The 288,358-nt window shown below is 37.0% G+C and overlaps 1 protein-coding gene and 1 pseudogene across 1 annotated transcript; both read left to right on the forward strand.

The window, feature by feature from the left end:
* The first annotated feature begins 96,065 nt into the window (after nucleotides 1–96,065).
* LOC115867037 (exosome complex component RRP43 pseudogene) lies at nucleotides 96,066–96,893 on the forward strand (annotated as a pseudogene).
* Nucleotides 96,894–140,292: 43,399 nt separating this feature from the next.
* On the forward strand, nucleotides 140,293–140,766 carry LOC138842745 (putative CENPB DNA-binding domain-containing protein 1). The gene has a single exon (XM_070045866.1). The coding sequence runs from the start codon at nucleotides 140,293–140,295 to the stop codon at nucleotides 140,764–140,766; it is 474 nt and encodes a 157-aa protein (XP_069901967.1).
* Nucleotides 140,767–288,358: the final 147,592 nt, after the last annotated feature.

A 288,358-nucleotide genomic window follows, 5' to 3' on the forward strand; every position in this document is an offset into this window, starting at 1 on the left:
TGATGGAGCAGAGCAGGATAAAGGCACTAAATGGATATGAGAATGACTGGCACAATTTCATAAATGATAACTTCTTATTAACTGCAGATATTAGATACAAGAGAACATTACTAAAATAGAATCTTCACTGCTTTTCTTACCAATTCTGGGGTACTCTAAAGCCCACCACCATTCAGCTTGAATGGACTTCTTTCTGAAACATGTGACAGATCATATCAGTCCCCTCAATTCTACATCCTTCAATTCATTCTCATGCTTTATAATATAAATCTTAGTTTATATAGTTTATCACACAGACCCTTTGTGCTTCATGTCCCTTTCACCCCTAGCTAAAATATACCCTCTGGCCCAACCTAAGTCATTTAAATTTTAGAATGCTTCAAGCTTTTGCAGACCACTATATCTCAGAATGGGTTCTTGGGTTCTTCTGCTTGGAATGTCAGTAACCTCTCACCACCTACCACCACCATAGCCATCACCATCTTTTTTTGTTCATTAGAATAACTCTTATATCCTTCAAAACTTAATCTCCTTGTGCCTTGTATGACTAGGGGCCTCTTTGTGCTCTGCTTGAGCTCTAGGAATACCTGTGTTGATACATTTCCCTGTAATAATTGTTTATATTTCATAACCAGTATCCCAGGCAGGATTTTAAGTACACGAAAATTGAGGACTATACCTCCTTAATTTTGAACTAATGTCTATCACATAGCAGGGAAACAATAAAACATTGTTGAACTGGTGACTGAATGAATGAGTAATCCCTTCTTTGACCACATTAGGTAACAGCATATTCATTTTATACATCCTATAAAGACACTCAACAAAATGAAGCAAAATTTCATTTTGTCATCTATAATGTAAGTGGAAGCTGCTCCTTAAAGATATTTTTAAACAGTAATTAAACTAGTTTGAAATGGTCTCCTCTAAATAAAAATAGATTTAGTCTATTTCTTTTTCATCAAGCATTCTCTTTTCCTATAATCCTTTCCCTCTTTACATGAGTGTTGCCACTCCTCACTTTCTAAGGTTTTATACAGCTGTGTCCTGGATTTGAATTTCCCTTGATGACCCTGTTCTTTTAATGTTGCTTTTCTTGTTTGTTTTCAGAATAATTTATGTTTCACACTTAATTTGCATGTTTTTTTCTAATTTCGTGGTTTGAACAAGAATATAGTTTTCTGGTCTCATATGACAAGACAGCAGGATAATGTACTGTACTTATTGGAGGCTGGGAAACAGTGATTTAAAAAATTCTTTTTTTTCTTGTGGCATTCCCTCTTATGCTAAAATTCTTTGTTTCTTTGAAACGTATACTGCCGTAAAATGGAATGAACCTGGTGGGCATTCATGTTGGGCTTAATGAAAATATTTAATCATATTTTTCTTTATGTTATATACCTGTGATAAGAACAAATTCCAAATATTAAGGGATGTATTAAATATGAATTTTTAGAGATTTCATGTTCCCTTTACTCAGTTTTCCCCGGTGGTATCATCTTGCAAAACCATAGTACAATATCACAACCAAGATATTGACACCGATACAGCCAAGATACAGAACATTTCTATCACTGCTAAAATTACTCACATTTCTCTTTATAGTCTTCATGCCCTCCCTCACTCTTAAACTGTGGCAACCACTAATCTGTACCCTATTTGTATAATTTTGTCATTTCAAGAAGGTTATGTAAATGAAATCATTCAGTATGTAACTTTTTGGGATTGGCTTTTTTTCATTGTGTAATACTCCGGAGATTTACCCAAGTTGTTCTGTGTGTCAACAGTTCATTCCTTTTATAATTTCTGAATAGTATTCCATGCACCTAACACTGTTTAGCCATTCATCCACTGAAGAACATCCTGGATACTTCCAATATTTGGTTATTATGAATAACAACGCTATGAACATTTGTATAGAAGTTACTGTGTAAACATGGGTTTTTTTGGTTTGTTTTTTCGGGGGTTTTTTAGCATTTTACTCTATTTGCTTTATTGTTTGCTGTTTCTCTTCCATATACATCAAGATCGACATGTATTCACACATACACACACAAATTATATATATATACATAACATTTTTCTGAACGATTCAAGAGTAAGTTACTTGTGTAAAGCCCTTCACCCCCAAATATTTCAGTGAGCATTTCCTCTAAATAATAATATTTTCTTACACTTACACAGTAGAGTTTTCAACTTCAGGAAATTTAATATTGATACAATATTTTTATCCAAGCAAACAACCATATGCCAATTTTTTAGCTGACCTAATAATTTCCTATGTAGCATTAATTCTTTAATTTTTGAATTGTATTTTATTTTTTTATACAGCAGGTTATTAGTTATCCATTTTATACATATTAGTGTATATATGTCAATCCCAATCTCCCAATTCATCACACCACCACCACCCAACCCCCCCACGCCCACCCCCCACTCGGCCGCTTTACTCCCTTGGTGTCCATACATTTGTTCTCTACATCTGTGTCTCAACTTCTGCCCTGCAAACCAGTTCATCTGTACCATTTTTCTAGGTTCCACATATAGGCGTTAACATACGATCTTTGTTTTTCTCTTTCTGACTTACTTCACTCTGTATGACAGTTTCTAGATTCATCCACGTCTCTACAAATGACCCAATTTCATTCCTTTTTATGGCTGAATAACATTCCATTGTATATATGTACCACAACTTCTTTATCCATTCGTCTGTCAATGGGCATTTAGGTTGCTTCCATGACCTGGCTATTGTGAACAGTGCTGCCGTGAACATTGGGGTGCATGTGTCTTTTTGAATTGTGGTTTTCTCTGGGTATATGCCCAGTACTGGGATTGCTGGATCATATGGTAATTCTGTTTTTAGATTTTAAGGAACCTCCATACTGTTCTCCATAGTGGCTGTATCAATTTACATTCCCACAAACAGTGCAAGAGGGTTCCCTTTTCTCCACACCCTCTCCAGCACTTGTTGTTTCTAGATTTTCTGATGATGTCCATTCTAACTGGTGTGAGGTGATACCTCACAGTAGTTTTGATTTGCGTTTCTCTAATAATTAGTGATGTTGAGCAGTTCATGTGCTTCCCGGCCATCTGTATGTCTTCTTTGGAGAAATGTCTATTTAGGTTTTCTGCCCATTTTTGGATTGGGTTGTTTGTTTTTTTAATATTGAGCTGCATAAGCTGTTTTTAATATTGAGCTGCATAAGCTGTTTATATATTTTAGAGATTAATCCTTTTTCCATTGATTCATTTGCAAATATTTTCTCCCATTCTGAGGGTTGGCTTTTCGTCTTGTTTACGATTTCCTTTGCTGTGCAAAAGCTTTTAAGTTTCATTAGGTCCCATTAGTTTTTTTTGTTTTTATTTCCATTACTCTGGGAGGTGGATCAAAAAAGATCCTGCTGTGATATATGACAAAGAGTGTGCTTCCTATGTTTTCCTCTAAGGGTTTTAGAGTGTCCGGCCTTACGTTTAGGTCTCTAATCCATTTTGAGTTTATTTTTGTGTATGGTGTTAGGGAGTGTTCCAATTTCATTCTTCTACATGTAGCTGTCCAGTTTTCCCAGCACCACTTATTGAAGACACTGTCTTTCCTCCATTGTATATCCTTGCATCCTTTGTCATAGATTAGTTGACCATAGGTACGTAGGTTTACCTCTGGGTTTTCTATCCTGTTCCATTGTTCTATATTTCTGTTTTTGTGCCAGTACCATATTGTCTTGATTACTGTATCTTTGTTGTATAGTCTGAAGTCTGGGAGCCTGATTCCTCCAGCTCCATTTTTTTCCCTCAAGACTGCTATGGCTATTCAGGGTCTTTTGTGTCTCCATACAAAGTTTAAGATTTTTTGTTCTAGTTCTGTAAAAAACGCCATTGATAATTTGATAGGGATTGCATTGAATCTGTAGATTGCTTGGGTAGTATAGTCATTTTCACAATATTGAGTCTTCCAATCCAAGAACATGGTATATCTCTCCATCTGTTGGTATCATCTTTAATTTCTTTCCTCAGTGTCTTATAGTTTTCTGCATACAGGTCTTTTGTCTCCTTAGGTAGGTTTATTCCTAGGTATTTTATTCTTTTTCTTGCAGTGGTAAATGGGAGTGTTTCCTTAATTTCTCTTTCAGATTTTTCACCATTAATGTATAGGAATGCAAGAGATTTCTGTGCATTAATTTTGTATCCTGCAACTGTACGAAATTCATTGATTAGCTCTAGTAGTTTTCTGGTACCATCTTTAGGATTCTCTATGTATAGTATCATGTCATCTGCAAACAGTGACAGCTTTACTTCTTGTTTTCCGATTTGTATTCCTTTTATTTCTTTTTCTTCTCTGAGATGTTAAAAGTGAGGTGTTAAAGTCCCCCACTATTATTGTGTTACTGTCTATTTCCTCTTTTATAGTTGTTGGCAGTTGGCTTATGTATTGAGGTGCTCCTATGTTGGGTCTATATATATTTATAATTGTTATATCTTCTTCTGGGATTGATCCCTTGATCATTATGTAGTGTCCTTCCTTGTCTCTTGTAACATTCTTTATTTTAAAGTCAGTTTTATCTGATATGAGTATTGCTACTCCAGCTTTCTTTTGATCTCCATTTGCATGGAATATCTTTCTCCATCTTCTCACTTTCAGTCTGTATGTGTCCCTAGGTCTGAAGTGGGTCTCTTGTAGACAACATATATATGGGTCTTGTTTTTGTTTCCATTTAGCCAGCCTGTGTCTTTTGGTTGGAGTGTTTAATCCATTCATGTTTAAGGTAATTATCGATATGTATGTTCTTATTACCATTTTCTTAATTGTTTGGGGGGTTTTTTGTAGGTCCTTTTCCTCTCTCATGTTTCCCACTTAGAGAAGTTCCTTTAGCATTTGTTGTAGAGCTGGTTTGGTGGGGCTGAATTCTCTTAGCTTTTGCTTGTCTGTAAAGCTTTTGATTTCTCCATTGAATCTGAATGAGATCCTTGCCCAGTAGAGTATTCTTTGCTGTAGGTTCTTCCCTTTCATCACTTTAAGTACATCATGCCACTCCCTTCTGGCTTGTAGAGTTTCTGCTGAGAAATCAGCTGTTAACCTTATGGGAGTGCCCTTGTATGTTATTTGTCATTGTTCCCTTGCTGTGTTCAATAATTTTTCTTTGTCTTTAATTTTTGTCAATTTGATTACTATGTGTCTCTGCGTGTTTCTCCTTGGGTTTATCCTGTATGGGGCTCACTGTACTTTCTGGACTTGGGTGACTAGTTCCTTTCCCATGTTAGGGAAGTTTTCGACTATAATCTCTTCAAATATTTTCTTGGGTCCTTTCTCTCTTCTTCTTCTGGGACCCCTATAATGCATACGTTGTTGTGTTTAATGTTGTCCCAGAGGTCTCTCAGTCTGTCTTCATTTCTTTTCATTGTTTCTTCTTTTTTCTGTTCCGCAGCAGTGCATTCCACCACTCTGTCTTCCAGATCACTTATCAGTTCATCTGCCTCAGTTATTCTGCTATTGATTCCTTCTAATGTAGTTTTCATTTCCGTTATTGTATTGTTCATCTCTGTTTGTTTGTTCTTTAATTCTTCTAGGTCTTTTCTAAACATTTCTTGCATCTTCTTGACCTTTGCCTCCATTGTTTTTCCAAAGTCCTGGATCATCTTCACTATCATTATTCTGAATTCCTTTTCTGGAAAGTTGCCTATCTCCACTTCATTTAGTTTTTTCTGGGGTTTTCTCTTGTCCTTTCATCTGGCACATAGCCCTCTGCCTTTTCATATTGTCTGTTTTTCTGTGAATGTGGCTTTTGTTTCACAGGCTGCAGGATTTTGGTTCTTCTTCCTTCTGCTGTCTGCCCTCTGGTGGATGAGGCTATCTAAGAGGCTTGTGCAAGTTTCCTGATGGAAGGGACTGGTGGTGGGTAGAGCTGACTGTTGCTCTGGTGGGCAGAGCTCAGTAAAACTAATCTGCTTGTCTGCTGAGGAGTGGCGCTGGGTTCCCTGCCTGTTGGTTGTTTGGCCTGAGGCAACCCAACACTGGAGCCTACCCAGCCTCTTTGGTGGGGCTAATGGTGGACTCTGGGAGGGCTCACGTCCAGGATCACTTCCCAGAACTTCTGCTGCCAGTGTCCTTGTCCTCATGGTGAGACACAGCCACTCCCTACCTCTGCAGGAGACCCTCCAACACTAGCAGGTAGGTCTGGTTCTGTCTCCTATGGGGTCACTGCTCCTTCCCCTGGGTCCCGATGTGCACACTACTTTGTGTGTGCCCTCCAAGAGTGGAGCCTCTGTTTCCCCCAATTCTGTCAAAGTGCTGTAATCAAATCTCGCTAGCCTTCAATGTCTGATTCTCTAGGATTTCCTCCTCCCGTTGCTGGACCCCCAGGTTGGGAAGCCTGACATGGGGCTCAGAACCTTCACTGCAGTGGGTGGACTTCTGTGGTATAAGTGTTCTCCAGTTTGTGAGTCACCCACCCAGCAGTTGTGGGATTTGATTTTGTTGTGATTGCTCCCCTCCTACTGTCTCATTGTGGCTTCTCCTTTGTCTTTGGATGTGGGGTATCTTTTTTGGTGAGTTCCAGTGTCTTCCTGTTGATGATCGTTCAGCAGTTAGCTGTGATTCCAGTGTTCTTGCAAGAGGGACTGAGAGCACATCCTTCTACTCCGCCATCTTGAACCAATCTCGTCTTAATTTTTTAAACATGAGTTTTTATTTCTCAGGGATAAATGCCCAGAAGTGAAATTACTGGGTTGTATGGTTTTTCCATGTTTAATTTCCTTAAATTGCAAAACTTTTTATAGAGTTGCTGAACCATTTTACTTTTCCACCAGCAACATATGAGTAATCCAATTTTTCATCATCTTCACGAGCATTTAGTTTTACCACTGTTTTTAAATTTCAGTCATTCTGTAGGTATGTGATGATATCTTGTATTTTTATTTTGCATTTCCCTAATGACTAATTATGTTGAACATTACTGAATGAACCTATTTGCCGTGTGTATATCCTCTTCAGTGAAATGTCTGATTACGTCTTTTGCCTATTTTCTAATTAGATTGCTTGGGTTTTTACTGTTAAATTTTAAGAGTTCTTCACATGTTCTAGAGAGTATTCTTTGGTAAGATATATGGTTTGCAAATATTTTCTCCAAGTCTGTGGCGTGTTTGTTTTTTCATCCTCTTAAAAGCATCTTTGGCAGAACAAAAGTTTTTAATTTTGATGAAATACAATTAATTCAGTTTTCCTTCTAGGGATCATGCTTTTAGATCCCAAATATTTTCTTCTATAATTTTTCCAAAAGTTTCATAATTTTATGTTTACATTTAAGTCAATGATGCATTTTGAGATAATTTTTATTTTAGATATAAAGTCTTGGTCAAGGTTATATTTTTGCCTATTGTCATTCAATTGCTCCAGCACCTTTTGTTGAAAAGGCCATCCTTCCTCCATTAAATTGTTTTTGCATCTTTTAAAAATTCAGTTGAGCATACTTGTGTGGATATAATTCTGGGTTCTTTATTGTATTCCATTGACCTATATGTATGTTCACCAATGCCACAGTCTTGAGTGCTTTAGCTATATAATAATTTTTGAAATTCTGTAGACTGATTTCTCCCTTTTCATTCTCTTTTTACAAAAATTGTGTTAACTATTCTAGTTCCTTTGCCTTTCCATATAAATTTCACAATAATCTTCTCTATATCTACAAAATAATTTTGTTGGCATTTTAATAACAATAGCATTAAACCTATATACCAATTTGAACACAATTGAAATCTTTATTATGTTGAGTCTTCCAATCCATGAGCACAGTTTATCTGTCTATTTATTTAGATCTTTGGTATCTTTCAGCAGCATGTTGTATTTTTCAGCACATAAGTCCTGTACATGTTGTTTTAGGTTCACACCTAAGTATTTCTCTCTTTTTTTGAGCAGTTGTGTCATTGTGTTTTTACTTTTGGTGTCCAATATGTTCATTGTTAGCACATAGAAAGACAGTTCCTTTTTGGACATTTATCTTGTATCCGTCAGACTTGCTGAACTCACTTATTTTCTATGAGTTTTTAAGAAGAATCTTAGGAATTTTCTATGTAGACAATCATGTCATCTGCAAAGAGGAAGAGTTTCATTTCTTCCTTTCCAACCTGTATGGCATTTATTTCCTTTGCCAACCTTATTGCACTGGCTAGGACTTAGCACTATGTTGAATAACAATAGTGAAAGCAGATATGCTTGCCTTGCTCCTGACTGTAAGGGAAAAGCAGTCTAATTCTTTATCATTAAGTATTGGCTGTAGGTTTTTTATAGGTGCTCTTTATCATATTGAAGAAATTTCCCTCTATTCCTATTTTTCTAAGAGTTTTTGTCATGAATGGCTATTGAATTTTGTCAAATGCTTTTTTCTGTATCAATTGATATGTTCATATGCTTTTTCTACTTTAGGCTGTTAATATAGATTATATTAATAGTTTTTTAATATTGAAGCAATCTTACATCACTGTAATAAACCCCACTTAGTCATGGCATATAATTATTTTTATATACTGCCTAATTCTGTTTGCTAACCTTATGTTAAAAATTTTCGTGTCTGACTCATGAGGGATATCAGACCATAGTTTTCTTTTTCTTTACTGTCTTTATCTAGTTTTGGTATTAGTGTAATGTCAACTTAATAAAATGAATTAGCATATATTCCACGTCTTCTCTTTTCTGGAAGAGATTGTGTATAATTTCTGTTACTTCTTTTTTAAAATTCAGTGGAATTCCCCAGTGAAATGATTTGGGCCTGGCAATTTCTCTTTCATGGGTTTTAAAATTATGAATTCAATTTGCTTAATAGTTACAGGACTACTCAAATTATCTATTTCATATTTGGTAATTTGTGGTAGTTTATGCTGTTCAAGAAATTGGTCCATTTCATCTAAGTTGCCGAATTTATCTGAGAAGATTTGTTCATAGCATTCTATTATTTTTCTTTTGATGTCTGCAGGGTCCATAGTTAAATAGCCTATTTATTAAAGCTATTGGTAAATTTTGCCTTCTCTCTTTTTTCTTTGTCAGTTGGTAAATTTTATTGATCTTTGCAAAAAAAAAAAAAGCAGGTTTTTGCTTCATTGTTTTACTCATTTCTGTTTCATTTATTTCTGCTCTTATTTTCATTATTTCCTTCTATCTGGTTGCTATAAGTATATTTGATCTTCTCTTTCTAGACTCTTAAGTAGGAGTAAAAATTACTGATTTGAGATTTCCTCTTTTCTCATGTAAGTATTTAGTGCTACAAATTTCCTTCTCATTGTTGGTTTAGCTGTGTCACATAAATGTTTGGTATATTGAATTTTCATTTTTATTCAGTTTGATAAATATCTTTTTGAGACTTTCTTTTTGACCCATAAATTATTTAGAAGTCTGCTGTTTCTAAGTATTTGGAGAATTTCCTGTTATTTTTCTAGTTTTGATTTCTAGTTTGATTTTATTTGGGTCAGAGAACAAATTTTGTATAATTTCAATTCTTTTAACATTACCAAGATTGTTCTATGGCCCAAGATATGGTATATTTTCCTGTCCTATTCCCCCTGTCCTTCCAGGACTCCATAATATAACAGATCTTTAGCTATTGTCCTAGAGGCCTTAAGTCTCTGTTGATTTTTTTTCTCCAGTCTATTTTCTCTTCATTATTCAAATTGGGAAATTTTTATTGTCTATATTCAACTTCACTGATTCGTTATTCCCTCCTTTCTGCTGTTGAGCCCATTTACTTTTACTGTTTTTAATTTAATTTTTCAATTCTAAATTGCTATTTCGTTTTTCTTTTGTGTTCTATTTATATGCTGAAATTTTCTATCTCTTTACTAAGATTTTAAAAATTTGTTTCAACTGTGTATTTAATGGGTCATTGAAGCATTTTTATGACGACTGTTTTTAAAATCTTTTGTCAAATAACTCTAAAGTTTCTGCAGATATTCTTGGTATTGGCATTTAATAATTGTCTTTTTTCATTCTAGCTGAGACTTGCCTGAACCTTGGTAGGACTAGTTATTTTTTATTGAACTTGGACTTCGGATTATCATGTTATGAAACTCTGGATATTATTTAAATCTTTGATTTCTGCTGCCTTCCTCTCAGGCCGCTCCAACAAGGGAGTATGGGGCACACTACATCACTACTAGTTTGGGATAGCAGTCCCAATTCCCCACTCAGCCTCTGTTCACACTCAAGGGCGTTTGAAATCACACGGTGCCCAGGTGGTATCAGTAGAGTCCCAGCAGATAGCCAGAACTCCCACCCCTGCCCAGGAGCACTAGGGAGCACTTCTATAACTTTTTATAACACATCTGTACCTAAAATGATACAAGCACATCCAAGTCTAGACACTTCAGTGATAATATCGTCAAATAATTAATAGTCATCACTAGTAAAAAAAATCAGAAACAGGTGTTACAACTTTAAAATCAATGTTTAAAACCATTCAAAAATTAAAACAGTTAAAAATTAGAGTTAGTGAATCTGAAAGGTCTTCCATTTATTGACACATGTAATGCTGAAATTTCTTTTAATACTTTTGAATCCAACAGAATTTTTCCCATCAAGATCCAATTTATGAACATACATATTATTAGTGCAGTTACCGTACAGCTAGCATGACAAAAATTAAAAGAGCAGAACTAGTCCACAATAAGACAGATGAATTCAATATACATAAAACAATGGTAGGGCCACTCCCCTCAGCTCTGACTCCAACTCACTGCCAATCAACCAACCGAGTTCCCACCGCAGGCACAACTGGGGCTACATAATTTCCTCCCTGGAAATCTGAAATAAATTCCAAAAGATCTTTATTCAAAATGGACACAGTGAGCTCTGCAACTGGACACTGAAGTAGTTGTCTCCTACCTTCACTGCTGAGCCTGGAGCACCACAGCAAAGGAGCAGATACCAGATGTTACTCTCCTGCTGACCATCTGTGGGTTTTCACTGTAAGACCCAGCCTGGCAGGGTGTTTAAGGCCAAATATATACAGCCTACAGGCAACAGGCCAAGAAGTCTAGTTATTCTGGTCCTGACCAGACAGGGGCTCACCAGCCTGTGCTGTACTGAGCACATAGGGTTCCACTAGATTATGTAACTTCATGTGCCAAAAACCATACACAATCTGAAAGCATGCCATTTTTTCTTCTAGCATGACAAAATGCTCATCTCATATGACAGAAGACAAGCAAACATTCGCAGCAAGGTAAATGTTTTTAAAAACAAATCCCGTTTTCCTACAGATATTATGATAAGTCATGGGGCATAAAATCCTCAAAATGTTCATGGTGATGGAATACTTACAAGCCTTTCAAGATTTGATAAGAAAAAGACAGAGCTATTGGCCAGACCCATGAACACTAGTTAGCCAATATCAAGGGAAGCACTGAAATTTCTAAGAGCTTTAGTCACTGAGCAGATCATTTTTTCCCAGGTACCCTGAAGTACTGCTTAGCTAGTTACAAAATCACCACTTCATCGTGCCTATCATGTGACCTTCTCCTAAACTGAGCAGATAATTGACTCTCTCTCTCTCTCTCTCTCTAAAACAGGGGTTCTTGGCATTTCTAGGTTCTCAACAAAGTTTTCAAGGGTACATCTTGAACAGAAATCACTGGACATTGTATTTTTCATAAAGTCTATTTTAAAAACGTGTTACATTACACTTTTTATACTTATTTTTCAAAAATGTTTACTGTTGATAAATGAGAGAATTATAATAAGAGATATTATATTTTCATTGTTCTTTTCATTAAATAGAAAATTGCTAATTCTACATCAGTCCTTATTTTTATTTAATTTTACTGGTCTATAATGTGCAAGTCAGGGAGACATGTTACAGAATAACTATTATCATTTCTTTTGCCTTGCACACAATTCAGACACTATTTCAAAATTAATTTTCCAAATTCAAGATTAAAAAGAATGGGCTAAAAGATGTAACAACTAAAAGAATGGAAGTCAAATAATATCCTTTGCAGGTTGTTTTCATATTTAAGAGTGGCAAAGCTGTTGTGTGAAAATTGTCTATAAAAATATATCCGAAACAAAAATAATAAAACAAAAACATCAAGAGGCCCAACCTATGGGATGGCCTGAAATATCATTACGTGCCAAATGACTGGTGTTTTTTGGAGGTGCACAAACTGATGCAATCCCTGTTAGCACAACACAGCAACTGGAGTTACATCTTGGCATTCCTTCAGAGGGGTCCCCATTGACAGCTATAGAAACAAATTAGTTCTCACTTTGTTTTTAATTTTAGTTGTCACTAACAATGCCTCCACCTTCTGGCTTAGCATCTCAATATTAACTTACAAGCATGAACAGGAAATTAATCAAGGAATGTGTGGGGATTTATTTTCCAGCAGCTGAGATATTGAAGGTGAGGTCAGAGAAAATACTTGTTGGTATGGGACAGTAATTAGGTTCAGACAGAAGGTACAGAACTGCAATCTTAGCTACAACTGTTCATAGCTGGTGTCTCATCTCAATTAATGAAATTATATATATATATATATGGAACCACAAGAGTATATTGAGTTGAAGATTCTTAACAGTCCAGACTGGGGCTGTCTTGTCTGCACTGCTGATACCTTCAAAGATGACAAGTATCTTGTTCCAGAAAATGCTATTTGTTTTGTGCTTTGCTGCTGCTTCTTCGGCTTCCCCTTCTCCTTCCCCTGCTCCTTCTCCTTTTCCTTCTTCTTCTTCTTCCTCAACTATTATCTGTCTCTGCTACAAAGCTATGTTCAAGGGGCATGTTTGACCCAAGCAAAACAGAATACTCCTTCTAAATACCATGAATGATAACGGACTGTAAAGGGGATATTGTTCACTTATAAAAGCTGTGAAGTATAAACAAAAGAAAATAGGACTCTGAAGTTGAGAGACAAGATTAGTCCTAACTCTCCTGCTATCCATCTGGATAACTTTGGACGTCCAATGCTTTTATTTCCATTTCTGGACCCTGATGCCAACATTCATTCTATATTTTCTCACAAGGTGTTTGTGAGAAATATATTTCTCTTTTATTATTTAGTTATTAATATAAATTAAACTTTTATTAACATTTTAAAGTATGGAACTTCTAAACAGAAATTTCTTTCCCTTTCAACAGTAGAAATTGTTGTCTCCTTTTACTTTTGGGGGCTATAATCAATATGCCTAATTGGATCTCTGCATTATAATTTTGAGGACAACTGAGGTCTAGACCAGTGAATTTTCAAGGATGAGCACATTAGGTTTACTGGGAATGCAGAGGTATGCCTCCCACTCCAGACCTGCTGAGTCAGAATCTCTTAAGTTAGATCTGCTCAGGAATCTGTAGTTTTAAAAAGCTTGACCAGTGATCCCAACAGTCACTTAAGTCTGAGCAGCGTTGGTCTAGACTGCCTACCGGCAGAGGATAGAGACAGAGCCTAGACTAAACCCATAACCCCAGATTTCTAAGTCAGATCTCTTTAAACTACACAAATGTAAACATTTCTATTATCTAAACCACAATTTGACTTTTATGTTGGCTCTTTGGTTTTGTAAAGTGTTGCTATTAGGGAGACCACAACGAAAAAGATTGTGTTGTTTGTTGTCTATAGCTTTTACATATGTTATCTGTATGAGTCCTCAAATAAAAGAAACACTTTTACATTCTTGCAGGCATAACCCTCAACCGTAACTTTCTATGTTTAGTGCATTCATATACGAAGTCAGAGGTCCTAGATGCTATATTTGTATCTTGACAAAATGTTAAACGAAGGCAAGAAGAGACTCAAGTTTCAAGCCTTCTGTAAACTAGATTCTCAACTATTGAGGTATATGGTGTAGCTATCCTTAAAAGGAAGATTCTTAACTGGAATAATTCCTATGAACAAACTTCTCCTTATCTCAGCAAACAGTTTGCAATACTAAAATGATCTCTCTCGCTCTTTACTGAAATGTTTTGAAATTGAATTGAGTGGGAAAATAAGCAAGAGTTCTGTTCCTCTTGGAGCCATTTGGTCACTGAAAAGTGACCAAACTTCAGAATAATTAGCTTTGGTGATGGTTTTAAGTTCAATGTAAGCCCAGAATATTGCTTCCTTCTGCCCTAAGACTAGTCAGATAAGACTAGAGGAGCTGAAACTTCGGCCAGTCCCCTAATTGCCAGCAATCTTGTCTTTTAACTTTAGTATTCAGAATAAGTACTATTGTTTTCTATACATGTATTACTATTTAAAAAAAGACCTAAATAGACATTTCTCCCAAGAAGATATACAGATTGCCAACAAACACATGAAAGGATGTTCAGCATCATTAATCATTAGAGAAATGAAAATCAAAACTACAATGAGGTATCACCTCACACCAGTCAGAATGGTCATCATCAAAAAATCTACAAACAATAAATGCTGGAGACAGTGTGGAGAAAAAGGAACCCTCTTGCACTATTGGTGGGAATGTAATTGATACAGCCACTATGGAGAATAGTATGGAGATTCCTTAAAAAACTACAAATAGAACTACCTTATGACCCAGCAATCCCACTACTGGGCATATACCCTGAGAAAACCATAATTCAAAAAGAGTCATGTACCACAATGTTCACTGCAGCACTATTTACAATAAGCCAGGACATGGAAGCAACCTAAGTGTCCATCAACAGATGAATGGATAAAGAAGATGTGATACACACACACACACACACACACACACACACACATACACACACAATGGAATACTATGCAGCCATAAAAAATGAATGAAATAATGACATTTGCAGCAACATGGATGACCCAGAGATTATCATACCAAGTGAAATAAGTGAAAAGGAGAAAGACACATATCATATGATATCACTTATATGTGTAATATAAAATATGAATATGAACTTACTTATGAACTTATGAAACAGTAACAGACTCACAGACATAGAGAACAGACTTGTGGTTACCAAGGGGGAGGGGGCTGGGTGGGGGATGGATTAGGAATTTGGGATTAGCAGATGCAAACTATTAAATATAGAATGAATAAATGACAAAGTCCTGCTGTATAGCACAAGGAATAATAAACCATAATGGAAAAGAATATGAAAAAGAATATATATATATACATATATATGTATAAAACTGCACCACTTTGCTGTACACCAGAAACTAACACAATACTATAAATCAACTATACTTCAATTAAAAAATTTTTTCTAAAAAGTGAGAAATTGAGAAGCCCATAGCATTTACCTACCTCAAGATGCTGACATTCTAAATTCTAATTTTCTTACTTCTTTAACTTCCTCATCATGCTGTCTTCTGTCACCGCAAGACACACTCTATCAGAAATAAAACAGAAAAACAACTGCTTAAGGATTCATTATGTACTAGAAATTGTGTCTAATCAAATTGTATTAAATTCCTTTGCAAATAAAAACAATATTTCCCAGGGACCTGACCAAAGTATTTTAAGGAGAATTTAAAAATTACAAATACAATATCAAAATAGACATAAAATGTTTATATAAATACTATATCCTTCTAAGCATTCATAAAAATCCCCTCTTTCTAGAGTATTCAAATGAAACACAAATACATAACTCAATAATAACAATAATAAATAACTCAATACAAGAATAAAGAAATGGAGAATGGTGGAATACAGTAAGACAGTACAGGTAAACATTTTCAATCAATTTAATTATCAACTTCTTTCATCCACAAAGTTACATCTGTGTATTTGGGCCTGTAAAAAGTAAGATGGTCTGAAATCTAGAATAAAGGAAATCAGATGTGATTAGTTTGGAAAAGGTATAAGTCAACTAAATTATTTAGCAGAGGTAGAGAAAAAAAATAAGATTTAATCAATGATGTGAAGAGAGAATCTGGTTAGATCAATAGTGTATGATATTCAGGGCCAGCTCCTAGGCGAAACCATGAGGAGACCAAATTTTCCATTGTTTTTCTCCTGGCCCTTGGTGACTGGTGACTGTCCAAGGACTTGACACTAATGCTTCTCACTGGACATCTAAGTGGTAATCAGAACACTTTGGTAGCATGTGACAGAAAACCAACTCACACAACCTTAAGAATAGTTATTTAAGGGGAAGAGGACTCAAAGAATAAATATAATAGAGTTAGTTTTAACATGGCTGCTTTCGAGAGCTTACATGTATTTTTACTCCTTTTTACTTTGCCCCCATCTCAGCTCTGCTTTACCCTCAGCTGACTTTATCTTCACATAGGCTCTTCCGTCATGAGGACAAGATGGCTTCCAGAAGCACTAGGCTTTTGTTGTGACCTCTCAACTGTAGCACAGAGAATCCTCATTTAACTCTACTGGCTGGTTATGAATCACACACTCATGGCTCAACCAATCACTGTGGCCATGGATGTCATGATTTTATTCAGCAAACCCATGTCAAGATTTCCCCTAGAACTGGAGGATGTGAACCTCAACTAAATGATGTAAGAATAAGGGAGAGTTGAGTTTTTTCTGAAAATCAGGGTGACTTTTGTCTAAAAAAGAGAGTGGGAATGATAGCTAGACCAAAACAAGTATCCACTGAAGCCTATAGCTCTGGAACCATTCCTTACCTCCCACTTCTTAACAGAAGAATATCTTTATATTTCATTCTTCATGATGCTCCTAAGTGAATTAACTTTCCCAAGTATAAACTTACCATCATAGCTTCAATATCATAGCCTGGGAAATTCAGAAATGATGGCAGGGAGTCCTTTCATCTCTGTTTGAAAATTCTCATGATGCTGATCATTACTACTGTTTAGTATATGTAGTTAAAATGTACTTTCTTATCTTGAGCTGGTATCTGCCCCTCTATGGGTTACCCATTTTTTCTAATTTTTCCATCTAGAGCTATCCAAATTATGCCCATTTTGTGTTCTACATAGTAGCTCTTCATATGTCTAAAGGCAGGTTTATTCAACTGCTGCGCATATAGCATGCTTTCCAGAAATCTGACACCCAATGATTTCTTTATTTATGTTCATTTTGCCTCCAGTTATTATACTACTCTTTTTCTCCTGAATGTCATTTTGGCTGAACCTTAGATTGGAAGATTTTTATTGTTGCTGTTGTTTATTTTGTTTGTTTCACTCACAAAGTCTCTGAAAGTCAAGGAAGTAAAAGTTTAACCAGTGTGAAGCAACAAATTATCTCTTTACATCACTACCCACACCTAGCGGTTTGTAATGTTAGATAGCAATAGAAATATACAATTTTAGCTGTGGAACAAAAGTATTCTGTATTCCTGTATATTTTTCTCTCTCGTTTAATCTATCAGTTTGTTTGATTCCAAAATAAACAAACAAGCAATTTGAGTCTTATAGAGAGTGTATATTTTATAATCTCAGAGTCCACAAGAAACGTATTTATTGCAGCAAATGGTTAGATTCCTGCTTGTGTGTCATGGGAACTGAATTTCTGCCCTAATGTTTTGGCACATCTTCAGTATACTTACCTCTGTAGGAGTGGTGTGTATCCACAATTATGTTCTTTGAAAAGAATCTTTGTACTGGAAAATCCCATTGAGACGTAGCATCGCGTTTCCAAGGGTGTCTTGGGACAAGAAAGAATGGGGCAGTAATATACAACCACTTGGTTACATCATTCATACCAGAGAAATTATCATCCAACTGCTGACGGGGAACACTTGTACTTCTCTATTATCAAAGATTTTGCAAAACTGCTCAGCCCCCTCTATTCATTTCACTCCAGCTGTTCTAACACCAGGAATGAAACAGATTGTTTCATTCTATAAGTTTATGTTAAAAAGAACAATACCATCATTTGGGGGGCTTTTGAAGGTTTTTTTGCTCAGTTTGGACTGTGTGTGGAGCAAGCTCACTGCCTTATAACAAAGGTATAAAACTCAGTGGTGACAGGCAAGTCAAAGGCTAAAGAATTCCATTAAAGGAAGAAGCCTTAAATGATCAGCCATAAACAACAAGCGACTTCAGAAAGGAAGCAGGGAAAAGGTAAAGGAGACCGTGAGAAGGAATGTGCACTGGCTCAACACTGCATCCTTTTATAATCCTTTGGGAAAACTCCCTCGTAGGGCTCCAACGGCTCTTTCCTGAATTTGTCCTACATCAAAGAGCCACAAGCTCGTTCCTGCTGGAGCTTGTTTTTAGTACCTTTTAAGGGTGAATAGATTTGAGGGGTTTTGACACCAAAATATTAAAATTGTTTTATATCAATTACCTGGTACTTTCTTGTCATGTGATCTTGAAGCATAAACCTTGCCCTCTCCTTGGGAATCTTCCATTTCTTCATATGATATTCCTCCCATATCTCACTTTCTGCATACAACACAAATATTCACCGGCCTTTCTTATTCTCCTTCATTCTTTTCACTTCTTACTCCCATTCTTCTTGAATGTCAAATACATGAATATACACTTCCACTCCTTTTTTCCACACCAATGGCAGACATGGCAAATTAGTCATGGAGATTTTATGGTATAGGAATTATTTTCAATATGTATTCCAGGAAGTTACCACTAAAAGAACAGAATTGAAAAGTGAGATAAAAAGGATTTTTGCATCGTTGGTCAGGAATGTGAAAACTTAAGAATCCAGAAAGCTCCCAAAATACTTCTCTGAATTTTGTGAAGAATATATTTCTATATTTGGTCGAATAATGATAGTAAAACTGATTGTCAAATCAAGATTATTATAGAAGGTAACAGTGTATCTTCACCTTGGCTCATCTTTTACTCCTAAAATATATAGATTTAGTACTTGAGGATTCCCACTGATTTTTTTTTTTTTTTTTTTTTTTTTTGCGGTACGCGGGCCTCTCACTGTTGTGGCCTCTCCCGTTGCGGAGCACAGGCTCCGGACGCGCAGGCTCAGCGGCCATGGCTCACGGGCCCAGCCGCTCCTTGGCATGTGGGATCTTCCCGGACCAGGGCACGAACCCGCGTCCCCTGCATCGGCAGGCGGACTCTCAAACACTGCGCCACCAGGGAAGCCCTCCCATTGATTTTTGAAAGTGGTAATTTTCATACAAATAAAAAAAAAAATAAACTACTGTAAATTATAGAAAGCGATATAGTCTATGCCCCCTTTTCCCCTGCTCTCATTCCATCCTCAAGACCTGTACTGGTGTTAGCAGGGGGATTTGGTTTCACCTGTGAGAGAAGTGAGACAGTGTTAGAAGCTGTTACTTCCATATAGAAAGTTCTCTTTGGGGTGGCTTGTCTATCGGACCACATCTCATCTCGCTTTCCCCTCTCACAACACTAATGGGGTCTGGGGTCTTCTTCCTTCTAATTAATGACAAAAAAAAGGAATCCTTGAGGCTCACACATAGGTCAAGTTCGGTTCACAGCAAATAGACTACATACAGCATTGGTTTCCATCTGAAATTACTAATAAGGGTATATATTTCTAGCATATTCTCTTTCCTACATATATTCCTACAATTCACACAGTGGAGATAAATGGCTATAGGCAAGGATTTAGTCATCCTGATCTTGGCCACACAGTCACAACAAATAAGACAATGTTTGTCACATTAAGGTGAGTGCACACAAGGTACGTGTGGGAGGACATAAGGAGAAGGATTTGAATGTCTTGATCCTGGCCATAAAGTAAGATAAGTATCAGGCAGTAAATTAGGCAGTTCATTATTCAGAGAGGACATTCAGTCCAAAAATAGATACCAAGGGAAGGCTCTTGATCTTCTGACTTGGCTTTCATGATTATAAATACAGTATTGTGTGGATACCCTCTCTGTGATAGGTTAAATTCCTGGCCTAAAGAATCTGAGAGCTCAGGCTGAGGTGCCTGGCTCTTATTTCTAGATCAACCTGACTTACTTCTTCTGTTGTTTTCCCTCCAACAAAACCACCTTCTTCATATTTCTGCTCTTGCTGCACATACATACACACACACGAAAACATCATTTAACAGAAACAAATATTAATCTAAAACCTACCCGAGGTTTCTTCACATGATTATGAGTCATATGTGGCTCCAATTCCTGGTGTTTCCTGAATTCTTCTTCACTGAATTGCTATTTAAAGCTCTACCTTTAAACCTGCCTTGGGTTTCTCAAAGCCCTTTCCCCTTAACACCCTCCCACCTTTCCAAAGCACCTACAAGCATAGGGCTAATTTTGCAACGTTTTGTTTTGTTTTGATTCTGGAACTGTGGGTTTGAGTTATGGGGAAAGGGGTAACATGTCAGCCAAATACATTTAAGTTGCTTTTGAGACATTCCTGTCCTTACAGGCCATGGTGACCACACCACCACTAGACGAAGCTGCCCTGGATTCTCAAGGAACCTGGTGAGAAAGCATCAGCATGGGAGAAAACTTATTTTGCACTATTACTAGGTAGAGGATCCAGCATATTCACACACATATTAACCATTGAAAACAGCAGCCTTTACATGTCTATCTGGATCACTGCTGCTTGAAGATACAGTGAGCAGACCTATCTTTCCTTTCCCACTGCAAACTCTAACTCCTTTTAACCTTAATCTGAGCTAGGTACTTCCACAGCGAAGTGAACAGGGCAGACCAATGGGTTGTGCAAAGAAAATATTAGCCATTCTAGTGGCGTGCTTTTAGACTTTAAATTCTATTGTCTGTGTCTTATTAATTGTATATTTATCAAAGTTATAAAAATAAACACCCAAACAAATATACATTGTGAGAGTATAACCCCAATTGTTTATGGCTTCAAAATAGTGGGAAGTCTCTGTTCCTGAACCACTTTCTGATGACATGTATTCAGGGAATGTTCTCAGGGGAGTGGCAGCCTCTCCTCCACTTTATTGAGACACCCGTGCAGGCTTTCTATGGGGCCGGCTGACTTCTGAGGGAGTTTTTCACCTGATCTTTGTGGTATCACCATTTCTTCTGCCTTTTTGTGGCCTCTCCCCTTCTTCCGCCATCCCTCCTCCAATGTATCTTTGCTCAAGGAGCAGAGCAGAACAAAAGGTATTTCCCTCTCTCCTGAAAGATGTCTTGTGACTGAACAGATATTGTGTTCCCTCTCCCTCTCCTGCTCATATTAAGAGAAGTTGACTGCTCTGAGGTATGTTCCGGATCCATGATGCTGATAGGAAAGAAACGCATCCTGTCAAGAACCTATTCTTGGGCATGTGGGATAAGTCTCCAATGTTACAGAACAGGGAAATCCTTGGATTCTGAAGTAAAGCATTTGCCAGTTCTAACCTGAATGAGCTGGATTTTAAACCTAATGCTTGCATTACGTGGCACAGTCCTTTCCCCTTCCCTATTTCTGTTTCCAGACTGTGAAACGTCAGAACCAGGAATCACGAGATCTGCTATATATTTGAATTCTCTACTCAGTGTGCCCAGTACCTCACCTTTAGTAGCCTTTCAATGAATATTTGTGGATTTGGCAGGATTTACTTTAAGATAGTACTTTACACTAATCTAAGGCATTGGTTCTCCAACCTTAGCATGAGTCAGAACCAACTGGAAAGCTTTTTAAAACACAGATAACTGGACCTCAACCCAAGAGATTCTGATTCAGTAGGTCTGGGGAGAGACCCTGGAATCTGTATCTGTTCTTTCAAATTCCCAGGTGGTGCCGATTCTGCTGATTAGGGACCACACTTTAAGAACCACTGATCAAAGAAGTGTGCTATCTATTCTCTGTAAGGATAGAAAAAAGGAAAGATCTAGGAATAGAAAGATCAGATTCATTTTTAAATGTTTATGTCCTTCTAATAATAAGACGATGTTATATTTCTAATTACGGAGAACAAACTGTATAAAAACTAAAAGTGAATAAATTTGGAATTACTTAAATTACGTTTTCTCTGTTATATGACAAATAAGGATAATTAAAGACTTGGCTTAACAGTCACAATAATATAGGTGATGTATATAAAGTATATCATTTAAAAATTAATTTCAAAGAGAAAATCTTATTTCTTTTGGACAACAGCCTTTCAAGTTATATGTAATCATTCACATTTTACAAGTGAAGAGAAAGTTCAGAGTTGTTGAGTAAGTTTGGCCCAAAGCCAAACAACTCCTAAGTAGTGAAGTTCACATTGGCACTGGAGCAAGCTGTTTTCATCCTATTTTCCATCTTCTATCCCACTTCTCCAAAGTCTGATATTTCTGTTTTGTGATGTCCCCAAGACTAACTAGAGTGTAAAACAGAATATTAAGCAGGCCATCATCAAGGGAGTAAAGTGTGAACTGGAATTAGAGGACCTGGGTTCCAGACTCTTCTTGTCACTAATTAACTGGGAAAGCATGGGCAAGTGTGTTAACCTCTATGTGTCTCAGATTCATCATCTATAAATGAAAATAATAAAATCTGCTTTATCTTCTTCATAAGACTGTGTGAAAATCAAATTTTATAATGTAGTTTTAATTTAATCTATTTATTCATACCACCCTTATTGCATAAAGGATCTAGAGAGGTTTTTCTATATAGAAAATAGCTTAGAAATGTATAAAGTATATTAGAAATTTAAGGTCTGATGATTAGGCAGAATGAGATTATAACTTGTATTAATATAGTTTAGCTGTCTCTGAATGGAACACAAAGATAGATTAGATTAATCATTAATATTTAAGGCACTTAGAGCAAGTTATAAAATAAACAAAGAATATGGAATGACCTAGTGAGGGTTATAATCTACTCGCTGGAACTATTAAGAGTAGGGAAAAAATGCTACAAGTGGTTCCATACTCTGAAATAAGAACACAATTCTGGTACAAGGAAGGGAACATCAGTAGTGCAGCTGTTTCCCCAAAGGGGGGAAAATTTGAATCAACCTTTCTCCTACCGACTTCCCTGCTTTCTTCCCTTCAAATGCTTTCCAAAAAGTTTTGAAATATGTCTTCTGAAATTCATATTTGTTCAATATTCTCATATAATTTATTTTGCATCTACCAACATGATATTCTAAATGGAATTTTAATTTGAAGTATTTCTTTTAATGACCCTAACAACATTGACTTGCTAGTGAGTACTCTAATGTATTATTTCTAGAAGCCCAGCCCTTGTCTAGTTATGTTCACTTCCATTTAACTTAATTGAAACACAGAATACTGAATCCAAAAGCTACCTTAAAACAACATTGAGTCCCCAGCCCCTCATTTCACAGATGAGGAAGAAAGAAGCCTAGACTAGTGGTTAAAAGCAGGTAGCTAGTTAATGACAAAGCTTCTACTAGAACCAAAGGATCCATCGTTCCCACAACAGCTTTCTCTTCACCATATCATGCTACACCTGCTGGAGTTTCCACTTTTATCTAGGAAGCTAAGAAACAAATCATAGGCCCTTCCTGAGAGGCAGAAAGTCCAGAAAAAAGTGCACAAAGTACAAAAAATATTTAGATGGGGCCAGACAATATGCATTGGAATCTTGGAATCTAAGTTTTTACTTAGCACTGACATGAGTCATGTGGCTTTACTTCAGTGAGCCTCAACTTATTCTTTTATGAAATGGGGACCCAAAATATCCACATTAGAGGATTTGTGGTGTGATAGAACATGGCCAACTTTGCTCAGAGTACATTAGGTAAATAATAAATATATCTTCTCTCTGTTCCTCATTTCTCACACTGCTTCATCTTTCTGCAGGTAATACTTTCTGGTGATCATTATTTCTCTCCCTTGCATCTGTAGGATTCAATTCCTGGATCTTCCCTTCTCCTCTATGACTGTTCCTTTTTCACCTCCTATGCGGGTTCCCCTTCCCCTTCAGTCCTTACTCTTTCACCATGAGCAAGCCCAGATCCCCTTCCCTTTTCCCCTCTGAATCTTCTTTTACAAACTTCTTTCAGGGCATTCACAATGAGTGGGAGTTGCTTATAGTGAAAAGGTGATGCCAGCAGTATCCCTCTTCCCCCTGTAGTCTGAGGACCCTTTCAACAGACTCTAAACATGCTCTTCGTAACCATTATCCAGGCATTTGGAAAACTGGTAATGACATATTCCCAACCTGGCTAATAAATGCCTCAACAGTGTGAATATTAAATTTCAGTTTTTATTCAATTCTTGTTTCATGCATAATATTTTCAGTTTTAGGAAGTCTTCCTTATATACCTGTTGCCACAGCAAGATGTGTGACACTTGTCTGAGTTCCACTTTGACCTCTCACCTGTGTTGAAATATAAAGTTTGAAAGAATAAGTAGAAATAAAGGATATTTGTAAGAAAGCCAGAGAATCATTCACTTGAAAATATCTCCATTATTTTGAAACTCTGAGAAGTCGCCAACATCATTGCAAGATTTGGCTTGTGTACACCTGGAAAATATGAGGCTTTAATATTTCATGTTGACAGTCCAGCTTCACTTCCCCCGGGGGTTGGGGGGAGGCTAAACTACATGTGTTAAACCTCTTGCTAAACTATAACTCAGCCTATGCCACAGGGGCTTCTTGGTGGCCTCTTAGTCTTTCAATATTCACCCCCTTCCTTTTCAACCAATATGAATTTATTTAGCCATTCCTAAATTGGAACAAAGTACCATTCAGGGTCAGCTTTAGCCCCAGGTACAGAAGGCAGATATTTATAGGGTATGATTTTTAAAAGTCCAAAAGCATCCTACAGAAAATACTTTCTCTAATAGCCTTATTGAAATTCCCATATTAGTCACTTCCTTGGAATGAAGCAGTGAGAAAAAAATTATCTGTTAATATATACAAGCTATCTTAAAGTCATGGCACATAAAGCCCCTTTCATTTACTGGTCAAACTAGATAATTAGTCACTTAGAAGGACTGAAGAGAGGAAAACTATGATAGGAAAGTGGAGGAAAAACAAGGCTCAGGGCACGTCCAAGCTTGGAAAGGAAACACGACCTGAACAGATGAAGGAAATGATAGAAAGGAGATATCACTAGAGACACCCCTCATGACCTTAAAATTATGGCTTGGGACCAACCCCAATGCTAGATATCTATACTTCCATCTGTCCATCCATTCATCCATGTGACAAGTGTTTAATGAGTAACTTTGTACAAGGCACTGTGATACTACACTAAGGACACAACGATGAAAAGAACTCAAGTCTTTATCCTTAAAGAGTTTACAAAGGAATAAAAGCATACAAATAAAATTTACAAGTCAGAGTCTTAGATGCTGTAATAGATATCAGCTCATGGTGCTAAGAAATGGCATTTATGTATTACCTTGTGACAGACACGGTTCTATAGATGTATTATTCATTTAATTCTTCCAACAATGTTCTAAGATAGATACTATTATCGAGCCCATTTTACAAGTGAGAAAATGGTGATAGACCTTAAGTAACTTGGCAAAGTCTTACAGATAAAAAGAAACAGGATTGGGATTTGAGCCTAGGCTACCTTGCTCCAAAATCCATATTCTTAATGCTATGTTGCATAGCTCTCAAGAGCCCATAGGAGTTAGAGCCAAACTAAAATAAAATCCTTCAGAACTAAATATGAGAAATATTACACAGATTCTAATGATCATTCCTATTGGAATTTTCAGCTAGTCACGAAAGAAACGTAGGGTTATTATAGTCATTGCTTCACTCTCTAGAGCCTCCGTATAATCAACACGACTGGCTGCAAGCTTTAACATCAAGCCTATTCATTGATGATCTGTATCCTCAAGGGTTAAGAAGGGTTAGTAGGACACCGTTGAGTTATTACGATTTGACCATTTTCCTTGTGAGTAGAGACAGGCTGGGGCATTTCTTGGGCTCACCAAGGAAACAGATGATGAAAAAAAGTATAGGGAGGCCAGTGAAGATTTGTGAGCAAGACAAATTTTGTCAGGGTACAGGGAGGAGACCTAGGAGACTGTAGCATCTAATTTGATACACTTATAAGCCACAAACATGTCTGAATGACCAAGAGCCAGCTACCGCCACAAAATAACCAGGATAGGTTTGGAGTCAGCAGGGAAGAGCTGGGAAGAAGGCCAGGCCGATAATGAAAGGGGGCATTAAGGTACACATTAAACTCTCCAAAGGGAAAAAAATAAGCAAAATTTCCAAGACACCCCTAACAAAAAGTTGAAGTATTAACATTTTTGCTAAAGCAGCAAAAATGGCAAATTTGATGGTTTCACTAAGTACATTATATTGCTTTTTTTCTTGACGCGGGGAGGTGGGAAAGCTTCACTGAGTAATAGTAAGTGAGAATGTAAGAGACTTTTCCAAAGTGGTACATCAACCAATTACTTGAAGTTTGAAGGGAGCAGTTTATTTTTCTGGCATTAAGAACTCAGCATATTTGGGGCTGGCATCCAATGGCTGAGTCCAGTTCCCTGAGCGACGTGGGATTCCAGATGGGAGAGAAGCTGTCTTATTTCGAGGAGTAAAGCTGCCATCAGAACCCAGGGAGCTTGAGTGAAATTTCAGACATCTGATTTTGTCAGAGTTCGGATTCCTCTCCTTTGAAATGCCCTGCCTTAATAAGCACTTTAACCCATTGTCAATCTTTCCAGCGAACATGTCTCCCTGTGATTGGGAAAATTAATGAACAGGCACTAGCTAATATAATTAAACCCAAACACTCCTGATTTCAGCATTAAGAAAAAGCCACTGCCCTGATTTTCTCTTGACAACACAAAAGTCTGGCCATCCCCAAACTGTTTAATTATTGAAACGAACGGTAACAGTACACTGGATAGGGGCAGAGGTCGCTGAACAGTACTGCAAGTCAGAAGGCATGCAGGGCTGACAGAGGGCCTGCCGACGCCTTGGGCTGCAGCTCCAGACCCACACACTTTTTCTCAGGCAGCCAGCCTCTGATAGGTAGCTTGATAGCGGGACTAATTTGCTCGTATTCCAAAGGTCCAACGGTGCTTGCTTGTTTTAAGACAAGCCAAAGTATGCTCTGGTGAGCACCACGACATTGCAATTCCCATGCCCTACCACATTCCTCTTTCCGATCCCAGGCGTTTTTTTTTTTTTTTGTCTCCCTACGTGCTGTCCAGGATGTAGACAAAATGAATTCCAAGTGACCTATGTAGGGGTGGCTTTTTTTAGAAACAAACAGCAAATTAAGAAGGGGAAACAAAATCCTGTTCTCACTTTTTTTTTGGAGGGGGTGTACATGTTTATTTTCTCAGAAACATTTTCTGGCAGTGACAACAGAACTCAGTTCTATGAAAGTATCTTTCCCTCCCCTACCCACCCCCCAAATTTCAAAATACTAAATATTAACCCTCTATTTTGCTTAACTTCTTCTCTGCCTCTCAGATCTAATAGAACCTATATCTTTCTTCAAACAGTGATGTCCAATGTTCTATGATTCTAGAATAATCCCATCTCCTGGAAAGGAGGGATTTATTTTTTCTCTAGTATGTCATTAATAATATTTAGGCTCTTACCAAAGATGATGGGGGGAATAAAGCTGGAAAATGTTACTAGATATATTAATATGAGATACATCAGAGTAAAAGTGAGATTTTCAAATGTTATTATTTAATATTCAATATTATTATTTAATAATCAAGAAAAATTATAAAAACAAGTATTCAATGGTTTAATAAAAAGAAAATTTCTAAACATTTTGTGTGCTCTGGATTACGAAAATATTTTTTTTAAAAGAAAAAATAACTCTCAGAAGTAATGGAGTCTTTGGTAGAATCAGACACAAACTTGTTCCCAATCTTCCGATTTAACACGGTTCTCTTGGATGCTGCCCCTACCCCACTCCACTAGTAACAACGGACCCGTTATTTCTCTTACCTTACTAAAACTTGCTCTAAGCCTATGTAATGATAAAGCTTGAAAGGGGCTTGGTAATCTTTTAATAATAGAATTTGAATACGTGGCCTCCTTTTAAGACTAGCAACGGTAATGGGAGGATTAGATATTGTCATATATGCATACCATTTTTATCCAAACTGAACACCTTTGAGAGTGAAAACGGAACAATTAATGATTGAACTGGGACAAGAGGCCTAAGCCAGAACTATTCCAGGTAAAATGGGACACGTTATGTATTTATCTAAATATTTGATAGTAAAGAAATTCATGTTTAGACATAAGGTACTGTCCCCTTATTCCAAGACCCCCATTGGATGTCTGAAACCACTGATAGTACCAAATCTTATTTATACTATGTTTTTTCTATACATACATCCGTATGATAAAGTTAATTTATAAATTTGGCAGAGTAAGAGATTAACAATAACTAATAATAAAATAGAACGATTATAAAAATATACTGTAACAAAAGTTATGTGAATGTGGTCTCCCTCTCTCAAAATAGCTTATTGTACAAATTTAATGCCTTTTCCATTTTAACTAAGCACTTAGCCCACACTGTGGCCATAACTTTTGCAGTTTGGGGTGCAACAGCAAAACTAGTTCAAATTTATTTTTCTCTCTTCATAAGTTCGTGGATAGAAGATCTGTTCATTCCACAGATCTTAGCAACCTCAGCACACCATTCTTTTTCTTTCTTTGTTAGGTCAAGAACTTTCACCTTTTTGCTTAAAGGAAACACTTTACGGCTCCTCTTTGGCATATACTAGTTGCCAGCATCACTGCTTTGCACTCTGAGACCAATACTGACTAAAATAAGGGTGACTTGAAAACAAGCACTGTGATACCAAAAAGGCTGACCTGACAACGAAGACGGCTACCAAGTGACTAATGGGGAATATGCTGGACCAAGGGATGATTCACCTCCTGAGTGGACAGAGCAGGAGGGCTCCAGATTTCACCACGTTACTCAGAAAATGCCACAATTTAACACTATGAATGGTTTCTTTCTGGAATTTTCCATTTAATATTTTCAAACTGGGTAACTAAAATGACAGAAAGCAAAACCTTGCATAAGGAGGGACTACTATACATTAGATGACTGGACCTGCCATTTTCTTAGCCAGACTACTCCCTTTGCCTTTTTCAGTTACAGCTCCCATCCCTTAAGCTGAACTCCTGGATAAACACTGCCAGCCTCCTAGGTTCTCAGCTCAAGCTTTGCCAGCACCAAATAGTCTCCAGTCTTCCCAGACAGACTTGCTGGGACCCAGTGAAATTTTAGTATCTGCGGGCCAGAGTGAGAGCTCTCTACCATCGCTCAGCAGCCCCTCTATCCTAGTCTAGCTGCCCAGGAGCCAAGAATCCCCATGTGAGAAAACTTCGTGGATTATGCTTGGGGGAAACAATAAGGACGTGTGAAAATGTAGTAAGAATCTATTATAAACTGACTTAGTAGTACAAGAATTTAGTATCATGGGAAAAAATCCTAAACTCCACAATATTATAGCACAGAAACTTGGCACTGCCATGACGAATTTGGTTGTAGCTGCCTCCAGATACAGCTGTGATAGCGAAGGTTCCTAGCGGTCCCTTTGGATACATTTTGTGAAAATGTAAAGAATGGCTAGCAGTGGGTTTCAAACTTTAGTATTTATTATAAGAACCACCTGGGGTCCTTAGTTAAAATGGTTCCTGGGTTCCCTCCCCCTCAGCAGGTTTGATTAGATGCCTAAGAATCAACATCTTTAATAAGCCCATCAGGTGGTTTAGATATAAGGGGTCCATGCAAACAAAAGCACTGGTAAAGGCTTCATCTTTCTCAGTCATTCTCTTACCAATACACAAGACGCCAGGAGCCTGTAAGTAGCCTCTTCTGGTTGCCTAGAAGGCCTCATGTACTGGGAGGGATGTACAGACCTACCTAAGACTGGGAAAGAGACTCCCTCATTCCTATAAAAGTGGCATGGTGTGTGTCCTGAGAAAATAGACCAATTTGGGCATAGACTTAAAATTAAGAACTAAGCTCAGTCTCCAGAGAAATAATGTTAAGTATAGACTAAACCCCATTCAAGAAGAAACTGGGATTCCCTTTATGATCTAGCCTTGGCAAAAAAAATTAAAATGTGGCTCAGCCACACCAGCGATGTACAGGAACAGACTGCAGGGAATACAAATGGAAATTACTGTTAGGGAAACAACTGAATTTTTCAAATAAGGTGAATTTTCCTTGTTGGTTGTCTAATTTAACATTCCAATAGGAGAAGAAATCCAGCGTCTGAAAAGTGTACTTACTCCATTCTTTAAATAGCATCACAGCTTTTTTCATTTCTCTCCACACTGCGTTTTGTTGTTTTTGTCTCGGAGACTTGAAGGCAGGGCCAGGACGTGCACTGGGAGGCCTGTGGATTACAGGAAATAATGACCTGTATATATTTAGTTGTTCAAAGGAAATTAGAGTAGCCTGATTTTTATTATTCCCCATTGCCCCATGTTCTCTGGTGTAATAACTTGCCCTATTCTCTAATTTACTTTTACATCATCCAAAATGTATACCATTTAGCCCAGATTTTCCCATGACCAATCAGGACCTGCTGCTAGCTAGGTTAACAAAACCTTCCAGGGAATGGGAAGCCATCCTAATGCAGGCCAGCCAAAGACACCAAAGAGCTGATCTTTCTGGAGAGTATGTGAACTGGAGAAAGTAATTTACCAACTTCTCCCCTTAGGTAGCCAGTGACCACTGGATGCCCCTGCTACTGAATGTGACAGCTAACCTTTTCGGGACCGGTATCATTTTAGATTAACCTTCTGTAAAAGTGTGTAGGCAATTTCCTTACATTAAGTTTTTAATTGTTAGTCTATCAGTGTATTTACAGTGGCACTGCATCTCTGTCCTGACTTTTGTTCTTTTTTCCCCAACTCTTACCACCAAGTTTGTATATTCTCTTTAATGTTAATATCCAAAATCTGAAATTCATCTGCTTATATTTTTAATTTAGAGGAAGAAACTTTTCTGATTCGGATTTTTTTTAAGAATTATGATTAGATATTTAAATTATGTTTTTATTGAGATTTTCTAGCACCTATCATCTGTATTTGCTAGAATACTGGGGGGAGGGAGGGCCATGGTGGGAAATATTTTCTTATTGGAGAGGAATATCATAATATCTTCAGAACATTTACAACTTATCAGCTTTTCTTTTCATTATAACTCTATATAGTTTACAGACACTTCAAGATGAAAGTAACATTTGAAAGGTAGGCAAAATTGATTTTTGTAGATTCAGTGTGTTTTTTGGGGACATTTAATGAAGTTTTGTGGATTCTCTCAATTCTGTTACAATAGTTTAACTTGTATACTCTTTAACTGCTAGGATTTGGCAGGGTAAAAATGAAGAGAAATAGTAAGTAGTTTTAATAATCATAACTTCTGAAAATCACTCCAACAGGATCATATTTTAAGAGCTCAATAAATGTGGCCTTTATAAAGTTTTCTTCATCCCTCCCAAAACATTTCTTTTCAGTCTGGGCAGTTGCCTCATTATTAAATAGGGTCTCTATTCCAAAACAAACTCAAGTCACTCGTATTCATTTTATTTTAATTTTCTTTAGTCTCATATATTGTAAGATTAATTATTCGTTTCGTTTTGTCCCCTCCCTGCCCCTTCTGAAGCAGCAGAAATCCACCTCATTTTCCTACTTACAATTTCTTAAAAAGAACATTTTTCCTTTTTTAATACTTTCTCAAAGTTGATACCTCAGAATGTCCCTCACTTCTTCTTAAAATACTCCCAACTCTCCTAAAATATTAATCTCTGGTTCTGGTTCAAGACACAGTTTTTATAACACTTGCTACTTTATAGTAACTTTAATGACTGAACCATACTTTATTATCAGAGTTTAGGTAGTTTCTTTCACCAAATCACCTGCCATGATCTAAAATCTAATCTTAGGTAACATGATGACTTGACTGGGTCTGTATTCAGAGGTTGCAGAAATTCTTTCTGGATTCTCTGGCTCATTAAACCTCCAAGGACTTTTGAGCTTCAGGCAAATCTGGGATATGAATAGTTTATACCTCAGTGTGTATTTAAATCAGCCAATGCTCATCCTTTCCAGAAAGTTCACCAGGTAGGTGGCTGATGGTGGGGTCAGGGGTGAGGGAGGTGAATAGGGAATAATGTAGTGAAGCGGAGAAGAGAAATACTGATTGTTTTCTCTGCAGCAACAAAATTATTCAGTTGCCAAATGTCAAGTGGAAAATATTTATTCTCATTGATTATATTCATTCCAAAATGATTCCATAGGGAATCATGAAAAAATCATGGCATGACAGATAATATATAGAATTATTTCTTTCAAGATAGAAATTTGTGTTTTTCCCTCCCCCTTTTTCCTGTAGGTTTATATACAGAATTTCAATTCTGTTCCATTTAGCTTTATGTTTGTCCTTATGCCAGTACCAAATGGTCTTGATTAATGTAGCTTTGTAGTAAGTTTTTTTTTTCACATCTTTATTGGAGTATAATTGCTTTACAATGTTGTGTTAGTTTTTGCTGTAAAACAAATTGAATCAGCTATTATATATACATATATCCCCATATCCCCTCCCTCTTGAGCCTCCCTCCCACACTCCCTATCCCACCCCTCATCACAAAGCATCGAGCTGATCTCCCTGTGCTATGCAGCAGCTTCCCATTAGCCATCTATTTTACATTTGGTAGTGTATGTCTGTCAATGCTACTCTCTCACTTCGTCCCAGCTTCCCCTTCCCTCCCTGTATCCTCAAGTCTGTTCTCTACATCTGCATCTTTATTCCTGCCCTGCCACTCGCTTCATCAATATCGTTTTTTTTAGATTCCATATATATGTGTTAGCATACGGTATTTGTTTTTCTCTTTCTGACTTACTTCAGTCTGTATGACAGACTCTAGGTCCATCCACCTCATGTAGTAAGTTTTTAAAACAGGATGTGTGAGTCCTTCAACTTTGTTCTTCTTTTCCAAGATTGGTTTGACTATTCTGGGTCCCTTGAATGAATTTTAGCACCAGTTTGTAAAAAAAAAAACAAAACAATTGGGATTCTGAGAAAGATTGTGTTGAATCTGTAGATCAATTTGGGGAGTATTGCCATCTTAACGATATGACATTTTCTGATCCATGAACATCAGACGTCTTCCCACTTATTTAAACGATTCTTAATTTCTTTCAAAAATATTTGTTTAGTTTTAAGAGTATAAATTTTGTACTTCATTTGCTAAATTTATTTCTAAGTATTTTATTTTTTCTTGGATTTTTTTCTTAATTTGGTTTTCAGATTGTTCATTGCTATTGTATAAAATACAACAGAATTTTGTATTTTGGTCTTGTACCCTGAACCCTAGCTTAACTCATTTATTTGCTCTGAATATTTCAGTGGATTCTTTAGGATTTTCTATATTGAAGATAATTACTTCTGCAAATACAGATAGTTTTAATTTTTCTTTTCCAATCAGGATGTCTTTTATTTCTTTTTCTTGCCTAATTACCCTTGCTAGAACTTCCAGTAAAATGTTAAATATAAGTGTCAAGAGTAACATCTTTGTCTTGTTCTTGATCTTAGGGAGAAAGCATTTAGCCTTTCACCCTTAAGAATGATGTAGCGAGGCATTTTTCATCAATGTCCTTCATCAAGTTAGGGAAGATCCCTTGGATGTCTAGTTTATTAAGTGCTTTTATCATGACAAAGTGTTGGACTTTGTCAAATGCTTTGTCTGCATCTATTGAGATGATCACGTAGTTTTTGTCCTTTATTCGATTGACATTGTGTATTCTATTATTGATTTTCAGATGTTAAGCCAACTTTGTATTCCTGGTATAAATCCCACTTGTTCCTGGTGTACTATCCTTTTTATATGTTACTGAATATGGTTTGCTAGTATTTTATTGATGAGTTTTTCATCTATATTGTTCTGTAGTTTACTTGTGATATCTTTGTCTAGTTTTTGTGTCAGAGTAATACTGGCCTCTTAGAATGAATTGGGAAGTGTTCTCTCCTATTCTAATTTATTGAAAGGTTCATGAAGAATTGGTACTACATCTTATTAAATGTTTGGTAGAATTTATTAGTGAAGCCACTTGGGTTTGGGATTTTCTTTGTAGGAAGGCTTTAAATTATTGATTCAATCTTTTACTTGTTATATGTTGCTCCTAACTGTATTTTTGCAGCTCTAAAATGGAGGCATTATTGTCTTATTTGCAAAACCCAAAATTCATTGAAAAATTGTCTTTGGTGGGTGTCATGTTGAGGGAGGATAAGGAGGAGAATTCCTCCAAATGAAGCAGCAAATAAGGAAGAGAAGAGACTTCCTTGGACTGAGGCAAGATGAGGAGTATCAGGCACTGTAGCATAGTACTGTGGATGGGTAACATGTTATGGAAGGGATGTGATGCAAGGAAAGACACTGGCCATGATGTTTGGTCTCCCAGAAACTCCAACTGCCTCTAGGGGCCCTGGGAGCTGCAGAGACACTAGACCTGAGGGTGCGTGTGTAGGCTGATACACATGGAGCCTCAACAGTACATACTGTATATAGCCTCAGCAACATATAATATAATGACTAATGGTTGGAGGAGTCCCCCCAAATTTTGGCTTTACCTAAAACCCATGGTAGAATAGGGGCTTTGTTGGATTTGAATTTATTTAAGGAAAATAAAAATAAGCATCTTAGTTTGTTGACTAAAATTTGTATCTGTTTCAGTGGGAAGCCATTGGCATGCTTTATCTTCATAGTTCTCCAAAACAGACCAGCCAGGTCTGACCAGTCCTTCAGCAAAGCTGAGTTATCTAGAAATTCTTCTAGGATTTCAGTCCCCTTTGGTGTAACATAGAGATTATGTTCCCTAATTCTGGAGCCAGAGTGCCTGGGATTAATGCTTGATTCAGATATTTAGCTGTTGTAGGACCTCAGATAATTAGTCTGTCTGTACCTCAGTTTTTTAGTTTTTTAAATAGGGGTAATCTATAATACCTAATGTAGTATCAATACCTACCATGAAGAGTTATATGGCAATTAAGTGTTATTTATTCCTTAGCTGCTATTACATTGGATATTATTCCAGAAATAACTAGTTGAAGAACTAAATTCTATGTCATGTGTGATTCTTACTGGAGTTATTAAATAGCCTCCCTTCTTCATCACTTTGACTTCTGATGTGGCACCATCCTTGCAATCACCAATTGTCAACATATCAGTCATCTTTTATTTTTCCTTTTCCACATTTTTGAAAGATCTAGAGGTTCTTCTTTTACATTACTTTCATGGTCCTTTCCTTTTCTTCATTTCCTCTCCTTTATTCTCATGTTTTTTAACTCAAACTGTTAAGAAACCCCCTTCAGGGTTGCCTTTTTTCCTGTGAGCACTTTCTGAGTGTCTATATTCATCAAGCTTGGTACTGGTATTTTAAATCTATTATCTCCAATCTATTATGTCAGAGCCCTGCAGGATAAGTATCACCATACTCATTTTAGAAATGAGGAAACTAGTGAAGAAAGGTTTGCGGACCTACTCCAGTTCACTCAGCTGATACATGGCATGTAGAGCACACAGATTTAGTCTTCTGAGTCTTAAGTCCATGTTGCCTCTTATCCTTCAAGCTACTGCCGAAGTAATTTAGCTATAGTGCAGCTTTGATTATAACACACCCATAAAATAAAGCCTAAACCCTCAGCCTTAAAATGCAAAGCCTGCTATAATCAGGCCCAAATACACATTTCCAGCCCCTCTACTCATTGATCCTTCTCACACCCAGTACACTCCAATCAAAACCCAAGCATGTCACATACTTCCCTGCAAGGATGCCTTTGTCCATGCCTGTCCCTTCTGCTAGATCATTCTTCTACCCAGTATCACCTCCACCGTAAGTGCTTTAAATCTCAGATAATTGTAAAATCTCCCCTTCTGTACTCCCATAGTAGTTCAGATATAGCCACCTTATAACTCCCATCATTCTGCTTAATGTGGGAAAAATACCAGAGCGTCTGGGTTGGTGAACACATAGAGGTGCTGGGAGGCTTGACACAGCCTTCTGCATTCCCCACAGAGGAGGCAGCCCTAACATAGAACAAAGGGGTATCTTGCTACTTTTCTGCACAATCATCTATCATTTCAGTAAATCTGAATGACAGTGCCTGGCCTGAAGCTACCATCGGTGCAGTGCTTTGGGGCCCTAGTTCCATCTTGCCCATTTCATGGGCTTAGATTAAGATGATGGGAGGCAAGAGCCTTAAAGAGACCATGGAAATTGCTATATTAAATGCCAACTGCATGGCGAAGTAACTAGAAAAACGCTACAGATTTTTTTCAGGGTTTCAAGAGGTTATACAGCTCATGAATTTATTTGGCCCCAAGACCCTTCAAAAAGTCTGCAAATATTGAGGCTGTAAGATATGGCCAAGAGGTTCCAGGATTATGCTTCTGGAACCTGACAGTAGAACACCTTTCTCCTAACTCAGTCTTCTGGCTGGAGGCTGGGTGATGAACAATTCGGGATAAGACTTCCCTTCTCTGATGCCCTGTCTACATCATTCATCTGACTGTAGCAGCATTTGCAGGAGGGAGAGGAGGTGCTGTGAAGGTGGTAGTGATTAAAGTTACTACACAATACTTCCAAGTCATATTTTATCTCCAACCTTGACATCATTTTAATGTTTTATACAGTGATTTCCTCACTTGCCCAAAGTTCATAATTGTCCAGATGCCTGACACACAATAGGCACTCAGCACATATGTGTTTAATAAATGAGAGAATGAATGAATAGCTAGTAGAAAACAACAATGCAAATGACAACACAAATTCTGAGTCCTAACCACACCTACTGAATCAGAATTTCCAGGGCAGAGGTCTAGTGATCTGTACACTTAACAAGCACACCCTGGATGAGTGTTATCATGCAAGTTTGGGGCATATCACCTTAGGACAGACGTTTCCAAACTTAACTACTTATCATAATTACCTGGTGAGTATTTAAGAATCATAGATTTCTGGGCCCTACTTTGGGCTTCCTGAATCAGGGTCTAAATATAGGAATCTATGTTTCTAAAACAGCTCCTCAAATGGTTCCAGCTGTATGAGTCACTACAGCAGAATATGTTGTGCTGAATTAACTCAAAAATGGAACTGAGGTCAGGCTTAATGAATAATGAGATCAGCTTTGCTCTTTAAAGAAAAAACTCTCGTTTGGGTGACACAGGTGTATGCATTTGTCAGAACTCATCAAATGGTACACTTAAGATGTGTGCCTTTCACTGTATGTAAATTTTATCACCAAAATATGTGAAAAGATATACTAGATATAAATTCTAGTAATGCCATGTGTGCTGTAGGGTTTAAGGATGAAGTATACTGATGGCTGGAATGTTCCTTGAAGTGCATCAAAAATCAAGGTGGATAGCTGAACAGATCAAGCAAACAGAGCATCATTATAGTATCTAGGTGGTGGGTGTTCACGCTATAGTCCTTTAAACTTATCTTTATAAGTTTGAAAAATTTTATAGTTAAATGTTGAGGGGCCAAAAATAATAAAGAAAAATAAACAAATACCAGAGAGAGGTGGGATTGAAAGGATATCAGGGGAAGAGAGTTTGAGGGAAAAGCTGAGATTTGACTGAGAAGAAGCCTTTCTGGATTCAGCTAAAGTAGACAAGGAAAGGAAAAACCAAGGATGATGAGGAAGACCACGGTAATAGAGAATAAAATTACATTGTTCTGAGAAAGGAACCAACTTGTCTCATTTTCCCACTCATTTGAACATATGCATCACGAGGCAAAGCGAAGGACATCGACATCGCCAGGTAAGAATTTTGGTAGCATGAGGTGCTTAGCTTCCATATGAAATTACTGGATTGGTGTGTTTTATACATTATATCTGGATATTAATTCAGAATATTTTGTGTGAGAGTGCCTATCCAGAATTGAAGATATTCCTAGGAACTAAGAGGGAAGGAAGAGGCTAGCAGTAGCCATATTCCATGTACTTAATTACTTGGACAGATTCATGGTGGAATACACTGATATGGATGTTACATGGTCATCTGTGAACACACTCTATTTTCCATCTTGGCCTAAAAGTACTGGAGTATGGAGAATGTGTCTGATCCACAATAACCAGCTTAGCACCTTTTCTATATTGGTGCAGGGTTCAGGATTATTTGGCAGTTGATAGAGGATTTTGAGCCTGGTATTATAAGGACCCACTAATGTTGAGTTAGGCAGGTGGAGGGGTGTTGAGTGTCTCTCCAAAATCATAAAGGGAGGCTCAGCATGCCTTGCGCCGGAGTTGGGTGTGGCACTGTATGTTTATAAGACTTTATGTGGACAGCTTAAGGTAGGGTTTTTCAAACTTGGCACTATTTACTTTCCGGGCCAGTTCATTCTTTGTTGTGTGGGCCAGTGCCCTGCCTTGTAGGATGTTTAACAGCATCTCTGGCCTCTACTCACCACATTCCAGTAGCATTCCTCCAGTTAGGACAATCAAAAATATCTCCAGATATTGCCAAATATCCCCAGCGGGGCAAAATTATGCCCAGTTGAGAACAACTGGCTTAAGGCAATGGGCCGAGACAAGCATCTCAGGAGATTTGAATCCCAAAACTCATATAAACTACCTGGATGAAATGTCACTTTGAAGGAGCTTCCCGAAGAAGGAAAATTCAGGTATCAAAGAAACCACTTGGGAGTAAAGTTTAGAAGAGAATGGTAGGAAGTGAAGCCTAGAGCAATTCCTTCCCCCAGCTAGCTTACAGCTACTGTAGCCACAACAAGTCTGTTTCTGTAGGACTTAGGAGCTGGATGATTTCAGAAGGCCTGGCTGAGGTTAACACCTAGGAAAAAGAATTGTCCCTATGGAATACAGCCACACATATTTATGATGCATTCTTAGGACCAGGGTTTAAGACACAGTGAACTTGCTAAGAGATAGTCATAATGTAGCATCAAGGAAGCAAGGAGGGACGGGGTGGGATCTAAGCTAGTGGTACTCAGATGTCAAGGCAAAGCAGCACTCCTCTCTAGGTTCTAGGAGGACAGGTGTACAGAAAAGAGATGTAGAGAGGCATTATACCTGGCAAGAGCAAAGCCTGGTTCTCATTACCGTATAAAGATAGAAGCCTGAGTGATGTCTGAGGAAAAAACCAAGTTCTAGGAACGAGTAAGATTGAACCTGAGATTTCATGTGACCGGAGGCACTGCAGGGTTTGAGGGACGAGCTAGATTCTGGACTCAACCCTCAAGCCCAGAGGTAAGCAGGAGACACCATGTCAAGGGTGAGATAAGCAGTGATGGTGATTCAGAATGGGTGGACTCACCCCTACGCAGTCCTATTAGCCTGGTAGAGTGAGTCAGGAGAGGCTAACACTCCCTCTCTGCCCCAAGAATCACACCTTGGAAGGTTTTGCAATGACCTAGCTGAAACATTCAAGATATAACATTGTGTGAGGAGAAAAGGACACAAAACTGCGTGTGTGTGTGTGTGTGTGTGTGTGTGTGTGTGTGTGTGTGTGTGTGTGTGTGTGTGTGTGTATGGCACCTAGGAAACACCTTGGAAGGAAAGAATGCAGATACTCTAAGATGTAGGATAAGAGGGGGTCGTGTCTGATTGTTCTTTCTTCATACTTTTCTCTATCTTCTATGTTTTGGGTAATGAGTATGAAATATTTTTATAGTCACTTTAGATATTCTAAAAAAAGTGAACTTCCTATCTCAAACCAGGATTGGCCTAGGAATCAGGAACAGTTGATTTGCTAAGTAGGACAAATATTAGGCCTTGTGAAAAAGCTTGAGGAAGACACAGCCTGAGGAAAGTGTGGGAAATGTGGAAAATGTGGTTTGCTCAATGGAAATGAACACACTCTTACATAAACTTAACAAAAATGTAGCATGCGTCATCAGAGTACTTTCTTCCTAACACACAAGTATTTTGTAGTTTTGTAATAGAAGGCAACGTGTTCTCTTTTCCCCTACCCTACCACCAACTGCTCTCTGGGAAAAAAATAAATCCTCAACTCTTTGGCCACAAGTAACTATATATTGGACTATGGAGTACAGGGTTTGTTTGGAATGATGGATTGTTCGACAATAGAGCACAATCAGACAAGACCAGCCATCAATCACTTTAAATCAATGATAGACCTGGAGTGTGTTTTGTGCCATTTTCATTCATTCTAGTGCCCAGAGAGTTGCACGGAGAAACCTCATGACCTCACATGAGCAAAGAAAATGGCTTTTAAAGCTGTTTCTAAGCTCTATTCATCACTCATTCCTGGGTGAGATGCCAGGAAATAACTTTCATGTGTTTTTTTTTTCAACTCATCTTTCTCACCTCAAAGTTTGGATGAAGGGTATGCATATAGACAAAAAAGGGAAAGAATCCACCTGAGTGGGCTAGATTTTCTGTCATGTGAATCATATTTAGCCCTCAACTTCTGAAGAAAAGTGTTCTTACTCATCAAACATTCTGCTCGGAATTCCCTCCTGTTTTTCTGGAAGGAAGTTGTGATTTAGTCATGATTTTCTCTGGGGTCATTTGGAGCAGGCCACTCTGGTCATCAGTGCATACTGGACATGGCTGTTATGTTCATTGGAGGACATCAGGAGCCTTCTCTGCCGGGCACAGGTACTTTCCCTTGTGACCCTCATGACCCTAGTTATTCATGTGTAGAGCCTACCTTCAGAAGCCCTAAACCTCCTCTTTAGGGATACTGGCATCTCTCAGGGTTCGGAGTACTGATCACTGGAGGGGCTGAGGAGAAGTCTACTTCCTAGCCTTGAGAAGGCTTCAAATACCCTGAAAACACCTCTTTTCTCCAGGCTGCCTTGTCACACAGCCTCATCAACTCAAAGAATTTGCTGAGCTCTGGTGCTCTCATGAATCCCCTCCAATGGTCCTGAAATGCAAGTCTTTTATCTCCTCATGGTCCCCTTCCCTTGTCCCAGAGGTGAATGGGAAAGTAATGGCGACTTAGCCCTTCAGAAACACTGGTGTTAACTCCACCAACTTAGGGTAAAGCTAGGGAAAGGACTGACAAAGCTAGCTTTTGTCTTATCTTATTACACGTATTTTCAATACAGAGGCTGGCTGGAATGAGTAACATTCTATTTCTTCCCATAACAAATGTACCCACTAAAAAAAAGATTCTTTAGATTCCCCATCTCCCAGGGGAATACTCTACTATCTATGTTGTAATACTGTCTTATGAATGCATACTACACACAGACCTCTAGCATGATGTTGGTACGATTCTATTCAACAATGCAGACAATTCTGCACATTTTTTAGAGTGTCAGGGTTCTATTAGTATATACACAATACTCAGTAAAAAGGTCAGTGGGATTGAAAGCTAGGGAAATAAAACACCAATAACACCTGGAATCTAAACACCTCAGGTTACAAGGCAACCTGGAATAAGGGGAATCACTGGCCTAAGAATCAAATCTCTGGTTTGACTCCAGATCACTTACTAGATAAAGAAGTACTGGCAAGGCACCAAGCCTCTCTTCTGAGCTTTAGATTCCCAGCATTTTGATGGAATGATTTTTGCTTTGGGGACTCTGTGTAGATTAAAAGCTATTTCTCTTACAACTGTATCAAATTCCCCTTTCCTCACTTATCTATGACAAAAATCTTGTCTTCAATGACAGTGATAGAATAAGAACACTGTTTTCATTATTTCTGTTGCTACGTTTATAGAGGCCAAGACAAACATGAATATTCCCAGTTAAATTATATACACATATGTATATATTCATATATAAGTTGCATGTATGTGTAATATATTTATGTGTACATACATATGTATGTGTTAGTGGTATTGATAAAACAAGGACTCATCAATCTTTTTATTGCATTATAGACTGAATTAGGAAGAGCTGTCCACTCTGTCCCTAAGCAAGTTGTAGTCAATCAAGGATGTGAGGAACTCTGATAACTTCAATAGTGAGGTAACTGTGTTCCTTGTGTTAAAGTAATTAAACCAAAAGGCCATCAAATTGAGGCGTCTAATGCCTTGGCAGCCCTTGTAAGCAAACTGAAATCTAAGCCAGAGGCAGGACCCCCTAATCCACAGAAATGACAGTTAAGAACAACCAATCACAAACAGCCAAGTAGGCTTTCCTAAATAAGGCAAGTGCTTAAACTATAGCCAATCAAATAATCTCCTTCCTTTGCTTCTCACCTTCTCTATGAAAACCTATCCCCTCGCTCCTGTGGGTGAAGTGCTCCTAACCATCTTTGATATGGAGCCACCAAATTCAAATCTATATATGCTCAAATAAACTCTTGAATATTCTAAGATGTTTTTTTGTTTTGTTTTGTTTTTTTTGTGGTACGCGGGCCTCTCACTGTTGTGGCCTCTCCCAGTGCGGAGCACAGGCTCCGGACGCGCAGGCTCAGCGGCCATGGCTCACCGGCCCAGCCGCTCCGCGGCATGTGGGATCTTCCCGGACCGGGGCACGTACCCGTGTCCCTTGCATCGGCAGGAGGACTCTCAACCACTGCGTCACCAGGAAAGCCCCATCTAATATGTTTAATTTAACTTTTATAACTTGTTTAAAGAAAAAAAAAGCCTAAAACGGTTCAACCCTAAAACGCACTTAGGAGAAAATGTGTATACCAGTAGAGGAAGACCACAGATGTAACAGAGACACAAACCATATACCCTCCATCTCAGTCCTCGGAGTGGAAGCAAACGTTGAACTCCCCATGTGCACAAGCTTCTTTAGTTGGAACCTAATGACAGACAAGAACATTGTTCTGGAAATGAGAAAATCAAGAAGTCTCACTCCTCCAGGGTAGACCAGTCAAGAGACCAAAGTAGTTGGATTTTTATTTTTCCTGCTACAGCACAGATCTGTTGTTTGGCTACCAAATTACAGGTTGGGTATGGTTCTCACATACTTCTGCTTTTCATGTGCTGAACGGGAAGAGTAATAACAGGCTGCTTCTTTTACTTGCGGGATTTAGGTATTCTTCATTTTAGAATGGGTCATTTTTCTAAGAAAACCTGCCAGTTTAAAGGCTGGAGGTGTATACCATTCATGTTGGGGGTGGGGTGAAGCCATAAAAATGAGAGGTTTTTGGCTAGAGAGAGTGGCTCTAGTTACTTGTTCCCATGTTTAAACGACATGTTTATGAGTCATACCCTTTATTATTTAATCCTAACAGCTTCATCCAAAGATTGCTATCATCTAAATGACTACTTCAGAGAAGGGTATCTGGGAAATTTTACCAAGGAGAAAATTATACACATCCATCCAGTTATGGAGTACACTCTGCAAACACTTTTCATTCATTTTTAAAAATGCTCTATTGATAATCTATAAAAGATAATTAAAGAAAGTATAACAGATATTGTCCTAATGCATAATGTCTGATATCCTGGACAGGAGACTAGTTAAGTATAATATAACTTATACTGAGGGAAACAACCGCACTCAGATATTACCCATTAGTAGCTGAATCAATCAACATTCATACAAATATCGTTTTCTTCATTGTCTAGTTTATGGATCTGCTCAGGCATCAGTGGGAAATGAAAAATGACTCCTTGGCATAAGATTCTGGAGAAATTCTGGATTCACAGAATCAAGTGACAACTGAGAGGATTATAGGAACACTTTAGTGAGAGACGCTTTATCCCTCTGACTTAAAGCAATATTAGGGAATGGCACAAGCCAACACGGGAAAGAACGTTGGAAATTTGACTCATCAGAGAATTTCTAAAGAACTCTGTTGGCAGCCAGGACCTATCTTGAGGACATATGTGTTACTTCAAACGAAATGTATTCATTCTTTTTTTCTTAAAAGAAAAGCAAGAAGGAAAGAAGGGAAAAGCAGGCGTTTCCTTGCCCTCAAGTCATTTATCTTGTCCAGAGATTAAAAAATAAAACATTATCATTTATATCACCCTTCATATTTGTGGAAGAAGATGCCATTTTTCTATTTTATTAAAAGAGGAAATGGAAGAACACAGGGTCCAAGTGATTTCTACTTAGGGAAGAAAAGAAATTCAGCAGTTCCAATTATTCTTCTCAGAACCGATAGCTACATCAAGAGGAGTCGACAGCGCTGAAGAGAACTCTAACTTTCCTAAGAGAATGCGTATTCTACAATCCCATTTACAACTCTTCTGTATGAGTATGTTTCCTCCATCACCTAAAATAACAAGCTCTTTTATGGACCTATCATTTCCATTGCCCAAATAGTCAAGGTCTGTTGATTAAAAGGAGAAAGTCCAGGGCTTCCCTGGTGGCGCAGTGGTTGAGAGTCCTCCTGCCGATGCAGGGGACACGGGTTCGTGCCCCGGTCCAGGAAGATCCCACATGCCGCAGAGCGGCTGGGCCTGTGAGCCATGGCCGTTGAGTCTGCGCGTCCGGAGCCTGTGCTCCGCAACGGGAGAGGCCACAACAGTGAGAGGCCCGCGTACCGCAAAAAAAAAAAAAAAAAAAAAAAAACAACAAAAAAAGGAGGAAGTCCAAGTTCATCCTAAGAGAAAAACAACCCGAATTGCTTGCCTTACTAGGTGCATAAATTAGTCCACCCTGGACATTGTATGGTTTATATAAAATTGGGATTTCTTTATATAAGGGAAAAGCCAATAAAATATGAGTAATGGGTTAACAAGATCTTTATTAATAAAATATTATTAGAAGTAAAGGTTTCAGATTATAATCTATATGTAATGATTTGAGTGGACATAAATAATATCTGAAAAAGATCAAAGCTCAAGGTGAGATGGAATTATCGCCAATATCCTCAATAATTATTGGACTTTCAATATTTAAGAAGAATGTTCTAACTATGCATATTTCACCAGTTATAAAGTTCCTCTCAGCACTTAAGCAGCAAAACAGGGAAATTTAAAAAAATGACAAAAGCACTTTTGATCTAAGCTGCGTTCAGTGCTTTGTTTATCTATGGTTTTGGATTATTCTCATAAATAATCTAAATCCCAAGACTTCCATCCTTTTCTTTGACAATTTGTTGACTTAATAAAGTCATTTTTCTTCATCTCTCTTTCAAATGTCTTACGTCCACGATCTTTCTTAAAGCTGAAAGCTTATTGGGAGCACAGAGAAAGGTTACATTTTAACTCACAACCTTTCAAATACTCCCTACCTGTTCTTATATTTTCTGAGTCTTTATTTTCACAAATAACAAGGAGTGATTGCTTCAAGCTCACTTTAAAGCAAGCAGAGCATGTTAAACACCAGGTGGGGTTTAGTGTCCTCTTATAGGAAGATGCCATTCCTCAATGCTCTGTGCTTTGCAATGAGGTGATTAGATGATCTTGTTGACCCAGAGTTCCTCTACCGCAGCAGACGTCAAAGCTGTAGCAGGAGCAGTGCACAGCAGCAAGAGCTGCAGGTGTGCACTCTAAATCAATACATCTTTCCTTTCTCAGGACAACCTCCAGAGCGGATTCTGGCTCGCTGCACATCTGGCTTATATTAATTGGTTGCTGAAAGAACATATGAAGATGCTGCATGTATAATCACATATTTACCAGAATGTCACAGTGTTCGATAGGAGACTCTCCCTGTGGCCATTTCTGTGATAGGGGGAAATGTGAAGAGTCACGTGGAGAGCTTCCAGTGACTTCTCAATTTTTGACCACAGTTTTCTCTATGAGGGTAGTGAACTGAAGTTCTCAACAGTGGTAACTGAAGAAACATTAGAGACAACGGATGAGATTCTCTCTTTGTGTCTGGACCCTTGCACGAGCCTCATAAATGATCCCCGCCCCTCCCCGAGCTTTGCCTTCCATCTATTCACCGCTCAGCAGAGTGTTCCTGGTAGATCCTAAGTGAGATCCTGCCTTTCCCCTGCTTAGCACCCTCCTTCCCATCTTATGCAGAGTAAAATGCACAGTCTCTCTGCGACCTTAGAAGCCCTCTGAGGTCCACCCCACTTCTTATCACTCTAACCTAACTTCCTGTGTCCTTTCCGTAGCTCAGTCCTCTCACACTCCAGTGGCCTTGATCTTCCAGGAAGACACCAGCAATCGCAGTGCCTTTATCGGCCGTGCTTTCCCCCACATATCCCCATGGCTCACTTCCTCACTTTCTTCAAATTTTTGTTCAAATATCACCTTTGCAGTGATGCCATCTCCGGCGTTTCTACTTAAAATTGCGCTTCTCCTACACCTATCTGCACCCCTACTCCTCCTGTTTCAATTTTCCCCATAGCATGTACTGCCTTCTAATATTCCACTTAATTTACTTATTCATCTTATCTATAATCTGTCTTCTTGCACAAGAATCTGTGCCCCCTGGGGACAGCGCTTTTTGGCTGTTTTGTTCACTGTGGCAAACAGTGCCTGGTGTGTAGTAGGTGCTCAGAACATTTGCACCCTGCGAGCAGTCCAGGAGAATTTGATTAAGGCTCTGAGGTGTTTAATTTAGCTGACTGCTTCCTAGAATGGGAACAAGCCTAACTACCTATTCAATCTTCGACACAATTAGCTCTACCGAAAGAAAGTCTCTGTTCTACAGCCAAAAACAACACCCTATTGGTATGCCTCCACCTAAGCACTGTATATAGTAAGTTACAACAATAAGAAAATGTGGATGACACAGTGCCGTTCATGGTGTGATCTGGAAAGGGAAAAATCCTTATAGCATGTACCCACCAATAGGTGGTATCAGTAAAAGCATTTTTACATGTGGCATGTTTATTTGGTTGCTATAGTGTATTTGTCCAGAAAGTTAGCATCGTTATAAGAAAAGGAGATGTGAAATATATTTTAAAGCCAAATTGAACCAGGTATGTTTATGTTTTGTTAAACACATTAACAGTGATCCTCTTGCCAAAAACAAGGCATTTTATTTTACTAATATCATTAGTAAATATGTGTTTTTCTGGTTTTAAAAATATGTACTTTATTGTAAAAAAAATCAAAGCTAATATAGTTCTGTACAACTAGGTAGGTTTGGGGATTTTTAAAAAATGTAACCATTATACTCTTGTCATTAGCAATCAAGTAACCTTGAATTTTTTCAAAAAAGCAATTAGCTAGCCTTTAAAAAAAACAAATGCTAATTAAAAATGACAACTTCGTTATCTAAGCAAACAACAGCTCAGAGTCAGTCTGTACTACCTACTATAAACTGATAATGCAGTAAACTATGGTTTAAAATGACCTCTTTTCAATTACTTTTTTTAAAATGTCCTCACAGCTGCAGAGAACTCACATGCTCTTTCCTGCCATGCTCAGTTGATTTATACTCTGAAGCTGGTTAAACTTTTGTGTATGTAAAGCTACATCCATACAAACCCTTATTTAGAAACTCATTAGTGCTTAAGTTAATGAATCTTCAGTTTTCCATGCTTTGAAACCTTAAAGATTCAAAAACCTCAAAAATAAAACAAAGACATTTGTAGGAAGAATGTTATATCAGGCTATCAGCAAGCATTAGGTCTTATGAAGCATTAATTTAGCAACTAGATGGATGTGAAATCTATAGTGAACCAGCATAATGAATGGGAAAACAGAGTAATTAAAAAAAAAATCATCCCATTGAGTTCTGTCCTGTAAAATTGAAGAAATTCTGTAAAACACTCAAATACTCTTTAGAAGTCAAAAAAGAAAGAGTAGCTTGAAACTGAGCATACACGTCTTCCTAATTCCCTCCTATTTACCCATTCTGAGTCTCATATTTTTTCTCTTCCTCATCTTTTCTGTTCTTTGCTCCTGTGTATTTTGCAACTAACTCTACATGTTTATTTTTCTGCTCTCTTTTTTACTTTGTTCATTGTTTGTATCCCTCATTTTGCACAAAAAGAAGTTGCAGGTGCAGTTGGAGGGTGCAGTCTCAAAATCTGCTTGATTTCACTTAGATAAGGCTGCTCAGACCTAGACTCCTAGGGAAAGTAAAGAGCGAGGTCTGAAGCATAGGGGACTACTTTCTGTCTTAGAGCCAAGCCCACGAGCTCTATGCTCCTAGCATGTCTGCATTAAGTGACAGAGCTGGCTACTGGGGAGTTAAGGCTCTGAACAGAACTCCTGGTATGTCAGGAAGTTCTGGATGACTGTATTTTGCTGAATGATGAAGTAGCAACTGCTGGAAATAATAATAGGCCTTAAAATAGCAAAAATTCCTGAATGACTATATCAGGGAGTGACCAATTTCTATCATGTGTTGATGTCAATTTAGAGCATGGATGTTCCCTAGAGAAAAAAGAAATGAGATTCCAGGCCTGCTTTTTCTGTGTGTGCAAGAGATTTCAACTACATAAAAAACCCTTCCAGGCTCAGCTATAGAGCATACTGGAAATGTCAAGAGGCCAAATGACAGGAAATGCATTCTGTATAATCATGCTGCTCTCATGTTTAATGTGGGAATAGGAAAATCCTCAATAGCATGGCATTCCTGGATGGATCTGAAACCACAAAATGCCACAGCTACAGAGTTAAGAAACAACTTCTATAGACTAAAACCCAAGAAGAAGTTACAGAAATCTCCTGAAAAGTGCATGCCATGTTAGTAACATTAAAGGTAAAATTGAAATGTATTTTATTAGAAATCCAGGATCATGAATATCAGAATATTGTCTGACCATCAGCCACTATCTCTCAGTTTCTAACTCCATCTTCACTCAATGTGGGGTCTATGGAGGAGAGATATATAATACGTGCAGTGGCCATGGCTAAATAAATAAGTGTTCTTTATTCCTCTGATCCAGTAGGAAAAGCCCTGAAAACCTAGGCTGAACCAGAAGAAAACTCCTCTTCCCTAAGCTATGTACAGACTTATGTAGCCTCCAGCCTAAGTGGACTGCCAGCCCAGTTTACCCATATACTATAGACCTGAAATTATGAATTGGCGACTGTGAGCTGAAACAGACTCATATGTGTATTGGCCCTCAATGTAGTCTTAAAAATATGGATTTATTTGCAAACATTTAAAAATCAGAAGAGTTCATATTTTAAAAAAGATACTGCTGTTTTTCTGGGGAAGAAAGAAAAAGATCTGGACCACAGGACATTCAGGCCAACCTGCAACATTTTTCCAGAGCTGAAGCCTCGATACTCTGTCCATGAGGCAAAACTTCCAGTCTCTGTCACTCACTGTTGTGTCTCGTACACCAGATCTGCTTTGCTCGTTTTCATCACCTCCCTGGCTTTGGATTGACACAGTTGACCTCAACTCTACACCTGATTCTTGGCCTTCTCTATCTGAGAAAATCAATGGCAAGGAAGAAGGAGTTCAGAGAAAAGTGCTTCAAGAGAGAGGGGGGAAAGTAAGGGTTTCTTAATCAATAAAAACAACATGATTGTTCCACATAAGTTTTCTCAAGACTTGTCCTAATCTAAAAACACACAAAGAAGAAGGGATGACAAAGAATATCTAGGAAGACTAAAGAGAGTTTGAGGAGAGAGAGAGAGAGAGAGAGAGAGAATGAGGAAGAGAGAGACAGAGACTAGTACATTAGCATGTTAATGTCATAAATGTCTGACTGTCAACATTAACACTTCCTTTGGGAATCAAGTGCAGAATAGGACAAGGAGATTAGAAAGGGGACTGAAGTTTCACATAGAGGCCCCAATCTATAGTCCTATATTCACGGGACTATTTCTGAAGAGCTAATGAAGCGTAAGGTTCAGAGCCTTTCAAGATCCTACACCTATTTTTATATTTGTAATTTTGTATTCTTTTTCTCAAGGAGGGCCCCCCCGCTGCAAGTTGTATATTGTATGTATTTCAGCCTCAAAAACGTGCATCTACCTCTGCCTATGTCCCAGATTTTGAATACCTTGACCAAATTTATCAGTCAAGGGAACAAAATGAAAAATATATGTATTTGATAAGGTGGCAAGTTTGTGTGTGTGTGTGTGTGTGTGTGTGTATCTGTGACTAAGCCAAGTTGTTCAAGAAAAGGAGATAATCCAGTAGTTACTAAAACCAAATTTTATAAAAGGAGCAATCTCAGAAATTGCTTATTTTGAAGAACACCTTCTGAATCATTATACCAGAGAATAAACTACTTTCAAATATTTAAAAATACATTAAAATTCCATTAAAATCTGTTTTTATGAGTAAAATCAGAAGCACTGATATATATTCCTTAATTTAATATTCTGTGTCATCTAAGACTCGAGAGGTGTAATCTGACTCAAGGTTCCCCTGATCGTTAGTATAGGAAAATGTTTAGAGTTTTACCATAACTACGTTTCAGAGGATAGTCCCAAAAATAATTATCAAAGAATAAAACCTATAACTATCAGCTAAAGTCACCGGTATATTATGTGTTTGGTCTGTTCTATAATCTCTAATATAATCGCTTATTCTTTTCATCTTTATAGTATCATCTTATACAAAAATTGTAGGTGATAAGATATTGAAAGATTTTACTTTTCGATAATAATGTCTAAAAATATGATCTTTCCACCCATTAAAGTCTGAGCCTTATATCTGACATAGAACCAATGTGTAACCTATAGATACTCAAATTATATACAGCTGCACAAGGAGAAGCGTGTCCTAGAGTTTCGACTACCTCTGGCTTCTCAGAGGCTTGATGCTTTTCATTCAGAAACTAGTTGTTCTGGATTAAAATGGAAGAATTTACTTTATTTCAACACAGAAATTTAAAATCAGGCATAAAGCAACAAGCTGGCATAAAGGGGATTCCATCTGTCATTAGGATATTAAAATATAATTAAATAATAATATACTGAGACTTGACAGTATGTTTCCTTACACCCATGCTACGGGTTTGTCAGATGGCTGACATGGATTAAAAGCAAGGACATTCTGAAACTATCAATAATAAAGACCCTTGATCTAGGTCCAAAAGAAACAATCTTAAATACCCCACCATTATGGGAAATGTCCTAATAAGATTCCGTTTGTAAAATACATTAGCCCTTTCTTTTTCTTTTTTTTTTTTCTAGTCATGTTTTACCAAGTTTGTCGATGAAGACATTGAGGCCACATTTATAAAGTGGCGGGTGAAATAAACATGAAACTAGAAATGTGTGTTTCACTAAAGATGATCTAACTGTTTCTTGCCAGATCAATCAGACAATACATTTTCAAGAGTAAAATTAGACCTTCTTAGATCTACTTAGAATTCTATTAAGTTTAAAGGCCAAAAACTTTTGGTTTATGGCTCTCCACTAAATACAAAATTGTATTTTGTAGCAGTTAAACAAACTAACAAAAAAATTTAGCACATGCAAAATAGTTAATTTCCATATAGCATCTCTGGTTTTGCTCAGTCTTTGCTTTCATAGGCACACAAACACACACACATACACTGAGCTTTTCCTGAAACTACTGTCCCTGCAAATTTTTAATTAGAAATGTAAGGGTAACAAGAGAACGGCAGGAGACGTTAAGATCACCAAAACTCTTTTGTATGTGTGGGTATGTGTGTATGTTTTTCTTTCTTCTAATAACATATTGAGATTGATATTTTATTTTTATATATTTTGGATGCTGTTATGCTGTTTTGTTTTTGCTTTTGTGGGAAAAAAGTCCTTTTCTGATACCAAAATGTTTCCTACTTAGAAAACTATGTTTTCAGTTGTCAACATTTGAATTAATTTAGTAGTATAAATACCTCCAGAAATTTTAAAAATGGATTTTAAAAATTCTAGTGTTGTTCTAAAGAAAGGGAAGAAATGGTCTTCTGATAAATCAGGAATTTGTCTTTGTCCAATTGTCTTAGAGAAGCTATTTTTTTCCATCTTCTTTCTTATTTTGTGAGGTAATGAAATATTTAAATAACTGATACTTGGCAGAAACACTTATTCCCACAGTATTTCTTGCCAAAATGAAAGAAGAAAGATCCAAATATCAAACAAGGGATGCTGTATTTGTGAGATTATAGCCTGATTTTCTACATGACCTCCCCTTTAAAATAAAACACAGTACAATAAAATAAAACAAAATAAAATAATTGGAGGAGTGGAAATCCAGAAGGCTCTTTGTGAAATAATATAACTATCCTCAATTGATGACAAAAATTCAAAATAAGAAAGAATATAGCAGGAAACAATCTTACTCTGACAGTGAATGAACCAGATTAACCAAATCATTTTTCCAGTTTTAATATTTGTTCAATTTTTAAAAGGAGCATAAAAGTTAGGACAACATGACCCATAACTTGCTATTATCTAAATAAAATTAAATGCCTTTAAAAAGTTTTCCATGGGGGGAGTAAAAAAAACAAAAAACAAAAAACAACTATGTCGGAAATAATGTGTGTTCACTGGGTCTTATTTTGTGAAAGGAAATGCTCTACCAGGAAAAGAAATAATTACATTCTATACAGGTTTCAGTTTCGTAAACATCAAATTGGCAAATACACATTTCCTTTCTCCCCTTAGATTTGCCTTACAAAATTGAGGGAAGAACTCACTTTGGTAAGGTTCCTCCGCTTAATTATTGCATCCAAAATTTATTAAAGAAAGAAAACAAAAACATTTGTGAGCCCTGGGGACTGGTGGTAACACAGGTACAGTGGAACCAGGAGGATCTGCTGATTCCAGATGGAGTGGATATATTCCCACGGCACCTACTACTTGCCAAATGTTTCGTAAAGCAAACACATGACCTAAAAGATTTTGCAAGTGTGGGGTCTTCAAAAAAAAACCAAAAACCAAAAAACAAAAGGAAAAAGAAAAAAAGTCCACACTTGCAAAAAAAAAAAAAAAGTGCCGTTCTTATTTAAAAGTCATTTCTTAATTCCTAACCATAAGTTGTTTTTAAAAACACACACACTTTTAATATTTTTCAGCTGTCATGCCCACTTTAGTGAGTCTACATGTGTGGGTACTCCATAAAATCTCAGTGGTGGTGGCAGATGTCCCCTTTGAAGCATTTCATCTGCTGCTGGGGGCAGGGGGAGTGTCACTCTGGTGCCACGAACACCATTCTTTCTGAAGACTCTGATTTGGGACAGCCCCTCTAAGAACAAATGCAGCACTGCTTGATGTTGCTCAAACGGGTGGTACGAAAAGCAGAGAAACACACGACTATGTCAAGATGAAGAAAGGAATTTTAAATAACAACACACTTATGAGGCCCTTTACAACAGCCAAAGAACTGCTGTAAGAAAAATATCAATAATTATTATAATTAAGGCTGGGCTGTAGGAGACTACAAATTTATATCTGTTGTTTGAAGTGACCAAATCCTATATTCATGGAAGTCCTACCCACTCCTCCAGTTGTCGGAGCCCCAGATGATCTCTTCCTTCCTTGCATTCCTCTAGCAGTTTCACGCTGTACCACATATTTTCACACTTAACTGCATATTGTCTTCCTTTGTCCTCTAATTGTTTAAAGGCTTAGTGGTTTAGGAGTTTTTGCTTATTTTGAATTAATTTTTATTCTTCTTCCTTCAAGATGATTGCTATGCTGAACAGAAGATGCTCAATAAATATTTGACTTATTATTAATTAATATTTGACTAATTAATTCATTTAGCAAATTTTATTAAGCACCTACTATGGACCAGATTAAAAAATTGTCATGGTCCCTTGCCCTCAGGTAGCATATATATTTCCAGGATAGAAGAGACATTAAGCCAATAATCACAGAGACATGAGTAAAAGTACAGCCAGTGACAAGTGCTGCGTTGGAAGAACAGCAGATATTGTGAATGAGTCTATCAGGAGATCTGATGCCCCCAAAGTAATGGGATGAGGCAAAGTTTTCTGAGGAACTTACACCTTATTTAAGCCCAAAGGGTAAGTGAGAATTACCACGGGAAGAGGGAATAAAAACATATTGGGAAGAAGAACGTGCAGGTTAGGTTGAAGAACTAAAATAAAACCTGTGTGATGGGAGAGTAATAAATACGGGGGGAATGGAATAAGATTCTAGAAAGGTTAGCAGCTCATGTAGATATTTATGGTCTATGGTGAGGATTTTGATTTTTTATGCTGCATAAATTGTGAGGCCATTCAGGGTTTTGAGACAGCAAGTGGCATTATAAGATTCACTTTTTAAGAAGATGATTCTGCCTGCACAGTGAATAATGCATTAGACAGAACAAGTGTCAAAGTAGTGAGACCAAGGAGGAAAATATTTCATTATTCCAGGTGAAAAATGACACAGCCTTGAACTAGGGCAAATGATGACAGTGGACATGGAAACAAGGAGACAGAATTGAGTGAGAAGGAATCAAAAATAAGGTCCAGGCCTCTAGCCTGAACAACTAGGTATGTGATGGTACCATCTACCAAGATGGGAAAATAAAAGAGAGCATGGGACTAGACTGAGGAGTGGGAATCAACAGTTAGCTTCAGATACTGTTTCAACTGGCCCTGAGATAGCAAAGTTAGAATGTTGAATAAGCACGCAGATAGAAAATCTAGAGCCCAGAAGAGAGATTTTTCCTGAAGAATAGTTTGGGAGTCACCAATCTACAGAGAGCATTTGGAAAACAAGACTGGTGACGTCACTTAGGGAGAGTAGGCAGGGAGAAGAGAAGAGGGCCCAGGACAGAACGAGGAAGAATTCCAAACAGGACAAATAGGAGACAGAAAAACAGACCAATAAAGAGGAAATAGGAAGAAAGGAGGGAGGGGAGTATGAAGGAGCTCAAGGGAAGAATCCAGGAGGTCCTAATGTTGCTGCCCCTCAGGAGAAGATGCTCAGTCACCAATCAACGTCTTCCATTCAAAGTGTGTGCCTTGGGTCATTCCAGTTGGGGTCTGTGCTTAAAACACATTGTTTTCTCTGTCACTAATGTCTGCATTTATACGCCATTTTTCTCCCAAAACGTATCACGTGAGCTGGAAAATACGTCCGTATCTCTTTGTGAAACTGCATGACTTATAAAAGGAATTCTTATATGCCAGGTAAACTATATTTTTTAGGTCTGACCATCTTAAACATAGACTCCAAATTTGGTGAAAGTGTATCCAGCAATTTTCATATGATGTGGTTAGCAAATAGGTAAAATTTAATTTAATATTCCATTAACAAATATTTTTTTGCAGACAGATGTTAAATGAACTATAATTTATCTAACTAGCCCTTACTTTTAAAAATTGCCAAAAATGAGTAAGGGATACAGGAAAATCAAAAACAATTATATTTTATTGGTAAAATTACTGGTAAGTTTATATTCTTTTTAAAAATTTCCTTTAGGGCTTCCCTGGTGGCACAGTGGTTGAGAATCTGCCTGCTAATGCAGGGGACACGGGTTCGAGCCCTGGTCTGGGAGGATCCCACATGGCACGGAGCAACTGGGCCCGTGAGCCACAACTACTGAGCCTGAGCGTCTGGAGCCTGTGCTCCGCAAAAAGAGAGGCCGCCATAGTGAGAGGCCCGCGCACCACAATGAAGAGTGGCCCCCGCTTGCCGCAACTAGAGAAAGCCCTCGCACGGAAATGAAGACGCAACACAGAAAAAATAAATAAATTAATTAACTCCTACCCCCAACATCTTCAAAAAAAATTTTTTTTTTCCTTTAAGTGCCTATGTTAAATACATTGCTGGTGGGCATGAAAATGGGTACACTTTGGGAAATAATTTGACATTATCTTTTTAAACTTCTTATTTAATAATAATGTAATGCCAAAATTGCACATAAGTGTACAGCTCTCTGAATTTTCACAAAATTAACACCTTTATAATCAGAACTCAGATCAAGAAACAGAACAATACCAGTACCCCAAAAGTGTTTTGACATTATATTTTTTAAGTTGAATATTCACTAACCCTATAGCAATTCTACCCCCCCACACACAGATGTTGTGTGTGTATATATATATATATATACACACACACACACACAGCAATTCTACTCATATATGTGTATACGTGTATACATATACATATACACATGCCTCTAATATAAATTGTTGCATGCAGCTCTGAGAATTGTACCAGAATGTTCAGAACAAAGCTGGCTGTTACAGCTTAAGCTTGCAAACAATCCATATAACAATAACCCAGAAATAATAAATTACAGCATAATCACACAATGGAATATAATACAGCAGAGAAAATTAAAATGAATGAACTACCTCTAAGCACAGCAACATAGATAAATAAACATAATACTGCTGGGAAAAACCAAATTCCAAAAGAGTAGAATTGAATGATATCCATTTTATAAGGTTTTTAAATGAACAATGTAATATTTAGTCATTCACATATGGGTGCCAAAACAAACAAGCAAATAAATACCAAACAACAATAAACACAACATTAAGGCTAGTGTTTTCTTCTGAGGTGAGGCAGAGGGATGGGACAGAAAGAAGTACAAGGGCGAGTTACAATGTAATATAGCATCAAAACCAGGACAATTTTGAGAGTGAAAGGGAGAACTGTTAATAATTAAATGAGGATGGTAGAAGTTAACAGGGACTGTCCTATGTAAACTTGGACATGGGATCACCCTAGTTATCAATAACCATCCAGTTCTTAGATTGACTGGTGGGTTCGCCGATTTTTTATTTTCATGGATTAATTAAATAATTAATTAATGTAAATTTTAAAAGTCCATTCATGACCAATGATTTTAGTGTGCTACTAACCAAGATTGATTGATTCAATTCTGTTTGGGAACCATCTGAGGTCCAAATATAAATAATGCTTTGTCAAATTCTAAATGTTAATTATTTAGTGGTATGGGCCTTAAAATTAATATTTGGGGGCATGACTGAGAAGGATGAAAGAGAACAGTCTCTAATTCAGGAAAGGAGAGGGAAGGGAGAAGATTTAGCCCTTATCCAGTACTACTACATCTCCCAGATCTCTCCCCCCAGATCCTGAGACTCTGAGAGCCAAAGATCACAATGTAACAAATGCAATGAATCAAATGATTATTTGATTCTAACCCTGACTGAGGTTGACTTAATTACTTAGGAAAATCTGGGAATTCAGCTGGGTTCAATTTTACCCATTTAATAAGCCAAAGAAATGGGATCCTGATTAATAGTTGACATTGCTTCGTAACTGTCCTTCAGTGGCTATGGGAGTTTTGAAATTCAGCTGGATCTTCAGGTTTGCCAGAGATAATATTCAAAATATTTAACCAATGACAACAGCATGAGAAACAACCAAGCCAAACATATCCTAGTCATTGCCCAGGAATAGAGTCCTGCAGCCTCCTTGTTGCACTGGAGTAACCTTTCAGTTGCCAGGTGATTCAGTTGCCAGCTCAACCTTTCAGTTGCCAGGTGATTCCCAAGAAGCCACTGTAGCTAGAGTGGAAGGGGTGACGCCTAAGGACTTGGGTTTCGGCTAGTAATTAACCAGTTTTGTGAGTAGGTCAATATTTTAAAAATCGATACAACTAGAAGTGGGTAAAGAATTCTTTCCGGCTAAAATTTATATAATTTGGAATATATTCATGAAGAAAGTGAATACAAATTGTCTTCCTTTTGCAAATGAAAAAGAGAAAAAGGAAAATAAAATGATCATTACTAAAGTCTCTCCCAGGACCCTGGAAGCTTAACCATGATTAGTTTTATGAAAATCCACCTCTGGCTATGGCCACTCTGGAGCATACCAGCTGAGTGTTTGCCTTAAGTCCTCACTGAATATTCCAGACCCTACAGATTCTCAGGCTGAATCAGACTACATCAGGACATTGTCACTGTTGATGACAATGCCAGAGTAGACACAACCAGTACCTTTGACTGCTGCTGTCTAGTTTATATGTGATTCAATTGTAAATTAAATTTGACTTCCTACATTAGGATTCTAATCTTCAAGAAATACCAAGGAAGTACCTAAAATATTTTCAGGAACAGTATAGTAGAATATGAAGCAACTTTGGAATCATTTCCACCACCATAACACCTCCATAACTTCCGACAACTCCCATTACACCAATGTCTAAAACATAATGAGGCATATAATATACGTCTGTTATCTGAATAAACAAAGGTAAACCTGGATTTAAACCCTGGCTTTACCATTTAGTGCCAAACCTTCTTTCACTCATCTTTAAAATGGAGAGAATAATAAGACAGAAGGCTGCTCTGAGGATTACTGACAAAAGAGAAAAGAGTTCACATGGTAGATACTCAAAAACTGTTACTGCCTTCCCTTTCCTCCAGAATACAACTAAAGAACATGATGTCTCGAGCCCATAATAAAACGATGGGGTTTCTCTGCTAAAATAGTCCTCAGAACCCAGATGACCAGGTTTTCCAATCATTCAGAATGTTCTGATTAACCCAGTGTCAATATGTTGACTAAGTCTGTATCACTGTGACACGAGCCAAACTAAGTGTTATCAAAGATAGTCAATTCCATAACAACATTGAATTGCACACACAAGGGAGTGTGTTCTCTAAATAATGGCTTTAAAGAAGGGAAACAGAGAAATCACAGCAATTAGTCCCAACTAATGAAGCAAAAAAAGGAAAACAAAACTGCTAAGACAATACCCAAATTATTAACGAAGTCTAGATAACAAATAGAAATATGTTTGTCATAAATACTTTGGAACAAGATAGGTTATATTTAAATGAGAGATTAAGTTAAATTAAGAAAATCAATAGAAATATGGGAGAACAGAAAAAAAAAAAAAACTAACCTGCATTGCGGTTACTAAAACTTAAGTATTCACTAATAATTAATTTTACTGAATTATTATTAATATCATCATTGAATGACATGTAAGTTCTTATACCTTATATATAAAGAATACAATATTTGTTAACTGTGTGAACCTTCCTTCTAGGAACTAGCTCATGGTGTCAGAAGTTTTGTGTTTCATAGTCTCATCACTGTTATTCAACCTCAAGTACTACCTCAAGTTACCCCAGTTCACCCATCTGGTAAAGAAATTTTATATGTAAAAATCAAGCCTTTTAAAAAATTATACTGTATTCCCTTTCTAAACTTTATTTTTTATATCCCCAATTATGAACAAAGAGATCATGAGAAGTAAACCCATTTCCACTTCTAGCCACATTTCAAAATATAGAATTCTGAGTCTTCACAGAATGCCCAACCTCAGAAAGATTTTCCCCTGGGTCTTGCAGGATAATTTTACAGCAGTTTAGAAGAGAAAACAATATTTTTTATGATCCTCAGGGGCTTCGAATGGGCAGAAGACCACCAAGAAGTGGGATAAGTTTTCAGTTCTGTGGGTGTTACTTGAAGGGATTTGCTAAACCTACACATCTCCTCCTCAGGTCACTATTAAGTCAAGGTGACATATATATAATATCTAAATGTGTTGGTGATGTAATTGCAACAAATTACTTCTGTCAGAATGAAAAAAACCCATATTTTTAGCCTAAATATTTCTAAGAATATCAGTGAAAATAATATTTTCCAATTTGTGAGAGATCACTTTGTAACTTTCCATAGAGACTTTAAGGATTGTATGAGGTTTAGTAAAGAAAAAATTTTGTTTTTATATCTATAATTGTTTCACCTTAACAATATCATTTTGAATCTGTATTTCCGTGTTTTCAAGGAGTAGAATTTCTAATGCATATATTGTGAATATTGGGAGTCCTTAAAAAACAACAGAGAAAATAAAAAGTTGACCATCAATGATGGAAAGTGAGAAAAAAACAGATTAATAATAACAATATTAATAACAGCTGACCTCTAAAAAGGTTTCAGTTTGTGCAAGGTATGCGGTAAACAACAATTTTGTTCATTATGTAATTTAATCTTTATTAAAATCTTATAAAAAAGAGGAAAGTCAGAATTAGATTGGAATACAGAGAAGTGAAACGCTATAGAATGATAGTGGGAATGAGAGAATAAAGAAAATTCCAGCCTATTCTTTTTTCCATAACAAATCATTTCTCAAAAGATGACCCTGTGTCTACACTCCCTTTCTTGAGATAACTCAGAATTGCAATTTGGCAATATCAATGGGAAAACTTGAAAACTGCCAGAACCAGCAATTCAAACTCTATAAATTTTATCCTAAAGAAATATTCTGAAATGGGTATAAAATACAAATGCAAGAATGCCCACTGAAGCATTATGTAAGATAATAAAGATTTGGAAACAGTGCAAGCAGTATGAGATCTGTCAAATAAACTATGGTAGACCTATGTGATAATCTATTGTGCAGCACTGTAAATTATATAATAGAAAAAAGCTTCTGAGTATGGGAAGGATATGTTTATAATGTATTTTTAACGTTAAAAAATACATCCCAGTTTGGATAGAAACAAAGATGTATATGTATATTTGGAAAAGGTCCTAGCAAAAAAACACATCAAAATGGTCATGTGTGATACATCCAGCTGTGTCCAGCATCCAGCGCCAAAGCATCAATGGTGCAGGGGGAATGGCAGCAACTCGATGTCTTCACGGACAGAACTCTGGTGTGATTGTGGATGTTGTTTTAGGTGGTATAGCCTGCTCCCCGGCCATAATTAAACTCCAAAATATTCTTTAAAAACTCCATTTTCTGCTTGATCTATCCAGATCTCATTTCTGTGGCTTGCAAGGATCCTGACAAATACAGGTCCTCCTTTAGAGCCTTTACTAAAGTCGTGTGTGAAACACAAAGATTTACTCCAAGCCAGACTTCTGGGAGCATACAGGGAAGAGGTTCAGGTCATCGATTAAAAATGACAAGGACTAAGTTATTCCCATGACTTATGGAATTCTAAAATACAAATTCTGTGCCCTGAGATAAAATTTTGAGCAATGGCAGAGACACTGGAAAATTACTGAGATAAGTTGAAACTTAGGAAAAAATAAGGGGACTGCTAGAGAAGCTGGGTTCCCCAGATCCCACCCAATGCATACATTTGGCTACGTATACTTTGGCTAATAAATGTAACAATTATTCCTACTGAAAGAGTTTCTCAGTGCAATTCAATTTCAAGGCCAGGGTCCAGATTCAAGAAATAAGACTCCACAAGACACAAATCTATACAGACAACAGAACGCAGAACCACCAAGTGTTTCAGAGGGGATACTTGACTCAGACAATGCCCAGGCCCTGAAACCAGCACCCATGTGAAGTGTTAAAGCTATTTCTACCCCAGATTGTCCTAACTCCCCAAAGATGTAATGACTGAGAAGAACAGATAATTAAATAATCCCAGAGAACCAGAACAGTGAGGCAGCCTTTTTTTTTTTAACGTCTCTATTGGAGTGTAATTGTTTTACGATGTTGTGTTAGTTTCTGCTGTATAACAAAGTGAATCAGCTATATGTATACATATATCCCCATATCCCCTCCCTCTTGCGTCTCCCTCCCACCCTCCCTATCCCACCTCTCTAGGTGGTCGTGAAGCACTGAGCTGATCTCCCTGTGCTATGTGGCTGCTTCCCACTAGCTATCTATTTTACATTTGGTAGTGTATATATGTCAATGCTACTCTCTCACTTTGTCCCAGTACAATGTTCATTGCAGCACTATTTACAATAGCCAGGACATGGAAACAACCTAAGTGTCCATCGACAGATGAGTGGATAAAGATATGACACGTACATACAATGGAATATTACTCAGCCATAAAAAGAAACAAAATTGAGTTATTTGTAATGAGGTGGATGGACTTACAGTCTGTCATACAGAGTGAAGTAAGTCAGAAAGAGAAAAACAAATACCATATGTTAACACATATACATGGACTCTAAAGAAAAAATGGTTCTGATGAATCTGGCAGCAGGGGAAGGGTAAACTGAGGCACCCATTTTAAAGAGTCAAATAAAACTTACTTTTAGATTAGGTACCCTACACTATCCCTTCCTCTCTCAATCCATGCATGTGACCTATTAGGGAGTTCTTATGACAAGTAGACTGAGGAAGAAAAGCTCAGACCTGATTACTGACAGGTTGCATGATATAGTGGTACCAGCCAGCCATGGATTGATGTTCTGCTACAGCTCCACTCAAAGGTGACTCAAAGAATATGATCAAAGAATATCCTCTCCCATGGGCAAAATTTGGGGTAATAAATCTGGTTATCTAATTTACCCAGGAAAATAAATGACCTGAGGGACAAACTGATTCATAGGCCATCACTGGCTATTTGGCTAGTTGGCCAGGAATTGGAAGAAGAACACTGGAAGACTGGTGAACATAATCTGGTGAAAAGTTAGATTAATGTGTTGATACCAAGAATAGGCATAAAGCATGAAGGTGTTTGTATCCCAAGTAAAATCCTCAGTGAAAGACGTCCACAGTTGAGAAGGCTCTCAAATCAGATGGGCAAATAATTTATACAATGGATATCAGGCAGCATCCTTCCCCAGATACTTCAGTGCTTATTCAATGGGTCCATGTACAAAGGTACCATCATTCCAGAAACAGAGGTTCACAAGGGTTCAACTTTACCTCCACAGTATAGTATTCAATGTACAACCTCAGTGGCAAATGCTTTACTCCTGACGTTGCATCACTTCAAAGAGATCAGCAACTTCCTGTAGCAGATTGAAGAGAGTGAACCTCTATAATTTTGAAGGGGCATCAATTTGTCCTGACTAGCGTACATACCTATTCCACAAATAGACTTGCTATGATGATCTGCCACACTATCATCCATGAATTTATGAAAATATTTTGTCATTCATCATTGAATCCCACAACACATTGGAGCTCATTTCACAGGAAAAAGTACAGCTTTACGCCCATGAGATTCACTTGTATTGCAGTGTACCCCATTGCCCAAAGGAAACTGACATAATAGAATAGTGAGTGCTTACTGATGATTCACTTGTGAAGTCAACTGGGAGACCACATCCTGGTAGTGTTGAGTGCTTTGAAAAGTGGACCAGTAGAAGGTCTACTTCTCTCGGTCCAGGATATAAGGGTTTGGGAACAAGGGAGTAGAAATAGGAGTTACTATTTTCATTATTACACCAAATATTTATGCTTGCATCATTTTTGCTTCCTGTCCTTAAACTTCACACTCTGCAGATTCAGAAGTCCTAGTTCCCGAAAGAGAAATACTTTCATTAAGGACACAACAATTGTCCCATCGAATTATAAGTTGAAACCACCACTTGGATAGTTTGGATTTCTCCTGCTATTGAATCATCAGGCAAAGAAAAGGGATGTGAATGTTGATCCTGCTTACCAACATGATGTAATCCACTGGGGACCTCACTCCCTTAATAATTCCAAACCCAGTAGTAAAATCCACAGCAGTTACCCAATGGAGCCAGAACCACTAAGTGTTCAGACCCTTTGGGAAAGAAGTCTTGGGCCACCAACCGTATATAGAACCCTGACCAACTGAGGTTCTGGTTGAGGGCAAGAGGTACATAAAAGGGTGGATGGAAGAAGTACCCTCATGATTAGAGACAGAGATTAGGGCTATACTGGCTCTGCATATTTTTGTCATACGCAGTATGTATGCATATGGTATCGTCTCCTCTTCCTCCACTATACATACATGAAGATGTTGGTGATGCTTAAGTCTGCATTTTCATTCATAAGCCACCATACTTTGAGGAACCACACTTAGATCTGATGAAGAAGACATTATATCACCCAGAGACACTCAACTTTAAGAGTGAGCAGTGAATGATGGTGAGACTTCATGAGCCCCTTTTGTGGGGAGGTGTGAGTGTCTTAATTTGTGTTTCGTTTGTATTTTCTTAGGCGGAAGCATGAAGTTGTTGTTATCTGGGAATAAATTACATATGGTTGGGGAGAATGCATACAATGTAGCAAAAAGTGTGGACTGTGACACTCACTTGCAATTTTGCTCACAGATTCATTCCTCACCTTTACTCTCTGCTCTCCAGGAATTGCCGTTTTGCAAACAACATTTCCAGGGCTACTTTTGTCAACTGCCCTCTAGCCAGATAGGGTAAATGGAAAGATGTGATATGAATTTGGGGCTAAAGGAAAGGAGAAATCAAGCCCACCACTCCAACCCTCTCACTGCTTCAAGTAGAATGTCTGGTAGTAGCCTCATCTCTCCATGGTTCTAATTCTAATCAAGATTATAAACAGGCCCTTCCACTGTGATTTCCTTTCCTGACAAGTGGCCTTGATTCCTTGGCTCTTCTGCCTTTGCTCTCCATGCCTAAGAATGGATGTGGTTTGCTGATATACTTAATACTGGGGTTGAGACACCATCCATATTTGGCTTTTCAGCTTTTCTAATAAGTTTGTAATACGTTTTATGTTCCTAAAGCTCAGCTACCAGGCATTGACTTAACCGTGATCACGAGGCTATTTCAGTAGTTCAGGTGAAAGATGATGGTGGTTTAATCTAGGGTACTAGGATGCTAGCAGTAGGGATCAATATATTTGGACAGAGTAGAGGACTTGGTGATAAACAAGTTGCAGGTGTTGAGGAAAGGGAGGAATCAAGGAGGATGCTTGGTTTTCTATTTTGTGCAATTGCATCATAATAGCGTCATTTGCTGTGATGCACTTGGTAGGGGAAGGAACAGTTTGGAAGTAAGAAACATTCCATTCTAGATGGGTTCACTGTGAGATCCCTGTAGGATAGCAAAGTGGGTTTCTTTAATGGCAGATGGTTAATGGAATCTAGAGATTTGTGGGAAGACCTAGCCTCCTGATGTTCATCCTTTCATTCTAAACTCTCTTTTTTACTTGCAATTAACTCCTGGGTGGTTAGATCCCAGCTTTTTTTGTGGTTCTTATCCCACCGGGGGAAAAATGGAATTTCTAGGAATATTTCCATTTAAACAACTATGTTTCCGTAGAGTGAAATAATCTGGCTGACTGTTTCAGTTTACTGAAAAGTATTTTGTCTGATTCTGAGATGACAAAAATAAGTGAAGGTCTAAACAGGGAAACCCTGAGGCAATACTCAGGTGCTTATTTTGATGTTCTGAGAGCAGTGAGAGGCCTAATTACTGAGCAGCCAACTGCCCTTAATAAGGTCTTGAGAAACTGCCCTCAGTCGACATTCTCTTTTTAGAACACAATCAATTTTCTGCCTTAGTCTCAGCTAAATTTCAGATTAAAAATAGGAGGAAAAATAGGAGGTCTTCCTGACCTCAGAAAGAGATTTGTGGAATCTAAAAAAAAATGTATAAGCACTTTGGTACCTGACAGGGGTGTAAAAGAAACATTAGTAATGATTTAGCTTTGTGAATTTAGTCATACTCTTATGTTTCTATTCCAAATAGTTGTAAGTCATTCACATATAAAACATAATCAGAAATCAGGAACTATTAACAAATAAGAATGGGTAAAAAAACAAAAATACCACTCAATATATTTCGGAAAAGGAAATTAGGTGTCAAAACATCTGTCCTAAGTTTCATTCATTTAGCATTAGCTACTTTGTTTTCCTTCAACATTCGTGCAGTTTATGTAATCTTTTTGTGATGGTATCTTCCAAAAAGTTTTGTGGGGGGATTAAGGTGGGAATCCAGTCTTAAAGCAAAGTTTTTCTTTATAATTATGCAATATACCCTGAATTTCCAGTAAATGTGTTGGGACGTGTGTGTGTTTTCTGAATGCATTATTCCCACTGATAGCTGGCCAAGTAGGGGGAAAAAGTGATGAGAAGTAGAGAGGAATGGGGGTGGGGTGGGGAATTCCCCTTTTTAAGCAGTCTTATGAAACTGAAGATTCCCATGTCTTGAAAGGTCAAAGAAAGAATATAATACACTTAGGAAAAAGAGACAGGCTCATCATTAATCTAGTTGTTCTTGGCCCAGTCAGCAGAAGAAATAGAAATGCTGTCATCACTTACGGGCGAGATAAAGGATAAAAAGTGGTAATGTGTTGGTTTACTGCAAAGACCATTCTTTTGGTTTGAGAACATTGCTGGAAATAACCTGAACTGAGAAAAGCTCCCTATGAGGAATACATGTTATGGGAAACTGTTAAAGGCAAAGTTTGGTCACTGACCTTCTCGATGTAGTTTAATCAAGTTGCAAGCACCACACCACAAAAGACAGCTGCTTAAAGAAGGAAGCCTTCAACAAGCCAAGACATTTTACCTTTTCTCTATTACACGAGTCAGGGAGAAGACACGAGTGTGCAATAAATCTCTAGTTCATGTGCTCAGAGGCTGCACTATAATAATGATAGACTATAAATCACACAAAAATGTTACCTTTATTTTAGGAGAGTCAATAGCTAGAAAAAGTGCTCACCAATAGCACAGATGTCTAGTAGACATAAAAACAAATGCTTGGCAGTTGTTTAAAAATGGGAAGTACAAAGATCTGACCTGAAATATATTAGAAAACAGCAGCAGCTTCATCCTTTTGTCAAGGTTCCAGTATTGCATTTCATTATTTTTCTTAAAAATTCCATGTTCCTTTGTTAAAGGTAGGACTGCAGCTTTGAAAAGGTGAAAAACTTTTCTGTCATGTGTTTCTCAAAAAAACCTTGTAAATATTTGGGAATCGTATATACATACACGAGTTTTTATGTAAATGTGTCTTTCTTTGAAAGTTTAAGGATAACTGACTGCTGAGAATTGAAGATGAGGTAAACACGTGGGAGGCTCCTACAAGGACCCATGGGAACTGGAACCAGGATTTCAATATGCCAACTATTAGCTAATTGTGAGGATGACACTGTCTGGCCAGACTCACAATCCACATCACAGCATCTGCCTCAAAAGAGCTGTTATAAGAAGAACATGCTCATTTATTGCAAATGTGACCCAGTGCTCTGAAATCCAGATATGTGCTTTGGAAATGGAGATCCCTCAGATGACTGTGACAATGCTAAGGGTCAAAGAGACTTCTGGCATCACTCCTGGAGAGGTAGGGAATGCAGAATATGTATTTTAACTACCACAGGATTAATAGGCTGTGCTTTACCACTTTTTAATTCTTTTTTATTTAATAGAAGTCTGGAGAAACTGTAAGCTTATGGAAAAATGAGTTATACTTTTTAAAAAATCTTTTTTTCCTTACATGTTTCTTTTTTTTCTTGCACCCCACCTTTTTTAGTCGGGTGTGGAGTGGGAGATACGGTCAGGAAATTGGGCGAGTTGACTTATTTAAACAATTGAAACTCTAGAGAAATCTGAATCTTAACTTCCCAGAGGTTTAAAGTAAAGCTCAGTTTCCTGTGATTCTCCATTTCCTGGGTTTAACAGGGACATGGATCTCAAGAATTACAATATGGTGAGAAAGTCTGTCCTACTAAGATTTTCTCACCCCAGCAGGAAAGTACCATACCAGAAATTTCACAAGAAAATCGGTTCTCATGAGACTCACAGCCAGACTTTTAACCATTTTGATAAGTTCAGAAGAGCTTCAATCAAAAAGCTTTCAAATCCTTGTCCCAAATGACCTCGCAGATCCCTTTGAGAGCCACCCAGCACCACTTCATAGTTCCCATAAACACTTGGACCTTTCCCTGTGAAAGCTGACAAGTTTTCCCGAAAGTCCTTACATACCACCATGCTCAGCTTCATCTTGCCAAATGTGCTATCTCAGTGGAAACTGCTGGAACTTTCCAGACAGATTTGATGCTAAAGGCAAAAAGTACCTCAGTCACCAATGTGCCCACACTGGTTTTCTGAGACTGACAGTACCTAGCAATTTCACATGCTATATATAAAGTCCCATACCTTTTTTCTCTCATAACGCTTTATGAAAGATGTCTCATAACTGCCGTAATTACTGTTGTCAACACCCCTGTTAATATTCTGGAACTGCAAACATCTCACATCAAATCTCCACGTGGAAAAGGGACTGTTCACCTCTACTTTGTAAATTAGGTATATGATTTATCTGTGGGAAACATTTCAAAAATATAGATTCAGAAAGACATCTACCACATGATGGCTTTTCCATATGGCATCTCATAATTATTTTGCTGTGTGTGAACATGATGAAAACAGTTTCATAATTCTCCAAGGGTCAGAGTAAATTATTTCAATTAGACATATTTCAGAGCAAACATTACCTTAGGGTTTATTAATAATATTACCTGAGAAGGAACAGCTGCCTTTTATGCATAAAAAGCTGTCAGCCTCTTACCACTCCTTACTATAGAAACCCTTGTGTGACTTTTAAAAAATGGCAGATTTTCTCATGCTTTACCTAAACACAGAACTTGGCAGCAGGGACCTGGTTATAATCCTCAGCATGGGAGCTAGTGGGTAGATTTTTTTTTTCTCTATAAACTCTTGTATAAACCACACCAGTCTCCTGGTATTTATTCTGGGTAATGCTGGAAATTGTACACAGATCCAACAAGCCATGTAAAGGAGTGCTGTAACTTCCTGAAGCCCTTTCAGGCAAAAGCCTTACTCTGAATGCAATTCCAGAAAGATGGGACATTACAGCAGCTAAAAAGGAAAGGTTTATTCTGCTGTCTCTTCCTCCTTCTCATTGGAGTCTCACATATATGAAATAGGTCAATTGGGGCAACATAATAACAACAATTAATATGACATTAACTGACCTATATTGAAAATTCAATGCTCATTGAAATGTCATCAGAGATAAATCACATAGGTAGGTGTATTCATATTAAGGATTGGAATTTTTCTCTACAGGTTGGTTGCCACTTTATAAGAGTTAGTTGAAGCTACATATTACTGCAGAACATCAATTAAGTTTAGCTTTATTATTACCATTACTAGTCTCTGGGCATGCATATTAAAAGATTTCAAGACGCAAAAGTCTTTGAAGTGTATGGAAAAGAGAAAATCTTCCCGGTGTCCAAGAAATGTATCACCTTATCACAAGTTTTTCTTCCCTCCCTCCCCAAAATAATGATGATTGTGACAAAGAAAATGATGAGGGGATGATGTTGGTAAGGGCTCCTCACCAACATGTTCCGCTTTTGACAAAACCTTCCCAAGTTAAATGCATATTTGTCTCAGCAGAACTAGCAAAGAGTTTATTTTGTAGGCATTTGTTTCTGGTTCGGTGAAAGTTGGTATGGCAGGTGGTAGAATTAGTCAACATCAACTCTTTAAATATTACTCTCTTGGCCCAATTTGTCTTAAAATTCTCAGGGGATCCTAGCTGGGGCTGTAGCTGTGACCTTACAAGCTTTTCTTGAAACAAACTGAATTTAAGCACTATGAATGGAATTAAAAGAGAAACGTAAATGTAACCACAATCTTTCAAATACCTGCAACCAATGTTCCTTTTCACAAACATACATGAAGCCACAGTTAAAATGCTGCCACCCAAGGCGGCAAGGAAAAGCTGAAGGCAAAGAAGATTATTAGGAGATTGACTGTCAGTTGTCTATTTTGCCACTAAACACTTAGCTGTGGGTGAGGCACTGTACTTTAAGAAATAGAAATGAAAGTTGTAATCAGAAAGGTCATTTTTAAAAAACAGGGACATCACAGAATTTTAAAGAACCCTTGTGCTGTGTCTTTCATATTCCTGATAGAAGAGCAACATATCTCTTTTGCTTTGTTGTAACCATTCCAAGGGGAAAAAAAAACACAAAACTCTGCCACAAGCATTGCTTCCCTGTCACTCTGCAATCTGACGCTTTCCAGTTCTCATCTTTCCTAATTTGGCATTCTGGCATGTCACACTCTTATTTTGTACTTATTTTAACCCCAACTAAATGATGAAGGACTAAGAACCAAAAGCAGAGCCATAATTGGGTAAGATGAGATTAAAAACTTCCATCATGTCATGCATGAGCCACTGGCAACAGGTCAATGCTACTTATGACACCATTTTGTTTCTTGAAATAGAGGGCGCTGTCTCAGTAAATGGTACCATCATCCACGTAGTGGGTGATGAACCCTGAGAGTCCCTGTTGACTGCTCTCCTGCTCTCACATCCAACACCCAAATCATTAGTAAATCCAACAGCTTTTCATCATCTCCAGGGCTATCACCATAAGCCAAGCCATTATGACCATTTCTCTATACTACCGCAATAGCCTCCCCAATACTCCTCATACTATTTGTTTCTACAGTCACTCCCTACTGTTTCACGGCCACACAGTAGTCAGGGATCCTTTTAAAAGATAAATCAGATTATATGATGTCCCTGCCCTCAGTCTTCCAATGCCTTTCCAATACGCTTAGAATAAAGTTCAAAATCCCTATCATGCCTTCCAAGTCCACACAAGAGCCAGCCTCTGGCAACCACTCTGACTTAATTTGCTAACTACTTCAGCTTATTCATTTTACTCCAATAGCGCTTGCCTTGATGATTCTTTTATACTCCAAAGCCCGTCCCATCTCAAAGCTTTTACACTCTGCTTGGAATACTTGTGTCCCAGCTACTTGCATGGCCCACTCTCACTTCATTCACCTCTCCATTAGAAATTAACTTCCCAGAGTACAACCTTTACAATTCTAGAGCAGCCTTTGATGGCATTATCTTTTTACCCTACTCAATCTTTGTTTTTATAATTTACTTGACATTATAATATAAACTTATGGATTATACTATTTACTTAATTGCTTTCTTACTGTTATCTCCTCCACCAGAAATATAAGCTCCATGTGGTCAGAGACTTTGTGTGTTTGCTTACCACTGTACCCCGGCACCTAAAACATTGCCTAGCACACAGCAGATACTAAATAAACACTAATGATCTAAATGAGTATTTTTTATTCAATTTGAAGTTTTGTAATACATGAAAATAAGATAAGGGGCAGGATATGTCATATAGTTTCATTATCCATTTTACATATTAAAGGAAGTAAATATATATTAATAAATGGTTAGCAAAACTTGCTAATTAGCATGAAGACAGTTACACCTTGATTACTACACCTTTCTTGGTTCATATCTACTCCCAATACTACATATGCATTGGCTGTTTTGGGGTTTATCTTTGACTTGTGGCTCAATCAAAGCATCTTGTGTACTTTTCATGTTTAACTCTAAGATCATGGTTTCAAGTTCTACTTTATACCAATTGAAAAGGGTGAACTACATAATCCTCAAGATCCCCTCCAATTACATAATTCTGAACATGTAAGAGATATGACAGAAATCTTTTAGAAAAAGATGGGAACTTAATGGTAACTCTCAATTATTTAATATCCCCATATGTTTTAGTTCATTATCTATCCTATACATAGTTTTAACATACAATTAACATCACTTGACAGACTAGCTATTCACTTCCCAAGTTTGGCGTTCTTATTGAATATCCCTGGCAAGTCTTACAATCAGAAGAACGAGAGGCCAATCAGATTATAAAACCACAGCACTGATATTTAATATGTAATTCACAGTTCATCCCAAGTAAGTTCTTTTTGTTTGTACTTTGATTGCCTAATCTAAAAAACAAGGTTGAGGCACAGAACATTTATTAGAAATCCTCTTAATAAATATGGTCATATTCACAGGTTAGTCTCTCTGGAAGCAGGCACTGAGAGGGAATTTGATGAGCAGAATATGACAGAAGAGGCAACGTTGGGCAGAGGAAGTTGCACAGCCATGGAAGTCCAAAAGCCTTTGGCCAAAAGCTCAGGGGAGCTCTGGGGTATATACAGCCCTTCAGAGTTGTCCTGTCTTGCGCGAAAATGTCTGGATATTTATATCTGCCTCAATCAGTCATTGGATGGGGAAGGAGATGGGGTGGGGAGGAAGAAGAGCCTGTCTTGGAGAAAGCCCACAGAAACTTTGGCAGACCTTAAAAGAACTGACAGATGGAGAGTGTCTGCTGGCAGTTGGGGCAATAAGTCCCTTCTTGTAGGGGGATCTGACACATTTCCATTTTTTCCAGTCATAGAACCATCTAGCAAATCCTCTTATACCTTTTATATTAACAGCAAAGAATAAGATACATCCTATCTGGGCACTTTCCCAAAGACCTCCAACGTGTATGTGTATTATTGTGCATTCTAGTTTTAACCTGTAATGGACAATGGTAATAACCTTTATGATCTAGATTGAAATTTATGCATATCTGCAAGTGCCCATGGACTTGTGGGGATAAGAAAGAGAGCGTGAAGTATGCCAAAGGTCATCTGTAGGCTAATATCCATAGCAGACAAGAGCAATTATCAGTTTCATAAATTACACTTTGGCTAGACTTCTCCTTCCTAGACTTATCAAGGACATTGTGTTAAGTCACGGGCCTATGTAATTGTCTGTGTTTGAACTCTACAAACCTCACATCTCACACCGTTGTAAAGATTTCATCAACACATTCATAGATGTAACTATAAAAAAGCACAGGTTTAACTAAATATAATTCTTGAATTTTCTAAGTGTTCTTTGCTGTCAATATCGTTTGTCCTGGGTTAATCATAGAATATCCATGATTTTTATTCCTCCCTCTCTCCCCTCCCCACTTAAATACTTTAAAACTCATGCTGGCTTTTTTTTTCTTGTTTTTTGAAATACTCAACCAATTGGCTTAGTTCCCCCCCCCCTTTTCTTTTCTGCTGTGTCACCTTTTAATACAGGTTTTCATCACCTCTGCAAAAGGGATTTTTTTTTCCTCCCCAGTGGAAAAGATGGATTGGTAAGAGGTCCCACAGCCTATAAACTATTTCCTTTTAATTCGGGCCCTAGTCGTTTGGCCTGGCTCGCGTTCAGGTAGTATTATAACTTGTCTGAACCCCTTCTAAAGAGCCTCCTGCTTGTGTATTTATGCCTGAGCACTTGGGTGAGCTTTGAAATAGCTTCTCTAAAGAGTGATGGGATCTGCGTGCTCACCTCCAGTCCATGTTGTAATGAAGCATGCCCCTTACTTTAAACTCCAGAGGTTCTGACCTCACCAGGTGAGGCTTTTCCTGGAAATGGCCCCCTGAGGCTATTCCCAACTGCACTTTATGTGTAGGACACCAATAACAATGCTCACTCTTAAGGGGTTTTTTTTCCCCCTTAACATTGTCAGCCACTTTTATGTTTCACCTTAAAGTCCCACACAGGAAGTATTAGAAAGAGATTTCTAAAACTCCTAATGCTAAACCTGTTGAAGCTTTCCTTTAGCATTCAAAGTAGTCAGGTCTTTGTGCAAATTGCAAATTTTGCAATAGTGTGTTCACTTTAAGTAGGATGGTATAATATGCAAAAGAACGAAGAAATCTTTTTGTTATTAATGTCATTGCCAAGAATAGGAACTGATGTTATTTGACCTTTGATCTTTATTTTCTCTCCCTCCCTCCACCGCTTAATTCAATTATGTACCGCTCCTTTACATAATACAAGTACCACTCCTCCTCAGTTCCTTAATTGCAGACTATTCAGGGGTATTAGCTGTCCTGAGATTGAACCAGTATATTTTGGCATTTTTTTAATTCTAACTTCTAACAGGTACTGCATGTTCCAGACAATTTGCTTTATAAGGTCCCCAAATATGTGACTATATAGATAATAGCTCATTCAGTAATCAGTAGATTATGAAGTGGTTAAAATGTAGATGAAAATTAATAGATAGATTGAGACAAGAGGCTACTTAGATTCCTTTGATCAGACGATACAGCAACTTACATCTAACCTAACTGTCTGCTACTCCCTTGCGCCCAATTAACTATGCAATTGCAAATTTTGTGAAAACATTTCAAACTATATTTATATTGCAGGACTTGTCATATACAGTTTTTAAGTAATTGTGGTCAAGGATTGAATTTAAAAAGGAAAATTAAAACTTCTTTCATCTTTATACCTCACCTTCTTACCTAACACTTGGACTAGCATCCATTATTATGCTCTTTTTTGTGGGAATAAAAAAGTAGGGAATGGTATGTATTGGTAATTGTTAGTAAAAGGAGACAGCTAGCACATCATGATATATTTTTAAGCATGTTCCTGTGCTCAGCCTAGTATAGAGCAAACTAAACTCAAGAAGATTCCTGTCCTCTAGAAGCCTACCACCTGTGTCTGGAAAAAGAAGACATGAACAAATGAAAAGGTATTAAGCAATCATTTGTATAAGTAGTTAGATGTTAAAAAAAAAAAAGATAGTTGGGTGAAGTAGTGTTAAGGGGAAAAGGAACCTGTGGAATTAATTGCAATCTCTCTTTTAAGGTTTTGTAGCAAAGGGATTTTAATTGTGATGATGAAGTATGAGTTTAATGAACCAAAGCTGGGAAGGTCTCTCAGACATGAAGTCTTGTCTGAGAAGACCAGAGGATGAGCTGCTCCAGATGCCTCTTCCTTCTAACACAGGGAGCCAACTCCATGTTATCGCTCCTGATAGCAACATTTGATTTTTCTTTCTTGGTTCAAAACATTTCCATAAATTGCAATTACTTCCCACAGTGTCGAATACATTTTTCTTGACAAAGGTGATTATTAGGTATTAAAGTCTAATCCCATAAGAAATTTGTGAATTGTTAAGCCTATTTCTTAACTAGTCAAGAGCAAATCCTTCCTTCTCATATGTTTTCATGCTAATGTTGCATGTTATCACCTGCATGTCAGGAGAAAATTTTTCAGGCAAAAAAATTCCAGAAAAGAACAAGTGCAGCTACCTTGCTCTAAAGAGATCATTATGGACTTTGATCTTTCCAGTTCTCATCAAAAGACTTTTACTTTTACCCAGAAAACTTGTCCATAAGTTCAACTGCATGGATGAAAATATTACTGTAAAACCAAAATGTATTTGAAGGAAAAAGTAATCAGATTACAAAAGGCCATTTATACAGAAAATCTGCACTTTACAATAATAAAGTTGTAAAAATGTCACAAATCTTTATATGCTAAGTAAATAGCATTAAAGAACATTATGTAAAAAATAGAAACAGAACTTCTGTGGATGACTTTAATATTGTTCTGTCTCTGATACCTACAGTAGATCAAGAAAAAAATACAAACCTTTCAAAAAAATAAGTAATATGATTAAATTAATAATATATTTTAACTATACAATCTACAAAAATGTGGAATATATACTATTCATGAAACATGTAGAAAAATGTTATCTATAGTTTCACAAATAATTCAATATATTCCACAAAGCAGAAATTATGTAGGGCACATTCTCTGACCACCATGAAATAATATAAGAAATAATAATAAAATGCTAAAGAAACAAACAAAACAAGCAAAAATTCTAACTATAAGAAATTTGCAATAGTTTTGCTAAATAATTTCATTTGGACCAAGAGGAAATAAAAATTAACAGATTGTTTACAAAATACTGAAATTAGTACATTACATTTTAACTCTTATGAGATGCAGCCAAGGTGGTATTCAGAGACAAAGTCACAGCCTTGGAAAATTTTTATAATTACATAAGAAAAAAAAGTAAAAATAAACCAAGCATTCAATTCAAGAAATTAAGGAAACATTCTTAAGAGAAATAGGAGAAAGATAGTAGTGAACATAAAAGCAGAAATTAATTTATTATTAAAGAGAAAGATAATAGAAATATTAAATACAAGAAGTATAAAAAAACAGAAAAACTTCTGCAAATAAAATTGAGAGGGAAATGATCACCATGATTATTATAACTATAAATAGGTATAATGTATTGTATGCCTTCTCTGTAGCAGATGCTATCCTTAAAGCTTTGTATATTAATTCAGTTAATCCTTAAAGCAAAACTGAAGTGTTTCTTTTTTTTTTTCAAATGTGGTCACTGAATTGGGGGATTAATTTACTTTTATCACAAAGCTCCTTATGTATCAAAGACAGAATTTTAATGCAGCACTTCACCGCCTTAACTTCAAAATCTGTTCTCCTACCAACTATACTATTTCTAACAAAATTCTTTTATAAAATGGTTATAAAAGATACGAATGAATAACTCTTAGTTTGATAACTTGAATGAACTGGGAAGTTTTCTGTTAAATATACATTTTTCAACTTTACTAACTTTAAATAGGCAACCCATACATGCAACTAACTTTTTTTTTTTTTTTTTGCGGTACATGGGCCTCTCACTGTTGTGGCCTCTCCCGTTGCGGAGCACAGGCTCCAGACACGCAGGCTCAGTGGCCATGGCTCATGGGCCCAGCCGCTCCGCGGCATGTGGGATCTTCCCAGACCGGGGCACGAACCGGTGTCCCCTGCATCGGCAGGTGGACTCTCAACCACTGCACCACCAGGGAAGCCCTAACAACTAACTATTGAATGAATTGGAAATGTTACCAGAAAAATTTTCACACATGGTTCTAAGCCAACATGATATTTTATTTTACCTAATGAACTTTTGTTTTAAAATTAAATAAAGAACAAAATTACAAACCAGTAAATTGTATTATTTATTCTAGAGACTAGAAAGGATAAAAGGTAGTCTTTTAATTAAAAAATAATAAATACCTGATATCAAAATCTGATAAGGTTAGTAAGAAATAGGGAAATTGTATATTTATCTCAGATATATAGATGTGAAAATACAAATACCAGCAATCCAATTGACCATTATAAGGGCATTTGATTGGATAAAATACAATCCCATTACTTATTACCTGTGATATAAAATAGCTCTTAAATCATTAATCAGCCTTACCATATTTTAAATTATAGAGATATTCCCACTAAATACAGGAACAAAGGAAGACTTCCCACCACCATTGTTATTGCATAATAATGTTGGGAAGGCTCTGGTTAGTTGAACAGCCAGTGAAATAGTTTATAAGAAGTAAAGAGAACACATTTGGAAAGGAGGAGACAAATGACTAGTCCATACAGGAAACAAAACATACAATTTAAAAAGTTAAAATTAGTGAATATTGTTAAGATGATCAAATACAACAGAACAATGATAAAGTCTTTAGCTTTTTAAATAGTAGAAATAGTCAATTTATTGGAACAGAGTTCTATTTGCATCTAAGTATCCCTAAGAGCAGAAAACAGTGACTAGATTCCTGAAAGTGAAAGCCTTTTCAACAATCTGAAATTTTTGGTGTCATTTCTATCATTCATAAACAAAAGTATTATTGTATTACAACTAGGGCACCAGGGTCTGTCCAGATGCAGAGAAAAGAGCACTGAGAAAAACCCACAAGTTTCCATTCTTATAAAGTTTATCATTTATTGGGGCAAGTGAAGCAAGGGATGATAAAACATGAAAAATAAATACACAAGGAAACATCTGAGAGTGAAAAGTGCTATAAGGGATGAAACAGACTGATAGTCTAGAGACTCATGGACTACTTTGGGTTGGAAGTTTAGAGAAGGCCTTCCTCAGCAGGTGACATTTAAGCTGAGACCTGAATGATGCAGGCCAGATACATAAAGATCAGGTTGAAAAGTATTTCAGAAAGAATCTCCTATTTTAATTTAAAACTTAATTTAACCTTTATGCTGGATTTTATAATATGTGCATGCTTCTTTTAATGTAAATGTAATGTGGGAATTCCCCGCCCGTGCCCCAGTATTAATGTCATATGTATTGAAAAGTCCTTTGAACTTAGCCTTCTGACTTTAGCTGCTTTGACTTCAGTCCATTTTGATACTTCTTATGAACTGTTAGATATTGTCTTCTTCCTTAAACTATCTCATCCTCCTTTTTTTCCATCTCATCTCTGATTCTCACTGCCATGTGAACTCATTATTGAAATGAAGGATGGGGTGTCTCATTTGAGATATTACTTGTTAATAAAAATTGTGGTATCCAAATGGCCTCAATAAATAATGTCCACACAAATTAAGGAAATATCAAATTGGCTACTTCACAATGTTCTATTTTACCCCTTATCAGACTGGCATTCACCTCTAATGGTGACTATTTAAATATATATATATATATAACCAACAATTCAATTCTAATTCTAGTAGAAACATGGCAAGGAATATAACCAACAATTCAATTCTAATTCTAGTAGAAACATGGCAAGAGGTTAGATCTGAGAACGCTCCTCTCTTGAAAACTATACAAGAAAGAAAACAACAACGAAAAAATTCATGAATTCCATTCCAGGGAAATTTGAAGACAAGTTTCAAATTGTGTAAGTGCTAATTAGGCAGCTGAGACTGACAAAGCCTTTCAGTAATCCTTGCAGAAAGAGGCAACAGGAGTGATAGTGAAAAAATGAAAAATGAGGGGGTGGGATAGTTAGTGGTGGCAGATTTCAGAAAGTGTCAGATAAAAATACCTTCTATATAGGGACTATATCTATTGATGACAGTGGCCATGAACACACTAAAGAAGCACAGGAATGACTCCAGAAGCACAGGAATGAGGGAATGGGTTAGATTCTGAGAGGCAGAGAAGACACAGGCCACAGGAAGGGTACATATTAAGAAAGCTTTTATCCATAGATAATAATATTTCTAAGTCTTAAGGGTGTTGTCCCGCCACAATCTCACAGGGAGCTTAAGATAAAGAAGGACTAGTCTCAAAGAGATTCGTACACATGCCTTTTGCCTAATGGAGTAGATTATTAATTGATAAATAAAAATCAAAAAAGTTTATGTAATTATATTAGGCTGAACCAAAATGCACAGAAACTGTACAAAATAAAAAGAGATCTTTGAGCTTCAAAACTTCTACAGATACAAAACATGTTGAGAAAACTACGTAGATGCAAATATTGGCAAATTCTAATGGAAAAGGAAGGATGATTCAGAGGGAAAAAACAGGAACTCAGAGACTGTAGCCAAGACTCTCAAAGAATCATTTTTAGGGAGCTGAATTAGACCATGAACACTGCTGAATTTCAGAACTGCTGTGAGCCACTGACTTCTAAGTGCTTCCTGTTCTCCATTTTCAATCAGAGTATCTACTGATTCTATCTTTATCCCGTCATTGCATGTTGGGGTGGGGGTGGGAGTGGGGGTGGGAGTAGAGAGCACATAGACCTAATTTAGATGACGAAATCCTAGACTGCATGACGATACAATAAGAGGGTAAGACATTTGCAGATCTTGGGAGGAGATGAAAGTATTTCATATGTTGTAGAAAGTAAATAATTTGTAGCCAGAGGCTGGATGGTGTAGATTAAAGATAGCCACAAATAATTGTCTACTCTTCTCATTGAGAGTTTAATTCCCTTCCCCTTAAATCAGGGCTGAATCTAGTGACTTGCTTACTCAATAGAAGACAGCTGAAGTATCATTCAACTACTTCTGAAGTTGAAGCTCGGTTATAAGAAGCCTTTCAGCTTCTACCTAGGCCTCATGTAATACTTACATTTGTGCCATGAGCTGCCATGTAAGTTTGACTACCTTGATGGAGATACCACTTAAGGCCCTAAGACTACATGGGAAGGGAGAGGGTCCCAATGGAGCCCAACCTTCTGGCTACTTCTACCAAGCCATCAACATGTAAGTTAAACCATTTTAAAACCTTCAGATCAGCCAAGCTATCAGCTGAATACCAACAAGTGATTCCAGCTGATGAAATATGGAGTAGAAGAATCGCCAGCTGAGCCCTGCCTGAATCCACAAAATTATGAGATATAATAAAATGTTGTTTTATGACACTAAGTTCTAGGATGGTTTGTTAGGCAGCAATAGATAAGAGAACATTCATAGTAGAAAAATGCTACGCTATCTGGGAAAATAGGGGAATAAGGGTCTTATAATGAGGTATGATTATAATGCTAACCACTGGAACACAAATACAAACCTTAGGAAACATCAAAGCCTCAGTAAGGAAAAAGCAAAGAAAACAGACTATGGAATTTCACAATGGGAATATGTTTCTAGACAACAATTTGTCAATATGCATCACAAATCTTAAAATTTACTATGTTTTAATATGTTTACACAGAAAAAAATATCTTCCAAAATAAATCATGAGAAATGTTCATAAAATTATATATAAAGGTGGCTTATTTATAATAGTAGAACTTTGGAGTCATCATTACTACTTCAGTGTGATATGATTTAATAACTTGGGGTCCAGTATATAAGAAAATAATATGCAACCACTGAAAAACATGTTCTTAAGAATATTTAATAGCATAAATCCATTCAAGATAAAATGCTAAGTGCAAAAGAGCAGGAAACAGAACTGTAGTATATGATGCCATTTTATAGGAAAACAAAAAATTTAATATGTAGTTTTGTGAAAAATTGAAAAAAAACAAATGCAATAATGTTCACCTTTGGGGTTGTAGGAAGAAAATTTTATTATATTTTGGGGATACCTTCTTGTATTTTCATTTATGTTAAAATTATAAAAAGTATTTGAATCATTAAATAAGTACATTGTCAATCAAACTAAGGATCTGCCGTCTTCCACAGGGTGAAGCTCACCACTCTCTCTTCTACAATTATGGGGTGGATTCCAGAAGAGGTAATGGTTGAACCAGCACAACCAAAATTCACAATTTACACCCTACGGAGACATATCTGGATCAAAATTCCTAAGCATAATTTATTCTCTAGGTTTCCTGGAATAGCTATTGTTCCTGAGGTGTCCACAGATGTCTGGTTAAAGGGGGAATTGTCTAGCTACCTAATCATTCTACATGTATTTTTGTTTCCTCAAAATCTAAAGGCAAAACCTTACTCCTGGGGCCATCCAGGTAACATTTCCTGCTAGACGTTGAACTTTGAACATATATCACTCAATTATACACAACATGGAAATATCGTATCTCTGACAAGCTGTGTAGTGTATCTTCAATTGATGGTCTCTAATAAAGCCTGGATAGTTTGAATTATAATTACCAGGACCCTTAAACATTGAAGAAAACAAAAGAGAAAGCTTCCTAAGACACCACTCTCTCTTGGCTTTCTACTATTGTTGATCCAGGTCCTTTTTTTGTACATTAGGTAAGTTTGCAAGCTGCATTAATTGTTTTAGGACGTTAGGTTGCTCTTCTTTTTTTTTTTTTTTTTCCATTCCACTGTCTCCTGGGATCATGAAAGAGTTAAATCTCCGCCAAAATCACCATCTAAGAGCAATGTGGACAGCAGGAGCATCTGCTCGTTATTAGATTATGTGGGCACTAGTCTGGGTAGAACTCTGAACAGACTAATAGCAGTGGAAGCACAGTTGTGGAAAAGCAACCCACAACTTGAACTGCCAGGACACAAAATTACCATTTGGTCTTGGCACAGAGATTGCCTCCAATTTTTTTTATGCTGCTCTTTTTACTTCAAACAAAAAACATTCAAACTCATTAGTTTATGTTACTTTCAATCAAAGACTTGAAAATATGAAAAGATAAATTTTTAAATGTCTACATATTCTGTCTTCTGACTAGTTTTCTCATACCCTACTTTCCCACCCAAAAAGGAAGAAGAAAGTGCCTGGTATTTAACTGGGCCTGAAATCAGAGGAGCCCGAGTACCACAAGAAAGGCTGTTCTTTTGATATTTTTGGCGAATGCCAGGGGTGGATGTTCTAGAAATCTGGCCAAATTTTCAACCCAATTTTGCAGACTAACTTGTGAGGTTCTGAGCATTTGAAAAGAAACAGATAAGCAACTCAGCAACAGATTTTATTTAAACAAAACCCAGACATTAAAGGTCTTTGGGTTCAACAAAGGTGAAATTTTTGCAACTCACACAGTCCTGTTGCCTGACTCCACTGACTAGTCAGAGGTGAACTTGAAAGCAGGGCAGATTCCCCACACTAGGGGACAGACACACCACAGAGCCAGAACAGGATTTCCTCGTGGCTTGATGGGTCTAGTAAACGATTCTCTGGTCACATCTAGGCTCCACTCTAGATATTTGACAATCTTGCTCTATGCTTGCTGTGTTTGGAAACACAACCATGAACAACATGACTTAACTTCTAACTGTAACTTTTCTTTTTATTAAACAAATATTTTCTTATTGCATACCACTCCAAGAAACAAAGTAAATGGGAAGTGTATAGGAATGTGTAGAGAAAATATTTTATAGCTCTTTTCTAAATAAAGCAGAAATTCACTGATTAAAAATAATCGCAAAACATTTTACAAGTTATGTATTTGGCCCAAATTGAGGAAAAGAGTAAGGTAGTCTTCTCCGATATAAAAAGTGAACCACCATGTTTGAAAGTGAGCAACTGCCCCCTTTCAATTGAGTTGAGGATGACTTTTCAGAGCCCTACCCCGACCATCTCCCTATCAACTTTGTTAGGCCATACCTAACTTCTCATAGAGAAATTATTCAACATTTTTTTTAATTGCTACCATGTGCTATGAAGATTTCTTGCAAAATGTAATATTTTGAAAGGGAGGCTATTATGCTATTAGCTGTTCAACACATGATTTGATTTTCAGATTAGCTAGTTGAACACTGAGGGAATAGATCACAGAATAGATGAGTTTTTTATTTAAAGGAAATAAATGCCTCAGATGTTTTTCCAACCAAGGTAGATTATTAGCTATAATAAGTGGAGGCATTGCCAAGAACGTCAAACTTTAGCTTGTCCCTGCATCCATAGATTGATTTAGGAGTGTAAAAGTCTTTGTGGTGAACACAGAATAGAGAAGAAAAAAAGTGGGAGATCCAAATATGGAGATTCAGATAATGAGTGGATATATTTGCAGGAGACCTAGATAGCCCAGGACGAGGTGAAAGTTAATGAGGGTGAAACAGTGAGTGAACTAGGAGCCAGGAATTGTCAAATATTGGCTCATACTTGTCCTCTTATATCGTTGAATTATTTACCAAAGTATTACTAATCCAGAAAGATGGAGGTAAAGTAGGGAATATGGAATTAGAAGCCCCATTGATACCTGTTACATGATACATGTTATGTGCTTCATCCTTTATTGCGTTCTGTTCAGTGAAACTAACACAGTTAAAAGACCTTGGGGTTATTGTTACTGTTATTGTTCAAAATATCAATTATCATTTAACATAACTATCTTTCTTCTTTAAAACCATAATATTCCCTTGCTTTCTTTGACACCACTCTCCCTCGGTTTTCCTTTAATATCTCTCAATGCTCCTTCTCAATTGTTTCTTTTATTTATTATGCCTCTACCTGTAGTAGTGACCAAGGACCAATCCTTGGATCTCCTCTCTTTGCTAGGTGACTTCATTTAGTTTCATAACTTTATATGACACCTATATGTTGACAACTCACAAACCTATCTGCATTCGTAATCTCTCCCTTAAATTCCACCGGTACGTGTACAATTGTCTGTCAGTCATCTCCACTTGAATAACTAAGCCTCCGGAAACCTAACTCCTTAAAGAACCCACTCCAGACCACCCTCTGAGACCTGAACCTCTGCAGCCTTCTCCTCAGCCCATGTCAGCTTCATTCTTTCATTCTTCTAATTGTTCAGGTCTTAAAACTGGGAGGAAACTCCCAGTATCCCTGCGTCTCTCCCACACGTCTCACAACATCCAGTTTGTCAATAAATCCTATGGGCTCTACCTTCAAAATCTACTCAAAAAAGTCCACTTCTCACTACCTCCATTGCTATACTACACTCTCAAAAAACCACGAGCGGGAAGGGTAAGCTGTGACAAAGTGAGAGAGAGGCATGGACATATATACACTACCAAACGTAAGGTAGATAGCTAGTGGGAAGCAGCCGCATAGCACAGGGAGATCAGCTCGGTGCTTTGTGACAGCCTGGAGGGGTGGGATAGGGAGGGTGGGAGGGAGGGAGTCGCAAGAGATATGGGAACATATGTATATGTATAACTGATTCACTTTGTTATGAAGCAGAAACTAACACACCATTGTAAAGCAATTATACTCCAATAAAGATGTAAAAAAAAAAAAAAATTTGTAATTGACCCCTAACTGGTTTCCTGTTTTTCAGTCCCCACTTAGCAGGCGTATCCTTTTAAAATTCAATGTAGACTATAGCATTTCCTGACCTAAATATTCCGGTGACTTTTCATCTCATTTGGAGTAAATACCAAAGTTCTTATGCTATCCTATAAAACCCTGCAGGATCTGGGTCCCCATCCAACTCTCTGAGCCCATCCCCTTGCAACCTGCTACTCCATCTCTCACTCCCCACCATCTACACTAGCCTTCCAGGAACACATCTAGCCTGGGGCCTTGTCACTCACATGCTTTTCTCTCATGGATACTCCTCCTCCAAATATCTTCATGGTTCATTCCCTTCCTTCTTTAGGTCTCTGCTCTTTAATCATATCATCAGAGGGCTTCCTTGACTACTCAATGTAAAAATAGAATCCCTCTCTCTCTTCTAATTCAAACAGGGTTACCAGATTTGCCGGGGGGACTGGAGACGGGTGGCACTCAGCTATATTTTAACTTCAAATGAACAACAAATAATTCAAATTTTAGTATAAGTATGCCACAAATATTACAGAGGACAATGCTTATACTAAAAAATCATTCCCAAATATTGCATGGGACATACTTAGACTAAAAAATTATTTGTTGTTTATCTGCAGTTCAAGTTTTACTGAGTGTCTTGTACTTTATCTGGCAAGTCTAAACCCACCTTAATACTCCCTCTTCTCCTTCTATTTTAGTTTTCTCCATAGTATATATTGCCATGTGATCTGTCAGATATTTCTTTGTTTCTTGTCTGTTTCCTGAACTAGACCAAGAGGAGGAACTTTGCTTTATTCACTATTTTATCTTAACACCAAGAACAATGCCAGCATGCAAAGGTCTGTCGAATGAATGAATGAACAAATGAATGTTGATAAGCTGCTGTGTAGAGCTTGGGGATGTGGTCTACTTGCTTCTTGGATCACCTCCTGTGGTTTTTCTCCTTTATCCCTCCCCTGCCTCTACTGGTGTCTGGCTAGAAAAGGGCCAGGATCTGAAGTCCTGATGTGGCAGTTATGGGCGTCCAGGAAAATTCTCTAAAGCCTCCCCATTGTGCAGGCTCCTGTACCAAGCCCCAGCCAGCCAGTTTCGGTTTCTCATGCTTGCCTGGTGCATTACACAGGAACCACGGAGGTGGAGTAGTTTGGGGATTCTTAGTGGGCTATGTTTTCAGAAGGAAAATCCCTGTTGGATAGCAAATGTCATTCTGAATTCTTTAGATGTCAGGGCAGAGCTCACAGAAAGTCATTGTTTATGTCTGAAACAAATCTTTATGATGTGATTGAAAATGTTCTCAGTTACTCTAACTTACTTTTATTAAAAAAGTTTAATGTGTTTTTATTTCTTCCAGGCAGTAGATAAAAAGGTGTCACACAAATATTGATTTAAAATCCTAGCAAGTTTGCCCTCTTTTCCCAATCTTTTTTTTTTTTTTTTTTTTTGCTCTTTGAGAACAAATATATGCTTTCATGGACTTCTGTGTGTGTGTGTGTGTGTGTATGCTAGGATTACTTTATGTCAGGGAATGAATCACTATTATTTTTAGGAAAAAACATATTATTTTCCAGTTCTACATTAACAAATGAAATTCAGCAATGCAATGTATTGTCTAATTTATTGAAATTAATGTTGTAACAGCACATTTTATGAAAGTGTGCATGAACTCAACTATATCCCTAAGTATATTTGCCCAGAAGAATTTATAACACGTGAAAATTTAACTAGAAATAAGATTAAAATGATAATATACTTGATTTAATAATATCAGGTCCATTTTACAGGTAAGAAAACCTAAGAATTTGTAGAAAAGATTTTAAAATTCTACTAAAATCAACAAAAATGCTATAATTTTTGGGCTTCCCTGGTGGTGCAGTGGTTGAGAGTCTGTCTGCCGATGCAAGGGACACGGTTCGTGCCCCGGTCCAGGAAGATCCCACATGCCACGGAGCGGCTGGGCCCGTGAGCCATGGCCGCTGAGCCTGCGCATCCAGAGCCTGTGCTCTGCAACGGGAGAGGCCACAGCAGTGAGAGGCCCGCGTATCGCAAAAAAAAAAAAAAAAAAAAAAGCTATAATTTTTAAATTATAAATTCCAAGTTTCTCAAATCCCAAAGAATTAGCACTTTAAAGTTAATGATTACAATTTAAATTATAATAACTTTTTGTGATAAATAATCCACCAATGATAATGTCCTAGATTAAGCACTGAAGTAAAAACTCTAGTATTTTTTTATGGCCTTACAGCCAGCCATATACATTTTTCCATATATTTCTACCATATCTCTGCTCTCCGATATGTTTTGTTTGAAAGTTTCAAACATAGTCCTTGCCCTTCCTCATGTCTCGCTTTCATTCTTCACTAAAAACTAGGCTTCCATAATCTCCAGGCATGTTTCTCACTTTGAACTTACTAGAGCATGTTATACTCACAATAAAAAAAAAAAAAAAATAGTGAAAATTTACTATTGTATACCAAGTACTTTTCTTTGCAGTTTACAAATAGTAACTCATTTAATCCTAACACAAATTTCTGAGTAGGTCCTTATCTCTATCTCTCAGAAAAGAAGACTGAGGCTTAGAGACAGAATAACCTAGGATCCAGCCAGCGAGTAGAGTTCCAGAACCCTGGCTCTCACCTGCCAGGGTGCCTTCCCTTGACCTCTGAGCATGCATATCCCCTGCCTGACTGTAAGATCCTTAAGTTCAGGAGCTCTTTATTAATAAGCCTTGTATCTCCAATGCCAGACATAGCTCCTTGAATCATAGTAGGAATTACATACTTGTTGCTAAATTAAATGAAAGGAAGGAAAGAAGGGAGAAAAGGAGGGAAGGAGGGAGGGAGAAAGGGAAGGCAAATTAGAGAAACACATCTTTTTTTTTTTAAAGCAGCTCACTTGGTATTTTAAACTGTCTGCATCTTCTGAGCTGTCACCCATTTATTCTACCAAAGACAATGAAGCAAACAAACAAATAACAAATCTTCACCCAACCAAAACAAACAAAGAGATGAACTTTTTTAAACATAACTAATTTCTTCCAGGACTGAACACAAGACAAATCTAGAGTGTGAAGTACTATTCATTCAGTCGATCACTTGTGTAAATGTTTATTAAATAAATACTGAGTGAGCCAATTCCCAGGATGCTTGCCCTGTTTTATTTTTTTTCAGGGAAATACATCATCTCCTAACATACATAATTTACTTATTAATTATATTAATTGCTAATTACCTGTCTCACCCTTCTGGAATGAAAGCTCCACAAGGTATACTTTTTTGCTTTATTCCCGGATATATCCTGGGCACCTACAACCATGCTTGATGAAGATTACACATTCAGTAACTATTTATTAAATTAACGAATCAGTGTGAAAAAGTGTAAAAGTTGGACAGAGCATGGTGCACTTAGTAATAGAAAGGAACTGACAGGGTTTGGGGTCAGACGGGAGATATATTAGTGAAGAAAATTAGAGTCAAGAGTCATTGAGAACTGGGAATGAGATTGCCAACAACCAAATAGGGAAATAGGAAAAGAGAAAGAGGGTTTGGGTGAAAGTTGGAGTTAAATTTTGACTAGGTTTAATTTGAGTTGCATGTGGAATATCCAGGTGAATTCCAGTAGGCAACCAAAAATGCCTACCTACTCAAGAATCCCCCGTAGGCAACAGCGTAAGGACCAAAGTCTTTAACACCTAATTATGAAAGTCAGTATTGTGATAGAGCTCATAGCTGATTCCTTGCTCCTTAACCTTCTACTGTGAAATTATAAATAGGTTGGAATATATTTTGAAACTAAAAATAAAATACAATATATTCTTTAAAACTCAGTTTGTCTATATATGTGTGCATGCATTTACCTAGCTAACACTAAGATATTTGGAGTATGATATGAAATGCTCCCCATTTACTGATAGGAAGGATGAAGGGAGCCAGCTAATGGCAATGATTTTGTTATATAAATTAGGATTATGTTCACTAACTGAGAAATGGAAAGACTGGTGTTACAAGAGAGAAAAGATTGATGAATCAGAAAAGAATGATACAATCAAGAATATAAGTGAAAATTTACATTTTAGTAAAGAGGAAGGACAATAGAAAGAGATCTAAGGAACAGAAAATATAGCTGGAGCACAATTGTTTGATAATTGATATTCTCAGAAAAAATATAAGGCAAGTATATCAGTTGTAGTTTTCCAAAGAGACAGAACAAATAGTAAACAATACATACATAGGCTATCTACATGTATAGCCTATCCCATCCTATCCTATATCAAGAAATTTATTTTAAGGAATTAGCTCACAGGAGTGTGGTAGTTGGCAAGTCTGAAAATTAGAGGGCAAACTGGAAGGCTAGAAACTCAAGCAGTAGTTGCTGCTTCTTAAACCGATTGAATGCGGCCCATCCACATTATCGAGGGTTATCTGCTTTACTTAAAATCAAGTGATTGTAGATGTGAACCATACTCTTTCAACACTGAGATTTAGGTTTAAGTAACTGGGTATTAGAGTCTCACCAAATAGGCACATAAAATTAACCATCACAGCAAGAATATATACAAAGTTCAGGTTGAGTAATAAGACAAAGGATACAGCTGGTCCAAATTAGCTCCCAGTATGTGTCTTTACCATTTTGTGAGAAAGGTAGAGAAGACCATGAGAGCAGGAGATGGGCAAGGCCCGCACTGAGAAGACAATGGTCTAGTGTGAGTGAATGCTGGGCACAGGGACACGCCAGGAAGATCAGTGGACCGGGACCCAGAACACCTGGTTCTCATTTATTAGCTTTCTTAATTTGGACATAAGTAACACCATTTCTCTGAGCCTAAGTGGAAATAATTTTACCTGTTCCATCCGCATCAAAAAATATTTTTTCAAGTCAAATGAGATAATGTATGTGAAAGATTTATATATCTATTTATACATGCATCTATGATTGCTATTACTATCAAGCCTTTATGAGCAGAAGTCTAGGTTACTCCAAAAGAGAAGGAGTTGAATGAACATGTCAACTTAAGAGATACATCAAATTCAAGATTGAACGGAGACTGTCACCAAATGCCACTGTCCACTTTATGCTGCCCACTTTGTTCCCTCAGTCTTATCCATTAGAGCTGCACAATTAAAGGTCACTGTTGTTATAATGAAGCATCAACATCCAGTTTAAATTCAAACTACGATCTGAGTGAATATGAATTGCTTTCACCAGGTTATGGCGATCAATATGGAATTAAAATCTACAAGTTCAAATGAGACTTAGAATTATCTTCTGAGTGAAGATTTAGCAACAAAAACTGCAGAGTGTTTAATCAAAAGGTGATTCATAGTTTTAATCCTGTTATTATTCCTTCTTCTAGCTTTAGGAATGTTTTAGTAATCAAAATGTCTACATGGAAGACAAATAATTTGAAAGTCTTGAGTTATTGGAGGTTCACAAATTATATAAGCAAGCTACATTTAAGCATAATTAATATCATATATTGTATTGTGATTAATGGGCTCAGGGAACAGCAGAAGAAAAATAATTCCCTTTTTTCCAATAAAAAGAGAAACATCTATGTGTATATACTATTGACTTTAACATATTTGTGGATCAGAGAAAAGCATTATCATTCAAATGAAAATGGGGAAAAAATTCCAAGTTCAAATAAAGGGCACCAGCAATAAGGATTCAAATCTTTACCAACCTGACATAACAAAATATAATCCAAGATAAAATTTATGAAAATACACGTTAGCAAGTAAGTAATTGTGCTTTTACCAGCAAAGCACTATTTATTCTTAATAGTTTATTAAGTAACCACATTACTAGTACATTTAAATATTTATTTACAATGATTATTTGTTCATTATAAAACATGGAATGTATCCTAGGTAAGATACTAAAAGACAATCAAGTCCATGCCAGTTAAAGTTTCATAACAGAATAATGATAGAGTCTTTCTAAAGTTGAAATGTAAATCAATGAACAAAATATTGTTTTAGAACAATTCAAATTATACTAAAAATTTTAGTTTCAGAAACATCTTAATTGGGTAATGTGAACTTTGTGTGCCTATACTGATCCAATAGAAATATCCCTTAACTTGGGTTCTTCCCAAGAAACAGCCTTCTGAGAAACGTTTGTGGCCAGGTAGTTTAGTTTGGAAAATTCCCTCCAGGGAGGAACTGGGGATGGGGCCTGGAGAAAGCAAAGCAGGAAAGGAGGAGGGAAAGTATCATTGAGTGGACTACCGCTGTAGAATTGGGGCTCAGTGTTTTGGAGAACCTGCAAAAACCATGTCGAATTCACCACAGAATTTTCCACCTGAGACCAGTGTAGAGGAGAGTATTTCTTCATGGCTTTCACCCTCCAGCGGTCAATGGTCTCTTGAGGATATGAATGCCCAGCCTTTTACTTTGAGGCTACAGGAAAGAAGCCCAGGGCAGAAATCAAGAGAAACAGGATGCTTCTGAGGCCAGACACTATCAGGCCCCCCTGAGCTCCGCTGGACACCATAGCAATGGCACATACGTGCACCACTAGAGGCTGTGATATAGGACACAACATCAGTAAGGTGTTTGCCTTCTTCAGATTTCATTGGCACAGTTTAAAGTCAACCTGGATAGCAACAGGTTTTTACAAAAGCCTAGTTTTTTGTTTGTTTTTGCTGCTTGTTTGTTCGTTTGTTTTCAGAGAGATCTGCTCTAAAGTTTTCACTGGATTTAGGTAAACAGATCCATGGAACTCTAGATCAGACGTTATCTTGGAAGACTTCCACTCAAAGCATATGCTTTTCTATAGTAAGAAAGGGAGGCTTGTAGATGTTCTAATAAAACAGGACCCAGAGGAGCAAGAGACCTAAGTCCTTCCTTTCCTAATTCAGAGCTTTCTGTCCTTTATTGCACAACTGAGATGCGCTCATTTGTTCCTCAACAAATATTGCATGCCTTCTAAGTACATGTAGGCACTATGCTAGATGCTGGGGCACAATGGTTAAAAACTAGACATGGTCCCTAAAATGAAAGTAAGACATACATAGAGATAGACATAGAGATAGAGATGGGGGTGGGGGGAGAGAGGGAGAGGAGGAGGGTAGGCAAACTTATAGTTACAAACCAGATTAAGTGCTTTGAAGAAAAAACCCTATGGTGCTTATTCGTGACCCCAAATGTAATAACCACTGATCAAGCCTCACTTACTTGATTGCATTCCTGTTTCTGTTTATCTGTCTCAAGTCAGAATGGTGTCATTAGATTTTTTTTTTTTTTTTAGTATACACGACTATTAACAGAGTCAATAAAGAAACGTTAATTCAGTCTCGCCTCAGGACACGTAGAGAACAATTTTGTTTTATTTTTATTTTCCTCTATCTTGAATCATTCTCTTTCCTCAGCTTTCATAACATGAGACTTTCTTCTTTTCCTCCCACCTTCCTGACCATTGGTTTGGTTTTTTGATGTTACCTTTTTCTCATACTTTAAACATTGCAATTTCCCGGGCAGGTTGTGTCCCTCTTTTCTTCTCCCTCTTATCTCTCCTTAGGCAACATTGTCCGTGGTCCATGGGTTTGAACGCCAATTATGGTTGTGCACACAAAACCACACAAAAGCTGTACGGTTGTACATCAATGGTCTAGACCTCTCCTCTGAGCTTCAGGCCTGTAGCCCTCTGCTCTTTGGATATTTTCACTTGGATATTTCAAAGTCAATAACTCAAAACCAAACATGTGGTTTTCCTTTAATCCTGGCCCTCTTCCTCAGCACCTCTGCCTTTCCCCACTGAGCACCAATGGCACATCCAGTAACCCAGGGACATTTTTGTAAAATGCCCTCTCTCCAAAGCTTCTATATCCATTGCATTACAAATAAATATGTAGTGACTCCTTTCTGCTCTCTTCTTTTCTCCCACCATCATCCCAATCCAAACTCTCATCTCTTCTTTCTGGATTATTTCAGGAACCTCCCATGAAAGGTACCCATGTACAGTCAATGTGGTTTTCCATACTGCAGCCAGAATATCCCTTTCAAAATACAAATTCTGGCCATACTGTTCCCTTTTCCCCCCTCTCCTGATTAAAATGCCTGTGGTTTCCCATTGCCTTTAGTGTGAAAGCTCAAATTTCAACACATAGCCTGATCTCTGCCTGCTTTTTGTATTTCACCTTCTTCATTGCCACACTGGGTCTTCCCTCCGTGGAGTGTTCCTCCCTTTTCCTTTTTCCCGTCCCACAGCTTCCTTCATGCAAGAACACCTGCTGTTCTTTTAGATCTCAGTTCAGTCCTGACTGCAGGCAGGAAGTAGTTCCTGACCTTCCTAATTAGGCAATAGTCTCCTAGCACCTTCTTCTCCTTTAAAGCACTTATACTGTGGCAGTTTCATAGTTATCTCTGTAATCCTTTGCAGAATGCTGTCCCCTCTAGAATGCAGGCTCTGTATGTAGGGGTCTCTCTCGCTGTCATGCATGCACACTTGTGCACGTGTGTGCGCACGTACACACAAACCCCACAGGCACTCTTCTCACCTTTAGAGCTTTAGTTTCTAGAACAGTGTCAGCCCCAGAATAGAATCTCAAATACTTACTTGAAGTAATAAATGGTATCCAGGCTGAGTTCCAATGTGAATTTTATATCAGTTTGTTTTCCTTAAGATTATATGAACCTACATGAACTAGATTTTGTTCAAAGTATATATAGAGATAAGCGGAAGATGGCGGTATATGCATTTAATTCACCCACAAAAATAAAGGAATATTTCCTAATATAAATCAAAAATTGGTTTTTCTATCCCAGTCTTAATCAATACTTTTAAAGTTAGATTTTTAAAATTCCATCATAAATGCAGATATTCCTAGTACCACATATTGAGGCTAAGAATATACTCAACTTTATTTAATGAGATTTGGTCATATTCCAGCCAAAACAAATGTTCTCTCCTTCCACCACATAGAAGACATAATGCATGGATCTTAGAAATCCGTCACAAATGTCAATATGAATACCTGAACTTCGTATCTTTGGGAAAAGGCCAAATCTCTCTAACAGCTTCTGGTTTCAACATTCTTCACTCGCCCTTAAGAGCAAGAAAGGTAGACACGTGTTTGGAAGATTTAGCGACATTATTTACTTTCTATTTAAATGTACAGTACAATGGTCACTAGATGCCAGAAGCCATGATTATCGAAGACTGAAGTTCTGGCTTTTGCACACTTACAGAACTGGAGGAGGAAAAGTGAGGGAAGAGAGGTGAAGAGGAAAGAAGGGAAATTTTTAAAAAGAAGGTAATGAACAACACGGAAGAGATTTTAATCCATTAGCAGCATCCTGATGATAACATTTGACAAGGCTCCACTCCAAAGATCAAGACCTATCTCCCGAGGAAGGGAAAGAATATGAGCACCCCCTGGATACTGAGAATCTTTTATTTTCACAGAGCCCATCCACAAGTGACACTTCCTTTCAGTTTATGATGAGGGTTGCAGTTGTGCTCCTGAAATGATCATACTCTTATAAGCATCAAATCAAAAGAAAGAAATACAGGGAGGAGGAAAACACACCGTATTTTTTAAAAAATCCACATACACCTAAAATACATACCTCAAAAAACATAGCTTTCTTCCTAGCTTTTCTTTTTCAAAATTTCAAAGGCAGGACAAATGCCCGTAACAATAGGGAAGAGTTAGAAAAACTACAATATAAATATGTATTTTGTGGTCTTTGCTAAAACCTGCATTTGAAGTTATACTTCATGGTGGCTGCTTTAGAAATGTCAATGCCAGGACAAACTCAAACTTTCCATAATTTGATCTGTTGCCCAAGACTGATGTGGCACTCATGCAACTGTTTTATTTCTCTTTTAGAAAACTATTGCTGATTGCTTCTACAATTTAAAGAACTCCAAATATGAATGAATATTTAGTACACTTTTGAGTGATCAGTGCAAAAAAATATGCAGGAATTTAAAACAAGCAAATGGCCTTTTCCCAACACTGAGAAGAAGCCTCTGGAATTATCCTTAACATATAAACATCAGTAGAAATATCTAGGAAAGTTACTCCTCTTTTTCTCCTTAAGCTGAAGTGAAGATATTCAGTAACCATTTTAAAAATACCAAAGCATGTTGACTGACTTCCTCTACCAATTAAATTTATTAGCTAATTGCTCAGTGTTCCACCCAAATTTTTTCTAGGACATGAGCTTTCAACTAAATCAAGGAACTATTAAAAAGAAAAGTGAAAATATGACAGTAAGTACTTAGTAAGTACTTAATATAGGTCGACTAGCTACAGTTTTATCTAATGTGTGTTCAATACGTATTTAATGTTTTTTCAAAGTTGCATTTTACATTATTTAATGAAGCTATACCTGGATGACTAAACTGATATTTACCTTGAGATGAAAGTCCAAATTGGACCCACAGTAAAGGTGTGTAAACAGCATCATTGATGCCACATGATCTACAGGAAACACACCTCTCTTCTTTTGCTGCTGTCTGTCATTTTGAGTCTAATTACACAGATTTTCCACAGATTAGTAGTCACACACACACACACACACACAATCTTTAGGAAGCTTACAGTCTATTTTAAAGGAATCAATGACTAGAGTGGAAATATTTTCCTCTGTGAATCTACATGTCCTATATAGTTGGAAGTAGATATTTATTCTAGTTTTCAGTTCCCAGAATTGACTTACTTTCCTTGTAGGGGTAAAAATACATGGTTTAGTGGCTTCTGCATGCACACACACACACCACACACACTTCTGTCACTTACAAGAGAGATACTCTCTGGAGCCTGGAATTCTCCCTTCAGCAACGTACATTTAACCTCCATTTAGGTCAATGAGAACTACAGGCAGGTACGAGGGCCTGGGGAGTAGGAATTTTTAGCAGGTAATTGTTACTGAAACAGAGTGTAGAGAGCACCTCACAGAAGAATCAGAGGTGAATTCACCTTAAATCTTTGCTTTGAGCCAAGAATAACCTAAAACCTAAAGTATTCTTTCAAAAAATCTTACTTTATAATACTCAGAACAAAATAAGTTTCCATGAGTCCTCTGTTTCCCATTTCAACCCAGTATACTTTGTATTGTTACATTCAAGAAAAAAATAAATAAATTAACTACTGTAGGCCAGTCAATTTGTTGGAAATTCTCCATTAATCTAGAAAAGTACTTTCTCTCAATACATATGTTCAAAGCACACTCAGATCAAGTGGTTTAAAAAGAACTCTACATTTCTGGATCTCACCTAATTTTGCATTAAAAATGTAATAAATTTGCAAAATCAGGGAGTAAAGAAAAGTCTTACTAAACACTGGTTACAACCAGTAGTTTCCAGAGCTAGTTATGGATAAAATAAACCGAGTAAGGCCCTTTCTGAGGGAATGGTGGGGCATGTCACAAAATAGTAACAAGAATTGCTTAGGTATTTCATTTATCATTTTATTTATTCAGTTATTCAACAATATTTATTGAGTACTTACTGTGTTTCAGGCAATGTACAAGGTGCTAGGGATAGAGTGATGAGCAAAATGATGTCTTCGCTGAGCTTAGATTTTAGCAGGAGAGACAAGTATTAAATAAATATGGCACAAATAGTTGTGGGGGGATGATATTTTGAAATGTTAACTCATATTTTCTATGTAGTTTCATGGGGCTTTTGGACCTTCCTGATTTAATTAACACCTTCTACAATTTCTACCTCTAGGAAAGGATGCCACAACTTAAATAAATAAATAAACCAAATAAGTCTTAGCTTGGTCCTCAGGAAGAAGCAGGAAAATAAAACTCAGGTAATAGAAAATATATGAATTAATGAATTAGGACCACAATTGTACTCTATGTTGAGAGTACATTTCTGGGAGGATCATACTTTGAAAGCTAAGAAAGACCTCCAGCTCCCTGCTTCCTCCTCTATCTGGTCAGGCTGCAAATGAGGAAAGAACAGAAATCCTAGACTGGGTTGGGAATCCAGTGTGGAGAGACCATTGCCCCCTCCATGTGGAGTCTGAGATGCTGGAAGAGTGCAGGCTGCAAGGTGAGTTGAGGCAGGTGGACCTGAGTTGGTTCAGAGAGCTTTTTGCATCTCATGACAGAATAGTTCCCTTGTGCCAAAAAGATGGCAAAGGGCCCCTCAGAGATTCCTGTATCCCAGTGGACCACGGGCCTAGAAATCTTTTGCTCAGGGATCCAAGAGGTTCTTGGGAAATAAGGAAGACAGAGAAAGCCACCAGACCTGAATGAGTTCAGCAGGTAGGACTCAAGATGTCTCTGTGAACTGGGCACTGAAGCCCAGGTCACCAGACAACTCAGAGGTTCTCCTCCTGGCCGTGACCCTGATCCTCAGGGCCCTTGTCTGAAGCCTTGGTTCTGTGTAAGCCCCTTGGGACTTAGATGCAATTCTGCTAAAGATTATTGTTGCCCCACATTCCCTCCCCTCGTGCATCCTTCTCCCCACCCACCTAGAGTCAGCCAATGACACTGGGACATGGGCCTTTTTCTTTTCTTGGGGACCCACCCATTCTAAACTCTCAATGTTTATTTTCCAACTTTCTTCATGCCCCCAGCCCAAGGAATTTTTATCTAATGAGCAAGAGGACATCTTGATTCTTTACTTATTGGGTAGTTTTCCAAATATTTTGCCCATGCCTTCAGTTCTTTTGACTTTCCCCAAAGAGCAGGATCTTGAAACCCGAAAGCTAAGACTTTACTTATTTTCACTTTGCATTTTGATGTGTTATCTCTTCCCTGAATTTTCTGGAAAGGACCAAAGGGTTCAAAGAAAGGGGAAAGTATCAGTTAATTTTTTAACACTTTAACCCTCCTAATTTTTTATATACAGTGTAATAAGCCATGAATAAAATTGCAGAATTAATGGAGAGTTTAAAATACGGTGAAGCAAACTCAGTGTATGAAAGAATTGTAAGGAATGAGAGAAGGAACAGAAAAAGAAAATAAAGAAAGTGTGTATTTTTGTTCAAATGTGTGTGTTGGACCCGCGGGTGGAAGATGCCATCTGGGTTCAAAACTGTGGAACCTCTGGAGTATTACAGGAGATTTTTGAAAGTGAACTGCCGTCCTGATGGAAAAGAACTTGGTGAATTGAGAACCACAACTGTCAGTGTAGGTTCAATTGGTACTGCAGATGGTTCTTCTGTAGTGAAGCTGGGAAATACTACAGTAATTTGTGGAATTAAAGTGGAATTTGGAGCACCACCAACAGATGCCCCTGATAAAGGATATGTTGTTCCTAATTTGGATCTATCACCTCTGTGTTCCTGGAGATTTCGGTCTGGACCTCCTGGAGAAGAGGCCCAAGTGGCCAGCCAGTTCATTACAGGTATCATTGAAAATTCAGATAATTCAGAAAGAGGACTTATGTATCTCTCCAGGAAAGCTTGCTTGGGTTCTATACTGTGATCTCATTTGCCTCAACCATGATGGAAACATTTTGGATGCTTGTACCTTTGCTTTGTTAGCAGCTTTAAAAAATGTACAGTGGCCTGAAGTTACTATAAGTGAAGAAACTGCTGTAGCAGAAGTTCATTGAAAGAAGAGAAGTTATTTGAGTATTAGAACTCATCGGTTGCAATTTCCTTTGCTGTGTTTGATGACACTCTGCTTACAGTTGACCCTACTGAAAAGGAGGAACATCTGGCAACTGCAACCTTAACAGTAGTAATGGACGAGGAAGGCAAGCTATGTTGTCTTCACAAACCAGGTGGAAGTGGACTGACTGGAACTAAACTTCAAGACTGTATGAGCCAAGCAGTTATAAGACACAAAGAAGTAAAAAAACTGATGGATGAAGTATTTGAGGGTATGAAACCCAAATAAACAACCACCACGTTTTCAAAACAGATTTGTAAAAGCTGTATTTGTTACACTGTGCACAAACCTTTTATACTAAAATAAATATCAAACTACATTCTTCTGAAAAAAACAAAAAAGTGTGTGTTGGTGAGGTCTGCATGCTTTGATATGACATTGAATAAATAGAATTGGTAGTATACACCATGATGTTATTTGAGATAGATCTTAGTGTTTGAAGAAAGACATGAAAAAAATCATGGAAGTGCTCTGTTGTAACATCAGATTAAATGAAACAATAATAGGTAAATAAACTTCTAAGCACTGAGATTTTAAGATGCACATCAATTTTTCAAATCACTATAAAAAAACCCCTACATTTTAATTGCATTTAGCAAAACTGCTGAATCCCAAAACAGGCACTGTCACTTCTAAAATCTTCTAAAAACTCCCACAGAGAAAAATACCCCACCTGTCCCAATGCTAATCTTCTCCCAGGGACCTCTCTCCCAAACTCACTTAGTGTTTTGGTCACAGGGTATAGATGAAGAGATAGTATGAACAGAGCCAATAATGTTTCACTCATTTTCATTTTATCAAGTTCACTAGTTTTTAAGGTAGCTACAGAAACAGAAGGCCCAACAAGAAAACACCAGAGACTCCTGCTAACTGTCCCTTGATAAACATAACTCATCGAAAATATGTGTGAATAGATGACATTTAAAAAGGCAAAATCTTGACTATTCTTAGCTCACAAATTCTTTGGAAGCTTCTTAAAGGAATAAGCTGGCAATGCTCTCACATTTCAATTTTAAAATGAAAGGAATCTCTGAACTTTCCTTCTTTAGCAACAAACTCCCTTAACCCCTTGCCCCACTCCCATAAAGAAAAAAAAAAAAAAAAACAACAGAATAGGTTAAGATCCTTAGTATACATACTCCCCTTTTTGCCTAGATCCAGGTATAACCTGGAATCTGGATTTATCCTTCATACCTCATTAGTCAAGTTTAACACTTTTATTTTCCTCTTTAGTTTAGATTGCATTTTCTCACGATTAAAAATGGATAGCTGTGGCTTGGAAATGGGAAACGACACCATCTACGAACTAGAGCAAAGTTGAAGACAACTCTAAATTTTTTGAAAATATTTTTGGTAATTCCATGATCTTTCCTGACAATTGGTTACTCTACCCTCACTGAATCCTGTGGTATAAACTTACACACCCGAAGTTTATGGTACAACAAAGTACAGCTTCAGAGCTAGTAGTAGCATTTTTTTTCCTTTTCTTTTTTTAATTGAATGGTCTTTCCAAGCAAGTCTAATTAGCTAACAGTGTTATAGCTCTGGAGTACTGAGTTCATTAAAGATATTCGGAGTACTGGTCCTGCAAAGCTTAGCTGCATGTGGCTATTGGATCACATATCTACTTTTCTGCCATGTAAGAAGAAAACATCTCAGAATATAACTATTAGTTGGCTTTGTGGTGTTGGGTTAGTGTGCCAGTCTGAGGTTAGAGCAGAGATGGGATCCCAAGCCCTGGGCTTTGTATTATATAGTATTGTATTTTTGATGTTGTACTTAAGGGTCAATTACTGTTTCCATTATAAACCCTGTTTTTCAAGGGTTTATAGCTCACCAATTTTCATTTTGGTATGCAAGCTGCATGAATACACAGGTTTTAAAAATAGCTTAAATTGAGCAGTGCCATTTTTAGATATAAAGCAGTAAAATATACTTTTCATTGGTTTCAGTTTGTTTTGGAAGTTTCCAATCTAAAAGTTTATTCTATCTTAAAATGCAAAAATGCGTGTTTTTTTTCATTCATTTTCATAACAACTTTGATGGTAAAAGGAAGCCAGAGTGGATATCAAATGACACTTCAAGGAGGAAAACAATTTAAAAATCTTTTTTGTGTGAAGATTTGTGGGTAGATGTCATTCCAGTCAATGTTCTTAAAAATCAATAAGCTAATCAATCAATATTCCCTGAGCATGAGCACTATTGCATGCCACTGTTGTGACAGGTACTGTGAGAAATGAAACAGCTCCCTGCCCACAATGTGTTTGAAATTCTAGTTAGAGAGAAATACAAAGACAGTAATATTAAGTATCAATAAAACAGCAACATACATGGAAGCATTTAAGTGATAAATCATGTGGCCAAGAATTTAAGAGGCAAAAGCAAAGCAATTCACAGAGTCGTGCAACTTACTGATGCCTTGCAAAAAGAACAAGAAATTCCAATGTATGGTAATTGCCCAGATATGGAAATTTACCCATCTAGGGTCATGCGGTCTTAAAAACTCTTTCCCTGACCATCAGAATTAGAATATCCCTACTTAAGGGCAAAGTTGTTCTCTCTGCCATACTGAATGTTTCCAAATCATAAAAGCAAATTTTCTCTTGCATTAATTTAAACTAAACTTCTTGAAATGGTCCTCTACACAAGCTATTTTCACTGTCACCCTACTCTCACTCCCCAACCTATTCCAGTCTGGTTTCCAGCAGCACTACACAGCTCATACTACTTTTGCCAAAGTTACCAATGACCTCCTGTTGCTGCTGCCAGTGAAGAAGGCTTTGCTTTTCTCTTTCACCTAAATTTATCTCAATTTAGAAGAAGGATACAGTGTTCTATCTTTTGTCTCATAATGACGTTTGTCACTTCTTGTTCTACCCAGCATCCATTCCCCTCCCCTTGTGATGGGCACCTCTCTTTCTCTTTCAGGGACTGCCCCATTGGTGTGGAGTTTTGGTGGGAGATAATGGTTGCTTCCCATCAAGGAAGCTGAAGGGCCAGAACCTCCTTCTCTTTTCCCCAGCTCAGGAAATAGTGCTGTAGGCAGGACTCAGCCAACTACACACTTTCTCCTGGGACTTTAATGCCTGATCAAGTCAGGGTGTAGGGATGGTTAGACATCATATTCATGTACTGGCAGTGACAGAAGACCCCACAATTCTTGCTGCATCACACTTGTTATAGTTCATTCTATGCAGCTCCCCGGATCTCATTTTGTTTTCCAAAACTAGTTCTCCATTTTCTCTTCATTTCTGTTATCTCCAGATAGTCTTCAAGTAAATTTAAATTTTGCTTAAAATAGAAAGTCAGCCTCTGCTGCTTATAAACAGAATGTTAATAGATATAATTTCCAATGTTTGGCTCTTCTTTATAGCTTTTGCAGATTCATTTTCCACTGTCTATTCTTTATATGTTGCAATTCTTCCAGACACTTTGTAATGTCCCTTCTCATTTCACCCTCTGTTACCTACATGGGTTATTTTAACTACTCCCCTGACTTCAACTATTACCCACATGCTAATGACTTCTAAATCTAGCTAGTCATTCCAAATCTCTCCTCTGACCCTCATATTTCTTTATTTATGCCATTTGTTTTTTCATTTATTCTATAAATAACTTCTACTATGAGGCATATATATGATAGACAATGGAGAAACAAAGCAATATAGTTTTCCATTTAATGATGGTTAGTCTAGTGGATTCCATAATCTTGTGAAATGCATAATTCCATAAACTTTAACCTAATGGATGTCATAGTCTAGTGGATTCCATAGATGCTATGTAATATTCAACAACTCCACTTGGATATCTCAAAAATAGTGAATTCATCATCTTTCCCTGACATCTGTACTCAAATATTTCTCCTACCGGGATCCCTATTTCAATGAAAGTACTCAACTGCTTATACCAGGAACCTGAGCATTACACTAATTTTTCCTCTTCACTCCGTCCCCACCTCTGCACCAATTATTAAAGCTTGTTCATTCAGCGGTCTCAATATCTCTAGAATGTGTCCACTGTCTGTCATCACTTTTGCTGCTGCCTTATCTATATAGGCCTCCATTCCCTTTTTCTAGGATCAACACAACACTAGTCTTGGTTTTTATGTCCAAACTGCAGCCAGAGTGAACTTGACAAAATTCAAGCCTATTTGTGATGATATTCTAGTTAAAACCCTTTGAAGACTCCATAATAATCTCAAAATAAAATGTAAGCTCTTTTCAAATCCCTTCCTTGTTACATTTCCAACCCCTCACGCATTGGCCTACAAACTTCTCACACTAGCTACTGAAATTCTCTCACATCAGCAAATGGATTGTGCTCTCTCTCTCAACTCTCCTTCTACTCAGCATATCTTCCCAGTTTCATATGAATTCCAACCAGGTCAGCTCCACTCATTGCTTAGGTAATTTATCTCTCCCTCTGAAGGCTTACTCTTCCTAAAAGACTGGGTTATGCCCATTTTTACAAATTCTTAAAACATCTTGTTTTCTCCACATCCTAACATTCATTACTCTGTATCATTAATTACCATGTTTTATGGGTAGATTTCACTAGAATGCAAGGCATTTGAAGGTAGAAATCATCTCTCTTTCTACATTGTTTTACCCATAGCACACGGCAGATGATCCATAAGCATTAGCTAAACAAATGAATCTTAACGTTGCATTATCAAAAACTCAATATCAAACTGTACAAAGATATTTTGTTTTTGTCCAAGCTTTAAATACACTGGATTGATCTGACCATTGACAGAGTTATCTATCTGAAAAGTAGCGTACTTATGTTTATATGCTGTGATCTGTTGCATCAGATGATGAAACAACAACGGGTTCCAGATGTGTCCTCCAATCATACCTCAGCTGTACCACGCAACACACTAACAATACTTTATTTGCTTTGACATTAGTATGCTTCTGAAAATATTTTAGAATCCACTAGGATTGGCTACTTAAGGATTACAGAAATCCAGGACCCCAGATATGTAATTACATCCCTCATAAGGATCCTAAGAACCTATATTTTTTCCATTCCCACTTCCTTATCCTTTTCTTTCTTAACCTTCTTCAAAGGTAACGAAAAGTGGTCCTGAGAAGAGATCTAGGGTGAGAGAATGTTCTCCCTCAGGTATATAAAAGATCATTAAGATCTGAAGCTATCTGAGCCCTAAAGCATAAATCTAAAAGATTTATTTTGAGTTGGAGAAGAAGAATTGGAAGAGAAATAGTATTGAGTACCTAGTATGTGCCAGGTGCACTGAACTCATATGAGGTAGGTGGATAGACATACAGCCTCAACACGTTATAGACCAACACTGTGATACATGAGGATACTTGAGGGTTCCTGAGACCTTTTCAGGGATTCTACAGAATCAAAACTATTTGCACAATATTTTTTGCCTTTTTAACCCTCATTCTCCCATGTCTATAAAGTGAAGTTTTCCAATGGCTACACACTATTTGATAGGACAACAAACTGAATGAAGAAGCAAATATGAGAACCCAGACATTAAAGAGATTTGCTAAAATATAAAACAGTGCCACTCTTCTCACTAAATATTTTTGTTTTGGAAAAAGTCGTTACTTTTTCCGAAAAACAGTTTAATGAAATGGTTTGGTTGTTTTTTAAAATAAATTAATAAATACATGTTTTTAAATGTCAGCTTAAATTTCTATTAGGGTAAAAACTGAGAGATACAACACCCTATTACTGAATGCCCTCAATAATTTTTTAGTAAAACAAGGTTATTGAGACCAAAAAGCTTGAGAATTGCTGGCACAGACAGTGGAATAATCATAAGAGAAGGCATCTAGCCATCAATGATACCACAATGAACAGCACTGCAGCTGAAACAAATCCAAGTGTGGGTGATGACCAGTTTTGACTTAGTGCCCCATTTGGCCATCTCTCAGCCAGTCTTCCAGGACTGCAGTGCTAGGATAAAGACAGAATCATAACCAGTACAGCCATGTAAATGTAAGCAGTAAGCTTTCAGTAAGTGGTTGAGGACATTCCTTGTAGGACTACATTGCCCATTCTCTTGGATCATCAATTCAAAACGCATTGTTATTTGATGTTATGGAAGTCCACTTTATTGGACATAGCTCTACTGTGCATTAAATTTTGTTTGAAGTATGCGTAAATTAAAGAAAATCTTTGCGTACTTATCTTTCTCCATTGTGTTTGTAGGTGTGCTGTTTCAGCTAACTCTCAACACTTACTTGGGTATCATGGCAAGAAGGTGTGCAATCAATGTTTGTAAGCTAATCAACTGATTAATTCTTGCCTAAATCCGGAAGAAAGCATCACTTCATTCTTGGTGGACTAGCCTATCAACCACGTAGCAACTTACTTCTATGAGTAGAAGTATTCAACTATGCTCTTACTCAATGTAACCGTCCCATATTCTGAAGGAGTGAATACAAGGTCAATGCAAGTGTCCCCACTGCCTTGGGAGAAGATTTCAGGGTTTCTTTTTTTTTTTTTTTTTTTTTTGCGGGCTTCTCACTGTTGTGGCCTCTCCCGTTGTGGAGCACAGGCTCCAGACGCGCAGGCTCAGTGGCCATGGCTCACGGACCCAGCTACTCCGCGGCATGTGGGATCTTCCCGGACCGGAGCACAAACCCGCGTCCCCTGCATCAGCAGGCGGACTCCCAACCGCTGCGCCACCAGGGAAGTCCAGGGTTTCTATTTTTAATAGACTTTTCCTAAGAGTAGCAAAGCCACCATGAAAAGAACAGTTAATGAAACTTGTTTTCTTCATTACCAAACTTAATATAAATACTTCCACATGAATGTTCTTTTCTCTTTTTTAAGTTATTCATGAAGTCTATCTTTGCTAGAGTTGCGGGGGGGGGGGTGATATACGAGAATAATCTCAGAAATTATTGCAACAGGAGAGAAGTAATATAATATTTTAAACCCCAACTAATATAAGGAACAATTCATAATCCCCCCAAAACACAATACAATAAAATTAAGAATGAAAGTTAATCCTTAATTTGACCTACATTAAATAATTATCATGTAGAGGTAAAATCAGATCATTTCAAGGTCTCCAGAAGACTTCAGTTTAAGTAAATGAGATCTTAGATTTTACATTCTGACATCACTTGCTTTTATTTTTCCCTCTGGTACAAACTCGCATCAGGATCCTTTTCCTGTGCAATTAGCAAGATAACTGTCTTACCTAACTGACAATGCCCCTTTTCATTTTGGGGTCTGCAAGCATTTGCCACTTACACTCAGATCATGTTTTTGTGATAGGCCACAGAGCAACTTTCTTTAAAGCTATCAAAGCCTTCCTCATTATCCTTTATGGGCTGTGCAGAAAACATCTCAACTACTAGACATTTAACTGGAGTGCAGTAGAATGGGTTTGCTGGCCCTCTCCAGTTCCTTGGGTAAAAGCTCTGTTCATAATCAGTGTCTGGTTTTTTAAATCACCCTCAAGAGGTTCCTTCCGGTCCACTTCAGTTCCCTTTTTAGTGTCCCACTGATTTTCCAGACTTTAGGAACGTGTCCTTAACCGCCCGCTTTTTCAATGGCTCTCTCCACTGAATGCTAAAGGAACACTTTGATACTGCAGACATTGAGAAAGGAATATCTTGAGAACTAACACACCATTTATAACAGTACAGTTTACAATAGCATTTCCTACAGAAAGAAGGTGCCTTCTCAGAAAGAGAAGGATGATTTTTGTACCCCATTTAGTTTCAAAACTACAAGCAACACCCTTGTTTCTTGTCAATAAAAAGGAAGATAGAGTAGAGTAGCAATCACAATACATAAAAGATATTATTTGTCCCCAGAGTGCATACCAAACTGTAACTCACTCAAAGAGCTTGCATGAATTATGAATGGCAGGAAGGCGCAGAGAGGAACTTAGCACAGACCCACCCCACACTGCTGTTACACGAATATTTTATAGGCAGAGAAGCCACATGAACTATGTGATGAGATGGCAAAGGTATATATTTTATGTTTAATTCCCATCTTGCTCTAAATCTCATTTTAAATAATATAGGGACACTACAGAAGCCGTGCATCTGAAAATATAATATTGATTAAATTTTAATAGCAAATAAGCTAATCAGGATAAAATCTGAAAAACCTCATGGGAATGGTGGGATTTTCAAAAAGATGTCCCCGTGGCCCCCAAATAATAACAAAAACAAAAGCAAATGAAGAACAGAATACACTGCGTTTTAAACTGTACACAGAAGTGGAAGACAGAAATATAAGGAAACTTGGGCATTTATGTAGCATTTGGAAAGGTAATGGTGGGCACTAAAGGACTCTGCTTTGACCTGAAAGTCAGGGGCAAAGCCATTATTGTTTCTGTTGCCTAGATAAAGGGTATTCATGTTGTAATGTAACGTATCGGTATATTGTCCAGTTCTTTTTTAGACTCTGTAATAAAAAATTGTAGTCATTTTCCAAAGAAAAGTCATAGAATGATCAGATCACAGCTCTATAAATAAAAATATGCCAGAGACTTTCAGTCTTGTCTCAGAATACAGTATTCATGTGTCCTATTTTCTTATTTTTTCCCTCTAGCATTTTCCTTGAGGTTTTTTTGAACTAAATAATCAGGAGGAATTGGGAGGGGAAAGGGGGAAAGAAACCTTTTCCTCCTGCAGAAAAAAATGGTTGTATAGAAGAGTTTTTTACATACACACGCGCACATACACACACTTACACGTACCTCAAAAAGGAAATAGTTGAGCTGAAACAGAATCATTATCATGAAGTCTGTGTTAGGAAAAAGAGGAAAAAATATAAGGGCGAAGACTCATCTGAATGATCCTAGTTAAGGGCCTTACCAAGGAGACAGCTTAAGTTATCTTTGAAAACTGGTGAGTCGCCCTGCTTGGCTAAGTATGAATTGAATGTTCCCAAAGTAACATTTCACAAATAGGGATACCCTTCCATTTCACACTGCTCTTTCTCGAAATAGCAACACCATTTAGCAATATTTCATATCAAGACAATTGCACTGTAGAATTATTATAGTCTTAGTGCTTCATTAAAATTAAAAAAAGTTAAATCCCTGTTTTGTTGAACACAAGAAATGAATAGTAAATATTGATTTAGAGTGAATGCAAACATTTCCCTAGGAGTGGATAATTACTGCCTTTCTATGCAAAACACTTATATTTGAAGAAGCACTTCACTTACTTTGCCATGTGGTATACATTCTTTAGTACATTTTAAATTATACGTTGTCCTGGACAATGTCTGCTCTATAATTTCTTGTGTCTCTACACCAGAGTCAGTATGTAATTTTAAACTACCAAGTTTCTGCCAACTAGGAGAATAGGCTTAACTCTCTTTGCTGGGTTCACAAATACACAAGGAGATCTGGAAAGACACAGGACTGATGATCTCAGACCTGGAGAGTTTGGTCTCTTTTTTCAGGCCAACAGAAATGCCACTAGTAACTGGCCACAGACTTACAAAGCAGAGACTAAATGGAATATAGAATTCATGTACCTAAGCCAGTTTATAGCCCATCTAAAAGGTATGAATTAAATAATTAACATTAGAAATTTTTGATGAATGACTAGTGGTTTGGATACTTCTTATAGAAAGGTCTAGTTAAATAAGGGACCATTATACTTTAGAATATATCTCTTGTCAAAATTTTTTATTATTGTAGTTTTATCCCTCTGCCAAGATATTTGCAGCATAGCTTTATTTAAATTATGTAAAGGAATTCATTTTAACCATTTCAATGTCACCTATGTAGATGGTGATTTAATTCAGCAGTTATGTTAGAATACTTTTAATTGTACAAAATATACAAAGCTTATATTTGTATAAAAATATTAAATAGTACAAAGTTATAAAAGATCATGTATATCATGGTATTCATCATTTTTACCTGTAAATTTGCCATTCACTAAAGTAATAAAAATACTTGCAAAATCATCTCATATTAAAGTACCCATCATTCTATTCTGTTTCTATGAAATTGGCTTTTTTTTTTTTAAGATTCTACATGTAAGTGATAACATATAGTATTTGTCTTTCTCTGTCTGTCTTATTTCACTTAGAATAATGCTCTCAGAATGGTTGCCAGGAGTTGGGGGGCAGGGAAAAGGGGGAGATGTAGGTAAAAGTGTACAAACTTTCAGTTAGAAGAAGAATAAGTTCTGAGGATCTAAGAAACAGCATGGTGACTATAGTTAGTAATACAGTATTGTATACTTAAAAGTTGCTGGGAGTAGATTTAAGCATTCTCATTACACATACACAAAAAAAGTAACTATGTAAAGGAATGGATGTATTAATTATCTTGATCTTGGTAATCATTCTACAGTGTATAGCAAATCCTCACTTTGTACACCGTTAATACAGACAATTTTATGTCAGTCAGTCCTCAATAAATTTGGAGAAAATTATAAATAAATAAATATGTACATAAATAAAAATTTAAAAGATTAAAGTATATGAAGAAATGAAAGCAAAAAAATGCTAAATTTGGAGTAAAGCTACTCAGTGGGAGATAAATGAGATGAGACCAAGGGATTGTTTATGTGCACAGACTGGTTACGTGTCCTGCTTCCATAGAATCTTCACATTCATGTATTGTGAAATTTAGTCTCATTTGTTCTCTCTGGTTTCAAACTGCATACAACCTCCTACCTTTTGGATATATTAAAGATTACAACATAGGAAAAATGAACTCTAAGAGGAACAAAACAGTTTCAGTGGTTATACCAACTATGAGTGTACTTGAAGAAGATTCATCAAAGTTTCAACCTTTTGCATGTCATGTAGTGTCTTGTGGCATCCACTGTGCTCTCTTCTGTTTATACCCCCTCCCATTATTGGCTTATTTTAGGCAAACTTGTCTGAACACAGGAACTGCCTGGGGAATTCATTAAAAATGATTCTCAAGACCTTATTCCAGAGAGTCTGACCCAATGAGTCTGGAACAGGGCCCAGGAAACTTTTTTTTTTTAATGCTCCAGATAATTTTATGATTAAGTTTGGCAAACATAGTTCTAGACCTTCATCTAACCCGTCCTCTAAACTCAATTTTATTTTTAATCAGTGTGGGCAATATTTTCACTAGCCGTACTTGAGGAGGAAAGGGGGAAGCCTACTCTCCAGCCTGCTCAGTGAGAAATATCCTCACTGTTCCTATTTCAGTGTAAAAGGAAAGCACAACTAGGATTGACTTTAAGTCATACCAAAGTAAAACTAATTAATACCAGCCCTATTTCTTGATGGAGGTTTTGATAGAGGTGTGTTCTAAGGAACAGGGAGGTCTGAGTTACTCAAGTGCAGATTGAAAAGGATGTGGGCACAATAAATTGACAAAGAACTGAGAGGGCTGGATGGAGAGAAAACTGATAAATTACCTAGGTCACAAATGAGACTGAGCTCTGTTCCTTGGAAATATACTAAATCTAATAGTTGTCTGAGAACACACTTAATCTGCAAAAGACTATGAGGATTGTACTGATGTTAATTTTTTTAAAAAAATGCAAATGACAACTTAATACTTCAGCAGAAATTATGAATAGAGACATAATTCACTAGCACATAGTAAAAAGCTTAAATGCCAGATTTGATCACAAACATGTGAGTCAAATCCAACTTCGATTGTGTCTCTGCAAGTGGTATCAAGAGATGTTTTGGAAGAGAATGGAGTAGATATCCGAGATGACAATACTAAGGTAAACAGCATTGATGAACATCAGAGGTACTCTAACAGTACATAGTCAAATTTTAAAAATCATAAAGACAATAAATGGGTATGATAATGTGTTTGACCTTGTCCATTATGCCCCTCCATATTCCATCACTCTTAACCAGTGAATTGTGTAGAAATTTGGCTTCTTTAGTGTATTTCTTAGCAGCATAGGCAGCAGGGGAGCTGTGGGCAACACACGCCAACACTCTTACTCAAAGAAGAAACCCCCAGAACAGGTTCTACAATCCAGCCCTTGACTCCAGTCATTCACTGGTTTTAGAAACTCCTTTATTTTATCTAATCTAAGCTACTACTGACTGCAACACACTTCCCAATTTCCACAATGTTAAAAGGTGAAAAAAAAAATGTGCATCTTACAATCAATAATATGTGAAACTCTTAGAGAAAAAAAAGTAAAACAACAGACAGCCTCCTGAGGTTTTAATGGTGCTTATCAAAGAAACTCAAAGTTAGGCAAATAAAGTTCTGGGGGAATGGTCCACCCCCAAGTCAATCCCCAGGGCACTGATACCATGTGAGGATGCCATGAGCTGCTTACAATCACTCTGTCACAGCAGGAGAACCTTCGCCCTCTCAGATGAGGTTATGATAAACAATGCACAAGGGACATCTCTCAGAGCAGATCTCAGAGCAGCCAGATTGGGGACCATGGAATCCTCTCCACCACCAGAAGGAAGAGACCCTGCTGATCTAGTCTAACAGAATATGGTATATGCCAACAAATCTTGACCACTGTACAGTAAGTTGTTTCCCCTCCTCTTTTCTAAATGGTAGTCTTAATGGATTTATCCCCTTTTTCCTCTTCCTTTGTTTGTGGAGAAGGTAATTGAAAATACCATTTAGCACTCAGTGAATGAACCATGAAATTGCTACATCTGCATCAGACTCCGAGAAAATACACATCCCTCAAAGATTCTGAACTTGGACCTGGGATGCAGTAAGAGAGTGAGATTTGAGTTTTCTCTCTTTTGGAAGGGGTAAATGTGTTTATAATATACAGGAAGGTTGTATTATTTTAGTCAAGGGCATTACAAAATTGTTCATATATAAAGAGCATATGTAGAGAAAAATTGGCCACAAGTAGTTACTTGTGAGTTTACATCTATTACCGATATTTGGGGGAAAATCTAGCTTTCACTATGGGAATTGTCTCTGTGCCACATCATTTTGATATGTTTCCTCTAAGATTGCTAGCTGTAAGATCACCTATGCTACAGGGCATCTTCCATCATGTGGAGACAGCTTGCCTAGAATGAATCCATCAGAGAGGAAAGTAAATCTTGGAGAGTGGTTGGAGAGAGTAAAAAAAAAAGTGTGTGTGTGAGAGTGTGTGTGTGTGTGTGTGTGTGTGTGTCTGTGTGTGTGTGAGAGAGAGAGAGAGAGAGAGAGAGGGAGGGAGGGAGGGAGGAGGGGAGAGGGCAGGAGAGAAGAGGAAAAAAGGAAGTCAGAATTCCTAGAAATATGAGAAATTATAGAAGAAAGTTCAAGTTGGTTTTCTGTCACTGGCAACTGAAAGATGCCTCCTTAATACAGAATAAATTGTCTTGATTCAAATTTCACAATAGCTTTGCAAAGGTGGGGACAAATAAGAAAACTGTTATTGACTCACTGTGGTTAAATCAGTGAGAGTGCAAAGAGAAAGCAGATCTCATATCCTACTTCCACGGGGAAGCTGAACCTAAATTTATCACAATACACAACCAGGAAATATCCCGCTAATGAGGTCAATATCAAACAGCCATAATAGCTAACACTTGTTGAATTCTCATCATGTGCCAATCATTACACTGTTAATGATATATTTATATTAACCCCTTCCATCCCCTCAACAACCAAATTAAGTAGTTTTACTTACTCCATTGTACAGATGAACAAACTGAGGCTTAGAGAAGATGAACAATTTGCCCCAGGTCACACAGCCAGCTGGGATTACAACCCAGGCTCTTTGCCCTTACTCATCTGTTCCCTTAACCACCATACTCAACTTGGGACAAGTATAGTACTTCCCAAACACCAATGGAATTCTTGTATTTATCTTTCTCTCCTGTCCAAGTCCAGAATGAGAGAAAAAGTGTTTTCCCTCTGCCAACAATACCACTAACATTGCTACATTGACATTATTCAGCAAATTGCTTTCACTTAGTAAGCATGGTGAGAACTCCCTGCCTAAACATTAGAGACGGTTTTCCAACAAGCACAGATCCAACTAGAAATAGACCAAAATATTCAAAAGTTGAAGTGGAATTTATTATTATTAATTCCACTTCAAGATTTATTTCAAGACCTGACTGACTGTATGTCAGTGCTGGACACCAGAACAGAATCTAATTAGCCTGGCTGTTATTCAGCATCGATGCTCAGACTTACCCTACTTGAGCCCTTGCGGCAGGACACGATTTCAGAACGCTGAGTGTTCAAAGGAATGTCACCTCTACAAACAGCGTTCTTAATGTCAAAGGATAAAGCATCACAGTTGTGGGGAAAGTTGTACATCTACCAGGAAAATATTCATCAGCTACCCAGCTGGTCATTCCCTTTGCCTTTGGCTATTTGGACATATTTTAGTAAAGACACCCACAAGATCTCCAATCTTAACTGTAAAGCTTGAGAAAAAATGTCCAGTGAAAGTTGTTCTCAGGTGTAATAGAAGAAACTCCTTTTAACTCCTTTGCCTCAAGATTTACATAATTGTAAGGGCAAACAAACCAAACGATAAAAAAAAAAATACCAGGTACTACAGATTAGAAATGAAAAGTAAACCAGCGCATGCCAGTTTCTTGCTACAAGTTCCAGCCGATACCAAAGTCAATGTGACTAAGATGTAGTGTGGAGAGAAAATCTCCCAGGATAATCAAGGGATATACTTCCAAGTCTACTTCCCCCACAGAACTGTTTTGTTTTCTCACATCAATGAGCTAGAATAAAATGTGGATCCCATGATCAAGCTGGCAGAAGTCATGCTCCCTACCTGGATGCTCGAAAATTGTAAATCACAACTTTACAAGGATTTAACTTTTCCCTTTCCAAAGTAATCAAATGTTGTGGTGAGGGGGCCACTAATCATGACAAAAAATATACTGCAAATGCTTTCTTTTGGTGCCAAGTCCAATAAGTTCTCTGAGTGAAATTAAATGCACGATCTGATTCCAAACCACAGCTTCCCTTGGGGATGTGCAAATCTCAAGAGGGGGCTGAAAGGCCAGTTTTATCAAAGCCCAGGGTTACACCCATGTTTTTCAAGTTTTTTTTTCCCCTTTTTTAACTACTGCCTGTAGTATAAACGGCTCAGGCCCCTCTGCTTTCCAGCCTTCATAGTCAAATCAGCGCTTCATACTTTCCACATTCGGCCTCTAAAAAGTGGGCCAGTCCCTGACTTCTCTTAGTTTCTCACAGTTTTTGTTTATTTTAAGAGATTCTCTGCTGAACTCCAGGGAAGGGGGAAAAAAGGGAGGGAGAGAGAGAGGAATCTGTTATGTTGTAAGCAATTACTGGCTCCATCTCTTAGATCTGCAGTATCACAGGAATTAGAGATGGAAAAGACCCATTAGGTCATCCTGTACACCCTGGGCCAGCACAGCGCTATTCCCTACTGTAGATTATCTCTTCTGAGAGTTTTTAATATGTTTAAAGGGAAGCCAATGATAACATGGTTTCACTTTATTTCTTTTGGGGCTTTGTTCTGTCCAGTCTACAACATGCCATTTCTATGGATGGGCCCAGGGTGACTTTTCAAAGGACATTTGACTGCCCATAAGAATTAAAACAACATTTGTGCTTTCCAATAACTATGATCCATAAGTTCAGCATGGAAGCATTCATAAAAACAAATTCTAAACAGCCAATGTTTAGTCCCAGGGATGGAAATGTGACATGGAAAAAACTGTACATAGACATAGTCTATATATCGAGTACATAATACCACAAATGTAACTGTGTTAGTGTGCATACATGCTCACATAAAGTGCACACAACTACTCATCATTACCCCAGAGTGTTTCTGTTTCCTCAGAGTTGTGCCCAAATGCTGCATAATTCACGAAAATGTGATCCAAAATATTTAAGGTTATGTTTCTCACAATTTTCTTCGGATCTCTCTTAAGTCACGCATTTTAAATGTCAACTTGCATAGAGAAATATTTAATTTCAAAAATACTCCTCCATTGGGAAATTCTTTAGCTCTTCCTTAAGTAGCTTTGCTTTTTTTTTCTCCTCCGTTCTTATCCTAAGGTAACAGAGTGTTTTGGTCTACTTTTGATGTGCCAGCCTAGGTACCCTTAGCTGAGAGACTACCAGTCCCATCCCTCAGGAAAAGAAATACAGTGTGAGGGGGCTTCCCTGGTGGCACAGTGGTTGAGAGTCTGCCTGCCGATGCAGGGGACACGGGTTCGTGCCCCGGTCCGGGAAGACCCACATGCCGCGGAGCGGCTGGGCCCGTAAGCCATGGCCGCTAAGCCTGCGCGTCCGGAGCCTGTGCTCTGCAACAGGAGAGGCCACAACAGTGAGAGGCCCGCATACAACAACAACAACAAAAAAAAGAAATACAGTGTGAGGGAAACCTAGCATGAAGAATGAACACATTGTGTGCTCTTAAGTGACTACCATTTAATCCATTGGCCTTGAAGGCTATCTGTAGGAGATCAAATCAATATTACTATTTGAAAGCATACGATTTTGTGCTAGGATCATAATCAATCCTGATAGAATGTGTATTTTTTCTTATAGCATGTTCTAAGTTATATAGTATTTTTGAGGTATAATGCAGGATATATTTTCATTTGAATATGTTTAATAAGCTGGCCCATCTTTGATATGTGTGGTAGATAAGAATGATTTCTCACTGCTCTACTAGGAGGCAGGGTAGGTTATTAATCAAGAGTCTGCAGTATGGACCTTTTACAGGGTTTGTGATTGTGGGTACTACCAGTTACCTTTCATTTGATCAGTGGTTTATATAATACTCTTCAAGAAAAAGAACCTAACTTATCCCAAAACAAATGTATATGATAGAGGGGTTCACTTTACTTTGTGTAGCTTAAAGAGTACAACTAAATTAGAGAACTTTAGAGGAAGAAAGCTTGGGCTCCAAAACCCATCAGGTTCTTCTCATCCTTGCTGGGGAAGCCGTTGAGTTTTTCCTCCCTTGACAAGGGCTCTTCTCATGACTGTTTCCTAGGAATACTCCTTCCCTTCAAAGATGTCCTCTCTGACCACTCTGGCTATTGGGGATCCCCCATTAAGCCTCTTACAGAACCCTCCTTATTTAACTCCAATAAGAATCAATTATTGCATTGTTCATTTATGGTTTAGCCAGCTCCCTAAAGAGTGGCATGGTGTTCGAGTTAAGGGCATAGGCTCTAAAACCATCACCCCTGGCTTAAATTCCTGCTCTGCCGCCTATTAGCTGCTTCTCTTTGGCAAGTTACTTGTACTCTCTCCCTTACCTGTAACTGGGGAAAATAGAGTTTCCACTTCACAGGCTTGTTGCAAGGAGTAAAGGAGCGAAAACTTGTAAAGCCCAAGGTAACTAACATGCAGTGTGCTCCCAATAAATATCAGGAGCTATTGCTTTAGTATTATTTTCCTTTGTGTTTCAAAGCCTAGTTTAATGCCTGGTACATGACTGGCACTCAATAAATGTGTATTAAAGATATGAAAGAATGGACATTCTGAAGAATGTTCCTAAGCGGAAAATTCCAACAATGGGAGCTGTTGCTCTTTGAGGTCATAAATACCTGTCAGTCAACAAAATTGCTGAAAGAACTTTTAGAAAGATTTTAGAAGTCATTCCATAATAGTGTGGGAGATGTAGCTAATCACTAAGATTTCTTCCAAGTGGAAGATGCTGATATTGATCTAAGGTTGTGCTCTCACCACTTCCCCTCTTTGGGTCCTAGTTTTCTCAAAGATAAAATAAAGGTTTTTGACTAGATCATCTCTAGGGTCCGTCCTATTCTAATATTCTATGATTCTATATGTGAGCCATCTGACTCTTGTTATTACTTTTTTTTTCTGCAAAAATTCCCATAGAATAGTTTTTCATTTGGCAACCAAAGTAACTTGGTTCAAACGGCACCTGGAACAGAGTTATTCTACCCCAGGGTCAGGGAGCCCTAACAACTGGTGACTGTGCTGTAGTCACTGCCACTTGGTGACAGGAACATAAACAGTCCATTTCCCATGCCACCTCTTTCCACTACCATACTCTCTTTCACTTCCCACCTTCCGCAGCAATACAGACTCGCCTTATGCATCTCCAAAACACAAGAATTCCACCCACGCAGCACTGCAGAAATTAGAGCCAAAAAACCCCTATTAGGTCATGCAAGCCACACCCCTTCTAGAGCAGGAACATCCTCTTCAACTAACATTTGAGCTCTCCTTCTGGCTCCAAAATGTGGCCAAGCTTTAGTGATTCCTGGATATGGTTTGAATAACAGTTTATAAGCATTCTGGGATCCTTTGAAAATAAAGGTTCCATATAAAGTTATTTTACTATTTTGTTTATTATAAAGTGGTTTTGTTGCTGTTGTTTGTTAATCTTCCTGGGAGTAGTCACAAGAAGATTTCTCAAAGAAGAAATTGTACCAGCAAGCCTTTGACCTGATTTTTATCAAATCTGATAGCCAGCCATTAAGAACCTAGCTGATTAAAGCCCTGATTGCCCTGTTGTAAATGTGCAATAAAAAAATAGTTTGGAAAACAATTAAAATATTTAAAGTATACGTGTTAATTATTGCTAATATATTTGCTCACATTTTCCTCAAGTTAAATTATATATTTATCATCAATGTAAATTCTGTTTATTTTTAATCGTATAACAATGCTTTATTGCCTTTGGATATGAAGTCTTATAACTGTTAATTTGCTAAACGTTCAACATTTTAAAAATGTTTGCCTGTTTCATTGTGCTGAACATACAAATCCAACTTATTACTCCAGGTGACAAGAAAGCCAGCTGATTAACACAAATGTCAAACACCACTGGGGATTCAACCCAAATCCTTGGCTACTATCCAGCCACTCCTCTGGCTCATAGACAATTTCATTATTTCTCTGTTAGAAAGGGAACATGAGGCTGGGAAACTGTCCTAGATGACACAGTAAGTAGGACTCCGCATTCTACTTAAGGCTTTCTTCTCTTGAAGAGCTTAAGGCAAATAGCCTAGGATAATATTTCTTTTTACCGTACACACAAACAAAATTAGCATTACTGTACCCATTTTACAGAGATGAAAGCTTGATTGTAGAGAAACGGGGCCACTGGTCATTGTTACCCAAATCATAGTGGAGTCAGAGAAGCCCCGATATCTGTCTCCTAAGTGCTAACGCATCTTCATATCCAAATGACCACATTTTCTTAATGAATCACTAGTAGTAGGATCTACAAAGCACTCTGCAAAATGTAAAATGCTACTAAAATGTATAATAGGCATAAAGTTCTGAACTGGGATAGTTTTTTTCTCCATCTGAAACTATATTAAAAGAAGAATTATTATAAGGAGTGGTACTAAACTCAACATATTATTAAGAAATTGATGTTATTTAAGATAATATAATAGGTTCCATATTTATCAATGTTTCATAAACTAAAGATAATTTCCTGAATTTACAAAAGCTGCTATTCACATTGGAAAGCTCTGGATAATTGCTGTCTATCTGACACAGGAATAATAATGCAGAGGAACCCAACTGTGGGCCATAGTTGGAATAAACCTCAACTTCCAAAACTTTCCAGCGAAACAAACCCCAGAGGGGGATAGAGACAGATATACACCACTGCGAGATTTCAATTGTCAAGTTTTCAGCAAAACTAGAGCAAGTTTTCAAAATAACAAAAAAGGGGCTCAAAGGATAAATAGCTATTGAAGGGAGTACTAGGAACACAATTTTCGGATCAGATTAGGAGGACATAGAATGGGTACAAACTAACAGAAAGTATTTTAAGGTTATATTGAATATGGGGCCAAGTGAAAGGAATACAACAGGTTCAGCAGTTTTAAAACCTTAATGATAAATGAATGAATCAGTGTGGGAGGATGTCAAAATTTCCTTAAAAGAAAGCATTCTGCATAGAAATGCAGCAGTTGAAGGCAATATAAAAACAGTAGCATTGGGCTTCCCTGGCGGCGCGGTGGTTGAGAGTCCGCCTGCCGATGCAGGGGACACAGGTTCGTGCCCTGGTCCGGGAAGATCCCACATGCCGCGGAGTGGCTGGGCCCGTGAGCCATGGCCGCTGAGCCTGCGCGTCTGGAGCCTGCGCTCCGCAACGGGAGGGGCCACAACAGTGAGAGGCCCGTGAAATGCAAAAACAAAGAAAAAACAGCATTTATGCCATACTCACCAAGATACCTATTTCTCCATTTAACACATTTGCCCATTTAAACATAGACACCACCTCATGGTGAAAAACACTATTAACCTAGAATTTTTGAATTTTAGGGACTAACATAGCCAACAAGTCTCATTTCAAGTTCGCTTTGAGTGATGAAGACCTTAGGAAGGCTGCTTGGATCGTGGCTTTGAGAATTTGGAGGCCTCACCTGGCTCAGTGGGAAGAGTCTGTAATCAATTATTGCTGCCTGTCATGGCTGTGGGAGAGGAAAATCCAAGCCCACTTGCCATTTATTTGATTTTCTGATCCAGTATAACCCTCTTCACTTACAGCTGAGGAATCTGAGGCATTGGTGGGATATGGGGTTACCTTTACGAATAAAGAGCTAGAGTGACTGGCCTAAGGGTAGACTGATATTGGGTTGGTCTTCTTTGCAGAATGCAGGTATCCTGATGTCAAGTTCCCTGCCCTTTCTTTCTACCAATTGCATTCTAAATTCTGATTGTTTGGAATTCAACAATAGATATGACTAATACCCAGTTACACTATAATAATATAATCTTAGTTCGTTCTACAAAAAAAAATCATAATACTTAAATATATTCTTAAACCTTTTCAAGCCCCTAATATCTATCTTTCTGAAAGAAAAATAATTTCTTACTAAAACTTAATTTCTCTAAGACATTGAATCCGATAAGTGTACTGTTTTTCCTAGGCTTCAAATTCTTTAGCCTTCTTTCTCTCTGTTTAGAGAGTTTATAAATCTCACTGACTTAATCCCATTCAGTGTGATACTAAAACTAGCAATGAAGTGTAGAGGAACCATTAATGTTCCAAATTCCTCGAAAATGCACACCATGGTGCCCTTGAGTAATCTCAAACTATTAGCCATAGTCCCTCGAAGCTCACAGCAAGCAGTATGGAATATCCATTGGCCCAGCATTTACCTTCTATAAGCACACCCTATACAGAATTACTTTTTAGAAATTCAAATGAAATATTTCAGGTAAGCAAATAGTTGTTGCCATTGTCATAACTGAATATCTAATATCCATACAAACATAAAATAATGCAGTACTAACAGGTGTTGCTCTTCACTTAAATTTCCCCACATAATCTAGGGTTTTTTTCACCTCGTATACAGACATACTTATTTTAAAACTTACTTGAGTGCACTCAACAAAGTCGAGAAAACAACATCTACAAAAGGCTCCTGGTGAAGAAACATGCAGAAACCAAGAGGATGGGTTGTAATGTATGCCTCGTGAGCACCTGGATTCTTCCACCATATTTGTCAGAACTCTCTGTACTATGTGTGCATTGGAAAATCGATGGCAAGTCTCTATTATGTGAGCCTTCTCTGAAAATCCTTTAACGCAGACAACACTTTTTAAAAAATAGCAAGGGATGGGGTAGTCATAGGGCATATCTTATGACTTTTACTGCTTCGCCTCTCCAGCTGCCCATTGAAGAGAGATTTGGGCTCAGGTTTACCTATCATGGCAGCATAGGCCCATGGGGACCCATGGAAGGTAATGAGGGGCTCCATTAACCAGTTTCATTATTTCATAAGGCCTAAGGGAATAACACACCCACCAATAATAAGGCTGCTAAAGCTAGAGTGTCAGATTACTTTGGGGCAAAATCTTATCAACTTCGTATGAAAACTCTTATTACTTCATGCTGATAAGAGTCTCTGACTGGCAACTATGTATGTGTTTGACTAATAAAGTGTTAAATAAAAACAAATGAATTGTTTTGTTTGGATATTAAAATTTTTCAAATCACAGAGTCCCAGATGTAGAAGATAATCAGAGAAGACTCATTTATATTAAGGGCTCAATGTCAATTTAATAACTTTAGTAATGATGGTGCTGACAGCGCAATAGCTAAAACTTACATGACATTTCCTAAGTGCCAGGAGCTGTTCTAAGCATTATACATACATTTATTCATTCAATCATCATAACAACCATATTAGGTAGGTCTTATTAGCCCAAAGTAGAGTTATAAGAAGTGAGAAAAGGGAGACAGAGGATCATCAAATGACATGCCCACAGTCATACAGATAGTAAAGGCTGAAGCAAAAATTTGAACCCAGGCAGTGTGCTTTAGAACACATTCTCTCAATTCCTTCCTTCAGGAAATACTATGGTTAAGGTCTCATTTTTAATTGGAACAAAGACCACAGAGCAGAGTGGCTTCCTTATCTGTAAAATTAGGGATCGTGATAGTTTTCTCAAGTTGTTGATAAGGTTTAAGAAATTCATTTTTATAAGATTTGAAACCCATCCCTGGAACAAAATAAGTGCCATTAGGTGTTTGCCAGTGTTAACAACAAGACTTTTTAAACTACAAAGCTTTTTTTCTCCTCTTGAGCACAGAACGAAATCCTGAGGCCAACCATCTCACAAGTGTTCAGTCTGGGTAACTTTGAAAATGATGTTGCTATTGTCTAACTACCAATAGGCAAGGAAATTCAAAGGGCTGCCTAAAAACAAACCATTAACTTAGCTTACTGGTGAAAGCTCAGCCCTACCTTCCCTCTGCAATGGGAGGGGGAGAGGAGGAGGACGGGACACTTTGTGCCTGAGCAGAGGTGTGTGTAAGCAGAGCCTGAGCACTGCCAGGGACCCTTGATGAGCTCTTCATTCTTTTCTCCCTGTTCACAAAGACTCCTGAGAGCCTGGTAATTTACCACTAAATCTGTGTGCATAGAAACAAACAAACTTTTAAACTACAACATTCACCACATGATATGTACATTCCTTGGACTAGCGTATCATTGCATAATATTGTTCAGTTTTAATAAAACTATCCTTTGAAGCTCTGTTGTGGAGGAGAGTAATTCCACAGCAGCTTTGAAGTATCCTCCCTTAAATAAAGTCAGAGAAAAAGCCATTGTTTATTTCACCACTATTTAAGAGTTAATGAGAGATTTGCACCTGTACAGCTGTTGTGGACCGAAACTAACTCATGGAGTGAATGTATTTTCTGCTTGAGACAGTTGTAAATGCCTTAAGTAAAAACACTGAGGACTGCTAATGGATAGGTTTATTTTAAAGCATGCCATCTGCTATCAATCATAGAGAAGTATAGGAAGCAAGTTTGGCTGGGCTCCCTCCTTGTGAGCCTGATAAAGACAGGGCTCCAGGACTCGAGAACATTGAGTCCTCAAGAGAATAAAACATCAAACCTACTCAGCAGCTCCACTAACAATAATAAAAATGCCTCTGCCTAAAGGTGACATTCTGAATTTACGATTATTTGTGTCTATAAAGTGTATTCTTTGGCTCCTGACTCATTCTGACTGTCTCACTCTAAGATCAATACATTAAGCCTGCCTGGAGTAAATGGAAATCCTCTCCTTTTATTAAACCAGCAGCCAGTACCTGAGTCGATCTAATGCCCTATAGGATCGCAGGAAGATTTTCAGCTCTGTTCTCTTCCGTTTTTAAGATTTTTCATGAGAAAATTACAACTGAAATCTATTTGAATTCACTAAAATACATAAATAACATAGGCAAGTTTACCTTTCCTAGAAGACAAAATAAAATGAAAGAAAATAAAAGACTGGATTGGAATTCATCCTACTATTCTTCTATCATGTGCCCATGATGATGCTGTCAGAAAATTACATATTAGAAATATGTTACAGTAAAATTCAGAATCGGTGGCTCAGAATCGTTATGTTCTTTATGCCGTGTGGGCCAAGCATGTTTTCAAGAGGACAAACATTATTTCCTCAGAAATCTTCCAGCTGTGGAATTATAACCAATATTGCTTTCAAAAATGGATCCCAAAGTATTCCTTGAAAAATGTCGAGCCTGGCTTATTAAAAGTGCTGCCTGCTGAAATCCTCAGTGGATGAAATGAGTTGTGGCATTGGAAACTTCCACAGCTTATAATGTTAGAATCGGCCTCAAATCTGCAGCTTAACTTAATTCTACTGCTAGCCTGGAAAACAGAGTGGTGAGTGTTTAGGGAAAACCCACCTGGCCAGCAAACTCATGAGCCTAATTAAAGTTAATAGAGAAATTAAAAGAGGAAAACATTGGCTCAGTAGTAGTAAGAAGAAGTGTATACGGCAATAGAAATTCAGGGCAGGAACTTATATTTTATACTATGCATTTGTTAGAAATACTCCTTCCTGAGTACATGAAAGAGGAATTTGTATTATTTGACTTGCTAGGTATTATGGGTGATATGTTAGAGTTCAATATATTGTTTTCATGCTGAAGAAAACGAATGTTTTAGGTTAAATAGTAAAGTGGAAATACTGATTCAGTCAATGAATACACTTTCAGGTCTGCTATGCACGCAGCAGATTCGGTAGGTTCTGTAATATTAGAAATGTCAGCAAATTACTATTACTACATATACCATTAGTTATGTTAGTAAAAATATCAGTAATATATGTAATATTACGAAAAGGCATTATCCATGCCCTTCATGGAAAAAATATCTAACATTGAATTAAACTGAATTCTACAGCAATGTAATAGTGCCAAACTTAAGAGCTAAATTCTTAGAGATAAAAAATGCTTTAAGAGTTTAGGAAAAAAGGGAGAAAAGTAAAAACTCCAGTAGCCATGAAAAACTGGTTAAGAAGCCTTGCATCATTTTCTTAAAAATAAAAAGAAGAGATAAAATGAATAAAGACAGTCTATAATTCACACTTTAAAGGATATAAAAGATACTTACCTATTGAAATTTCAGTGTCCTTTCCAATGCAACATGGGATTCAATGTTGAGTCAAGTTACAAAACATGTCTGGGGCAGAAGGAAGCACCAGTAATGCTTTATTCCTTTGACAGTAATTTTAAAAAATGAAATTTCCATACTGATCAAGCAGGAAATATATTATTATACAAGTGAAGCAGAAGGTCAGAGGAGGAGTGCAGCCAGTGAAGGGCACCTGCCTCATGGAAACAGGCAGCCTCTCTCTACCCAGGACAAGCTGACTAGTGCCTTGAGAGGAAGAAAACTCAATCTTACCAGATCCTTCAATTTATCAAAGGAAGCTGAAAACCTGGCTTTTAAGTAATACTTCCTAAAATGTTAAAGAGGCTTTATGGTCAAACTAAACCCCTTCTACCACTTGGGACAGGTCTACCAATCCTGCTCTGGGTTTTTCAATAGTCCATGTCATAGAGAATCCTGAATCTTTAATTCTAGGAATTCTGAAAATAAGGCTATACATGCTTCCCAAGGCTCCTGTTTTACATTTGAATTCCTTCTATATGATGGCATTCTGTCGCTCTTCATGAATTCATGAAGCCAATTCTGTGAACGATTTTAGAAGAGCCAGTGCATTTCTGAAAGTGCTGAAGCTTGGTGTGTTTCTTACACCAGATTTCCAATCACTGACAAATAATTCAGTGGCACACTAATGAAAACAGTACTGCGATGGGGCCTGTGCTTCTATGATTAGACATTAGTGGCCACGTCAAGAAGAGAAACTGAAGATTAGCACAGTGATTTGTTCCCCCAAACCTGAATCATTTAATCTTCTTTCTTTAGAAACCAGTGGCCTATGAATATGGTAAAAGAATTAAAACCACATTTATAAAGTGATTTCTAAAAGATTTTAACATTTTCAATAAAAAGGATTGGTCATTAAAATATAGTTAATAAATATTATTCAGAACTCATTACCTTAAACATTCCCTACTTAGAAAGTGTGAATACTCACTGACTGAATTGTGAGAAGGTTATAATACCAGATAGGTATTATGTGATGTTTTCACAGTTAATTTCTGCAGCATAAGAGCTATACATTGGGAAAAGGAAAAGTTTAAACCAAAATAAATCTACTCTTTTGCTTCAGGAAGTATTATTTTATCACACCATTTAAGTTAGGACCTGTGTGAATTGTTAAATATTGCTGCCAATTCTAACTACATATAATTCTATACTATCAGGTAAATGTTTCTGAAAACATGCATTTACTAATTCCATCAATGAGTATTTATTGAATTCTTACAGGGTTCTATTCCTGGTGCAGAAAAAATATATATCTTACTTAAAGTTACTGAATTGGAAATCATTAACTTTGGTTTATTTTCCTTGCATTTTTCATTAGACAGTCTCTAATTCAAAATTATCCATGTTAAAAGTCAGATGCATAAATAGCAACAGTTTCTAAGACAGAAGGTCTTGCTGCATACCAACACTTATCAGACATCATCTACACAATGTGTAAGTTGCTGTTAATATTGTTGACAACCCTTTTGAATTTAGAACATCAAACACTTGTGATATCAAGAAACAGGTGAACATTTGGGAGGTAAATATTCCAACCAAATAATTCAAATGCTAATCAAAATCAATGACCTACATGTAAACAAAGAACAACATTAACAATAAAATCAATCTGTTGTATATTAGAAAGAGTTCGGGGCTAGGACTTATTTGGACTTTATCACAAAGTAACTTCAACCTTGATAAAAGAGATCACCTCTCTGTACTTATCTTTTCTCCTTGAGAAAGTAGAGAGAGGAAAGTGGTCTCTTACCTCTCTGGCTAGAATTTCTTATATTTTTTTAAGCTACTTCTATTCTGTGGAGATTAGACTTATGAAACAAAGATGATGTTTTCCTATATGCAGTTGGATGTGGATATGTTAATAATTTGTAATATTTACAGATTGGGTAAACGTTTTTAATATATAATAAAATGCTTTTCTACCTATCTATCTATCTATCCATCCATCCATCCATCCATCCAACCATTCTACCTAAAATGCCAAGCTACAAAGAAAACCACTTTTACAATTTGGCATATTTCCTGATAGTTGTTTACTCTATGCTGTTATACATACATATTTATATAAATTTGTCACTGAACTGTATTTTCTATTCTTCTTTTACTCTACATTATATCAAAAATCTTACTCCATATCAGTGGATATTCTTTAAAAACATAACTACAAAATCTTCCATTAGACGGACATATTCTAGTTGATTAGACACTTAAGTTGTTAGACACTTAAGTTGTTTTCACTTTTTATCTTACAATAATAGACATTGCTAATAAATCTTATTGTACATTTATGAACATTTCCTTGAGATCAATTCTTGGGTATAGATATGCCATTTTTAAAGCTCTTGACTTGTACTAAAATGCCATCCAAAAAAATTGTGTCAATTCACTCTGCCACCAGTGTAGAAGACTGTCTATTTTTGATCAACACAGTGGTGTGTGTTACATCAATATGATATGTGGCCCATAACATGAGACTTTTTATGGCTTCCTGGAGAGCAACAGGGGAAGGAGTGCCACCTTAATCTCTAATTTTCTTAATCAGTCTTTGAGTATTCTTGAAAGCTTAAAACTAGGCACTGTGCCTACCTCTTACACACACACACACACACACGGCTGTCATGGTCATACATGTAAGATGAACCTTCTGATGACAGCAAACAGACCCCCACTGACATACACAATCAGGGAAGGGAGGACTTTTCTGAGACCACTTGGTTATAAGCCAGCTGTCAAGAGGCCATGGAGGGTGAGAGTGAGTCTTCAGGGGATCCTGCCTGGTTGAGAATACAGCTTCTAAGGTGATAGAAGTGTAGATGGAAGAGATCTTTCCCTTTATCTACTAGAGAAAAAAAACCGTTGCCAGGAAATGAAGTATTTTCAAAACCCAACAACAACAACTAAAAGAAAAATTTGCTAATTTTGCCAGCTAGCACAAGGAACTCGGCCACCAGTCAAAAGGCTCTGTGTCCAATTCAGAGCTGGATTAACTTTAACAAAAATTTCCCCCTTCAGCCACCTAAGTGTCTGTTGAATTAGGCAGGAAGCCAAGCTGGGATAGAAACAGTCACTCACATGAAATGTCCGTTTCCACTTGGATCTCTGTGGCCCTTTCCCATGTCATGGTGAAAAAATGCTTCCTTTGCCTGGATGTTTTCAGGATGCCTTGGTTTGAAGAGGAAGTCAGATTTGCTGTTCAGAAGGCGTCTACAGGAGGGGAAGCCACAGCTTTGCACACTCAAAACCAGGCTGTCCATGCCTTAAAAAAAAAAGAAAGAAAACTATTCCTCTCCCACTCCTACCCATGATTTTGATGTTGAAAGGAACCTGTTGTGGTTTAAATGACTCGGTCAGTTCTTCTGGGATTTTCCAAAGTTTCCTATAAAAAGAAATCTGTGGGAAATGAGTGATTGCATAATCACTAACATATGCCCATTTCTCTAAACCTGTTATCTTTTGGTGTTTTGAAATGCATTGTCCCAACTACTGAATTGCTATTTTCTAATAGTTTTAAGTTGTGATGCAAATTGTATAGTCTCTCTCTTTTTTAACATTTGAAGGGTACCTAGTTAAAAAAAAAAAGCTAATACCACAAAAAGTAAGGCCAGGTTGTGTATGCAGCAAAATTAGCAGGACAGGATAATGAAGAGTGGGAAAATTAGGCAATTATCCAGATAAAAGGTGAATGGAGGGAAAACTTGTTTTTGTCAATTACCTGTATACCTTAAATAATATTTTTAGCCTGACTTAAGACAGTAAATGCCTCTATTTTCTTTTTCAGAAGTGTATATTTGGCTAACTAGTAAGATTATTTGTCTATTTTATCCAGAGTAGACACACAACTTATTCATTTTTTTATTTAAAAAATTAAAGCACCTGGGCCCAGAAAAACATCCTTAAAATTGAAGGAAGCCTGGAGATAGAGCCTAAAGAGCATCACATTTCTATGTGGGGTGGGTGAAGGAAATAAAATTAATGCTATTCAGTTTCCATGAGGATGAAGATCACTGATGCCTGGTCTTCAGTTTATTAACTGAGTTATAGATAAAAAATTTCAGAGTCTGCCCTTCCCAGCAGCTGCATAGCAGAGAATCCACAGGTTTATCACTTACTGACACCAAAGATCCCACAAGAAAACGGAGGCTAAAATGAACCAGATCTTTTTTCAAACTTCTTTCACTATTACTATCTTTTGTGAAAAGTTGAAGAGTCCAGTGAGGTACTGATGGTTGATCAGAGGGACATGTGTCAGTACCCTATAAACTAAGGCTTCCCAGCAGGCATTCAGCTAGGGGACCAATGGTTCTCAACCCTGGCTGTAAATCAGAATCACCTGGGGAACTGTCGGACTACTCATGCCTCGGGTCTGCTCTACACCAGGTAAATCTGACCATGGGCACAAGACCAAAACATAGTTGTTTTTCTATAAGGTCTATGGGTGGTTCCAATGTGTGGCCAGGGAACGGACCCACCTGCATGTTGTTATGGCATCAAGGACTTCTCTGTCTTAAACCTCAGTCCACTTGATTGTGGATACATTGTTGAATGTAGGATCTTTATAACTATGTTACACTATAAGAATGTTTACTTTGCTACTGCTGTATTCACAATACCTAAAATGACACCTGAATTAAAGTAAGTTTAATGCATATTTACAAATAGTAATAATAATTGAATGAATAATTATAAGGCAACTTTTTTTTTAACAGTGAATGATTATTTTACGTGATGGAAAGGTTATGAGAGGAAATTTTTAGCATAGGGCATTATTGTTCAGAGAAAGCTTTATGAAAATAATGAATCTTTGCCAGGGTCTTGAAGGCAGAATGAACCGTGGCTTGTGGAGAAGAAGAACTGTATGAGTGGAGATAGAAAAGGCTAGTGCTAAGCATTTTGCAGGATGAGAGAACTAAAAATTCCACTTAAGAAGTATCTAGTACCACTGTCCATGCTTATGCCAGAATATCTGAATCTGTGGAAAAAAAAATCTACTCAGTTTTAAAGGAATTCTAGAAAATATTGAAAGCTAAATGTACACAAGAAATAATTCACATTCACAAAAAAAGGGAAAGCTAGGTGCTAGCAAATATATACAGGTAATAAATAACATTTCAATAACTTAACTTCATGTTACAGGAATGTTTTCAGTTTGGGAGAGTAGGAAAAAGCAAAATAATATTATATCTTTACTCCCATCAAAACTTATACATCACATCTTCATTGATAAGATGAAGATTCTGAATTAAATCATGGTACAGTTAAGGGGAGTCGTATCTTGTTGAAGTTTTCATATTTTATTTGTAGGATAATAATACTGTGTAGTCAAAATTGAAATAGTTTTTAACGTGTCTTAGTAAAACAACACAACCAGTTTTTTCCTCTAGCTATGGAACTGATAATTTTTTCTATGATTGAGCATTAGATGAAGTAGTTGGCTCATGTTTACAAGCCATATTGTATATCTCCCTGAAATCTTTGAATACGAGAATCACAAATACTGACAAAATGATCAAACATAGAACTTCATGAAAACAAGGAATCCTATGAGAACTGAAACTACCAGGCATACATCAATTGAGGAGAATGAAGGGAAATAGAGTCTCTATTATGTACAGCGGTCTCTTTCTCTCTACCTCTCTGGATCCTCCCCATTCTTATTTGTATTGTGTAGAGAATACAATTGAATTTATGTAAGTTAAATTCATCTCTAGTGAAATGCAACTGAAGTCACTTTATCATTATCAAGCTAAGAAGCATATTTGGCATGCTATGATATGGGCTTCTGTTCTCTTATCTCTGCTCAAAGTTTTTGGGTATGGTTTAGATTAAGGGATGCAGAAAGAAATGAATTCATTTTTTTAAATAATAACAAAGTTTGAAAGAGAACTAACATGTTGGAACATAGTCAATATATAAACAGATCTCAACAATCTAGAATTGCAAAGAACTGTAACGACAGATCAAAATATAAACTTGTGGATTTCAGTTCCAAATATCAGTCAGTTAATTTCAGTAAGACAAATACATACATTTACATGAAAAAGTCTACCTGTTGAAGATGAACCCAAAATCAAGAACTATAATGGTAAGAACTCTGTTAGAATAATGAGAATCTATAGGCTAATCAAAAACAACTACACAGGGCTTCCCTGGTGGCGCAATGGTTGAGAGTCTGCCTGCCGATTGCCCCGGTCCGGGAAGATCCCACATGCCGCGGAGCGGCTGGGCCCGTGAGCCATGGCTGCTGAGCCTGCGCGTCCGGAGCCTGTGCTCCACAACGAGAGAGGCCACAACAGTGAGATGCCCGCGTACCGCAAAAACAAACAAACAAACAAAAAACTACGCAGTAGGAATGCACTTTTTTTTTTTTTTAGGAATGCACTTTTAAATTTAACTTTTAAGGATACATTTAGAACGGTAGTGATAAGGTGATAATAAAAGTTACAGATAAAAAATAAATCTGAATCCCCCTGTTCTAATTTCAAATACATATATAATTTTTCCAAGTCTCCAAATATTTTTAACATAATAAAATTTTAGCAAAATAAATTTTATCAGTGATTGCCTCAGTGGCATTTATCAAGGTAAATGAATGAGTCTTAAGGCAACTTGGAGTTGCTTAAAAGGTGTTTAAGAGGGCTTCCCTGGTGGCGCAGTGGTTGAGTCTGCCTGCCGATGCAGGGGACACGGGTTCGTGCCCCGGTCCGGGAAGATCCCACATGCCGCAGAGCGGCTGGGCCCGTCAGCCATGGCCGCTGAGCCTGCGCGTCCGGAGCCTGTGCTCTGCAACGGGAGAGGCCACAGCAGTGAGAGGCCCGCGTACCGCAAAAAAAAAAAAAAAAAAAAAAAAAAAAAAGGTGTTTAAGAGCTAGTAGTTTTCATAGTTGTTTCATATGATTTAAATGAAATAAAACAACTTTTTATTGTGGAGAAATAAAATGGTTCACCTGGAATGACCTCGGATTCATGATCATTATAAAGGTAGAACTGTAGATTTGGAAGGGACGTAGCAACCGTCTAGTCTGAAATCCCTCTTACTGAAATACTTTCTTGATAGTACATGGAATCCCAGAAGGAAAGAAATCTTATAAGTTTATTAATACAAGTATCAGTAAGGTGTTTGAATCTCTTTTAAATCATATCTTCTACATACACATTTAATGGGTCACCTAGTCACTATTAAAACATGACTTTGAGATGCAGACTCTTCTTTTTTTTTTGCGGTACGCGGGCCTCTCACTGTTGTGGCCTCTCCCGTTGTGGAGCAACAGCCTCCGGACGCGCAGGCTCAGCGGCCATGGCTCACAGACACAGCCGCTCCGCGGCATGTGGGATCTTCCCGGACCGGGGCACGAACCCGTGTCCCCTGCATCGGCAGGTGGACTCTCAACCACTGTGCCACCAGGGAAGCCCTAGACTCTTAACTGTTGGAAAATTTTGGTGATTCAAATTGACATTTTCAGCCTCGACCTCTCTCTTGAACTCCAGACTTCAATATTCAAGTGGTAACTAATCACCTCTACTTACCATATTTAAAATTGAATTCTAATTTTCATTCTTTCCTATCTGTTCCTCCTCCAGGGTTTTCTTCTCAATGTATATTGTTAACCATACTGTCATCTTAGTTTCATATAAAGAAATTGCTGATATTTGGGTTTACGTCTGCCCTCATGTTATTTGCTTTCTAGTTGATCTACCTGTGTTATACATTTTTCTTGAAGTTTCTTTTTGATTAATCAAATATTCTAATCATTTTACTTCTCTCTTCTATTATTTTGCTAGCTGTACATTTCTAGCTTTTCCTTCAGTGGATACCTTATAAATTACAACATGCATTCTTTGCCTATTACTGTCTATTACACATTTCCTTGTCTTCATATATGGTGATTTCATTTTTATAACTACACAGGCCCAAACCTTGGAGTTAACTTTGATTCTTTTCTTTCCCCCACATATACAACACACCAGGAAGCCCTTTGATTCAACTACAAAATATGTTCAAAATTCAACCATTTCTAGCTACCTCCACTCCTAGCCATCTAAGTATAAACTAATACCAGCTTTTATCTAGCCTATGCAGACAGCTTCCTCACCAGTCACCTCTCCTCTTGCATCACTAGAATCTGTGTTCCACTTACTGTCAGAGGAATTCTTCCAAATAGAAGCCATATGATATCAGTACTATGCTCACAACTCTACAGAAGCTGGCCATCTCACTTAGAACAAACTTCTGAATCCTTACCTTATCCTTAGAGGTAAAGCACAATCTGATCCCAATCTCCTCTGTAGCCTCACCTCCTACGAGGTTCTCTGTCTCTCCTCTCTAACCCTCACTGGTGCCCTTATTATTCCTCAGATACGACCCACACAGCCCCTGCCTCAGAGCCTTTGAATGCCTACTATCCTGTCCTGGAACAATCTTCCCACAGTTACCCACATGATTTGTTCTCTCACTTCAGTCAGATCTCTGCTCAAATGCCACCTCCTCAAAAAGGGATTCTTTAAATACCTTTTCTGAATCCACACGCCCTCCCTCTTTATCCTCTTGCTCTGTTTTTTTTCTGTTCATAGAAAAGCCTGATGCGCTCACCATTGGTCTACTTGTTTATCGTCTATTTCCCTTTATATGCAAAAATCATGGAGATAGAGATTTTGTTTCTTTGGTTTCCTCCCCACTATCTTAAAAAAAGCTCGAATAGGCCTCAATAGAAGCTCGATGGATATTTATGAAATTAAGTAATGAATTAATCAATGAGTTCTAATTGTTAGATAGTTACATCCCTCCCATGTATTCTCATTTCTCTATTCATGTTCTGTCTTTCACAATTTTTCAAAAGAATTCCTTATATTGGATTATCCACATCCAGCTCTCACCTGGAATACACCTTCCTGGAGAGTGTCACATCATTCAGGGCTGACTATTCCTTATACATGGTCCTCAGAGGCCAGGCAGAGACATCCTGTCATATGCATCCTGCTGAGCTGCCATCTCTCCTCTCCATTATTACTGGCCCAGCCACCCAAGAGATGCTTGCTCTGGGATACTTCTTGATTACTTACCCTCTCGATTGCTAACTGCTTAGCCTGTTTTTAAGTGAAATTCACACACAGTCAAAACTGTTGCTGCTAAGGACGGAGTACTGCTGAAAGTAAGGAAATGCATTACGTTATTTTCCCTAAGCAGTCATGTATTTCTCTCTCTCCCTCTCTCTCTCTCTCTTTCATTACCAGATAGAACGGAGCTGTCCAACAGAAACATAAGCCACAAATGCAAGCCACATAAGTCATTTAAAATTTTCTAGTAGCCACATTTAAAAATAGAAAAGAAATTAATTGTGATAATATATTTTATTTAACCCAGTAGATCTGGACATTATGAGCCAAATATGCAGTCCATATGATGGTACAAGTTCTTGCACAAACTATGCAGGGGATGTAACAGTCTGGCCACATCATGAATCTTTCCGGGCATTAAACTAAAGCAGTGGTCACTCCCACATAGAATGTTAAAAAACTATGCATGATTCTCAAGGTGCCGGGGTGGAAGTGGGGTGTCAAGCAGGGTACAGGGGCTCAGGTCAGGTCGTTGGTGCAAAGTGAGGGAATGAGAGGTGGGAGTTAGAATCATCTCAAAGACATTTTGAAATTTTCACGCAGAGAGAATAGAGAGAAAAAGCATATGTGGTTTGAAAAAATGCCCCAGACAATTTAGAAGTCACCTCATTTCTTCTCTCAACTTGAGACCCAAAGTGGGAAAGAGAGGTCTTCCAATGGGAATGGATAATTAATAGAGACTCTTCCACTCCCAGCACTTGAAGATTACATGATACAGAAGCTTGGCATTCCCCCAGCTCTCTCCTAAATCATCCCACAACATGTAACACTCATTTTTCCAAATAGAGGTGAAAGATTATACCCTTAATGTCCATTTTAGCTAAATACATCCCTTTTGGCCTAATGTGTGAAACATAACTAGATTAATGATCAAAGACTATGAAATCTGACTAATGATCAAACTATGAATCAAATCACTGCTACCTCTCCTTTACCACCCTCTCCCTCTGCTGGGTTTTCTCTAGCACAGGATTTTTCACAGGATAACACCTGGTCTTTGTGTCCTTTGGACTCAGACTTTTAGCCTCTTTGAGTTGAAGAGGATGAGGTGGCATATTAGAACATAAAGTTATTAAGAAATCAAAATTAAATATCAAAGAGTTGTCATGCCATTGGGGACAATTTCAATTTGGATTTTCTCTCTCTCACCATTTTATATCCCATGATAGAGGCCGTTACGTGTGGGGGAAGTATTCCAGTTAGTTGACCAATGGTCTGTGAATTCATATATTGGCATCATCCTAATTCTGCTCTGTGACTTGATTCCTGTCTCAAAGATTTACACTATAACAACAGTATTCTAGATATTTGAGTTTCCCTGTAAAGACAATAAAAAATTATGTAAATAAATGTTTTCAAAATGCTTTGGAAAAAAATTTTTAAATCACCAAAAGGCTTTGTTTTTCATTGTCAGATGCTTTCTTTCTCATTTTTAGATGACCAGCACAGTGACAGAGACAATGTTCCTGAAGGGTTTTTTTTTCTAATATGCAAACTCCTTGCTTTGAAGATTAAGAGTTTAGTGGCACACAACTGTCTGTGTAGCTTTAAATGCTTTAATTATTTCAAATACATATTTAAAATTCAGACACCTAGTGTTACTTAAATGCACCCAGGTTTTTGTGGTTTAATAATAACATCTGTTTTGGTTTTTCAACCACAAAAGTGCGTTTAATCTGTTCTTCCTTTAGTTGAACTTTTCACATCTGCTTCGGCTCAGTTCCCATAAGCTAAAGACCAGATCTTTTCCAAAAGTAAGAAGTCTACCTGTACCACTGTTGTTCCAGCTCAAAAGATCTGTTTTTAATACCAGCTGAATATTTCAAAAGAATAACAGAAATAAACTCCTACCCATAATGCACTTCTTATACTTTTTTGGCTTACATATTATCATGCAGTCATTTTGTAAATGCAATGCTGGGTGGAAATTTTAAATTAAAACAGTGAACTGTCAGATCACACATACCCAGTTTGTTCCCACACCCCTAACTTTCTGAATGATGAATAAGGAGCATATTTTTATTAAGTTAGTTATATGTGAGAGAGTTACACCAAGGATGGACAATGTCTTAAAAACATTAGTTTGTTTTGGACGCGTACCTAATGCTTATCTGCAGCCCATGGGTCCTGAAAAGTAGGCTGGAAAATGTTGCAAGGACAACATTACTTCACAGATTTTCCACAATTGTTTGCTGCCTCCAGACTTCAGCTGTACTTCTGCCCTATTTATAACCAATCCTGAGAAACATACCTAAAATCAGGGACCCTGAAACCAAATCCTTGGAAGTGTCTGCAAAACAACCAAGGTGCTGAGAAGAAAATTTTTTCTTCAATTATAAATTTGCTTGAGAAAGTTATTGAATAAATGGGTTAGAAATGTGTTGTTTTTCTCAAGTGGAAGGATTAACTCTCGTTATCAGCATACACGAGATTGAACAAAGCTGAATATTCACTCTTTACTTGGACAAGATTTAACTGATATCAAGTTAGTCTAATTATTTTATTTAAGAAATTATTTTTCCTGACACATGATTATGTAATTATATTTGGTCCTGTTTCCAGGACAGAGTAACACAGAATACTGCAATTAGTAGGTGTTCAACTCATGTTTGGTGAATGAGGCCTAATGAAGCAATATAATGGGGAGAGCCTGGTGCAGTACCTTTGTCTATGCAAACAAGATGATTTCATGATTTGAATAATTTCCCAATGCCTAACTAACGTAAAAAGGGACTATCAGTGGAGATGATTCAACTTAACTAAAAAATATTTATTGGTTACATGATATGCACTAGTCACTACAATAACCATGATAAGAAAGGCTAGGATGGGTAGGCACTTCACAAGGTTAAAGTATAAGATAAGCCTGACAATTATTAAAAATGCTTTAAGAAAAATTTTAAAAGCACTGATATGGTGAAGCTAGCATTTGAGATAGGCCTTAAAAGAAATCAAAATTTTGAGAGCTTTGAATAGGAGATGGTCAGGAAATGAAAAGCAAGAAGGAAAGTGACCTGGTAAAAGATTCTGGGTCTAGAGAACAGTACTAGGAAAAGTAGGGAATGACAAGAAGTCTAGTTTGTGGGGGCTTCCCTGGTAGTGCAGTGGTTGAGAGTCCGCCTGCCGATGCAGCGGACACGGGTTCGTGCACCGGTCCGGGAAGATCCCACATGCCGCGGAGCGGCTGGGCCCATGAGCCATGGCCTGAGCCTGCGCGTCCGGAGCCTGTGCTCTGCAATGGGAGAGGCCACAACAGTGAGAGGCCCACATACCACAAAAACAAAACAAAACAAAACAGTCTAGTTTGTCTGGAGCCCAGGTTTAGAGAGGATTAGACAAGGATAAAGTTAGAAAAGTCACTCCGTGGCGTGCTGTAGAAAGCTTTAAATGCTAAGCCAAGGAACTTGTACATAATTCAGTAGGAAATGACAACCTGGATCTTCAAACAAGGTTTCTTTAATGTAGCATTCAAATAATTACCACACATTTTCAGTCACTTCGCGAGCATTTACAGAACCAAAGAATTAACACTCTTTTCCAACCTTGGTCAAATATATTTGGTGTAGTTTTTAGATTCATTTTTTGTTTAAAAGAGAATTCATGGGTGGGGGTGAGGACAGGGGATAGGAGGATGCTGTCAAGTTTCTTGATTCTTAGATTAGTTACTGGGCTTGGAGATAAAGGAGAGAAGGCTCTTGTAAGGTTCATAAAGCAAAACCACACATTCCCTGGAAGAAAGAAGGAAATTCTAAAAAATATAAGTTTTTCTACTCATGCTTGGAACTTCTTGCACCCAAATACTCAAAATTAAGTGCTTATCGTGATCTATTAGACTATGGACAATTGTAAAAAGTAAGCTCCACATATGGGCCATTAATCGAATGAGAGTAAACAAGATATTTTTTAAAAGACAAGAAGCAAAGAGAATTCAGTTTTTTACGTTGTTGAGAGAATCATATATAAATTCTAATTGAGAAAGGCTCCATGATGAAATATCTCTATGGCTTTAAATAGGAGTGATGACATGTTGAGAAAAGTAGAATTTTGTTGTGTTTTTTCCCATCATGATGTCATAAATATATAAACGTGGGTCATATCCTCACTAATTCACTCATTTATTTACCTTTTACTGAGACATGACTATGTGAATGGAGTCTTAATATAAAGGTAAAAAAAAAGATTCAACATGCCCCAAATGCCCCAAGCTAAATTACTATTCTTATCCCCATTTTCTCCACCCTCACCCTCATCCACTTTCAATATTCTCTCCCAGCTACTGAGTAATACAAAGCACCACTCATGATCACACCCTCCCCTCCTCTCCCACATCCAACTCAACATGTCTTACAACTTTACACATGAAATCTTTTTCAATTCCAATTCCATCACCAATACGACCACATTCATCCAAGCCACCATCATGCCGTATGTAGACGACTACAATAGTATGGTATGTAATCCACTTGCCCTTCTCCAATTCATTCCCCGTGCAGCAGGCAGATCCATACGACCTTGGCACTACCTCAAACCCCAGTCTCTATCCCTTCCCATTACTATTAGGATTTTGCTCATTGTAGTACCTCTAACATTTAGCTATGAGTGGAATTGCATTCAAGTTAATCAAAGATGTGGTCACTAAACTCAGATGGGAAGAAAGACTGGTAAACAAATACTGGAATAAATGAGGTAACTGGAAACATGGAAAGATTGGTAATTTCACTCTTACTCTCAGAGGTAACTAACTTTCACATGAAAAATAAAACATTCTTTTCCACGACGCAATATTATCTTTGCTTTTTCATGGTGTTCCCATGGCTGTCACTGGTTTGGTATTTTGGAGTTGGTAGACTTGATTTAGAATATGAGAAACCAAATTCTTTCGTAGTAAAAAGCAAGTTTTAAAAAGTTAATTCATTAAAAAAAAAAGAATTTCTCAAATATTTTTATAGTCTTCCTTTAAAATCTTCCCCATTTCATTGGTCACAGTATTTCCAGGACTATGTTATTACCCCAGATTTGGGGTAGGGCTGCTATTAAGGAGGCTACCCAGACTCAGTTCTTAACTTATTTCAGAATTCCACAATGTGTTTTCCCTTCTCATAAAGGATTAAAACCACATCATCACATCATGATAGAACAATCTGTAAGAATCACAATGCTTTTAACAAGTAAGAAATGGATTAAAAAGCACTTTATGTCTTGTTAAAGAAATCTTCCGTTCCTCAGAAGCACTTTTTAGCGTTTTAGAAGTGGCATTTGATCTGACTGACATATTGACCAGTAATTTGAACAGAAGATGGATCATTTCCACTTAGATCACAAAGGGAATATAAATTTGTGACTGTAAATTCAAGAGAGACAACTTCCAAAGAATTTCTGTAGAATAACCCCTCTCACTCTAAAACAGCTTTAAAATTGTTTTAGATTCTTCCTCATACTCTTTAATAAATTAGTGTCCAAAACCATACACAGTACTAACCTATTGTTTTTATTTGGATTTGCAACTAGACCAAAGCAGAATTTGTCTTAAAGTGAAAGGTGACAAAATACCCACCCTCTATTCCTATTAATAGAAAGCACTATACTAATAGCCAAAAGATTACTGGGCAGTGTTTTTTTGTTGCTGAGTTTGTGTTTCTGTTTTCCATTTTTGCTATTTGTTACTACTCACACATGAACACTAATTAGTTTTGGTACCATATTCTCATTGATTAACAGCTCCTCAAGTTGGAGATGGAGAGTTATCACATCTTTTTCTAAAATTCTTTAAATAAAAAGCCAAATATGTCTGACCATAACACGACAGTAAACCGATCACCATTTCACCACTATGTGAAACGACGTACTGAGTCAGCCAAGCATCTCCAGAACATATTGAAATATTTCCTTTCAACTACACGATTAAAGTCAGTATCTAGATCACCACCAATATTAATTACTGACTTTTATTACTTGGTTTTGTTTTCATTGTTTATAAAACAAGGAAGGACTTAATGCAAGTATATAAAGGAAAATACATATGTACATATGCATTTTGAAAGGGTTTTTGGTAATTCTTATTCCAACCAAGAAATGTCACAACTCAGATCATGGATGTTGTGTGAATACTTTGAAGGATCTAACATGATTTTCTGGAAACGTAACCACACAAAAAGTAATTTATGGGCTTCCCTGGTGGCACAGTGGTTGAGAGTCCGCCTGCCGATGCAGGGGACGTGGGTTCATGCCCTGGTCCAGGAAGATCCTACATGCCGTGGAGCGGCTGGGCCTGTGAGCCATGGTCGCTGAGCCTGCGCGCCCGGAGCCTGTGCTCCGCAACGGGAGAGGCCACAGCAGTGAGAGGCCCGCGTACCGCAAAAAAAAAAAAAAAAAAGTAATTTATTTATGGCACTTAAGGATTTATCACCTAAACATATAAGTTCATGCATTTCCATTGTATTGATCTTTATTTTGCAAATGTTTCAGCAGCATTTACTATCACTGAAGTAGTGGCAACATGTTCTACTTAAGATCAAACAATCTCCCGAAATCTGGCAAGATTTAACAGAAATTTAAAACAATGCTTTCCTGGGAAAACGCTAACCATCTGCAACTGTTATTATTAACACTATTCTTTTCTCTTTTTTCTTCCTGTATTATTTTTACTTCCTGTTGCTCTCAAAGCTTTCTATCATTAGCAATTAATTGTAAACAAATGGTTGAAGAAGATGTTTGCATTTATGACTTTTCTCATAAGTCAAACAAATACAGTGTCTTGTTTCAGTCATGAATGAATTTCCTGTCCACACACAGGTCTACCTGAGCTCTGCTAAGAAAAATGCATAGCAAAACATGCAAATGATTGCTTTCAGAAAAGAGAGATATCATCTTAAATAATACTCTTAATGTACTTATAATAGTTGGATGAATTTCTCTAAAAAGAAAAAAGTGTTAAACATGTTACTAGGGGCTACTTTAAATTAGTAGTTTAAGTCAGTGTTATTTAAAGTAGAAAACACATATTTAGAAACATTTTCACATAAAAAGAAATTGAAAACGTCAGAACATAACCTGTTGTTTTGTATTATTTTGTCCTAAGCACGTAAGCCCAGCCACACTGAAGGAAGCTGTCATAAGCCAAATTATGTCCCCATTTTTTAGTCCTTGTCATAAACATCAGGATACATTGTCCAACGCCACTTACTTGTATCTCTGCCAGAGTGAATACACAGTTACTTGTTCAGTTCTGCAGTAGAGTTGCCTCTTTGATGTTGTTCAGCCACCATTTCCTTTCCATTCACTTTTATCTATGTCCTGGCACTCATTCCTGCAGCATCCTCCTCTCCAGATGGTCTCCATCTCCCCTTCAGAAGTGCCCCAAATACTCCAGCTTCCTCCTCTTGATCTTTTCCAATCGACAGCCACGTTATTCCTCAAGATTTTAATACCAACTATCCCCTGCTTTATTCTTTTATTCACAGATTATTTTTATGGGGAGAAAAGGGCCTCAAGAAAAGATCACAAAATCCTCAGCAAATATTGTTGCATTATTAATCATACTTCTCTACTATTTGCTGGGATGCTTATTTGGTTCATTGTTCAACCCAACATGTATTGAGTAACTATTATTTATCAGGAAGAGTTTTAGGTACAGGGGGTTTGGATATAAATTAAAAATGGTTAAAGACAGAAGATAAATGAGTCTGGACAAGGTATGGGGAAACAGGCACAGGAAACTCAAGGAGATAACCATCAATTGTACTTATGGGGAGTATCACAAAAAGGTTCACGTAATTGGGTCTTGTAGGATACAGAGGAGTTCACCAGGTTGATCATCATGGGTAAAGGACACTCCAGGTAAAATAAACAGTGTAGGGATAGAGACAAAAAATAGCACTCCATGTCTGGAGAATTATATGTAGTATGTATGCCTATGGGGCAGCTTCTAAGAGCCGGTGGGGAATGTCCAATAGATGAATTTGGAGAAGTAGGTACAGAAAAGAAAGAGCCTTTCATGCCCTGATATTTGGACTTGTCTGTAAGGCAACAGCAAATAGCGAAAGGTTTTAAACAGGTAAAATATGGAAAAATAATGGTCATATCTCTAGTTTTAAATAATTTCTATGACTTCACTGTGGTTGCTGAATGGGAAGGGAAAAAATTGAACAGAGAATACTGATAAAACACAAATATACTAGCTCTAGTGTGAAGTGATAAAAGTCTAAACTAAAGCACTATCAATGGGTTTGGAGAAAAGAACCTGGTAAGCTTATAGATATCTGATTTGGCATGTTGGGGAAGAAAAACCATTGGTTCTATTTGAACATGTTGAGACAAGTGATAGGTATCTGAGTAGAGCTAACTAGAAGGCAGGTAGAGTTTAGGATCAATGACCTGACTACAGGGAATAATTTGGAACACAGAGGTTAGCTAATGGTTATGGAACTCAAGTATGAATTAGAAGCCTGGGAGAAAATGTTAGAGAAGAGGCCAAGACTCAACTCCCAGAAAACAACAAAGTCTCATGTTCGCTGCAAGTTGGGAAGCCTGCAAAGAATATTGAGAATGCCTTGGAACTAAGTTCAAAAATGTAGGGTGTAATTGACAGGGACAAATGCCAGTGAGAAGGGTTTTTGGTTTTTTTTTTGTTTTTGTTTTTAAATGACTAGTGACTCAATTAGTAATGAGAAAAATAAGGAAGGTAGGTAGTGAAGCAGTATGAAATATTACTCTTGGATTTGAAGAGAAAGAATGATAAAAGATGAGGATTACCATGGGTCAATTGTTTTTTAATGTGGGAGTGTTAAAAAAGAGGCAACAGGCCCAAAATGGAGTCACTTGTGCTAAGTCCACATCCCACATCAAGACCTAATACCTGACCTAATCGCAGTTTCAAACTTCCCCAGGAATGTAATCTTAACCAGTCAGTCTGAAAGGTCCTGGTCAGCACAACTGAGATAATCTGCCAGATAGCTCCCTTTAATCTCCCAAAGGAAGGTGACTTTCCCTGAAATACTCCTTTTCCTTATCCCACTCACTTTCTGCCTTTACAAACCATTCTCTTTCTGTAGCACTTTGGAGTTCCCTTCTGTTTGCTAGACAGGATGCTGTTTGATTCATGAATCACTGAATAAAGCCAATTGATCTTTAAATTTACTTGGTTCAATTTTGTTTTTTAACAGGAGAAATTGTATCATGTCATGAATGGATGGAATCAGCCAAATTTAATAGAAGACAAGGACATATAAAATAACTACCAAATAACATGAGTGCTATGATAGAAGAAAAAACAGAACTGTGGGAGCATTGTTAGAAGAACTACATTCATCCACCCTTCCATGAGTGCAAAAGTCAATACTACCTTAACTCTAAATTTACTGAATAAGAACTTTCAGGCTACAAGCTGTTTGCACATGCATGAGCGCGCACGCACGCACACACACACACACAAACATGAAGAACAAAATTCTATTGACATATTATTAAAAGATCTGCCATGGGGTTTGAATTACAGTAAGTCCCCTACACACAAACCTTTAAGTTGCGAAATTTCAAAGATGCGAACGTGTGTTAGTTACCTAAGTTAGTTCACTTGTCTGGCTTACATTATCAGGTGCGTGAATCCTCTAAAAGTGGTTGTGCTTTTGTGTACTTTACTGTACAGTACTGTATAAAGTACAATAGTACAGTATCTTTATTTCAAGCCCAGGATGTCTGGAAGCAAGCGTAAAGGCAGCGGTGATGTAGCTGGTACTGCTAAGAAGCGCCAAGCGATAACGATGGAAACAAAAGTGAAAATAATTGAGAGAGTGGAGAAAGGCAAAAAGATGGTAGGCGTCGCTCATTCTTATAATATGAATAGTTCAATCATAGACACAATTCTAAAGAATAAGGACAAGATCATGGAACATGTGAAGTCTGCTGTGCCAATGATGTCAACAATAATATTGAAGAAGCGTGGAAAAGTGATGGAGGAGATGGAGAAACTTCTCAATGTGTGGACGCAAGATCAGCATCAGAGTCGAGTCCCGCTCAGCTTAAGGCTGATTCAAGAGAATACTAAAAGCCTTTATGAAAACTTGAAGAAGAATCACAGCAAAGAATCAGTGGGCGCATCTTTTAATGCCAGCCATGGCTGGTTTCATCAGTTCAAGGCGAGAGCTAACATTCACAATGTAAAATAAGTGGCGAGGTAGCAAACGCAGATACGGTAGCTGCCCAGGAATTTCCTGAAACACTTCAAGAAATTATTGATGAAAGCGCATATTTACCTGAGTAGGTTTTTAATGTGGATGAGTCAGGACAGTACTGGAAGAGGATGCCAGACCAAAGTTACATCAGTAAGGAGGAAAAGTTGATGCAGGCTATGAAGCAACAAAGGATAGGCTAGCTCTGCTGTTTGATGGCAATGTTTCCGGCGATATGAAGCTGAAGCCTCTCTTAGTTTGTCATTCGGAGAACCCAAGGGCCCTTAAAAACATAGCCAAGGGCTCTCTTCCTGTTGTGTGGAAGAGTAACCCCAAACCTGGGTCACACAGGCCATTTTCCAGGACTGGTCTTTCCACCACTTTATCCCAGAGGTAGAGAAATATTGCTTGGAGAAGGACATCCCATTCAACATTCTTCTGCTGCTCGACAATGCTCTGGGCCACCCCCCATGCATGGACGACTTTCATCCCAATGTCAAAATAGTGCATCTGCCACCAAATACATTACTCATCCAACCTATGGACCAGGGAGTTATAGTGATTTTCAAGAAATATTATTTACGTCACACTTTTCATCAGACAGTAAAGGTGAGTGACGAATCAGGAACAACACTGTGACAATTTGGGAAGGACTATAACATCTACAAGGCCATAAAAACATTGACTCTGCTCGGCATGACGATATGGCCGTCACCATGAATGGGGTTTGGAAGAACGTTTTCCTACAGGTTGTTCACGATTTCCATGGATTTGAGGATGCGGATGAGGAGACCAAAGAGATCTTCAGCAACTTAGTGACCCTCAGCAAGAAGGTGGAGCTAGATCTGCAAGAGGACGACTTCATTGAACTCCTTGCTGTGCAACACGAGGAGCTTACTAATGAAGACCTGGTGGTATTGGAGGCCCAGAGAAAGGACGAAGAGAGACAAGAGGAAGAAGAAGTAACTGAAGAACCAAAGAGATGCATGACACAGGAAACGGCAAGGGGATTTTCTTTATTTGAGGAGGCACTGTTAGTTTTTGAGGCACAGGCCCCAAACCTAGAACAGTACATGAAGGTTGCAGCAGCCATTCAGAATGCAATCCAGTGCTACCGTGTCATCTACAATGAGAAAAAAAGAGGTACTACCCAGACATCACTGGATCATTTTTTCAAAAGGGTAGATACATCCAGCAAGGAACCAGAGCCTGTGCCATCCACGTCAGGAGTGAGTGAAATTGCAGCTTTCCCTACATCGCCTGTTGCTGATGACCCTTCAGCTCTACCATCTCCCACCTCCTCTCCCTCCTCCAGTCAGTAACTCTTCTTGCCTGTTCACTCTATGCCAGCCCCTGTATGCCAGCTGTTGTACTGTACTACTGTATTCTTCAAGGTATTGTACTATAAGACTAAAAATGTTTTATTTTTTGTGTTTTTTTAATGTATTATTTGTGTGAAAAATATTATAAACCTATTACAGTACAGTATATATAGCCGATTGTGTTACTTGGGTACCTAGGCTAACTTTGTTGGACTTACGAACAAATTGGACTTATGAACGCACTTTCAGAACAGAACTCATTTGTACGTCAGGGACTTACTGTACCTATTTTCTGAAACAATGTGATTCACAGAGTGTTAGAACAGAAAGACATTAGAAATTTTGCAGTTAATCCCCTCATTCTATTAGATGAAGAAGATGAAGCCCCACAGATGTTCCCTGGCACACCAAATCAGAACACCAGGGGCAGAATTAGAGCTAGTTTGTACTGTAGTAGGTTTATTATCATGCCTGTTGCCCTACCCTTTCAAAGTCTAAGCTTTAAGTACAAAATTCATCTGTGAATAAGAAATTTTTTTGTGATTTGGATTTATCACAATAACCTTGTTAACAGATACTGTTTTTGGTGGTAGGTATCACTTTATCCAGTTTCAATAGATACTACATTTTTCAGAATGTCAAGTTGTAACTACACTGAGCTATATTATTTATTGAGTATTAAATATGTATTGCCTGTCATAAGTTGCGGCGTAAGAAGTTGTGACAATTTTCTTATTTCCTCAAGAAATATAGAAATATACTTGGAATGACATTCTCTCACTAAAAATAGTGCAAGGAAGACACAAGTTTGGTTTTGCTGTGGTTCTCTTGTTGTTTTGGTTGTTTTTGTTTTTCCAGTTGTTGGAGCAGAAGTGTAAAAAAATCTTAAATTTAACTTTCCTTTCTGAATAAGCAAAAACAAAGCTTTATTTTTCAGCCTCAATCCACTTCAAATCTTTTACCCTAGTCCTACTGACACCATCACTTCAAAATCACAGCATAATGCAGTACGCTATTTTCCAATGTCAGTAAAACAAAAACTTTATTGAATAAGTATGTGTGAAATGCTGCAAACAAAAACATCTCCACAGGCAGCACCTGATTGGCTCACAGCAATGCTCTCCATTGTTATATCAGAGCTCAGAAAGTAACTTCCTAGCATATCAGGTTAATGTTCCTTTCAAAGTTGTTTATCTTTGTTAAAAGAAGGAATCAAACAAAGAAAATTAGGGTAAATATTTTCCTAGCCAAACCTGGGATTAAACTGTTCTTCTCAAATTTAAGAAGATAGTAACCCAGACTACAAAAGAAATATATTTTCATGATATCTCTCCTTTCATTCTATAAACTTTTAAAATAAGTTTTGAAGGTGACTTCCTCCCTTTGTAAAATCTCCAGATGCCATCGCTATAGTTTTACATTTAACTAAGGAATAAACACAGTTGCATCTGTTTAACTACATATTTTATGAACATTCAGTGTCTACCTAATACAGAATTATAGACTTCTCTCCTTTGATCCTTGCCCTTGTATCTCAGCACACTTTACCATATCCTATAGCTTAAAAATTACTGCAGTAATACAAAACTCAGTACTGTAGTAGCCAAGTCAGAGCCAACACAACTGTGCTAAGGTCTCTGTAATTTCTCATTTTCTCTAATTTTTCCTCTGCTTTTAGGGCAGTTACTCTCATAAGTGTGTAGGCCACCAAAATTTGGAATCTCACTAATTACAATTAGTTTTGTTTTCCTCAACCTCGGCAGCTCTGCCAGCAACCAAACCACTGCCTCATATAGAGTTGCCTCTAACTGCCTACAAGATGATGTTGCCAGCCAAACTGCCCACTGAGTTCCATATGAGCCCAGTTTGGATTTCTGTTTTTCAGAGATCTGTGTCTTGTCACTTTGCTATAACTTCATATTTTAACTTACTTGAAAAGTATCTTCAAAAATCATCTGTGATAGAAACAATCTGATATAAATGAATACATTTTTCTACATTGAGTTATCTAACAAGAATTCTAAATTGCAAAAGCTAACTTTGTAAAGGCTATGCTAAAAGTGCTTCATGCATGGTAATTTCTGACCCCTTAAATGGCTTTAGAAAAATATACAAATGCCTTCAGAGCAATGGCTTAAAAGAATTCAACCAGGCTTTTGAGGTAAGAGCAAAAGAGTGGACTGTTATAAAAAGTGGGAAAAGCTAACTGCTATTAACTGCGATCAGGTGTTTATTTTACAAGAGTTAACATTTCTAAAAATATAGACTTGGCTACAAATCTTATGTAGCGTTCAAGGGATATACACTCCTACTTGTTCATTAATTCAGCCAGTCATTTATTCATTCAATAATTATTCATTGAGCATCTACAATGTGCTGGGCACTGAATATAGATCTGGAAAACTAAGAGGCAAGCCCCTGCCGTCCTGGAGTTTACATTCTAGTAGGTGATACAAGTAATAAAAAGTGTATATATAAAACAAAGAGAGGTAGCATTAAGTACTATAAAAAAAATAAAGTAGGGTAATGGGACTTGAGACAGGGGATACTATTTTAGACAGATGATCAGGGAAGGTCTCTTGGAAAAGGTTATCTTTGAGTAGAAACCTGGATAAAAAGAGAGTCTAAGTCATGCAACTCTCAGGATTGAGAGCCTTACAGAAAGAGGAGTAGAAATACAGAGCCCCTGAGCAGGAATGGGCTTGGAATGTTTGTGAAACAACAAAGACATAGGAATGGAGAGGAGTGAGCGGAAAATAAGTTTGAAGCACAAGAAAGGATCTTGAAGGCCACAGGCAGGACACTGGATTTTATGCTGAGTAGGTTGAAAAACCCTTGGACGATTATGAGCAGAGTAAGGATATGACATAATATCACACACACACACACACACACAAGCTCTCCAAACATTCCTGTTTCCAATGCATAAAAATTTGTTGGCAACCCATGCCCTCCATGGGCTACAACCTTGGGCATTCATTCCTGCCAGTTTCTGCCCCCCCAGTCTATTGAGTGTCTGTTTCTTCCAACAGAGAGAGTAGAACAAAAGGGAGGGTCAAAGGAAAGACCAGTGCAAGAATTCACATTTTATAGTACCTTCTCACACATCCTCTCATTTGGACCCCCTAAAAATTCTGTTAGGTATATAAGGGAACTGTGGTTATCCTTATTTTATAGATGAGGAAATGAGGAGTCAAATTTCCTTGAATAATGCCACATCAGTGGAGAGGAGAATAGCTAAGACTAGAACTTAGATCTTCTGCTGTCAAGTGCAAGGCTCACTTCTATACAGAAGGCTACCATTCAAAAGAAAATTAAATTTGGTTATTCTTCCACCTTCTTCCATATTTCACTCACCAAAAGCTAAAATAAGTTTAAGATAATAGAGTCCCATTTAGAAAAAATAAATGCATTGCCTAATGAGGTGAGAGTAGGCATAATGTATTGTTCTCCTAGGACCAGAGTTATAACATTTTTAATAAGTCTGTTAGCACCTTGTAAAATCCTGTGCAAACACATCCTCAATATAACTCCTTAACTGATTGACTGGTTTGTTAAGAGAGAAAATAAAGAGAAGAATTAGAAATTTGTATGTCAAAGAAAAAACAGTGTTTCTCATCCCCATAATCTCCTTCATACTTCACAGAGATGAAAGTAACATGTATTTTAAAATACCTTATATGCATTTTAACCTTAGGTATTTGCTGTATTTTTATGGACGGGTTGGCTCATGTAACACTATTTGGGAATAAAAAACTTCCTTGTGGGAAAGGTATATAATAAAGAACCATTCTGAACCATTTTTAAAACTAGATAATTGCCATTTCAGTTCAACATATGTTGAACACCAATTAAGTGCTTGATATAGCCTATTCGATACTGGGAATATAAAGATGAATCAGATTGTCATACAATATTTTTGGTAGATCACGTTAGTTTGTAATATTAAGAATGTGAGGGGGTAATGGAGAAGATAACATTATTTTGGACATAAGTCAATAACATTGCTCACTATTCCCCTTTCTCTGACTTTCCCAAACCCCATCCCTGAAACCTTCACCTAAAGTCCACTTAGGCCCTTTTCCTAATCTGTTCTTGCAGCTCCCCCATCTACCCCATCCTATCTCCACTTGACCATACCTCCCCACACAAAAAAGCAAACTGACGAGAAGAATCCTCTGAAGCAGGTGGTTGTCTCTGCCTAAACAGGTTCTTTATTTTTCAGTAGGCAGAAAGATAAATAAAAATTCTTCAAAATAGTCTCTGGCCAGAGGAGAGCTGCTGCCCAGAGTTAACGGTTCTGAAAGTTTCTTTTAGAGGAATCAAACATGGCAGGAAGATATTGAAGCCCCACTGGACCAACTACAACAAAGGCCAAGTAAAAAATCAGCCACAGAGGAGAAAACTGGAGTCCAAGGAAGCAACTATACTAGTCAGCGCCAAATAATTCAGACCAGGGTTATTCCAAATGAAATTTCTATTATGGTATTTTAAAAATTCTAAAATTGGTGACATCAGCAAGATGGTGGACCATGAAGGTCCAGGCCCTCATTCTCTTATGAAAACACTAAATGAAAAACTTGAACCTGACTAAAATAATTTTATAGACACTCTGGAAATCAAAGTTGTACAGCAACCAAGCTAATGCCCAGTCAAGAAAAGGCCATATACAAAATGGGAGGAAATTCATGGTCTTTTAACTCACCCTTGCCCCACCCAGTTTGCGGGAAGCAGCAGTCTAGTCAGTCTCCAGTCCCATTCAGTGACCTGGAAAGAACAGAGTAGGCCAAAGTTGCAACTTTCTAACTTATCTCCAAGCTGCCTGAGGGACTGGTCTATGTTTTGCCCAATTTGGAGCACAGAAGGACAGAAGTGGCACAGATCTAAGGCTAGAAAAATCTGCAGGAAGCAACAGGCATGACTTGTGAAAACCATAAGGGGACTATCGACCCACTGACACTTGAGGGTAAGAGATTAAGAGCAAAGGAAGCAAAAATTCTGATTCTGAAAAATATACAAGCATACTTCATTTTATTGTGCTCCACAATATTGCACTTAGAAGATACTGCATTTTTACAGATTGAAGGTTTGTGGCAATCCTGCATTAAGCAAGTCTATAAGTGCCTTTTTTTTCCAGCAGCATTTTCTCACTTTTTGTTTCTGTGTCGCATTTTGATAATTTTCACAGAATTAGAAGTGGAGCCTGAAGATATGACTGAATTGCTGCAATCTCATGGTAAATCTTGGATGAATGAAGAGTTGCTTCTTATGAATGAGCAAAGAAAGTGGTTTATTGAGATAGAATCTACTCCTTGTAAAGATGCTGTTAAGATTGTTGAAATAACAACAAAAGATTTAGACTATTACATTAACTTAGTTGATAAATCAGAGACAGAGTTTGAGAGTATTGACTCTAATTTTTAGACATTCTACTGTAGATAAAATGCTATCAAACAGCATTGCATGCTACAGAATAATCATTTGTAAAAGGAAAAGTCAATCTATGCTGCAAGCTTCATTGTTGTCTTATTTTAAGAAATTGTCACAGCCACCTCAACCTTCAGCAACCACCACCCTGATCAGCCAGCAGTCATTAATATGAAGGCAAGACCCTGCACCAGCAAAAAGATTATGACTTCCTGAAGGCTCAGATTATGGTTAGTAGTTTTTAGTAATGAAGTATTTTCTAATTAAGGTATTACACTGTCCTTTTAGACATAATGCTATTGCACACTTAATAGACTACAGTATAGCATAAGCATAAATTTTATATGCACTGGGAAACCAAAAAAATTGTGTGACTTACCTTATTGCAATATTCACTTTAGTGCTGTGGTCTGAAACCAAACCCATATCTTATAGTATGCCTGTAATAACTGAATTGAAAGATACACAAGAGGAGTTCAATATTAAGTCCATCAAGCAGAAGAAAAAAGCAGTGAACGTGAAGACAAGTCATTTGAAATTATTGAATCTGAGAAGAAAAAAGAATAAAAGTGAACAGAGTCTAAAGGACTTATGGGACCTGTCAAACAGACCAGTATACACATTATAGGAGTCCTAGAAGGAGAATAGAGAGGAAAAACATGCAGTAAACTTATTTAAAGAAGTAACTGGCCCAAATTTCCCAAATTTGACAAAATACATGGATATATTTACAAATATAAGAAGCTTAATAAACTTCAAGTAAGATAAATTCATAAAGACCACATGAAGACAGTCTAATCAAACTTTCAACAGACAAAGAAATAATTCTGAAAGCAGAAAGAAGAAGGTGACTCATCATGTACAAGGGATCCTCAATAAAATTGTCAGATTTCTTAGCAGAAAATTTGCAGGCCAGAGGCTGTGGGATGACATATTTAAAATACTGAAAGAAAAACAATGCCAACCAAGAATTCTATATATAGCAAAACTTTCCTTGAAAAAATGATGGAGAAATTAAGACAGTGCCAGATAAACAAAAGCTGAGTGAATTCATTACTACTAGAATTGCCCTGCAGGAAATACTAAAGGGAGTCATTCAAATTGGAATGAAAGGATGCTAGATAGTCATTCAAATCCATTTGAAAACATCAAGTTCTTTGGTAAAGGTAAATATATGAACAAATATAAGAAACTCTCGAGATCAGCATCAATGAAAATTTATCAATTTATGATGAAATCACTTGCTGAATGAACATCCTCTCTACCCAGGAGGTATATACAGCATTAAAATCACAAATGCTATAAAGGCAGTCTCACTTAAAATTATTATTCTAAAATTTCATTACACTCTATAGCACTCTATAGGACTTAAAAAATAAGAGTTGACAAAGCAAAGTTGCTACTGCAAAAATAATTCTTACTCTGGCACGAAGAATTTCTGAGCAAATGGAACTCAAACATGCCAGTATTGACATTGATAAAGTAACCCTGCATTGAATTTTCCACCTACATGCAATGAAAACAAAGGAAATAAAGATGCACTAGAAATGCTTTCTTTGAAACAAAGCTACATATGGCTATTAATGAAAGGGTTGGATGAAGGTGCAGAAAAGTTTACAATGTTCTTTTTTCTTTTCTTTTCCTTTTTTTTTTTTTGGCTGTGCTGTGCAGCTTGTGGGACCTTAGTTCCCTGACCAGGCAGGGATTGAACCCCAGCCATGGCAGTAAAAGCACCAAGACCTAACTACTGGACTGACAGGGAATTCCCTACAGTGCTCTTCCAAAATTATCAAACAAAAATGATTGTATTTATAGATGAAGTAATTAAAGGAATATATTTGGCTTTATATTTATCTCCTTGATATTTCTCCAAGTGGTGTAGATCTAGAAATAATTCACCCACCGAAAAAACGTTTTTATGAACACATTTTCAACTCAAGCATTGAAATGCCTTATCCTATAAGACTGATTATTTTTAAAAGATCAAATTTTTTTCACAATTTAATTTAATACATATGTCTTCTTTTGTATATTTTGTTATTTTAAATAATCTTTTAGCTATCACTTTAATTTGCTATATTGGAATAAAAATGTATGTACAGTTTTATAAATTCGAATTTTACTTAGTGCTTTATAATATGTTTATAAATGTTTATACTTGAGATGAATGAAATATTTAATTTTATTTTCTTATTTAAAATTTTGAACGCTCAGCTTTTTTTTTTTTTTTTTTTTTTTTGCGGTACGCGGGCCTCTCACTGCTGTGTCCTCTCCCGTTGCAGAGCACAGGCTCCGGATGCGCAGGCTCAGCGGCCATGGCTCACGGGCTCAGCCGCTCCGTGGCATGTGGGATCTTCCTGGACCGGGGCACAAACCCGTGTCCTCTGCATCGGCAGGCGGACTCTCAACCACTGCGCCACCAGGGAAGCCCAGCATTTTGTTTTATAAAATACTAAGGAGCAAAAAAAAAATCCTGATATATGGTCTTTTTACGCTAAAATGATGATTACCATATCCTGGAAAAACTGAGACAGACATATGAGAACATTTCAATATAAAGTCTAAGTGATCTAAGAGAGGTTTGCTCATACCATATGCTAACAGAAAAAGGGCAAGGACATTTTATTATATTAGTAGTCTCAACGCACTACTAGTTTTTGCAGTCCCAGTCCACGTCATAGCAAACCTATTAAAATGCTGCCATACATCACAATGAATGTAATTTTTATACACTATAAAATATATAGTTGGGTTGCAGTAGCAGTTGATTGGCTGATATAATGACATATTATGGTCTTAAGTATTTAATTAAACATTTATTCATTTCAATTTTGCAGTTTTTCTGTTCTCCCTCTGGTTGCTAACATTTAGAGTAGGCCTTTGTTAACCCAATAGGACATTTGCCTATGCCTCTAATATGTAGTGGTTAAAATAACCCTGAGAAGGATTCTTAGAAACAGATGTGTTTGGGATGAATTTTAAAGAATGAGTCTGAATGATGAGTCAAGAAGAACAGGAGTCTTATTCTAGGCAAAAGGAACAGAATGAACAAAGGCACTGAGTGATGTAAAGTAAGATGTATACACCTAAAGTACAAGCAATTTCAAGTTACTAAAATGGGAAGTCTTCAGTAAAGAAGAGTGAAAGATTAAGATAGGAAGGCAGCCAGGGAAAGGGATGTAAAAAGCATCTTTCAAGAGGGTTTAGACTTCATGCGGAGTGACAGGGCCAAGTACACATTTCATAGGAATCACCTTGACAGCTAAGTAAAGATGAATTTAAGGGAACAAATTAAAAGGGAAGGGCACAAGTTAAAATACTCCTGCCATATCTGAGGACAATAGTCTCCAAAAAGGAGTGCATGGGATGTATTTCTCTCAAGGAGAATACAAGACAACTTATTTGGAGAGAAAAGGGATTGAAATATATATATCTAATTATTTTTATTTTCTCCTTCAAAAATTGTCAACTTCTGGCATGCGTTTTGTAATGTACGTATTAATACAACAGTTCATTCTTAAAAGAAATAAGCTGGAGGCAAAGGCTCAAAAGTGTTTATCAGTGGGGGGGCAGGAAAACAGAAATTCAGAGACCCCACTGTTCTGGATAAGAGTGATAAAAGTGTGTTCTAAGCTGGTGATTCTGCTGATGGAGAAATACAAATAGAATTGTGCAAGTTCAGAAGCTAACATCATCAGGGTTTGATAGCTGTTTGCACATAATGGTTAGAGTTATCAAGTATATTCATATGAACACTCCTGTATGCTAGTCAGAGAGCAAAGCTAGAATTGAATTTAGGGTTACGAGGTGAGGCAGAGTAAAGAGGAAGTAGATCAGTGGAAGGCAGAGGTATTCTAGTAGCAAATTAAAGGCAGATGGCGAAAGACTATGTGAAAATTCTTTCTGCTATAAATCAAAAGGTACTTAAAAAATATGGAAGCAAGAAAAATACTCCTGAACTGCAGCATAAAATATTTGGGTTAGCTAACAGGAAGAACTTTGTCCGTAGTCACTGTTAAAAAACTACGTGTGAACACAGAAAGTTATCACTTCTATTTGCTATGGTTTAAAGGTTCATCCTGTGTCCACACAGAGAACACACCAAAACATCTTCTCTTGGTTCAGTGTTTTTCTCAACTGTCAAGAAGTTTACCCCCTCAATCAGAATCTTCCTTACTGCAGCTTATCACTCATGGACATCTTAATTAATTCTTTGATAATTCAGGCTTATATACCATAAGAAGTAAAAGATTATAGATACTTAGGAAGAACATGTTTTCACTACTACAGAATAGAGGACTAGACATTTTGCAGAAATCACACGTCTTTTGATCCAGTTATCAAAAACTCTAGTTTCTGTAGGAATTAGGATGGGTTTCCAAGCAATATTAAACGCTCCGATATCATCAGAGTGAAACCCACAGGCTCACCCTGATGTGATTAGTAGATGTGGCTGCCTCTGCTATGATTCAGGGCTAACAAAAGTAGTCACACACCCAAAATACATTCCCCAGTGGTTTGCTCGTACACAGTGAAAAAATTTTCGAGACTTAGTATATTTAGGTTAGAAAACAAAACCAAGGCCCTCGTCTTCTGGAGGTCACTGTTAAACTGTACTTTACCCTGAAAGAGAAGAAAGGCCTTGAGAACTGTCCTCAATCTTATCCCTTAACATATCAACATGGCAACTCATTCTGATCAGCCAGTTGTAACCTTGGCAGACATAGGAGCCCAGCCTTGAGAAGATAAGATATGGGGGATAGGTAAGCTAAGGAAAATCGTTGCCTCTCATTTCATAACAGTCACCAGAACAGGCCTTGGGCAAATTACTGCAAGCTCTTCACTTGGAATACTCTAAGCCTACAAAAACTATAAGATAAGCAAGACTATATGAAGATGCGTGTTTGTAGAGTAGAAACTCGTGAGAAATCAGCTTTTTTAAAAATATTTTGGTGCTTTCATTTTTATGGAGTAAATTTCTTCACTTGGGTCAGTATATTTATTTTTTTAACATCTTTATTGGAGTATAATTGCTTTACAATGTTGTGTTAGTTTCTGCTGTATAACAAAGTGAATCAGCTATATGTATACATATATCCCCATACCCTCTCCCTCTTGCGTCTCTCTCACCCTCCCTATCCCACCCCTCTAGGTGGTCACAAAGCACCGAGCTGATCTCCCTGTGCTATGCGGCTGCTTCCCACTAGCTATCTATTTTACATTTGGTAGTATATATATGTCAACGCTACTCTCTCACTTCATCCCAGCTTCCCCTTCCCCCTCTCCCCGTGTCCTCAAGTCTATTCTCTACATCTGTGTATTTATTCCTGTCATACAGAGTGAAGTATGTCAGAAAGAGAAAAATACTGTATGCTAACAGGTATATATGGAATATAAAAAAAAAAAGAAAAAAACTGGTTCTGAAGAACCTAGGGGCAGGACAGGAAATCAGCTTTCTTATATCCTGTTTGCATTTTGAAATAATTAAAGACCACTCTACTTCTTTTTAATTATATTATATTATAATTTTATAATTCTTAATTAAATAAAACTATAATTTTATAATTCTTAATTAAATAAAATTATATTAATAAATAATATTTTGGCAGGATAACAAATATTAAGTAAGCACCAAGAGGCAGAATCCAGTATAAAGGTTAACTTAATTTTCTTCAAAGTTTTGATCCTGAAAAGTTGTGTAAATTCATTTGTATATGTTAAAGTACATGTTGCTTTAAATATGCTTATTGGGAAACTTGCAGTGTACAACAATATTTAACATTAATTTTCTCTGAAGTTTATTAACTCTTAATACCATATGTAGATGGCTAACTGTACCAAAGACTGTATGTTCATTATACTTTCTCATTTCATCCTCACAAAACTCACTTTACAGATGAGAAAATTGAGGCTCAAAGAGGGCAAAAGTAACATGACCAAGATTACACAAACAGGAAGCAGCACAGCTGGGATTTGAACCTTGGTCAGAATACTCACAGATCATTCTTGGATCCATTATGGAATTATTCATTTTGTACATAGTTCTAGTCATGTATCAAAAGTATTTAATGTCAGAGGTGAAAGCACAATTGATATAAATTGGTTACAATACTGCCTTCGAGGAGATTACTTGCTAATTGATTGGTTAATGTGTAAAAACATGTAGTCATATTAAATAAATATGCATCTACAAAGATACAAATTTTAAATCTGAGTCCTATTAAATGTACAAGTTCTTTCGTAACAGACACTACAGGCATATTCTGTTCAGTGCAAGGGCACAGATTGTGAGACATGAGCACACAGGATAGAAGAGCTTCATATTGGGCCAGTATGGCTTTCATACTGAATAGAGCTGTATTTCCAATATGGTAACATATTACCAACTGTGTCAGTACTCCTAGGAAGCCAAGGCAGTATTTGATATGCAAAATTTGAAAGGGGGAGTGGGTTAAACTTTTCTTGTGAATAAAAGGGAAGGAAACAGGAGTAGATGGGAAGAGATTTCAGATCATAAGTCTGGTCTGATACCTGTGAAAGAGAGGAAAGGAAGAATTGTGTAGTAAGGCCCTCAGATCACAGAACAGTTCTGAGAAAGTTTCAGCCAGGTCAAAAGGGAGAAGTCCTGAGTCTCAGGAAACAGGCCAACACTGGCCATGCCAGCTATTTGTGGGAGCAGCCAGCGAAGCATGGCCTCAGTGTTCTCATGGAGGGGACAGCTAGGACTTCCACTCAACTCTGCTCCAGGCAGTAGGCTCTGTTGAAGGTCTGAGCTGTGCATCTCCATGACTGAAACCTCTAAAATCGACATGCAACAAGAATTCACAGAACAATGTCTTTAGTCTCCCAGCACACTCAACAGTTCCTCTAAGGAGAGGTGAATAGGCTCAGGGCATGATCCTCCCATCCATCTGAGCCTAGCCCCTGCATCCTGTTATAATATCCAGCGTATGTTCAAACCATGAAAATAACCCTGTGTTTGTCTGTCCTTTGGAAAAGAATCAAACTCTTTGCTGGGAATCAAAAGATCTTTGGTGGCAGAGTAGGATGTTATTGACATATAAGAGGCCATGAAAGAATAAACACAGGAAAGTAAACACTATGAGATGCTAGTGCTCACTGGCCGAGAGGGTGATTGAGCACTGTACTGGCTGACCCGTACCTTAAGGACTCAGCTTGTTCAGAGCTAAATGAGGTCTGCCTGGTGTCTTATCAACACATTATCATATGCAACAGGAAACCTTTATTGACCACCTATTGATTACACGGCCTTTCCCCTAGTCCTGTGAATTTAATGAGGTGTTAGAAATAGTCCCAATTCTAGATACTATTAAAAATGACCACCCACACTTGTAAGGAGTTTTGCAGTTTATAATGCACACTTGCATTATTTTGAATACGTGAAACTTGCGAACCAAGATATGTGCATGGTACACTTGTATGATAACTAAATTTTGATGAACACTCTATGCCGGACAATGTGCCCAGGATGTTATAGTAAATGTGATATTAAATCAATTCAGCAGCCCTATGAGGTGCCATTATCCCACCCATTTTACAGTGGAGGAAACTGATAATCAAATTAAGTGATTCACCCCAGTTCACACAACTGGCAAGAGAAACAGTAGGAAACTGAATCAAGGTTGAATAACTACAAAGTGACTGCTTACAGCAAATCTTCCTCCACATTAAGTGATATCTAACTGTATAGGTTAGCAGATGGCACATATCAAGTGATTACTTCAAATAATCAAATGCACCAAGAATTCAAAGAAGTCATAATACTGAGTCTCCTATTTCTGATGTGGTCCCAGTTTTACATGTTGAATGGATGACCAAATGAAGGGAAGGATTAAATACACACATAGCAATTGTAAGTCAGTAAAATCACAGATGGGATGAGGGAGATATTCCTCAGTCTAAGGGTCAGCATAAACAAAGGGAAGTAGAGCCATAGACTCTATGAGAATATAAAGCAGAAGTGAAAGGAATGATTCGATATTGTGAACAAGATAGTCTAGATTGTCTGGTATTCAGCTACTATTTACTTGATAGTTTCTAGTTGTCGTATACTGTAGTAAATTCTTTAGAGATATTTATAGTCTCTCTATTCATAGTCTCAATTATTTTATACATATTTTAGTATCTCAGTACAGACCCTCTCTCTCTCTCTCTCTCTCTCTCTCTCTCTGTCTCTGTCTCTCTCTCTCTCTATATATATATATAGTCTCAATTATTCCCCAAAAGTCATGGCTTGTAGTATATTGTGCTATCAGTATCAACATATGTGAAACACTCAGAGATACTAAGTAACTTTCCCAAGGTCAAATAGCAAATAAGTTGTTCAGCTAAACTTCAAACCAGAACTGGCTTGCTCCAAAACCAACGCTGTTTCTACTGTATGTCAGTACCAAATCTCAAAAGTAATTCGTGAGTTCTCAATCAGTACACAGGGTAGCAAACCAACGTCTACAATGAACTACTTTGTAAAGAATACAGAACTCCTAAAGAGAAACTGATGCTATGAAGTTATCCAGGTGGCTACCATTTTTGTCTAAAACATCCTCACAATCCTGATAGTCCAGTAGAGGCTGTCATATAACATAATCTGACTCTTTATATTTTAACCCAGAAAAATAGTAATGAAATTTGTAGGAAGTTCATCAAAATCACGTTTTTCTTGTAATTCAATGAAATGTATATTTGGGAAAATGTCCCTAAATAAACCACTAGAGTTCATACCCACTAATTCTTGACAAAACTCAGGAGCTGTAAAATCTTTAGACATGAATTGGTCAATTGACCTTTTCTACTAACCTCGGCATTGAAGTATAAATAAGTATATTCACTCGATTCAATTCAACAATATTTATTGAGCACTTACTACATAAAATCTGTTGCCAACACCCTGGGGGAAAGGAGTTCAAAGATGAATATGTCATAGACCCTGACCTCAAGCAACTTTATGGTTTTATGCAGGAGAAAATCCATATATGTGTGAAAACAAAAGAAGGAAGAATTTGAAATGTGCTGAAATACCAGTACACACAATGCATTCTAGGAACATATAAATAGAGATAGTAGTGCTTATGGGAAGAATTACAGAAGGTTACAGGAGTTTAAACCCAACTGCTGGTACCAAAATCTGTATTAGTTATCTATTACTATATATCAAATAACCCCCTGAATTTCATGGCTTACACAACATTCGTCATCTTAACAGTTTCTGTCACGCATCCTGGTGCAGCTTAGCTGGATGCCCATGCCTCAAGATCTCTCACAAGCTTGTCATCAAAGTGTCATTTGGGATGCAGTTTCTTCTGGAGGCTCTAATGGGGATCTGCCTCTAACTCACTCACATGGTGGCTGGCAGGATTCAGTTCCTCTCTAGCTATTGGATTGGGGGCCTCAAGTTCTCATTGGTCATTAGCTGACGGCCTCCCTCAGATCCTTGCCATCTGGGCCTTTCCACTGGATGGCTCTCAAGATGACGGCTACCCTCGGAGTAAATGAACAAAAGTGCAGAATGAGGAAGAACTAAATCACGGTGTTTGTGTAATCTAATCTCAGGAGTGACATCCATTTGCCATGCTATATTTATTAGAAATGAGTCACTAGGTGCAGCCCACATTCAAGGGGAGGGAATCACACAGGCATGAATATTAAAAGGCAAGATCACTGGGGCCATCTTGGAGGTTGTATGTCAGAGTATGCACACCTTGAAGGATAGGTAGAATTTCAACTGGTAGAAATGCAAAGAGGAGAGGACTACAGACTGCAGGAAGAGAATGAGCATATTTGCCAAGGTGAGCTCACATAGGGGTTTGTTTGAGAAGAACAGGTAGTTAATCCAGTTTGTGGGAAACCTGAATGCGTGAGGAGTGTTAGAAAATAAGTCTTCAAAGTAGGTCAGGGTTAAATAATGTTATGCTACGAGTTAGAGCTTTATTATTTTAAATTTCGGGAATTGTTTTGCTTGTTTTTTTAACATAACAGTAACGAGATCAGATGTGCCTCAAGAAAATTAACCTGGATGTCCTGTGAAAGATGTACTTGAAGTATAAGGCATTGTGTGTAGGCAAAGAGTACTTCAAGGTAGCTACTCTGAAAGACAAAGACAGAGCAACCGTTAGGACCCAAATGTGAATAGCAGCAGTGGGAGGGGAAGTAGGGCTTCTGTTAAAATAGCATTCCTATGCTTTACTGTGCATTTCCTATAAATGAACTTTTTCAACTGCTGATTCTCAAAATATCTAATATTATATGGATTTTCAAAGGTTTTCCAGTTTCTATTATTCTTCCCCCTAACTCTTTCATGCCCTGCTTCAGGGCAACTGTTACCTATTGAATGTCATTCTAGCAAAAACATTTGATCTGAACCTTGCCCATTTGCCCCTGCTGCCTCAAAGAAGGAAACACATGACCTGGCTTTGATCACACTTTTTTCCTAAAATGAAAACATCCTCCAATATGTGATTCTTATAAAAGGTGAGTGTTAAAATTCTGGGATAAACCACATTTAAGCCCAGGGACTCAGTTAAAGTTAATGAAAACATATTGGGATGAGACAAGCTGTTGCAGGGGGTAGATATTTAATTCTTTTGCAAACATCAGAAAACCTGTCTAGTCTCAATATAGACAAAAGCTGGAATGAGTGCTCAATTAGTAGCAGTTTCTCAGTATTTTGTCCAATTATCTAATACAGAAAACGAGAACCTCGGTACATAAATTTGCTCCATTATGGAAGTAACCTTCAGTGAGTAAGCCAGTCAGCTTTATTATTCAAATCATCAATGTGATGCTTGTAAAATGAAACAAAGGCAGCTCTTTAATGATAAATATTACAGTACAGCTACTTTTCACATATGTCTCCACACACACATACACCCATTGTGAACCATTCACTGAAGTATAAATAAGAGACAACCAAGTGACAATTCAGATACAAGAAAAATAGACAAAGCCCAAAACAGAATGGATTATCTAGTTACCACTCTGACATTATTGCTGCTTTTAGGGAACAGCTGACTCTAGTCATCAGTTTCCATCATCTGTTCTAATTTTCTTTTTGCAGACATTTGCGAGGGAACTTTTCAAAAAGATGCTGGGTGAAAATCAGAAATAGATAAAAGTCTAGGAAGCAATTCTTCAAATTAGCCCCCCCTCTCCCTTTAATTTCAAGAAGGGGTACATTTCTTAGAAGTGTTCGTCCTTTGACAGATCATTCAGAAGCAGAGACTTTGGAATCTTAGGCATCAACAAGGTCACTGCCATGTTCATCCCGGTCTCCTGGAGTGCTACAGGCTGAGAGCAAAAGCATGAAGGCTCAGAAACAGTTTAAGAGATAAGCTGCCACGACCGAAGTCAGCGTCAGGGCTTCTGGAAACTTAAAAGCAGACACGTATCACCAGAAGTATTACCATTAGCATGACTTGACTCACTTATGTTCTCGTATTGGTCTCCTTACATCTGGACACATTTTTTCTCTTGAACACAAGGAACAAGTTGCACACATTCCAGCAGTTTCCTTTAGCCAGATTTGCCTGATTTATACAGACACCTTTTATAGAATTCCTATCACCTTTGCAGACCCCTGGCTTCTAGCTCCGACTCCCATCTTCCCCTGGCTCTCCCTGAGTCACACCCAACAAACCCCTCATATTCCAGACATTACAATAAAAATCATGGACATCAGGCATCAATTTTCAGTAGCACCTGGTAGAAGACCTTCCTAATTGCAAAAAGAGTGCAACTTTCCCCAAGATCCTTGAGATCTACTGTATACCTGGCCTCAGTTCTCCTTATACCAAGAGTTTTAGATATTCCTCTTCTTTCACTTACAAATGCCTCCCTGAGCACGTTCTAAGTAGCATTACTCTAAAGGACTCAACGAATACCATGAAAATGACATGGTCTCTGAAAGTGCAGTATCTATTCTGACTCTCTCAACCCATCAAGTTGCACAATCCAGTGATAGTGATACAGTCATCCTGCTTAAATAATGTTATTTTATTGTCAGCTGCTCAAAGAGCATTATTTGACCAGTTGTACCCACAAATTTTCTGATAACCTAACACTAACATTCATTCACATCATCTTAATGAACACTAAAACCATTGGGAATGATTTTCAAGATGCACCATAATTTCTCTACATCTCAGAGTAAATCCACACCCTGGCACAATAGATGTCCACGACCCCGGCTTTGAGAAAGACCCATGTGATTTAATTTCACCTACTTTCAAGTGAAGAATAGGACCCCACAGACACCCCCAATCCCCATCCTAAAGGATGCAAAAATTATGCTAGATATTTTTAAATCTGGTGTATGAATTTTGTCATATTAAGAGATAACTCAAAGTACAGAGCCAAGAATCCGAATCACATGGAATAACCCCCATACTTAATTCTCTGACCCGTCATCATGCAGACTTTTCCAGAAAGCACATGTCACACTGTTTGGAAGCCACACTTCTTCACAGCTAGCACATTATCCTCCTTCAAAATGCTGTCAGGTAATTCTACTCTCTAGCAGAGTAAATGAAAAAATAAAGCTAGTTTCTCACGTATGAAGGATTTTCCTCAAGGGCAATCATCTTAACGAGAATTTTTTTCAAAATTAGCTAATCTGAAGTTCTATTAAAACACAGTGACTCTAGCCCTGCTCTCCTCACCCCAAAAGAAGGAATCTAAAGACAGAATCCCATTAGAGAAAAAAAAAATGCTTAAAAGGCTAAAAAAATCCAGACAAAATTCTCAAGTGTTCTAAACTGACATAAAGGTACTGACACACATTTGGTCCTCACTAACATAACAACCTAAGATTGTGATTTAACTAATTATCCTGACATTTCTAATATTGACAATTATTTCAAAAATTTTTGTAGAGAGCGGGAATTTAATGACGTTTTCATGAGAAGTCCCTCAATTAGAAGAGTACCTGCTAGAGATGGATTATTTTTAATCAAATGACAATTGGTGGTTGGGAGCTGAATGTACAGTCAGCATGGTCATGGAAAGATGTTATTTTTTCACACGAAATACTCCATACATATTAATGAATTTCAGTTTCTTTTTAGTTATAACTTAACAGTTAAGTTAGTTTTGCATGAAATAACATCGAAATTGGTGTGCTAACACGTTTTGAACATCATTATTGAAGACCAGAACAAAGGACCACTCAGACTGTTCCATATAAAAGTGACCATTTTAAACTTTTTTTTCTCTTCTACTGAAATAGTATATTACTCATTTCTAATTTCTAATAGCATTGGCTAGTATATGTTGAGGGCCTAGTATGTGCCAAGATCTTTAGATAAATTATCTTTAATTTTTACTAGGTGATATTATTGTTCTGAGCTTTACAGATGAGGAAGTTGAGGCTCAGAGGACTAGTAGGGTGCAAGTGTCTGTATTCAGTCTCAGCTCCATTGAGACCTCCTATTCCCCTCTGCCTACATTTTTTAAACTCAGCCATGGCTTTAAAGAGAGGGAAGTAGGATGGTGCCAACGATTACATTTCCCTATCCTTATCTACAGAGAACTTCAGAGTTAGATATAGTTTTTTTCATCTCGTCTGCCAACTTGAGCCCTCATGAATTCTTTGCAGCAAATAGGTGAGAACACAATCATATACACAGACATGCACACTCGCACATATATCCCTAGAAATAAACTTTTAGCAGTAATAAATAACTGAATAAATAACTAGTGGCATAGCACCAGCATTTTAAAATATGTGATTTTCAAGTACATATGAAATACTCAGTAGTGTGCTAGGTATTACGGCAATTAGAAACAGATGTAGATATCACAATGTGAGACTGAAAACACTGACATGGACACAAAAATCAAAGGACATGCAGACACATATTGAAGCTTTATCTTGAGCACCTACTAATTTTAAAGAAAGTGCAAAATCACAGGACACATGAATTTTGTTGTATTAGTAATGAATGCAATGGAAATCATGAATGCTGTATATTTAAACTTTGTTGAGCCAATTAAAAAACTACAACACATTCTTTCCAGGTATGTGGGAAAGATTTAGAAGGAAGGATGTAATTTTCAAGAGTTCTTTAAATGATGGGACACTGGCACTGTGAAAAATTGGTATGGGAGACAAGTAGAAAGTACATTCTGAGTAAAGATGCTGGAGTTAGACTGTGTTGAACAGACAAAGTGGGTGGTGAGGAAGTCTGCCTGTTAAGAAGTGGAGGAGACATTTATTATAAGCAAAGGATATGTCAAAATTACCCTTTTTAAATAGATGAATTAATGCTTAAACCCATAAAAGATCCAATTTACTGAAAATTATCGAGTCCCTTATGGAAAGCCAGTAGTGATTACAACTGAGAGAGCTGTCATTCTATAGCCTGGTACATATATGCCATATGTGTTTATCTTTTTCACTAGCCTACTTACATGCGATAACACTACAGCAGCTTTCAAGATGAACATTTGACAAGCCAGCTCACCGCCGACTGACACCTCCATTTCAGCTGGCCTGACATATATAAAAAGAAACTGAATGTTTATCCGTGCGTTTTCCGGATTTGACATATGTGCTATATAAGAGTCACAGAAGAAAACTTCGGAAAAGAAATTAAGGAATGTACTTGACAGTTTATTAATCAAAGTTTACCTGCTTCACATTACACAGAGACAAATTAAGCTGGCTACTATGGTACTTCGAAAACATCTGCTAACAAAGTCAGAAGTAATGATAAACAAAAGAGCTTCCTTTGTGGTTGATTTCCATCCAGCTGCGTTTAATTATAATAGTGCTATCAAAGAAAGCTCCCCATTAGCTGCTAATTCAGAAGGACTTCAGAAGAAACTCCCAGAGCCTCCAGTGATATTTCTCCAACTCCAACAACTTCCTAATCTCTACCAAGGTTTGTGAAGAGCCATATTAAAGAAGCTTGGTTATCAGTTCTGGCTGTTACTGACTGCCAAGGTGGTATGAGGTGGGTTCTTTTCCCCCCAAGAGTACCTTTGTAATAATGTGAACAATTAAACTATAAAAATGACAAAATTTATGACATCAATATTTTATTCCAACTTTAGAATAATATACCAAACTACGTCAATAAAGGAAGGAAAAATCTCATCTTAATGCATATTTTAAGTAAGATGCAACCTCAGTCATGTTATTTATTGTCCACAGTCTATAGTTAAAAATAAAAGTGATGCTGATTTCTAAAATTCAGATTGAACTGGTTTTCTAATAAACAAATATCCATCTCAAGCCTCTCAGAAGAGCACTACTTCTACCCAACTCAATAATAATCACCAGCAAAACTTGCTTATTGATCAACATTGGTTCTTACAAATTTCCAGGTATGTATTTTCAGTTTGAAAGTTCCTAGCTTGAGAAATGAGGGTGGAAATACCAAAGTAGCACCTCTCTTTCTCATGCTTTCTTGAGTACAAATATGAGTGATTCCTCACCAAAATCTGGCTTCTGCCTGGCCAGGAAGCAAACACAAAATCAAAAGCTCGCACGTGCAAACAAGGCACAGATATATGCGTGCCTTTGTCAATCCAACCTGAGAGTACGCTACATCTCATGTATTTGTCATGGGGTGATCTGGGGAGGTACAAGTTAAAAGTGAAAATGTATAACCTAGGAAAGCATCCACATTTATTTTGTAGTTCCCTCTTTATCAAAGTAACAAGCCACAAGTAGAGAAATTTCATGAAGAAAATAATGAATGCAGAGTATCCCAGACTGGGAACAGTAACTATTCACCAGAGCTGTATCTGGCCAATCTCCAAGGACCCATATTGTAATATATTTTCCCGGCATGTGAAAGAACTTATTCGATCATGGAAGGAGCATGACATTAGGAGAAAATGAAGGCAATGTTTGCCCGGTATCAACTGAAAATGTTGATACCGTTAGAAGGTTTTATGTATTTGTCTCTTTGTTTTCAAGGAAGAACAAAATCTCTAAATTAGGCTAATTTTTTAACTTCTGAACCTCCTCTGCTATTTTTAGTCCTCAAGAAGCCAGTATTGTTTATGAGAGTCCTTTCACTTATCAGAAGGTAAAATGGTAGTGAGAGAGGACACCACTACTTTTAAGTGCACGTGGTCCAGTCATCCATTGGAGTAAGCATACAACATTAATTTCACCCTTGGCCCTAAGATCAAATGATATTGTCAATGTCATTTGTTCTGTTTATAACAATATTTGCGATGACTTAAACATTGTCCTCCTCCAATTGGTTTGAGAACAAGAGGTATTCTTCTGTTTGGTTTCGTAATGTTGGGGTATGTGCCATTTCAAAAAGAATGCACAGGAAGGAGCATGGTTTTTGGTGATAGTCAAGCAAAAGTAAAGGGTTTTCAAATGTTGTTTTGGGGGAAGCACATTAATACCCATAATCCCTCTTCTACTCTAAAATTGTCCAGGCTGAGAGCCTGAGCAAATACAGGTATAAGACCATATTTTCAAATGAGACATCTTCACCTATCTCTTTTTCTTTCTTTCAGATAACCAGACATGTTTTGAAATATTAATTATCAAATGCAGCATATTAATATTAAAGAATATTTGGCACAAGAACTCATATTCTCCTCTATAGTGTAGATCTACCAATAGATGCTGGTTGTTCTACTTACATCTTATATGAACTCTTGAATATGCAAATATACTCATAAGGTATGTTTCCATTTTAGAACATCAATAAAGTCCCAAGATTTCCCCATTATATAAATATATAACTAAATGGAAAAGGAAAGTTCACAAAATTTTCAGGAAGTTCCAGCAAGTAAAGTGAGCCCTAAAGAGGAAATACATTTACAGATCCAGGATGGTGAGTGTGCCAACTCGTGTCCGTGACCTTTCTGTGCTTCAGGTTCTATATCTTTAGCTCAGGAATTAAACTTTCCTTAATCTCATTCTTGCTTTCTTAATATTAACTGAGAAAATTGATTGGAAAGTACATTTTACTCTATGCAGATAAGGAAATGTTCATTGCAAAATATAGAATCTGAATGCAGAAACAAATGGAACAGGCGGTCCGCACCAGAGGTCTTCTACTTGTATTATGCGGATCTGTAAAGGTCTAGAGTCAGTTACAAGTGCTGCAGGGAAGCAGAAACTGCAGCCCAGTATCCCCTAGACTCAATACTCCATTCAGCCATAGCAGATCCAGTTTTACCTATTTACATTGCAATTCTGAACATGAATTTGTTTGGGAAAAAGATGTTTACTGCTAAAAGATTTGAACTCATCTAGTTCAATACTCTCATTTTACAGGAGGAAAAAAAAAAGAAAACAACGATGTAAGTGACTTGCCTATGTTCAACATTTACCAGCAAGAACAAATTTAGAATATGAAAAAGATTAGTATGTCTTCTGCCTGCAAGTTCAGTGCTGGCTGTTTTGTGGTAGCTCAAAGGAAAAAATGATAATTTCTTATTATGTTACCCCACAACTAAATTGTATTACTAGCTATCATCTTATCTTTTGCTAATTGTTGGACACTGTCAAACATTCTTTCTCCTCTTGTAAATTATTTTCTTGACTTCACAGCATTCCACATGTATTTCTAGTCAATCCATTTCTGGACCTCACAAAATCGTAAGGTTGCAAATTGCTCTCAGAGAATTGGGAACAATTTATTTAACTTATTTGACATGCTGCTTATCACACCAATATGTAAATGTGATTGCTTAATAAATACGACTTATTGATGTTGACTTCATCTGCAACTTCTTTGCAGTTTAAAAAATGAGGCTCAAAATTATTCTAAATTGTGAATTCTATTTTCACAGTAATATTAACCCAGCAAATACTTCCTAAATACTTCCTGTGTATAAATAACTGCTAACCCTCCTGATGTCCATGGAACATGGGAAACATAGGGACATGATTATGTAAGTGTAAATATCAACATGTTACTGGAGTCCAAGGGAAAAGAGATAATTTCCAGCCAGGAAATATGGGAAGAGGCAGGCAAACGTATTTGTGGAGGTGGCAGCTTTATAGCTGTCCCAGAGGAATGGGTAGAATTTCAGTGCCAGAAATAGAAAGAGGATTTTCCTGGTGGTATCCCAGCTGCTTGCCCAATCTTGACGGGTAAGGCTACTGGACTCAGTGTAAAATGTGCCTACACAATGTGCCAGTAACCAAAATCTTCCCGATGTCTCATTTCCCATCTTCACTTTAAAACCTCTGCTAGATCTGGAGCTCCCATTTCTCATCTTATTGCTCTCTGCTTAGGCTCTGTCTTTCTCCCCTTTGGTTTGACACCTCACCTGCACTGCCTGCCAGGCTTTCGATTTTAGTTCCACACATGGCACACATGGACATTGTCTGTCAGATCATCTTGCATCTGGGTTCCTCTTCCTGTAGGCCAGTCCAGTCCCTATTCATGCCAAGCCCAAATCCTTCAGTCCCTCAGCCTAGCACCATGTTCTTCAAATATTGTGGAAGAGAGAATGACATGAGAAATAGACACGTATTCAGGAATTGTCTCAGTGAGAAAGTTCTTTATTTTTCCCATTGACCACTCCATCTCACCATAGTCTATAACCTTTCCCTTCTCTATCCTTTGAAGACCAATCCCACAGACACCTGATCCCTTTCAGTATTTAAAATCTAGTCTAGATCAAAATATTAATTTCATATCCAAATTAAAGCATTTCTTTCCTCCTACCTGAATCTTGGTTTGTGGCTTGGGTCCTGCAATAGGGAAAGACAGCTAGTTAGCTCTTTTCACTTTGGCACTTTCACTGCCCCTCTGCTTTTCTCTCTGCTATTTTGCTATTTCGGGTTTCCCTTGCATCTCAACATTGTTGGGCTCTCCAAGGGAATAGGGGTGAGGTGAAAGTGTGAGGGACAGCTGCTCAAATGCCAATCCTTGCACTTTTTGTGGATTCTGCAGAGCCCCCATTGCCCAGAGGTTTCCTAAGACAGACAAGCATTCTATGGCTGACATTTTTCTCTCTCTTCTCTTGTTCCTGGCTGTCTGCCCAACACTTTCTTTACGGGTGCAGTTCCCATGACACAGGAGGCCTCTGAGGCCTCCATTTGATCCATGGAATATTTGCACATCCTTGTCATGTAAAACACTGATGGTGCAGGCTGCCTTGCTGTTGCTATCTCTTCTTGCTGTGTGTTGAGGATGCTCTGGGTATTTCTCACTCAGAATTCTGTTAAGCAATTCCATGATATACATATGCATAACGTTAAGCAAATTCCATGATATACATATGAGGTTCTCTTAAGAATGTTCCTTTACTCTAAGCATGAGCCTCATGAACTTCTAGGACTCAGCAAGCTTTCATGAGGAGAGAAAAATGTCAGTCTCCTTTTTTGATAGCTACTCCAGTGTCTATGAGCAATTTTCTTATTGTCCTTCTCAGCAGGTTTAGAGGAAAAGAAGAAGATAAATGAAAACACTCTCCCCCTATGCCTACAGCTTACCACTCATTCGATACATTTCAATACCTAGTCATCTGCTTACATGGGCTGGATGGGTAGGGTGGGCTGCCTATGTCCTTTTTGGATTATGAGGCAGGCCACTTATTGCCACCTATTCCTCTCAGCTTTGGTTCTTCATACAAAATTCTGAAGCAGCAGGAGACATTCCATTTAACACTGTTTACAATAATACTCATGTAAGAGGGTAGTGATAAAAAGTCTGCAGGGAGGTGCCAGTTTCTATGGAGATGGAATTGTATTCAAGATGATATGGAACAGAAACAAAATTTTTGGATCAAGGTAATGCAAACATTTGCATTACAAAATTGAGTCTTCCATGCTTCACTTAAATATGTAGATCCTTAAAGTTGAAAAATCATAATTTTAATGGTCTAAAAATTATTTTCCTCTCTTATGAATGCACAAGTCATTTTTGCTTTTCACCAAATATGTCCAATCTCTTATTTGGCAGAAGGTAAGACTGCACTTTGCTGCCACCTTGGAACTGATGTAAACACATAGCTTACTTTGTACTATGAAATGTATGGCAACTAATATCATACTTAACGGTGAGAAACTCCAAGTTTTTCCATTAAGATTAGGTACAAGGCAAAGATGTCTCCTCTCACCACTCCTTCTCAACATTGTACTGGAAGTTCTAGCTAATGTAATAGGACAAGAAAATAAAATAAATCGTATTCAGATTGAAAAGGAAGAAATAAAAATGTCTTTGTTCACAGATGATGTGCTCATCTATGTAGAAAATCTAAAAGAATCAAGAACAACAAAAAACCTTCCTGGAACTAATAAGTGGTTATAGGAAGGTTGGAGGATATAAGATTAATACACAAAAGTTGATCACATTCCTGTATACACAATGAACAAGTCGAATCTGAAATTAAAACAAAATACCATTTATATTAACACTCAAAAAACTTAAATATTTGAGTATAAATCTAAAAAAATATGTGCAAGATCTATATGAGGAAATCTATAAAATTCTGAAGAACAAAATTTTTTAAAAACTAAATAAATGGAGAGATATTTCATGTTCATGGATAAGACTCAATATTATCAATGTGTCAGTTCTTCCAAAATTGTTCTATAGATTCAATGCAAGTCCAAACAAAATCCCACAAAGTTATTTTGTGGCTGTTGATAACCTCATTTTAAAGTTTATATGGAGAGGCAAAGGACACAGAAAAGGGCTTCCCTGGTGGCGCAGTGGTTGTGAGTCCGCCTGCCGACGCAGGGGACACGGGTTCGTGCCCCAGTCCGGGAAGATCCCACATGCCGTGGAGCAGCTAGGCCCGTGAGCCATGGCCGCTGTGCCTGCGCATACGGAGCCTGTGCTCCGCAACGGGAGAGGCTACAACAGTGAGAGGTCTGCGTACCGCAAAAAAAAAAAAAAAAAGGACACAGAAAAGCCAACACAATATTGAAGGAACAAAGTTGGGAGTCTCCCACTACATGATTTTAAGATTTACTATAAAGCTAGAGTAATCAAGACAATGTGGTATTGATGAAAGAATAGATAAATAGGTCAGTGGAAAAAATACAGAGGCTAAAAATAGACCCACATAAATATAGTCAATTAATCTTTGGGAAAAGAACAAAGGCAATAAAATGAAGCAAAGATAGTCTTTCCAACAAATGGTGACAGGAAAACTGAACATCCACATGTGAAAAAAAATGAAAACTTAGACTCAGAGTTTACACCCTTCACAAAAATTAACTCAAAATGAATCACACACCTAAATGTAAAGCACAAAACGATAAAACTCCTAAAAGATAACATAGAAGAAAACTTAAATGACATTGGGTATGGTGATGATGTTTTAGATATAACATCAAAGGCACAATCCATAAGAGAAATAATTAATGAGCTGGAAACTGGGCTTCCTTAAAATGTAAAACTTTTGTTCTGTGAAAGAGCATATCAAGAGAATGAGAAGACAAGTTGCAGACTGAGAGAAAATATTTACAAAGGACTTATCTGATAAATGCCTGTTATCTGAAATATACAAAGAACTCCTAGAAGTCAACAATAAGAAAACAACCTCCCAGTTATAAAATTGGCCAAAAACTACAGCAGACACCTCACCAAAGAAGATTTGCAGATGGAAAACAATCATGTGAAAAAAAGTATGTGGCAAGTAAGAGATGCCACATCATATGTCATCAGAGAAAGAAACATTAAAACATCAATAAGATTCAACTACAAACCTATTAGAATGGCCTAAATCTAGAATGCTGAGAATACCAAATGCTGTCAAGGACATGGGGCTACAGGAACTCTCTTTCATTTTTATTGGGAATGCAAAATGGTGGAGCCACTTTGGAAGACAGTTTGGCAGTTTCTTATAAAACTAAACATACTCTTACCTTATGGTCCAGCAAGTGCACTCTTTGGTGGTTACCCAAAGGAGCTGAAAACTTATGTCCATAAAAAAACATGCACACGGGGCTTCCCTGGTGGCACAGTGCTTGAGAGTCTGCCTGCCGATGCAGGGGACACGGGTTCGTGCCCCGGTCCGCGAGGATCCCACATGCCGTGGAGTGGCTGGGCCTGTGAGCCATGGCTGCTGAGCCTGCGCATCCAGAGCCTGTGCTCCGCAGCGGGAGAGGCCACAACAGTGAGAGGCCCGTGTACCGCAAAAAAAAAAAAAAACAACAAACATGCACATGGATGTTTATAGAAGTATTATTCATAATTGTCAAAGCTTGGAAGAAACCAAGATGTCCTTCAGTAGGTGAATGGATTTATAAACTATGGTACATCCAGACAATGGATTATGCAGTACCAAAAAAATGAGCTATCAAGCCATGAAAAGACATGGAGGAATCTTAAATGCACATTGTTAAGTGAGAGAAGCCAGTCTGAAAAGGACACACACTGTATGGTTCCAACTATATGACATTCGGGAAAAGGTAAAACTATGGAGACAGTAAAAAGATCAGTGGTTGCCAGGGGTTAGAGGAGGAAGGATGAATAGGTGGAGCACAGAAGATTTTTACGGAAGTGAAAATATTCTGTGAGATACTATAATGATGGATATTTTTCATTAAGCATTTGTTCAAACTCATAGAATGTACAACACCAAGAGTGAACTATAACGTAAACGTGGACTTTGGGTGATTTTGATGTATCAAAATAAGTTGATTAGTTGTAACATATGTACCACTCTGGTGGAGGATGTTGGTAATGGGTGAGGTTATTCATGTATGGAGCAGGGACTATATGGTAAATCTCTGTACCTTCCTGTCAATTTTTCTGTGAACCTAAAAATAGCCTTAATGAAAATAATAAAGTAAAAAGTGTGAATGGAAGTAACATGTGGAAGCTTTAAAAGCCAGTGCATAATATACGATGTACTCTCTGTTTTTCTGCCACAATAACTGGAGTGTTCCACAGTGCTTTCTTATCCTGGTGCTATAGACTGAAAGTTTGTATGCCTCCAAAATTCATATTTTGAAACCTAATCCCAATCCCAATGTGATAGTAGCTGGAGGTGGGTTTCTAGGGTGGTGATTAGGTCATGAAAGTAGAGCCCTCATGAATGGTATTAGTGCCCTTATAAGAGAGACCCCAGAGAGTTCACTTGCTATGTTAGGGCACAGCAATAAGACCGCAGTCTATGAACTAGGAGGCAGGTTCTCACAGGGCATTGAATCTATCAATATCTTGATCTTAGATTTCCTGGCCTCCATAACTGTGAGAAACAAATGTTTGCTGTTTAACCACCCAGTCTATGGTATTTTTGTTATAGTAGCCCGAACTGGCTAAAACCAGAGTGAGGACCACAAAGCAGAGATTCTAACCACCCTGTAATTCATATTCAGCACAAAAGAGTAAGACACCTTGTGGTTTTAAGTTCCTGAAATTTGGGGGCTATTTGTTATTGTAGTATCTCCCTATTGATGTAATGAGTACATAAATATTTTACACTACAGAGCCAAGTAGTATACTATGGCTAAATTCTCCAAACCTCTTAAACTTCTCTACATTATCTACAGCCCTGTGCTCAAAGGAAAAACCTTTCCCATTTTATATCCTATCAACTGCTTAAAATTATGCTGTGAATTAGTCTCTATTTTCAGTTATATGTCTCATACAATTATGATCTTAATTGTACTTACCATTAATGCCATATATAAATGTTTGGTTTTCCTTAGGAGTGGTGATCTTTAACAGGTTATGGTAAAGACAGCAGAAGTTGGACTCCAAATTCATAGATATCATATGATATGACCAGGGGACAAGACTAATAGGGAAATTAACATAAGAAGGAGTAATGTTCACCCACCATTTTGAGAAAGGATGAAAAAAAGCAAACAAAAGGGGTCTGAAAAATATATGTGCACTACAGGAAAGTTAGCATTCAGGGAATAACCTCAGTTAAATTAGAAGTAACTTCATCTCTTGAGAGTCCTAGATGGGGGCAAAGTATAAGAGGTATCCTTAATAATACAGATATTTACTGAGCAATTATTATACCAAGGCTTATTGAGAATTAAATTATGTCTAAGTTAGCTCCTCTCTAACAGGTGGGAACATCCTTTAAAAGGGAATACAGTAAAGAGAATAACAGTATAATAAAAACTGCAAAAGAAGTACACATGCTTCCTAAAATTCTGTTTCAGTATGGAAGATAGACAACTTTTAAAAAGTAAAGGCAGGAGAGACCTTCAAGATGGCGGAGAAGTAAGATGTGGAGATCACCTTCCTCCCCACAAATACCTCAGAAATACATCTACATGTGGAACAACTCCTACAGAACACCTACTGAATGCTGGCAGAAGACCTCAGACTTCCCAAAAGGCAAGAAACTCCCCACGTACCTGGGTAGGGCAAAAGAAAAAGGAATAAACAGAGACAAAAGAATAGGGACGGGACCTGCACCAGTGGGAGGGAGCTGTTAAGGAGGAAAAGTTTGCACACACTAGGAAGCCCCTTCACTGGCGGAGATGGGGGGTGGTGGGGAGAAAGCTTCAGAGCCACAGAAGAGAGTGCAGCAATAGGGGTGCAGAGGGCAAAGCAGAGAGATTTCTGCGCAGAGGATTGGCGCCAACCAGCACTCATCAGACTGAGAGGCTTGTCTGCTCACCCGCCGGGACGGGCGGGGGCTGGGAGCTGAGGCTCGGGCTTCGGAGGACAGATCCCAGGGAGAGGACTGGGGTTGGCTACGTGAACAGAGCCTGAAGGGGGTTAGTGCACCACAGATAGCTGGGAGGGAGTCCAGGGAAACGTCTGGAACGGCCAAAGAGGCAAGAGACCATTGTTTCAGGGTGCACGAGGAGAGGGGATTCAGAGCACCACCTAAATGAGCTTCAGAGATGGGCACAAGCTGTGGCTATCAGCACGGACCCCAGACACGGACATAAGATGCTAAGGCTGCTGCTGCAGCCACCAAGAAGCCTGTGTGCGAGCACAGGTCACTATCCACACACCCCTTCCGGGGAGCCTGTGCAGCCCGCCACTGCCAGGGTCCCGGGATCCAGTGACAACTTCCACGGGAGAATGCACAGCGCGTCTCAGACTGGTGCAACATCATGATAGCCTCTGCTGCCACAGGCTCAGCCCACAATCCATACCCCTCCCTCCCCTGGACCTGAGTGAGCCAAAACTCCCGAATCAGCTGCTCCTTTAACCCCGTCCTGTCTGAGCGAAGAACACATGCCTTCAGGCGACCTACATGCAGAGGCGGGTCCAAATCCAAAGCTGAACCCTGGGAGCAGTGCGAACAAAGAAGAGAAAGGGAAATTTCTCCCAGCAGCCCCAGGAGCAGCAGATTAAATCTCCAAAATGAACTTGATGTACCCTGCATCTCTGGAATACCTGAATAGACAATGAATCATCCTAAAATTGAGGCAGTGGACTTTGCGAGCAACTGTAGACTTGGGGTTTGCTTTCTTCATCTAATTTGTTTTTGGTTATATGTTTATCTTAGTTTAGTATTTAGAGTTTATTATCATTGGTAGATGTCTATTGATTTGGTTTCTCTCTTCCTTTTATATATATATATATATTCTTTTCCTTTTTCCTCTTTTTGTGAGTGTGTAGGTGTATGCTTCTTTGTGTGATTTTGTCTGTATAGCTTTGCTTTCACATTTGTTCTAGAGTTCTGTCTGTCCATTTTTTGTTTGTTTTTTGTTTTTAATATAGTTCTTAGTGCTGGTTATCACTGGTGGATTTGTTTTTTCATTTTGTTGCTCTCTTCTTTCTTTCTTCTTTTTGTTTATTTTTTCCTCTTTTTTATTACTTTATAATTTTAATAATTTTTTCAATTTTTTATTTTAATTATTTTATTTAATTTATTTATTTTCTTTCTTTCTTTTTTCCTCCCTTTTCTTCTGAGCTGTGTGGCTGACAGGGTCTTGGTGCTCCAGCCAGAGGTCAGGCCTGTGCCTCTGAGGTGGGAAAGCTGAGTTCAGGACATTGGTCCACCAGAGACTTCCCAGCTGCCTGTAATATCAAATGGCAAAAGCTTTCCCAGAGATCTCCATCTCAACGCAAACATCCAGCTTCACACAAGGACCAGCAAGCTACAGTGCTGGACACCCTATGACAAACAACTAGCAAGACAGGAACACGCCACCACCCATTAGAAGAGAGGCTGCCTAAAATCATAATAAGGTTACAGACACCCCAAAACACACCACTGGACTTGGTCCTGCCCACCAGAAAGAAAGGATCCAGCCTCATCCACCAGAACAGAGGCACCAGTCCCCTCCACCAGGAAGCCTATACAATCCACTGAAACAACCTTACCCACTGGGGGCAGACACCAAAAACAATGGGAACTACGAACCTGCAGCCTGCATAAAGGAGATCCCAAACACAGTAAGTTAAACAAAATGAGAAGACAGAGACACACATAGCAGATGAAGCAGCAAGGTAAAAACCCACCAGACCAAACAAATGAAGAAAAAATAGGCAGTCTACCTGAAAAAGAATTCAGAGTAATGATAGTAAAGATGATCCAAAATCTTGGAAACAGAATGGAGAAAATACAAGAAACATTTAACAAGGACGTAGAAGAACTAAAAAGCAAACAAACAATGATGAACAACACAATCAATGAAATAAAAATTCTCTAGAATGAACCAATAGCAGGATAACTGAGGCAGAAGAATGGATAAGTGACCTGAAAATAAAATAGTGGAAATAACTACTGCAGAGCAGAATAAAGAAAAAATAATGAAAAGAATTGAGGACAGTCTCAGAGACCTCTGGGACAACATTAAATGCACCAACATTCGAATTATAGGGGACACAAAAAAAGAAGAGAAAAAGAAAGGGACTGAGGAAATATTTGAAGAGATTACAGTTGAAAACTACCCTAACATGGGAAAAGAAATAGTCAATCAACTCCAGGAAGTGCAGAGAGTCCCATACAGGATAAATCCAAGGAGAAACACACCAAGACACATATCAATCAAACTATCAAAAATTAATTACAGAGAAGTATTAAAAGCAGCAAGGGAAAAGCAAAAATAACATAAAAGGGAATCCCCATAGGTTAACAGATGATCTTTCAGCAGGAACTCTGCAAGCCAGAAGGGAGTGGCAGAACATATTTAAAGTGATGAAAGGGAAAAAACTACAACGAAGATTACTCTACCCAGCAAGGATCTCATTCAGATTTGATGGAGAAATTAAAACCTTTACAGACAAGCAAAAGCTAAGAGAATTCAGCACCACCAAACCAGCTTTACAACAAATGCTAAAGAAAATTCTCTAGGCAGGAAACACAAGAGAAGTAAAAGGCCTACAATAACAAACCCACAACAATTAAGAAAATGATAATAAGAACATACATATCGATAACTACCTTAAATGTAAATGGATTAATGCTCCAACCAAAAGACATAGACTGGCTGAATGGATAAAAAAGCAAGACCCATATATATGGTGTCTACAAGAGACCCACTTGAGACCTAGGGACACATACAGACTAAAAGTTAGGGGATGAAGAAAGATATTCCATGCAAATGGAAATCAAAAGAAAGCTGGAGTAGCAATTCTCATATCCGACAAAATAGACATTAAAATAAAGACTATTATAAGAGACAAACAAGAACACTACATAATGATCAAGGGATCAATCCAAGAAGAAGATATAACAATTGTAAATATTTATGCACCCAACACAGGAGCAACTCAATACATAAGGCAAATGCTAACAGCCATAAAAGGGGAAATCAACAGCAACACAATCATAGTAGGGGACTTTAACACCCCACTTTCACCAATGGACAGATCATCCCAAATGAAAATAAATAAGGAAACACAAGCTTTAAATGATATATTAAACAAGATGGACTCAATTGATATTTATAGGACATTCCATCCAAAACAACAGAATACACTTTCTTCTCAAGTGCTCATGGAACATTCTCCCGCATAGATCATACCTTGGATCACAAATCAAGCCTTGGTAAATTTAAGAATATTGAAATTGTATCAAGTATCTTTTCCGACCACAATGCTATGAGACTAGATATCAATTACAGGAAAAAATCTTTAAAAAATACAAACACATGGAAGCTAAACAATACATTAGTTAATAAACAAGAGATCACTGAAAAAATCAAAGAAGAAATCAAAAAATATTTAGAAACAAATGACAATGAAAACACGATAACCCAAATCCTATGGGATACAGCAAAAGCAATTCTAAAAGGGAAATTTATGGCAATACAGTCTTACCTCAAGAAACAAGAAACATCTCAAATAAACAACCTAACCTTATACTTAAAGCAATTAGAGAAAGAAGAACAAAAAAACCCCGAAGTTAGCAGAAGGAAAGAAATCATAAAGATCAGATCAGAAATAAATGGAAAAGAAATGAAGGAAAAGATAGCAAAGATCAATAAAACTAAAAGCTGGTTCTTTGAGAAGATAAACAAAATTGATAAACCATTACCCAGATTCATCAAGAAAAAAAGGGAGAAGATTCAAATCAATAGAATTAGACATGAAAAAGGAGAAGTAACAATTGACACTGCAGAAATACAAAGGATCATGAGAGATTACCAGAAGCAGCTATATGCCAGTAAAATGGACAACCTGGAAGAAATGGACAAATTGTTACAAAAGCACAACCTTCTGAGACTGAACCAGGAAAAAATACAAACTATAAACACACTAATCAACAAGCATTGTAATTAAGACTGTGATTAAAAATCTTCCAACAAAAACAGCCCAGGACGAGATGTCTTCACAGGCGAATTCTATCAAATATTTAGAGAAGAGCTAACACCTATCCTTCTCAAACTCTTCCAAAATATAGCAGAGGGAGGAACCCTCCAAACTCATTCTATGAGGTCACCATCACCCTGATACCAAAACGAGACAAAGATGTTTCAAAGAACGAAAACTACGGGCCAATATCACTGATGAACGTAGATGCAAATATCCTCAACAAAATACTAGCCAACAGAATCCAACAGCTCATTAAAAGGATCATATACCATGATCAAGTCGGTTTATCCCAGGTATGCAAGGATTCTTCAATATATGCAAATCAATCAATGTGATAAACCATACTGTAACAAACTGAAGGAGAAAAACCATATGATCATCTCAGTAGATGCAGAAAAAGCTTTTGACAAAATTCAACACCCATATATGATAAAACCCTCCAGAAAGCAGGCATAGAGGGAACTTACCCAAACATAATAAAGGCCATATATGACAAAACCACAGCCAACATCATTCTCAATGGTGAAAAATTGAAAACATTTCCATTAAGATCAGGAGCAAGACAAGGTTGTGCACTCTCACCACTGTTATTCAACATAGTTTTGGAAGTTTTACCCACAGCGATCAGAGAGGAAAAAGAAATAAAAGGAATCCAAATTGGAAAATAAGAAATAAAGCTGTCACTGTTTGCAGATGAAATGATACTATACATAGAGAATCCTAAAGATGCTACCAGAAAACTACTAGAGCTAATCAATGAATTTAGTAAAATATCAGCATACAAAATTAATGCATAGAAATCTCTTGCATTCCGATACACTAATTATGAAAAATCTGAAAGACACTGATGAAAGAAGTTAAAGATGATACAAACAGATGGAGAGATATACTATGTTCTTGAATTGGAAAAATCAACATTGTGAAAATGACTATACTACCCAACTCATTCTACAGATTCAGTGCAATCCCTATCAAACTACCAATGGCATTTTTTACAGAACTAGAACAAAAACTTTCACAGTTTGTATGGAAACACAAAAGACCCCTAAGCGCCAAAGTAATCTTGAGAACGAAAAATGGAGCTTGAGGAATCAAGCTCCCAGACTTCAGACTACACTACAAAGCTACAGTAATCAAGACAGGATGGTACTGGCACAAAAACGGAAATATAAATCAATGGAACAGGATAGAAAGCACAGAGATAAACCCACGCACAGATGGTCACCTTATTTTTGATAAAAGAGGCAAGAATATACAATGGAGAAAAGACAGCCTCTTCAATAAGTGGTGCTGGGAAAACTGGACAGCCACATGTAAAAGAATGAAATTGGAACACTCCCTAACTCCATACACAAAAATAAACTCAAAATGGATTAAAGACCTAAATGTAAGGCCAGACATTATCAAACTCTTAGAGGAAAACATAGGCAGAACACTCTATGACATAAATCACAGCAAGATTCTTTTTGACCCACCTCCTAGAGAAATGGAAATAAAAACAAAAATAAACAACTGGGACCTAATGAAACTTAAAAGCTTTTGCACAGCAAATGAAAACATAAACAAGATGACAAGACAACCCTCAGAATGAGAGAAAATATTTGCAAATGAAGCAACAAAGGATTAATCTCCAAAATTTACAAGCAGCTCATAGAGCTCAATATCAAAAAACAAACAACCCAATCCAAAAATGGGCAGAAGACCTAAGCACACATTTCTCCAAAGAAGATATACAGATTGCCAACAAACACATGAAAGGATGCTCAACATCCCTAATCATTAGAGAAGTGCAAATCAAAACTACAGTGAGGTATCACCTCATACCATTCAGAATGGCCATCATCAAAAATCTACAAACAAAAAATGCTGGAGAGGGTGTGGAGAAAAGGGAACCCTCCTGCACTGTTGGTGGGAATGTTAATTGATACAGCCACTATGGAGAAGACTATGGAGGTTCCTTAAAAAACTAAAAATAGAACTACCATATGACCCAGCAATCCTGCTACTGGGCATATTCCCTGAGAAAACCATAATTCCAAAGAGTCATGTACCACAACGTTCATTGCATCTCTAATTACCATATCCAGGACATGGAAGCAGCCTAAGTGTCTATTGACAGATAAATGGATAAAGAAGATGTGGCACATATATACAATGGAATCAGCCATAAAAAGAAACAAAATTAAGTTATTTGTAGTGAGGTGGATGGACCTATAGTCTGTCATACAGAGTGAAGTAAGTCAGAAAGAGAAAAACAAATACCATATGCTAACACATATATATGGAATCTAAAAAAAAAAAAGGTTCTGAAAAACCTAAGGGCAAGACAGTAATAAAGATGCAGACGTAGAGAATGGACTTCAGGACACAGGGAGGGGAAGGGTAAGCTAAGACGAACTGATAGTGTCATGGACTTATATATACTACCAAATGTAAAATCGATAGCTGGTGGGAAGCAGCCGCATAGCACAGGGAGATCAGCTCGTTGCTTTGTGACCACCTAGAGGGATGGGATAGGGAGGGTGGGAGGGGACGCAAAAGAGAGGAGATATAGGGATATATGTATATGTATAGCTGATTCACTTTGTCATAAAGCAGACACCATTGTAAAGCAATTATACTCCACTAAAGATGTTAAAAAATAAAAGTAAAGGCCAGTGTATATGACTAAAATGACATTTTATCAAGAGAATGACATGAGAAGATGTCTTAGTAATCCAACTTAGTACCTTTTTTTTTATTGCTAGCTGTATGTATTTCTGAACTGAAAGTAACTTTTTTATGATTATAAAAATAACAAATGTTCATATAGTGTTTCAGCAATACATAATTTATCCAATACTTTTAAGTGAAGAACATGAAACGTAAGTACTCAAAAGTCTACCATCCTTAACAATGGCGCTATTTATTGAGTGTCCTCTGTGCCAGCTACAGTAGGTGATTTACACGAACTATTTCCTTTATATAAGGACCCCTAATGCTACCAGTTATACTATCCACTCTTGTGACCCCTGTTTTGCTGATGGGGAACTAAGGTTGAGAGAAGTTAAGTAATTTTTGCCCAAGGCTGTGGAACTGGTAGCATGAAGGGTTCCTATATAGAATTCAGGGGGTCTTCAAACCTGACAAGAAACCCAGATTTTTTAATTTCATTGACCTCTAGCTGACATTTAGCCTTTCTTCGTCATAAATGTATGCAATGAGCTACATTATTATTGTTGTACCATAGACTTTTTCACCAATAGAAATCACATGTATATTCATACACATTACAGTTGCTGCACAAATTTCTCCAAATATTGCTTACACTCATCACTGCTTTGAAATGACAAGTTATTAGATGTGCTTCTAGATCTCATGGTTTGTATATTACTATATCATCACATTTAAAAATATTTTGATAGTGAAAGAGAAATTACCATCTTCATATACACAGCTTTTCCATATTTTGGATTGGCTTATTTCCTTAGATTACCAAGAATAATAGATGTATGAGTTAAGATCTTTCTTCCTTTGGTTCAAATTTGGTAGAAGTAAAATATATACATGTATATATAATGTTTCAATTTTTCCTCCTCTAATTATTAGCGATACTAAATATTTTTTCATGTTTGTTTACTATTTGTTTCCTCTTTTGTAAATTGTTCATGTCTTTTACTAATTTATCTGAATATTAGTGTTTTAAAAAATCAGTTAGAATAGTTAATGATTTTAACCCTTTGTTAATATTTGCTGTAACTACTTTTTTGCCTCTTTTTATTTTGGTAAAATTTTAGCTGCAAAAGTTAGAAAAAATCTCATTACTGAAATTTTGAAAACTAGAAAAACACATTAAAAAAATCATTTTAATTCTGTCACCCTAACGTAACCACTACTATCATTCCCACTAATTTTTTTTAAAAAAATGCATGTACTAAAAAAAATGCATGTATTTTACAAAGTTGTAACTGCAGTGTGCAAACAATTTTAAAACCTGTTTTATTAACCCAGAAGTATTTTTCTGAAATGCCCCATAGTCTTCATAATCATCATTTAAAATAATAGCATAATATTCCATGGAATGGATTCACCCTTTCCTTATTGCTAGATATTCATGTTATGTCTAATTTTAAAAAATAAATAACACTGGTAAATAAAAAAAAAAAAAAAATATTTTGATAACTTTATTTTAATACAATTGGCCTGCTTTGTAATGCTATGTATTTTATTTTAGACATTCAGAAACACTGAAAAAGGGGTCTTCAGGCTTCACCAGACTGCCAAAGGGACACATGGCACAAAAAAGGTAGGGGCCCCTTGGTAGGGAGTGAGCTGAAATGCACACCCAGGTGGTCTGACTCCAGAGCTTGGGCTCAGGCTTGTGACAACTCTGCCATTCTGCCTGCCTTCGGACTCGTGTTCACACTTTGGCGAACATATTTTCAGTTTGCTCTCCAATTTGGAGAGAATTGATTAAGTGGTGATTAGGCAAACTCAGGGAAAAGTCAAGGAAACATTCTTAGGAACAGAAACCCTTCCTTCCTTCCTCCTGTTCTCAAGGAGGCAGGAGGAATTGGGGCTTGCCATTATCTGGGCCTCTGGGGTGAATTGGGGGAGCAGTTTCAAGGACACCAAGGAACTGTACCCCTGGGAGTGGGATAGGTCATAGACCAAGTTGACCTAGAAGTGTAAAGACATCAGAGACATTCTCAAACAGAAAAAAAAAAAACCCAGAGATACTACACTTGTGAACTCTTGGGGAAAAAATAAAACCAGATTCCTTAATGATAAAGTCCAGTCACTCAAAAGATTGAAAAGGCCTGGGTGCAGTGCTCAGTTTTGTTTGTTTGTTTGAATTTTATTTATTTATTTTTTATACAGCAGGTTCTTATTAGTTATCTATTTTATACATCTTAGTGTATATATGTCAATCCCAATCTCCCAATTCATCACATCACCCCACCACCAGGAGTACCTATTTTTAAGTTCAGTGAATTTCAAAGCAACACACATTTCTTGAAAAGCTGCTCTGTGTAAATTGTTTCAAAATGTTTGTCATCATCTCAAATACCACATATTCTCCTACTCACAGATTTAGAGAAACTTAACTGCTTAAAAAATCTTAAGCCAGGGCTTCAATACTGTGTAGTAAAAGAATCCTTCATGCCTCTCTCTATTCAGCTACAGTTGGCCTGTGAACAACACAGGGATGAGGGTTGCCCATTCCCCACGAAGTCAGAAATCCCACTGTAACTTAGAGTTCACCCTCAGTAGCCAAGCTTCTTCCATATCCTTGGTTCCACGTTTCAGATCCAACCAATCACCAATCACATACTACTGTAGCATTTACCATTGAAAAGATCTGTGTATAAGTGGACCCATGTTGTTCAAGGGTCAACTGTATTATAATTTCACAATATATTTCAATACACTGACCAAAACAAAGGTAGCCATCCCAAACAAATTATTTAATGAATTCTACCTCTATGCCTCAACTGCTGCTGTCCCTCACTTAGCGTCACCTGGGAAAACCCTCTTATTATTTTCTTTTTCTTCCACTAATCTTTTTCCCTGATATACTTCAAAACCATGTTCCAAACATTTATCTACTGGGATGTCTTGCTTAATTAACTCCAAGCCAATTCTGGTCACTATTTTATTCTGGATTGTATCATTACCTATAAAATAATCCAATTTCGTCGCTACAAGAAAACATGTTATAGGTGAAGAAACTAAAGCCTAGAAATGAGCAGAGGTTTGCCCAAGACCAAAGTTATCCCCAACAATCCAATGCAATACGTATTATTATAATTGTTATTTGTACTATTTTACATATGAAAATTTTGAGATAGAGGGGGCCTAAATAACTTTTCCAAGATCACACAGTGGCTAACCTGGGATTTAAGCCCAGGTAATCAAGCTCCAAAGCTTATGCTTATAACCACACCACTCTAGAGGGATATTCTGTACCCAAATAAACCAGACTATCTATCTCTAAATTAGTGTGGACTCTTTCAAGGCAGTCAACTTGGAATATTACACATTTATGCCAATGATACTGATATTTTACCAGAATATTTTCAGACTTGAGCTTCTGGAATTAACATGAGACTATCTGGTGCACTCTTTTGAATATTCTCAACAAGAGCAAACTCTTTTCCTATGTAGACAATTTCTATCTGGAACTAATCAATAGTCACAGCAGGGCTAACAAGTGAGATGGCTAATTAAACTTTATAAAATCTTGTTCAATAGAAAATGTACTAGAAATATAGAATAGTAAGACATTTTTGAAGGAATGATTCATACGCTTTCCATACTAAGAGTTCCAGAAACATCGTGAGTAAGGCTAGCATTCCATAAATGCCTAAACAGATGCTAATGTGTGTGCTTTCTTAGCATGCGCTTCCTCTTCTTCCAGCAATATTCCCTAATTTATTTGGAGACACTGCACTTCATGTGATGTTGGTGATGCTCTTTGCTGGAATCCAACAACGGGCATGTGACCTAGCATTAAGCAAGGTGAGCACCCATTCAATGGCCTCATGATTGGTTCAGAGGTGAACACATGGCTGAAGCTTGTCTAGTCAGAGTGACTCAGTCTCAGCACTCTTGCAACCACTCCCAGCATGGAGTTGTAAGGCGGGGAGACTGTGGCTGGAGAGCCAGCTTGCTCACAAACATTGAACCTGAATATGAAACCAAAACATGGAGAGAAGCAGGGTCCAGCTAAGGGATTAAGGGAGACTAGGTCCTTAGAGCTTAGTTTGAATCCCTGTATCAAACTAAGCTTGAAACCAACTGCACCTCAGGACTAGATTCCATTTTCTGTCACTTGTGGAAAGTTTTAACTAATATATATTTTGAGGTGACTATCTAAAAAGATACCATTCACTAGCTGTGAATCATTCATTCACCCCTAGTGACTATAGTATTATTTGTATGCACAGTAGGGATTTAGTATAAGTCTATTATAATGTACTTCTGGAAATTTTTTAGACCAAAGCATTCTGTTTTTACTCAAATGCCTGAAAACGTCTGACTTGCATGAGTTTAATCTCAGAGTCATATCCACTTAGCATTATCTTTATTCTATGAGGGTGAGACCAGAGGGGTAGGGAAAAAGCAGAAAACATTTTGTTCATATATTTTATAAATTATACACAATAAATTAATCTTTCATACAAGGATACAATACCAATGCCTTTTTAAAATTATCTTTAAATTTACAAGTGAGAGCTATGACTAAAATACTCAAATATCACTAAATTGTTGATTTTGAAAGTCAATTTATCTGGAGACTCTGAGACAGGGTTAAGCATTTTAATCTGATTTTATGGATATGATTTGAAAGTCACTCATAATTGAGGCTGATCCTTTGTATCTTGCAAGACAAAATTATATACAACCAGTCATTTTAAAGTGATACAAATCCAAATTAAATGAGGCAGATAAAATAATACACAATAAACTAGAATTATTATATTATGTGAAATATAATCTATAACGTCAAAATAGCCAGTATCTCTTCAAGGCTAGGTCTATCATCCAATTGCTACCCAAAAAGTACCAAATTTACTTAAATATACTGTTGTTTCCTATTCAAACTTTTGTAGGTTTCTTCATCACCACCTCTAATGATGAAAATTGCACTGCCCTGTGATATTTAAGCTACATTAAATTTAATTTTCACACGTTCACTTGAGTTATATTAACACAGATTTTTTTTCCTGAATTTTGTTTCTATTCCTTCAAAAAAATGTGTTCAAGACAGTAGTTTTCAAATAGAAACACAATTTGACCAAGGAACAAACTGATTTATTATGAGTGATTCCAAATTATATATATTTATATATATATACATCAAGGCATATATATGTATGTATGTGTATATATATGTGTGTGTGTGTGTGTGTATCTATACAGATGGCAGTGAGTAGGACTCTCAGCAAAAAGAACCAACTGATAAGCTTTTCGCTAAGAAATATCATTTTCCCTACCATTAAGTGTCATATTCTCTTCTACTCAAAAAAACACACCACAGGTATTAAGTGAAATTCCCAGATATCACAGGGTGGAACAAAGTTTCCAAAGACAAACATTTCTTGGGTTGGCAAAGACAGCAGTTAAAAAAAAAAAAGCCATAGAGGTAACTGGTAAATATATATTTTGGTAACAACAAGAATATTGGAAGGTATACAATTTCAAATGTACTGCTTTCAATATCCTAGTTTTTCCCTTATCTTGTATGAAATATATCACTGATAGCAGAGCAATATTTAGATCTCCTCAATTTTCAATTATTCAACCACCTTTCTTATCACCTCCCCATTTTGCAAAGCACAAAACCCATCAGCTTTTTCCCCAGATCCCTCATTTCTGGATTAATCTGTACTCTGGACAGATGCAAACTATTTGGGATTTTGTGTTAATAGGCACCTGATATCATTTTCATAAGTTTCTTTTGATACTACCTTTTAATTAACAGGATGGAGACCGAATAAGCCTGTCGGATGTTTCAACAAAATAAAAAGGAATATATTATAAACCCACAAAAGTACATTGATTATGTCTACAAAGATATATAATTAAAAAGTATAAATCAAGGACCGCTATTTTACACTTGACTTCAGTTATTGTGAACACTTGTGGTCTAGTAGCGCTCATTGTTAAGGATATGATTTTATGTGTTTAGAGTAAATCTGCTGTAAGCAATTTTATAGTTTAATGAAAATAATTATAGTTTGAGTAAGTAGTATGAAGTGTATCTGATGCTACTTCCCCAAAATAAGCTATGATATAAATTATCATGATTTATTATGGTTATTCTTCTGGCTATGTTTGGAGTGGATTCTAGAAACTAATGATGATTCTAAAATTGCAAAAAAAGCATTTCAGGCTATTTTTCCTCAGAGCTCATATTTCTCTATAAAATTGAAACAATTTCCACCATGGTACAATATGTGTTACTGTGAAGATGGCATGATTGAGCTGTCAATTTGACAGCTTACTTTAATTTACACCATTTGGTCAAAGAATACATTTTTCAGTCTTTTTGAATATATCATATGCCACTGTTGCTACTTGCTCTTCATTTTTTAGCCTGTCAAACAGTAGTGCTATGCTCTAATGCAAAGCCATGTATATACCTATTTAAACTCCTTAGAGTAGCTCCAACTGCAGTGTCTTTTTCAGGTATGTTTTTAACTTCTTATCAAAAGTCAGAATAATAGATAACTTTTCTTTTTTAAATTGAAAGTGTTTTCAGGCCTACCCATAAGTTATAGACACCTGAATCCAACCAACTGCTCCCTTGAGGGATTAAAAAAATTTTCAATAGCATGTAGTCATTCCATGAGCTACTAGATGATTGGAAGCAAGGCTCAAAGAACTCTAGCTGAGTAAAGAATCCGATTAGAAAAATCATGGCTCAGTTCCAAACTTCCAAGCTCTTCATTCCATAAATCCCATCAACTCATTCTTCCAACAGACATTTACTGAGAGCCAGCCAGATGTCTGACTGTGAGCTAGACACTGGCAAACGTGATCAAGCCTAGATAGCAGATGAACTATTGAATACTAGGCTGGCAATGATACTAGACACAAGGTTCTACTGGAGCACAAGGAAGGACATCTGATTCACTACAGGAAGGTTAAATCCCAATGCCACAGACCAAGCCTGTGCCTAAACAGACTCAAAATGTCCAAAGGAGCAAATAGTAATTTAAAACATATATTTTCAGATAACAAAACTTGCAATATCATTCCTTCTCATTATTACTTGGAGCATCTTTTGCCCCTTGAATTTCATTGTTAGAGCAAGGTCAGTCTGTATTGCCTTAAGGTTATGGAAATATTATGGGTCTTTTAGAAAACTCTCTCCAATTTTTTCCTAAATTTGACTCCAAAGCTTATTTGAGGGTGTAAATTGCTGCTCCTTAAGGACTTACTTAATAGTCATTTGAAACACCTTATTAAAGGAGTCAGCCATTCTTCATCACAGAGGTCTGTCTTGGTTGACTGTGATGATCACATTCATTGTAAACACATGAAATTAGGGGCATGCGTATACAGAGCCTCTTAAACCCAACTGCTTAGAGAAATATTTTTTTAAAAAAACCTTTATTTTCTCACTGCTCAGACTTCATGCATAACAGGAAAATTATTTTTTAATTTATGTCAGAATGAATACATACCAAAATATTTACATTGGGGGTTGGCTATTTTTGTCTGCCACTGATTCTTGTTAGGAGCGGCATTCGTTGGATATTGATGCTCACTAATTTTATCAGCATAAGTTTGAAGTTACATAGACCTGGATTCTAATTCAGGTCCCATTACTTTTACCTGTTATATGATTGCAACTAAATTATTTAACCATTTGAGGCTTTGGTTTCCCAATTTGTAAAATGGAGGCAATATTTCTTACCCAAAGGACTGTGGTGAGAATTAATTATATAACAAAGTGCCTAGAAATTGCTCTCTGTCATTAGTAAGTTGTTCATAATATTTGATCCTATTGGATACCAATTACCAAACAGGAGATAGGAAACAGTCATTTTCTAGATAAGTCATGGCCTGGGCAGGTCTATTTAGCTAACTGTATGCCAGAGGGGAAACAATTAACTACTGGTTTTCTTTTATTAAGCCAACATTTTCTGATTACTAAAAGCATCAATTTTGCCACCATTAGTACCTTGATTCACTACATATAGCAAATGACAATAATATCATAAGGATTATCTGGGAAGCTTTCAAGGAACTCAAATTCCTGGGTCCTATCTTAAACCCATCAAATAAAAGTCTTTTGAGGTGAGGCTGAGATATCTATGTTTGAAGTTGCTTCCTAGGTGATTCTTATGCTCAACTAAGTTTAGGAAACACTGCATTAAATGACCTAAGTCAAGGTTAAGTACAGTAGTGCAAGTAATACCTTCCTGTTTAACCTACTTCTAAGACTTCAGTACAAAAGACTGACCTCGATCTAACTGAAGAGCAATTAACTCCTATCTGTCTTTATTCATCCATATAAAAAAGGGCAGCGAAAGATAACACTGGGTCAGTTAAGTACCCTTTTCACAATGCTCTTCTTAATGTGCTATTTTTTATGTCAATTTGCCATCATCTTAAACCTTAGAAGCATTTTTCCAAAAAAAAAAAATTTAGAATGTGGAATTTAAACATACCTTAGTTCATGGGTGCTCGACCCTCTTCATGCACTGCTACCACTTCAGGAGCTTTTGAAATACTGATAGTTGGAACCCACCTCCAGATTCTGATTTAATTGGTCTGGGGGCTGTCCAGGTGTTTAAAATTTCTTGGTGATGCTAGGGCGGGGCCCAGACAAAATCACTGCTGTTGTGATTGACAACTCACCTTGAGGATGTTTGACTTCTCTGGCATACTTTTCCTCCATCCATCAGGGTGGTTTCCAAACTCCATGGTCCTCAGACCCACTGAGGAACTTCACAGCACTAGAGATTCCCAAGAAGCCAAATCAGCAGCTATGAAATAGAATCTTGGAAAGGGTATCATTTAAAATTCCCCAGGTAATTTTAATAATGATGATAATAACTACTAATACCCACTAAGCAATTAGGTGCTAGGCAATATTCTAATCTTTTTGCGTTTATTGATTAATTTAATCTTCAATAAAACCAGTGAGTGAAAGGGTCATTGACCTCCTTTCACAGTGATAAAACTGAGGAATGGGGAACGTAAGTAACTCATCCCACATCACACAGAGAGTAAGAGGCAGATCCAAGGTTTGAACCCAGGCCATGATATACCAGAGACATGTTCTTAATTAATTTATTTTGTACAGCAGCCTTATGAGGTAGATGCACATTAGTCTCATTTTATTGGGTGAGGAAATCCACATGGAAGAAAGCAATTATTTAAAAAGAACTTAAAAACCAATATAGTTAAATTATAAGCAGAGCTACTGATTAATTACACCAGCCATTAAACACCTGTATCCTCTATCCTCTTTAGGTGAACTTATTTCACTGCCAATCCCTTTTTGCAGACTCTAAAATCTTCCCAGCCACGAAGGCCATATGTTAACAGTTGGACCTGGCCATTTTCTAGATGAACTTTTTTACTGCTTTTCTTTGCTAGATTGGTTGCCTTTTGTACGTACAGATAATGTCTCTGGCATTGAGCTAGCTGGTATAGCTGGTATGGTCCTTCAGTCCCTTTGAATATTTGTTGATGTCCAGTTTTAAAAAAAACTTGTCCTCTCCCTTTGAATGTATATGCTGGCATATCACAGGCTAGGAGGCAGACCTCTTGGAACAATGGGCTAGACAGACATCATATTTATGTTTTTATTTTCTGATACCTAGTGCAGTTCAGAGACAGTGGTGAAATAACACATAAAACACTGACCACTTTAAACTGGTTTTGCTTCTTTAAAACAGGTTGTTGATTAATCAAACCTGGAGTTATTTTACAGAGACATCACTATGCATAAGCAAGACAGGAATATGTGTCTCCATCATGACCTCAGAACAAGAATCTTCAGCCTACAGAACTCAAAGAATAGAAATGTTGCCACCAGAGCTCTTTACAAAGCAAATCCTTCAATAAGAAAAATCTGGCTTTCAGGAGCCCAAGTAGCTTGATTACTAATTCAAAACCAGCCAGTCAGCTTCCAAGTATGAAATTCTCCTAACTCCTTAAATTTCACCCTGAACCCTGGATAGGAGAGACAGATTTGAGCCCTGCCTCCTGTCTCCTCACCAGTGGACCTCACAATAAAGGTCTTCCTTTTCTCAAAAGCCAGTGCCATAGTATTGGCTTCTGTGCACCTCGGGTAGCAATCCTTTCCTAACAGTAGCACTTAACAATCTTTGTTGATTGAATTAATAAGATTATGAAGGCAGGAAACCATGTCTCTTGAGCTTCACCAACTAGCAGACTTGAACATCTCTGTGCTATTCTGTGCTCTAATTTATTTATCAAGGTAGCATTTTCCCTTAGGAAATATATTCTTCCCTAACGAAACCACCCGTGCATGGCCCTAAATTAATGTTTATGTCAGGAGGATCATTTTCTCTGGAATTTCTGGCCATTTTCATTGATTACTAGTTAATGATTCAATGATTACTAGTTAATCAATTACAATACTGTGTGTGCCACTTTTGGTTTCCTCAAGGACTCTAATGCTATGTTGTCCAATATGGTACCCACCAGCCACACAGTTACTGAGCCCTTGACATGTGACTAGCTCAAAATGAGACATGTTGTAAGTGAAAATACACACTGAATTTTGTACAGTATGAGAAAAATGTAACGTATTAATAGTAATTTTATCATATCTTGAAATAAAAAAGGTACATTTGGTAAAATACATTATTGGAATTAATTCCACCTGTTTCCTTTTACTCTTTGCATGTAACTAGAAAACTTAAAATTATATATGAGGCTTGTATCTGTGGCTCGCATATATCTATTGGAGAACGTTTGTCTACAGTCTCAACGATTATTCTGGCAGCTCCTGCATGTTGACTGTGCCTCATATAGCTGGGTGACTTATACAACTTACCTAATTTCTCTTTTCCTCAGTTACTTAACATGTCCAATCATACTATTTTCTAGGTTTGTTGTAGGAATGACATGCTAGGATGCTTTCAAATTCCCAATACAGGACCAGGTTTCTTAATTACTTCTTCATACCACCACCCTCTCACCCATCCAACCCCAAATGCAGTCACTACTTGGAAGCAAAGGATGATGCAGCCATTCTTCTCCATGAGAAAAGGGACAATGCATCCTCAATGAAAATGAATTTGAAAAATTTTAATCCTTCAACTTTACCTGCCCACTTTAGAGAGGGACCATTTACAAACTTCTTCGAAGTTTAAAATTGGATATATGACAGCTTACTCAAATTTCCAGTTACTAACTAACTGGTGATCAGGTGATCCTATCAAAAATGATCAATCCAAGTGTGCTGAGGAAGCATAAATTAAACTGAAATCAATCCATCAATCAGTTAAGTTCCTGCAGCATCTTTAGGCTACGGAATTTGAAATAAATAAATGAAAAGCAAATTATTACTTTTAAATTATTACAATAATTATTATTATTATGTTAAGTTTACTGAAGCAAAGATGTCATTACTTTTAATCAAGTGACAGGACTAATTTTAGGATAAAATGGTTAAGCACTTACCAAAAATAATTTAAATTTATTTGTAATCTTATTCATGTGATGATTTTCTCTTCACCAGAAGTCTTCTCATCTGTACAACTCAAAGTAAAATTTCATACTTTTGATAAGTGCTGTCACTTATAATGTTTAATATTAAAATCTTAACGGGAATGTATGAAATTCTACATTTTTATAGGTTTTTTCACATCAACGAGAAAACTGAATTACCATAAGCACACATACACACTAAAGGTTTATTTAGAAAACACCTGAAAATTAGAACCCATATGTCCATAATCTTTAAAATGGATCTGGGTAAAATATCCATTAGGAGTAAAATCTGTCATTGGTTGCCCGGTTATACGGTGGGAAGTGGGGCTAGTGATGGAGGGTAGGGTGACTGGTACTAAAAAATAGTTATCTTGGAGATTTACTCATATTTTTAATAAGTATTTTTAAACCAAGACATTTATGCATGAGGAAATAAGGAGGTGAGTACCTCCCTCCCACTATCCCCCACAAAACAGGTATCAAATCATTCAAGGCCGTAAGATCCTCATGTTTTCATTTCAGTATTTGATGCATAATGTGTTCACATGCTGGAGTTAATTGACTGGCATAACTTTATAATGAAATAATGCAAAGACTATTTAGCAAACTCAGTTATTTCTATATTTATCGAAGATGGTCTCCATGTGTTATTCAGTTGCAAGCAATTATTACAGGAACAATAATTCATGTACCAAAACTGTCTAATTCAGAAGGGCGGCAATTTGGACTTTGTTAAAAAGACACCTATGAACTTTTTAGGAGTTGCAGTCTGATAAATATATAAAGGAAATGTGTTTTACATATGGCTAAAGAGTAAAGAACAATCCCCACATAGGACTATAGTGCAAAAGTGAGTACCTAAAACATCAAATTAGCTTAAAATACCAACAATGCTACCAGATGACTGAGAAAAAGAGGAAAGAGACAGCAGGAATCTGTCTTTTCATTTTCTATAAGTACAGGTAAAATAACCTGGTCTCCTTACTTAACAACTTTTGAATTGCCAGTTTATTTTCTAATAGGTATGTGATGAAATTTTGAGAGCTATAGAATACTTCTCTGGTAATTGAAAGATCAAAACAGGTCTCCTTAAATCTCATATGCTGTAGGGAGCATAAATCTGCTAATTTCACAGATTTATTAGTGTTTAAATAGGAATAATTAAAATAGCATTCTAAACCCACAAGTCTAAACAAAAAATAAATGAGAGGAGGAAATGAGTATATGGGAAAGTTCAAGGATTTGGGATAATGAAAGAACACATCAAAACTTTTCTCTGTCTTACAGAATGTCATTAATACCATTGAAAGCACATCAGGCACTTCTGTGTTGCCTGATATCAATCATGAAATCCCCAAATACTCCAAAGACCCTCCTAGCAGTACTTTCAACCCATCAGAAACTACCAAGTAATGGGACTCTTCTGAGAAAGGCTGTCTTCATGTGATTTCCAACTCTGTTTCAATACCAAATAGATCTGAATGCTTATCGGATCTAATCAAAACTGCCAAGAACTGTGAATTCTACCCATCTGTCACTAGGTTATTGGCTCAAGACAATATTAAGAAAAAGAATAAGAGACAAAATCAGTTGGAAAAAAAGTTTTTCAACTTTCAATCCCTTTTCTTTATTGTCTATTGAGCAGCAAGTTATGTGCTTCCAAACTGGCTTGAAGTTGAATCCCAAGTTTCAAATCAACCACCCTCCATCAGGAATTAGTTACCACACACACACACACACACACACACACACACACACAAAATTATTTGAACTACTTTACGTTACTCACTCATCTCTCTTCTCTTTTCTCGTTTGTCCTATCTTGTCTACTCCCCTCCCTTCCTTTCTTCTCCTCTCCAGGGTCTTTGGTGAAAGAAATGCCAAAAACAAGCATAAGGGAACTTGCAGGAGTATAAGCTCTCTACCAATTTAGGCTGTTTCACTGAAAGAAAAGACAGGGAATTTGTATACAGTTAAAACAAAGTTTCATAAGAAGTATGCCATTTGCAGGGCTTCTTGATTATAATGTTCTTTTATCTCACCTTGTGTCATTAAAATACAGGACATCAGCAATAAAACTAAAAGTAAATATGCATATATCCTTATCCATGTAGGGAAGCAATAAATCTCCTTCACTGATAGCAGCTGTACTGCAGCTATCATTTGAATAGTGCAGCTGCCACAACAATATCAAATTTTATAGTTAAAAAACTGTCAAAACTTTAATGTCAAAGTGGAGGTAGATATATATTGCACTATAAATAAGCATCCTCTAATGAAGAAATGAATCATATTTATTTTTTTCCATTGAATAGCATATATCTTACCTACTGCAATCTGTCATAATAGAACTCATTATACTCGAATGTCTATAATACAAAATTCTGATTTATACTAATTAGGTTGGCTTTCATTGAGACATATGAGAACTTGAAAGCCCCTGCCTGAGAGCCGAACTTTACCTCTTTCTTTAAAAAAAAAATTTTTTTTTCCATTTCTTTCTTCAAAATATAAGCATAATGGATATTTGGAGGGGTCTGCTGCTCTTTTCCTTCCATATAGTTTAAACTTCTGTGTTTGATTGGCAGAGGTGAAAGGTACATGCAGTTTGGAGAAACTCAATTTGGCAAATGTTTAAACCTAAAATTACTAGCTCTAGAGCAGGCTTATTCAGAGCCATGTGATCTCAATCTAAAGATGGCGTCATGAGGATTCTCTGGTCTCTCACTCAGTGCCTTGCAGGATGTGGTTTTGAGTGGGACACTAAGCTGCCAATACAAAAGTTGTGTCTCCATACACATTTTGAAGAGGCCAGCTTCCTCTGAGGGGGAAAAATAGGTTGTGGATACATAAATATACCCAAAACACTTTGAGGCATTTTTGTATAGATTTTTGAAAAGGCAAAGGTGTTCCTAGTCCACTAGCTGGTCAGTTGATATCAAAGATGATGCTTAAATGATATGGAGAAAAAAATGAGACTCTACAGCTCAGCTTCTGGAATGTGTCAAATCTCTCCATTAATAAGCAAAGACAGTTTATCTTAACCAGTCTTAAAATTCTGATAAAGGAGCCCACCACATCTTCAGAAGTCTTGCGTTTTACAGTTCTTTTGTGTGCCTGTCACATTATGCTATGTCAGCTGGCACGTGGCAATACCAAAGTCACATATTTTAATTGCCTCCTTCATTCTCTGTGCCATAAATGGTACCTTTGGCATCAGAGAAGCCACTTGAAGTAAAGTATCCCTCACACCACGGAGTATGAATATTTTGCTCATGGCGTTGCTATCTGAAATACAGACAAACCAGCACAAACACCGCTACAAATGAAGCAGTAAATGTATGATCTATAAGCACCAGGAGAGCCTGTAAATGAAGTTCCATTTCTAGGCTTTCATCAACTTGCCAGTTGGACGGTGTTACTGTAAGAAAGTCATGCAGAACTAAAAAGTGACGTTGGTGTATTTCATATATCATGTCTCTTTGGCAGAGTATGTCCAAAGGTAGCAACTAGGAGCACTTATTGTAATGGGTGCATTGCAGCAAGAATAAACTTGGTGAACTGGACTAATACCAAGTTCAATTTGGTACTGGTCTAAATAGTCCAAGATGTATGTTGGAACATTTGGGACATTGAACATATGGGACGGGCCATTTTTAAAAATATTTATTAAATTCCCACTAAGTCTAGAGCCCCCACTATATTATAAGTATTAGGTATTTATATAGACATAAATAATGTTCAGCATTTCGTCAAGGCCTACAGGCATAGAAAAAGATATTTCCATATGCATGCATAATAGGCTGAGTGTTTTGAGTACAACATATTCCTGGTTCTCAGAGAAGTGATTAATTGAAGAACACCAGGGCAGTTTACTAGAGTATCAAACATTTTCACGTGATTGCCAAAATCATGATAAAAGGGAATGCTATATATTCCTCATTTCGCAGATGGAAAACTGAGGCTCATCTCTGCCACTTGGCTTATGGAAGGACTGAAGATGAGTGGGTTTTCAATACTCAGAGATGGTGAAAGAGATTTTACTCTTAGAGATCAGCATGAATGGAGGCCTATAGTCATGAAAACACTAGGCACATTTGAGCAAAAGTAAATGATTTTGTGTCCTGGTGCACAGCGAATGTATGCACAGTAGCTGCAGAGACAGTGCATAAGTATAGCAGAGGGAAAAAGAGAACAAAGGTGATACAGTAAAGCCCCAGGCTGTAATGTTAGCTGTTGATTAATCCATTTAGAAATGCAGTAATCGTCCTTAAAAAACTAAATATATAGTTACCATATGATCCAGCAATCCCACTCCTGGGTATATACCCAGAAAAGACAAAAACTCTAATTCAAAAAGATACATGCACCCCAATGTTCATAGCAGCATTATTTACCAAAGCCAAGACATGGAAGCAAACTAAATGCACTTCAACAAATGAATAAAGAAGATGTGATATATATATATATATATATATATATAAAAAATGGAATACTACTCAGCCATAAAAAAGAATGGGATAATGCCATTTGCAGCAACATGGATGGACCTAGAGATTATCATGCTAAGTAAAGTAAGTCAGACAAAGACAAATATCATGAAGTACCACTTATATGTCGAATCTAAAAATATAATACCAATGAACTTATTTACAAAACAGACTCACAGACATGAAGAACAAACTTACAGTTACTGAAGGGGAAAGGGGTGAGAGGGATAAATTAGGAGTTTAGGATTAACATATACACAATACTATATATAAAACAGATAAACAACAAGGACCTACAGGGAACTATGTTTAATATCTTGTAATAACCTATAATGGAAAAAAATCTGAAAAAGAATATATGTGTGTGTATGTATGCATATATATGTATATATGTAACTGAATTACTTTGCTGTACACCTGAAACTAACAGAACATTGTAAATCAACTATACTTAATTTTTTTAAAAAATTAAAATTAAAAAAAAGAAATGGAGTCATGGTCTAAATGGAAAATACATACAATTGTGGAGGTAGAGGGAAGCAGTCAGTTCAGCTATTATGACATACCATAAACTGGGTTGTTTAAATAACAAAAATTTATTTCTCAGAGTATGGGAGCTGGAAGTCCAAGATCAGAGTGCCAGCCCAGTCAAGTTCTGGTGAGAGCCCTCTTCCTGATTTGTGAATGATTGCCTTCTCACTATGTCTTCACAGGGTGGAGAGAGACATCATCTCTCTCATGCCTCTTCTTATAAGGCCACTAATCCCATTCATGAGGGCTCCACCCTCATGACCTAATTACTTTCCAAAGGCCCCACCTCCTAATACCATCACACTGGAGATTAGGGTTTTGACATATGAATTCTGGGGGAGATACAAACATTCAGTCTACTGCAGGGCAGAAGTAAAAATATGGTATTAGGGCCTGTAACTTGATAAACTGCAAACTATATCTCTCCCTCCTGTCTTGCTCCTGAGATTTGTTTCTACTTCTGCATAAAAATTATTAAGTACAACTGTATTTTCTATGAAATGAAACATTTAAAAGAGAAATGCCAATATATGCATTCTTGTGTGCATATATTATATATATATTTCTGTTATCTTAACTCTGGGTTAGGAAAGTGGCCCTTCTGAACCAGAGCACACTGTCCCACAAAGAATAAACACAAAAATGAGTGACTATGAGTGTCTCTGTGCCATCCTAAGATAATAAGCACCTTTGAAGGGGTGTTCATTTTTTCAGGCCCCAGAGGCACCATGTACTGCCAGGAGACAATAATATTCCTACTTATCCCCAGGATACCTGGGATAATCTACTCACTATGCAAAAATATTGTTGAGAGCTTGAGATTAAAAGGAGTCATAAACAACAAATCTACAGAGGAGAGCTCTCTGCAACCTTATAAGCAAGAAAGATTCTGGGTCCGGGAAGAGATTTGCTCTCTGTATTTTGATAACTTAATAGTCAGTGTGGTCACAACTTTGAAAAACTTCTGATCTTCCATGGACTGAACTGCTTATCCATAAACAGTCTCAGAGAGGCTTGATGGAGATAAGAATGAGGTGTGCTAAGGAAATCTCTGTGTTGTGAAGACAGGGAGTGGATGGCCGCTTCTAACCTCTAGTAAATCATCTAATTCATTAACAGTTCTGGCCCACTGTCAGAGAGCCTGGTGTGATAAATCTTTTCATTCCCCAACTTACTTTTATGAGAAATGCCATAGCGTGGCAGCAAATATATCCAATAACTATTGCCAGATAATGACAAATCTCTGATACCTTTTGTCACATTATAGTCTATGTTGCTAGTTTCATATTTACAAGCCAATTGTTACCTCAAAATATGAAACACTGGCATTTAGAGAAATACAGAAATTACTCACTTCCCTGGAATTCTGCATGACAAATTAATACTATGCTTTAACTCTAATAAATGTAGCTGTAACCGAGTTTTCATAAACATTCTTGAGACATTCTTCTGGAGTAGCTTTATTTTGGCACCCTACTTTTCCTGCTTAAACAAATGAAAAGGTTGGCTGATATTGTCAAAATACAGCACTTCTGGTGAACCAAGAGCCATTTATTAAAATAATGTATTGATGCAGTGTCATAAAATACAAAATCACATTTCTACAGGAAAAACCTATTACCCTAAGCCAAGATTATTTTATTTTAAAAGAAAAAGTATTGCAGTTGTGGATTCTGAAAGTAATATGATATGGTTCAGACCTCCACCTTTCGGAGGCTAACCAGGGGGCTTTTAGTGCACAGTGATATGTTATGTAAAAGAGATATTTGTGTAATTAAGAAGTCTTCTTGTCTTCATAGAAATGCATTAACTGGAAGTAGATTCTGGATATCTTATGACTCAGAATAACTAACTTAAGGACACAAATATGATTTATCACAGTTGTGGAAAGGGTTTAAACCAACACATAGGCAAATGTGACAACAACTAACACACCACACACACACACACCCCTCCTGGAGGGTCAGGGCTCTCCAGAGCTGACCATTTTCCTGACATCGTCTTAATCTTGTCCTTTGTCACAGCACTGCACTTTTTGCTCTAAAGGTTTCAGCACTAAAAAGTGGGGAGGTGAAGCCATAGTTCAATTCAATTTATTTTTATATTGCCTCTCATACAAAGTCTCTCAAAACGCTTTACAGTAAGAGATAAAATAATCTTATAACACTTGCCCATATTTGAAACAGCAGTACTCACCCAGACAGCAAGGGGGTAAAGCCATGCACAGTCATGGGTCAAAGTCCCTGGCGAAGCACCCCTCATTTAGAAGCCATATAAATGAACATTTCAGCAGAGTGGCGTAGCCATAGACCATTACTCGACAAGACCCACTTTCTCAAGGGACAAGTAAGAGGCTTCATTTTTCTATTCAAATAAAGCATTATCTCTCCTCAACCTGTGGTGATCTCAACTGGTGACCAGTTTCCTCTCACATTCAAAACTAAAGAGCCAAAGCACAGGAACATGTTTTCTTTCTATTGTTGCCAATTACTTTAATCACACATGATTTATGGCTTCCTGGAAAGCAGTTATTCTGGGGTACCTCTTTTAGTTGTCTGTGTTCCATATTTTGGCCACAAGAGGTAAAGGAGAAAGGCTGGTGGAAAGATGAAAATGAGTAGTCTCTTGTTTAGTCAACCTACAGCACAGAAAAAAGAAATGCTTACACTTGAAGCTTGAAAACCCGGAACGAATCAATGGCACTCTGGGGCAGGAAGAAGGAATAAGGGAGAATAATGGAGAAAGAAATTTTGCTAGATAAGGCAGCCCAAATTAAATAAGAATTCCCACTGTAAAACAACAAGAACAACAACGAATGTCTGGAAAGGATAATGAGGAAGCCAATCCTGGCAAAAGAAAATTAGGTCAAATCGATACGTCAGGTTTGTGTAGCACGTTTAACTTACAAAAGGGTTTTTCTGGACTTGATGTAAGGAAATTGGAGATGTTACTGGTCTCTGAGAGTGACTGAGTTATCCAGCATCGGAAGAAAGTGCAGTCCGCAGTTAAAAGCTACCACGTTTGCAAAGATGTTCTTTTACAAAGCAAATAACGGTTTGAAATTACCAAGCCCCAGTGAAAGTAATTCTAAAAAAAAAAAGCTTTTCTCCCGACCCCCACTACACCTCACGTACTTTTTCAAGTATTGAGGCAAAACACTCTCTGTAAAAAACATTTTTTTTCAAAAAGTACAAAAATTCAAAGAAGCCTCTGGCTCCAGGAGAATTCACAGTATTCGTATCAGTAAATAATCCAAAATGTATTTGTTTAGAAAGCATGTTTCTAGTAGGATATGAACCTTTTCTACCCTCTACTTCTTTAATAGAATCACATCTTTATAATACATAATAACAAAACAGAATATATTGTAACTCATTTCTTGACCTTTTAATATTCCTGTCACTGAGTGTCAGAGTTGAGAACTACTCTCTATCTTGAGGTGATGGATTATTTAATTAACCATTGACCTTTTCCCAACATTTGTTGACAATGAGCATAGTCCCATGAAAGCTGCCTGCTTTGGATATTGTCAATTCTGCATTGTTTATCAATAGGAGAATGCCATTTTTTGTAACTCAGATCAAGTAACCAGAATTACTTCTGCCATTTATTTGTCCAAATCTATTTTCAAATGAATTCATGTCTGTTTCCTTTTGACTATCTATTAGAAAAGAACAATAGGTTTAGTATACCTTTTTAAAAGAAATTCCATGCCAACAAGTATGGCTGATAGAATTTAACTGAATCAACCTACAGAAAAATCATGTTTTCTAGTAATGGATCTTTTCAAAAAAGCTGCAGCAACTTATTTCTTATGATGTACTCCTCTCCAGGTCTCCAGTTGAATCCAACTTTTTCTAGGGAATAAACTCCTTCAGAAAAATGAAGCAGACCCTTCCAATAGTTCATTACTAAGGAAAACATTCCTGCATTTTTCCAAGGGCTATTTTCTTCATAGAAAGTAAAAAAAAAAAAAAAAAATTGTGGAGGATTCTGGCTAATTAAACAGTAAAATTAGAATCTTTTGTTGGAATGACTGGCTTCTTTTAATACACATAGTAAATAGCATCTTTGTGAGCCCCAGCAGTCCCACACCTATCCACTTTCTTCTGGACAGGCTTTTCATCTTGGATGCCACAGTGAGGGAGGCTAAGAGTATTGCAAGCCCAAGCCTGAGTTTTCATCGAGAATTTTCCATTTCTGCAGACACCTCTGCTCCCAAGATCAAGTAACGTGGTACTTCAGACAGGGGAAATTTTTCAGAGAATCCGAATTGGCCTCCTTTCTCTGTTGGCATTATTACTGTATGTTCATCTCTCAAAGATTTTTTTGAGTTCTCAAAGTCTGATTGAGGGCATATCATTGTGTAAAAGGGTTTGGATACAGACTGTTCTAAACCCCAGGATCTTAGTTCTTTTTCTTTCTGGATGATACTGTGCACCTTATTTATTTTCTTGGTGCCTCCATTTCCTCACCTAGGAAATGGGAATAAAAATATCCACCTCTCCTACTTACTGTGAAATGGGAAGAGATAATATCTGCAAAGCTCCTGGCAAGTAGTAGAAGTCCAATAAGACAAAGCTGTTCTAATGTAATACTGAATTTTCCAGTTTGTCATGTGGACATGGCCATTATCTCTGCAGAGTGGAATTCAATATATTAGAGATGTTTCAGCAACAACTGAAGTCCATTTCCATCTCCCTGGAGTCTACAGTGTTTAAAGACTTGATATTATGGAAGTATATTGTCTTCATTAATTTATGTTAATTTTTAACATTAGTGTGGCAGTATGGTATAATATATACAAAAGCCTGCGTGTATGTTTGCGTGTGCTTATATACACAGGTGCACATTGCACACACACAGATACTGCAGGGAGAAAGAGTTTTCATCCTAAGCAAGCAGATTTTCATTAAAGCCTAAACCTGGGACATAATATAAAGCATTAATTGTAATAGGGGCCAGTTTTTTTTGCTTGACAAGGAAAGAAAAAGAATTCTTAAAATGAAGCTGTTTGGAGATGAGCAAAAAAATAATATATTTACTGATCATATTTTACGAAAATGTGACAGGAAGTAAACGATAGAGCTTTACAATTATGTCCAGTGAAACAGCACATGCAAGCTATGTTTGTACTGTTTTCTTATAGATCTGTTAAACCATGTTATTTCCTCTGGTATCTATCAATTTCCCTTCGAAGTCAAAGAGTTTATCTCCTGTTAGTACAGAACCACATGGGCATATCATCTGATATCTAGATGGTTAAGTTGTACGTTTGATACATGGGTGACATTAATGTAATATTATGATGGATATCTATTAGCACGTACATCACCAAAACACGGACTCTCTAACGTCTTTGACAGTGGCTGCCCTTTCCATGTCAGTGTCAATCCACACCAGAATCACAAGAATGAACAAACGTGACAGGAGAGGCTGTACCAATTATAGACGAAGGGATACTGTCTACTCCCACCATTTGATGTGATTTATTTGGCAGTCCTTCTGCATTTGTAGGCAGCAGATTGTAGCTGTTTATGAAGTGACAAATGGTACTCAATGACATTGAATGACTTCTCTAATCAATTTAGCTTGTCTAAAAAGTGGTCATGAATTGTAGTGTCCGTTGAATGTGAGTAGATACAGAAAACTTTCAACTTTTTGCACCAAAAACATATATTCCAAATATATACCCAAAAGAGTGAAAAGAATAAATAATAAAATTAGTTTATTTTAATAATTGTCTTTCAAAGGAGCTAAAAAAAATACCATGTTTTATAAGCTTTTTACTCAAGGAGGTTTTTTTTTTTTTTTTTTTAAGGCTCCGGACGCACAAGTTCAGCGGCCATGGCTCATGGGCCCAACCGCTCCGCGACATGTGGGAATGTGGGATCTTCCCGGACCGGGGCACGAACCCGTGTCCCCTGCATCGGCAGGCGGACTCTCAACCACTGTGCCACCAGGGAAGCCCCTCAAGGAGTTTTTTTAAGTAGTATTTTTTATTGATTTGAGAGAGATGCTTTTTTTCTTGGTCAGTTTTGTGAGAAGGGGGAGCACACAGTTAACTACATAAATGCATAATTCTCTGGTGGAAAGGGAAAATAATTTAACTAGGATTGTCAGTGAAATAATTGAGGCTGCTATTATATAAAAAGCCTTTGGGCTTATGATTCCAAATATTGACTAAAGTTTTCAATTATTATTTAGTCTATTTAAACAAAACTATTTTAGTCTAAGTGATTTTACTGATGAATTTATTTGAATTAATTATAACTTTAAAAATTATCCCTTATGCACAGGTTTGTTCACATAAGCAGAAGTCGTTTCCCTTACACACTGCAGAAATGTATACCCTTTAAAACTTACATGTATTTTAAATAAGACTTTCATCTCACACATATAACTAGTATAATGGAATAAAGTCATAGGCTAGGCTAACCTTACATAAGTGTATTTAGGTATTTATTTCAATTTATTAGATGGTCTTTTACATACTTAATTCAAACCACTACTGCTATAAGCCAAGAATGATTTTTTCCTATCTCTGAATTATTCAAATTTATTAAACAATATTTCACATTTGTTTGACACCATGTCAAACTCAGGACTCCTAAAGCACGGCTGCAGCTTTGGAACTGTTATGCTTTCTCGGACTTTAATCATTTTTGGCAAGGCTCCATTTCCTGTCAGAAAGTGAAACAGCTTTGGAATGTCATTTTCACGAAAGAAAACAGAGAGAATCCGAGAGGAAGTTCTCCTCCACTCCAGATCCCCTAAGATACTCAAACACGCTCACAGGAGGGCTGGAATACATCAAACATTAGCAGAGGGAAAAGGACACAATTTTCCCACATTAAAATACATGGATAAAGTTGAACTTCTGCTAAAAATAGTTCCCATGACTAATCCTATTAAGTTTAAAAAATTGGGCAGTATCTTCCTTGAAGCAGAATTTCTCTCTGCCATCACACTGTGCTGCTGCCCACTGCCTCCCCCCCGAAAGCCAGCAGCCCCTCAATGTTAGGCCCTCATCTTTCCCTTTGTAATGACATTAGGAGAAAAGGAACAGAGAAAAAGATTGGACAGTGCCTTTTATTCAGGTCTCAAATATCAAAGAAAACCAAAAATAAGATAAACAGATCAAAATTATCTCAGAATACCAGAAATTCTGAAGAGCAATATACTGTCCTTATACATCTGCAATGTTTTCCCACTCAATGTCCCCAGGGAGCAATGAGACTGCAGAAAGTAAACTAACGTGACTCTGAGCTATGCCACTTCAAAGCCTAGACAATGTTGGATGCAAAAACTGAGCAGCAAATGGAAAAATTCTATACTGTTTTGGAAATGGAAGCCCCTGATTTTTGCCTCATATGACAACCATATGACCTGGATAGGAAGGAGGAGGGGATGAAAACGGATCACTGAAAATGCCCAGCAAAGCTGAAAGATCCTGAACCAAGTACATATGTTGTTGTCGAAGAGAGAGGAAGCCATCAGTGTTCCCACCCTCTACAGCTCACACTGATAATCAATGTTACTTTGGTCTTCCAGAAGGGGAGATATGGGAATATAAAGTAGTCACTGCAGAAGGAGTCATTAGGTACCATGATATCGGCATATGTTAGCTAAGTGATTAGCGATGGTGAGGTTCAGCTGCAATGAAACCTAAACCCAGCTGATGCCATTAACACGCTGGATCTAATGAACTCCATAGACCACATTAAAGCAGAGAAAGCAAAACAACAATTGGAGAATGGCTTTTAAAGAAATCATCAGTCCAGAAAAGGAGGGGGGATATATGTCATTTGAGAAACCTTAGTGGGACCACTGGACAGTCACCTACTTAAGCGTTTGTTTTAAAGGACAGGCAGGTAACCCATCCTTAATTATGAGGAGATGTTTTAAAAATTATTTGTGCTTTTCATCTTTCTAGTTTTGCCTTAGCATGTAGAAAATGAATTAACCAACTGATTTAGAGTTTTCCACTTTGTCACCATAGTGTGCAAATGCCTGTAAGCTACATTCGTCATAAAGAAAAGATCTTTTGTTATGGTTTCTAAATCAAAGTATACATGTTTAAGCTAATCTATAATTCACACCCACTCAAGCATTGGTCTTATTCTGTATAATGTACTTCATTGAAAAGTGTGACCTAGAACTCTATCAACAATGTAGCTCTGTCCAGAGAGGATTCGTTCACCTTCACGCTAACCAAGTTTTTCAGTTTGCCTTGCATGTTTAAAAGGTTCTAGCTTAATAGTTACCAAAGCAATTAAAAGGGAAAATCTTCAAGTCTACCAGAGGAAAGTAACTCTCAGGGTAAGGGTCAGTGCAGTGAGTAATAAAGTATGTGGGTGCAGGAGCCACAAGGCCTGGGTTTAACTCTCAGCTCTGCCACTTACTAATTCTAAAGTGGTAATTTTTGCAGCAATGTTGGGCCAGAAGAAAAAGAAAGACTATAAAGAGTTAAGATAGACAAGGAATGACTGAAAGCAGCAAAAACGTGGTTTTTCTTCCCTTCTGAGCATCAATCTTATAATTCCCACAATGCTAAACTTAATATTGTTAGTTAGTCAGTTAGTGAATTTGGGCTGTGGTCTTCTGTGGATATACATGGTTTGCCTCTGCCTGAACCATCAATGAAGCCGAATCACTATCCCCTGGGGACCAGCAGGATCCAAAAGGCTATGAATTCAAACTTTCAGAAACTTTGTACAAAGCCTGTATGGCAACACACAGAAACAATTAGGAAGGATAAGCCATTGCTCTATAAAGCAGAATCATCCCACATCTAGAAAGGTTGCAATTTTATAAGCCATTTATAAAAGTTTCAGGGCAACATGACCCAAGCTCAGAGAACTTCAGGTTTCTATTTAAGGAGCCAAATTACAATAGATATTTTGACTTTAAAATTTAAAATAAGTGAAGGGATTGTCATTTTGCAACAGGGGGTATAGGCCAGATCTTAGCACACGTGGGCTTATATAAAAATATAAGAAAATATAAGCCCATTTCCCTAGCCTTAGGGGTTTGAGCCATGATTCAGATTCCTGTGTTCTAATTCTGCTGGCCACTGACCGACTGTGTAAGTCTGTACTAAATCTCTCTTGCCTCAATGTTCCCTCATGTAAAATTGGGACAATAATCATGGCTACCTCATGGGGTTATTGTAAGAACGAGATGAGAAAATACATATTAAGCATTTAACACACTGCCTAGTACACACAAAGCAACCCCAATAAACATCAGTTATTGTAATTTGTTGTGCTAGACATTACTGTAGATGTTTATCATATTATGTGAAACTCTTAATTCCAGATTGCTGGCAACCAGTTCCCCTTCTCTTGTGCCTATATGCACATCAGCTAACCTCTGTACAAATTCTAGCATGAAAGATTCTTCTCCTCAGATCCTCCTCAATTCCTCCACATCAGTAATGGCCCTAAATCTTAGGAATCCAGTTAAACCATCACTTCTTCTTCCTCTCTGCTACCTGCTCTGTCCTGCTTCTCTTCTCTATTGGACTAAGTTCTTTGGTCATTGACTGTGAATCTCAGTGTTCCTAAATTCAACAGTGAGGCCTTGAAACCTAAGAGAACTTTTTCGACAGCGTAAACATATCTGCATTTATTGGCCAGCTGAGTCCACCAGCAGATGATTCCAACTGTCCACTGACTTTTCATGGTTACTTTTTTTTTTTTTTTTCCTGCGGTACACGGGCCTCTCACTGCTGTGGCCTCTCCCGTTGCGGAGCACAGGCTCCGGACGTGCAGGCTCAGCGGCCATGGCTCACGGGCCCAGCCGCTCCACGGCATGTGGGATCTTCCCGGACCGAGGCACGAACCCGTGTCCCCTGCATCGGCAGGCGGACTCTCAACCACTGCGCCACCAGGGAAGCCCCATGGTTACTTTTGTGTTGACTTCTTTGCAAACCCAGCACTGCCAGCCTAAACCTAGATTTCTGAAGAATTCCTGTAGGGGAATAGTCACCAAACGTCAACTCTGATGAACAGCTTGCTGCAGCTCTAATGGTGAGACATATAAAAGGCATCATACATTAAATTTAATGTTGCCTCATTAGTCTTAATTAGATTCCTACATTACACCAGGATTATGGTTTCTCCGTGTTTATGATTTCTCCTAAAATGAATCTAGCCCAGATAATACTTCGGTGTACTTTTTAAACCTTTGAATAAAAATCTCCACTCATGGATTAATATTAGTAATAAATATTCTTGATCTTACAAAAATAATAGCAAAGAAAGGCAAACTAAATTAGTGTATTTCTAGAAGTTTCATGTCATGCATAAATCCTATAAAGGAAGTCCTGTAACTTAGGAATAAACTTAAAAACTGCAAACATTTGCTCACTAAGAAAAGTCATTTGTCTATTATTTCCTTTATTCCCTTTCCTATCATTATGCATAATATGAAATATGTTTTTTTCAATTAAAGAATAGTTGCTTCCTGCCTCCTCTCCCCATTTCATAGTTTAGCTTCTGCTTTTATTGGCATTTACTGTGAAGATATATCATATTCAGTATTATCATATAGCTATTAAAGTATTAAGGAACTTGAGAAACCATAGAGTGCAATCCTTTTTTAATTACAAAGAAATCGTGGCCCACAAGTTTTAAAGACTCATGGAGAACACAGAGGTAATGGTGAATCCTTCACCAGAAGCCAGGTTTTCTGGCTCACAACTCACCATACGTATGATCAACTCCCTAATGTGTCTGAGAATATATTTTACTGCCATGTTCCAAATGCACACTGCAATGCAGGCCTCCAACTTCTGACTCTGAGTTCACATGTTCATGCAGCTGCCATACCTAAACAGATTCTGAAATACCTGTTGCTTGGCTGCAATTTTACCGGCAATCACACGCTCATAAAAAGAGAAACCAAAGAAAATACACTGTAAATTAGGTCTGTTAAGAAGACTTCTTCAGTTCTCTGTCACTAGATAGTGAAAGGGTTAGTGGTGTAGAAGTCTTAAAAGCCTACATCTCATTTACATGTATATGCTAGTAATTTAAGGATTATAACAGACATTAAACAATAAATTAAGGACTTCATTCCTACTGTAGACTCAGGACTAACTAGTTTTGACTCCTGTCAAAAATGGACATAATTTCTTCTTCTTGTCATGCTGGGTTCCCCACTGCCCTCCAGCATTTGGTGAAATCTGGCCAATGCCATGGCAGAGCAAAGTCTCATCTAGGAGGAAAATATCAAGATTTAGGGGCTAAAGAAGGAAAGGAGAGAGTGACTAGCAGAGAAGAATTCAGAATCAAACAATATTCTTGTGCCACTTGGAAACACTAGCTTAGCATGGAAAACATTTCAAATTTGCCAGCCCCTTGAAACTCTGAGCATGAGGAACAGATAGCCATGGGGAAAGCTGGAAGGCTTGGAAAGAGCCAGTGAACGCTGAGAAGTCAAAGAACATTTTAGGCCAAAGAGCTTTTGGTCAATATGTATATATTCATTTCTGTAATCTACATATTTTGGAAATGAAGACCTATTTGCCAAAACAGCAAGATACCTAAATGTTCACGCAGGGATTATACACAATTATCATGAGTCATTTTCCATCATTTACGCTAACTAGTTGTTAATTTAATGACTCCTCATAACAACCCCTTGGATAGTACATATTCTAAAGCCTGGAGTTCCTAAAAAGTTATAAAACTACTTCCAAATCAATTCCAACATTTGAAAGTTAAACAAATTACGTTTTGGTGAATAAAACTTTTGACTACACAGTTGCATATTCAGGTAAAGTGAGGTCTGAAAGTTTTCTGAACTATAAAACTTTTGACTACACAGTTGCATATTCAGGTAAAGTGAGGTCTGAAAGTTTTCTGAACTATAGAAAGAAATTTAAAGAAGATAAAGACATATGTTATATAACTGCTTATGACTTAAAGTTATGTAATTTACGATATAATTACAGCATTTTTATTGTGCATAGTTTAGAAGAATACAAACTTTTAAAAGTTAAGCATTAAATACTCAAAAAAAATGATATCCCATGAAATGTTAATAAATTTATAGTGGGAGATCCAATTCTAATAGTCGTGTAATGAAATGGACAGTAGCTTTGCTATTAAACTTTTGGTTTAGTAGCAAACTATCAAACCACCCACGAAATGTCAAAATAGTCTATACACCTCAGAGTTAGAGGTGTCTGACTCTCCGTGATTTATGGTAACATTATTTATAATGTATTTTCTGTTCATTTCAGTCCAGTGCTGTACCTTTTATAAACCTACTGATTAATATCAAACAGTGAACAAATCTGACAAGCAGGATTACCAATCTAACAAAACTGTTTATAGTGTGAATGAAAAAAGCACACCATTTCCAGGCAATGTACTTAATAATAAAATCCTGTTTTACTTAAGTGGCGAAGGGATTATTTAACTGTCAAAGTTCCTTTAACTGTTAAGAGTTGCCACATTAAAGATACACTATTCAAAAGCACCAGCAGAATATTTCATGCCAGTTTATTCATCATTATCATATTTCATATTTAAATACAGTAAAATTGATGTGTATAAAAATTTTAAAAGTTCAACTTTTTGAAATTAAATTAGCTCCCCCTAAGGCATTTTTATGGTAGAGATAAACAAAGATTTAATTATATTCTTATACAGATTTATCTCACTTTCTATAAATATTATACAATTTTTGTCAAGCAGAATGATATCAATATATATCATGGATTGTATTTGAACATTTTTCTTTAGAAACAGAATTTTCATATCATAAGATTCATAACTTCTGTGAGATATTTTGCAAAACACTTTCTTTAATATTGACAAATGTGCTAGTCTATTTCTTTAGTTACATAGATAGCATTATAAAACTACAGTTTATAGAAAGTAGTTTTTAATTCCATAAGACTACCAGAACATCAGCAACAAATAAAATTCATATTACTGAAATCAATTATTGGAAACAAATACATTTGATAGATGAATGAAGAGTTGAATAAAGCTAGTCTAAAACTTTTTAAGACTATAAAATTCCCAAAACAAACAGGAAAAAAAATTACCCAGAAGGCTATTCCCATGATGATTCCAAATTGTGTTTTTGTTAGTATAAGACAGGAAATTATTAAACTCAATTTTAACATGACAATTTCCTTTAAATTATTTTTAATTAGATTAAATATTACATCTATGGAAAGAATAATAGTTTTACAGAGCCCAAAACATGGACTTTCATTTCATATCTACATGTTCATCTTGAGCCTATGTTCTTGGAAATCAAAGAGAAAAGTTTCTAAAAACTTACATAGTAATAAACAAAGAATATGAGAAAATGAAATTGTAGCACCTAATTCATTTTCCCCCAAAGTGAATAAAATAATGTTGGCAAGGAGTAACATCACCAAAAATGGTGAAGAAAGAAGTTCCATGGATCCTCTCCCCTGTGGAAGCAACCATTAAGCTGGCAAAAACTTACAGAATTAACTGTTTTGAAACTCTGGATGCTAACAGAAAACCTTACAACAATCAGAGAAGTGATTAATGTACAAAGAAGCTACTACATTTTAGCATTTAAGGAAATTCCAATCAGGTCACTGCTGACTACTGAGATAATGGAACAGAGACTTCAGTGACCACACATAACAAAGGATACAGTCTTTGCAAGAGTAGTTTAGAAATACCACTAAACAAATGGACAACTGTAGTCCGCAACAAGTCACAACAGCAAACTCTGGGGAAGGATTAAAATCTGATTTCCAGGGACTTCCCTGGTGGTCCAGCGGGTAAAACTCCACACTCCCAAGGGGGCCCAGGTTCAATCCCTGGTTGGGGAACTAGATCCTGCATTCATGCCGCAACTAAGGGTTCACATGCCACAAATAAGAAGTCCGCATGCTGCAACTAAGAGTCCACATGCCACAACTAAGAAACCCACATGCCACAACTAAAAGATCCCATGTGCTGCAACTAAGACTTGGCACAGCCAAAATAAATAAATTTTTTTTAAAAAAATCTAATTTCCAGAGTTATCACCTTATAATATGCAAAATGCCCAGTTTACAAGAAAACATTATGAGATATGCAAAGAAATACGAAAGTATGACTTATTCACAGGATGAAAAGAATTTGGCAGAAGCCATACCTGAGACACCCCAGAGATTAAACATACTAGACAGAGAGACTTTAAATCAACTTTCTTCAATATGCTCAAAGTGTTAAAGAAACACATGGTCAAATAATTAAAGAGAAAATGATGGCTCAACAAATAGAGAAAATCAACAAAGAGATGAACATAAATAGGATTCAAATAGAAATTCTGAGGCTATAAAATGCAATTGTGAAATGTAATATTCACTAGAGGGGTTCAACACAGATTTGAGCAGGGAGAAGAATCACTAAACTTGAAGATATGCCAATTGAATTTTTCTAGCCTGATGAACAGAGAGAGAGCAGAATGAAGGGACAATGATCAGATCCTAAAATACCAGTGGGGTACCATCAAGTACATCAACATACACAATATGGTAGTCCTAGAAGGAGAGGGAGAGAGAAGGGGACAGAGAGAATATTTAAAGAAATAATGGTTTAAAAAGAACGCTGAATTTGGTGAAAGAAATTAATCTACACATCCAAGAAACTCTACTAACTCTAACTAGGAGAAACACAAAGAGATCCACACAGAGACTCATTATAATCAAACTGTTGAAAGACGAAGAAAAACTCTTGAAAGCATCAAGACAGAGATATGGCTGGTCTTGTATAACTGGTCTTCAATAAGTTTAACAGCCAATTTCTCATCAGAAACCATGGAGGCCACCAGGCAGGAGAATGACATATTAAAGTGATTAAAAGGAAAAAGAAAACCATGTCAACTAAGAATCCTACGTTTGGCAAAACTGTTCTTGAAAAATGAAGCAGAATTAAGACGTTTCTATATAAACAGAAGCTGAGGGGAACAGAAGCTACAAGAAATGTCAAAGTGGTCTTTTCAGGCTGAAATTAAAAGACATTAGACAGCAACTCAAAGCCATACAAAGAAATAACATCAGTAAATGTAACTTCATAGGAAAATATAAAAGCCAGCATTATTTTGTTTTTGGTTTACAACTTCTTTTTTTATATGATGTAAAAAATAAATGCATAAAATAATAACTCTAAGTTAATGGGTATATGATGTAAAAAGATATAACTTGTGACAATAACAACCTAAAATGGTAGTGGGAGATAGAACTGTAAAGAAGAAGAGTTTTTTTTATACTATTGAAGCTAAATTGCCATCAATTCAAACTAAATTGTTAGATATTTAGAAGATTAATTGTATTCTCAAGAGTAGCCACTAAGAAAATAACAAAAGGAAATACAGAAAAGGAAGTGAGGAGAGAATTAGAATACTAGAGAAAAACAGCTAAACAGAGAAGAAGGCAGAATAGAGGTACTGAGGAACAAAAACATATAAGGCATGTAAAAGATAAACTAAGAATGTCAGAAGCATGTACTTCCTTATAAGTATTCACTTAAATGTACATGAAATTAATTCACTAATTAAATGACAGGAATTGGCATAATGAATTAATTAGGTAAAAACCATGATCCACCTATCTGTTACTTACAAAAGACTCACTTTAAATCCAAAGACACAAATATGTTGAAAGTATAAGGACAGAAAAACATATTACATACAAGTCGTCACCAACAGAGAGCAGGAGTATCTATACTAATATCAGAAAAAGTAGACTTTAAGTCAAAGATTGTTACAAGAGACAAAGAAGCACTTTACATATTTATTAAAAAAGCCAGTATATCAAGAAGATAAAACAACTGTGGGCATTGCTACAATATGGCAGAATGTACGAGACCCACATTTCTCTACTGAAAATACAACATTAGCTATCATTTCCCTGATGTTAGCCCCTAAATTGCCAGGTTAAACCACTTTAAAATATTTTCTGTTTGTGTAGATTTCCAAGAGGAAGACCATTTTTAGAAGCAGCATTTCTTTGTTTTGTTTTGTTTCTCAAGTCTTAATTTGCTCTATGAGCAGAAGCATCACCTTGCCGCACACAATCCTCTAGCCTAGAGGATTACCTACTAGATTTGTAATCCACCTAAAAGAGGAGATTGACTGGGCTTCCCTGGTGGCGCAGTGGTTGAGAGTCTGCCTGCTGACGCAGGGGACACGGGTTTGTGCCCCAGTCTAGGAAGATCCCACATGCCGCGGAGCGGCTAGGCCCGTGAGCCATGGCCGCTGAGCCTGCACCTCACGGGAGAGACCACAACAGCGACAGGCCCGCGTACAGCAAAAGAAAAGAATATATTGACTTTGACAGTCTGGGTTTTCCTTAATTCATGATTTTGTGATTGTTTTAAAATTACTTTAATTGGGAAATACACCACAATACTTGTCACATTTACTAATTGTGATCTTTGTACACTTATATTGCTTTGATAACCACAGAACTAACCTACACACATTTTTAGTATTATTCATTTAGCAAGTTATTTTATATTTATTAGTAGAATACTCACAAGTGAATTAATCTAAAACAAATATATATGTAAATTAGAGAATATAATTAAGTTGTTGATGAAATACTCCACCTAAATTGAATTATCAGTTTAAAGAATAACTGAGTAAAAATTACTTGCAGTGAAGTTCACCTTCACTTAAAGTTTGAAGTTTGCTTCATTGTTCCTTGTCATTTTGTAATAGATTCATGGAAAGCATATCACAATTTCCTCAAACTTCTTGAACAGGTTACCTTATATTTTTTCATTATTTCTTTTCTTTAAGCATACCCATTAAAAGCTCTTGTAGATGACTAAAAGAAGAATAAAATCCACAACCCCCCACGTCACATTCCTTTAGAAAATACTATAATTTAAATTTGGAAAAGGAAGCCTACGTTTTTCAGTTCTAATTCCCAAATGTCTGGATTCCCTTCTCCCTTTCAGTGGAATATACACTTGACATTTATAATTTACCAGGTTCAGGGGTCACAAATGACAAATACTGATTTGTTCTTATGCTTATCTTGAACAATGTCAATTTTATAACCTTGAACAGTAATATAGACTACATGAATATCATATCATGGTGAGTTAGGATTGGAGTGAGGAGAAAAGCTGGGAAGAAGACATCTGACATGCATTATTGTTGTAATCTCCCCAACTCTAATCAAAATATCAACTAGTATTCCAGAACTGAGCAGCTGCTGGGCCCAGCAGGCATGTCACTTCTGCAGGTATAAAAGATCTGTGTACCTCAGGGAGAAAAAGTGGTTATAGAAGGCTGGTTGCCCAGAATAAAGAGAAGCCAAGAGTTGCTAAACTGAGTTCTCCCTACCACTGAGACTACAAAACTTCTGAGAAGACTAGGAATTAAGAGGTTTGGATTTGCTGTCCTAAAGGAGAACAGCATTCACCAGCAGAACACCACAAGCTTGCAAATGTGGACTACAAGACCTTCCATCATGTGGAGGATTGCCACTGCACAGGGCTACCAAAAATTAAGCTGGCACCACAGGGTATGGAGAACAATAAGCTGGTCCTCAAGGACCAGCAGCTAGAGGGAAAAAAGTAGAACACTTAGACTAGGCAGTCCCTGGTAAAACAGAACTGCAGATGGAGATTGATGAATTTACCTGCCACAAAACAAACCTTAAGTGTACATGAAATGATTCAATTACAAAATTAAGAAAAAACAACCCAAATAGAAAACATGGTTAGCAAATTTTGAAGTACAATATATACATTGAAGAAGAATATGTTACTGATGAGACCTGACTAATGTTCCTGAAAAATTAAGTAGAGGAAATACCCCAAAATACAGAACAAAAATACAAAAACCTAAAAATCATAAAGAAAGAGCTAACAAACTTAGAGGACTTCCCCAGGAGATATAACATACCAGTAATGCTTTATAAAATAAATTCCATATGAATTAAAGATTTGAGTAAAATATAAAACAATAAAAATCATAGGAAAAAATACAGAATGTCATGCATTTTACCTAGTATTAGGCCAAAAGATTAAAAGGGGGGAAAGAGAAAATATTTGACTATGCAAACTTATCTTAAGTAATACAGCAAAAGGTAGCATAAATAAAGCCAACATGCACATGTTAGACCTGGAAAAAAATATTTGCAAAGATTATGAAAAGTTGTAGGTAAATAACCAGAATGTAGCAGCTATAAACTGATGAGAAAAGTATAAGAACCTTATGTGTAGTAGTTATCTATTGCTGCAAAACAAATTGTCTCCCAAATTTAGGAACTTAAAATAACAAATATTCATTTCCTCACAGTTTCTGTGGGTCAGGGAGCGAGGAGTGCCTTAGCTAGGTTCTTTCATTCTAAATCTCTCATAAAGTTGCAGTTAAGCTGTTGGCCACTATGAACTCATGAAGTCTCAATTAGGAAGAAGAGAGCTGCTTTCAAGTTTACTTACATGGTTTTCCGCAGGCTTCCTTCCCTGGTCACATGGGCCTCTCCATAGGGCAGCCTCATGACTTTGCAAATGACTTCCCATAGGGTAAACAACTCAAAGTGAGCAAGAGAGAGTACTCAACAAGAAAGAATGCAGCCTTTTTTTCACCTTATCTCAGAAGTGATGTCCCATTGTTTCTTCTGTATTCTACCAGTTAGAAGCTGATAACTAAATCCAGTGCACAAAGTGAAAAGTTTATACAAGGGCATGTATGTCATGAGGCAGGGATTATTGAAGACATCTTAGAGGATACTTCCACCCCTATTATGAAAACACATGTAAAGGTTTAGTAGGCAATTTACACAAGAATGAATCCAAATGGAAATATATATATAGACATTTTATTTTTCAAACTGCCAATTATGGAAATGCATATTATTTAGTAATGAGATATCACTTTGCATCCATTAGAATGGCAAACTCTTAAAAAAGTAGGTGTAATTCTTCTAGAAATTTTAATTTCTATGATTAAAATTAAAATATACATATATACTTCAACCAGGAATTCCACTTCTTATAATCCATCCTGTAGAAATAAAATCAAGAGTATTTAGAAGTATGTGTGACAAGGCATTATTTGTAATAGCTGAAACTGAGGTTGGTTGGGAGTGGGATGAATGACTATTAATAGGAGCAATGGCTCCTATTAATAAATTGTGGTTCTTCTTTACTATGGAGTAATATGTAACTTTTTAAAATAACTAGTTAGAGCTGTACTAGTTGTCTTGGAGGGATTTTGGTAAAATGTTATGCAAAGAAATAAACATAATGTGATTTCATTGTTATAAAATAAAATCTATTGATTGATTATTTATATAATTATATATGTACCTTATATACATAATTTTATCAGAAGGGAAAAACATATGGAGAAAAAGAGAAATATATTAAGAAGTAAATACCAGGTTGTTTATCAGCCAAAAAAATCAAAAATCAAAAATCTGCATGATAGATAGAGAAATAGCTATTAAATATATATATACATATATATGTCAATAAGATGGATACATACGTAGATACATAGATAGATACCTAAATGCATGGATAGATAGACATCTATGCATCTATGTAACTATCTATACATATATTTGTGTGAATGTGCATATATACATATAGAAATAGATGAAAGGACAAAAATAAATCAAGAATGTTTCACTCTTACAAGATCCTTAGAAGCTAAAAAGAAACAAACAAAAAAGTTGCTGTTTCTATCACACTGTCTTTAAGGTAGCTCTTCCTTGTGAGTAACCATCTTAAGCAGGAGAGTTCAAACTATAAATCACACATGCACAGACATAGACATGCCATCAGAGCTAGTACATACTGAGTGGGAGAATCACCTCCAAGTAATATGGGTTAGAGACCTGTGGCACACAGGCATAGATCTGAGCACACTACCCTTTTACCAGACAATTGCTATCCACAATTTCGTACATTCATTTATGCTAAATCACTCCAATGTGTTTGGCTTATGAGCTGATAACCTTTGTCATTTTATGTCTCTATGATTTTTAGAGTAAACCACACTTAATATACAGGAAAATTATTAGAGTTGGAAAATGTACTACTCTGTTAGGTAAACAAGAAAGATAACACAAAAGGAAGGTCTTTCAAATATGTAATTGTTGCTTTGTCTCCAGAAAAGTAAAGTGCATTTAAATCACAGGTAAGAGAAACCAAGATTATCTGCACTGCAAAGCACAGATCTTCACATTCTAATCACAAATAAAATAAGAGCTAAAGTCTTGTGTTTCCATAGATAGTATCAATTAACGAATGAATTTTGAGGCACTTAAGGTATAATTTCAAAAAAGTTTATTTACAAAGCATGTGGGAGTTTTAAAAATAAATAAATAAAGGTGAAAGACTATCTCTAAATAGCAATCTAACCTCAGAAAACTTTCCCTGACCACAGTCAAATTCAGATCATCTTATCTATCTTTGGAGAGAGGTTTTTTAAACCAACAATTCTCACAATGCTGCCCCAAGAAACAAACAATATTTTAGTGTCCTACTTGCCAGTAAAAAAGAAGAGTTCTGTCTTCACATATTTCAAGCTCCCATTGACTCAAATGAAAAGGGCCTTTTTACTGGTGCTATTGTGGAAGCAATCCCTCAGCCTCAATTCATTCTTGAACAATCTTAAATGCTTTTACATCACGCTACCTTCTTTCATTATGGCCTATTTACAAAAGAAACAGAGTATGGTAACCAATTCCTGAATCCTTCTCAAAGACAAAACACTCTGCACAGCTTCCCTTACACTTGACACTGCACTACACTGCCTCCATTGATGATGGGCCACACCTAACACTTTCCCATAGACTGCAATTTCACTCTAATTACTGTTACTTCACACTGCTGATGAATGGAACAGCTAAAGTTTATATGCATACTAGACACCACTTCCTATAACTTCATTCATCAGAAAGGGTTTTCAGAATTGTTAAGGAAGAGTAAAATGAATAACTATTGACCATGTAAAAAACTCCATTATGCAGGTCACTAGTAAAAGAAGTTCTAGGAGATAAATGTAACCGAAAGAAAAATACTTCCGAAGTGAAAGCACAGATAAGTAGTTCATAAAGACCTTGAAAATTCAAAGATATATCCATAAATGGCTAGGATATTTAGAAGCAAAGGCTGAGTCATTCATGGAGTGAGAAAAACTATCAGTTCTAAATTAAAAATTGTATATGGTTAACACAAGTATTAAGGGAAAAGTGATTTGTGGTACATCAAAATGGAAGATGAATTTTTAAATAGTCTAATTCTTTTTTTTTTTTTTTTTTTTAGCCTTGCAGCTTGCAGGATCTTAGTTCCCTAACCAGAGACTGACCCTGTACCCTTGGCATTGAAAGGGCCAAGTCCTAACCACTGGGCTACCAGGGAATTCCCAATATTGCCAAATTTTTTAAATATAGGAATCTAAAGCCTTAAAACTGTAAAATATACAAAGAAAGTTTCCTTGTTCAGAAAAAAAAACTGTCATTTTAATTTTTAGGTTGCAAGAAATCCCGAGAGATGCTGAAAACTGAGACTTAGAAATAATAAAGTTATTAGAGATGTCACATAGCTAACAAATGACAGAACAAAGATTCAAGCCCCGCTCTGCATTACATGCTCTTAACCACTCTACCATGTTGCTCTAACTTTTGGGTCCTGCTAACAAATACCCTGCAATATAGTGGGAAAATAGGATACAGCTATTAATTTGTATTTAGGAATAAAGTAAGAATAATAGTTTAGAAGAGTTTTAAGATTTTAAGACTGGATGACTGGGAGAATTATAGTGTCATTAAGGGCTGGCCCTCTGCTTCCCCAAATGCTGGCAGTCACTCCTCTATTCTCTAGACACGAGACTAGGAGTTATCTTTCTGGGAAATATACCAACCCAAGAGAAGAAGACCCAAAGATTCTGACAACAAATGCTCCCCAATGAAATGCCCCAGCCAGATAACCTGACAGAGGGAACCACAGTCAACCAACCCATTCACATACTCAAAGCCTCCTAGAAAATTTTTACTGTCCCTTTCTTAAGTATTCTTAGATAATTAAGAATATCTCGGCATCTATGGGCTTCCCTGGTGGTGCAGTGGTTGAGAATCTGCCTACTAATGCAGGGGACACGGGTTCGAGCCCTGGTCTGGGAAGACCCCACATGCCGCAAAGCGACTAAGCTCATGAGCCATAACTACTGAGGCCTGCACATCTGGAGCCTGTGCTCCACAACAAGAGAAGCCACGATAGTGAGAGGCCCATGCACCGCAATGAAGAGTGGCCCCCACTAGCCACAACTAGAGAAAGCCCTCACACAGAAAAGAAGACCCAACACAGCCAAAAATAAATAAATTAATTAATTAATTTTAAAAAATGTAACTGTTTAAAAAAAGAAAAAAGAATATCTTGGCATCTAAAGAAATGTGCAAACAAGAGAAAGAAAGACTGAAGTAACCAAAAAGAAGGGAGACAGCACCATCTGAGAAAACATACTTTATGCAAGAGGAAAAAAGAATCCTCCCCAAACAGGTTGAATTAATATTCTCAAAGAGGTAAAAGGAGGTATTGCATTTATGAAACAAGAATAAGTAGCTATTATAAAGGAACATTCAAAGAAAAAATACTCTTAAAAATTAAAAATATGAAAGCCAAAATTAAAACTCAAAGAAGTATCAAAGACAAGGTTAAGGAAACCTCTCAGAAAATAAAGAAAAGGACAGAAAATAAGGGAGAAAAATAAGAAACCTAGAGAGTCAGTTCAGGTGGTCCACAATGGACTTGACCAAATAATTGGAGTTTAAAAGAGAGACAGACAGACAGACAGACAGAGAGAACAAAAGGGAAGAAAACATCCAAAAAGTAATTCAAGAAAATATTCATCAATGGAAGACATGAGCTTCCAGATTGAAAGAACGCCAAATGCTCATGATAAAAGATGTCATTAAATACACAGCAAGTAAACCACTATGAAATATCAGAATATGGACAGCAAAGAGAAACTCTTATAAGCTTCTAGGAAGAAAAAACAAAGAAGAAATTTAAATAACTTTGGATCAACAGCAACACTGAAAAATAAAAGAAAGCAGAAAGAAACTATCAAAATTCAAAAATAAAGTGATTTATCCAACCTAGAATTTTATTCCAAAATACTGCTCACATAAATAAAGACATTTTCATGAATACTCTCAAACACCATTTTCCTTCATGTATTTCTTCTTAGAAAGCTCTTAGAGGATCTCCTTAACCAAAATGAAGGACTATATTGGCTGAGAAAAAGGAACTGAAAACACATCTGAGATGGGCAAAACAATGATATGGGCAAAGGGTATCTCCTATGCACCAAGCACAGAGGTAACCTGCCTAAACTGGAAGAGGTCAGAAGCCACTAAGAGAGAGAGATGACACTAAGAGCATTCCTGGAGTGTGAGTAGCCCGGCTGCAGAGAGCAGGATGGTTCCTCTGTACATGTATGGCTGGGGAGCTGGGATAGGAGGTACAACAGCATAAAGTTTGCAATGAAAACTTAGCAGTCTCAGCTCAACTGGAAGGGGAACAATCATCTGAGGTCGGCCTCATGAGATTTACAGGGTAATACTATGACTGCATCATCGTCATATGACCAGGAATTGGCAAGCACGTCCTAGGAACAGGTGGATTGGATTGCTTAGCCACCAGCTACCAGACCTGATGTGGGAAGATGACAAAGATGATTTCACTTCATCTGCCCAGCAGCCCTAGGAGGGAGGTGCTTTACCCCTATTTGTGGCCATGTGGCTGACAGGTCTTGGTGCTCTGGCCTGGTGTCAGGACTGAGCCTCAGAGGTGGGAGAGCCAAGTTCAGGACATTGGACCACCAGAGACCTCCCAGCCCCTCATAATATCAATTGGCGAGAGCTCTCCCAGAGATCCCCATCTCAATGCAAAGACCCAAAGGCCTGTAAGCTCCAGTGGTGGATGCCCCATGTCAATCAAATAGCAAGACAGGAACACAACATGACCTATTAGCAGAGAGGCTGCCTAAAATCATACTAAGTTCAGCGACATCCCAAAACACAACAACAGATGCGGCCCTGCCCACCAGAAAGGCAAGATCCAGCCTCATCCACCAGAACACAGGCACCAGGCCCCTCCACCAGGAAGCCTACACAACTCAATGAACCAACCTTAGCCACTGGGGGCACACACCAAAAACAATGGGAACTATGAACCTACAACCTGAAAAAAGGAGACCCCAAACACAGTGAATTAAACAAAATGAGAAGAGAGAGAAATATGCAACAGATGAAGGAGCAAGGTTTAAAACACACAAGACCAAACAAATGGAGAGGAAATAGGCAGTCTACCTGAAAAAGAATTTAGAGTAATGATAGAAAAGATGATTCAGAATCTTAGAAATAGAATGGAGAAAATACAAAAAACGTTTAACAAAGACCTAAAAGAACTAGAGGGCAAAGAAACAATAAGGAACAACACAATAAATGAAATTAAAAATACTCTAGAAGGAATCAATAGCAGATTAACTGAGAGAGAAGAATGGATAAGTGACCTGGAAAATAAAATAGTGGAAATACCAGTCGCAGAGCAGAATAAAGAAAAAAGAATGAAAAGAATTGAGGACAGGCTCAGAGACCTCTGGGACAACATTAAATGCAAGAACATCCAAATTATAGGGGTCCCAGAATAAGAAGAGAAAAAGAAAGGGACTGAGAAAATATTTGAAGAGATTATAGTTGAAAACTTCTCTAACAAGGGAAAGGAAATAGTCAATCAAGACCAGGAAGCACAGAGATTCCCATACAGGATAAATCCAAGGAGAAACACTTCAAAACACATATTAATCAAACTATCAAAAATTAAATATAAAGAAAAAATACTAAAAGTAGCAAGTGAAAAGCAACAAATAACATACGAGGGAATCCTCATAAGGTTAACAGCTGACCTTCTAGCAGAAACTCGGCAAGCCAGAAGGGAGTGGCAGGACATATTTAAAGTGATGAAGGAGAAAAACCTACAACCAAGATTACTCTACCCAGCAAGGATCTCATTCAGGTTCGACAGAGAAATTAAAACCTTTACAGACAAGCAAAAGCTAAGAGAATTCAGCACCACCAAACCAGCTTTACAACAAATGCTAAAGGAACTTCTCTAGGCAGGAAACACAAGAGAAGGAAAAGACCTACAATAACAAACTCAAAACAATTAAGAACATGGTAAGAGGAATATACATATCGATAATTACCTTAAATGTACATGGATTAAATGCTCCAACCAAAAGACATAGACTGGCTGAATAGATACAAAAACAAGACCCATATATATGAATCAGGAAGAAATAGAAAATATGAACAGACCAAACACAAGCACTGAAATTGAAACTGTGCTTAAAAATCTTCCAACAAACAAAAGCCCAGGACCAGATGGCTTCACAGGCGAATGGTATCAAACATTTAGAGAACAGCTAACACCTACCCTTCTCAAACTCTTCCAAAATATAGCAGAGAGAGGAACACTCCTAAACTAATTCTATGAGGCCACCATCACACTGATACCAAAACCAGACAAAGATATCACAAAAAAGAAAACAGGCCAATAACACCGATGAACATGGTTGCAAAATTCCTCAACAAAACACTAGCAAACAGAATCCAACAGCACATTAAAAGGATCATACATCATGATCAAGCCGGGTTTATCCCAGGAATGCAAGAATTCTTCAATATATGCAAATCAATCAATGTGATACACCATATAAGAAACGGAAGGAGAAAAACCATATGACCATCTCAATAGATGCAGAAAAAGCTTTCAAAAAAATTCAACATCCATTTACGATAAAAACTCTCCAGAACGTAGGCATAGAGGGAACCTACCTCAACATAATAAAGGCCATATACGACAAACACACAGCTAACATCGTTCTCAATGGTGAATAAGTGAAACCATTTCCACTAAGATCGGGAACAAGACAAGGTTGCCCACTCTCACCACTATTATTCAACAGAGTTTTGGAAATTTTAGCCACAGCCATCAGAGAAGAAAAAGAAAGAAAAGGAATCCAAATCAGAAAAGAAGTCTGCATATGACATGATACTATACATAAATAATCCTAAAGATGCTACCAGAAAACTACTAGAGCTAATGAATGAATTTGGTAAAGTGGCAGGATACAAAATTAATGCACAGAAATCTCTTGCATTCCTGTACACTAATGATGAAAAATCTGAAAGAGAAATTAGGAAGCACTCCCATTTACCATTGCAACAAATAGAATAAAATACCTAGGAATAAATCTATCTAAGGACACAAAAGACCTGTATGCAGAAAACTATAAGACACTGATGAAAGAAATTAAAGACGATACAAACAGATGGAGAGATATACCGTGTTCTTGGTTTGGAAGAATCAATATTGTGAAAATTACTATACTACCAAAGCAATCTACAGATTCAATGCAATCCCTATCAAACTACCAATGGCATTTTTCACAGAACTAGAACAAAAAATTTCATAATTTGTATGGAAACACAAAAGACCCCGAATATTCAAAGCAATCTTGAGAAAGAAAAACTGAACTGGAGGAATCAGTCTCCCAGACTATACTACAAAGCTACAGTTATCAAGACAGTATGGTACTGGCACAAAAACAGAAATATAGATTAGTGGAACAGGATAGAAAGCCCAGAGATAAAACCACACACATATAGTCACCTTATCTTTGATAAAAGAGGCAAGAATATACAATGGAGAAAAGACAGCCTCTTCAATAAGTGATGCTGGGAAAACTGGACAGCTACATGTAAAAGAATGAAATTAGAACACTCCCTAAAAGCATATATAAAAATAAACTCAAAATGGAATAAAGATCTAAATGTAAGGCCAGACACTATAAATTCTTAGAGGAAAACATAGGCAGAACACTCTATGACATAAATCACAGCAGGATCCTTTTTGATCCACCTCCTAGAGAAATGGAAATAAAAACAAAAATAAACAAATGGGACCTAATGAAACTTCAAAGCTTTTGCACAGCAAAGGAAATCATAAACAAGATGAAAAGACAACCCTCAGAATGGGAGAAAATATTTGCAAATGAAGCAACTGACAAAGGATTAATCTCCAAAATATACAAGCAGTTCATGAAGCTCAATATCAAAAATCAAACAACCCAATCCGAAAATGGGCAGAAGAGCTAAAGAGACATTTCTCCAAAGAAGATATACAGGTTGCCAACAAACACATGGAAGAATGCTCAACATCACTAATCATTAGAGAAATGCAAATCAAAACTACAATGAGGTATCATCTCAACGCCGGTCAGAATGGCCATCATCAAAAAATCTACGGACAAAAAATGCTGGAGAGGGTGTGGAGAAAAGGGAACCCTCCTGTACTGTTGGTGGGAATGTAAATCGATACATCCACTATGGAGAACAGTATGGAGGTTCCTTGAAAAACTAAAAATAGAACTACCATATGACCCAGAAATCCCACTACTGCACATATACTCTGAGAAAACCATAATTCAAAAAGAGTCACGTACCATAATGTTCATTGCAGCACTATTTACAATAGCCAGGACATGGAAGCAACCTAAGTGTCCATCAACAAATGAATGGATAAAGAAGATATGGCACATATACACAATGGAATATTACTCAACCATAAAAAGGAACAAAATTGAACTATTTGTAGTGAGGTGGATGGACCTAGATTCTGTCATACATAGTGAATAAGTCAGAAAGAGAAAAAGGAATACCGTATGCTAACAAATATATATGGAATAAAAAAAAAAAGGTTCTAAAGAACCTAGGGGCAGGACAGGAATAAAGACACAGACGTAGAGAATGGACTTGAGGACACAGGGAGGGGGAAGGGTGAACTGGAACGAAGTGAGAGAATAACATTGACATACATACACTACCAAATGTAAAACAGATAGCTAGTGGGAAGCAGCCACATAGCACAGGGAGATCAGCTCCGTGCTTTGAGCACAAGGAGATCAGCTCCGTGCTTTGTCACCACCTAGAGGGGTGGGATAGGGACGGGGGGAGGGAGACACAAGAGGGAGGGGATATGGGGATATATGGATACATATAGCTGATTCACTTTGTTATACAGCAGAAACTAACACAACATTGTAATGCAATTATACTCCAAAAAAGATGTTTAAAAAAAAAGACATTAAAAAAAAAGAAAGAACATTCCTGATACTCTCAACATACTAGGAAGAGACTTCATCAACTGGAGATGAGTTTGGAATAGAAATAGTGGTAAGAATTTATTAGTAGAAAAACTAAGCAGAAGGAAAAAAAGGGGAGGAAGAATTATCATATATATGTAAATATTATGTATATATGGGTCAGATGTGGGTAGCATTTACATAACCATAATAATATAAACACTATATAGTGATCTGACTTAAAATATTATAAAATTTGAGAATAGGAGGATAAGAAGAACCACGTTTTTCATGTGGGTGGAGAAGAATGATGGGGAAGAAAGAGAGCTAAATCTCATTTTTCAGGGGTAATTGGGAAACAAGTACCTAGAGCTGAACATTTGAGAAATAAATAACTAGATATAGTTTAGAATACAGAGATAATAGAGTTGATTATTTCTAGGAAAAGAAAGTGGGAAAGTGAAGAGCACCCTTAACAAACTTGAACTACTTGATGCTTTAAACTATATACACCTATCTATCACTAAAAGCAATAAAAACTGGAGAGGAAGAGACCTAGAAATGGAAAGCCTCTCTCAGGAAGAATGATGTTGATTTGGATGTTCAACATCAGATGAGATGAGAGGAATGAGATCTGAGATGAGATCTGAGGAATGAAAGATGAGATAAGAGGAATGAAAGAAAGAAGGCCAGTCTAGCAGAAGGGCACCTATCCAACTGTCAAAATGCTAATCTAAGTACTTTGCTGATATCTAGTCTTTTAGTTTGTTGTTGTTGTTGCTGTTTTCAGTGATCCTTATTTTTCTCAGTTTTAGACTTTTACCTGACCCAAATTTATTGCTAGCTCACCTTCCAAATCACTTAACAAGGTAACTTTACCACCAGAAGTCATCTCAGTGTACCACCTTGTGCTAAAACGGGAACTGAGAATGGATTCTAACGCACCCATTTAAAAACTCTATTTTTAAACTCCTCATTAAATTTCTGCATTACAACTGGATAAAATGGATAACTAATTGCTTGTGCTAAACTAATAGCACCAATAAATGAAATATAAGCCCAGTTTATTACCATTTCAATTTATCTAAGTCTTAAACCAAAATCTTGAGGGTACAAAATAGCTCCAATATCTCAGAAACTAGAACTGGTATAATATGAGTACTTAATCTTTATTTTAAAACATTCTAGGAAATTTAGAGTAACAACATTATTTCAACAGAGCAATTAGAAAGATATAATAAAGTGTTATTTATTTGGGTTAAAAAAATGCATGTTCTTAATATTACTCCAAATACTTTTACAAACTCCTGCTGCATTCTGAAAACAATCCTCTGAGATAGAGGATGCAAGACAGATGTTCCTCTGCCCACTTAGAAATGGGTTCCCACCTTTGCCTGAGGTCCTTGGCTGGTTATGGGAGCCAGAAGAACCAGTGGTCTGACTTCCAGCCCAGAGTTGATTCTCTGGTTAAAAAATGGCCTTTTCCAGATCTCTAACCAACATGCTTTCTTTATTCTCTAAAATATGCTATAAATTCAGAAAACAGGAATATAAATGCATGTGGAGGATACCCATTTTATTTTATGAAAAGCTATTACAATATTAATGGAGTAGTATAAATATTTAATAAAATAAACATAAAATATAAATTAATAAATAACTGCTCTATCCAGTGATTCCATTCTGAGGAATATCGTAGAATTACAAAGAAGATAAAAAACATAGATTAAGTGGGCCCAATATTTTACTTCATGTATTTAGTAAAGTCATGAGAGTTTAAATACGTCCAAAACTAAATATTCTCCAGTTTTATAATTACGGAGTCTCAAAATGAATTATTTTTTCCTGGATAATAAATCTTTATATTCAGAACTTGCATTACTTTAAAGAAACTTAGAATTATGTGTAAAGATAGAAAATCACCACAAAAAAAAAATCATGTAAGTCACTGATTTAAGCATATTTGTGTCTTTCAGGGAAACTATAATTCATTGCAACCTTCTTTAACTCAGAATTGTATAAGATTCTTTACTTTAGCATGATTTTGAAATTTGTAAAATGAAAACATAAGAAAAATAGATTGATATATTTTGAAAGTAATAGCATTAATCTTTTCAACAATTAATAGCCTATATTTCAACTTATACTATCATATTGTGCTCTCCAGAAACAATTTAAGCTCTAAATATTTAGAATGCAAAGAACATTGAGGAATTAAACTGTAATGTAAAACAGAAAATATTTCAAGAGTACATTTAAAGTGTGTTTGATGGACAGGCGAAATAACAATTAATATTGTTAATTTCCCATATTTGAAATTACCCCCATACACATGCCTATGCATCTTTGATAGGTCTTTACTATGATTATTGCACAACAGAAATTATAAGAAACAAAACAGTAATATCAGTGAGAGAGAAATTCACAGAAAATACTGATTACATTTGATATGGTTTGAAAACTGGCTTTGAGTGAATATCTGCTTAGAGAAATGCTTGGAGAAAGAATGTCCTTGGGAACAATCATAAACAGAAAACACTATAGACTGGATTTACAAAGAAATAAATATATACATAGTCTATAAAGGCAATGTCTTGAGCGTTATGCTGGCAATTTTCCAGGAGCCCTGGGAACATGCCTAATTTCCATCTAAATTTGCACACGTCTTTATTGCAATCTCATACCCTGTGAAGATTTACTCACTCTCATGTCCTTTGGCACAAGGGGAGAAATTAGATATTTCTCTCTCTTTCAATCTCTCTCTCTCTCTTTTTCTCTCTCTCTCGACAGTCAAATCAGTGATGTTCTTGCAAGATCCATCAGGAGTCTATCTTGGATTCTTTGAGACCTCTCCTTAGCATCACTGATATTTAAAGAATTTTTAAAAACTCAGTCAATGCTTTAGTTATGAAATTTACTCCCGTATAATTTCCACATCGGAAATTCAGCTGTACAAATGAATCACTGAATAAGGCTACACCCATCATAATACTCTATAACTCATCCCACCTGTGCATGTAAAACACGTACTGTCAAATAATGTTACGAGGTTGCTAAAGTTGACCTCCCTTCAAATAGACCACTTCCTGTATATCTATTTGAAAGCTTATTCTTCTCAGTTATTCTCATCTCCTCTCTTTCTATTGCCTCCTTCCTCTCAGAGTAAAAACATACTAAAATCCTAGAAAAACACATCCTCAGTTATAACCCCCATTGAGTCACTGCCCTCTACCCTCACATTTGCTGCCAAGTTTTTTTTTTAAATAGCTTAGGGTTTCTTTCTCTACTTATTCTACTCCTCTCATCCTCTTGTAATCTGTTTCTGCCCCACAAAGTATGGAAAGTACTTACTTAAAATGTCACCAAAAACCTACGAGTCATCAAATTTAGGTGCCTCTTTTAACTCTTATTAATGGTGATGATGATGATGATACTGGTAGCTGACTTTATTGATCACAAACTATGTGCCTGGCACTGTGCTAAGCATTTTGCATGTGTGTATTAGCACATTCATCACAGCAACCTTTTCTTTAACAAGTTCTTTAATAGCTACTCGGAGAAATTTCAGCTTCAAGAACTGACTTGATTTTCCCCCCATTGCCCAGTTCATAAGCACTTGGTCACTTTGCAGCATTTTGTGTATTTTCCATGCTTATTAATAACCCATCATTTTTTTCTTGATGTGCTTTCATCTCTTGCCCTGTCGTATCTGACTTCCCTTCTGGCTCTAGGAGATGCTCCCTCATTTTCCTTCTCTTAAGTCCCTCTTCCGTGCATCCTCACCCTCTCCAACACATTATCCCTTCATACCATTTCGATCATCTCCTTCTAAGAATGAATTCCAGGTTTAGGTTTCTGGCCAAGGCATTCCTCCTGACTTGGGGCACATGTGGCAATAGTGCCCTTCTTTTTCTCTCTTCCTGCCCACGAGCCTCTTGCTTTCTCTTACCCTTTTCATCTAATCTATCTTACAAATCCATAGAATCTCCCTTTACACTATTCTTAAAATCAGTTTTCACTTCCAGTTGTGCAAGTGAAGAATCACATTACTTCTGAGATTAATTGTAATTCCTTTCTGATAAGGGAAAAAATAAAAACCAAAAATTTTGAATCAGAAATTCCTAAATTTGAACAAACCACATCTTGGGCATTTACTGTGTGTTCTTGAACAAATTGCCTTTCTATGTCTCAGTTTTCCCCTTGGTAAAACGGAAATAATACAGTGTGTGAGGATTAAATAAAATCATAGGCATAGATCAATAACATAATAACAATTCAGAAAAAAAGCTTTTATTATATTATTAACCTGAATTTTTGACTGCAGATTTTTCTCTAACCTGTTTGTCATAAAGTAATTCAAAAACTTTGCATAGTTTCTTTGTATGACTCAGTTCCTTTAAGCTTGCATGATTTTATCCCAAGCCTTCTACAGACTTTCTTTCTGTCTCCCATTTCTCCATTCCCTAAAGTCTCTGCAGTTCATCTACATGACTTCCCTTAAATAATTCTCCCTGCCTTTTCTTTTCTTTTCTTTTCTTTTTTGCAGTACGCGGGCCTCTCACCATTGTGGCCTCTCCTGTTGCGGAGCACAGGCTCCAGACGCGCAGGCTCAGCGGCCATGGCTCACGCGGGCCCAGCCGCTCAGCGGCATGTGGGATCCTCCCGGACCGGGGCACGAACCCGTGTCCCCGCATCGGCAGGCGGACTCTCAACCACTGTGCCACCAGGGAAGCCCCCTGCCTTTTCTTAAATAATTCTCTCTCTTTAATACATTTTGACTCCAACATTCACAAATCAAAATTCAACTCACTCCTTTAGGATAGAGAAACCTTCAAACAATCAAAACTATTATTTCCTAGAATCATCCCAGTTAAGATTAATTTCCTTCTGCTGTGTCCATATCCCAGGCTAAAACTCTATTTGTTGAAATCTGCCCCTTTTTTGGTATTTTTTAGTTATATGTCTGTCTCTCCTCAGATAAGAAGACAGACATTGTTAGTTTCCTTTCTGTCCTCTCACTTTATCCAGTGGTTTGTACAGAATAAATGCTCAATACATATTACATAAATTTAAATATTTTCAGACAGTATTCTCTATAAGTAATGACATGGAGGAAATTTCAACTTTCTTAATATCAGAATATCCTCCCAAGAAGAGCTAGTCTTTGTCTAAGGAATACTTTGCTGCACTCATCAGGATGAGGCACCCATCCACAGGGAACTTATTTGGAAAGAAAACAGGTGATCTATAAATATTTTCTAAAGGGGGTTGGATCAGTCAGTTGCAGGCTTTGTGAGTGACTGGGGCATATGAACTTGAAAAAAGAGCTGAATTTCTTATGGCAAGAGAGTGGATTTGAAAGAGAATTCCATACTGAGAGATGAGGAGATGAGCTATCTTTCTGGGAAGAACAGAGATGTCTGATGGGCATTATTTCCCGTGTTGCTTGGTGCTGTCAATATACCTTTTCAACACCCCCCCCATATGAAATTTTCAGTAAAATTCCATATTGCCTCCAAAGCACTGTGAAGTTCAAACGGGTTTGGGAGGGATGAGTTAATGGACTGAGACCTCCTTCAAAATGGACACAGGGCAAGAACTGAATAGGTCAACCATATCTGGATTATATTTATATAATATTATACTTCTGTAAAATCCCGTGTTTCCAGAGTATGGAGACATAATAATTTAGTATAATTATGGCCGTGATCTCATCCTTTTCTCACTTTATGCCCCAAATCCTGTATTTGCCTAGGTATCATCATGACATACGGAGAACCAGCAACAGATAGTATTGTATAGTATTAGTGGAAAAAAAAATAGTGATAACAATACCTACTATTTTTACCAATAATATCTCCTACTGACCATATGCCAAGCACTGTTCTAAGTTTAATATCTCACTTAATCCTACCTATAGCCCAATATTATGAGTATTCCCATTTTACAGGCTTAGAGGCTTAGAGAGGTTGAGTAACTTGCCCATAGTCCCACGGCTAGTAAGAAACAAGGTCACAAGTTAAGTCTGTTTGCATCTACTTTAATACAGATGTTCTCAGCCAAAGTATTCACTGCTATTAAGGGATCCAAAGGTGTACAATGTATAAAACCCCTCCACCACCAAACTGCTTACAACTTATTTGGACAGATTAAGCAAATATTCCTCAAAAGATAACCCGAAATGGTTCGGATTTGAGTTTCAATTTTCATTTTCCAAAATGTAAAATAGAAAGATACTTGAGACTTAAACATTTTGATTGACTCAAAGTCCAAATTCAGCAAGTATTTTCAACTAAGTGTGATGGGTCTGACCATCTTGAGACAAGAGGAACTCCAAACTGACACTGTGATGAGTAGCACTAAGTAAGCCAAGTAGATTGGTTGCTTTGGTGAACCATGTATGGGCAATCCAAAAAAGTACCCAAAAATACTTCTAAAAAAACATTCTCTGGGTCTTTAAAAGAATCTCTACCTTATTTTCTTGGCCTTTTAATAAATCTCTCACTAGATTTAGAATACCTTTTTTCCCAAATGCCCATAAGCAAATACTGTATATAGTCTAATATAATTTTTAATTCCCTCTGCTGTTCTGGGTTAAATGACTATGATGTTTTCAGTATTTCATTTTTAGGTAGCCCTAAATTGTGAGCCAGTAAATTGTTGTGTTTCTACATTATGAAACTCTTAAGACAAACATCATAATTGTGTTTCTTTTCCTACTAAGAAACATCACAGTTTATTCTTGGGAACTATTTGGATGAAAGGAAATCTCTAGGAATTATGCAGAAGTGACATTAACACTGATGTTGTTCAAACAAGGGAACACCAGAAATTTTGATTGGGAATTAAAACAAGAATTGCTCTCTGGACAGACTTATAAATTATATAAATAAAAATTAATTTAAATAAATATCAGATTTCTATGAGAACAAATAAGAAATTCAAAGTTAAGGTAAACATTAAATATTACTTCAGGATTAAAATAAAAGCCAATGATCTGAGATAAAGAGATGTCATTGTATACTGAATTTAAAAATAAATAATGCCCTCTTCTTCAATCTGTACCAATGTTAATTGCATGATGGAATTTAAATTTATGTGACAGATGTAAGTAAATTCACATTTTTGTGCCTTTCCACTTTGTTCCATAAGCGAAAATGGTTTTCATCTGAAGGAAATAAAAGTACTAGAACATAATATTGAAGGATGCTATCTTTTAAATGAGAAATCTTAGTGGTTTATATTAGGTTCCCAATATGTTGGTTTAGTATATCATTAGTTACATGATTAGGTAGGGTTTTTTTTTTTTTTTTTTGCTGTATGCGGGTCTCTCACTGCTGTGGCCCCTCCCATTGCGGAGCACAGGCTCCAGACGTGCAGGCTCAGCGGCCATGGCTCACGGGCCCAGCCGCTCCGCGGCATGTGGGATCCTCCGGGACCGGGGCACGAACTCGCGTCCCCTGCATCAGCAGGCGGACTCTCAACCACTGCGCCACCAGGGAAGCCCGGGGTTTTTTTTATGTACCCATTAGGCCACTATGCCTTCTTTGGAGGTTAAGATACAAATTACCTAATTAAGTGTTACACTCCATGTAATAAAATCAAATATATGAAATCAATGCAGTACATAGTTATCCTGAATATTCCATTGCTTTGTTTTTTATAGAAAGGACAATTAAGTAACCATCTGACTGTTATTCTATCAATTCTGCTTTTTATACTTAATTTTAATCTAATTTATTTTTAAAATATACACTTTTATGTGGAAGACATGCACATTATATATGCATGTGAGAGAGAGAGGGAGGGGGATATCAGGATATTTTGAGATTTTATGGGTATGAAGAAGTGAGAACAAATGGTTTGCTTTATGTTAACATGAGAATTGTTTTTCATCATTTATTTGAAAGAGAATTAGATATTTCATAAGTGAAATTCTTATTGTGATCTACTTCTGAGAAACAGTCTAGTTTTTGTCTCAGGCTCCTACCCCATTCTCATCATCATACCTTCTCCATTTATTTCTTGTTCCAAAACTGCATCAAATAGCTTTAAATGAAATCTTTGAGCCAATCACAGCTGTGTACTTCTTGGTAAGGTACTTTGTAACACAATTCTGTTATAACTAATCAGTTTATCCAGAATGATCATCTTTTTAGTTATTAACTCCACAGATAAAGGTATACCTGCTTTATATCAGATTCTGTTCCAGATTCTGGAAATAGAGCAGTGTACCAAACATAAAAATCTTGGTTCTCATGCATCCTGATCTCTAATTGCAATTGTTTCCCTTGAGTTGGTAAAATAAGCAAGCCAAACCTGAATGCTCATTCCCAGTTACCAGGCTGGACCTAAGTGTGTCAACATAAAGTAGATTTTAAGCTCTTCAAGGTCATTTGGAGGGCTTCCATTAATTTTGAAAATATATGGGAAGGGTTTAAGAAAACATTTGCTTTGTTTGGGTGGCTTAGAGACGGTAGGCTCCTGGCATAAGAATGAAGAATGGTAAAAGGAACTCAGGGATCCTGACCCATTACTGAAGACCCAGAGTTAAAGAAATTTGGCAGCAGAGAACAAGGTGACTGGAACCAAAGATTATAGAGAGAAATCGATGCCAATAACCACAAGGGAGATGTCTCCAGGAACAAAGTAGAAGTATGGGTTGGCTGTTCTAGCTCTATGAGATGGCCTCAGAGATATCAGGAAGGACTGGTTCTAACAGTGTGGAGAGAAGACTGAAAGCTCATCATGTTCTGGCCCCTAAAGCATGGAGATTAACCTTGTAAAACAATTACTGAGTATCTATAGGGATGTGAAGTAAGACAACTATAGCTCTGGAACCTCAGCACATATCACCACTGTGAGCTGTGCAGGGGCCTTGACAAATGGGGCCTAACCAAATGGCAGGTAGTAGCCTCAGACTTTGCAGTTTTCTCAGCAACAAACTTTGGGAAGCAAGATATCCAAACCACATCACTTCTATATCAGCCAAGACCCTGAGCTTCTTGAACAATTCAGGAGGTAGGAAGAGACCTCTCCCTACAGTAGACTTCCTGCTAATAACCACGTGTGGAGGTGCAGTGATGTACTGAAAAAGAAAATTATTACCAGACAATATCTGGGATATTGAAATAGTACACTCAGGTTGAATTAAATTAATATCTAATCATATTTGCCAGTCTTTTTTACATTCTTTATATTTGCCCTTAACATTCAGGATGAGAAAATTTAAACAAGAACAAAAATGCTTAAATTCTAAATTTGCAAGGGAACATCTGATTTTAAACGGAAGGAGGTTTATAACAACTCTTCTTCCTGACCCTATAAATATAAATCAAGACAAAAAAAAGCGCGAAAACAAAACAAAAAAAATATGTGCTTCTTTCAGGCTGTACTCAACTTTCTGTTGCATTTTACAATTACTCCCCACTGTGCTATCCTCAGAGGTGATAAAGGAGAGATGTTTATTACCAGACTTTTCCTAACCTCCATCTTCTTATTCCCTTGGGTCCATATACCTGAAGGCTGTGATTGTGTCTTAACCGAAATAAAGCTTATATGGAATAACTAAGTTCAATAAGGAAGCTTAAACACAACCATACCACTTTTAGAGTGGACAAAACGTTTGCTTCCAAGAACCTCTAAATGTCAGACAGGTAAGACCATCTAAGATAAACTCTTTAACCCAGCTTTCAGGATCCAGCTTTGCAGGATCTGGTCCCACCTGCACCCCATTTCACTCAACCCCCCTGCACAGTCTTGACTTCAGGCACTTTGGTCTTCATTCAGGCCTTTATACACATCATGCTGCTTTATGCTACAAAAACTTTCTCCACTTTATCACCTCTGCAAGAAAACTTCTTCCTTCTCCCTTCATTAGTTAACTCATCTTTCAGATCTTAAACCAACTGTTCCTAGAGACAGATCCAACCGCCTATTTCATGTTTTTATGGTGGGAGAACCTCCTGTTGCAGTTTCTATTTTGCACTGTGATTATATTTTAATGCCTACCCCCGCCCCAAGATTGTAAGTTCCAAGAGAGCTGCTAACTTCTCAGTTTTCTTACTTTCTGTTGTGTATCTATGCCTAGGACAAGGTAGATATTTAATTAATATTTACTCAGTGACTGAATGAATGAAGGAGGTGAACATCTTGATAACCTGTAATAATTGTGTCTACTATAACAAAATCTAATGTAAAGTGAATAAATGCAAATTCCAACATTTATATCCATAAAATCAACCACAAAAGTACGGAATGAGGTACATGAAACTTAAAAGCAGATCATACAAATGTGTATTTCAGTATTCTACTTAATTACAATTTCCCTATGAATCAACAATATGACATGTTTACCTCAAAACAGAATCACTAGGAAGATAGTGCCCCAAAATCATAGATTTTCCCTTTATACTTCAAATTGATCAAACTGTATCAAGAAAACTGTGGAATACTATTTTTATAGGAATGCAAATAAATTGGAGCATATTCAGAGAAAAGAGATTGCCATGATGAGATTGGGAAGCCATTACAATGACTGAAAAGAGCTATTCTGTATTTGCTTATTCATTCATTCACTCATTTAATTCATTCAATGAATATGAGTGAGTATATCATACCAAGAGGAAATCTGGGCAGTTGAATGCACAAGCAAAATAGACAATGATCCCTGCCTCGTGTAGCTTACATTCTTTAAGGACTGATAAACAATAAATATAATAAAGAAGTAAATCATCTAGTATATTAGAAGGTGATAAGCACTATGGGGAAAAATGTTGAATGATTAAAGGGGATCTGGGCGCTAGGGTGGAAAGAGAAGGAGCTAACAGAAACATTAATACTGTAATGAGTGTTGGACTTATTGAGTGGTGATATTTGATCAAAGAATACAAGAAAGTAAGGGGTATAAGATATTCCCCCCAAATGAATGTCTGGGGGAAAATGTTTGAGGCAGAAAAGCCACTCAAGTGAATGCCCTACTTCAAGATGGATATTGCAAGGCATGTTGGAGGGACAATAACAAACCAGTGTGGCTGAGGCAGAGTGAGTCAGTGGAAGAGTGCAGGAGAGGTGACCTGAGAAGCAGAGGAGGCCAGGTCAAGGCCTTGAAAGACACGGCATGGGTATTGGTGTTTACTCTAACATGAGTAGCCAAATGAGACTGGATAAAATTGTGTATATTAAAATGAACCAAACTGCAGAAATTATAAAATGGCAAAATTTAACTCTATTTCAATAGTATTACTAAGAATTAACAACATAAAAAATAGAATGGGCAATCTCATCATGGACAAAATTATTTTTTTAATTCATCACTTTATTAAAATGGATCTTGAATGTACATGCTTTAATTCATGTCCATTCTATTGATAGAAAAATGGAGACAGAAGACAAGAAATACAAGTGATATGAGAGTTCAAGACCTCATAAATCTTTTTGTTTGTTTTGCTTTATTTTATTTTAATTTTTTTAGCATCTTTACTGGAGTATAATTGCTTTACAATGTTGTGTTAGTTTCTGCTTTAGAACAAAGTGAATCAGCTATGCATACACATATATCCCCATATCTCCTTCCTCTTGCATCTCCCTCCCACCCTCCCTATCCCACCCCTCTAGGTGGTCACAAAGTACTGAGCTGACCTCCCTGTGCTATGCAGCTGCTTCCGACTAGCTATCTATTTTACATTTGGTAGTATATATAAGTGCATGCCACTCTCTCACTTCGTCCCACCTTACCCTTCCCCCTCCCCGTAAGACCTCATAAATCTTATTTCCATTTTCATTTTATCACATTCCAATGCAGATGGTCTCTCATGGTCCATCAGAACTTAGGGAAAAGTCCCCAAATAAAAGAATTTTAGTGCAGTTAGCATGTTTTAAATAATATACAACAATGTTTTAAAATATCATATTAAAATATATATCATATGCTTATAACACAAGCATATATAAAGTATATATGTACATATAAAATATAAATATATTATATAAATATTCGATACTGTAAAGAACTATTAGTATATAACGTAATACTTTAAACATTATATCACAAACATTGTGAACGTATATCTTTCAAAACAACACAACTTACTTCTTACCATTTTTATCATCCAGTAGCATTTCCTGTTATATAATGAAAACAGTAAGATTTCTGGGGCATATATTCCTTCCTCATTCAGGAGATTTTAAAAAGTGAGGTTTTAAAAATTATCCTTTAAAAATTTGTTAAATTATTTTTCAGTGCTCCATAATTTTTGTTGCTTTTTTTAGTGGAAAATAACTAGAGGAATTTAAGTTGACAAAAATGCACCTCAACAGTACACTATTCTACTTTTTAAAAATAAAGCTACTCTGTTTATTTAAGCAGTGCATCAATCCTGCAAATACTTTATAAGGGAAACAATATACAAAGAAACACACACACACACACACACACACACACACACACACACACACACACACACACACACACACACACACACACACACACACACACACACACACACACACACACACACACCCTTTCCTAAAAATATTTCCATTACTCCTCAGAAGTCACCAAATGGCAAACCTAAATGATTAGACTAACTCATCCAGCTCACTAGTCAATTTAGGAAGAGAAAGGAGGTCTACAGAGTGAAGTAAGTGGACAGATTGAAGAACGAGGAGGGGGGTAATGTTTTCTGGAAGTAGCTCTTAGAAATCCTGTTCACAGCCTGGAACTGCATAAATTTTCTCTGCATATGTTATTGCTACCTTGGGGGCCATGATAGCATATGCATTTTGGGTTTAAAAAAATAGATATATGTACATGAATATGTGTGTTTAATGCATAAATATTATGATGACTTTTCTTTCATGGGACTCTGTAGTCCCTTCAGACTGTACTATAGTATGTACAGTAAATAAACAGTAATCCATTGAGAATGCATATATTTTTTGAGAAAACACAAGGTAGGGGTGAAAAAGGGCTGAATATTATTGCTCAATTTAGAATACCTCAGAAGTGAAAAATTATGAAGCAAAATAAACTCAGCAAGACAATACAGACATTTGGCGGTAACACTGACTCCAGCAGAAGAATCCAAATGAATATACAAACTGGAACAAAGAATCTTGAAAAAGCAAGAAAATCACACTTATGCATTAGTGTAACAGCTAGAAAAAATTTTAAAGCAAACTAACATATTGCTAAAATGCATTATGTAGTATGATTAGAAAAATATAACTGCTGGTCAGGTGACTTTAATAAAGCCAGTAAGTTTAGTTACTTGAACACCTGTAGGTTATTATTATGAAAAGAATGTTATCATTTGAGTATAAATTCAGCCCATGATGTATTTTGTTTTTCAGAGAAGATATATATTCAATGTACTTAGTCTTAATATTCTTTGTATATGTGATAGAACAGGATGATAAAAGCAAATGATTATAATATATTTGGTTTCCCAGTAAGTTCCCTCAAACACAGAATGACAAATCTAATATGAATCCCCAGAAATTCAGTTACTTCTAAGCTTCAGTATTCTGGAATACATAAAATAAATATATGATCAATGAAATGAAATATGACAAAATGTTTCATATTGATGTTTTCTTCTTTCAAAAAATGCCTTTTTGGTTAATGCCCCAAGTCACTTTTTCCATACATTTTCTTTTTCACAATGTATAGATTTCCTAGTTCTGATCTCAAGTTCAGGGAGCCTGGGGAGAAGTGGGAGATTTCTTCAAACCAGGGCTGTTCCTCAGCCTTTCACATGAGAAAATTGTTAGAAGCATTAAAGTATTTCTGACTATGCTGCATTCCTTTGTTCAGAGTGAGTTTTGGGAACACATCCTTTTCTCATTATATTTCCATAAAATATATTTGATCTATTCTATTCTTAGAATACCTCTGATGTGGTCTGTGAGTGGAGCACAGTATAAAAATATTTCTTTTTTATATGAGACAAAATGTTTCCATTTCTTAGACACATAAAAAAAAATCCGACTATATAGCACTCTAAGAAAGTAAAACTTGTTCAGTACATTTTCGTAGTGCTCAAAACAGACCACAAAGGCCTTCTATTCCTCTATTGTAGTTCAGAACCTCACCCAAGGCATGGAGCCCTCTGCAGAACAAAAGGAAATCAGGAAGAAAAAGGGGAGCCTGGAGGACTGGGAAAGATCTTGGACAACTCAACTAAGAAAGCAAGTTTATATTTAGAAGAAACAAAAGAAGTTAACCCTCTTTCTCTAAGACTAAATGAGTTTGACTAAATTTGTATCAGGAACAAACACATCATCAAAATTTTTAATAGTTTAATGTGAATAGTTAACATTTCCTACTGGTGGTGAATAGTTTAAATGTTTCCTCGATTAATTCAATTTAGAAACCACTAGAAGCCAAACAAGTCTTTCTTGCAGTTTTCTACCACACACCCAGGGTACACAGCACCAGGCCACACATCTACAACCTGGCCTAGTTGACCTGTTTATTATTCCAGTAGCAAACAATTTTTTGAGAACATTTTCTTCAGAAGACTTGTCTCTGGCATTCCCTTATAAGAGAACAACTACTTAAATCCAGTTGTTTCGGCGACAAATGAAACTAAAAGTTAATCCTGAAGGATTGCCACCCACAAACTCAGTCCAAAACCAAAGACATAGAAGAAATCTACTGCTAACTCTCTTTGATTACTCATGTTATTGTGTATTTATAATTTTTATGGTTAACATAAGCAATATAAGGGCAAGAATTTGGTCTCTCTTATCACAGTGTCTAGCATATCTAGAACAGTGCGTGATACACGGCAGTTACTCAATAAATATTTGCCAAAAATATGAATAAATGAATGAGTAGGGAAAATGGACCTCATTCTCTGTTCATTTTATTGCTAAAAAGGAAATATACAAAGTGACAATAATTGGCCCAGTTAAACTGAGAACTTGCTGATTGTCCAAGAAGACCTTATCCTTCCCAGATGAGATAGCTGACTATATATTTGGGAAACAATTGCTCCTTGCAAAAGATACTATCATTACAGACATGTCTGAATTCTTTTTATAAGAGATAAGTGCAATGTTCCAAAAATTCTAAATATTTCTGTACTGGAGTGAAATACTGAAGAGTGCTGCATTCTTAAGCTTTTATACAGCCTCCAGTGTTAAATCCCCCTACAGATTTAGCACTATCAATATTACTGCTATTGATATTGAACCAACATAAGCAGACATATGTACAATCAGTTTTGCTGTAATGGGTTATATGCAAAAATCATGCAATAAAAACAGGACTTCTGGGGAAAATGATTTGGGGGTACAACACTGAGAAACTTTTGTCAGTGACTCATTAAGGAAAAAGAAACCTAATAAAAATGGTAGCATAGTTTTACATATGATATATGTTTAAGAAATACATAAATACTACAGTAAATGTCACTTTATCTTGAAAAAGACCTGAAGGTTGCTTATGCTGGTGGCCTCAGAAGGGTTTAGCTCATGTCTTACTGTGAAGGGGGGAGAGGAGAGCCACAGGAAATTAGACAGAAAGTTGTAATACTAGGTGTGGAAAGGTGTGGCTCATAACTCATCAGATGAACAAGGTAGCTGGTGAATATTTGACGTACGTGCGTGTGTGTATTTTGTGTATCTCCATGCAGTTCGATTCTACTGTGTGCAGTTTTCAACGCTCATTCACCTTGTGTTTCTTGTAGGCAAAATTGTGCGTAAGTTCAAAATTTGCATTATGTAAATTGTTCTCTAATATATTAATCATGTTGGAACAAATTCATGTTTTCAAAAAGAGTGTTATAGCAGAAATCCCTCTATCATCTTCCAACAGAATGAAAGAAAAACTATAACATAAATCTCAGCCCAATCAACACAGGACCATGCTAGCACAGTTTGCATTTGACTTTTACACCCTAAATAAAATTTGTTTTACCTACATTTTAAACTTCTTAAGAGCAACAGATAATAGCATATTCAGGAGTTCTTTCTCCAACTGCTTTTAATGTAATAGGATTCAAGAAATATTGTTTGGTGAATAAGCCAGAAGAACCATTGCAAGATACCACTCCAAGTATGTAGTCTTTAACTGCTCAGGTAGCAGAGATAAAGTGTAGAAATTATAGTATAAGGAAAACACAATGTAAGGTCATTGTGGTTTTAAATGGAGTTTGGCATTTGAGACCTCAAAATTGATAGGCCCACATATGCATCTAGTAAATTACACCACAGCTACTCATTCAATAAAACATAGGTGATGTTAAATTTCTATGATCCTACAAAACACTGAAATATACTAAATCATAATTTTGAGGTTCTCTTGAAAATTGAGTAATTTAGCCCAATATTTTTGCTTCTCTGCTGGCTATAAGTTAAATGGATATATAGATTTTTTTGATATACAGTTTCACTCGTTATTTTGACTCTTTAAGGATAGATCAGCAGTGGATTGCACAAGAATTAACTGTTTATTGAATACCACCAATATGTGAATCACTGTTCAAAACCATACTCAGTATATTGTTTCACAATCTGCTGCTCCTTTTATATTACCTATTTCCGTTAATCATTTAGTTAATTAACAAATCAAATCTCACTTCCTGTATTGATATTTGTTGGCTGTATTTGTAACTGTTGCTTAAACAACAAGTTTATTTTTTCTTTCCTCCACAAGTTCTGTGCAAGTCAGCTGGGGTCACTTTTCTGCTTTGTCATTAACCTCACTCCAAGACTGAAAATAATAGAGCTATCACTATCTGGAATATAGCTGGTCACAATGACAAGGCAAAATCACGCCTCTTACAGTTTTTGCCCAGGAATAACACTTCTCTGCTCACATTTCATTGGTGGAAACATGTCACGTGGCCACCCCTATTTCCACGTTGGGAGGGAATCTACTCTTCTGCTGGGGGCTGTGAAGGTGAGAATGCTAAATTATTTGTGCAAAGTCATAGTAACGTTCATAAGCTTAATGTTCGCTAAAGTCCTTTGCCTTTATTAAATTCTATGGTTATTTTTTAAAAGGGCACTTTGCAGGTAATATATGATATTTTTGAAATTAGTTGGATTATTTAGTTTGGAAAATTTTCTAATATGAAATTGATATTAAAGAAATGGACCATATCTTATCCTTCAAAGATCCATTATTAATCACGGTAAAAATTTCAGGAGATTAAAACCTGACACAAACTATCCAACCAGGATTTTAATGGTTAAAAGTGAAGAAAAGATTTTTTGTTTTGGTGTTGAATGCTATTTAGATAACACAAAAACGCATGACCTAAATTATTTCAGTGGTCGCAGGAACTGTGCAGGATAAAAGAAAAGAAATATGTTTAGAAACTTGTAAATGTTAGGAAAGTTTTATAATCGTTAAATAGCTAAGGTCTGATGTTAGCAGAAAAACACTGTATGATCTCCATTACCATGCCCTCATTCTAAATGTGCAAGCTCACATGTCAGCCGTGGACTTGCCATGCCTGGTTAGATTTGTCTTCTTCAGTTACCACTCAGTTACTAACATAACCAGGCTCAGTGCCTCCTCCGCAGCATGGCTTGGCTGTCCCATGTAAAAGTGATCTGGTTTGTTTAAACAGAATATTTTCTTACTGTTCTCTTTGTTATTATATATCATAGCAGAGAGCTTCGAGTTAATAAACCAGCATTTCACCACTGCCCACATGTCAAAATAGGTCACAGAACCTTCAAGGGAACATCAAATCAAAAAGTCAGTAATATCACCATAGTTTGCACCATACATTTTAGAGTATAACCACTCTGCCTTTTGGTTCACTGCCAATATATTCTGCCTTCTGTTAGTCTCATATTCATTGAATATTGATCGTCTCACTCCAACTTGATTAAAAACCTCTTTAGCCCAGAGACCAAGCTGTGTACTTCTTTGCATCAACTACCATACCTAATGTAGTACTGAACACATAGCAAGTCCCTAGGAACTTCTTTGTCCTGGTGACATCTATTTAAAATGCAGGGAGGACAGAGGACTTATATTTGTTCATTCAAAAAAAAATATTTTTAAGCAGCTGCCACACAGCCTGGACTGTATAAAGTTTTGGTAAACAACTGAAAACAAGCTACAAACCTCAGAGCAGTAGTTCTCCATCAGGGTCAGTTTTGCCTCCTAGGGGATATTTGGCAATGTCTGGATATCGTTTTGGTTTTCACAGTTGAGGCAGGGGTGCTGCTGGCATCTAGCCGGTAGAGGCAAAGAACGCTGCTAAACATCTTGCGATGCAAAGGACAGCCCCCCACAAGAAAGAATTATCGAGCCCCAAATGTCAATTTGCCCAAGTTGAGATCCTGCCCTATAGTTTAATGGGTAATGTATAGTGTAATGTTTTTCAGAGAATGAAAAACAATTTTAATACAAACTTGCTAATAATGATATCTTCTTTCGCCACTATTCTCAAAGGCAATGAGGTCAATATTTGTATCTCATTAAACAATGTAACATTGATAATGATAAATTCAGATACAGACACATGACAAAAACTATATAAAGGAGTTACTAAGAAGACTTTTGTTATTGAGAAGACTTTTGAGGATGGAGATATAAACAGTTGTTTCCATAACTTTCTTAGACTAGAAGTAGCATTTCCTCATTAACAGAAATAAAGAAGATAATAATAGGCAAGGTTAAGTTTAGAAAAGCTACGTTTATACTCCAATTGTATTTCTGATACCCCGGTAACTGCCAGGGCTACTCCACAACTTGAGATCTAGTTAAGATTGGCTAAGGCTCAACTTCTTTTTACTCAAGGGTCTTGAGTAGAAAAATAATGTCCAATAATTTCTTATGTAATAATAAATATGTAATACAATAATAATATTTCCAATAAATAAGAAATATCCAGTTTATATGGAAAGATTTTTTTTAATCAGGTAAAGATGAATCATAATAGGGCAGAACCATTGGAATTTTGCAGCCTTTCTTGCTAGTACTCCAAAGGTCAGATTTAAAAAGCTGTGCTCAGTAATTTAATGCAAATTTGCATTTGTTTAACAGTAAAATCTTCACTATTAGAGGGGTAGCCTAGAGTTGGGGAACCTCCTGGGCACAACCTAATTGTATCTAACCTTATTGGGCAATTGCCAAAAAGCAATGCCCCTTCATTTCTATTACTGCAAAACTTCAATGAAGTGTTAACTCTCTATGTCCATCAGACCTTCAAATAATTACAGTAGTAAAAAGTTTAAGTATATCCATCACACCTATTTCCTACATGAAAGCTCCTAAGTCTAAGAAACCTAGTAATCTTTGTGTGTTGTCGTTTCTGTCTCTCTCTCTCCCCCCCCGCTCTCCTTTGCACGTCTGTGTGTGTGTGTGTGTGTGTGTGTGCGCACGTCTGTTTCTTGGAGAATACAGACACAGGGCACATCCTTCTCTTTGTATTGTTTTCTTTTCTACCTCACCTAGGGTTGAATTAGCAAACTCCTCATCTCTCCATCTTTGTATTTGTTAATCTATTATTACATTTTACCCTGAGTCTTTTTTTGTTGTGTAGCTATATGTCTCTTTCACTCAATTGACCATTCTTAAAAACTAAACAGATGTTTTCCTTATTTTTGAAATTGAATTATTTTATATTTCATTTTAAATGTTTATGCATTCACTCACTTAATCATTTAACATATAATTATTGAATACCTATGGTATTCCTGGTTTATGTTGGAATTTGGAATATGACAAGTAATAAAAACTAGATTTTCCATACCCTCACTGTGTATTATAGTCTTTGGAGAAGACAGACAAGTAACCTGGCAATGATATTTCAGTGTGATAAGCTCTCTGATAGCGGAAGTGGAGTTCCATGAGAACATGTAGAAGAGGCAGCTAAGTCAGTCCTAAAGGGGTTGAGACTTGAGGAAACATGCCAGAGGTTCTGAAATCTAGACTTACATATGAGGAAATAACCTAAATTACCTTTCTGGGCAATGGAAGAATAATGGCTATGCCGAGTGGTGGAAACAGCAGCCAAATAGTGACATGATCAGATGTGTATTTTTAAAATAGCTAGTGGAAGCAGCAGCATAGCACAGGGAGGTCAGCTCGGTGCTTTGCGATGACCTAGAGAGGTGGGATAGGGAGGGTGGGAGGGAGGCTCAAGAGGGAGGGGATATGGGGACATGTGTATGCATATAGCTGATTCACTTTGTTGTACAACAGAAACTAACACAGCATTTTGAAGCAATTATACTCCAATAAAGATGTATTAAAAGAAAAATATCACTCTCTTTTCCATACAGGACTACAGTGGAGGCAGGATTGGAAGCAAAGAGACCAGCCAGGAGACTGTTGCAATTGTCCCTTGAAGAGGTGAAGTTGGCTTGCAATAGAGGAGAGACAGAAGAAATTGAAAGTTTATTGTTAGTTAGAGATGAGGATGGGAGAGCCAAGGCCGATTCCACGGTTTCTGACTTGGTCAATTAGTAGATGATGGTACCATTCCTTGAGCTAGAGAGCACAGGAGAAGCAGGAACACAGAAGGCTGAGGGGCAGAAGCTGGAAAAAGAACAGGATGAGTTCAGTTTAGACCACATTCTATTTGAGTTACCTAACAGACTTCTTCATGGAGGCACCCAGGGGGAAGTTGGCTACATAGCCTGAAACACAACAGAGAATCAGGTACAGTAGATAAACTTTGGAGATGAGATTTTTTTTCTTAATGTATAAATACATTGTGCATATATTAAGCTAATTCCTTCTAATATAGATTGAGAAGTAAAGAACCTCTTGTCCAGTCCTTGATATGCATCTTCAAAGGCTTTGGGCATTTTTGTCTGATCACCATACACTCGAGTTCCTTATTAGTGTCATTGTCAAAAGGCTGAATCAAAATAATTTTATGAATCTCTTACATTTGTATAGTCCTTCACAGTTTACTACAGTTCTTTCCCATACTGCTCTGGACAAAGTCTCAAGTCTGTGAGCTGGCATTGGAGAAGCAGCCTGGGGCCAGGAAACCAGGACAGAACCACAGACCAAGAGTTCTAATGAGGTTGCTGCAAGTATTTATTCTGGGGTCACAGCCAGTGTTCAGAACCAGAAGTCACAGAGTTAACCAAGCCAAGGCCCAATATCCAAGCCAAGAGTCAGAGCCAAGGCCATGGGCAGAGCCAAGAAGCAGTCACAGGATTAGCACATCAGAACAAGCCCCAGAACTGCTGTTGAACCCATGGTCCTCCCTTAGGCCCTGTGTCCTTTGGAGGCATTCTCTCTCCACAGAATGGCACTCTCAGAGGTAAGCAATCCAAGAGGTGGGAATAGAGCACCTGAGGATTTCCTCTGCCTTTATAGGAACTTTGCTTTGGAGAGCACACTTACTACCTAAAGCATCTTAGGCACAGTCTGCACTTTCTTTTAAGACAGGTAAGGTTATTTTTTAAAGATCAACTTTGAGTATTATTTATGAATTTATGAAAACCCCTGAATATAAACAATCATTTTTTACATTAAATTAAAATCAGTAAGAAAAAGAATGCAGTGATTCCAAATTCAACTGGATTTCTTTCAAAGAATCTTATAAACAGAAAATCCCTATTTCTACTTGGAATACTTTCCTATGACATCCTATGATAGGTCTTCCTTCATTCACCCTCTTTTATGGAACTTCAGTCATAAACCTTGGATTATTTTCTTTTCTCTTTTTCAGTTTTGATGGAGCCAAAAGACCCTAAGATCTACCCAGGTAAAAAAAAAAAAACTAAACTTTTATAAACCTGTATTCTTAGAAATTTAGGAAACACATTGAAAAATACAAATACATTTGTATTGTCTTTTTAAATACAATTTTGAAACGATAATACTTCCATATGGCTCAACAATTTTAAAAGTACATTTAAAAAATATACAGTGAAGTTTTCCTTCCCAGATCAGTCCCTCCTGCATTTCGTTGCACACCCATAAAGGTAACAGTTGTCATGAATTTCTTGCTATCCCTTCAGAGCTTTGTAAAAGTACAAACAGGTATATGTTCTCATTTCTCCCCTTTCTAAGCAAAACATAGCTCCCTATTGCTCTGAACCTTGCTTTTTTTCCATGTAAGTATGTGCAGAGATTTCTCATTTCTTTTTTGAGTTGCAAAGTATTCTATTGTATGCATTGTATAGGTGTCCCTTAGTTTATTTAACCAGTCTTTTATTCGAGACAATTTACATAGACACTTAGCTCATTCCTTTACTATTACTATATAGCGATGAATAATCTGTTTATACATCATTTTGAATATATGCAAGAACATCCATAGGAAAAATTACCAGAAGTGAATTTGATGAATTAGGAGATATTTGCATTAATGATTTTAATGGATACAGCAAAATAGCCTTCTGCAGTGTCATACAAATATCCACTTTCCTACAGCCTCACCAGCAGGTACTTTTAACAAACAGACTTTTGAAAACCCTAAGTGAAAAACTATGGTTCTGTATATAGTTTAATTAATTTTTCTCTTGTGGGTGTTATCAAGCATCTTGTCATATATTTAAAGAGCCAAAGATGTATTTTCTTTTCATAATCTTTGTCTATATTTCTTTTAAATTGTTGGTATTTTCTAATCATTGATATCTAGAATACCTTTATGACACCAGTCCCTTTTCTACAATGTGAGTTTGAGAGTACTTCTCCCGAGTTTTATCTTTTGACTTTTATATATTGTTTTTGGCCATGAAAGATTTTTAAATTTTTATGTGTCAATTTACTTATCTGTATTTGGCTTCTAGAATATCAATAAAATAAAACACATGACTACCTCAACATTTTAAAATATATCTCTTTCCCCAATTTAGCATCATACTTATTGGAATATACCAGATGTAGGAACAAAACAAGAATGTTTAATATCAACAGTATGATTAAGGTTCAATGAATGGTACTTACATACAGAAATGAAAAAGAGAATAAAAATTGAGGCAAAAACATACCTAGACATAACCCCCAAAGTTTGCAGGACCCATATAAAGAAATCTTATAAATGCTACTGAAGGACAAAAAAGAATTCCTGAACTAATGAAAAGACACATCATTACCTTGGACTAGAAGACCCAACATCATAAAACACCAATTTTCCATAGGCTAACTCATACATTTTATGTACCATCCTCCAAAAATAACTCATTGGGTTTTCCTGTGTTTGTTTATGCTTGTTTGTTTTGGTTTTCTTGTTTTGTTGTAAAAACTAGGCAAGATAATTATAAAATCCAAATAGAAAAACAAGTACATAAGAATATCCAGGAAAAACCTGATTCAGAAGAATAAAGGTAAAGTAGCTCTACAATACATTAAAGTATATTCTAAATCCTCAATAATTAAATTAGTACATTAGGATCATATGAATATCAACAGACCAGTAAAAAATTATAATAAATCCCAAAATATTCAATATATACAGAAATTTAGTTTATGATAAAGATGACATCTCAAATCAATGGGTAAAGGTGAACTACTCCATTAATACTGCTGGGACACCTGGATAATCATCTAAAACGAAATGTTGGATCCATACTTCATACATTCCAAGCACCTGGTAAGTTCAAAATGAACCAACATTAAGAGAGAGAGAGAAGCAAGGAAGAAAGAAAAGAAAAGAGAGAAAGGAATGAAGGGAGGAATGAAGGAGGGGAGGGAGGGAAGGAAGACTAAAGCCCTAGGTGAACCTTGAGATGGGGCAAACTTCTAACTATCAGGCAAATATACATTTTAGTATTTTTATATGTTCTGTGTAATTCCAAAACCTTACGAAAATTTTTTCTTGGATAATAAAGTAACAGCCTGTGTCAAACCTCAAGCAGACGTTTTTGAGAAAAACTGAATAATCTCTTTTCTTTAAAGGAAAAAGATATGTATGAGAATATCAGAGGACTATAAACACAGAGAGGGAATGGGATTTTAAAGGCCTCTGGTTGAAATACAAATTTTTTTTTTAAAATTCTGAGCAATCTTTCAAGTTAAGTATGTTAAGCCCTTGTATATTTTTAAAAAGAACATGGATTATAGTGATTTATAGTCAGAAGACACAGGTTTGAGTTCCTTCTCTTACCAACCATGTGACCTTAGGGAAATTTCTTAATTTTTCTGAAATTTAGTTTTCTAATTACCAAATGAAATTAATGGGATAATTCTTGTCAAAGTCAGCAAGTTATTGTTTTGATCAAATAATATAATCTGAAAATACTTCATAGTCTATAAAACCTACTCCATAATATGTAAAAACTATATAAATGTTCATTGTTACTTAATATGTTATATATCTAAGCACAACAGATATATATTTATTTTAATATAAGAAATTCAGATTAAGCATATGAAGATACTCTATACATCATCCTAGCAGTCTTGGGGTTTACAGAGTAGAAGTTAAAGTAAGTTTATTACTGTCTATGAAATGCCACTTTATTGATTTGAACATTATTATTTAAAATTAAACTGGATGAATATGTAGACAAATCGTTATTCCAAATGGCATGTCGATGGATAGAAGCGGCAGCAGGTACCACGAGGTACTGAAGCAGAGGCATTTCCCTGATGCCCATCACTGAAGCCAGTTCACATAGAGGGGCACACAAATAGAGAGTCTTTGTGGGAGCACCTGAGCTACAGAAGAAGCAAAGAAGGCAGCCATCTCTCTATTCATTCTGAACTGCCACCCCTGTGTCCAAGCCTCTGCATCAAAAGCTTGCAAAGTGTCATGCTAATGGCAAAACAGAAAATGACGGCCTCTTTTCCCCTCTGGGTTTTAGTAACATAGAGGATGAAACTCTCAGACACAATGTGTGTTGCATCCTGACAAGAAAAAAAAAACATTTTCAAATAAGGATCCTGGGAAGAGGGAGTGGCTTTGGTTTTAATCTGGAATCTTAACTCTAAATAGGCAGGCAGGGCCAATTCAGTCCAGGAAGCCCTACGTAACAATATCCAGGTGGGCTCTTTATTTCTGAAAAAGAAAATGACTTGCTGAGAATGATTAGTCCCACCATCTGAGATGAAAAATGTATATAGTTTACTCTATATACTTCCATGCTTAAACGACAGATATTGTCTTCTGATCCCATTGTCTGTTCTCAAGAACAAAATAAATAAAAAATAAAAAGCAAGCACTTCCCTTCCCCTACCCACCACCCCTCCCAAAAAAGAAAATCTTTTGTGATCAAAAAAATTTTTTTCACCAAACTAGTCTAAATCTTTTCATTATGTTGTTCAGTTTACATACCACAGAGTTTGCTCTTTTCTCTAAGGTCCACATAATTAATTTTTGAAAATTCTTCTCCAGTGTTTATTTATTTGCCCAAAGGATGGCTTTTATCAATTACATTATTTGAGTAATCGTCAGCCAAATTCTATACGGGACTAAACTTCCCTGACTGTGCTTTATAGATTGTTCATGCCTATTTCCACCTAGAATGATTAGGTATAGCTCTAACCTGAGGGCTCTGCCTCTTGGTTCCACCTACTGCCAGGGGTATGCTGGAGTCAGCTTTCACCACTTGCCAGAGCTGATAATGTCCATCTCTTCCCAGCCCTGAAACGAGTGACATCATGGTGGTAGCTTGAAGTTGGCCATGGCACAGGTATTTACAACATGGAAATTGGTAAAAACTAAAAGCCAACTCCCCCCACTCAAGAAAGTCAGTCGTTAGTCATTTTTCTAGCATACCCAACCATCACTATGTTCTTTCCTGGGGAGCACTGTTCTCTGACCAGTATATAAAAGAGGAACGTTAAATATTTTGACAGGATGATTTGCATCCTACTTGCAATAAAAACTGAAAATGAGTGCCTACTGACACCAAAACACAGAAGTCATATTGAGCCAGGTATAAAACCATTTGACATACCCCAGAAGCAGGACCTTGAGCTGTTACATATATAATCACTTTATGGCACTATTGGGAACCTATCCTTGAAAGGCATTCATATTTCTTGCTGGTACAAACTGATTCCAGTCTTTTTGTAGTGAGTATTTTTGTTTGTTTGTTTGTTTGTTCTTTACTTCGCCCATTGTACTAAGATCACCAGGGTTCAGTGGCAACTTACTGAGGCTGAATTCAATAGGCTGAATGAGTACCGCCAGCTATAAGAAGGTATCATAGTGTGACTATTTTCCATGCTCCACTATTTGCAGCAAACCAAAAATTCAAATAAGTTGCAAGATTTAGAGTGCGGAAGATGAGGAGATGTAGGGGAGGGACAGCTGCTGTTCAATGATCAAGTCATGAATTAGGAACCATTGCTTTGGGGCAACAGTATAGGGGGAACGTTGGTACAAAAAGGATTCTACTTTTCCCATACCTTACCTCCTTTATCTGCTTACAGCAAATATGGTTTTGGGCAAATATGGTGGTGGGATGGCCCAAAACACTTTTCCTCCCAGATGCCAGACAATTTGAAATCTTCTTTCAACAGATGTCCTATAGCATTTGTTGTGGGATGAATTGCATCCCCCCTAAAAGTCTTATGTGGAGCCTTAGCCACCAGTAGCACCTCAGAATGTGACTATTTGGAAAGAAGACCTTTGATGAGATAATTAGGTTAAAATGGGTTGTTAGTGTGAACCCTAATCCAATATGACTGGTCTCCTTATAAGAACAGGGGATTAAGATACAGACAACAACACACAGAGGCACCATGTGAAAGACAACAGAAGAAGACAGCCATTTGCAAGCCAAGGAGACAGGCCTCAGAATAAACAACCTTGCTGACACCTTGATCTTGGACCTGTAGCCTCTAGAACTGTGAGAGAATGTTTTTGTAGTTTAAGCCACCCAGTCTGTGGTACTTTGTTATGGTAACCCTAGCAATCTAATACAGCATTCCTCATTATTATGAACTGAATTTTGTACTGCCCCTAAATTCATATGTTGAAGCTTTAACCCCCAATGTGACTATATTTGGAGATAGGACCTTTACAGAGATAATTAAGTTTAAATGAAGTCCTAAGGATAAGGTCCTAATCTGAAAGAACTGGTATCATAAGAAGATAAATAAACACCAGAAATTTCTCTTTTCCCACAGAGGAAAAGCTATGTGAGGACACAGCAAGGAGAAGTTGTCCTTCCATCCTCCAGAGATGTAACAACATAAATTTCTTTTATTTAAACCACCCAGTATGTGATATTTTGTTATGGCAGCCTAAGCAGATTGATACACTTTGTATAAGAATCATAGTACCCTGGTATCTCTGTATTAGTATCTTCCTTTGTATGTTTCACTGCTGCATTATTAAATGATGTAGTTACCTGTGAGGCTAAATTCAAAATGGAATCTCAGAAGAAAATAATGCCAGTTTGTTTTTCTAAAACTTCAAGTATATTTTAAATAAGAAATGAGCAAGAAAAAAGTTACATATAATACTTTACTACCCTATGGTTTTGGGCTTCTAAAAGGCTTCGCTCCTAAAATTAGAAACAAATTAGAGAGATATTTAGTTACTGGTAGACAGTGACCCTAAAAGAGGCTACCTATTCTGCTCATGGGGCATAATTCTTCACTTAAGTCACCCAGCAACACAGTTATTTAGGAGGAAACATGAACAACTTCTTGACCACTAGGTTACCACGTGGTCTACCAATATCAGAGTCATCCAAATGCATGATGAGTTCCTGTGATGTCCCCTTAGACTCTGCATTCTGGAAGACCCCCAACTGACTCAGCGCCTAGCACTGCAGAGGAAAGTGGAAATAGATCTGTACTGTTTCTTCTTAGTCTTTCCATACTTATCCTCCATCCTTTTCAATCCTGCTCTGTACTTTGGGAAGTGACCAGAATGGGTGGCATCAACAAATTACGTTTGCTCTGCAGCTTCTGTATGGGTTTACCAGCAGAGTATCCAAGGACTAGAGGAGACTGGGGCTAAGGTATTTATTGCCCCAGCTGCCCTCTTTGCCTTCCCTTCCCTTCAGATGCCTGAGTATTGATTTTGTTACTCTATTGCAGATCACAGTTCCAGTCAGCAGCCAAGGGGGAAAAAAATGGTTCTGAAGAACCTAGGGGCAGGACAGGAATAAAGATGCAGACGTAGAGAATGGACTTGAGGACATGGGGAGGGGAAAGGGTAAGCTGGGACGAGGTGAGAGAGTGGCAGGACATATATACACTACCAAATGTAAAATAGATAGCTAGTGGGAAGAAGCCACATAGCACACGGAGATCAGCTCGGTGCTTTGTGACCAGCTAGAGGAGTGGGATAGGGAGGGTGGGAGGGAGACACAAGAGGGTGGGGATATGGGTATATATGTATACATATAGCTGATACACTTTGTTATACAGCAGAAACTAACACATCACTGTAAAGCAATTATACTCCAATAAAGAGGTTAAATAAATAAATAAATACCCTCTCTGAGCTCTGGTAACCTCTCTTTCTACATGTCTCTTTAGGAGTAGGTTGTAAAGGCTCCCTTTTTTTTCTAGTGACTGGGTACTGCCCAATACTTGCTCACTTCCCTAAACACTGCCCACAGCTTTGTAAAAAATCCTGAATTAATCAGTTCGAGTGAAACATCTTTTTTTTTTTTTTGGCCAGGACTCTGACAGGTCCAAGAGCCAGTGAGAGTCAAAGTGTAACTGAGGCATCACACACACACACACACACACACACACACACACACACACACCCCAATGCTTCTGCATACCCCACCCCAAATTACTACGTTCTAATATGTTCCCATCTCAAGGTCTTTGTGCTTAGTGTTTTCTCATCTGAAGGCCCCTTTCCATTTTTCTGTACATGATTGGCTCCATCTCATAATTTCAGCTTCCTTTTCAGAGTCCCTTTCTGTATAAAAGAGGTCCTTCGTTTTCCTTGTAATTGCTCTGCTTCATTTCATTCTAATATTTATCAAAATCTGAATCTATCTTTATACAGTTTCTATCACCCACTTCTACAGGCTCCAAGAGATCAGGGATCATGGCTGTATTACCACATCTCTAGTGCCACAACTCTGTCTCAGACATAGTAGGCTCTCACTAATTCTGTACACCCATTTATCAGTGACTCCCTACTCCCTTCTCTTCACGAACACAAATACACACCCCCACACATACTCTCTCCACCATGCACACATACCTTTAAGATTATTCACAAGTCATTTTTAATAGCTAATTTCTACAGGCTACTTTGGGTGCTATTTTAATTGTATTACATATATAAGAATTGTTGAGGGGCAGGGCCACTGGGCATACAATCAGATTGCCCTAAACTTAGGTTTTTCAATCTCCCTAGAAATATCTTTGACTAAGGCAACGAGGCAATAAATTATTACTAACATGGAGTGTTTTGCTCCCAGGGAGGAATTTGGGCATTGGGGAGAAACAGTATCAATCATTGATTCATTCGGCCAATTTCTATTTCTTTAAATAAAAAGTGGTACATCAATAGAAAGTTTAAGGATAATGATGGAACACAATATTAAATGAAAGAAAAACCAAGGAGATGTGGATGAGATTTGAAAGACTTTGAAGTCCACATAAGGAGGGATTTGGTCTTTTGCCTTCCACCTAGAATACATAATTAAGATGACTTTGGCTCCAATGGGGCACATGGGGACTGTAGAAGGTTTGAACATTTTAAGGATTTAGAACATGTCTACAATTGTCTCTGCCTTAATTACATAAGGGGAAAGCTTTTATTTTAACTCTGGCCAAGGAAACCCTAGTCATGAAACTGTTTTTATTTGACAAAATGTTTACTCTCACAGGAAAGAGGCAGGGCTGTGCACATTTGATGAGCCAACACTGAAGCGGTTATACATGAGCAGAGGGAGAGATTCAAGGGATGGGCATGGAAAAGTTGCCAAAATTATCATGACATCAAGGTCATAGATCAAATCCGTGACCTTCCTGCAAATCTTGGGAAATTCATGTTTACAAAATACATGGCACAATCATGAAACTTCTAAAGGCATTCTCCAAACAGTCATATATTCCAAACTGCTAAATTGTATATTACAATGAATAAAATGTTAATGTTTCAAAGACTTTGAAAGCAAACATGCTATATATGCAGATTTCATTTATAAAGAAACCCTTGTCCTCAATCAACTGTGCATACCTTTTCTTTGCACAAATGTAGCCAAACTGCCAGACAGCTTAAAGATAAAGACAAACACTGAGAACAAAGCACAGCACTAGAGCTAAGAGAGATTTGATTCATGTTCTGAGGATCCACGCCACTTTTGACTGCTATGGGATGTTTACTGTTCGCGAAGGACAGAGAGAGTGAACATTGATTATGAGCTCACTCCAGTCTCTCACACCCAATAAACTGTGTTGCATTTCAGAGGTCTGGTTGGGAATGGCTGAGACCATCCTATCAGTATGACTCCTCTGGAAGTTCTGAGATAATCTTGCATGGTCACAAATATTATTACTTGGTCAATAAAAACCTCATTTTGCGAGGCTAGATTGATGAAGATAAATAATACATGCACAATTAATGACTACGGCAAGAGTCTGGAATTCAGCAGTCTTGAGATCTAGCCTCAGTCTATCCCCTATTTTACTCTGAAATGCACGATACTTAAGCTGTTTCCCTCAGTTCCCTGGTTCGATTTTATTTACTACTATGTACAAACCATTTTGCTAGAAGATGAGAGGTACCAAGGTGTATAAGAAATTGACCATGCAATAAAGACTCTAGCCCAGTCACAGTAATATAAATTAATACCTAGTGAATGAGGAACATTAGGATTAACATGTAAGGAATCACCAAGTTTTAAAGCTTAGTGAAAACAAAGGATTTGTATATCCAAACCCCCTGTGTTGAGCTCATGGAAGACAGTACAAGCTAAACATTGTTTTTTCTCTTGATTTGTATTTATTGATTGTTCACATATGCTTGAGCCTTTACTGAGGGCACAGTTTTTATCCCTATTCAAATGTAATTCCAATGAGGATCAACTTGGATTTCTATGAGGTATAAACCATACCATTTCTGGGGGAAGTAAAACATGGCTGAAATTTTATAGTAAATAACACACCTACGCAACCTTGTCAACTGCTATTATGGCACGGCATTTAGAATTTCTTTCTCCTTTGACTTATATCCCCAACTGTATTACAAATTCTTAGAAGACAAAAGTCTGAGATATATACTTACGGGTTAAGAGTGCTTAGCACTGAAAATAAAACATACTGGATGCTCAAACTCCTTTTCTAGTATTGGACCCTCACATGAACCTACATTCTCCAATACAATTTCATCTTCATAAGATGAAAGCAAGAAAAAATGTTAAAGGAAATCAAAAGAAGTTTAATGAACATGAAGGGGAGGTTGATTAAAAATTGAGAAACAGAAAGGCAAAGATCCTGAACTATGTCTATATGTACATCACTGAGTCCCCAGCTCCTTGAAGAGTGGCCCCCTTTAAATATTTATTCAATGAGTTAATGAATTAATTGTTAGTGTCTCTCTAGGACAAAATATTGAGCTCAAAGGACCTGAGATATCAGGTAGTTAGGCCATATCCCATGAGAGGAATCGCATGATCTGTTTGGCTCAAAATAGCAATATGAAGTCATCCAAGCCATTATTCCCATATCTAGAACGAGAATGAGTGATGAAGGGAAGCAAATGAGGGAAAAGAATAAAATTCATGGAGGACTTACTATGTGTTAAGCACTTTGCTAAGTCCTTTATATAAAAGGTTTTATTTCATTCTTAAATATTCCTATAAATTAGATACTATTATTCATTCTATAGAATTTTAAAAATTGAGTAATAACTATAATAAGCAGACTCGTTCAAGAGAAATAGGGAAAAGTGAAACAGTGTTGTTAAGTCAGAAATATAAAACATCAGAAATTAAATTATCCTTCAAAATGTTGACATGTTATTTTAACACTTTTACTAAAAGAACAATAAGCAAATGCTTACTTTAAAATGTATGAATATGTTTGCACACAAATGCACATTTCCATTGGATGATAAAACTAAAGTAACCTTTGTAAAAATATAGTTAACAAATCCAGAAACCCATTTTACCAAAAGCCTCCTATAAATGATCTCAGTTCTGTTTTGGAAGAAACTGTTCTCTAAGGAGAAATGAAATAAGTTTTAGTTTCAACATTCACTGTCTTTTTGTGCTGTTCATGAATAAATTGGACTAATTGTTGGATTTGAGAAGTGATGGTTTTATGGTACATATTACTGGCCCAAAATTATTGGTGGTTAAATTCGCCATCTTTAACCAAAGAGTTAGGCTGAATCTAGAAGAAAGAGGTATGATTCTCAACATGGAGTTCCCTAAGTTCTTTGCAATCCCCATATGTATCTGCAACAGGTAACCCCAGTTATCAAGTTCGCAAACTTGAGACACTGAAAGAGTTTCACGTATCACATAACATTTCAACATTTAATACGTATTTTAAGCATATCAATTTCTGCATATAAAGAGTGACTAGCACATCATGCATTACAGTGTCATAGTAGTTCTGAGGAACAACGGCTTTCAATTTAAAGAAGAAAACACCCTCCAGCTGAAGAAAATTCTCACATTACAATATGTTTAAAAGAATCTATTCCAGTTGTGGTTGGTTGTCTATGAGAAATCTTTTTCATGGGGGAAAAAAAAAATTGAACATTCCCATGTGAAAGTCTTTCTCACAAGAGAAAAACTGTACGTTGCATTTTATACAAACTAGGTGAATTCAAAATGATGGATCATTTCAAAAATATTCATTATACTATTTACTTACATAAATGTGGTTGTATAAAAAGTAAAAAAGGAATGCATTCACAATTGGTTTAAGTAATTTTCTCCTGGCAAACCACCATATAAAACAGGGGCGTCATGGCGCCACAGAATTCTGAATTGTGGTGGAGCATCATCAGTACACATGGCATTAATCTTTGTCTCGTTGCAGGAGACACCCTTGCTTGCATGAGCAGGCTGCCTCTTAAATGTAAGATGGTATAATGTAACTCAGGTTTAAATAACACAATAAATAAGATCTATTTCTCTTTAGCCTTTCTCACCAATCACTTCCAAGCCCTCTTTGTTAAAGTGCTTCATTGTTTACACATTTTAATGTAAATAACAACTTCTTGGAGTGGAAGAGGGACTTTTCCAAAGGAAGAAACTCAGGAGGGTAATATCAAATTTTTTTATTTAACATGTTGCAAGATTTTGGGGGAAAGAAAAAGTTAGCATATGTATGTGAACACAGCATAATTACTTACTCCCCTTTCTTACTCATCTTTTAGCAAACAATATTTTGGAAATCTCCCTGTTTTATATCACTTACTGTTCCCCATGACAGGGGAACATTTAGCTGTCTTTAATGTCTTCTAATTAAATACTCAAAGCATTCTTAAAGTCTTTTTTTTCCAAATATAGATATATTTTAAAATAACAGACTTTTCCAAATGCATTTTCTATTGAGAAGATTTCAGAAACTGTCTCCACTGAATATAATGACTATTTAAGGAAACAAGCTATTTATGTGGAAATATTAAGAGGGATGATTTTGATAACCGACACTCGAGGCCAAAATAAGGATCATTGGGACTTTCACTGAAGAAGTTAATGGAGGCCAGGCCATTGGCAAATGACCTTGAAATCCCTCGATGTAGCCTCAAATTGGCTTCAGCACAAGCTTATTATTAATGCAGACAGCTAGTTTATACCATGAAAAGCACATGGTATCTCTCTCTGAAACTATAGCTGTCACTCAGGCACCCCCATATACAAATATAAGCGTCAATGTGACAGCAGTTTTACATTTTTTATAAATATCACAAATTTATTAATCAGTATTTTATGTGTGCCTAAAAAATAAAATAGGCAGATAAATTCTAATTATATATGTAGGTAGCAGCTTTATATATAAGAATTATCATATAAAGGTATTTAACTAAAACATTCTCTTACAATACTTGAATCAGATTTTAGACTGTATTTTCCTCTCTGATTTGTAATGTCCCAGAGACACATATCAAACATTTTTTATTTTAGATATCTCAACATGTAATAACTGTATTCCTTAACATCTTTGAAAATTGATATGACATATTTCAGAACTTGCACACATACACACATAGACACACTCACTCACTCTACCCAGTCAGAAAGGAACTGTTTGCTCAGTTTGCAGATATGAAATCATTAGGGACTGGTTTTACTTTGGGAAATTTGAGTACCATGTATTGTTAATGTAAAATAAAGAAATAAAGCCTGGGAAGTTAGAAGATTATTTTTTTTGGAAATGCATGTTTAGAACTGAAAAAAAAGAAAAAACTCTCCTAATGGTAAAGCATTAACAAATACTTTTTCATATGAATAAAATCTGTAATCAGTTAGATAAGAGCAATGTGCCTTTTTTTGGCATTTAATCAAACAATGAAATCATATACACATTTCCTGACACAAAAGACAAATGATGTAATAATCTGAAGGAGTTTCTCTATCTCCTTGGAACTTTGCATACTTGACTTGTTTTCCATATTTTGTGACTTTAAATGGTGGGAAAATTATATTAAAATGCTTGTAGCAGTTCCTCTAAACTAGCATCCTTTTTGTTTTATTGTATTTAATATAAAAGCAGCAATTATTTGATTTCAAAGTTATGAAAATATGTACCTTATGAGAAAACAAGCAATTTAAGCTTTAATTGGTGTCATTTTTCACAGAACTGGCAAGATTCTTGCATCCCTGGCACGTTGTTTTTCTATAAAACTGCAGAACTGCCTTCAATGAATGTTTTACGAACACAAAAGTTGTTATATGAAGGTATATGCATAGATGTCTGGAAATATAAGATTTCTGGTGGGAGTTATTTACAAAAGATGTATTTCATTTGTTACTGTGCGTGTAACAACTCCTATTATTCTAAATGTTTCTCTCTTCTCAATAAGACTGTTGCTTAGCTCATGTCTATGAAACGTTGGGGCTTTTGTCTAAAGAATAAAAGCGGATGCTTTGATGAGGGAAAAACAGAAGATTTGTGAGAAAAGTAAAAAGAAATGATAATTTTAACTGAAAAGAAACCATACTGTAATATATTAAAAGGCTAATTCTGGTTTTAATCAGAAGAAAGACAATATGAAATATACACTGGAAGGCTTGCCTTATGTAAATTACATATATGAACCACAAAACTTTTCTATTTTTTGAAATGTTGGTTTACCATGAATACTTTGACTTATTCTGTTCAGATTACACATTTCCCATATTTTTCAAAATTACATTTTACTCTGAAGGACAACAGTTCTATGTATTTATTGAGAAATTTCACAACCTTAGCATCTCTAAGGAGTTGAGTGGTTTCTATACCTGAGGAGGTCTGTGCTTGTTTATTGTTGTTTTAATGCAAATTCACAGAGCTATCGCCAAGAGTTCTTATTCAAAAGATCAGAATAAACATAAAGAATCATATTTTTTTTTTTTTTTTTTTTTTTTGCGGTACGCGGGCCTCTCACTGCTGTGGCCTCTCCCGCTGCGGAGCACAGGCTCCGGACGCACAGGCTCAGCGGCCATGGTTCACGGGCTCAGCCGCTCCGCGGCATGTGGGATCTTCCCGGACCGGGGCACGAACCCGTGTCCCCTGCATCGGCAGGCCGACTCTCAACCACTGTGCCACCAGGGAAGCCCAAGAATCATATTTTTGAAAAAATGTCTAGATGGTTCCTATGTCCAGCGAGATTTTTAGGCAAACTGCAGATTAGTGGACATCTTACAGGAAGTCCTTGTTGGGAAACTAGAGATTAGGATAGACAAGTATTCTTTATATTCTATTTATATCTTTGACTTTTGCTTTATGTTGGCAATATTTATTGATAACAATGATTAACATATACAGAGTGTTACTATATGTCAGGGACTGTGCTAACCACCTTACATGCTTGCAACCCAACAGTCCTATAAAACAGAGATAATCACTCTCTCCTCTTTAGAGATGAAGGAATGATTTGTTAGGGAGTAATTTACTATAGTCACACAGCAAGTAATGAACAAGTAAAAAGTGGAATCCATGTCTGTGAGACTCTAAAGGTGAATTTCCTAACCTGTTCTATACTAGGAGATTCAAACATAAACATGACCATGAGTGTTTTGAAAGCCTTTTTCTGTTGGCTGCCCAAGTTAAGGATCAATGCTACTAGGACTGATGTGACCCAAACTATTGACATCTGCTCATTATTATCATTATTTGTTTGATTCAATTTTGATTCAAAATGAATCACCAAAACTGACTGAATTGCATCAGAACAAGCTTTCCCTTGCTACCGTTTTCTATGAATATCAATATTAAAAGTTTTAACAGCAGCCCAATGGCAAAAAAGTATATAAGATGTTCAATCCATGTCTAATTGCCACCTATTAACTCACCAATCCATGACTGCATTGAAACTACCAAAATATACCAAAGATACTGGCAGGGAAGTTAAAAAGATTTTTTTTCTGGGACCAACAAATTTATTTCCAAATGGATATCAAAGCACTGTGCATCATTGAGAGATGGCATTTTTGATGCTGAGAGTTTCCCATGATTCTTCTGGTTGGGGTTACAGGTCCCTGCATGGTTTCTCCCAGCATTCTGGATTCACTCGTATCAGAACACTAGCCTGTGAACCCCTGAGGTGCAGGGCTCCTGAGGTTTGTCTTTCTATCCCCAGATGGAGACATATTGTTTTTTGTTTTTTATTATTTTTTATCAAAGTAGAGTTGATTTACAATGTCATGTTAGTTTCAAGTATACAGCCAAGTGATTCAGTTTATATATATATATATGTTCTTTCTCAGATTCTTTTCCCTCATAGGTCACTACAAAATATTGAGAATAGTTCCCTGTGCTATACAGTAGGTCCTTGTTGGTAATCTATTTTGGAGGCATATTGTTATGGGCATAATCCAGGCCTTGGTCAACAATTTTTTTCTATAAAGGACCAGATAATAAATATTTCAGGCCTTTAATACTATATAATATCTGTGGCAACTATTCAACTCTGCTGCTGTAAATGAAAAAACAGGAATGGACAATACATAAGTAAATAGGTGTGGCTGTGTTCCAATAAAGCTTTATTCGTGCACACTAACATTTGAGTTTCAGGTAATTTTTATGTGATACAAAACAGTATTCTTGTTTTGATTTTTTTTCAACCATTTTAAAATGTAAAAACTATTTTTGGCTTATGGACTGTACAAATACAGTCAGGGGACCAAATCTGGCCAGTAAGCGATAGTTTGCCTACCCCTACTCTGGGCAATCAATACACATTTATTGACTGGTTGAATGACTAGGTAATTGTGAGAAATTAGTCTCTGTTCAGGCTGAACACATGATGAGACTGCACATGTGATAAAGGCAAGCTTTTGTGTCATGACTTTCAATTCCCACTTTAGAAATAATCATAAAGGATAGGAAAATAATCCTGAGGTAGTAATTAGTAGGCAAGCCAAAATGACACAGGGCCACATAATTGATATCAAACTAAAGATTTCTGGAGAAATCCAGGTTACATGTAGACTGACTCAACAGAAAACTATTGCAGTTCATCCTCACCAACAGGTAAGGACTTTTAGCTGCTTCTCTGATCTCTTGCTCAGCATCCTGTTTGATCTGCCTTTGGGGACTGGGGAACATCTATTTCCACATCTCGCTCTCACTCTGCTCCTTACCCAGGCTCATATTAATTATTTGAGCACACCAGTTGCCTTGATTTTAAAACTCAAAGTTTACTCATTGAGCAGATCTGAAAATTTTCACAGATAAATTGCATTGTTGTGCCCTGGCATTTTGTGTATTTAGTTTGTCTGGGGAAAACATCTTACAGAACAGAGTCCATCCAGGTAGATCTAGGATGGTACTTGCAGGGCTGGGTTACTGACAAAAATGAGGGTGAGTCTTGAGGCACTGGTAGAACTGGGCATACCCTGTCCTTGCCTGCCTTATGAAATCCCTAAACTCAGAGGAACAATCACGTTTCAGTCCCATGAATCCCTGTTAAGAATATTCAGCACTAAGACTTCATATTAATGGATTCCATCACTTTCTAGTATGGGTTTCTTAAGAGGCACAATACCCTTCCCTCTTCGGACATTGCTGAGATGCCTGAACTTCTAGGATACAGACAGTCAAGTCCCTGCCCTCTCCCTATTAGCCAAGCCAGGTCAATCCCATATGCTCACATGTCATCACTTCTCCTCTCCAACCAAAATCACTCAAAAGCAAGAGAATACATGAAGAGTTACTTGATTTATTAATTAGGGAAAATAATGTGCCTTACTTTAGAAGTTGTTCTTTGAATTTTATGAACTGGTATCTGACTGTTTATAAATATAACATTTAATCTCTGGCCTGAAATACTTGACTTCAAAAGGAAATGGTGGATGGCGTTATGATATAGAGGAATTCAATAGGGGATTCAAGAGTGCCTGTAGCAGTCATCATCATATGTGATCATAGATTTATTTGCTGAAGTACTTATTCATTGTTACCCTTCTAGACTGTGAGCCCCATAGGAGTGAGGAGTATGTTTCTACAGTAGTGTAAAACAGAGCCTGATATACAATACTCAATTAAAATGTATTGACCAAATAAATGATTAAAGTGATCAAATGATCATAGCTGACAAATGATCATAGCTGTTTACTTGTAACAGGAAATAAAAAGACACTTCCAGCCCTACTTATACCACAGTGCCATGTAAAACAGTTAAGTGTCTCTGCTTTAATTCAAGGTCTACTCTTGTCTAGCACATGTGTGTCAGCTTCTGCTCAACTAATGCCTCATGTGATTTTGACCTTCTGCTTTATCCATCTCATACTCTACTTTCCTTACTGTAGCCCACACTACCTCACTGGCTTCTTCTTTTTTTATTTTTTATTTTTTTTACCTCTGATTATGTTATGCAAAGGCAAATTAGTTAGGATGCTTGTAGTCAACTGTCAGAAACCCAAATTTAGCTACCTATACAAAAAGAAAATTTATTATAAAGGTACTAGGCTGTCTTGTGAAACCAAAGGCTAGAAATGTGGCTCAGCCTCAAGGAAAAAATGCAATCAAGGACTCACAAGTATGAAGTTTCTCTATCTTTCTCTCTCATCTCTCTCTTCTGCACATGTGTTCAATTCTTCCCTATTTTTCTGCTTTCCTCGGCTTCTTAGGCCATATGGCTTATTTTTATGACAGTAGAGAACCTGGTCCAACCACTTGAGGTTCCAAATCCAAATTTCTAGAAAGATTTCTTAGTCCAAGTGCTTATCCCTAGACTAAGCTGCAGCCATGTGGAAGAGGGTGGGTCAGTGGAGGAAAATTTCTGGAAAAGGTGCCAGGGTGGGGGGCTACTTGACAAGCAATCTCATGAAGAGTGTACTACAAAAGGGTAAGGATGAGCTAAAGATGCCTCCAAAACCCTTGATTTGAAGGTATGATGGAACTCCCCCTGTGAACAGACAAGACAAGGAAACAGGAAGGATCACAAGGGACAGAGGAGTAATTCTCTCCAACCCACGTCCAAGGTGTAGGAGAGTTCTGACATTGTTAGTTTACTCTAAGATATCAAAAGTTGTTGGATGAATTACTAGGCTTTGAGGTCCTCATCTCCTCCTCTATTCTAAATGAAGCTCAGAAAGGATGGAGAAACGAATATTAGCTAGGACTAAATAAATTTAACATTAGGTAAATCTAGTGAAATTCTGAAGGAGAATTTTATGTTAAGCTCAAACTAGACAATCAAGAGATATCATTTATTGGTTCCACCTTTACGTGGCATGTTCAGGCACAGTGCTAATGACTACAGGTGTCAAGTTAATATAAGATCCCCTTCTCTAAAGAATCTCATGTCCAAATAAATATCTATGAAACAGTGTTAACTGCTGTAAGAGAATATATATATAATCAGAATTATGGGTTCCTGATGGAAGGTATAATTCAGCTGGACCATCAAGGAAGACTTCAGAGAGGAAGTAGTATTTCACTTGAGTCTTCAAAAATGAGTAGGAGTTCACCAAGTAGAGAAAGTGGAGGGAAGACATTCTGTGCAAATGGTGCTGCAGAAACAATGTTTGACAATATCATGTTTTTTGTTTTGTTCACTCTGAGGACCAGACGCTCAATGAGGAATAATTAAATCTGGCTCACTTAAGGCCAGATATCAATCCACTTTATGAAGACACAAAGTAATAGATGAAAATGATTGGAACAAATTTATGAAAGTAGAAAAATACATACAATTGTCCAAATCATAATTCTCTGCAGCAATCTAAGTGATAGTCTAAATGCTTTGGGATGAATGCTAAAAGACTTATTCCTATTCCAGGCTGGACATCTCTGCTTCCACCTGTTCAATTACTTCTGAGCCACCCGCTCTCCTTGACCCTCACTAATATGCACTGGTCTTGTGTATCATTTCTTGTTATTTGTAAGAAAATTCTTATTCTTTGTGATGCTCATATTTCACTAAATACCACATCTGCCATGGTATATTTAAGGAGGTCAGGTTTCGTCTAAGACATTCTGTAAATGATTTGGCCCTAAGGACAGCATCCTTCCTTTTGTACAGCTATGGCTCATCAGCTCTGAGTCTGTGTATTACATCTATTTGCTCAGGCCAATATTCTGCACGCCCCCTGGAGAAGGCACACTCTTTTCCCTTCTAGTATATGTTTTGTCCCTTGGTGCTATATGTGACAATGAGTTCCTAAACTGAAAACAAAACTCCCATTTGGCAGACATAGGGCTGCCTCCTCATTTCTGGTTAAATACTATTAAAAATCCTACCTGTCTGCTACATTTCAGCAGTATAATTTGCCATTTCCCTCCTATAGTCATGTATCCTACCTAGAGGTATAGGAAAGTGATGCTTATACATGTTTTGTGGAAAAGTAAATAATTATAATAATTTTCTCTGAGTGATGTGAATGGCAGAGGAAGGGGAATGTTCTAGGAGGAGCAAGAGAATAAAAGGATATAAATGGTGATTTTCAACTATAGAAAAAAACTGATGGTGATATGAGTCTTCAGACTATTTTTAACAAACATACAACCAGAGCTTACTAGAGCAAAAATTAGGTACAAACAAAGTAGAGGTATGATTTTTGCATGTGTGAATCCACAAAGAAAATAAATTTTTTAAATTTCAGAGATTTTTAAAATAATTTCTCTTTCAGAAGGGAGCATTCTCATTTCTCATTAGATTATCAATAGGGTAGGAGGAATAAATTTTAATTTTTACATTTACATTGTAAGAGAATAAAATGAGAAAGAAACAATTAACCGAAAAGTATTGCACTGAGATTTGAAAGACTATGAAAAGCTTTGGGCTGAATTCTGTTTTCTTTTAATTTTTATAGTCATTCCTTTTCAATAATCACTGCCATGAATCTGTGTGCATCAAAAATTGAAATGCTGTGTATTTTCAAAGCACTAAAAATTCCTCAAAACAGCTCCAGTGGTTCAAAATATGCATGATGATCATAATAGCCACCTATAAATACTGTAGATCTAACACATGATAAATAAACATTACCAAATATTTGCACATTCACATTTGTGTGTGTGTGTGTATATATATATATATATATGTATATATATATATATATATATGGAGTGGAAAGGAGAGAAGACAGAGGGAGAATATTTCTGTTAATGCTTGCAACTAGTTGGCAAATATACATCTCACAATATTACTACATTGCATGGGACTTATGGGAATATGTATTTCTGTATTGTATACATAAACATAGAAATTGGAATGTTCACATGTACACATGCATACATATTTTAAATAACATTTTAAACGCACTTTGAAAATACATATGCATATACATACTCACACACATTCTGAAATGCCATCATTCAACATAATTCATGATGTGTATTGAAATGTATCAAAGCAGAAACACATTCCAGAAAGAAATACTCACTGGTGCAATTAAATCATAAAGGAGTTTAATTTGTTCGCTTAGTAGCTAAATGTTTTTTCAACATTTTGGCCGGCAGTTTCTTTAATGAGAATGTACCTGGAATGAATTAAATTTGGTTATTATTTAAACTCATGAGTTAAAGTGTTTCTTCAGGGAGTGCACTTATGCTTTGATGCATTTCAATGAATACTGTTCTTGAAAATGCCTGTTTCAACTACTTGAAACTTGAAAGCTGAAAATTCTCATAATAATCTGGTTTATGAAACTAACCACGAATATTTATGGGATACATGGACATGATGTGCCTCTCACTCTTTTTTTACATAACAACTTTATTAAAACATAATTCACATATACAATTTACCTATCTAAAGTGTACAATTTAATGTTCTTTTTAGTATATTCATAGAGTTGTGCAACCAGCACTACAATTAATTTTAGGACATTTTCATCACCCCCGAAAGAAGCCTTGTACCCATCAGAACTCATTCTTCATTTCCTCCTACCTCACCTCCCTGCTAGGCAACCTCTAATCTACTTTCTGTCTCTAATGGATTTTCCTATTCTGGACATTTCATATAAACAGAACCCAACAATATGAGGTATTTTGTGACAGGCTTCTTTCACTTGGAATACTATTTTTAAGGTTTATCCATGGGGTGGCATGTATTGTACTTCGTTTCTTTTTATTGCTGAATAATACTCCACTCTATGGATATATCACACTTTATTTTTCCATCCACCAGTTGATGGACATTTGGGTTATTTCCACTTTTTGACTATCATGAATAATGCTGCTGTGAACATCTGACTATAATTTTTTATGTGGACATATGTTTTCATTTCTTTTGGTATATACCTAGGGGTGGTACATAACCAATGGCTCGTAATATGGTAACTCTATGTTTAACCTTTTGAGAAATTACCAAATTGTTTTTCCATATTGGCTGCCCATTTACATTCTTACCAGCAGTGTATGAGGATCCCAACTTCTCCATGGGTAACTCACTTTGATGTCTACAGTCACTCCTCCTAATTCATCAAATCATTGCTTCTCCTAAATGCTAGACTCTGTGCTCTACTGTGTCTTTCTGATGGATGCATGTGAGCATAGCCATAACAGATGAGATATGAGCCCTGATTTACTACTGTTGTATGCATTGCCAAAGCACACCAGATATACCAGCCCTCCGTCAAGCACACGACTAAAGCTATCCCAAGAACACTCTGTACACTGAGTTTTATCAACACTAAAATGAGGGAGCCTGGTCCAGAATGAACTAGGCTACTTCCACACTTGTTTGTGGAACTGATTGTTTCCATTTGAAACCTATTTGGTGGCACCTCCAGCTCCATGAGCAAGCTAGGTATGTAAGGAGGAGGCACAGATACTATTTTAGATCAACCTAATGTATCTTAAAAATACAAACCTTGAAACTGTTTAAACAATAGCCACTTGAGAAATAAATCAGTCTAGTAAGGGAAGATGATCCTATAGGTTGTTTAGATTCTTGAATAAGTACCCTCCTACATTCTCAGAAGAGACTCCAGTCTTTCACTGCTGGAGTAATTTTAGACACACTATTACTCTTTCCTAAAATTATCATATGGCACATATTTTAAAATTTGAATGAACTGTAATTTACTGGGTTATGTGAATGTTGCAAATTGTTTTGCTGTTTCCAAAACAACCTTGAATAGGCTATATAAGGGAAACACTAATGAAGGTTAATTATATTTAATTAACTGAATTGTTCACTTTTTCATATTTTTTCTGCATACTATAGGCACACGATCTCAGTGAAAAATTAGCATATATACCAACCCTCACTGTTGAAATACACTATTTTACAGTGAGGTTTTAGGGGGTTAATGCCACAAGAACAATAATAATGATGATAATAACAATAACATCCCTACATGCATAGAATGTGCCAGGAAATACACTAATTGTTTTACATATAACGTAAATTAATCTTCACAGCAACCCACTAAAGTGGGTGTCATTAATCTCTCCAATTTACAGATGAGAACATTGATCTTGGGAAGTTAAATTACTTACTCATCTTTTGTTATGCAGCAAGTGATGCTAGCCAAGACTAGAACCCAGGTTTGCCTGATTCCAGTGTAACCTCCAGGCCATGCTGCATCTAACAAAAAGGGCTTTAACCACTAAAAAAAGAGACAGTTCTGTAATATATTTTCTATAGCTGCAATTCTCGGCATCTTTACTCCCCATTGAAAAGCTCATTATTTCAATGGATCACTGGCAACAAAACACTGTGTGGATTAACAAAATAGTATATCTCTTACACATATTAACTATTTCTTTAAATATGTGCAGTATTTATTGTTTAATAAAATACAAATTCATTACTGTTAAATTATACTAACCTTACTATTACTTTGTAATATTTCAATCAACAGATAATGAAAATACAACTATCAATATGTTAGGATCTAGAAAATTACATTATATTGGAAAGGGAGCTTCATATATGAAAATGCTAATACTATAAGAGCTAGAGAGTTTTCATAGCCTTAATGAATGAAATGTACTTCTAAGCATAGAGAAAGCAGTTACATATGCCCATTAACTGTAAAATGTTATGGAAAAACTATAAAATACAGCATGTGCCTGAAAATTACTTACTTAGTTGTTTCCATTTTGTAAATATGGGATCTAAAATACTAAAAAGACTAATTTTCTTGGTGTTAACAGAAATAAGGAATCATTGTCATAACAAACAACTGTATCTTGACTATTCACTCAGAGTTCAGCTCCTGGAACATACTAGGAATTTAACCAATATCTTAAAATAAATGTGCAATTTGTGACCTGTATTCTGTGCTACCCTCCAGAGACCTTTTTACTTATTTTCCTAAAACTAAAATGTCTTTCTGGTTTGCTAAATTTAGAGCAGCAATCTTAGCATTGTCCTTAATTAAAATTCAATAAAACCCCTCAATTTAAAAGTTATCATGGTCAAAACTGTGGGTGAGCTACAGAAACCAGAGATAAAGGCAGTTAAAATGGATTTAGCCACCTGTGAGGTGTAATCATCATGCTGAAATGCATGGCCCCGAGTGTTTTCACTGCTATTATAAAATGAAACACACACAAAAAAGTAAAGGAAGCATTCAGATGTGACAATTAATAAATAATTATCACAAAATTAGCAGTAAATAAGGAATCGCTTATTAATCCAGTGTTACCTAATACTCAAAAACAGATTCAAAATCATGTCTTAGAAAATCCATGAGTTTATCAATCATACACATATAAAAATGCTACTCATCATCTAGATCACATATTCTTGATATTAGAAGTGAAAGATCTAGAGAACTTACTGGGACCAAAGAGGGCCTGTATCTGAATCATTCAAAGGTATGTCACATCGCATATAAAATTTATATAGAGGTAAAACAGGTAATTCTGCATTTTACTATAAGAATCACCATCTGCATAATTATTATTACATAAATTTAATCCACTAATATTCACTCAGTAATATAATTTTGTGCTGGATATACTCATATTCTAAAAGATTATACTTAGCTTTAAATAATATTTATTGATTAACAAATATTTATTGAGTATATATGGTGTACTGCTATAAAGTGAATGGTTTATTTATTTATTTATTTTTGGCTGCATTGGGTCTCTGTTGCTGCACGCGGGCTTTTCTCTAGCTGCGGTGAGTGGGGGCTACTCTTCCTTGTGGTGCGCAGGCTTCAGTAGTTGTGGCTTGCGGCTCTAGAGCACAGGCTCAGTAGTTGTGATGCACGGGCTTTGTTGCTCCGTGGCATGTGGGATCTTCCCGGACCGGGGCTCGAACCCATTTCCCCTGCATTGGCAGGCGGATTCTTAACCGCTGCACCACCAGGAAGCCCAATGTGAACAGTGTTTTGAAAGACACTGTCTTAGAAACCAATATCCGAAATCTTATATCTCTGCACCCAGCTAGCTCTGGATATTCAAAACCTACATTCTTTATTACAATTTGGTTTTCTCACATGTAAACTAAATTAATTTCACCCATCTCATAAGGTTATTTGGAAAATTAAATTAAATGAGAAATTTAAGTTAAAATATTTTGTAAACTGTGAAATAAATCACAAAATTGGCCAAATCAGTAGCTTGGCATCTATTTGAAAGACAACATTGCCTAATTTTTTTTTTTTACTTTTTTCTTTTTCTTTTATTTTGTATCTATATGAGAAAATGATGTTCACAAAACTTATTGTGGTAATCATTACACAACGTATGTAAGTCAAATCATTACGCTGTACACCTTAAACTTATGCAGTGCTCTATGTCAATTATATCTCAACAAAGCTGGAAAGACAAAAATAAAGATAAAAGGATTGTACATTCTAAAAAAAAAGAGACCATATTGAAAACATTCACTTTAGCAACTTCTGATAGACAGGAAAACCTGATTTTAATTTACTACTGACTTTTACCAAATTTTTAAGCTTTAGTTTATGAGACAGGTCACAACTCTTTTCCCCAGTTACTAACACCCTGATTGTTTCAAATTCTGCCTAATTTTTAAAGCATTTTTCAAACATACATTTTGGCAACAGAAACCCAAATGTATTTTAATAAGACAAAATGGGTACTATTTATAAAAATTATTAACAAAATTTATAGTCTCAATTCATATATGTAGAGTGGCTTTGAATCAGTTAACTCAAGCCAAAATTCCTCAGTCCTAATATTAGTACCTACTAGTACAAATATCTTGTATGACCACAGTGGTATGGATATTTTCTTAACTTTTTCAATTTTCTTTTGTCTACACGATATCAAAATGATCAGTTTCTCTTATTACACAAAACTAAGAATAATAAATTAATTTCCCTTCTAGCAATTAATGACATAATTTTTATAAGATTCTATACTCCTAGATTACTAAACAGAGTTGTGAAATCCTCTCCAAGGCTCTCATCAGTTTCTTATTTTCTATGAAAAAATAAACTTTTCTGTAGAATTACTGAGATACAACTAAGCTGATGCCACCTTTGGAACAGTTAAAACGTAGAATTTCCAAGTGACTTTCCAGATAACGGCTTTCTAAAAAGGAGGTTTAGATGACCAAGAACCATGGGCAAATGACAGTGTTTATAAAGAAAGAACAAACAACTAGAATCATCTGGAAAACTGCTGTGAATGCATTTAAGATACACAAGCGTTAAACTTTTAAGCATATTTATTAAGTCACTCAACAGATATTTGAGGGGTTTTATGCATCAAGCAATGAGCAGTAGGAATATAAAGGTAAATCTTACCCAGACCATGCACATAAGGATTATGCACTGAATAATGGAGCTGAGAAAGACACATCAGATATAGAAGCAGATAAAAATACAGATTCAAATATAGCTGTGTATGAGAACTACACTATAAGATAGAAATTGGTGTGACACAAAATATATACAAATATAAAAATTTCAGAAGTGGTAACTTAGTAGAAGGATTAGAGAAAACATCTTATAATACAGGGTCTTGGAAGAGCGTGTTGCCACTGAACATAACAGTAGGGAAGGCAGGTTTGTTAGACCTAGAACCATGAAAGCAAAGACACAGCATGGGAAATTATGAATTGAGTTCAGATAGTAGTGAGGCCACTTGACTAGAGTAAGAGAGCCTAAAAGTAACCATTTGGAGATAAGTTTATAAATAAGGTACAGTCATATTATAAGAGGGCATTGAGTATCAAGGATACTTAGGATATTTGGCTAATATCTGGTAAAATTTTTGAAACTTTGGAGACTTTTTAATACTAATATAGTACATGTGATATATTACATTGTAGAAGAAGTTTTATAGGAATATTAAGTTGGCAAACATTCATAAAAGGAATTAAAATGAGGAAAAGCTAAAGAAGGGAGGAACGGGAACTACTGTAGCAGCAAGATGCAATGTAACTGGCAAAGTGGGAAGTTAAGGAGGCCTGCACTTAGCTACAAGAATGAGAGAGAGAAAGAATGTTGTAAAGACATTTTAGAGAGACGATTGGCAAGCAGTTGTAACCATTTGGATTTAGAGTTAGAAATTCTATTTTTTTTACCCTTTGGCAAGTATTATCTGGCATTTATCCTGTAAATTTCCATATCTGCTAGAGCTATTGGGGTAGAAGTAGAAGGAAGGAAGGAAGGATTGTGATTTACCTATTCTCCATCTTTCTGAGCAGTATTTGACAAGGTGAACAATTCTATAATATCAAGTGCTCACCCTCCATTTAATTTTTCATCTATAAACAGACTACAACCTATATTCTCCCCCACTTTAACCTTGATTTAAAAACATCCCTGCTTATGTGCTGATGCTCTAGAACCCCCAGGAAATAGAGGTGGGGTTCCCATAAACTGAGGTTAAAACAACAGCAGTTTGCAATGGCACCAACAAGGATTTAAATGACAAATTTTTTGAAGTGTATTACATCAATACATGCTTACATCCTAAGCTGAGTAATGAGCTGAAGACAATGAAAGGCTAAACAAACAGAAGTCATCAAATCAATGAGATGAAAATAAAAATATGAAACCCCACAAAAGTCAATAAATTTGGATAAGTTTCAAAAGAACTCCATTCCATCAGCGCCTCTGTGCCCTAAATGTGTACTACCTGCCATGTTTTCTCCAATTCGCATTTTAAAACTCTTGGTTTCTCTTAATACTTGGTCTAATTCCTTTACGTGCTCTAACTTTCTACCACTTACTTCCTTCTCTGAACTTAACTCCTTAGCCTGGGATTGAGCTATCATTTTCACATTTACACTTATTCCTCTTTCCCTATTATATTCCCTTTTGAATGACTCATTCCAGATAGTACTACAAACACCTGAACACAAACAGCATCAGCGGCTTTAACCAGTGATGTAAGGGATCAAGGTGCCAAATGCATGGTCAGTATCTCCTCAGGACTAACAGTTTTGATGTCTTCCAGTCTCCTGTGTTCTTTCAGGTCTTAATGTCAAAGGATTTTCTTTATTTTTTCCCTTGGGTAATATTTCAAGTTTATGATGTTTAAAGCTAGCCATGGATTCAGAAAAACCTAGCAAAGTCTGAAAGACATACAGGCACTCCAGCATGATAGGGAAAATTAGTCATCCAAATTGAAAGATGAAAAATAGATCTAAAAAAAATAAGGGGGATAGGGAGCATGGAGGGGGGGCAAAGGGTACGGGTGGGTGTGGTAGACAGGAGAGAATAGTATTTTATCAAATCTTTCCCAACAGTGCATCTTGTTTGGATCATGCAATTTGAGCAGAATTTGGGGGTCAGTTTTTGTTCTTCTCTCCCATTTTTAGAATTGGTTTGCCCAACATTATGACACACATGTTCCCAGTTACCATAATAGACTACATATGTAACATTAACTACATCGTTTCAGAGCTCCATTTGCAGATTCTACATTTTATTCGTCTCATACTCCTCCCCCACCCCAAAGGAGACAGGCTGTTAATCCCCTCCTCTGTGGGAAGCTTATGCTATGGCTAGCAAAATGTGAAAAAAAAAAGTCTTTGTATTCCAGTTGCCATGTTAGCTGTGATACGCACACATATACATTTCACCTCCAGTGTTGGTCTTCATTAATTCATTTTGGAATTCATAATGCAGCATTTCAGCATCGTCTTAGGGAAGCTCAGAGCAGATTTTTCTAGATGTGCAATATACTCACTTTACAGTGAAGTTTTCAGCTAACATGAATAGGGGCATCTAAATTCATACTCTTTAGGCTGAATCTTAAATTTTGGTAAGCCCTGCTTGGAAACCCAGGCTCAGGATTCATCACAGAGAATGTGTCTCATAGCACTGAGGGGAACAATGAAAAGAGATTGGCTTCTTCCCACTATGTATCTGATGTGAAATCTAAGTATAACGAGAAAAGAGGAAAGTACTAAATCACTTGAATAAACAGAAGAAGGGACTCTGTCATTGACAAACACAATATTTTAATTTCATATCAATACTTTCCAGCCATGTTAAACTTAAGTATATCTTACTTGGTGAGAGTGGAGAGTTAGTAAAAAACAACTGCTTGTTTCTGTGTAAAAAACGTAGTTAAAAAGACACACATCAGGAAAAGGGAATATAAAAGCAAAATGATTACTAAAAGTTTTGACTCTCACATTAAAATATCAGCACTTTGAATTTTAGCACTTTAGAAGGAGATTTAATTCACAAAATAAGCTTTATTGTTAGTTCTCGTAGAGCTCTGTTCCAGGAAAAAAATGCTTCATTTATGACTTCTAAGAAAATGTATATAAAGATGGGAAGAGTGTTAAAAAAATTTATTCAAAATAGATTTGTTTCTCCAACTACAGGAAAACTAGCTGAACACTTCAATAGGATTAATGTGTTCATGTGACAATAATTTTTTCAAATGTAATAAGGGCAGTTTTCTAAGAAAAAACTTTTTCATGAGACAATATATGTGTTTTTTCTCCAAAAACTTACAAAAGGATCATCAATTATTTTCATTCACCTTTAATCTTTTCCTGCATGTTCACCTTTGGAAATTCTTTCAATGGACAAAAATGACAGTTTTCTTTTCAAGTAAAATTTTTATAATTTCTAAGTTAAAAAATACTCTATTTATATGCAATCACATTTGATATAACAAACTAAGAAATCTTCTACTCTTTCTCTACCTACTTTTGCTTATTTCTTAGAGGACTCAACAATAAAATCATTATATTAAGCAGTATGATTTCCGAGAACTGAACAATCAAAAGTAATTTTTTTCTTATTCTAAAGTTGCAAATGTCACAACAGACATATAAAGAATACTTTTCTATTTAAAAGTGACAATAAATAATATATAAAAACACTGAGAACAGCCTTTGAAAAACTTAAACATGAGCAAAATTAAATAGTAACTTTCCAAAGGAAAATAAAAACTAGAAAACGTTGATTGTAAAATACCAAATTAAAAATAGTAGCAAGAGTACTGAAAAATTATTTGCAGTTTTACTGCATTATTTTTATTTCAGGATTTGTTTAATTTTCATGCAAACAAGAGAAGTGATATAATTATATGCACAAGTCACATAGGTCAGTTTTCCTCTCTAAATGTGTGTAGTACCTCAATTAATAGTAACTGATCAATTCAATGTGCATCAAGAAACTCCTATATTAAAGATCATATTACACTTTTTCTTTTGAAATGCTGCTTGGAGATTGACAGAATCCCATACTCTACTGTACATACCTTAGATCTATCACTCTCATCTATCACTCTGCATTTCATATGAAATTGATTGTGACACATTACATTTGAATAAAACAGTGGTAGAACATGCAAACTCATTTACACTTCAATATTAATTGTTACACTTTTTATGCACTAAATAAATGTACATAATTGTTAAAATGCATGGGAATTAAGTCAAAGCAGTCAAATATGCATTGTTAGAAAAGAAGTATTTCCCTATCTTTTGCATAGCTATATATGAAATGTATAGTAGGAGATATATTATATAGTCATAGAAAAATGATATATATCTGTATGTAAAATTATTTAAGCAAATATTCTCCCTAATCTAGTAAAGCAGAATAAACTGTCATTGGGTTTAGAGTTCAGAAAACAGGATTTGTCTTTATTCTAAAATTGAAAGAAATTATTTCCTACATAGAGACCATTAAGAGAGAAGGTCAGAACTTTTGCAATTTGCAGCCCCAAATCTTAGGCAGCGAGATTTCCTTCAGGGTCAGTGACCTCTAACTACTGAAAAACCTATGAGAGGGGGTGAAGAAGGCCAAGACTGCAGCTAATCAATTGACTTTCAATAGAATCTCCTTTAGAAAGAGCTATGCCACTACAGACATTTTACCATTTTTCTGGTCAAAATCATGTGTCCCCAAAGAATGTTGTTAAAAAAAAGTTGGGGGAAGGGAATCAGCTGGCCACCAATTTTTCTAATTCTATCAAATCACAGCAGAAAATCATGTCTTGTGATTTAAACAATTAGGTTGCTATTAGCATAAAAGTGGTTTTGAATAGAAATTTGAAAATCCCTTAGAAACATACTACATACTACAACATTTATACAACAGTGATAATTTTTTTAGGTAGCAGTAGCATTTGAGCCAAACAACTACAGAATAGAAAAAAATTGTGAGCTAATACTCCTTAAAGGAAAGTGCTTTGTGTGTGCACACAGGTGTTGAATACCTTAATTTAAGGGTAAATATTAATACCTCACTCAGCTTGAGGTCAAAGGACTTCAATCCACGAGAATATTTTTGTTGGAAGTAAGTGAAACTGTCCCCAGACCTTACCAATGACCGTGAACAAATACAGACCATTTGTTTTAATCTTAGACAAAACTTCTGGATCCTCATTTAGAGGAGCCCACTCACTTTCCCACAATTCTAGAACATGTTTCTAAACCTGGGCACTATTGACATTTTGATCCAGGTAAATCTTTGTTCTAAAAGTCTGTCCTGTACATTGTAAGAGGTTTAGTAACCTGACCTCTACCCACTAGATGCCAGTAGCATCCCCCTCCAAATTGTAATAATCAAAAATGTCACTGTATGGCACCAAACGTCCCCTGGGGGTAAAATTGTCCCCATTGAGACATGCTGTTCTAGAGGGAGTGGAATAACCTTTGTTAAAGACAGGCTCACTGAAGAAAGCAAGGAGTAACAGCTGACAGCTCTGCAGGGAAGGAAAAGACTGAGTAATGAGACAAAATGATTACAACTCTGCATAACAATCTGGGGTCACTTATGTAGGAACTTCGATCACTACAGTAAGTATGACCAACACTACAATAAATATGAATAGCAATTATTTCATTCTGCATTAACACAGAGGTGCCCTAGAGTGAGAGCATCCCTAAGTTATTGCTGAATAATCTAAATTATGTTCACTGTAGTGATTCTGAATCATTAAGGAATTATTAGAGTTTCTTTAGTGTACCTCATTAAAGAAAATAAAGAAGATATAGCACATTTGAGGAAGATTTCCATCAAAAAATTGAACTTTCCTAAATTTAGGCCAATTGATGTTTATTGGGGGAAAATGCTTTTGTGTTGATAAGTATCCTAGATTTTCCAAGACAATGTTGATTTGGAATTTGGTTTTGTAGCTGTTCCGTAATGCTGGTTCAGAAAAGAGACACCACCCATAAAGGGAACACCTTACCCCTTGGCAAAATCCTACTAGATTATAATGTGTGCCTAGTTTGGCTCACAGGTATTACCAAAGACGAATGCTGCCAGCTCTTGCCTGATCAGGAATGTCTGCGAGAATGCTAGAGAGAGGTGTGTGTTTAGGCAAGACTTAGCCAGTTTCCAAAGCCCAGGTCAAAGAAATCTGTATTAGTCTGGGTTCTCCAGGGAAACAGAACCAACAGCATATACATATATAGGTATATAAAGATAGGGAAAGAGATTTACTATAAGGAATTGGCTCACATGATAATGGAGGCTGAGAAATCTTAAAACATGCAGTCAAAGGCCCTAGAGACAAAGGAGAGCTGATGATGTAAGTTCCAGTCTAAGTCCAAGTCCAAAGGCAGGAGAGGACCCATGTCCCAGCTCTAAGATAGGCAGAAAGAGGGTTAGTTCTTTCTTACACAGTCTTTTGCTCTATTCAGGCCTTTGCCACTTTGGATGAGGCTTACCCAGGTTGGGGAGGGCAATCCGCTTCACCCAGTCTACAAATTCAAATGTTAATCTCATCCAGAAACTTCCTCACAGACACACCCAGCATAATGTTTAACCAGACACCCTGTGGCCCAGTCAGGTTGAAACATAACATTAACCATCACGAAACTTGATGTAGAGAGAGCCTGCAAAACAAGGCTGGTACAAAGTAGGAGCAAGAACAGCAGAGAGAGACAAAGGAGCCCACCACCCCAAGCAAAACAATGTGGCAAGAGTCACAGACCAAATGGGTTTGTGTAGATCAAAGACTTATTTTGCAAGAAATTTTAGAACTTTGACTTACCCTTTAGAGTAAACAAATAACTGAGCAAGCCCAATTCTAAAGTTTGACTGGCAGTCTGAAACAGGAGAATGGAAGTAAGAAAAGAACTAGGACAGGTATCAATCAACCTTTCCATCATGATGTTCTATAGACCTCACCTCTCCCTGGGGCCATGAGGAGAGGGTTGGGTAAAGGGATTCCAGACAGAGCTGCCAAAGGGATTGGAAAGAAGTCAGTGATAATGTTCTCTGTCCATTTGTGTTTTAGATGTTAAAATAAATCAGTAAATATTCATAGAGACAGACTTCAGTTTAGAACCCAGCTCAGTTACTCACTGGTTGTGTAATTGTGGGCAAGTTAGTTAACTTCTCTGATCCTTAGTTCTCATATAGTAAATATACAAACTAAGTAAAATCCTGATGATATGAACATTCACATCTGATCACACTGCCAGTGACTGGCTGCCAGTGTTCACCAAGTCTCTGTTCTCAAACGAAGGTGAGCCAGACAGGCTTGGGATTTCATCAGTGATTGCTTGTGGTCATTTGGGACTATCTTGGGTCAGTGTGTTGTCACTTGTGCACAGTACAGGTCTCTCTTAAGTTTTGTGCTTTTCATCACAGAACAGACCACCTGAAAAGTATTGCTGTTCATTAACTTTGCAGTAATGCAAACCTGTCATTTCTGTGACTAAATTTTCTGAATACCCCTTTGGTGTTATGGTGAGGTTTTACAGTATCTACCTAATAGGGCAAGGCAAAGCAGGTCTAGGTTCTGTGGGGCCTTAAGTTAATACAATTTTGGAAGCCTTTTTCAAGAAAAAAGTATACAAAATTATTAATATAATATTATGTATGAAAGATAATGTTTACTTAGAATGTAAAAGAGAATTATACATTTTTAAATGATAAATTTAAAGACAGGGCTTTGGAAGGAGCTGTTGTAAGTGAATAGCTCAGAAAATGTAAACTTTATTAGCTTCTGGGGTTGGATGAGGATTGAAGAAGATTATGCATAGGACTACTTAATGCCTGATAATAAGAACCTACCTTCGGCATATGTTAGCATTTTTATCATCGTTATCAAAGTGGTCAATAATAGTGATTATCTACCATGTTCCAAGTCACATGGCACTTGAGGACATCAGAGGTTTGGAGAAAGGCCGTGATGATGGATCAAAGCCTTCTTACCTCCTCTTCTTTCTCCTCTTTCTAAGAACCCTGACCACTGCAGCCCAGCACAGAGTAGGAAAAGATGTCATATGCAGAAGTATCAAGTAAGGAAAGGGACCCCAGACCTACTGGCCTGATTAGCAGAGTCAACCTTGGAAAGTCAGATGTCAGAGCTATATTGTCTTCTGGTGCTATAAAAATGAAAAATTGATGGGCTTCCCTGGTGGCGCAGTGGTTGAGAGTCCGCCTGCCGATGCGGGCGGCACGGGTTCGTGCCCCGGTCCGGGAGGATCCCGCATGCCGCGGAGCGCCTGGGCCCGTGGGCCATGGCAGCTGAGCCTGCGTATCCGGAGCCTATGCTCCACAACGGGAGAGGCCACAGCAGTGAGAGGCCCGTGTACCGCCAAAAAAAAAAAAAAAAAGAAAGAAAAATTGAATATAGAACCATTTTGTAGTAATAATCACAAATATAATTACAATGCACTGTAATCAGCAAAATACATATATAACCAAATAGTTACGGAAGTACAAACAAAATAAAAGCAGGTCATTAATTTTGTCCAGCAACATTAGAGAAGGCTCATAAAGGAAGAGACATTTGAGTAAAACTCTAGACGGGGTGGGGGGGGGAATGATGTGCAAAGGAAGATGAGTAGAACAAGTGTCGACCAAGTGAGACAAGCAGGTAGTAACGTGGACTTACATAGGATGACAGGAGATGAACCTGCAGAGGTAGTTTGGGATGGAATTGCCTGCCATGGTAAAGTATTTGGCCTGAGGGAAATGGGGAGCTAATTAACCTGATTTTTTTTTTTTTAATGAGCTTTATAATAACGGCCTTGGAGAAGCTGTGCAGGGGTCACTTCTAGAGGGGTAAAAGCTACTGCCAGGGAAAGTGCCCTTGTGTAAGGGTGTACAGGCCGTGCACTGCACAACTCCATGGGCATGTCATTCACATAGACTATAGTAAGAACAACACTCCTTCGAATTTTATACGTCATGAAAGGACAGTGATCCAATGAGGGATCATGAAGAACTGAACCAAGCAGATGCAAAGAGGATGAAAACCAGATACCAGCACCAAGAAATACTTCCGAGAGGAAATTAGCAAGTATGGGAGACCATACTTCTCTTCAGTTTCTCAGATAGTTGTTGATGCTTTTAGGAAACTTGGGGGCAAACTTGAAAATACAAGCCAATTCAATCTTAAAAGCATTTTGGGAAGGAATCATTTCTTCTTAGGACTTCATATGATTCCTATGATTGACCAACCCATCATTAATGATAAATAAATGTTCAGAATGAAACACTGCAGCAAATGAGAAGCTGGAAAGTCAGGGTGTTTCACATGGACTACTCAGGACACTTAGGAGCACTTTCCCGCCCAGGCACATCTTGTTTGGAAAAACAAAATAAACAGACGAACAAAAACATCATTTGTTTCCATTTACAGAGAGTTCAGCAAAATTGCATTTGTCTTACTTTTCTCACCAGTTTCATTTGCTATGGATTTATGGAATTCATGGTCACATTACCTTTAGGGCGCAAAGTAAATCCACGAGTATAACAGAATGCCAAAACAGGAGAGGAAAGCGTCAAGTGCCTGTAAATACTAACTATGCACAAAAGTCATTCCGCCCATTCAGTTAAAACCAGAATCTTCACCTCGTCTTAATCTATTTCTAGTCACCATTTACCTGAACTAAACTTTAATAATATGTCATTGACTTGAGGTTTTTCTGTCATTTATAACAGAAAGGAATTCTCTTGTCTTCAGCTACATCACCCAGACTCAAAATAAGACTAATCTGTTTATTCATAAACCCCAGTAAGTTCATGGTTCTTAGTCTGCCATTTCTTCATTATCAGACAATGATCAACAACCAGAAAAGAGAGTCAACTAGTTGAAAACACTGGTCTTTTTACCTTTATTTTCCTACCATCACAATGGCTCTCTGATATTTAAAAGACCTAATAGATTTTGCTGTTTATATTGTAATCTCCTGGGAGCTCTTTAGAAAGGCAGAATCTCAGCCTCCACCCTAAACCTACTCAATCAGAATCTATATTTTCACAAGAACTGAGATGACTCTTGTGTAAGGTAGAGTTTGAGAAGCACTGCTCTAATCCGCTTCATGGGAGATGAAGGTACCAGGCTAATTAGCTGCTTTATCAAAACCACCTTAAACACACACGCATTACTAATAAACCAAATGAGGTACATGAGTTTTCCAAACAGAAATAATTTGGCTAGTGGACAGTTCAAATAAAAGGATGAGAAGACGAGACAGTTAGAAAAGGAAAAAGACCACCAAGAACATGGGAAAATACAGGCTCCAATTAGAAGCACTGACGTTTCCAAGTTTTGAGGCTGATTCCAATAATTCAACTCTTAAAGACTGCCCACAAAATACAGAGAATTTGGTCCTTTCCCCTTATTTGCATGAGTAAATGCCTTCCAACGAGGGCAATATTCACTTCATATCATATTTTAAGATGATTATAGCCAATCTCAGGTGGTTAAAGTTGTTTAGCCTTTAGCCTTGTACCTTATACCCCACCTGAGGCATGCTGAGCTCCTTGGAAATGGGCTGCCTGTTGTGCTGTACTGCTTAATTATTATGTTAACATACTAAAGCTTCCTTTGAATTAGCTCTTCTCTGTGAGTGTGTTTATTCTATAGAAAAGCCCTTCAGTGATTTGCAATGAAGGTAATTTTTCTTGTCAGCTTACTTCAAAAATCCAATAAGTATAAATCCAATGCAATTTGAGTTTTGCCAACATTTTGCTCCCATTTCATTCTGTTTCCTTCACATCCTTTTTCTTTTTTTCTCTTGAAACCCCAAGTGCAAAGCTTCATTTTCTGAATGCAAAGCAGGCTGCAACCTCTCCCAGAATACAGTGTTGCTCTGTGGCTCTGGCTCCCATGACGCTGGGCACCTCTGCCTACGGTGGGCAGAGTCCAGCCGGCCTAGTAAGACTGCATCAGAGCACGCTGAACTTTGGCCCACTTGGCAAGATTCACACATTGACTCACTGAAAACTGACGGACGTTCCTATCCATAGGCATAAAGCAAACGAATAAAAGCTTTTTTGGAACAGTGCACATACAAAACTGCCATGCCCAAATTCACGGTCATCTTTATACCTGTTGCCTAAATCTAAACCTGTAGGGTGCTGGCAAGAAATTCTTAGTCCACAGCAGCAAAAAAAGCATGGAATATTCTGTGGCATTCCAAGTCAAAACTCACTTCTCTGGCGAGCACCCTTACAAGTAGTAAGTCCTGTTTCGAATTACTTCAGCCTCACCCCACAGTGTGCTCTCTTTAAAATTTTAGCATATGGTAAGGACTGAAGTTAAAGAATAAATATTGATTTTATTTGAGTTGCATGCATGCCCTCACGATTTTTTATTATTTAAGATTCAGGGGAAGAACTGCTACCCCCACAGGCTGTAAGTTTAGCCAGAGCAGAAATCAGATTTTATTCATCCTTGTAGCCCCTTCCCGCTAGTACTTGGACTAAAGATTGGTACCTGGTTGTGCTCAAAGAAGCTGCTAAATTGCAAAGCTACTCTCAAATGTGCATCAAGATGCTCAAATTTCTGTTTAGCTATACGTGACAGAACAACAGTAAGGAAAAAGAAAAGTAAAATCAAAGACCTCTCTACTCCACTACCAAATGCAGGCTACGGAATGGATGAGGTATTCCAATTTATTCGTCTATACCTGCCATCCAAAATAAACCATCCGAATTCTTCTTTCCTGACACTGTAAAACATTTCCAGACATTCCTCTCTGTCAAGTATCTTCTAAATGAACTATAATCTTTTTAAGATGATTTATTTGTAGTTTTTTTTCAATATTTTATCTCATTTTCCTTTTCTCAGTGTTACAGACCCAGCCCAGTGCCTCACCTACATGGGACAGTTCTTTAGATGCACAGTGTCATTTTTATGACTAAGGACTACTGTCAAGTTAAACAAAATGACTTTGGTAATATACAAGATCTTGGAGGAGAAAGTAGAAGACAAATGAGCATAGCTACAGAACCACAGCATAACCTCATTTTAATCACAAGTATCCACCCCTCAGTGTGTAGAGCTGATAGGCTGGGGAGCAGACTCAGAATAGGTCAGTTCCAACCAAGTACAAATCAAGTGGTGGCAGCTAGAGATACGGTGGTGAAGTTTGGTGGTTACAAACACTGCCTTTGAACTCAGACAAGCCTGTGGTCCCTCGGTTATCTTGTGTGGCATTTGAGAAAAAAACACAAGGGGAGATTAAGAACAAGGCCCCCAGGAGGGTTATTTCAACGAAGCAATGGAAGAGGTAGCCAGCACCAGGGAACGTCAACCATGGGATTCATCATCAACCTTGACCTTCCATCTTCAGGTTTAAAGCCTCCATTAACTATTTTTTATTCTTATTTCAATGCAGTTGAAAAATAATCGAGTGCCACTTTGTGCTAAGCATTAAGGTCTCTGAGCTCTGCTGGGGAGTCATGTAAGCTTTAATAAAATTACTGCAAAGCAATGCAAAACTTGACAGAGAAGTTATGGATAAAGTGTGTAACACATGAAGATGCAGTAAATTTGACTTTGAAGGAAGGTCATACTCGAGGTGGGCATTCAAGCAGAGGAGGAGTTTGCCAAGCAGACAAGGAGGGAAAAGCATTCAAAGTGGAAGAACTAAAGGCAGAGCCTGAGAAAAGTTGACACATTCCAGAATTGTTAAATGTCCTGGTATACTCAGAGCAGAGAAAGAATGGAGACAAGACAAAAAATATAGGGGTGGAGGTGAAGGCCCTTGCAGGAAAGGTAAAGGAATTTCAAAATTTTTTAGGGTGATGACAGCTGTTTAAGTAAAAAGTTGATAAGCCCATATCTATGTGTTAGCTTTTTGGTTTTTCTCCCAAAACCATTCAATTTAATCGTGGTGTCAAGTCCTACCTTCCCTCTGCAATGTCCTTAATACTGGATGTCTTTTTTTCTACTGCTAATGCTGGCACCAGTTCAGGTCTAGCATCTCTGGATGTCTAGCATAACCTTCTACCATATCACCTGACCTCCCATCTCTCTTCCTTGAGTCCAGTCTTTGCTCGGGTGCCAGGCAAAGCTCAAACTTCAATGACTCCCCAGTCCTTAAACTGCAACATTTTTGATAGTCGTGACAGCTTTACTGACATACTTACCCAAATAAACAAACAAATAAACACATATATTTGGAAAGAGCTTCCAATCATGTGCTGCCCATGAAGGATACTAAGTGGGAAAGGAAGCTGCCTGCGGCTAAGGCCAGAAGCCCATAATCCTACCAGAGGAATCTGGAATTCCTAATGGGCCTTAGAAAACATGAACTTCTCACCAGATAATCTAACTCTTCTCCAAAAGGCCTCAGCTGTCTTCTTTGGACCTATGTCCCTTTTATTTATCCATCCGGACCATGTTCTGTAACCAAAGACACCCATAATTTCTCAGCATTTTTATACACTGCCCTCAACATAAGGAATGCTTGCATCTTGTACTCTTTCTCTTCCTATAAAATCCCTACCCATCCTTCAAGGTTTAGCTACCATACACCTATGGATGGCTTTCTTATCCACCCACCTAGATGTAACCCCCTTCCCTACACCCACATTGGAACTACTCAGAGAACTTTGCCCTTCACTCACCTTACTTACCCTATTATACATGCCCTTCACTCACCTTACTTATCCTATTATACATGTATTATAGTCATTGTTGAGTAAGTTGATGGCAGGGACTATTTTTCCCTCATTACTATATCCTCTGGAAATTTACCAATGACTTACTTGACAATAACAATTTATTAAATTCAATTATAACTTCCAATCAGGCATTGTATTAGCCATCTATTGATATGTAACAAATCACTCCTAAAAACTCAGAGGCTTAAAATCACAAACATTTACTATCTCACACAATTTCTGAGAATCGGAATTGTGGGAGCAACTTAACTGGCGGTTCTGACTCAGGGTCTCTCTTGAGGATCGTTAGCAGGATGAGAGTCATCTGAAGACATAATGAGAGCAGGAGGACATGCATCAAAGTTCACTCACATGGCTGCGGGCAAAGGCTTGCGTTTCTCACTGGCTGTTGTCTGGAGGCCTCAGTTACTTGCCACATGGGCCTCTCCATAGGGCTGCTCATTACATAGAAAATTACTTCCCCCAGAGTGATCAATCCAAGCGAGAAAAAGAGAATGAGAAAAAGACCAAGGCAGAAATTGCAATGTCTTTTATTACTTAATTTCAAAAGTCCTATACCACCACTTCCATGGTCACACAGGCCAATCCTGGTATAATGTGACAGGGGATTGCACAAAGGCATGAATACCAGGAGAGGGACTCACTGGGGGTTGTACTGGAAGCCGTCTATCATAGACACCTCCAAATTATGCAGTAGAAAATGGTCTATTCAACCACTGACTCAATGGAAGACTAATGCTATCTTGATATGCTTTATGTTTGAACAGGATCATATTTTTCAATAACTTTAAAAAAATAATTTTAATAGGAATTAATTAATGACTTGGATTATTTCATTATTTAATAAGCAAAATGTGTCAACAGATGAGTGATAAATTGTCCAGCTATCAATGTTACTGATGAGTAGGGTGTACTCCTTTTTTTAATATCTCACAAAAGAAAACATATTTTTTAAGTTAATTCCACAGTCCTTACCCTGGACTAGTGCTGTGCTTTAGAACTTTCTACACCAGTAGAAATGATTAACATATACATACTACTATACATAAAATAGATAACCAACAAGGACCTACCATATAGCACAGAGAACTATACTCAGTATTTTATAATAACCTATAAGGGAAAAGAATCTGAAAAAGAATATATATATATTCTTTTATATATATATAAAGCTGAATATATATACATATAAAACTGAATCACTTTGTTGTACACCTGAAACTAACACAACATTGTAAATCAACTATACTTCAATTAAAAGAAGAAATATTCTATATTTGTGCTATTCAGAAGATAGTCACTAGCCAAATGGAGCTATCAAGCACTTGAAATGTGACTGAGGAACTAAATTTTTATTTTATTTCATTTAATTAATTCAAATATAAATAGCTACATGTGGCTGGCAGCTATGATATTGGACAGTGCAGGTCTAGGCTACCATTTATTCTTTTACTTTGTTTTGACACAGACCTGAAACACAAATTTTAAAATGGTGTCTTAGGACAAATTATCAAGCTCTAGGGTCAAATTATTTGGATTCCAACTTAGGTTCTTCATTTGCAAGTGATTTGTCCTTACAAATTGTACTTCACTGCTCTTTGCCTCAGTTTCCTCAATTGGCAAAATAAAAGTACTTACCCCTATAGGATTGTGGAGTAGATTAGTGCCTGACACATAATAATTGTGATAAATGTTAGCTGTAATTACGATTACAGTCTTTAATACCATGTGACTATTTGTGAACATATTTTCTCCAATACCAGGTATTACTTAGTTTAATGTGAATAAGTGCATAAAATGAATCTTCACAATCCTATTATTATATTAAGAATAATGTATCAAGTGTAACTACTGTATTTCCTACAAAGCAACTTCAGAAGAAGGTTTTTTCTTTGAAAATAGACAAGCCATTAGCTGGAACATCTTTTTCTTTCCTTAGTTTTGCATCGAAGTTTTGTTGGGTGTTTTGGACTATTTCAGTCATAACTTTGATGATCACCATCATGAAAAAACCAGGAAAGTGGCCTTAACTAAATTTGTAAAGTTTGCAAGAGTTCATTTGAAGTTACTGTTATTTGAAAGATGAGAAAAATGTGGCCTTGTTCCCAAGGAAAGTAAATGTTTCAATCTCCTACCTGCGAATATGAAGATACTGTATTTTATTTGCACAGGATACACCATAAACCTTATCAGTTTCCTCTGGGGGAAAAAGTAAAGTGTAGTCGCTGGCATTAAGAGTAAAGCAGACTTTTCATTTAATATAGACTGAGATAAATTCAGGTTAAGTGTTGTATAAAGAAAACTGGTTACAATATTTATTATAAAAACAGCACATAGGACTATTACTTTTTTATACTTCGATCATCACACACATACACACACACACACGCACACACAAGATTTTAAACTGGGACTCAGTCAAGTACTGTAGAAACAGTTGAGTCATACATCTCCCTTTCACAATTTATTATTGATCCACTCTCACTATAGTTTATTTTCTTCCTCAGGGGAAACTAAGAACTTCTTTATCAATTTGGTCAAAGTTTTTATGACTACCCTTTCTCTGACATAATGTAACATAATATAGTTGAACACAGCCATCCATAGTATCTCACCTGTCCCTGTTCTAAATATCACTCCTCCTCATACTACGATTCAATTTAAAGAATCTTTCCAAAGATCAATCTAAATGAATAACAAGTTAGCTTTCAGGCAAACAAATGAATTTGCATTGTTTTGTAATTCATCATAAATATTTCACTTAATTACGGAGGTACATTGTTCAGAAACACAAAACATTATAAATTAATTAGCACTGTCCCTGCTGATTTTTTAGTTCTGTGGAATGTAAAAGCCAAAAGTAAAAACAGCCTGCAGAGCCCAACCAGAGCACACGTTATATCAAATGCTAGAGTCCACAAACAAACATGTCATAGTATAAATTTGTGAGATGTATTTTGAAACACCAAGATTTTGGCTTTTATCAGGTGTTACCCTATTTACTTTTAAATTCAAGGTCAAAGAAACCCTCCTCCCTGTGTTTTTTCCTTTTGCTTTATATGATCCAAACAGACAAAATCCCATATTATCTTGAAAGCGATTAAAGGAGTTACTTTTCTCTCATCCAAGGTAATAAAAATTGCAATATAACTAAAATGTAACAACACATTTTCGAAGATGGGGAAGTTTATCAGCATGAAATAAATGTACTCTCAATATATAAATGTTGTCATATTAGAATCAGCACCTAATATGAAAAATGTAAATCCATTTAAAATTATCCAAAAGCAAAGGTAACTCATTTTTACTTAGCTAACTGTAACTCTATAAAAAGCCATTTTTTTAGAATTATTACTTCCAAATACTTGATAATTTATAATGTTTCTAAGTGGAAGTGTAACATAGCCTCAAAGGAAATAGTAAAAGTTTATAATTCTGAGTATGAACCTAAAACAGCAAGGTGTCCATATTTTATTAAAATACAGCTTTAATATTTTGTGAAAAAATGAATTTAAATACAACTCCTGCAGAATAAGTGATTCAAATATCAAATTAGTTTCCAAAACTTAATGCTTCAGCCCATTTAAAAATGTTAAATGCTTCATTATATAAGTATATATAGGGTTTTCTACAAATGATCTTAATAATGTATAATATCGTTATAAAATACTTGAGCTTTTTCATCGTTAGACATTAAAGTACTTGCTAGTTCTTTACTGAAATCTCTGCTAAAGCATGTTGTTTTCCTTCTTGGTGAACTAACAGCAGCCTGAAGGAATTAGTGCTGAGAAGAAAAAGTCAAGAAAACACAAAAATATTTTGTTTGACCAAGCAAAAAGCAACAAAAATGGTTTGGTTTAAATGATGCACTAATTCGTAAACTACGTCTGATTCTGCCTGATTTAAACAGCTGGGACTTTTTTTTGAGGAGCTGGGGAATCATTTAAATCCCTCTATTGCAAGTATCATATCTTCAACATGCCTTTTTTGGCAATACTAGTGAATGTTTTATAGAAGAACTGTTGTAAAACAGAATGCTAGTTACATGAAAAAAATAATTAAACCATGCATGTTTTATGTAAAATGTGTACATGCATTAGAA

Source organism: Globicephala melas, chromosome 7, assembly GCF_963455315.2.
Source record: "Globicephala melas chromosome 7, mGloMel1.2, whole genome shotgun sequence".
Taxonomy (NCBI): Eukaryota; Metazoa; Chordata; class Mammalia; order Artiodactyla; family Delphinidae; genus Globicephala; species Globicephala melas.

What these genes read in the sequence shown, in the direction of transcription:
- LOC138842745 (XM_070045866.1), top strand. Translation starts at nt 140,293, where the DNA reads ATGTCTGGAAGCAAGCGTAAAGGCAGCGGTGATGTAGCTGGTACTGCT.